The 273120-nt window shown below is 52.5% G+C and overlaps 3 protein-coding genes, 1 non-coding gene and 1 pseudogene across 4 annotated transcripts; 2 read left to right on the top strand and 3 right to left on the bottom strand.

Annotated features, from left to right (window-relative positions):
* The first annotated feature begins 23110 nt into the window (after nt 1-23110).
* Nucleotides 23111-140540, top strand: Dnah17 (dynein axonemal heavy chain 17). Its single transcript, XM_087909708.1, has 81 exons — nt 23111-23222; nt 24563-24934; nt 26471-26664; nt 27595-27787; nt 27973-28072; nt 28272-28357; nt 28793-28918; nt 29306-29458; nt 29815-29901; nt 32244-32411; nt 32743-32859; nt 34867-35132; nt 35747-35942; nt 37464-37610; nt 40926-41034; nt 41969-42072; nt 43422-43562; nt 45310-45453; nt 47545-47727; nt 49638-49892; nt 50687-50856; nt 51374-51596; nt 53440-53556; nt 53657-53743; nt 56055-56207; nt 57171-57419; nt 62481-62603; nt 63626-63973; nt 64060-64151; nt 64425-64551; nt 65233-65385; nt 67455-67580; nt 68157-68264; nt 69501-69632; nt 70084-70244; nt 70820-70976; nt 71837-71941; nt 75618-75775; nt 76127-76265; nt 76418-76645; nt 76878-77015; nt 77960-78092; nt 78683-78810; nt 79419-79567; nt 83874-84156; nt 84255-84428; nt 84595-84802; nt 85267-85432; nt 87853-87955; nt 88961-89108; nt 89486-89577; nt 90785-90946; nt 91667-91831; nt 92216-92407; nt 97720-97986; nt 104169-104330; nt 106041-106274; nt 107604-107768; nt 109410-109505; nt 109592-109809; nt 112944-113151; nt 113372-113487; nt 114790-114982; nt 115957-116192; nt 116923-117045; nt 118986-119190; nt 120627-120791; nt 121182-121322; nt 121543-121713; nt 123950-124072; nt 124711-124904; nt 126601-126749; nt 128221-128348; nt 128684-128911; nt 130653-130844; nt 136133-136312; nt 136965-137147; nt 138003-138185; nt 138421-138564; nt 138875-139100; nt 140158-140540. The coding sequence occupies exons 2-81, from the start codon at nt 24590-24592 to the stop codon at nt 140403-140405; spliced, it is 13389 nt and encodes a 4462-aa protein (XP_087765834.1). The 5' UTR covers nt 23111-23222; nt 24563-24589; the 3' UTR covers nt 140406-140540.
* Nucleotides 139746-177526, bottom strand: Pgs1 (phosphatidylglycerophosphate synthase 1). Its single transcript, XM_085696115.2, has 10 exons — nt 177371-177526; nt 165970-166159; nt 163310-163387; nt 161714-161813; nt 160866-161055; nt 160174-160352; nt 157667-158188; nt 146908-147056; nt 142841-142966; nt 139746-140250 (listed from the first exon to the last, which is right to left on the bottom strand). Exons 1-9 carry the CDS (start codon nt 177502-177504, stop codon nt 142847-142849), a joined length of 1662 nt encoding a protein of 553 aa, XP_085552241.1. The 5' UTR covers nt 177505-177526; the 3' UTR covers nt 139746-140250; nt 142841-142846.
* Nucleotides 177527-191095: 13569 nt separating this feature from the next.
* On the bottom strand, nt 191096-191203 carry LOC125411763 (U6 spliceosomal RNA). The gene has a single exon (XR_007235396.1). It is a non-coding gene; the product is annotated as a U6 spliceosomal RNA (small nuclear RNA).
* A 5072-nt stretch (nt 191204-196275) lies between these two features.
* Socs3 (suppressor of cytokine signaling 3) lies at nt 196276-199412 on the top strand. The gene is made up of 2 exons (XM_048451863.3): nt 196276-196607; nt 197170-199412. Exon 2 carries the CDS (start codon nt 197258-197260, stop codon nt 197933-197935), a length of 678 nt encoding a protein of 225 aa, XP_048307820.1. The 5' UTR covers nt 196276-196607; nt 197170-197257; the 3' UTR covers nt 197936-199412.
* Nucleotides 199413-212025: 12613 nt separating this feature from the next.
* Nucleotides 212026-213031, bottom strand: LOC148120738 (stathmin pseudogene; annotated as a pseudogene).
* Nucleotides 213032-273120: the final 60089 nt, after the last annotated feature.

The following is a 273120-nucleotide window of genomic DNA, read 5'->3' on the forward strand; positions in this document are numbered from 1 at the left end:
GAGCCCTACTGGTCAGGGCTGTAGGTTAGGGACTAATCCTTGATAACTCTACATTCATACTGGGGGCAGATTAGGCCATGGTGCCTCCAGGCTTTCACATCCAGGTGAGTGAGAACATGGGTCACAGTGGTGGAGGCAATGGTGTTGACAGAATGCTATCCCAGCACTGTCAGCGGACAGCCGTGAGTGTGAAGGGCAAGAGGGAAAAGGGTAACGTGGGTGCTAGGTGGATGCCCCGTAGGAGGGCATCTGACGGAAAGGATGTCAGGAAGGACTAAGGTGGTGACCCACAGGGGAATGCAGAGCATGGCCGTTTCCAATGTCTTGGGAGGGTACAGCCATTGGTCACATCATTCCCTAGTATGGTGTTCTAGGGCATTGTATCATACATGCAGGTAGAGGAGGGGCCTGGCCGAGAAGGCAAGTCTCCATGAGTGGGTTGATTCCACCAAGGGCCAGGGCAGCCCAGAGTGGGCAGGACCAGCATGACTAGCCAAATTCCTGCTACTTCTAATGACATAGCTGGACATGGCATGACTGTTGACATGCCAAGCCCTTGATGTAAATGTGAAAATCTACCCCCACCTTACCCCCACTGCCACACTGGGCAGGCTGCAACTGGGTCACGGACATTCATGCTCTCGTGGTCTCTGTCAGAAGGCAGGGGAACAGGCACACATACAGAGTCCTTCAGTCAGTGTCAACATGCTCCTCGGGCCACTGCTTGGGCTCCAGGAAAGACCCAGGGGTCAGGGCTTTGCAGGGGTGCCCAAGTCATTCATTTGTCTTTACCTGTTGGTGTGTGTGTGTGTGTGTGTGTGTGTGTGTGTGTGTGTGTGTGTCTCACTCATCAGCCCAGGAATCTGGGCTTCATTGTGTAGCCCAGGTTGGCCTCCAATACGCAATCATCTTCCTTTTCCAGCGCTTTAAGCACCAAAATTACTGCTTGAGTTCACATGTCCAGCTTGAACTGTTCATACCATAGTGACCTGGGGTGGGGGGGGATGTCAAATGGGGCGGTTAGGAGTTGAGACCCTTGCCTGTCCTGGTGATTTAAATGAATAGCCTGTGGGAAATGCAGAAACCACGCTATGAGCTATGCAAGGGCTAGCAGAGGCATCTCGGTCCCGGGGAGCAGAGGCGCTGCTGGAGATGTAGATACAGCAGAGAAGGCTGGTTGCCCAGTTGCCCAGCTGCCCAGCGGTCTGGCAAGGCCCAGTGGAGAGGCCCTGGGAATCTCCTGTCTCAGGAGAACTGCTCCCTAAGTAGACCTTCCTAAAACAGAGGAAGTCCGACGAGATCCCATCTCAGCTCTTCATAGAAGAAAGCCTAGTCCTGAGCGCCTTCATGTTGTCCACACAGCCCAACACATTGAAAACGATGATGCATGAACAGAGCTAGGAGCACACAACCGAAAGACAAGAGAAACAGCAAACAAAAGCAGATCCCATGGTAACCTAATGAGGAAATCTGTTATCACTCAGTGCCCAATAAAGTCAGTGAGGCAATCCAGTGGGGACAGCAAAGCCCTTTCAACAAGCAGTACGGGAACCAACTGCATGAGTAAGCTACACACTCCAAAATATTTCAAGATGGGTGTGACTTGATCCTCCAATATAAAGCCAAGAAGCCTCTAAATGAGAACATAAAAGTATGTAATAATGACCTTGGAGTCAGCAAAGGTTCTACAAGCTGGGCTTTAGAAAGGTGAGGACCACCTTCTGACAACAAGCGTGGTGCTCTCTAGCCCTCTTCATGGGTTCTGGAGCCTGGGGCCTGCTGTGAAGAGGACAGCCACAGCACCCCCGTGAGACACACACATTTAATCCTGCTACCGCCTAATGGGGGCATTCAGTTCAAGCAATACTGAGATATGTGCAGGAGAGCATGGTCCACAGACAAGACAGGCTCCCGCCGGCTTCCTGGAAGCCGGTACAAAACAAGAAATGGGGTCAGATAATGCTGCTGTCTGCCACTTCTGCGGGGAAAGCTAGAACTCACTGTGTGAGAGACTGAATAATATGAGAAACACTGAATGATGAACCTTGAGACCTGTTTTTACAAACCAGGAAGGGGACCCTAGATCTCCCCCACTAGTGCAGAGTAAACAGATTTCTCGAAATGACTTGTGTTACAAGAATTGTCTGAGAAAACCTAATGTGTCTTTATGAAACCCAAGGGATTTTAGAACTGGGCAAAACTCTTAAGACAGCTCAGTGCTCCCTGCTCCCCTGAGGAGTGAGGAGCCTGAGCCCTCCTAGGTGAAGGTCCCTGTGCCAGGTCACCTGGCAGCGTGGCCCAGGGTAAGGAACAGTGAACTCTGCTGGGAAAGTTTTCCCTGTAGTTCCGAGCTGAGCTGAGAGACGCCTGCTGAGTGAGGTCAGTGTTTGTTTTGCTGACTGAATTATGCAGACACAAGTGGGATCATTTGTGGTCGCATCCCTTACTTTAACAACAGATTATTCTAAACTAATGACTCATGTGGCTTCCCGCTTACAGTAGCGTTTGTTTTCCGTCCTTGCATCTCAAATTAGTGAGAAGTGTCCTTTGCTTTGAAAGCTCAGGAACCTTCTGGGATGCTGTGGCCCTTTTTAAACCTCTTAGTCTTTTTTTTAAGCCCCTTGTGTTAAGAGTCTTGCTGTGTAGCCCAAGATGGCCTTGAACTCAAGCATCCAAATGTTGGGACTATAAACATGTACTTACATGTCCTTCATTTTTTTATTTTCAGGATCTGTGTGTGTGTGTGTGTGTGTATGTAAGAGAGAGAGATTTCTTTAGAATGTTTAGTTATTTAATTTTTATTGATTACAGTTATTCTTTGACAGTTTCATACACGTATGTAATATTTTCCTTTAACTCTTAGCCCTCACTCTCTCCTCAGGTCTCTCCCACCCCTATTGCCCTTCCCCTCCCTGGTCCCTTTCCCACACTCTTGTCTCTGCACTTCATCACGCAGATTTGGAACTGTCCATTCTGTGCAGCCGAGGATGCTGGGTGAATCTCCTGACACTAAGCCATCCCTTGGTGCCCTCTGTTCATTGGTTATGGCCTTTTCCTGGGATTCACGTCTAGGTCATGTCATTATCTCTGCCCTGACTGCTGAGATTCAGTGGCAGCCTTCTTAGTTGAACTTTTGGAAGCAGGTCAGGAGAGCATTGGTGGGAAGCACCCCAGAGCTGACCGGACTCCCCAGCAGCAGCAGCGCCTTCGTTTCCCCATTTGGTGGAGGCCTGGAGAGTCCCCAACTGCTGTTCATGTCCAGTGGGGGCTCCTCCGTGCATAGATAGAGTGAGTCTCTGGTTAAATCTGAAGTGCACAAAGGTGGGGCTCGGGGGACAGCTTAGTGGATAATGTTCTCGAGATGCAATGTGAAGACCTGAGTTCAGTTCCCCAGAGCCCACAGAAAACCGGACATGGTAGTGCACATCTGTGATCCCAGCATTATCGTGGTGAGAAGGGATGGGGAGACGGGAGAAGCTATGGAAGCTTGTGAGTCAGCCAGCCTGGAGTACAGGGTGGCTAGTAACAACAACAACAAAATAATAATAATTCTCAAAGGAGAAGGAAGGTGAGGAGCGACCTCCTGGGCTGTCTTCTGATCTTCACACAAGTGCCATGGTGCATCTGCACCTACACTTGCACGCTGAACACACACCACACACATGGAGACTCTTTTTAAAGTTCATGGAAAGTGAAAGTTAGAATTAAGGAGAACTTCATGCATCCCCAGAGCCCTTCCCTTTCCCGCATTCCTGTGGGGATGGAGGGCTCCTAAGCACCCACTTCCCATCAGCCAGCATCTGGTAAAATCTCTGGTGACCAGTCCTCGAGGCTCTATGTGTGCCTGTCTGTCTGTCCGCTTTGGACAGCACTAAGTAGACCCCATGTGATCTGGAGAAGAGGGCCATGGCGTTCTCGCTAGACTGCACTCAGCTGCGTGTCTTAGGCCTGTGCAGAATCACTGTTTACCTTTGCCATGACTGAGCTCTGTGAGGGGCAAAGCACGCGTGCAGGGTGCTGCCAGCCGGTCCCGCCTGGTCTACTAACCAGATCTGGTAATCCCGTGTGCTGTGTGGAATTCATCCTAAAATGCAGTCGGATAAAATCAAATATCATGACTTAAACATATAGATGAGTGGATTTTTCTCTCACTCTCCAGGCCCGTACACGATAGTGTATGCTTACCATCTCAAACAATCCCCCGGTCCACACGCTGTGCTCAGCACACTCACATTGTTGGTGAACCCACCCCTGCTATCCATATCCCAGAGTCAACTCTGCCGTGAAACATTGGCTCCTCATCCCCCTCCAGCCTCTGGTGACCTTGATCTATTAGGTCCCTGTGAACTGACCACCCCAGGGACCTCACAAATGACAACAGATGGCGTCTGACCCGTGGCACTCGGCAGGCTTCGTCAAGGTTCATCTGCTTGTTTTCGGCATTGGTGGTGGTTTCTTGATGGATTTGATGTCAACCAAGAGTCATCAGAGATATACAGTAGAGAGGAAGGCTCACTGTCACAGACTGCCACCAAGCAGAAACCAGGCCACAGCCTGTATGGAAACCTGCAGTCTGTAGCATTTCCAAGTTCTGGACTCAAGATTAAGGCCTAGCAGCCCCCACCCCTACCTTTCCCAGGATCTGTGTGCATCCCAGCTCAGCTCTTCCCTGTCTGCCCAGGTGCTGCTCATGGCAGCCTCCAGAACTGTGGCCTCCCCTTTGCCACACATCTAAAAAGTGTGTTTCCTTCCCTGACGGTCTTTGCAGGGAGAATGTTTCCAGCTGTGTTCACCTCTCTCTGACCTCAGTAGCCCCTTAGGGATCCTTCTCTTGGGACCACATTCTGCCTGTGGGATTAGTCCACCACCCTGTTTCCCATGTAAATTGCAAGGACCGTGCAGGACCCTCCCCTCAGCACCTGAAGCTCTGAACATGCCCCTCCATATCCTTGCCCTGCCCCTCCATATCCTCAGGTTCAGCCAACCCCAGGTGGGTGTTACCACACATGCACAGAGCCTGTGTGCAAGCACTGATGTCACCGCAGACATTACAGTGTCCTGGGAGTGATTCACCAGGAGGACACACACAGGTCACATGCAGGTACCACATCTTCGTAAAGAAGGAACCTGAGCGGCTTCAGACTTTGGAGGACTTCCTGGAACCAGTGCCCTGTGGCTTCTGAGGGATGACTCTACTCACATGATTTCCCTCACCGTTTCGCCACTCAGAATGGACTTCCTCTGCCAGCAGTGGTGTTTCGGTTCCTGTCTTAGCCACAGAGCACAGAAAAGACTTAACTGTGCCTTGGCCCTGAGGTCTCAATACATGCATCTTATAATGTTCAGGTTCATTGTTTCTCTGGTTTGCTAATAAATTAGTTTTAATTGAGAAGGTTCAGGGTTCTTTTTCCCCCAGAGACCTCTGAGTATTGACGTGATCATACGGTTTCCCAATCTTAATTTACTCCGATGACCAATCCCATTAATGGCCAATGAACCATCCTTGCTGTCGGGAAGGAGCCCAGTGGACCACAGCATCAATTCTACTCATGGCCTTGGGGAGTCTGGGACCTTGAGTTTCCCCAGGGCCCCAGAGCCTGCCTTTCCTTCCTGTTCTTGTTGAGGCTTTGCCACGCCACGCACTAGATTTACCCCATGGCGTAGAACTGTGCCCTGCTCAGGTCTGTGTGCCAACCTAAAGACGTGGACATTACCTGTGCCCAGGAGGTTTATCAAAACCTGTAAGGGGACCTGAAGCTCTGGGGGTCCCAAGGCAGAGTAAGGCCTCTGCTGGGTGTCCCCTCTGGGGCTATACCAGGCCTCGCATGACTCCTGGGGTAGCTGTGGCCTCTGTTGCCTAAGCTCTGCCTGTGGATTCTCATGGCGTTCTCCTGCATGTGATCACATTTTCCCTTTGTCTAAAGATGCCAGTCGTGTTGGATCTGGGCCCATCAACTCCAGCATGATCTCATCTTAACCACCACAGTACTGACGTTACTCCAGATACGCCCGCCGGCTAGCCCTTCAGCCTGGGAGTGTGGGGAGGAGGGGACACAGTAGACCTCAGCAGTGGGGGACACCCTTCATCATGTCTCGTTTTCCTTAGGTTGGCTGGTTGGTTTATACTGCCTCCCTTGGGCTCAGTGTCCTGGCCGGTGTCCTGCGGTCTGGCAGTCCCTGGTGTCAGGGTGCACAGGGATCCAGGGAGAGCTTCTAATGGATGCAGGGCCAGGGGGAGGTGGAACTCTGCTTCTCCAGAGCACTGGAGGACCTTGGAGTACATGGTCAGGAAAACCAATTGGAGATATTGTAGAATAAGCAGTTATTGCATGGAAGGGTCTATACAGATCTGTATTTTTTTAATCTGCCTATTTGAATCATGTCTACATTCTCAATACTAATTACTCTTATCTTCATTTAACTTTTAGCCATTTGTTTTCTTGATGTTTGTTTTCTTGTGATTTTTTTTAAAGACATGATCATACACCCAGGCTGGTCTCAAAGTCAGGATTCCCCTGCCTCTACCACCTGAGTGCTGGGTTTACAGACATGTGCCACTGTACCTAGCTTGCTAATCTATTTTCTTTTAAGGTTTATTCATTTTTAATTGTGTATGTGTGTGTGAGTGTATGTCATGTGGGTGCAGTGCCTACAGAGGCCAGAAGAGGGCATCAGAGTTCCCAGAATTGGAGTGCCGGGCTGTTGCAAGCTGCCTGACCAGGATTCTGGAAAACAGACTCAGGTCCTCTGTAAGAGGCAGTATATACTCTTAACTTCTGAACCATCTCTTCAGCCTCCTTGATCTTTCAAACACCTGGATTCTGTGTGTGATTCTGTGTGCGTTTTCCTTGGGGTCAGGAGGGTGCTCCATGAGTGCTGCTTCCGTGACTGCAGCCCTGCCTTCTCTAGGGTGCGGTTGGTTTGGGTTCTGCTCTGGCACAGGCTTGGCTCCAGTGCCACATCTCTGTGACTTCAGGCGGCTGCGGCTCCACCTTCGCCCGTCAGCTGCATGCAAACGTGAAGATCTATTTTTATGCATCCTCAGCCCCATTGACAGTGCCTCTCTCCTGCCTAGCAACAAGAAAACCAAATTTAACTTAACCCGTAAACATGTCTGTCAGGCATTTCCCCCCACTGATAACCAACTGGTTTCACTTTGTTGTGCTCAGATAAACATCAGCCCCTGTTCAAGCAGTAGGCCCATAACTTCTGGCTGGCAGGGAGACCTGGCCTCTCCTCTGTCTGTCCCGTCCCGGACCTAAGTTGCCATTCCTGCAGCCTGGTAGGGATATGGCGAGAGGATGGAGTGGGGAGGTCTCTGGTGGCTGATAGACACTCCAGTGACATCAGGCTGTGGCACACTGAACAGTTCAGTGGATCATTCCTTGCTAGCCTCCCAGCATTGGGCTCTTACAGAGACATGGCTACTGCAGCCTCCTGTGGCCCAGAGGACAGTCCTGTGGCCGCCTTCTGTGACCTCTCTCCCCAGAGGAAGCTGATGAATTGTTGCTCACTCACCTGGGCCAGTAGAGGAACCCTCTGCGTCCTCACCTGTGCGCTGAGACACCAGCCACTCATGCCTGCCATGTCCCAGCATTGGCATGGAGAGGGGTGCTGCTTCCTGAGCCCAGGGTCCTTGAACACAGAGACTATCTGGCAGCTGTTAGAGCGGGGGACTTCCTGAAGGACAACAGAATGGCCACAGAGCGGCAGATCTTACTTGGTTTTTATTTACAAACCTGTTATAGTAGACACTCTCGGAGAGGAAGATATTTGGGGACAGAATATCCCCTCCCCTTTTCCTCCATAACTCCAAATAAATATTTCAATCTCATTTTACATGTCCATGTCTCTGTCTCCTGCCTGCCTGCCCACAGCCAGCTCTGCCGCTCGCCGCGGGGAACCTGCACTGCTCTGGCAGCCTCTGCCTGGCTCACAGCTGCTCTGCGAGCCCACTGCCCTGGGATCTTGGGCAGGCCACTTGGGGGGCACACCAGCAGCATTTTTTAAGGAATATTAACTGATGTCCTCCACCATTGTCCTTCACTGCTATCCTCCACTGCCGTCCTCCATTGCTCTCACCAGCAGAACTCTACTTTTCTTTTTTGATGTCTGCTTTCTCTTGTTTTCATTCCCCCTTTTTCCTGGAGAGAATTTGTGATGACCTGTCTGCCTAATGGTGGCTATCAATGTGAAGAATGGAAGCTAAAAGGGAGAGATGATACCGTGTTTGTTAAACAAACAAACAAACAAACAAACAAACAAATCCCTGCCCTTCCAAGGAGTGTGAGATCCTCTTCACACCCCGCTGTGTTCTTGCTTGTCCTCTGTCTCCGTGGAGGCAGATGGAGGATCGGGCTGGATGGGCCTTTCTTCCCACTCCATGAGTTTGGCTGAGGACCATTTGGAAGGTTGCCTGCTCCAGATAGGTACCAAGGTATCTGTGGCAGAGGTCGTCTCCAGCATGCCTGGCTAGACCTTAGACTCCTTAGAATCGCTTCTTGGTTTTGTTTGGTTGGTTTTGAGACAGATTTTTATGTAACCCAGGCTGGCCTTGAACTCACTGTGTAGCCAAGGGTGATCTCGAATTTGGCATCCTCCTGTCTCCACCTTCTGAGTGCTGGCCACCACTCCCAGTGTTACTTAGAACTGAAGACTGAATCCAGAACTAGGAAGCACTCTGCCTATGGAGCTATGCCCGTTCCCAACCCCACTCCACCCCCCCACCCAGGGGAGCTTCTGGAATCCCCAATTCGTAGCCCTTGTTACAAACCTATTATGTCATGGTGTTTGCAGTAGGACCCCAGATTCAGCGTTTCTTAAGGGAGCTGCAGGAGGTGCTGACGCCCAGCTCAAGGGCAGGCGTACCTGTCTGATGACCAGCTGGCCAGGTGTCCCCAGGGCAGGTGTACCTGTCTGATGACCAGCTGGCCAGGTGCCCCCATTAGCGAATGCCAGGCAAGCAGCAAGGGCCTTCCAGTCAGCAAATGGGAGACTGACAGGTGGAGGGGGCAGACAATAGCAGGAACCTAGTGATTGGGCTCTGCTAGTGCTGGGACCCCAACAATAGCCTGTGGATTCAGGTCAGGGAAAGGGCTTCAAACATCAGCCCAGCAGGCACCGTCAAGACCACAGCTCAATGCAAGTTACCTTCCGGCATCTCAGAGCAAGGAGAACCATATGGCTGGCAGGGTCTCAGCAGCTGTAGGCCCAGAATGGCCTTGGAGGCTGCGGTGACCTGCCTATGCTGTCTGCACAGGGTTTCCCACTCTTGCCCCTTGCTGTGGCATCCGGAGTCCTGTGCAGAGGAGGTAAGGCATGTCTGCTGCAAGCTTGTAAAGCTCACAGCTGCCATAAGGACCCATACAACATGAAGAAGTGTGCAGCTGGCTGGGACGGTATATCCCTTACTCAACCGAGATCCATTCCTGCCTAGCACTAGTCTGCCAAAGCCCTGAAGGTGGTGGTGAGGATTGACAGCATCCTGGGTCTCTCTGTACCACTGAGAACTCAGATACCCTGTCCAGAAGCCTTCAAAAGCCAAGTGGGTGCTGGTTTGAGTTTCTGTGTCCTCCAATATCCTCGTGAGGAAATTTAGACCTCAAGGTAGTGACATGAGAAGGAGGGGCTCTGGAGCGGTGGATAAGTCACAGAGTGTCCTCACAGGGAAGGCGGAGAGGTGAGGGGAGCACCTTGATGCCTTCAGCTCTTCCGTCTCTCCCGCACCATGAGGACAAGATGTCAGAGCACCTGGCTGAGGCTCTCTAGACTGCTCTTGTACAGCTCAGATCTCCCAGCAGCCTCGGCCCTGTACCCTCCAAAGTGCCACCAAAGAGAGGAATGGGCGAAGATCGGCCGGGGAGGATGTCTGACTTCTGTCCGTGGGGACTTGCTGTAGCTGGACACGATTAGAGTGTCTCCCGGGGCGTGGACCAGGTCACCGGTGTGCTAATGCTATGTTGGTGGGCCCTGGAAGAGACGAGGCCTTAGGCCTTTGAGGTGGCTCAGCAGGTAAAGATGTGTGCCCTAGGCAGGATGGCCTGAGTTTGATCCCTAGGACCCACATGGCAGAAGGAGGAAAACTCTCATACCCAGAACTCTACCTTATAGCGTCCAGACATAAGGGCCTCATGACAGCCACAAAGAGACTTGACAGGGTCGTCTCGTCTGTCTTACAGCTGTGCCGAAAGTCTAGGAAGAAGATCCTCAATTTGCCAGCTGTGCTACAGAAACAGCTCTTGCAGAGGGTCTAGACCACCCATTACGCAAATCCTAAGTTTGCATGTTGCCTTGACACGCAGGAAAAGGCCACATAGGCCTAAGAACATTAGGCAAGATAGACTGTGAATTGTGACATGTGATTGCTCCATGTTACGAAATCAAAGCCACCTCTGCCTTTTTGATGCAAGTGTGGGTACACAGCCTCCATGGGGAAGTCCCTTCTGTGCAGTGGTCTTACCGGGGCTGTTTCCTAGCCACACAGTGATATTGCAATCCCACCACCACCACCACCCACTGAGGCTCTCACTGTGTAGCCCTGGCTGTCCTGGAACTCACTCCATAGACTAGGCTGGCCTTGAGCTTCCCGAGTGCTGGGATTAAAGGTGTGAGCACCAGGTGTGTTCTGTTTCTCTCTGAGCCTGGAACAATCTAGTGTAGCCCAGGGTGGCCTTGAACTCACAGAGATCTGTCAGCCTCTGGAGTACTGGGATTAAAGGTGTATGCCACCACTGCCTGGCCTCTGCGGCTAACTAGTGACTTGCTCTTCACTGTACTCCTCAGGCAAGCTTTATTTGTTACACGGGAGTCTGAGGCCAGACCGAGTCCCAGCGCTCCCACATCACTTCCTCTGCCTCCTGTTGTCCATAGTAAATCACAGGGCCAGGCCATGCAGGAGCCATAGATGCCCACCTCCTGTTGGGAGGCACAGCAGAGCCCTGTGGTTGGGATGCCTGCATCTTAAGTCTGCTGCAGACTTCCTGTTTCTTGCTTCCTGCTGGAATGCTAGCTTTTTAGACGCGAGGAGGCTCCAAGTCCTAGGTGCGCAAACACTTCATGGTGCCCCTCCCCCTGCTTTGTCCTTCCTCAGGCCCCATTTATTTCCTGACAGCCATCAACACCCACAAGCTCTGTGTATGAGTCTATCCCAGTAATGCCCAAAGCACCATATCCTGGTGTTGGTCCTGAGGCTTCTTATGTGGTTGTCCTCCCTGCCTGCCTGCCTGTCTTCTCCTTCCTGCTGTGTGTAACCCACCCCGGTTCTGAAGGCTGCCTCCCCGTCTTTCCCGGCTCCTCCTCTGGCACTCAGCCCTCTGCTGTTTCCGCTGGCTTTCAGTTTGATGTTTGCTTCCTGTGCAAGCCTTTGCACCTTGCCTGGGAGCCTCAATCTGGTGAGCTCCACTGCTGGGCTGAAGAGCACAGGGCAAAGCTGGAGCAATGGTGACAGGGACCGGAGACGATGGTGTGTGACGTGTTGACGTGGGCGGCACTCAGGATATACTGAGCCACGCTCCCGTGGAAAAGCAGAGAAGGGATCTCAGCCTCCCAGAAGCTACGGCTTCATCAGGGTGTGTGCTCACGGAAGAGGAAGGGAGTCGCTGTGAGTCAGGCACTGCCACATGTCCAGTCACGTGTTGCTGGTCCAGAAAATCGTCCCCGCACACACTTTGAAAGAGTGCAGCGGTGGTGCAGACCAGAAGGAAAACCGGAGTCTCTGTGGCTTCGTGACATTTTATGTTTATTTTTGTGTGTACACATATATACGTGTGTGTCCGTGCCCACAGAGAGATCAGAGGACAACTTACGGTAGCCCATTCTCCCCCCACCATGGGGGCCCCAGACATCAAAGGCAGGTCGTCAGGCTTAGCCTCTGCCCACTGAGCCACCCCATTGGTCTCTTGTACTTCTGAGCCCAAGTCTCACGTAGTTCAGGCTGGCTTCAAACTCTCTGTGTAGCGAGGAGGACTTGGAACTTCAGATCCCCTTCCCTCTGCCTCCCAAGTGGTGGGATGCCAGTCACGTTCCTCAGTGGACGGGGTGCTGAGGAGCAGGCCAGCGAGCCCTGCAGATGACCTGAGAGTCCTAAGCAGAAGCCAGACCTGACCTCTGTCTTCATTAGAGTTTCTATGGCCGCAATAAAACACCATAACCCAAAGCAACTTGCTTAGCCTACCTTCTGAAGACTAGAGGGGGAAGCCGGCTGTGACAGGCAAGCACAGCTGCCTGCCTTATCAACTAGCAGCTTTCGATTTTAACAGGATGTTCTCATCAGTTAACAAAATCCACCCAGGACAATGAGCCTTTGGGAACAGGGGAACACATGGCTCATGCCCAGAGGGCTTGTGGAAGGCAGAGGGGTGGGAGAACTGGAGGCAGAGACAAAAGATTTCACGAAAGCCAGCTCTCTGCCACCCGGGAAGCTCAGCTAGGAGGAGGAGGTTCTGCGTTAACTGGGTGGAGGCGGAGAAGGAGGCCCCTGAGTCCTGTGAACCTAATGGTGTGGACAAGCCGGGGAGTCATTCATCTTACTGCAATTAGCGGGTCTCCAGCAACAGTGCTATGCTCGGCTTTATCTGATGGATGGTGCCGAGCTGCAGAACGAAGAATGCAGGAAAATCAGGAACACTAAGGGCGGCTCCCATGAGGCCCTTTGAGGTCACCGAACAATCCATGAGGTGGAGGCAGGGCTCATCACAGGCGGCCTGGCTACTCTGTATAGATGCTCAGTCTCTCCTACGAGGTGAGAACCTTCTCCATACCCTGGTCTTTGCAACTGTCAATCATTCCTCAGTCCCCTACGCTGGTGTGATGGCTATTCTTGGTTGTCAACTTGATAACGACATCTGGAATTAACTAACACCCAAGTGCCTAGGTAGATATATAAGGAACTTTTTTAATTAAATCACTTGAAGCGTGAAGACCCATTTCTTATTTTCAACTTTCTTTTCATGTATTCTTTGTGTCTTTCACATCATCCTCGTGATCCCAACCCCCCCCATAATAAAACAAATAAAATTTAAGAGAAAAAGAGGGGGAGAAGAAGGGGGAAAATCTCGTCATGGAAGCTGTAGTGAGATACAGTAAGTCATGCAGTGACTTTATCCACACTTCTTTACATGCAGGCATTCATCGCAAAGTATCATTGGTCTGGGTTGAGGCCTCCGGTCTCTACTCCACCATCAATGCTGGGCCCTCACTGGGACTCTTCCTGGACATCCTACTGCCCGGTGTCATGGAGATCCTGCAGTTCTGGGTCCACAGGACAGACACTCTGCCCCCCACCACGTTCCAGCAGATCACAGATGGGGTGGATGTTGGGATATGCCAACACATAACCCCGATTCTGGGCCTGGGTAGTTGCAGGGTTGGTCAGTCCATCAACTTTTCCCTGTCTTCACCACCAGGGGGAGCTCTCCAACATTGCCCTGGCTAGTTACCCCTTGCAGCAATGAGCAAGGAGCGGGGCTGGTTCTCCAGCTTTCATGTCCTCAGGGTTGGTTCTCTCACACCTACCCCTTCAGGGCGGGCTGTACTGTGTCGCCCAGGTGAGGTGTGAGGGCCACTCTCTGGAGTGCAGCTGCTGATGAGGGCAGGGACAGCTCTCCCACCTGCCTCGGGCATTGATGGGCATGGCCAGGGGCAGGTATCTCTCCCCCACTGGCAGATGAATGATGGGGACAGCTCTCCCATACTCACATCGGGGCTGGCTCACCCACACGTCTGCCTGTGCTGCTCAGGCAAGGTGCAGGGGAAGATCCACTTCTAATCCAGGTCTTTTTTTTCTCTTTACCTTTTTCAAATTTTATTTTATTTTAATCCAGATCTTTTGAGGTGGGAAGATCCACCTTTAGTCTGGGCCACACCTTCTGTCATCTTGGAGACGCCTCTTTCTAGCCCGACTTGGTCTAGACTAACTCACTGAAGAGGCGATCTCTTGCCACATAGTTTAGATCTTCGGAAAATCCCAGTGTGAGCGGAGACTGCTCTTTTGTTTCCTGATGCCTAGATCGAGTAATCACACAGAAACCATATTAATTACTACACTGTGTGGCCAGTGTCTCAGGTGTATTTTTAGCTAGCTCTTACATCTGAAATGAACTCATTTTATTAATCTGTTTATCACCACAAGACTGTGGCCTACTGGTGAGGTTCTGGCATCAAGGCATCTTTCTCCTTCAGCAGCTACATGGCATCTCCTTGGCTCTGCCTACTTTCTCTCTATAGCTCTGTTCCGATTTTCCACCTGACTTTACTCTGCTAAGCCATTGGCCCAAACAGCTTTGTTCATCAACGAATAAAAGAAGCACATGTATAGAAGGACATCCCGCATCCCAGATGAAGGGGCTTTGTCCTTTAAGAAAGACACATTTTTCCAAAGCTCCTCTGGTTGAGGAGCTGGTGCCATGGTGACCTGGAAGAAACCAGTCTCGTGAGGAGGCTGTCAATGAGGTAAGCCGTGCTAGTGTGAGCCATGAGACTGGCATGTGGCATGGCCCCCTTTCAGCAACCCCTGAATTAGTCACGTGGCCTGGGCTGAAGTCTGCAGGGCCCAGCAGAACCTTCTCTGGGAGGCCTTCAGGCCTCACCCCAGCTCTGTCCCCTTAGAGACACAGTGCTCACACAGGAACCCAGCTGCAGGGTGAGGTGACAGGCACTCTGAGCTCTGGTCTCTCAGAGTCACTGAGGGTGAGTTCAGCGGCAAGATGGATAGCTTTTGTCTCAGACTCAGTTAAACACGATTGCAAATTTGCTTTATTATCAGCTTTCCACCCAAAGGGCCAGAACTCAATTCTGCGGGGCCCTGACTGGACCAGAATGTCCCCACTTGCCTGCACTTGGACTCTGGGAAATAAGATAATAGAAAATTCAAGAGGCTAGTGTCTAACAACAGAAGTTTGAACTTGGGGGCCAGGACGGGTTGTTCCCAGGGAACTGGTCAGAGGGTGCCCCTCCTAGGGCATATTTTGCTCCCAGCAGGGTTCGCATCAGCACCTTCAGGTCTGTGGGAATGTAACATGAGGGCCGGCTTGTTGGGGTTTCTGTCCTGCCCAGTACCCCAAAGCCGGGCAAGCCCAAAGAAAATCACACACAGGACTCCATAAGGTTATAAACTGATTGGCCCTTAGCTCTGGCTACTTATTAGCTCTTATAACTTATGTTACCCCATTATCCTTATCTATGTTAGCCACATGGGCTCAGTACCTTTCTCAGTGTGACGGCTTACTTGTTGCCTCTTCGGTGGTCTGCGCAGGAATGGCTGAGGAACCTTTCTCCTCCCTAGCCTTATCCTATTCTCATTACTCCGCCTCTACTTCCTGTCTGGTTGACCCGCCTATACTTCCTGCCTGACCAATCAGCGTTTTATTAAAATACATGATTGACAGAATACAGATAATTCTCCTGCACCATTTCCCTCTTTTTTTAAAAAAAAAAAACAAAGGAAAATACCCATAGTCCATTTGTTAGGAATGTGGGTGTAGTATTTCAGGCTACTTCCTGCTGGTTGGGGGCGCTGATAATCTTATGGGGACCTAAAGAAAATTTAGAGTTATAATCAAGTCCTGACTGAAGTATCCTGTGAGTCTTGATCATCTCAGGCAGCAGTCTTGAACCTGTTCTGGATGAAGAACTCAGACATCTGGGCCATCTATTCCTGTCGGAGATTTTTCAGGTGGCCTCCCTTGGTCAAAGGTGATTTTTCTAAACTCTGAATAAATCCAGAGCCTCTCGTTTTCTATGGAAACAAAAGCAGAATCTCTTCTCCAAAGTAGCATACCTTTTGACTTCAATTTTGAAGCCAAGGTATTTTCAAAATACCTATCTTGGGTTAGTTCAGCAGTATTTATAAACAAAAGTCCTTTAGCAGCTATTGCTCCTTCCTCAGCATTCAAACAATTCAAAGAGAGCATAATAGCATACAGTATCAAGATTCTCTTTGTATTTTCCATCTTTGTGTGGCTTTACTTTAACCTCTATTTCTTTTATTTTTACTTTTACTTTTTGAGACAGGTTTTCTGTATATCTTTGTCCTGGAATAACACTGTAGACCAGGCTCTCCTTGAATTCACAGAGATCCTTCTGTCTCTGCCTCCCCAGTACTGGGCTCAAAGGTGTTTGCTACCACACCTTGAATTCACAGAGATCCACGTGTCTCTGCTTCCCCAGTGCTAGGATTAAAGGTGTGTGCTACCACACCTTGAACTCAGAGATCTGTCTGTCTCTGCCTCCCAGGCATTGGGATTAAAGGTGTGTGCTACCACACCTTGAAGTCACAGAGGTCAACTACCTCTGCCCCTTAAAGTCTCAGAGGTCAGTGTACCTCTGCCTCCCAGGCATTGGGATTAAAGGTGTGTACCACCATACCCTATTTCTCCCTTTCTTTATTTTTTATTTTTAATGACTTTAACATTTAGCCTGCATATATTTTTAACACACTGTAAACTCTTTAGAGGTTTTCTTCATCTTTGAACCTCTCTTTACTGTATCTCTCTCTCTTTTTTGACTACATGAGTCTTTAAGGAGAAGATTAAAGCCGTGGCTTTGACGGCTGGATCCAGCCCATTTCTTAACTTTCCAGCCTCACGGCTGAGATACCAGCCAGAGCTGTGTTCACTGCCACAACTCTATGGTGTTTCAAGGTCCTTGCTAGCAAGCAAGCTGTAGCATTCTGCTCACAGACCACACTCAGTCGGACTGCCTGCCTGAAAGAGTCAGAGATTGCCTTGGCAGGACAGCCCAGAAAGCCGACATTTTAAAACAGCACAGCTTTTTTCCTGCTATAGCTTAAAACCGAAAAGCATGCGTTCAGCTTTTCATCAACACCATTTAAGTGTTTCGTGGCAGGACCTCTTAATGAGCTGCAAGGTTTTGTAGCTAAAGCTGAGTCAGGAAGCCTCTCTTAGGTGAGAGCCTTGCTTACCTCTAGCAAGCAAAGTGGACCCGAGAAATTGCTGCTACCAACAAAACATGCTTTACTCTATTCTTTCCCAAGCTTTCTCAGGCTTTTTGTGGATTCTGTTATCCACACGTTGGCGCCATATGTAACATGAGGGCCGGCTTGTTGGGGTTTCTGTCCTGCCCAGTACCCCAAAGCCGGGCAAGCCCAAAGAAAATCACACACAGGACTCCATAAGGTTATAAACTGATTGGCCCTTAGCTCTGGCTACTTATTAGCTCTTATAACTTATGTTACCCCATTATCCTTATCTATGTTAGCCACATGGGCTCAGTACCTTTCTCAGTGTGACGGCTTACTTGTTACCTCTTCGGTGGTCTGCGCAGGAATGGCTGAGGAACCTTTCTCCTCCCTAGCCTTATCCTATTCTCATTACTCCGCCTCTACTTCCTGTCTGGTTGACCCGCCTATACTTCCTGCCTGGCCAATCAGCGTTTTATTAAAATACATGATTGACAGAATACAGATAATTCTCCCGCACCATGGGAAACCCTTCACACTGGGCCCATGGGGACAAAAGGGCTGCCAGCAAAGGCAAAAATGGTTGGAGTGTTGATTTGGTGCAAGACAGTGATTTCTATAGTCACAGGATCCTGAGAAATTCCTGTCACATTTTCCATAGGCCAGGACTTGCTCCCCAAACTCCCCATCCTATTGGTTCATGAGGCAAAGCCATATCTATTGGACATTCTGGGGCTTGACATTGTCCCTTGACTTAGTTAGGGCTTCAATTGCTGTGAAGAGACACCTTGGCCATGGCAACCCTTATAAAGGAAAACCTTTAATGGGGTGGCTTACAGTTTCAGAGGTTTAGTTCATTATCATCATGGTGGGACATGGCAGCGTGCAGATAGGTATGATGCTGGAGAAGGAGCTGAGAGTTCTACATCTTGATCCACAGACAACAGGAAGCGAAACTGAACAATTAGGCAGAACCTGAGCATAGGAGACCTCAAAGTCCGCCCCACAGTGGCACACTTCCTCCAACAAGGCCACACCTCCTAATAGTGCCACTCCCTATGGGGGCCATTTTCTTTCAAACCACCTGTTCTGATCTTGGGCCATCACGTAGCCGACTGAGTGCGCTTCATGTTAAAGAGGCCCATGAGATGATTGCTTCTTACCACCATGAAGTTTTGAGGACAGTGGGCCCCTTCTTGGCCCAGGTGTTGCCAACTGAGAGACTACGGTTCCAGAAACTCAACTGCCATCAAAAGTCAACCTGAGACAGTGGTTCTGAGTGCCTTGTCTGTAAGCAAAGCAGAAGTAAACTTCATTAAGAGGCAATCCCCAAAGTGGGAGGGTTTCCCAAGAGATGAATTAACATTGTCAGGGGATTTATTAGACTATGACAGAAACTGGACAGACATGGAGGAGCTTTGTTGAGATTGGATGTCTCCCGGGCCCAACCAGGCAGGGGACCATGTTTTGTTCACATAATGCCCACCCAGCTATGGTGGTCCATCCCTGAGTCCTGCTTTGAAAGTGCCAACCTTCACTTGGCCTCATAGGTATCTTGCTGGCTGACTACACTCTCTCGTCCTTCTGTCTACGGGATTGTGTGTAGCTGCGCTGGAACCTAACCCATCGCCACCACCAAGAAATAGCTGCAGGTTTTCTTGGTTGCCTCACACTAAAAAACAAAACCCAAACTTTTTTAGATTCCTTTATTTCATGTATATGGGTGCTTAGCATGCATCCATGCCTGCATGTACACCATGCACATAGCTGGTGCCCACACCAGTCAGAACAGGGTTTCAAATTCCCTGGAACTGGAATCACGGATAAGGTTTTGAGCCCTAATGTAGGAGCTGGGAACCGAACCCTGGGTCCTCTACAGATTTCTTGAAATAGGTGGAGGTTTGTTAGCAGCCATTGTTTAGTCTGCTATAATTAGTTGCATTACAGGTGGAAGTTTGTTAGCAGCTACAGTTTAATCTGTTGTAATTAGTTGCATTAGAAGCAGCAAGATGCGAAAAGGTAACAGAGCTGATTTATACTCCCAGAGTGGACGTGTCTTATGGAAGCCAGCCAGTCAGTGCCCTGCTTGTACTCCTGGGGTGGATGTGTCTCATGGAAGCCAGTCAGTGACCTGCTTACACTCCTGGGGTGGGCATATCTTATGGAAGCCCCCTGCTGCAGAAGCCCCCTGCTGCAGACACTGGTCTTGCCTCTCAGAGCTTCTGACTCCCCTCAGGACAGCTGCAAGCCCTCAGTCTGTTTTCATTCTAACACTTGGGAGCCCTTTTCCCTCTACCTCTGGTGAACCAGTTCCTGCTTCAACCCACGCAACAGTTTTGAAACTTTGCTTCTGTCTGTCTAACTGTATTAGTTCTGGAAGCTTCTCAGGTGCCTCTCAAAGATAGAAGATTTTTTTTAAGACAGGATTTCTCTGTGTAGCTGTCCTAGAACTCACTTTGTAAATCAAACTGGCCTCGAATTCACAGAGATCTGCCTGCCTCTGCCTCCCAAGTACTGAAATTAAAGGTATGTGCTACCACACCCAGCTAAGGATAGAGTTTTTGATCTGAGTTCTATCTCCAGCAAATCAATGAAAATTACAAAATATCTTCTATGCAATGAAAACAGATTGCAGGCATCATGGTACTTGGGCCAAACACTGCCTACTCCCTGTAAAGGAGAAAGTTCTTGCAATGGGGGTTGGAGAGTGTGTCTCAACGTGTGTATGCGCAGAGAGGCCAGAGGTCATCGTGAGATGTCTTCTTTGGTGCCTCTCCATCTTGTCTTTTGGGTTAGGGCTCTTGCTCAGCTTGGAGCTTGTTGATCTAGATGGACTGAGCCCCAGAACCCTCCTCTCCCTACCTCCACGACGTTGGGATGACACATATTTGGCACGGTGCCTGGCTCTTTACATGCCTGTGCAGCAAGCACTTAACCTGCTGAGCCGTCTCCTGGTCCCATGTGGCTTTGGGACCTGGACGCCTCGGGATAGCAGGATTTGGACGGAAGTTGGTCTGGCTGAAAGTTTTGTCCCTTAGCTGCTCCTCGAGTCTGAGACGTACCTGCAAGGAATGACTGTCTGGAGGTCTTGTGAATTTGGGGAGCACTGGGTTGGGTGAGGTTTGACAACTGCTTTGACAGCAGGAGTTCACAGAGTCTTATCCTTTCCAGAATATTCTGGGGGCCTGCTCTGGGCCAGGCTCAGTGCCAGATCCCGGGGCGACTATGCCTATCACCAGGGATTGCGAGGCCGGCGGCTCAGGCTGATTGCAGCACTGCTGGGTGAGAGCCCACGAAGCTGGAAATGCTTAACCATAGCGTGGGGCTGGGGCTGCAGAGGCCGGTGCACTGCGGCTGTGGTCCTGAGGATGCAGGTGAGTGGGGGTAGGGGCTTCATCCTAAAAACAGGAAGCTCGTGATGGTTTTTAAGGGATCTTGCCATGACAGATATTTTAATGATGCTGAGAGAATGGATGGCAAGAGCCGAGCAAGGTCTTTCCTGAGCCCAGAAAGGACAAGGAGGACCTGAATGATGAGGGCCATGGCAGAATTAGATACACAGGAGGCTGAGCATCGAGCCAGTTATGTGCAGAATGTTGAGGGAACAGATTTAGGTTCTGGACAAGTTGAGCGTAGAGTAAATGGAGCTTTCATAGTAGCCTTGAGCTCTAAGGATGGATCGATCTGGGAGTGTCGGATCCATGGGAATCCCCTTCACCTATCTGCTTAACCAACTCTCCAAGTACTCACATGGATGCCAGCTAGAAACTACATCTCCCAGCTTCCCGTGCGGCTCACGGTGGCCACGTGATAACCATGGCTCAAGAGAGTGTGAGCAGAGGGGCGTGATGAGTACCTTCTGGGCGAAGTTATCAAACTGTCACCTTCCCGCTCCCCAAGGACCGGTCTAGGGGATAGCGCGGAATCTGGAGAAGAGCTCTTTCTGAATTCACTGTCATGGTGTTCACTGCTAGTGTATAGAAATACAGAGGATTTTTAGACATCGGTCTTCAGTCCAGTTGGCCATGATGGCACAGATCTTCAACTCCAGCCACTTAGGATCGCTTAGCCTGCACGACATGCCATCTGAAGTACCTAAATGAAGATCTTATATCCTGATGGCTCACTGAACTTCTTCTTAGCCCTACTTAGTTGGCTTGGGATTTCCTGCAAACAGAACAATGTCACTATGAGACGAGGTGGGGGGGGTCTTCTTTCGGATTCGAATCTCTCCTGTTTCTCTTTCTTGCTTGATGTGTCCGGCAGCCCTAGTACAACAGAGCCGTGGTAACAGCCAGCATCCTGGGCTTGTTCCTGTTTTGGGGGGCTCTTCGGTGCCAGGAATGCCCTCCAGGAAAAGAATCTTGCTTTAATTCTGCCACTAACGCATCCCCCAGGAGAGGCCACAGGAGGCAGACATGATTGAGGAAACTCAAGCGTGCAGGAAGAAGACAAGAGAAAGAATGTGGAGGGAGTGGCTAACAATGATTGACATCAGTGCAAACTCCCAGCCATGGTATTAAGATAATACTGTTTGTGAACTACAGCTCAATAACTATGGTCTTGATAAAATTAAAATTTTGTTAAAATTTAAATTCTAATTTAGTAAGATTTAATGTATTGGAGTTGGTCTCAAATTTCATGCATTGGAGTTGGCCGCTAGTATAGCAATATTAAAGAAGGCCTGGACAGGGCTGGAGAGATGGCTCAGAGGTTAAGAGCATTGCCTGCTCTTCCAAAGGTCATGAGTTCAATTCCCAGCAACCACATGGTGGCTCACAACTATCTGTAGCGGGGTCTGGTGCCCTCTTCTGGTCTGTAGGCACACAGACAGACAGAATATTGTATACATAATAAATAAATATTTAAAAAAAGAAGGCCTAGACAGATACGGCTGAGACTCCAGCCTGCAGGACCGTGAGATGATAAATGTAACTCTCTACTTTTTAGTAATTGAAAACATTGCTGTTACTATTTTGTATATACATGACATGGGGATGTGGCTTATGTACCACAGCATGTGTGGCCAGAAGACAGCCTGGTAGAGCCACTTCCCCCATCTTTATGTGACTTAAGGCCTCAAAGTCGGTTGGTATGGTTTGTGCGGCAGGTGTTCTTATGCACGGAGTCATTTTACTGGTCCAAACCTCTGTTCTTTATCATTTAATCAACCTGTGGTATTCAGGCATAGTAGCAGAAAGCAGAGTAAGACCTCGGGGGCGTGTACGGGCAAGAGTCACGGATCAAAGTGTTTAACACAAGCAGAGGCAGCAGAGCTTCTGATTGGTGACAGAGCAGCAAGTGTGTAAGAACACGACAGCATCTCCAGCTTGGGAGGCTGTGAACACCTAAAAGTAATCAGCCCCTGGATGAGGAAGAATCCATTTCTTTAGGAATGTGGCCATGGTAGGTCGACCTCACTCCAGCAGACAACCCCAGCTCACGGTGGACAGGCAGCATAAATTGAACCCTATGGGTTGTTTAAAAAAAGGAAGGGCAACATTGGAGGGGGAGGAAGTGGCTCTCAGGAGAATTAGGGGGAAGAGGGAGGTGAATAGGATCAAAATACATTGCATGGAATTCTTTTTCTTTAGATATTTATTTATTTGTTTATTATGTATACAGTATTCTGTCTGCAGGCCAGAAGAGGACACCAGGCTTCATTACAGATGGTTGTGAGCCACCATGTGGTTGCTGGGAATTGAACTCAGGACCTTTGGAAGAGCAGGCAATGCTCTTAACTGCTGAGCCATCTCTCCAGCCATGGAATTCTTAAAATTTAATAAATTGTTGAGCTAGGCGTGGTGATGCACATCTTTAATCCCAGCACTTGGTAGGCAGAGGCAGACGGGTCTCTGTGAGTTTGAGGCCAGCCTGGTCTACAGAGCAAGTTCCAGTACAGTCAGAGCTGTTACACAGAGAAACTCTATTGAAAAACCAAAATAATAATAAAAATCATTATTAATAATAACTATATTAAATATAAAAGTAATAAAATTATTTTATCTGAAGGAATAAAGGTCTTAATAAAAGTAGATGTACATTCCATCTAGTAGGCATTTTACCGAGTAAAACTGGACCTGGGCTCAGAGCCCAGACTCCTGCTTCTGTGAACAGTGGGCTAGTCATCTGCTGCACTCCCACTGCCTACTTAGGTAGTCAGGAGAAGGTTCTAGAAGTCTCTGGTACCTTGACACTCCATAGTTCTGTGGCAGTTGGAGCCTCTCAAGGACCAGAAGCCATTTCCTTTCGTTGCTGGGAAAAGGTTCTCTGTCTCTTGACCGGAGCACACACTCGCGTGAATCTGGTGAGCAGTCCTAAACCAGGTTGGGGTGTTGGAGGAGCTGGGGGGCCTTGGCAAATAGGGTAGAAGCCCGGGTCCAGGCTGCCAGCGGACTTATCACTCACCAAGTACCATCCCTGTTATCTGCTTGGAGCTGGCCGTCATGGCCCCACTCCTCCCTCGCTCGGGCTTACTGGTACGCCCTCCCTGCAGCTGCCCCTGAGCCAGCCCAGCCTCAATAGTCCGAGGGGCTGTTGGGCCTGAGAGGTACTTCATGGGACAGTGTTGTAAACTGTCACCTCATGGCCAGCACCCCAGGAAATGACACTGCGGATTTGAGATGAGACCAGTTGTGAAACCCCAAATCCACAAAACCGGTAAACCAGGGGCGGTCCCGTCAACCTCAGTCGTAACATCAGCTTGACAAGAGAGGAGGGCTCCCTTAAACACTCAGGCTCCTAGGCTTTAAATGACACGGTGCTGGGAGGGGCCGGCTCAGCAGCAGCACCCAGCAAGCCCTTGCATGGCTCGCTGAGGTCACTGCATGGCTCCCCCTGTGGGGTGGAGAGGCAACTGTCATTCCCCTTGTTCACAGAAGGGCCCAAATCAAACAGGTTTGGCTCACACCACTCTCTCTCCCCGCTCTCCTCCTTCCTCTTTCTTGACCTTGCCTCCTGTCACCAAGAAGCCTTGGGCAAAAGCCCTGGGTCACTGAAACCACACAGCGCCACCTCACTCAGATGGGGGCAGGGCTGAGCACCAGCTCTGGTGTGGGATGTGGCTCTGAGGACCTGTGTGCTGTAACACCTCAGAAGCCTCCAACCCGGGCTTTGTCCAAGTCAAAGGCTGGGATCTGATGGCTTCCAATGTGGCCTGCAAATGCTGACATTGACAATGGCTGGTTCTAGAACAGACTGAAACACGGGGCCCTAGAGGAGTTGAGCAGCCCAAGTTTGTGTGTGTGTGTGTGCACGCGCATGTGTGCACGTGCACACACATATCCATACATGGAGGACAGAAGTCACTCTTGGATATCCTTCCTCAGTTTCTTTTTGAACTTTCCCTCATCCCTGTCCCTTTTTGCCTTGCCCACCTCACCTCCATGCTGATGTGGCCACTTCTCTCTCCGCCCCCAACCATGTCCCCCTCTGTCTTTTCCGTTTATTTAATCTTATGGTCATGATAACACAAGTGTACACCATTTACCTGCTGATCCCATAACAGGAACAGGGGCCCCTCCCTTGTCAACAGCCGAGCCAACAGATAAAAACAAAGGCCAATGAGTCCCTTCCACTGGCTTAGCTAACGGGGATTCTGTGGGGTTCTGGGAGCTCAGAAACCAGCTGACTCCTGCCCGTTTTCAGCAGGCTGTGTCATAAGGAAAGGGGACAATGACCATCATGTCGGATGTCAGAGTCGAGTACCTGGAGGCGGTGTCTTTCATCGTCCTCAAGTTCAAGGCAGACAAGTGGAGCAAACTGATCGGAGCCGAGGAGAACATGGCCCTGTTAATGGAATTCTTTGACAAAACTGATGTCTCTGTGCTGGTGTTGACTCTCAATCCTGCGGGCATGATCATCCCCTGCTTGGGCTTCCCAGAGTCCCTCAAGTCCAAGGGCATTTACTTTATCAAGACAAAGCCAGAGAACATCACCAAGGACAACTATAAGTCCCGCCTCCTCTACGGGGACATCAGCCCCACACCCGTGGACCAGCTGATCGCGGTAGTGGAAGAGGTGCGCGCTCCTAGACTGGCAGGGTGGGGCCGGAGCACCGAGGCTTTGGGAGGAATCGGCGTGAGGGGCCCAAGTCCCCATTGCTCTAGCAGTGTGTGAGCCCAGGCAGACAGACCTGTTCCAAGTGATGCAGCAGCAGCCCTAGCTAGCTCCAAGAGCATTCCTATTTCCCCTTTCCTCTATGCCACTGTCAAGCCCTTGTACCTGCCCTCAGCAGATTCAATGGGTGGAGGATAGCTTCCGGTGGGCCACACCAGTAGGTTGGGTTACTTAGCCCTTCCAGTCATAAGAGAACGAAAGGACCTGGGACCCTGTCTGTGCTTCATCAAAGAGAAACGTGAAGCCAGGAGGTTGGTGAGCAGGGCCTGGATGCAGAGAGTGGGAAGCCTCAGTGGGAAGGCCGCCATCGACTCAGCGGCCATCTGTAGCTCCAGATGCTCTTGAAGCTGGGAGCCCAAGGTCAGGGCCAGCTGGCCCTCTTCTACCACACCTCTGACCTTGACTTGTAGATGGCCATCTCTTCCTGTTCCCTCTGGGATGAATGTTTTTGTCCTTATCTCTTTATATGAGAACTCAAGTCCTACGAGGTTAGGGCTCAGTCTACCTGTCTAATTTACCTTATTGCCTCTTTAAAGGCCATATTAGGCTGGGCAGAGATGGCTCCGTGGGCACAGGGCTCACTGCACAAACATGAGGGCACACATTCCCATCTCCAGCACCACATAAAAGTTGGTCCTGGTGTTCTGCAATCAAAGCCCCGGGGAGGTAGAGACAGGAGGGTCCATTGGCATGCTGGCCAGCCAGTTCAGATGGCAAATGGTCCAGGTTCAGTGAGAGACCTTGCTTCAAAGAAGATGGACAGGCTGGAAAGATGGCTCGGAGGTTAAGAGCACCAACTGCTCTTCCAGGGGTCCTGAGTTCAACTCCCAGCAACCACATGGTGGCCCACAACCATCTGTAATGAGATCTGGTGCCCTCTTTGGTGTGTAGGCAAACATGCAGGTAGACTACTTTATATATAATAAATAAATCTTTAAAAAAAAAGATGGAAAACATACTGGCCTGTGTGACCTCTACATGGTCACATACCTCTGCATGGATTCGTGTATGGGTTCGTGTGTGTGTCACACACACACACACACACACACACACACACACACACACACACACACACGACTGTTTCCAGCTGCATCCACATAGCAAGATACAGGAGGTGGGAATATATATATATATATATATGTATATATATATATATATATATTCCTAGGGACGTAACTCAGCCTTTCTCAGCCCTCACCCTAAACTTCCTGCAAGGTATGTGTCATAAATGTGTTATGGGGGCAAAGTGTGGCGTGGGACCCCACCTCTCAGTGATGGTTCAGACGCTCAAAGACAGGTAGCTGGGCCATCACTGCCCCAAGAACTCCAGCTGCCCCATCTCCAGGAGAAAGCTTCCTCATGGCTCTGGGCACATAGGTCTCCCAAATCCTCTAGAAGAGCAGAGTCAGGCGGAGTCACTGTTGTGTCCCCTTTCAGGTGCTGTATTCTCTGCTAAACCAGAGAGAGAACATGGATGGCTGGCCCCAGGTGGTCTCAGAAGATATTGTCAAGCAAGTCCACAGGCTGAAGAACGAAATGTTTGTCATGGGAGGCAAGATCAAGGGGAAAACTCTGCTGCCCATCCCAGAGCACTTGGGCAGCCTGGACGGCACGCTGGAGTCCATGGAGAGGTAGGTGGCAGCCGGAGGGGGACCGTGAACTTCAGACGTAACTGCAGGTGGATTCCAAGCCTTGGCTTTCGTGGGATGCTCAAGTGTGGGTTGGCACCAAGTCTGCAGGAGAGGGAACCAGACCCTGGAGCCCAGGGGATGGGCTGGAGAGATGGCTCAGAGGTTAGGAGCACTGACTGCTCTTCCAGAGGACCCGAGTTCAATTCCCAGCAACCACTGGAGCCCCTGGGAATACCTATCGTCGACACCCAGGAGGGGGACCCACCTGCATCTAGTCTCCACCCCATTTACACACAAGGGTAGTCCCGACGAGGCTCAGAGGGTAACCACGTACACTGACTTTGAGACGCCATGCTGAAGGGCAGTGGAGGGAGTAGGAGGGATGTTGGACAGGAAGTCATAAGTCAAGGTGTAGAGATGGTGGCAGCCAGAGGTCAAGGAACTCTTGAGGCACCCTGGTATGTGTAACAATTAAAAAACAAAAGTTACCTGTGTGAACTTATCCACAAACAACTATTGGATGATGGCTCCTAAGTGCCATCCTGCCTGGTCCTTCAGGGACTGTGCATTAAGCCCTCAATATAGGCCATGTTGTAAGGTGTTTATCTGGGTGTCTCTGGCTCCTTGGGCATCTCTGAAAGCACCCATTCCTCTTTGCTCTGGGCATTGTTCCCTGGGGTGGGGGAAAAATTCTCAGCTTCCCTTAGGTCATTGGATTATGCCAAGGACATGAGACCAGACACCAGCTAGTGCTGGTGGCGGTGGCAATGGTGGTGGTGGTGGGTTGTGGCAGTGCCTGCATCTTGGGGCTTTTTTTGTCTACAGGCTGCTGGTGGGGGACAGGTGGGTTTACTCCCCAATAGCACGGGGTTCGAGGCAATCCATGTGTGTGTGGACGCAAGAGCATCATCCTGACCTTGCTCTTGACAGGATCCCCTCCTCCCTGGACAACTCGCTCCTGCATTCCATCGAAACCATCATCATTGATTGGTCCCATCAAATCCGGGATGTGCTGAGCAAGGACTCAGCTCAGGCTCTGCTGGATGGCCTGCACCCGCTGCCCCGTGTGGAATTTGAATTCTGGGACGCCCGACTCATGAACCTGCAGTGCATCCACGAGCAGGTAGGGCCTCCTTCCATCCAGAGCTTGACCTCTTACTGGGCCACTTGGGAGGCAGGTAGCTCAGTATTGCCCTTCCAGGGACCCCGAGATAGATTTCTGGTACATTTCTCAGCCTTGGCAGCCCCAACTCAGTCTGCTCTCGCTGGAGGGTTGGACTGAGAGGCTGTGGCTTCTTTTGTCCTCAGCTAAACAGACCCAAGGTGAACAAGATTGTTGAGATTCTAGAAAAAGCCAAAAGCTGCTATTGGCCAGCCTTACAAAATGTCTACATGAATGTCACCCAAGGTGAGCCAGACACCGTCCATGAAGCCCCTGGACCTATGGGAGGGGTGGGGGGCTGTGAAAACTGTCTGTCCTTGACCCCGGGAGTCTGTCATCCCCATGAGGGGCCCTTCAGCCCACCCGGGGAGCAGCTGAGACCTCTATTGCTGCCCATATTCACTGAGTCCCTTCAGCGCTGACTGCTGTGTCCCTTCGAACTCAGGGCTGAAGGAAGCCAATGACATCGTCCTCTATCTGAAGCCCCTGCGCATCCTGTTAGAGGAGATGGAACAGGCTGACTTCACAGTGGTGTGTTGACAAGGAAGAGCCAACTGGGTGGTGGGAGAGGCAGGCCCATGGCTTTGTAGAGTCCTTGGTGGCATCGTAGAATCCTCGGTGGCATTGTAGAGTTCTTGGTAGCATTGCAGAATCCTCGGTGGCATTGTAGAGCCCTCAGTGGCATTGTAGAGCCCTCAGTGGCTTTGTAGAGCCCTCGGTGGCTTTGTAGAGCCCTCGGTGGCATTGCAGAATCGTCAGTGGCATTGTAGAGCCCTCAGTGGCATTGTAGAGCCCTTGGTGGCTTTGTAGAGCCCTCGGTGGCTTTGTAGAGCCCTCAGCAGCCATCTGGTACAGAGTCCCCTTGGGAGTCCTCTTCTGGACCCCTAGGGCTGGCTGTGGGAAGAGGTTGGTGGGGGCACTGCAACACAAGGCAGCCCCTTCAGCAGTCTGGGCTGTCTCTCCCAGCTCCCCAGCTTCATCGTCAAAGTGCTGAGCACAATCTGCTTCATATGGGCCACTTCGGAGCACTACAACACACCCTCCAGGGTCATTGTCATCCTTCGGGAGTTCTGCAACCAAATCATCGAAATGGTGACAACCTTTCCCAGCCTGGTCTTCCCCCACCCTCTCTTCTTCTCAGGCTCCAAGCCGAGGCCAAGCCTGGGGTGGCTCTCAAGCATTTTCCCAGGGTGCCTTGCTAGCCAGTCACCAGCACCAGCTGAAGGGCTGTAACCCAGGCTACCAAAGCATATTAAAATCACGCTTGCAACCTAGTCATAGGATCAGGAAAACACTGCGTGTCTCCCATGCCTGGTGATCCCTGATCTGCTGTGGGCAAAAATCCCTCTTTGCTGCTACCTTGATACAAAACGAGCCCTGGGGGTGGGGACTGGTCCTCTTCCAGGACCCACTGTGCCAGGACCCCACCTGGGGACTCATCAGGGATGCCTTAGGATGCCTGTCTTTTCTTCTGTCTAGACCAGAACCTACCTGAGCCCGGACGAGGTGCTGAAGGGTTTGCAGGGCGAGATCGAGGAGGTTCTGAACGGCATCTCGCTGTCTGTAAGTGTCCTCAGGGAGCTCTTCCACGCCTACGACTTCTGCTGCGCAAACATGAAGCTTTTCTTTAAGGTACCTGCAGCCAGGTCTCAGCACACTGGGCCACGGCACCCTGGGCCACGGCATCTGGGCCACGCCAATGCCACCCGTGGGTGGGCAGGTGGGGATCTCAGCACCCTGGGCCACGCCAGTGCCACCCCTGATGAGTGGGCAGGTGGGGATCTCGGCACCCTGGGCCACGTCAGTGCCACCCCTGATGGGTAGGTAGGTGGGGATCTCGGCACCCTGGGCCACACCAGTGCCACCCCTGACGGGTGGGCAGGTGGGGATCTCGGCACCCTGGGCCACGTCAATGCCACTCCTGATGGGTAGGCAGGTGTGACTATGGACGTCTCTCTCTCACCTCCCTCATCTTCTGCCTTCTAAAGGACAAGCCGCCTGTGCCGTGGGAATTTCCCTCATCCCTTGCCTTCTCCCGCATGAATTCCTTCTTCCACCGTGTGCAGACCATTGAGGTAAAATCGGAATTCCATTCACTTTTGCCTCTATGTCCCTCAGAAGAGGCTACAGGGGCTGGGCTCAGTGGTAGAGCATCTGCCAGCATGTATGGGGGCTTCCTAACTCTGGGAAGAAATAGAAACAAAACAAAACAAAACAAAACAAAAAACCTCCAGGATCATCTCCGAGTTAGAAATTTCTAAGTGAGTGGCAAGCTCCCATATCTTTGAGAGACTGTTCTTGAGGCCCCCTCCATGCCCAAACCCAGCAGCCTCTTGGCCCTTAGCTCCAGTCTTATCCCCCAGCCAATACAGTGGCCATTGTCAGCAAGCCAGCAGCCAGATGCTGTGGCATTGAAAGCCAGGAGCCGACACCAAGCTATTGTAAGGCAAAAATGTATTCACGGCGAGGTCTATTTTCAGTCTCCTCTAGGAAGAGAATGCAAACGGCCCAGATTAAAGGCAGAGCAGTCTCTTTAAAAGTGGAATTTTGCAGTTATTTTTATGATCAGGGGAAAGGCACGCGTCAGGAGTTTATGGTCGGATGGTTAACAAACCACAAAATGTCTTATGGTCGGTCAGTTCTCAGAACAATGGAAACAGTTGACGACGTATAAGTCAGAAGATTGTTGGGGAAGAACCGGTCAAAACAGTTGCCCTCTAGCTAAGGACGTGATCAAAGTCCAACATTGCTTAAGTGAAAAGAAAATGGATTCAGCTGTCCCTGGCACCAAAGGCAGAGTTAATCCACAAAATTAGCACAAACGGAGACTTCAGACCCCTGTGTGTGTGGACCCGGAGTGAGACAGGCCAAGTGAAAATTCAAGAAGGGATCAAGATGGTCTCCCCTGGGGAGGAGCAATGAGAGGGCTCCAGCTGGGTGGGACAAGGAGCCCCTGCGTCATTTAACAGACCACATTTGCGGTGAACACACGTGTTCCTGTGCCTGCGTGGAGACCAGAAAACATGTATCATGCTCTGCCCTCCTCTCTCGAGGCAAGCTGACGGCCAGTGAGCCCTGGCAATTCTCCCGTGTCTACCCTGATAGTTCTGGGGTTTCCAGCATGTGAGGCAGATGCTTGCATGTGTATGAGTGTTGGCCTGCGTGTGTGTGTACCATGTTCATGGCACTGGATCCTTGGAACTGACACTAAGGAGAGCCGTGAGCTGATGTGTGGGTACTGGGAACCAAACCTAGGCAGGAAGTGTTCTTAACCCCTGAGCCATCTCTCCAGCCCCCACCCCCAGTGCATGCCCAGGTTTTGTATGTAGGGATTTGAGCTCAAGTCCTTATGTTTGCACAGTGAGCTTCTAGCGGCTGAGATGCCCCCAGCCCTGCAACCCCCCCTTTACACACCTTGCTTTCTGTCTTCAAGTCTTTTTACTTGAGGTGATTGGCTTTTAACATCATGTGCATAACCCTAAAGCCACTAAAAAAATAGACAAACTGAAAATGTGGCTCAGTTGACAGAGTGTTTGCCCAGCATGCACAGGGCCCCAAGTTTCATTGCCAGCACCCCTGAGGGCAGTGACTCACACTGTAGCCCCAGCATTTGGGAAGCAGGAGCAGGAAGATCAGGAGTTCAGGGTCATCGCCTATATAGTGAGTTTGAGACCAGCTTGAGCTACGTAAGACCCCGAGTCCAGAAGAGGGGATGGGGAAAGAGGAGGACGGGGGGTCGGAGAAGTAGCGTGTGCTACTCACAGTCCTCAGGAAACACTGGGGACCTTGTTGTGGGGACAAGACCACCACACAGAGAAGCATCTGCTGAGCGATTGGATGCGAAGAGCGTGACCCTGAAGCATCTTCTGGGAAGGGACTGTCACGGGCCGCCATAGTTGGGAAAAACTGGGCAGTGGGGGGGTCCTCATAGAGAACTGCCTGGACTGGACGCCAGTGTCCACCAGCCGTCTGATCCCCCTCAGTGTGGGATGCTCTCCAGGGGACAGAGAAACCTGAAGCTGAGCCAGAGCACGAGAGACCCCAGTACCTTTCTAGCACCTTCCAGAGCTGAGGAAGTGGAGGTCGGAGCATCTAGGGAGGTTCTTTGGCCAGCGTGGGGCCTGGACCAGATCCCAGGCTTCATCCTCCTGGCTCCCCATGCTCTTAACACAGAGGTGATTCCTGGAGGAGCTCCCCCCCACACACACACACTCTTTTGCTCCGTGTTCTGGAAACAGCTGAAGAGCGAATGCCCCTCGCATGCCTCGTGTGCACCCTGCAGTGCCGGCCCTGGGTGTGACGTCTGAAGGCGCTCTGCACTGGTTCAGATAAGGTTCCGGGACCCTTATTGTATTTTATTGGCTCTGGAGACGAATGCACGAAGCAGATGGGTTCTTGCTCTTTCTCTTCGTGCTAGGATCTTTACAAAACGGCCATTGAATTTCTAAAGCTGGAGAAGATTGAGCTGGGGGGCGTGCGGGGGAACATCCTGGGGAGCCTGGTGACCCAGATCTACGATGAGGTCTTTGAGCTGGTGAAGGTCTTTGCTGAGTGCAAATATGACCCTCTGGACCCCGGGGACCCGGTAAGTCGTGGGCAGGGACTGACCCTGGCCCACGGGATGGAGTGACACTGGGTGGAGTGAGTGGGTTGTCCCAGGACGTAAGGACTCTAATAAGTTGTCACCAAAAGTGCAGAAGCTACGGTCCCCATGCCAATGGACAGATACATGGGCAGGACCTGGGGTTAGGGAGGGGAGACGGCGGTGCTGGTGGTCTGACCCAGGCCTGCACTCCACCACTGAGCTGTGCAGTCAGCACCGTCTTGGCTGAACTAACCTTGGGGTCTGCCAGCCTGTCAGAGGTTTGCGACAGCTCCCCACTGCCTGCCTATTGCTTCCCTTCGCTTCCTTTTAGAGTTTTGATGAAGATTACGAGGGCTTTGAGACCAAAATCCAGGACCTGGACAGGAGGCTGGCTACCATCTTCTGCCAAGCCTTTGACGACTGCAGCTCCATCGAGTCCTCAGCAAAGGTAGGTGAGCACCGTGTGTCGCTGCAGGGCCGACCCCGGGGAAGGACCGCAGAGGCACACGCACTGGGCCAGGGAACTTGTGTTCCAGTGCAGATCAGTAGGAAAACACCCCCTCCATCGCTGAAGGTAGTCAGAGTGGCCTGGGCACCCCAGGGCAATGGCGACCTCTCTCATTGAGAGGTTTCTGGGTTTCTGGGCCTCAGCTGGAGACTGAGGAAGGTTCTTGAACAGAAGCTCCAAGACCTCTCCCTGTAGAGTCGAGTGCACCCCCACCCTGTGCTGTTTAACCTGTGTGTTTTATAAAGGCGAATGCAGAGATAGTAGGGGCCCTGGGGGTTGGGCGACAGGAGAGCTCTAGGATTGCTTGCGAAGTAGTAATGAATGCAAATTAATGCGGCGTCTCCACATCTGTGAGTAAAGAACACTTCAGTTAGAAAGGAGACCTCTTCTGTTGTTGCAGGGAGGGTGGGGTAACAACCTCCCACCCCACCCCACCTCCTGCCCAGCCTCATTTTCAATTCAGCCCCAGCAAGTAGGAGCCACAGTCAAGAAACAGGTGTGACTTGTGCCTAGAAACGACAGAGCACAGCATGGGTCTCTGGAAAGGTCTGGATGAAGTCCCCAGATGTCTGTCGTCCTAATTCCCCAGGTGTCTCTCAGTCCACACATTTCCCCCACACCCCAGCAGGAGCCCAAGTCAAGTTGATAACCAAGGTTAACAATCGCCTGCCCTTCCTGGAAAACAGACTCAGCAAAACCAGACAAGTTGAGTATATGATCCCTTGACCAAGACATGGGGTGACACTGTACACACCCCCGTCTCTCAGGTCTCAAAGAAGGGAACACGCTGGATGGAGTCTCCAAGCCCTGGGCATGAGCTGAGCCACCCACCCTCATGAGTGTTGCCCATGGGTCATTGGGTTTGTTTGTTTTTTTTCTGTCAGAGGCAGGTGGGCCATGGATGGGTGATTTATCACTCATTTCCCAGAGTGATAAAATTGGCCCATCCCAGGGCTTTCTTCCTCTTGAGAATGCAGGCTTGCTTCTATACTTGGCCATTTTCTAAATTCTCACGTTACAATGATGGCACGTTAGAAAAACGGTCCTGCATGGGGAGACCCTTGGGAGTTGCCTCCCGCCGTCCCTGTGCGTCTCCGACCTGATGCTACAGACGCTACAGGTCTTCCTGTCATCAGCACGGCACACGTGGCCTGGGAAGTTCTAGAGCACTGTTCATGTGACCTCCCACTAGCAGAAAGGGAAAGGACTTCACGTCCCGAAAACCAGAGACCAAAAAGCCGGCAAAGAGCAACAATGAGGCCCGTAGACCCGGTCCCCCAGCTGTCACAGGTCAGGTGCTGTGACAGGGAAGGGTACCTCTGGGTTACCACAGAGGAGGGTCTGCGGCCGTGCCCAGCTCCCGCTTCTTCTGCAGACCCATGCTGCTCCGTTCTACTTCCAGGGGGACTGAAAATTTCCCTTCCCTTCCTCAGGTCTTAAAAGGTCATTTTTAGTGACGGTCATATTTTCCAAACCAAAACCTGAGGTCAGTGTAAGGCCCACACAGGACTCGGAGGCCCTGCTAAGGCAAAGGTTACGGCAGTCCAAGGGGATGCTAGGTGTTTGCTATGAACTCCAGACATTAGGGGACCCCATGCTATCCCCGCTCTGTGAGCAGCCCCTTGTTTCTTGTGTGTGTGTGTGTGTGTGTGTGTGTGTGTGTGTCCCCAGGTCCAGATCTGGGCTTAGCAGCCTCTGCTAGTTTCCAAGCAGGTGCCTCTGCCTAAGGCAGCGTGGGCTCATACAGGCTCCATTTAACAGTTGCCACACAGAGAAAGACTCCGGTGGGGTTTCTATTTCAGTAAGACCCATGTCTCCTCAGTCCTGAAGTTAGGCCATCCCTGTTTCGTCAACAGCCCCAGTAACCCTGGGTTAGGGCCAGTACCATCAACAGAGCTGGAAGCCCGACCTCTGGCAACAGCAACACCCCCTTCCATGTCTCTGCAGCTCCTGTACATGTGTGGGGGCCTCCTGGAGCGGCCTCTGATTCTTGTTGAGGTGGTGCCCAGGTACTCGGTCATGCTGGAGATGTTCAACACTGAGCTGGACAACGCCAAGCTCATGTACGATGCCCAGATGGCGGCCTCCACCAAAGGCCAGATACCACCCATCCACAAAAACATGCCTTCTGTGGCCGGGCAGCTCAAGTGGAGCCTGGAGCTTCAGGAGAGGCTGGAGGTGTCCATGAAGCACCTGAAGCACATTGAGCACCCGTGAGTCCTGGGCTGGGCTGGGAAGGGTCCGGGTAGCCCGTGCATCCTGGCTGCAGGGATCTTCCACCTCACAGAAATAAACCAAGACCACCGACTGGAACCAAACAGACTCTTCACTGTGCTTGCTAGAGTGGAGACGTTATTAGACCCCTTTTCTTGAATTTGGCGTGGGTGCGGGACGGGGTGGGGTGGGAAGGAACGCTCTGCAGCAATCGCGGGGATGTGGCAGGTGTGCACAGATGGAGGCTGTTGCTGGTGAAGCAGGCACTGTGTGGGACCCATGGGTTCACGCTGGCTTTACTCTGGTCTAGTTGGTCTCAAGTAGGAAAGGAGGCTGTACATTCCCAACAGCTATGGCCAGCTGGGATTCCCGCAAGGCAGGCTACCATGTGTACTCCTAGGGCATTTGCTTTGGCTCATGGTCAGGCTAAGAACTCAGATCTCTATTTTCTCATGTACGGCTCAGCCACCATCTGACGGTACCTTCACTCTGTCGTCCTGGGAGGAAGGTAGCGGGCAGCCTGCTTCAGCGCCCTCAGATTGGCAGCCACCGATGGGGGAGTTAGAAAGACCTAGAGGGTGAAACCTCACTGCTCTGTCTGACTCCGACCCAGGGTCATGTCCAGCATGGAGGCCAAGCTGGTCTACGAGAAGTACGACGAGATGATGGAGCTCCTGAAGAGCTGCCGGGAAAAGATCTACCAGCAGTGGGTGGAAGGCGTGGACCAGGACTGCCACTTCAACCTGGGCCAGCCGCTCATCCAGCGCGACCCCTTCTCCAGCCTTATCCAAGTCAACTTCAGCAAGGCGGTGGGTCCCTGGTGGGCACGGAGGGTGGGGAGGGAGGGGAAAGCCTGGGCTCACCGTGCCACAGGCTGACTCCACCACCACGACCACCAGTGAACATCCGTGGAGGTGGCTGCACGTGTGCCACAGGTGACCACAGCTTTGCTGAGTGTTTTCAAGTGTTCAGGATGTGGGTTGGAAGATAGCTCAAACTGTCTTCAGGGTTGGAGTACAGCTCAATGGTAGGGTCTTTGCGTACGAATCAAGAGGCCCCAGGTGTCCACAATCCTTACCACTGAGAGAGACACAGACAGAGTGTTTTAAGATAGACTTTTTCTTTATTTTTACTGATTTGATTTGACCTCACAGGGCCTCACACATGCTAGGCACACGTTCTACCCCCGAGCTACATCTCTGAACCTCTTTTATTCCATTGTGAGACAGGGTCTCGCTGAGTTGCCCTATCTATCTGGCTTTGATTCATTCTGACATGAATCCTCCTGCCTCAGATTTCTGAGTAGCTGGGATCTGGGGTCTGTGGAGCCTCTTGGAAAGCTTGTCTGCCTGCTTTTCACATGACCCTAAGAGAAAAGGTGAATCTGAACATGACCCCAAGAGGTGGACCAGCTAGCCAGGGCGGTGCATCCAGGGCTGAACCCAGATGGTTCGGGTGTGTGACCCTGAGAGGTGGACCAGCTAGCCAGGGCAGTGCATCCAGGACTGAACCCATAAGGTTCGGGTGTGCATATGGGATGCAAGTTAAGCGAGGCTGAGTCCTTATATGCACTGCCATGCACGACCTGTCCTGTCTGGACATGGATGGTGACACCAAGAAGGCAGGGAGGGGGCCGGGATGAGCGTCTCTTAAAGCTTTTTCTTTTCCTAAGATCCGTTCTTCCCTTCGGGACACACTGGCTGGGCACTGCCGTGTGTGGGCTTGGTACACCCTGGTGAAGCCAGTCCACAGCCTCCTTTCTGCCCTCCTGGTAGGAAGTGGGCAGGGAGGGAGCAGAAAGAGGACAACCAGTTAGTATAAGCAAAGAGATGAAGACCCACACAGCAGCGGTGACCTCACGTGCCCTGGGGTAAAGGAACTAGAAAGGAGGTGGAAAGGGACCCACTATAGGGCTGGAGGAAGGGAGCAGGTGCAATTTTAGAACTGAGTCAAGCCTTGCAGGAGGTCACCTGCCATGTGAATCCCTTGATCAGAGCAGGTGTGAGGGAAGAGAGAGAGAGAGAGAGAGAGAGAGAGAGAGAGAGAGAGAGAGAGAGAGAGAGAACCCAGGGGGAGCCCTAAGGAAACCTCTCAGTAGCCTGGGGCAGGAGGAAGGATGGAAGAGAATGATGACATCATCCGCCTGCGACGATGATGTCAAGCTCGCCCTGGCTCGATCCCATTCAGTAGAGTGAAGACAGCCAGAGCCTGCCAGCAAGCACCACTTCCCACCCACCTTCAAGTTCCCTGGCTGTGAAGAGCCAGCAGCAGCGGGGCCCGTGGCTGGGGTCACCTGCTGACCGTTTCCCTGCTCTTGCCCGGCCCTTTAGTTGGTGGCAGTCCTGCGAGAAGTCAAGTATCTGAACTTCCAGCAGCAGAAAGACATCCCCACGAGTGCAGAGACGCTCTTCTCGGAGAACGAAACCTTCCGGAAGTTCGTGGGCAACCTGGAGCTCATCGTCGGCTGGTACAATGAGGTGAGCCGGTGTAGTCTTGCGTAGCATGCCACACTTGGGCGTCTGCCTATTCAAACGTGCCTCCCTCCCTTACTCATATGGAAGAAGCCACGGTGATGACTCAAAGCGTCGCCCCGGGAAGCGCCGTCTGTGTTAGACTCGGGCTGACATTGCACAATTCTCCTTAAGGCTTTGGAAGTTCCCGAGCTTTGGGGTAATACATACCAACGTCATCTCACATCACATCCATCCCTGCTGTGTAAGTCAGGGAAGGGCACCTCCCGAAACCCAGGTGGGAATGACGAGTCTCTCCCCTCGTCCCTCTCACAAATGAGAGTCCCAGGCCTTGGTTAGCCTTGAGGACAGCCTGCTCCGGTGGCAGAAACAGAAACTGTCGGTGGGCCGTGGGCAAGGAGCATAGCAGGCAGCCTGCTCCACTCTTAAATTCCACCCAGAGACAGAGAAAGGCAACATGAGAGTGTGGCCATGTACTGGAGGCGAAGTCCCCAGTCTGTGGGGCTACCGGATGGCTTGGCACAGTCGGGGGTGATAGGGTGGTGGAGACACAGGCGACAATACCAGGGCCCTCAGTTCCTGCCTCCTCTTTGGTCTTCTGAGCACCACGGGGTGACCTCTGCTTCGCATTCCCACCCTCATGACGTCCGCCTCACCACAGGCCCGCAACAATTACACCAACCTCAGAATGAAACTTTGGAAGCCAAGAACCTAAACCTCTAAGTTAACTTTCTCAGGCATGGTCTGGAGCAGGCAAGCACAGGTATTGTGGTTCCCCAGCTGTAGATTGTGGGCCAGGCCGGACACTGGCAGGCTCTCCACTTGTGCCGTGACCTAGTGTCACACTCCAAGCAGCCCCCCAACAACACAGACCCGTCATCTTCCAGTTCTCTGGGTCAGAGGTGTATAACCTGTCCATCGCAGAGGTCAATTGCCAGCCGAGGGACAAGGGTGCTGTCATTAGAATCCGTTCTCTGTTCCCCTCCAGCTTCCAAAGGCCACCACTGTCCTTGGCTAACGGCTCAGGTGTTGGTCAAGGCTCTCCAGGGAAATGGTGCCAAGGAGATATGGTGGTCCATGTGGTGATTAATCACAAGGAATTGGCTTGTACGGTTATGGATAACGGAAGGTTCATAGTGCATTGCCCATTAGCTGGTGCCTCAGGAAGGGGCCATGTAATTCAGACAGTCTGAAACCTGAGAACCAGGAAAGCTGGCGGTGTGAATACAAAACCAATGCCAGGAGAGACGACCAGTTGCCCCAGGGAGTGAGCCAGGAAAAGGAAACATACTCCTCCCATTTCAACTTCCGTTCCTCTGATAACATCAAAGCCTAGATGGAGCCCATCCACGTGGGGAAGGTACCCTCCTGGGTCTACCCTCATGTGCCCCTTGCTAAGTCCTGCCAGAGACAGCACTGAATAGCAGAGATGTGCCAGACGGCACCAGAAAGAGCGGCCAGAGTGCCCAGTGCCGCCCCTACTGCCCCGACAGCTGCCTTACAGGATGTCGCCCAAGTACCCCAACCACACCTGATGTTTCAGTGCCGGCCCGGCCCTCGATGCAGCTCAAGCGAAGGCTCGGAGTGTGAGCAGGTTCCCGGGAGGCTGCAGGGGCCCGGGGCACCTCTGTGTGTGACTTCCCTTTGGCGAGGCAAAGGTCAAAAGTGAAAGGGAGAGCCGGCTTAGAGATACCACACACTCTACCCCGCACAGAAAGGGCCGTGGCTAGACTGTACTTGAAGTGTACAGTTCCAAACACAGCAAAATGACAAGCTGGGGACCGTGACCCATGTCTATGAGCCAAGCACTTAGAAAGCTGCCTTGGAAGATTGCTTCAAGTTCAGGGCCGGCCTCGGTGAAAAAGTACCAGGTGTAACACACACCTATAGCGCTAGCACACAGGAGGAGGAGGCGGGAGGATTGCTGTGGGTTGGATGCTAACCTGGCTCAAACAATAATAATAATAATGGGCTGATGAAATGGTTCAGCGAGAAAAGTGACCGCTCTTGAGTTTGGTGACCTGAGTTTGGTCCCCAAGGCTCCACATGGTAGAAGGCGAGAACTGGCACCTGCAGGCTGTCCTTTCACTGAGACGCGTGGATGAGCACACGCGTGTTTGCTCACGGTGGATGGTGTCGTCCCTGGGCTGCTGGTCCTGGGTTCTATAGGAAAGCAGGCTGAGCAAGCCACAGTGCCCCTCCATGGCCTCCGCATCAGCTCCTGCCTTGACGTTCCTGCCCCGCTTGAGTTCTTGTCCTGACTTCCTGCAATGATGAACAGTGATGTGGACATGTGGACGTGTGAGCCAGACAAACCCTCTTCTCGTCAACTTGCTTTTTGTCACAGCATTTCATCACGGCAGTAGCCACCCTCCCTGAGAGAGGGGTTAGCACAACAGGTCTGTGGACGGTGCCCAGTGCAGAAGATTTTTCTACAGCAACCTTGTCTCCCAGACAGAAGACTTCTTGGACCCCGCAGCATCGTCATGGTCAGCCACCAGAGGCCAGCAGCTGAAGTCAGCATACAGGGCTCCCCGAAATCCACCCACAGGCTTTGGGCACAGACAAGCTGATGAGATGACATCATCTCGGGGCTCATACTCCAAGGAAAGGCTCCGCCCCTGGGAGGAGTCTCTGTTCTGTGTCTGAGCCTGACCGGTGGCTCCCTCTTCCTTGGATACTTCTGATTTTCTGGTTTTGTGAATTCACTTTTTCAAGGATCAACTACTTTTTGGGTGCACGAGGCAGAGTCGGGCAGAAGCAGTGGGCTCTACGTCGTGATTGACAGGTTCAGCCGCTTCTCCCAGACCCTGGCTCCCCCAAGACATCGCTGGACTTCAGACTTAGATCCCTGACCCAGAAGAGGTTTGCAGACAGAGCCTTCGTTACACATCAGTCTTCCTACCGCTTGACATAGATAGCAAGGAATGAAGCATTTTCTTAACCCTCGGAGGAAATCAGAACCACCTGAAGTACAATGTAGTTTCGTTTTTAAAACTTTATTTTCAGTCAGGTGTGTGTGTGTGAACGCCATACTTACGTGAGTATCTTTGGAGGCATCAGGCCCTCTGCAGCAGGAGTTCCAGCTGTGAGCCACCTGACGTGGGTGCTGGGAATTGAACTCGGGTCCCTCTAGAAGGGTAATGCGCACTCTTAACCACTGTACCATCTCTCCAGCCCCAGCATAAAATTTAGACATAATTTCAAGACAATACCAATTGTGGTGACATCTGTAAGTGGCCCTTTGTGCTGTTGAACTCTAGGCAGTCTAGAATCAAGATTTGGGACCAAACCCCTAACTTCGCGGCCTTCCTTCTGCAGATAAAGACGACAGTGATGGATGTGGAATTCCCACTGATCAAGTCAGAACTGGAAGCAATCGATGTCAAGCTGCTGAGCGCAGAGACGACGCTCTTCTGGAATGGCGAAAGTACCTAGCTCCCCTTTGCTCTGAGGGTTTACCCGGGCGGCCCCTGCCTCTGGCGCTCCGGGGAAGCCGCTTCTGCCTCCAGGCTCCAGAGTCGCTTGAATTGCTGTCGCCCACCTCCTTGCCCAGGCCGCCAAACCTGCCCCTGTCACTCACAGAACCGGCAAAGACCCTTAGGGAGCTGACAAGAGTCCAACCGTTTCCAGATGGGGGACCCAGACCTGGTCTTCCTCATGTGTACCACAGGCACTTAGCAAATCAGTAGGGAAGATATATTGTCCCTGTTGTTTGAGGCAGATGCTGAAGGAGAGGAAGGATGTGGTGTGGCAGGGTCTCCTTCCTCCATCCCACCAGTAAACAAGACAATGGCCCTAACTCCCCCTGCAACCCTGGGTGCCCTCTGAGGTCTGGACGAGCCACCTTCTGCTACTCTCTTCCTCCTGAGACCTTTGCTGTGCCTTTAGCCACCCTTTTCAGCCCCCACTGTGCTCCACTGTCTCAACTGGAGGGTGGCACCAAATGTCACCACACGTATGACATGCAGGCCCTCTTGAACGCTCCTTTAGAAAGTGGCTACATTCCTTCCCTCACCCTCCAGCTGCCGTAGAGTACAGCCCTCCTCCTACCCCAGGCCCTGGCAGCTTTATGCCCAGCCTTCTCCTCCCTCACTCATAGTGAGCGAGGGCTTCAGTCCCAGGAGCCTGGGGTGAGGCAGGATCCACACACTGGGCAGTGAAGACAACCTATGGCCACAGCGCCAGGCTGTGAGTGATTTCTGCCGTTTCACTCCAGGGAAGTCAACAAGGGCACCTTGCGCTTCGTGCCCTAGAGTGGGACACTGCAGAAGCGTCCACGTGGAGTACTGAGCCTGTCTAAGAAGGATGTGGCTCCTTCCGGGCCCTTCCTGGGGTCAGGTTGCTCGTGCTTTGTGTTGCAGATGTGTTTCAGTACATCCAGGAGATGCGGGAGGTCCTGCACAATCTGCAGAACCGGATGCAGAAAGCCAAACAGAACATAGAAGGGATCCGGCAGGCCATGCAGGTGAGCGAGCCACCAAGGGCAAGGTGCCAGGTGCCGGGGCTGTGTGGAGGCCTCCGTGCTACTGTGTGATGGGCGGCCGTGACGTCAGCGTGCTCCCAAAGCAGAACCGACTCAGCTCCATTCCGCTGCTCTCAGTAGACTGCAGGGCCCTGGCTGTGCCGGGCTGGGACACAGCCAGTCAAAGAAGAGGCACCCTGCTCGATGGGAAAGACAGAAGGCAGTTTTTCCTCCTCGAGCAATTTCCAGAAAGCTGAGGGACTCTTCTCTAGCCTCCCTCGTGGGTCTCAGTGGCCTTAAATTGAAAAACATTTGTGGCTATATGTTCAAAGGGAAGTTGAGAGTATGTGTGTGTGTTTGGTGTGTGCAAGTGTGTGTACATACATTGAATGTGTGTGTGTGTGTGTGCGTGCGCGTGCACGCGCGTGCACATGTGGCGAATGGAGGTTAATATCAGGTGTCTTCCTCAGTTGCTTTCCATCTTAACCTTTAGAGACAGGGCTCCTGAGCCTGGACTTCACCAGCTGACACCTGGCTAGCCAATGAGTTCCAGGATACAGCCGCCCTGCCTCCAGCCCCTCATTGGGCTTACAGACATGCACTGGCGCACCCAGACTTCACACGGGTGCGGGGGATCTGAGTTGAGGTCATCAGGCTTGCACGGCAAGCATTTATCCTCCCCAGGCCAAAAAAGTCTTTTTTTAAAAAAATCCTTCCTCCCGTCAATTCTCAGGTATAGAATTTTATTATGTGTCAAAGCCACCATACATTCATGTGCAGGGCAGGGGGAAAGGCAGTTATGAGCTAAGTATATTAATCCTAATATCAGTCTAGGGAAACTGAAGCGGGGGAATCCCAAGGTTGAGGCCCACCCATGTGTAGGCAGGAAAACCCTGTCTCAGAAAAGCAAACAAAGCACCACCACCAACAGTAAAAACAAAAAGATGGGAGACTGAGAGCCGGCTCAGCAGCTAAGAACATTGCTACTCCTGCAGAGGACCGGGGCTCTGTTCCCAGGACCCATACTTGGTGGCTCACAGCTACCTCCAATTCTAGTTCCAGGGGATTTGACATCCTCTTCTGTTCTGTGGGTGCTCCATGCATGCGGTGAATGTACTGACAAGCGGGCACACACACAAATAGAACCTAAAATTTCAAACAGAAGTGGAAAAGCAATGTCACCCCTCACCACTGTTTTCACTTGAATGGCACACTCGTGTCCCCAAGAGGAAGTTAGGCACAGGTGCACAGGGGGCACAGCGAAAGGCTGGCCAGAGACAAGGAGGCCCGTGTCCAAGAGAACATGGAAGAGGGGCCAAGCCAAGTGCGTCACTCTTGTGACTTCCCGCCAGGACTGGTCAGCCAACCCACTATTTGAGAGGAAGGACAACAAGAAGGAGGCCCTGCTGGACCTGGATGGAAGGGTGGCCAACCTGAACAAGCGCTACGCTGCTGTCAAGGATGCGGGCGTGAGAATTCAAGCCATGGTCGCGGTAAGGAGACCATGGGGGCGGGTGGAGAATCCAAGTCACAGTAAGTCAAGCCCCTGGGAGGGGGCGAGGTTCTTTGGAAACTGCTTGCTCTTTGTGGAGGTGAGAGAGAGGAGACCCAGCTGAACATTTTATTAAAATGACATACAACAAGTGTAGTAATGACCACAGAGTCTATTAGTTCTCGTCCAAGATGGCCTGACCCAAGAGCAGTTGGCTACGTTTGCTGAGCTTCAAAGCCTGAGGTTCACTGTTGTGTCCTGTCCCTGTTCTGGTGGCCAGAGCACCCCCAGCACCTGCCGTACAGTCCATCTGGACTGGTGACGTCATCACCCTAGGCCAATAGGGACAGGCTGCCGTGCATTCGTGTGTATCCTTCATGGTTCCCCATTGGTGAGTGTAGACAGTGGACACATAAGGTCTCCCACGTGTGGAAGCGGCACATCACAGCCAGTGTGTGTCAGGGCAGATGGGCTACACACCTGCTTTGCCATCTAGAAAGTGGGTGTCTTTGATAGAAGCCCAGCAGAAGGAGCAAGGCTGAGTGGAATGGAGGCAGGAGAGCCAACGAGAGCAACCTCACCGGATCCAGCTTCAGCGAGACAGCGCTACCTGCGTGCCAGGCTTTGTGACCACATCCGTTCCATCCACCACTGTGACAGCTACTAGGGCCATTTCTTTCTGCCCCACACTAAAGTTACCCGAGACTCTGGCTCCTTTCTCCTTGGCCTGAAAATACAGGCCGGGTTACATTCGTCTTTGCAACGGATCCTGTAGTGCTCAATGTCTTGTAGATCCACCCATTGTCCCTCTCCTGTCTATTCCATACTTCTCCATCCATCCATCCATCCATCAATCCGTCCATCCGTCCGTCCATCCGTCTGTCCATCCTTCCATCCATCCATCCATCCGTCCATTCATCCATCCATCCGTCTGTCCATCCTTCCATCCATCCTTCCTTCCATCCATCCATCCATCCATCCATCCATCTGTCTATCTATCCATCCTTCCATCCATTCATCCTTCCATCCTTTCCTTCACCCACCCCTCCATTCATCCTCAACCCATCTACTCATGTACCCATCCATTTATCTGCCCATCTACCCATCTATCCACCCACCCACCCACCCACCCACCCACCCACCCACCCACTCACCCACTCTTCTATTCATTCGCCTTCCACCCAGTTCTCCTCCCATCAGTATTTGTAGCCATACATCCACCCATCCATTTACCTACTTGTTGACCCACCCATCAACCCATCCATCCATCCATCCCTCCCCTGTGCTTACAAGGGAGGCCCTTTACCACGTGTGACCCAGATACTGCCAAGCATCAGAGGTACAATTGCAGAAAGGATAACTGGGACTCTTTGTCACAAAGATGGCCACCTAAGGAAGATACAGACCAAAGACAAGATCACTGAGAGCTGCCGCTTGTGCCATAAAAGTTGTAGAAACAGCAGATTGCTAAGGAGAATGTGGGTGGGGTCAGGGTTGCTCAAGGGTCAGTCTTTAGGAGGAGGTGATGTCTGAGCTGAATGCTGAAAGATTAGAAGAGGCATACCTTACAGGATGGGGAGGGGGTAAGATCCCTACATGAAGCCTTCTATGGGAAAGAACCCAACACAATAGAAGGACTTAAAACATCTGCTTTTGAGTGTCTCTGAACCAAATGGTCAAACACCAGGGTGATGCATCTTGTCATGGGCGTCGGTGAGATCGCAGCCAATGTGTGCTTCCATACGCAGGAAAATGCAGAACTGTTCAGAGCAGATACGACCAGCCAGTCCTGGAAGGACTACGTCAACTATATCGACAGCATGGTCTTAGACGAGTTTGACCGCTTCATCCGCAAATCTCTGAATTATTTGATGGACAACATGACTACGGACGTAAGTTATTGGTGTGTGTGTGTGTGTGAGAGAGAGAGAGAGAGAGAGAGAGAGAGAGAGACTTTTAAGTCTGTTTGTGGTGCCCAAATTGCCCTGGTTTTAAAACTAAAGGTCCTGCATGCCAGAGAACACCCCCAATCCCAGGCCCTCAGGACGACCGGTCACCTGAGATCTGCTATAACCCAAATGTACTCTGGTCCCTGATCAGGTCTGAGAAAATGCTCCCACCCTGCTGCCAGGTAATGCCAGGCAGCCCTGTTCCCTTCTCGTGGTTATGGCAGAAGGGGCTCTTCCCCGTGACGTCAGTAGCTTCACTTCTGTGTCACCGAGGTGTGCTAGTGTGTCCCACTGAGTTGTGTCCTCTGGGGCGATGGTGGCACCTTCCCTATCGTGCCCTGTGACAGGTGTGTCAGCCTGAGAACCTGAGGCATAACTTCATAGAGAAAGGATCTAGTTAATAGCTTCACCATTTCAAAGACTCCAGTCCGTAGCTTCTGGGCTGTGGTGCGCAGAGTCCCACGGCAGGGAGCCCGTGGATGGAGCCAAGTTGCTCACACCACAGCAGTCAGGAAATAAGGGGAAGCTCTCCTTCATAACAAAACCCGTTCCCCAAAGGATTTAAGCGACAATTCCATCAATGGATTAGTCCATCGAAGAGGTCAGAGTTCTCGTGGTCTCATCACTGCTACCTGGGGACACGGGAGCTCCTGGGGACATTCCGGTTTTACACTGTAATGCAACAGTTCCTAAAGGATCCTGAAGCTGCCAGGAGGAGAGGGCAAAGACCCACCCAGCCCACCAGGGGACAGGCTGGCAGCAGCGATAGGGGCCTCCACAAGCCACAGAGGGCAGCTGGGTCATGTGCGAACCTGGCGCACACCTCCACTGCCGGTCAGTGGTTTTCGTAGTGTGTTGTCTGCTGCTGTAGCTGAGGGCCGGAGGCTGGGTGGGTCAGAGACGATGGACGTGTACGCAGCTCACAGTCGAAGGTCAGCCAGGGGCCCTGCTGGAGCAGACCTAGTGTTGTATCATTTCATGGAGGAAGAAGGAAAGGCTGGAAGGTAGGGGCTGGCAGTCTCAAGTCCACTGTCGTCAGAATCCAGGCTCAGGGTCAGAGTTCTGCCCATCGCCCACACAGGCTTATTGAAAGACCCATGTCAACCATGGCCCTGACAAACTGTAGACCTAAAAGTCTGTTGGTGCCAGCAGGCACTACTCCCAGCCGGAAGGCTCACAAAGCAACCCCACATGGTTGCTAAGCATCAGTGGTAAACTGTCAAGGTTTACCTGTCAAGTGGTAAGCTGTCATTCACAGCGGCAGATCAAGGGGCATCGCCATCAGAACTACAAGATTCCTCCTTGACACTGCTAGAGAGTTCCCAATAGCCGTGGCCTCCTGGCAGGAGCCAGACTCTGCGTTAGTGTTCAGAAAAACCCGGCCATCCTTCATGCTGACTGATCGTTGATACCCTGAAGGGCCTCTCAGCGCTAGCAAACAGCTCTCCTCATCATAGAGAGCTTGCGGGAAGGGAGCAGAGTCTATCTGCCACAGATCTGATGAGACCTGAGTCTGAGGTGACCACAGAAAGGACAGCCTAGCCACTTGCGGGCCATGGCACACAACTCAAGAGCCCCTGATATCATGGGAAGAGCCCCAGAGTAAACCTCCTGGCAGATGGGGCCCATACCCTGTGACTTTGCAGCCTCACCAGAGGCGTCCAGGTATGGACTGGCTGCAGCCGTGTGGGGAGATGAGGACTTGCCTAGCCCTACATACTCTGTGTCCAAGGAATGATGGGCAGCCTCTGTCTCCATCCTATGAAATGATAATCCTGGCTTCCCATGAAATGACTGTCCCACGGCCAGGCAGCCGGTGACTGGCAGCACTGAGCTCAGTGATCTGCTTTCACGCACACTCTTCCCCCAGCCCGTCCTTGCTGCCTTGAGCCCAGGGCTGTGCACCGGGCTGACGTGGTCTGAGCCAGCAAGCGAGAGCCACTCATTAACCAGAGCCCGGAGTGGGCAGCAGGGCTCATTTAGCAGCAGCCGAGACCCTAAGCCTCCCTCCCCCCCTCCCGTGACTTGTTTCAGGAGAGCATCGCTCCCCTGTTTGAGATTCGCATGGAGCTGGATGAGGAAGGGCTGACCTTCAACCCGTCTCTGGAGATGGGCGGAGAGGATGGCTTCCTGATGCTGATTGAGGGCCTGATCAATGACCTCTACAATGTGGCCAGGCTCATCCCTCGCCTGGCCAAGGGCAGAATTAACTACAAGGTCAGCCTTGGTCTATTGCCACATTTCTGCGTCTCGCTGCTTGGGCGGGTACCAGCTGGTTATGGCCTAGCTCAGCAGAGTCTGATGTCGACAGACCAGAAAGTGATTGGTGGGGTTACGTCCTGTCGGGCTGCCAGGCCTGTGTCTGCAGCTGGGAAGCAGAGAGTGATGAATTTTGCTACTTAGCGGGCTTTCTAACTGATAAGCAGTCTGGGAATGGTGCTGCCTGCTTTCAGCTACCCTAGAAGTTTCCACAGCCATGCCCAGAGATAATTCTAAACCTGGTCAAGCCGACGATGGAGATTAACTTTCCCAGATGTCGTCGGCTACCGTCCCTACCCGCCTGATCTGAGTGTATTGATTGCTGAGTGTGGTCCGATTCTGGGCACAGGAGTCTGACGTGGGGGAGCAGGCAGACTGCTAGGACATTTGTGGGTACAGTGGAGCACAGATGGGAGAGAGTTCCGGTGTCACTCCCAGACTGGAGCCCTCTGATGGCTAGTCTGTCCCCCAGCTGAGTACTGACAAGGAGCCAGACCCAGGAAGATGTCCTGATCACCGTACACCCGTGAGGCTGGGGCATTGTTTTCGCTGGGATCTCATTTAAACCGACAGAAACAAGTCTGTGTGTGGGTGTGCACTGAACTTTTGAGTGCCTACTGGTGGCAGCCAGGACGAGGGCAAGGGAATATGAAGACAGGTGACTTGAAGGGGATGTCACACATCACCCTGGGGAGACATGAGCAAATGTCAGTCCGCCTCAGATAGAGCATCGACAGTAACCCCGAGAGCCCACCCCACTCAAGTCTAGCTTCGTGAGCCAGTGAGCTTATTGGGATTGCTGACAGAATTGTGGGTTGCTCAAGGCAGCTGTGTCCCCCAAAAGCCCACCCAAGTGCAGGCGACAACTCACAAAAGCTCCACCTCTGGGGCGACCTGCAGGAATGGCAGGCGGCCTGTCGGTGGGAGAGTGTCCTCTTCCAGCAGTTGCTGCTCAAATGACCTGGGGATCCATCTTTGTGGATCCTGTAAGCGTCAGGAGTTTCCGAGCCCTTGTGAGTTTCCTCTGCTTCCTGAGTCCTGGGGGAGCCTCCTCGGAGAAGGAATGTTTGATTCTGGAGAATAGCTACACAACACGGAGCCATTTCCTCCCCTAGGTTTCTGCCTCATTGGCACTGCCCAGTGGTGTGGATTCTCCAGTAGCTGAAAGGAGGTGTCCTGTGTGTGCAGAGGGGAGGGAGGGATGTGTGTGCACTCGTCTGCTTTTACTAGAAGATTTAAACTTACGCAAGGAAGAACTAGTGAAGGACAGCAGGGCGTCAAGAGAGAAATAAAAATGAGACTTAACAGAAATCATTGAACGTGTAGAAATGTACAAAAATAAAACACCACCCTCCGTGGCGTTCCTAACCAGAGGCAGGGCTCCATCTGGGAGTGAGTGTCCAGTGCAGGTCTCCGCAGAGCATAATGAGGAATTTACAGACCTCATAAACGGCCAGGTGCAGGCCCAAGCACCTTCCATCTCTCTTAGGTAACCCTGACTGAGATTTACCAAGAGGGTGATTTTCTGGGTTTGTTACTGTTTGCCAAATGTCCCCTCCCACCTGAAACCATCCACGTGAGCCCTGTCTGTGTCCCCGTTGCCCATCCGGGCACACATCACCCAGACAAGGTCTGTGCAAAAACAGAGTGGATGAGCTGACACCCCAAGTCACCTTGGGGTAGGACAGACCAAAGTCACCCTCACCAAAACGTCCACCAAGGGGGTACTGCACCCTGGCAGCCCCTCCCCATCTGGGTTACTTAAGAGCACCTTCATCCGTCGCGAGCTACTCTTCCGGGTTGGGAGCAAACCTGTGACTCATGAAGGCAAAGTGTCCCAGCCATTGTCCCCACCCCCACGCCTGCAGACGGATCTGGAGGACATTACAGACCTCATCGAGATGCGGGAGGAAGTGTCCAGCCTGGTCATTGGGGCCATGAAGGTGGCTGAGGAGTACCAGGACTCCTTTGAGAGGTACTCCTACCTCTGGGTGGATGACCTTCAAGAGTTTATGAAGAACTTCCTCATCTTTGGGCACGCGCCCACCCCTGAGGAGCTGGACACCCGGGTGGACGACACCATCCCCAAGACGCCGCCCAGCCTGGCTCAGTTCCAGCAGCAGGTGTGTGCCCTGGAACTGTGTGCACTGTCGTCCGCCATGCCCCCTCCTGCATCTTCCGGTGGACGGCCTCGGGGCCTGATTTAAAAACCTGGGTGGTGCGTGATAAAGATGTGGGTTTTACAGCCGCTCAGGGCTGATGAGGCTAGGAGGAGTGCCATGCTATACCACACCACGCCACATGGGGGAGCACTAGTGTTCCAAGAGGGTTTCTCTGTGCCAAGGCTCTGAGAAGAGCCTTCAGCAGGCTCTGCTAGGCTCATAGCGGAATGGCTTCAGTTAGCTTGGTGAGGGTCCTGTGCTGAGCTGGCTGCTGTTCTGTCCTACGGTGACTAGGACAGGGGACTGTTGATCCCGAGCGTAAGACTCTGTGAGAGCCCAGTAAGAGTCCCACACTCAGGCTGGCTCTAGGCAAGGGGTTTGCTGTCCAGGAATCTGCCTCCAGGGTCAGCAAGGGTGTAGGTGTGGGAGCATTTGGAATACAGACAATGAGCCAGTCCCTTGCAAGTGAGAGGGAGCCACCACACCGGGATGGGGTGGCCCAGAGTGAGCAAGCACTTCCGTGAGCTGAGGGGCTTCCTTTGGGAGTCACCCAGTCCTGTTCCCCTCCTCTGACCGTCCCCTTGTAGGGTGGAGCAGAAGGCACCCTGGGATGCTGGCACAAGGGCAAACAGGTCGCTGGGTAGTGTTAGCACCCTGGGCCTCCTGGCTGCCCTTCACAGTCAGACAGAAAGCAGCGCTGGCTCTCAGGGTAAGCGCGGCCAAGGCTGACGGAGCCCGCGGCCTGTGTTGGGCAGATCGACTCCTACGAGAAACTGTACGAGGAGGTGTCCAGGTGTGAGAACACCAAGGTTTTCCACGGCTGGCTGCAGTGTGACTGCCGCCCCTTCAAGCAGGCCTTGCTCAACACCATCAAGCGCTGGAGTCTGCTGTTCAAGCGATACCTGAGCAACCACGTCATCAGCAGGTGAGACCGCGACCCGCTGCCGAGACGTCCAAGTCTCCCTGGGACAGCCTGGCAGAGAAACCGGGAACTTCGCCAATGGGGCCTTCTGCCTCTGCTTGTGGTTAGGTGTGTGACCAGTCCGGGGCAGGTAGGAGGGGAAGCCGAGGGGGGAAGCCAAGGTACCCCTCGTGCTCACTGTGAGGAAGCCTTGGGTCTGGCGGGAAGGCTGCTGGGAGAGCCTACCAGTAATTGTAGCATCGGGTCAACCGCAGCAACATGAGCATGCGCTCCAGCTGAGCCCATCTGGGAGGCTCGCTGGCCGCTCTGAGCTGTGGCTTTAAGGTAGGGCTCAAGAATCGGTCTGGTCTAAGCTGCTAGCATCTTTGTGCATCTAGGCTGGAGGGGGGGCACATGGGGGAAGCGGCTGTCCCTCCTCAGGTGGTACCTTGCATGGCAGTCAAGTGTCCTTACTAAGCTGACATTGAGGTGGCGCCCCGGGAGGCGTCGAACCCTCTCAGAGCGTCCCCTTTGCCTGCAGCCTTGCTGAACTTGAAGGCTTCATGACCGTCACTCGATCAGGCCTCAAGAAGCCACTAAAGGAGGGGGACTATGACGGACTGGTGGAGGTGATGGGGCACCTGATGAAAGTCAAGGAGAGGCAGGTGGCCACCGACAGCATGTTTGAGCCCCTGAAGCAGACCATCGAACTGCTCAAGACCTACGGGGAGGAGATGCCAGAGGAGACCTACTTGAAGCTCCAGGTAGGTACAGGGGGGCTGTGCCAGGTCACTGCAGGCTCCGCGCCTGCTAGACTCTGCAGTCCCAGAGGCCAGGGACAGCCTATTGATGGTTCCGAGGGGTTAAAACAATCTCCATGTCCCGCATCTCTGCTGGCGTGTGGCGGTCACGCCAGGAGGGTGTGAAAGCTGATGAAGACCAGAGCAGAGAGAGTCCCTGAAGAGGAGCGAGTGAAGAGGGGGCAGAGAGAGCCCCTGAGGAGGAGCGAGTGAAGAGGGGCGCAGAAGCTCTCCAGGCCTTGCCATTCACTGCTCACATGCCATCTGTACATGGAGACTGTCTGTTCATTTCCGGGTCACCCAGACCCAAAATAATCACACAGAAACCGTATTAATTGCAATACTGTTTGGCCAATAGCTTAAGCGTATTTTTAGCTAGCTCTTACATCTCAAATTAACCCATTTCTATTATTTTATATTTTTTACCATGAGGCTTGTGGTTTACCAGTAGCAACATGCGCGGTGTCTTTCTCCTCCGGCGACTATACGGCTTCTCCCTGCCTCTGCCTTCTTTCCTCCTCTATCTGCTTGGAATTCCCGCCTTACTCAATTCTGCCCTGCTGTAGGCCAAAGCGCCTTTATTCATTGACCAATGGTATTCACAGCATACAGAGGGGAATCCCATGGCAGACATCCATTGTCAACATGGAAGAAGTCTCTGTTGCGGGGATATAGGCTGGGCAGGATGGGGGAAGTCCCTCTGTAGGAACCCTCTAAGGAGGCTCTGCCTTTCCCATCCCCTCCCAAGCTCATCAGCTAACAAACATCGCTCCCTCCCTCGGTCCTTCCCTCCCTCTTTCCCTCCCACTGCCCAGCTGCACCAACTCTAGCCACTGTTCACATCCACGGCTCAGGAACAAGAGACACAGAGCCACAGGCCCATGGCCCTGCAGTGCTGTCTGCCAGGGTGGCCCTGTGCTGTCGAGGGTCCCAGAGTTGGTTGGGTGTGAACCTTAAGCAACAGGCTTATGCCTGCCCCAGCCACCCCACTCAAGGTCCAACTGAAGCATGTGGCCAGTTCCTAGGGGCTCCCAGGCCATGCCAGGGAGCAGGTTGGGGTGTAAGGGTGCCACATACGGCGGGTTGAGTAGGAATGTCTCATGGTGCTCAGAGGGGTTCAATGGCCTAAATGTTATCACTTTCTAATTCCTGATGCTGGGTCCTTGGCCTGACCTGGGTCCTTAGCCGGACTTACACAGACTTCTGCCTAGATAAAAGGCTTTAAACTATATACCGGTGGACGGGCACACATGCACAAATGTTACACAGACGCTCCCATGCACACATGAGCATACACTTTCACAGGCATACACATGCATACACATACACAAATACATACTTAGGCAGACATGCATCCACACACGCAGACATGCATACACACACACACACACACACACACACACACACACACGTATGCACAGTGTACATCATAGATAGGTTCAAGCCGATGAAGGCCGGAAGAACTTCTGGTTGGCGGAGGACACAGAGCTAGGTTCACCATTCTGGGGCTGAGCGGGGACCACATGAGCACTCGCTCCTCTTTAGAGGTGTCTCCTGAGCCTGCAGCTATCTCACGACAGAGCGTCTATAAAGGGAGACATGGGGGGCTGGGGAGACAGCCTGGCTGCTTTCGCAGAGGACCTGGGTTCAGTTCCCGCACCCACACAGCAGCTCACATCTATCTGTAACTCCAGTTCCAGGGGATCCAACCCCTCCTCTGCCCTCTCCAGGGGCTACACGCGTGTGGCACACATACCTACATGCAGGCAAACATCAGACACACCTCCCCGGCCTTCGTCTCCCACAGGAGCTGCCAGAGCAGTGGACCAACACCAAGAAGCTGGCCATTCAGGTGAAGCAGAACGTGGCTCCCCTCCAGGCCAACGAGGTCAACATCCTGCGCCGCAAGTGCCAGCAGTTCGAGGTAGCCTGACAGGCCTGGGCTGGGGCTGTGGCAGTGGTGGCAGTGCACCGAGTGTCCTGAGCCCAGCGGGGCCTGTGCCCCCTCCCTTGCTCTCTTGCAGCTCAAGCAGCACGAATTCAGGGAGAAGTTCAGACGCGACGCCCCCTTCTCCTTCAGTGACCCCGACCCCTACAAGTCTCTGAATAAGGTACTTACACGCTGTGCTGAGGTCCGAGTGGCCGCTCTGGGGGCCTCGTGAAGTGCTGGTCTTCTCTCATGTCTTTACTCTCGCACCTAGGAGCGTAACGTAAATGGGACTGCCCTCAGGCCAAGCGTGGGTGGGGGGGACTCTGTGTGTGTATGCGTGTGTGTGTGTGCGCGCGTGCACACATGTATGTGTGTAAGTGTGGACATATCGATGACGTGTCCCCTTCTTAGCCACATAGCCTCCACTCTACCGCACGGCTTAGAAAGCTATTTCAGGGCCACTGCCCATGGTCCTGCAGACGTCCTGCAAGGCTGCCTCTGTTGCACTCATGCCCAGCTACCTTCCTATGAAGCAGTCTCCAGTCACCTGAACTTAACTCCTGTCCCTTCCTCTCTCGGCCAACCAGCCGCCAGGTGTTGCCTGTGCCCCCACTCTGTTCTCACTGCCCAGATGTTAGAGTCAGCATCCAACGCTTAGGTCCACAGCCACGGCCCGGCCATCTCGCTCCGGCCAAGGAAGATCCTCCCAGGGCAGGGGTTCTCAGAGTCTGGGCCAGCTCTGAGTCTCTTAGGCCTCTTGCACCCACTCCAGGGTCCAGACTTGGGGGACCTCAGCTCGCTCGGTGAACCCCACAAGGTCCTTCCAGTCGCCTCACATTTCCTCTGCCCTGAGCTCCCGTTCTTAGGGTCAAGGTTCCCCTTTTTCTTCATGGCTACTTCACATGTGGTTCACTCCCTGAGCCACAATCTCAACGCCACTACCCCCGCCTTACAGCAATTCTGTGCTGCTCTTGTCAGTTTTAATAAATGAGACTATGGAATGGAAGTGATGGGTGCTGGGGGATCGATCCCCACAAGGACTGAGGCACTAGGGGTGCGGTAGTACACACCAGTCGGCTCAGCTCCTGAGAGGTATAGGCAGGAGGGGCGGGAGGTCAAGGACAGCTTCGGAGAAGGTTTAGGTCTTCCTGGGCTCCAGGAGAGCCTATCTCCAAAACAAGTTAAGGAATAAAAGGCAGCATGGATATGCCACAGCCTGCACAGCCCAGGGGTGACCTGACTGGGGCCCCATGGAGTGCTATGTTATTTGCACTCTGAGAAATAAATCTTGCCTGAAGACCAGAGGCAAAGCTAAAGCCAGTAATGTTCAGGCAATGGTGACACACACCTTTAATCCCAGGATTAAACGTTCAAGGCCACCCTGGGCTACCCAAGATTGATGCAGAAACAGATCCAGGTGGTGGCGGCTCCCACATTTAATCCCAGTCCTAGGGAGTCACACACCTTTAATCCCAACACTAGAGGGAATATAAAATAGGAAGCGAGAGAGAGGCTTAGTCTGTTTAGTTTGCAGTCACCCAGCCTTGGCCGAGGTAAGACTTCTCTAGTGGCTTGGCTGCTTTGCTTTTCTGGTTTTCAGGATGAACCCCAATTACAAATAGATTCCCAGACACACAGACAGAAAAGCTGGGTTCTATGTATATATGATTACCCAGCAGCCCAGAAACTCAATACATTGATTATATACATCTGAATCCGGGAGGCGGGTTTGTTGTACACCGTCAAAAGAAGAGATTAGTTTAGCATTATCTCAGCGGAATGTCTAAGTCAGCAGTCTCAGGCCGTGACCATCCGGGAGAAGGGAGAAGGAGGCTATGGTTGATCGTTTCTGCACACGCTGTCAACATCCCACACAAGGATTTTGTGGGGGTTCACACTGCAAGATGTGACCTTGTGGGGTTCACATATGCCCAGCAAGCTGAGGTCCCCAGGGTCTGGACCCTGGAGCGAGTACAAGAGACCTATTGAGTTCAGGACTGAACCCCTGAGAACCCCATACGTTCCTGCCCTGGCTAGGGTAAGATGGTCAGGCCATGGCTGTGGACCCGGGCACCGGATGCTGACTCTAACATTTGGGCAGTGGGAACAGAGAGGGAGGCAATATCTTTACCATCTCCCTGAGCCTGACTTGGGAAAGACCTTGTTGTGTCCTGGGTCTGAGGCACTGGGGTCCTTGCCAATGGCTTTGCCCATGCCAACGACACACATTCCCTCAGGACTTTATCTACTTCCACACAGCCCAGAGGCTGTAGAGACAAAGCTGTCTCTGACTACATCCCAGAAGGCAGCTGCCATCTTAGCTGGCTGGGGCATTAGTCTCCACCAAGGGATGGGAAGGCGCAGCTGGAAGACAGAGAAGATTTGTTGGGGCATGGTGGAGAAAAGAGATCGAGTAGGCAGGAATGGGGGCAGGGCGGGGCACTCAGGTTTGGGGGGGCAGCCCACTGATGTCCCCTCCCCTCCCATCCCAGCAACAAAAAAGCATCTCGGCCATGGAGGGCGTGATGGAGGCGCTGTGCAAGTCGGCCAGCCTGTTTGAGGTCACGGTGCCGGATTACAAGCAGCTGAAGGCTTGCCACCGGGAGGTCCGCCTGCTGAAGGAGCTGTGGGACATGATCTTCATGGTGAGGCAGGCCAGGCCCCGTGGGGCGGGGTGGGGGTGAAGGGGGCTGGGGACTCTGCAGGAGGCCGTCAGGGCACCGAGAGGGGACCTGGCCCCAGCTGGGGCCGCTTCCCAGAGGCCTTTGTAGTCGGGCTTTATCTGGACAATGTCACCTCCACCTGCTGCCTCCCTCCCTCCCGCCGGACTCTCTTCTCTCAGACTCCATTCCTTTCAGTATGACCCCTCCTACTTGCATGGCCTGTTTGCTTGCTTGGTTGGTTGGTTTTGGCGGCCTGTTGAGTGTAGTTCGAGTTGCTAGCCCAAGTATAGGTGTAAGTAAGTGTATTTACTCCAGCAAGAGCAACTTACCAGTGGCCACCCCACTGAGGAATATAGCTCCGCCTCCCCCAGCCACCTCAGAGAGGGGTGAGGCCTCGTGAGCCCCTCATTGTTGAAAAGACCAAGTCTCACATGGTTCTCCCGGCTGTGAACGCTCCCACGCTGGGCACTGTTGATGCAAGAAATGGGTCTGTGGTCTCAAGAAAATGACCACACAACCCACAGTATTTCACTGAGGCTAAAGGGCAGGAGCCATGTCAGATCCAGCAGGCAGCAGGGTCGGATCCTGCTGTGCTCTTATCTCTAATACAAGGAGTCCTGAGTGGCCAGAGCTCGGCCTCAGGTTGCTACTAGACTGACTGACTTGTTTATACAATTGCGAGCACCTGGACCGCTAACGCACGTCTTGGTTTCAAGATGCGCTGATCCTGGAGGACTTTGAATTTCCACTGAGCAGCTTTTTCACAGTTTCGTTTTTAACGGAGTTTGTCTTAGCACTTTCTTTTTTTGAAAGCGAAGACAGTACAACCTGACTCACGTCCCCCAAACTCTCCAACAGCAGATGGCACAGGGTGCTGCCGCCGAGGGAGGATGGAGCAGGGCGCCCAGGGAGGGTGGGGGGTGACACGGGATGCTGTCCCTGTAGGTCAACACTAGCATCGACGACTGGAAGACCACCAAATGGAAGGACATCAACGTGGAGCAGATGGACATTGACTGTAAGAAGTTTGCCAAGGACGTGAGGTCTCTGGACAAGGAGATGAAAACTTGGGATGCCTTCGTGGGGCTGGACAACACCGTGAAAAACATGATCACATCCCTGCGTGCCGTGAGCGAGCTGCAGAACCCCGCCATCCGAGACCGCCACTGGCAACAGCTCATGCAGGCCACCCAGGTACCGCGGCTTGATGCGGAATGGACGGAGGGGCGGCTGCTGGCAGGTGGGCTAGCCTGGGGTTGCCTGAGCAGTGGGGGTGGGGTGTCAGTGCATGAGGTTGGCAAAGCTAGACCTGGGCCGCTTCTGTGCCGTGGTTCGGAGCTGGGGAGGGCAGTTTGCCTTCCGCTCTGCTGGTTTTAAATCCTTTGACAGCTGTGCAATGTAGTTTGATCGTCTTCATCCCCCCCATTACTATCCCTCACCCCCTCCTACACCCACCAAACCCTTGCTTCTTCCCAAGCCCCCCCCTTATTTTTATGTCTTTTTGTTTGCTTGTCTTATTTATTGTAGCTCGCTGAGTTTGGTTTAGGGGTGCTTCCCTGAGCATGGAGGTGGGGTTATTTAGCTAGAGCAGAGGTAACTTAGCAGTGGCCGTGGCACTGAAGAAAACGACCCCTTCCACCATTCTGCCAGCAGCCATTTCTTGCTGTGGGGCCTTGTGAATGTTTACGGGCTTGACCAGCTGTGAATCATTATACTAACTATGCCCACTGCACACAGAAGCTTCTCTGGCTCTGGCTGAGAGCAGCACTCGTCTCCGGGTATAATCGTAAATATTTAGAAGGCAGTGTGACACTGTGTCCCTTCAACAAAACTCAGTAGCTTGTTCCCCATGTGGCCTATGACCTCCCAAGCCATGCACTTCTGACCAGGTCTACAATAACAGGCATAAGTTTCCCCACTATGGAGTAGGCCTCAAATCCTATCAAAACGTGGTTGGCTACCCTATGACAACCTTGCCACTAGTGAGCACATCTTTCAGCAGGTTATTGTTGGCTGCCATGACCTTGAAACTCAATCATCTTCCAAGGCCCCATGTGTTCAGTTCACACCAGGCCCTGCAAATTACATTGCCAGTTCTGATTGTCACATACTTCCAACATATAATGGCACAGGATATATATTGCCATTCCAAAACATAGGGAAGGGAGCATAGGGAGGAAATACTGGACCAAAGCAAGACTGAAAGCTGTAAACAGAGACGCTCATTTGTTTCCTGGCTGCCCAGATCTGAATAATCACACAGAAACTATATTAATTACAACACTATGTGGCCAATAGCTTGGGCATATTCCTAGCTAGCTCTTACATCTTAAATTGACCCATTTCTATTATTTTATATTTTACCACAAGGCTCGTGGTTTATTACCTCTTGCCTCCTGGGTGACTATGTGATATCTGCCTCCTTCGGCAGCTACATGGTGTCTCTCTGGCTCCACCTTCTTTCTCCCAGCATTCAGTTTAGTTTTCCTGCCTAGTTCTATTCTGTCCTGCCATAGGTCAAAATAGCTTCTTTATTCACCAGTGGTAATAAACACAATCATAGCAAACAGAAGGAAATCCCACATCAGAAAATTAGCTGAGAAAATGCTAAACTCTGCATTAATAGGTTTTCTTCTCCCCCCTCAATAATAAGTTTCTCTGCCAACACAGTAAACCAGATCAAGCCAAACTGAAAAGGTATAGCAGCAGGCTTATTGAACAAAGCAACTCCCAGGTGAGTTTCCTGTCCCAGAGATTGAGGCCAGAGAAGTCACATGCATTCAACTGCTTTTCTAATCCACAGTCCCATGGTCCATATTCCTTCAAACAAATGCACATTCAGGCCTATCACAGCAATACCCCACTCCTGGTACCAACTTCTGTCTTGGTTAGGGTTTCTATTGCTGGGAAGAGACATCACGGCCATGGCAATTCTTATAAAGGAAAATACTTGATTGGGTAGCTTACAGTTCAGTTCATCACGGTGGGACATGAAAAGGGAACTGAGACACTTGGGCACGGCTTGAACATGTATGAAACCTCAAAGTCCACCTCCACAGTGACACACTTCCTCCAACAAGGCCATAACTACCTCAGCAAAGCCACACCTCCTAACAATACCACTCCTCTTGGGGGCCATTTTCTTTCAAACCAACACAGAGTACAACAGGAGTTTGTGAGCATACACACTGCACACAGACACCAGAACTTTGGAAGGGGTGTAGCACCCAGGCTCACACACTATCTCAGCAGGCACTTTTGTGTATGTATGTGTGTGTGTTTTTTTTAACTTTATTGATTTTTATTGCGCTCTACATTTTTCTCTGCTCCCTTCCTTGCCTCTCCTCTCCCCTTCAATCCTCTCCCAAGGTCCCCGTGTCCCAATTTACTCAGGAGATCTTGTCTTTTTCTACTCCCCATGTAGATTAGATCTATATATGTCTCTCTTATGTTGTCTAGGTTCTCTGGGATTGTGATTTGTGGGCTGGTTTTCTTTGCTTTAAAAACCACGTATGAGTGAGTACATGTGATAATTATCTTTATGGGTCTGTGTTACCTCACTCAAAATGGTGTTTTCTAGCTCTATCCATTTGCCTGCAAAATTCAAGATGTCATTATTTTTTTCTGCTGTGTAGTACTCCATTGTGTAAATGAACCACATTTTCCTTATCCATTCTTTGGTTGAAGGGCATTTAGGTTGTTTCCAGGTTCTAGCTATGACAAACAATGCTGCTATGAACATAGTTGAGCACATGTCCTTGTGGCACGATTGAGCATCCTTTAGATATATACCCAAAAGTGGTATTACTGGGTCTTGAGAAAAGTTATTTCCTAATTTTCTGAGAAATCTCCACACTGACATCCAAAGGGGTTGTACCAGCTTGTATTCCCACCAGCAATGCAGAAGTGTTCCCTTTTCCCCACAACCTCTCCAGCATAAGTTGTCATCAGTGTTTTTGATCTTGGCCATTCTTACAGGTGTAAGATGGAATCTCAGAGTTGTTTTAATTTGCATTTTTCTGATGACTCGGGATGTTGAGCATTTCCTTAAGTGTCTTTCAACCATTTTAGATTCCTTTGTCGAGAGTTCTCTGTTTAGGTCTGTACTCCCTTTTTTTATTGGATTATTTGTTCTTTTGATGACCAGTTTCTTGAGTTCTTTGTATATTCTGGAGATCAGCCCTCTGCCTGATGTGGGGTTAGTGAAGATTTTTTTTCCCATTCTGTAGGCTGTCATTTTGTCTTGTTGACCGTGTCCTTTCAGCAGGCATGTTTTAGAGAGGTTGTAAGACCACAAAGTGGGGTCTGGGGAATGTGGGGGCACACAGCTTTGGGGGACAGAATAACCTACAAAAGGTGCCTGCTATAGATTCCTCCAGGGCCCTTGCTCAGAGAATGAGGCCTAGAGTCACTTTGGGTGGCTCCCAGGGACCCAGGGTACCTTGATAAACTGATGTCCTGCTTTGAGCAAACAACCAAGGGCAGAGAGCGTTTCATGTGTCTCCTCGGTGGCCTTCAGCCCAGTGTTTAGGGGTGAGTTGTCCCCAGCCATTATCACTGCACTCCAATGACAAGTGTGTGGCTCTGGTGATTGACAGCTCCTGAAAGAGGAGACCATTTCCCAGAGGAGAGCACACAGGAAGGCACTAGATACCGGACCTGCCCGGGCCTTAGTAGCTAACTAGCCATCAGAAAGGGACAAGGACAGACGGGTGCAGGCTGGGGTGGAATGGACTCAGGTGGATGAGGGGAGCAAGGGGGCAGGGTTGGAAAAGGAGAGACATGGACAGAAAGCACAGTGTGGGGCCAAATACCTACCCTCCTGCCACGAAGGGTAGTCTTCCAGGGCACCCCTCCTAGAAGGATCATATCCAAGTCCAAGAGCCTCCGCCGAGGGTGTCCCTGGGCTCTAACACCCAAAGTTTCCCAGACTCAAACGCCCCATCCAAGTATGCCGGGAGAAATCCCAGGGACTCTGACAAGCCACTAGGGTGTTCTGCTGAGTCAGGAAGGCAGCCTGTGTCAGCAATCCCAACCCTGGAGAGGCTAAGGCAAAAGGTTAAGAGTTCAGGGCCAGCCTGGGTTGTGTAGTGAGACACAATCTCAAGAAGAATAAATGTCAATCTGAGGAAAATACCCCACTGAAAGATGAGAGGAACACCTAAGGGTGTGGTGGGACGTGGTGGGTGCTTCCCTAAACAAGATCAACAGGTGTCAGAGACATCCGAGGGTGAGCCAGCCATTGCTTGGCTCGGAGTCTACGCTCGGAAGCTTGTCTTTGTGACCGTGAGACTGCAAACTTAGGGGTAGATGTATTAGCATCTGCCGCTGCGGCAAAGACCCCGTGGTCACCGTGAAAGGAGAAAGGGTTTACTCTGCATCACAGTCAGTTCCTGCAGTTCGGGGACTGTGGTGACATCACCCATGGCAGGCGTACAGGAAAGCAGGGCTGCTCATCCCCTGTGTCCAGGAAGCAGCAGGAGAGGAAGGAACCGGTTCATCAGTGTCCCTTCGAGGGCTCACCTGCAATGGCCTCGCTTCTCCCTGCTAGATCCCACCGTTTCTTCTAACACCTCAGGCTGGAAACTAAGCCTTTGACGCGTGGGCTTTGGGGTGTCCCTGAGGATCCAAACCATAGCAGTGGGGTGATGGCAGCATATTGTGCTCGTGGAGAACCAGTAACTTGCCGGTTACCCGGAAGCTCCGTGCGGAATGGACTTTTTCCCGGGCTGCTCTGGCAGGGTGGGTGCTTCAGCAACAAAGCCCTCCCAGGTCTGAAAATGTCAGGAAGGAGGCTCCAGAACCAGGGTGCTGCTCTAGCTTCCAGGGCTCTGTGAGTTTGCTGGTCTGGGGGCACATTTCTCCATCGTCTGCCTCCGTTTCTGTGGCCTCCTCCAGCTGTGACTCGGCGCCTCACTTCTTCCTTTTGTCACCAGACTTAGGGTGCCCCTGGAGATCCGGGACAACCTCATCCTGAGGTCCTCACCGTCCGTGGGTGATGCCCTGAGATCCTAAGTGAGCGTGTGTTCGGATATGCCTGTGTACTTTTGGCCCCCACTCTAGAGGGTTCTGCTGTTACGTGGCTTTAGAAAAGAAAAAAGGAGTGAGGCTTGGAGAAGGAACTGGTCTGAGTCATGGGGCCCCTGAGTCACAGATCACAGCGCGGCCCAGTGGCCAAGGCTCCTCTGAGAGGCCCACTTCCTGCCGCTGCAGGACGCCTGGCCTCACATGAAGCATGCCTGTTTTCTCCCCTAGGTGAAGTTTGAAATGTCAGAGGAGACCACTCTGGCAGACCTGCTGCAGCTGAACCTCCACAAGTACGAAGACGAGGTCCGCAACATTGTGGACAAGGCCGTGAAGGAGTCGGGGATGGAGAAGGTGGGCACCAAAGCTGTCACGTGTTCTTCTTTGCAGAGGATCCTGGGACTCTCTGATAGGCACAGTGACTGTGAAGGGCTGACCTCAGACCTCAGACCTCAGCCTCTGGCTCTGGGAGGTCTAAATGCCTTCCCTCGAGAGCTCAAGACAGAAAAGTCATCCAGTACCTGCAGGGCTCAGTATCTTCAAATAGCCCCGTTCCTGGCGTTCCTGGCTGTTCTCTCCGAGCACACAACAGTACACTAGAGGAGACTCCGGGGACATCACTTACCTGGGGATGAATCCCTGATCTGTGAAACAGATGGGGGGGGGGTGCAGACGTGGCTCAATAGTAAAGAACACTTACACACTTACTGCTCTATCAGAGAACTGGGGTGCAGATCCCATCCCCCACATCAAGAGGCTCACAGCTGCCTGTGACTCCAGCTCCAAGGGATCTGGTGCTCTCTTCTGGCCACCATGGACATCCAGCATGCACACATACGTGTACACACATGGGTGCACACTCACATATCCATAAGTAGCTGACACATGGTGACACATGTCTTTAGTTCCAGCACCCAGGAGACAGGCAGATGGATCTGTGACTTGGAGGCTGGCTAGGGCTACATAGTAAGGCCCTGTCTCAAAAACTCAAAACAGGGTGGAGGTTAGTGTGAACTTAACAGCTGCCATTTGGGAAAAAAAATCAACCCAGAAAGTCAGTGTGCCCCCTTGTTTTATTCCAAGCCACAGGTGCTTGGATCCCTCCCTGAGCTCGCCACCCTCGATGCTCCATGCTTGTGAATTGGCCGTTTTTGACAAAATGACAGATGAGCATCTTAAGGAAGCGTTTATTCTGGCTTACATGGGGGGCAGTGCGCAGTCCCTTCTGGAGGAAGGCATGGCCGCAGGAAGCTTCCTAAAGCTTGCACGACCTTCCCAAACTGCAGCACCATGTAGGGATCAAGTGCGCAAGACACATTGAGCCTGTGGTTTACGTTTTGCATTCAAAACGCTCCCTGTTTCTGTCGCCCTGAAAGATCCTGAAAGCCTTGGACAGTACCTGGACCACCATGGAATTCGAGCACGAGCCGCACCCGCGAACAGGCACCATGATGCTCAAGTCCGATGAGGTGCTGGTGGAGACCCTGGAGGACAACCAGGTGCAGCTGCAGAACCTGATGATGTCCAAGTACCTGTCCCACTTCCTGAAGGAGGTGACCAGCTGGCAGCAGAAGCTGTCCACGGCAGACTCTGTCATCTCCATCTGGTTTGAGGTCCAAAGAACCTGGAGCCACCTGGAGAGCATCTTCATTGGCTCTGAAGACATCAGAGCCCAGCTCCCGGAGGATTCCAAGCGCTTTGATGGCATCGACCAGGAGTTCAAGGCAAGCTCAGCCGCTGGGTGTTCCCAGAAATGGCCGCTGTGAATGAGGTGGGCCCTGACACTTCTGTCCTCCCCTTCTCCCTCCAGGCCTTGATGGCAGATGCCGTGAAGACACCGAACGTGGTGGAAGCCACTAACAAACCGGGTCTCTATGATAAACTGGAGGCGCTGAAGAAGAGGTGGGTCCCCACACGCCCAGCTGAGGTGTTGCTGCAGCACAGTCATGTGCCACCGGCTGTGCAAAGGCACAGGTCATAGACTAAGAACATTCCATCATGAAGGTGGATTAGGAGCTGGGAGGGGGTCAGAGCTGGTGGGAAATAGAGCCTCTGAGTTCATCTGGGTCTATGGAGAAAAGACTGATCTGAATCGTCTGGGTCTGTGCCTTCAGTTATCTGAGGGCCTGGCAGAAAAGGGCCAACGGGCCCCTTCTTCTTTCTCCTCCCTCTTAGCTTGGCCGTGTGCGAAAAGGCCTTGGCTGAATACCTGGAGACAAAGAGACTGGCCTTCCCAAGATTCTATTTTGTCTCCTCGGCTGACCTGCTGGACATTCTTTCCAACGGAAATGACCCTGTGGAGGTAGACAGGGCCCCAGCTGTGGAAACCCCTGCATCTAGGAGCTGGAGGACAAACCCACCATGCACTCTGCACACAGTGCGGCTTTGGGCAAGGCAGCTGACCCATCTCTGCTTGTTTTCCTTCTATGGAATGGATGAGGGGAGGGGCTTCATGGGCACCTGGAAGACATACTGGGCTGTTCTCCTTGTGGTCCTCATAAGCTTTGCCCTAAGGCATACCCTGAAATCTAGGAAGACCCTTTCCAGGGCTCCTTGAAGACAGGTCATGTTTCTTTTTCTTTTTTTTAAATATTTATTTATTTATTTATTATTTATTATGTATACAATATTCTGTCTGCAGGCCAGAAGAAGGCACCAGACCTCATTACAGATGGTTGTGAGCCACCATGTGGCTGCTGGGAATTGAACTCAGGACCTTTGGAAGAGCAGGCAATACTCTTAACCTCTGAGCTACCTCTCCAGCTCCTGTCATGTTTCTTTTCAATAATAAAACTATAGGCTAGGCATGGAAAAGGGTGCATGCCAGGAACCTCAGCAGAGGCTCTGGTAACTGTGTCCTGCCCAAGGCCATTTCTGGCCGATGTCTGTGGTCACCTGAGCCACACTCAGTTAGTATTAGTCAAAGATGGGGCAGATATTCCCAAAAATAGAGCCATCGGCAACTCCAGGGTCCTTCCCCCAGGTGAGCCGCCACCTGTCCAAGCTCTTCGACAGTCTGTGTAAGCTCAAGTTCCGTCTGGACGCTGACGGGAAACCGCTCAAGTTTGGGCTGGGGATGTACAGCAAGGAGGACGAGTTCGTAGACTTTGATAAGGAGTGTGACCTCTCGGGCCAGGTGAGCCTGCCCGTCAAGCGGTGAGGCTGGGGGGGGAGGGGGAGGGACAGGCTGTGCAATGTGCATTCCTCTCTTCTATCACTCAAGGAAATGCTTAGGGGGGCTCTTTTCTATCTGATTTTATAAACATGTTTGTTTGTGTGGAGTGCCTGTGTCATGGTTTGCAAGTGGAGGTCAGAGGCCAACTTCCAGGAATCAGTTCTCTCTCTCCTTCCACCACGTTGGCTCCAGAGACTGATCTCAAGTTGTGAGGCCTGGCAGCAAGCACCTTTGTCTGCTGAGCCATCTCCCTGGCCCCGACTCAGAGACTTCACCAAATGGCCTTCCTGCAGGGTGTGACTGCATCTAAGGGGCAAAGGAAGCGGGAAGGGATAAGCTTGCCCATCTCATTGAATTGTTATGGTTTGTGCAGAATGGGGCTCTGCTCTCTGAACTGCCAGTCCCCAGCCCCTGTCACGGGAAGTGGTCGTGGTGCTTCAGTGGGTTCAGGGCAATCTTGAGGTCCTGGTTCTTCCCAGCAAGCCTTTCGCCCACACTTGGACTGCCTGGTTCTGCTGACAGCAAGCTTCCTCCTGGCCGTTCCCCGACCTCGGTGTCCAGTCACTGAAATGCTTTGGCCATTAGCCCTAGGGTAAATGTGATGAGGGGTGAGCCAGAAACTCACACAAGAATGGGGGAGCTCTAGAGGTCAGCTCACGTCTATGTCTCTCCTGCTTCCCAGGAACAGGGACTGGGCAAGACAGTTTCACATTGCCGGGTGACTCCGGACAGCAGCAAGGTCTCCTCATGGGGACAAGGTCCCCTCGTGGTAATGATAACTAGAAAAGACAGTCCACCCTCTCCTAGAGGACTCTATTCCTCCGTCCAGGTGCAGTCATGGAGGGCTGTGCTGCTGGGAATGAGTCCAGGGCCCCAGGAGGGAGCAAGGTAGTCGGGCTCCCACTAAGATAGACTTTTCTCTGGATGCCTGCCTGCTCCCTTCTCTGATTTAGGGATAATTGTATACTCTACAAGTCTTTGCAAAGGTATTGTTGGCTTACTAATGTGGCTTTTAAGTGGACTGGCATTGAGGGGGCTTTTTTTTTACATGTTATCTTACTATCATTGTGTGTGTGGTTTGTGTGTGTGCGAGCAAGTGTGTCACAGGACTCACACAGAGGCTGGAAGGCAGCCTCGTGTCCTTGGTCCCCTCCTTCCACCTTTATGTGGATTCCGAGGACTGACCCTGTCCCCGGGCTCATGCAGCAAATGCCTCTACCTACTGGGCCATCTCGCTGGCCCCAGATAGGCCATTATGCGCTTGATGAAAACCTTAGCATTTCTGCCCCTGGCGAGCATGTTATTGGTGGCCACGGCCTGGACTAAACTTTCAAGTTCTTGGCATCTTGTTCAAAGAGTTGAAAAAGCTCACACAGGCAGTAAAGTGGCCGGGGTGCAGGGAGGGGTGTTGTTAAGAAGCAAAGCGGTAAGGGCAGTGGGCGCTAAGCTGGTTCGCTCAGAGCCCTGGCTGCGTCCGTCACTTCCTTTTGTGGATCCAGTTAGTGGAGGAGTTGTTAGAGGTCAGGGACGGGGCTCTTCTTTAATTGACAGGCTTAGGTTCTGTAGGTTGTTGCTTACTACACAAATCCTTCTTTGTGTCCCTAATTCATGAGCGTGTGCATGCCCAGTCATGCAAACCCATGAGATAGTTAACGGGATTTCCCCTAAAAGTTGACTGAGAGGATCCATTCTGGCGCACTGCCCATGCTCCCAAAGCTGGACCACACTGGACCCATGCACCGCTTCTAGATCCAGGATGCGTTTGGTTGACCACAGGAAGGGAGTTTCTAGGTAGCCACAGATCAGAGGATTGGTGGTTCTGTCTAGAAAGGGGTGCGACTGAAGCTCACCACAGTGGAGGTCCTAGATGGCCAGCTGATTGGTTGGGAAAGGAATGTGTGAAGGCCAGGACAGGCAGGGTCTCTGGCTGCTAAGCTATCCCTACGCTTGCCTGCCTCAGGTCTGCAAATCTCTGGGATGAGACGTGGTGGGGGGAGGGGCTGCCAGGTCAATGTGAGGTCTTTCCCCAGGTGGAAGTGTGGCTGAATCGGGTGCTGGACCGAATGTGTGCCACGCTGCGCCATGAAATTCCAGAAGCCGTAGTGACGTATGAGGAGAAGCCGAGGGAACAATGGATCTTTGACTACCCAGCCCAGGTCTGACATGGTTGAGACCCCCTGTAGTGCAACTCCGCAGGGGAACCTTCTTGTGGCTCCAAGGTCCCAGCTTACCTTCTGTCTGTTGAGAATGGGTTTATGTTTGGCATGTGGTCTTTTAAAGAGAATTTTTTTCCTTTACTTTTACATGTATGGATGTTTTGCCTGTGTATATGTAAGTGCACCACTTGTATGCAGTGCCTGTGGAGGCCAGAAGAGGGTATCAGATCTCCCGGAACTGGAGATGGCTGTGAACGTCTATGTAGGTCCTGGGAATCAAACCCAGGTCCTCTGGAAGAGCAGTCGGTGCTCTTAACCACTGAGCTGTCTGGTCAGTCTCACGATGTCATCTTTTTCTTTTTTATTGGGGGTGGGTTAGGATTAAGGGGTTTCAAGACAGAGTTCTCCATGCATCTCTGGAACTCACTCTGTAGACCAGGCTAGCCTCCAACTCAGAGACCCATTTATCTCTGCTTCCTGAGTGCGGGGACTCAAGGCGTGTGCCACCGCTGCCCGACTAGGTCCTCATATCATCACCCACAAAGAACGGCTTCTCACGCCCTGCGCTGTTTCCAGGTGGCACTAACATGCACCCAGATCTGGTGGACGACTGAGGTGGGCCTGGCATTCGCAAGGCTGGAGGAAGGGTACGAAAACGCCATCAAAGACTACAACAAAAAGCAGGTGCGGGGACCCTGGGATCCTGAAACCGCCAGGCAGTAACCAGAAGCTCCTTGGATTGGCTAGGGTTTCTACCACTGTGATAAGACACCAGGACCAAAAACAACTTGGGGAGGAATGGGTTCAATTCGGCTTACAGCTTGTAGTCCATCAGCCAAGGAAGTCAGGGCAGGAACGGAAACAGAGGCCGGGAGGGCTGCTGCTTCCTGCCTTGTTCCCCAAGGCTTGCCCAGCCTGCTCTGTTACACTGCCCAGGACCACCTTCCCAGGGGCGGCAGCACCTACCGCAGGCTGGGCCCTCTGACATCAATCGCTAATTAAGAAAATGAACCATGGGCTTGCCCACAGGCTAATCTGCTGTGGGCATTTTCTCAGTGGAGGTGCTCTCTTGCAAATGACTCCAACTTGTATCAAATTGACATAAAACTAGGCAACTCAGGTCCCTTCTCGATCTGTGTGGGTCAGAAACAATCACGTAACCATTCAGTATCAGCCTTGGGAATACGGAACTCAGCAAGCATCTCCCCCAGGAATCAGAAACCAACACTGGGTTCTCTTAAACATTTGTGTGTGTGTGTGTGTGTGTGTGTGTGTGTGTGTGTGTGTGTGTGTGTGTGAGACAGAGAGAGAGAGAGAGAGAGAGAGAGAGAGAGAGAGAGAGAGAGGATCTGAAGCTTACCCATTAGGCCAGTGAGCCCTAGGGATCACCCAGTCTCTGCCTCCCTGGTGTCGGGATTACAAGCACGGGCCACCAGGCTGCCCCGGCTCGCCATCTCCCCGGGGCCACAGTCAACATTTTCTCCTGTTGCTTCAGAACCTCCCTTGTATGTAGTTTGATATTTATGCCGGCTTTACAGGAACAGGAAGCTGTTATTTTTTGTTTTTAATTTTATGTGCATTAGCATCTGATTCCCTAGAACTGGACTTACAGACATAAGCTGCCATATGGGTGCTGGGAATTGAACCCGGCTCCTTTGGCTGAACAGCCAGTTCTCTTAACTGCTGTTTCTACTGAATGCACATGCTCCTCCTTCTCAGGGGCCCCATAGTATCTCCACCTTGGAGGAGAGGAACTTCTCCATTTTTTCATTGTGGTAAACAAGGGCTGGTGAACTTATACACACACACGGGGGTGGGGGAATTCTCTGGGACACCCCACAGCCCGGGCATCCAGCCCAGCAGTCCCCCGAGGGTGCTGGCTGCCAGTCAGGGTCCCAGCACGGCCATCCCTTTCCGCAGATCAGCCAGCTGAATGCGCTCATCACGCTGCTCATCGGGAATCTCAGTGCGGGCGACAGGATGAAGATCATGACTATCTGCACAATTGACGTGCACGCCCGGGACGTGGTGGCCAAAATGATCACCGCCAAGGCAGGAGCACGCCTGTCCCCGGGGGCGGGGGGGGGCGGGGGGGCTGGGGAAGCCTGGGAACTGGGATTGGGGCTGGCCATATACTGGAGGAATCCAGCCTCTGCTATCTCCTCCTCCCAGGGAGGTGACAGAGGAGGAAGTTGATGTCCTTCACACACACACACACACACACACACACACACACACACACACAAACACACCTCCACAGCACTGGGATTACAAGCACACACGTCATACTGGCTGACTCCACGTTACACGGTCCTGGGGATTGAGCTCAGGTGTTGTAGACTCTCAGCAAGTTCTTTACCAACATGGCCAACTCCCCAGTGGCAGAAGTGTTTCTCTTTGTAGCAGGCCGCAGCCCGGGGTGTGGGAACAGTTAGCTATAGGATCCAGAGGGGAGCTCCGGGGACTGGCCTGGAGCCAAGACACCCTTGGCGTCCTCCTGCAGGTGGAGAGCTCGCAGGCCTTCACCTGGCAGTCCCAGCTGCGGCACCGCTGGGACGAGGAGAAGAGGCACTGCTTCGCCAACATCTGCGATGCCCAGATCCAGTACTCCTACGAGTACCTGGGCAACACCCCGCGGCTGGTCATCACCCCACTCACAGACAGGCGAGGACCCGGCACCCTTCCCTCCTCACCACACACCCCCTGGACCCCTTCCCCACAGTTCTTCCCACCCTCAGGTCTGAGGCTAGAAGAACCCACATCTGGGTGAGGAGATCCTGGGCTTATAATCCAGCCCAGACTCCGGGGGTGGAGGGCAGCTTTAGACTGTGAGTCCTTGGTCTGACACTGACCGTGTCCTCTTGGGAGTTACTTCAGCTCTCTGAGGTCTTCAAAGCAGGGAACGTGGTACGTCAATCCCCCGGAGTGTGTGAGCATTGAGTAAATTATAGGACAATAACTGCACTCAGCCCAGAAACCGTGTCTGAAGAGTCCAGAGGGCCCACTACCCAAACCCACAGGAGGACCATGCCTGTGCCACACCTGTCCCTCAGTCACATCACAGTGTTCCTGCTCTCTGCCTTTTGTCCTTCGGGGACTGAGCAAATACAATAGCCCTACAGTTAAAAAAAAAAAAACAAAAAACAAAAAACTGGCCCTGGTGTGGAGCAGGTCCTGGGGTCACAGTGCAGAGTGGGCCCTGGTGCACAGTGCCACAGGTGACTGGAGGTCCTTGGCAGGTGCTACATCACCCTCACGCAGTCTCTCCATCTGATCATGGGCGGAGCCCCTGCTGGCCCGGCTGGCACAGGCAAGACTGAGACAACCAAGGACCTGGGCAGAGCCTTGGGCACCATGGTGTACGTCTTCAACTGCTCCGAGCAGATGGACTACAAGGTATGTGGACTCAAGAATGTGTGGTCCCCACAAACAGAACCCTAGGGACAGTGACGAGGCATTCAGAATGTCCTGCCAGTGCCCCCTTTTGGAGGTTCATGTATCCTAGAGGGACCCCTCTCATGGCCACCATTGTCCCAATGACTAGAGACCACAGAGAAGGAGCGAGTACCCGCTTCATGTTCAACATGGGTTTAGGGTGAATGTAGTGTCCTGATGGACTCTCTGAAGGGAACGAGAGATGGGGGAGTCAGTCCTATCAAGCACAGAAACTTCAGGGTCATGTCTACTCAGAACTGAATGGGAGGGGAGAGGCCCCAGCGGTAACAGGAGGGATGTGGGGGCCCTCAGTCTTCAGGAGACTTCCTCCCCTTGGATGAATCCCACAGCCTACGGGTCCCATCCTGAGGCTGAGGACAATGCCCATGACCCCTACTGACTGACGGTCATACCATCATGCCCCCCCTCATGGGCCCTAGAAAAGTGAGGACAGATGACCTGACAAGGGATTTCGGTTTGGACTCCTTGGCTGTGTGGATTACCCTGCAGGAGAAAGAATGGCACACTCATAGTGAAGGGTCCTCCAAGAGCTGGCAGCCCCAGCCCAACTTGGGGGATCCTTCTTTCATGCATAAAATGAGAAGGTGAAGGGGGGGATCACTGAGGAATTTCGAGCTGTGCCTCTGCCTGAGCCTTTTGCTTAGAGAGACACTGGGACTGCACCCGTGGATGGATCAGGTGTGAAAGGATGCTGTTCCTAGGCATATGCCAGATGCCACAGGGGTGCGCTAAGACGCGAACCTGCTTCCTGTGGGCCTCTGGAAGCCTCTCCCTCCCCTGACATGTCTTTCCCTTTGTAGTCCTGTGGAAACATCTACAAGGGCCTCGCCCAGACGGGAGCCTGGGGCTGCTTTGACGAGTTTAACCGGATCTCCGTGGAGGTCTTGTCTGTGATCGCTGTGCAGGTAGGGCCCTTCTGCTCGGTCTGTGGTGTGGCGAGCATTCCACGCCACAGGGTCTGCATCACCACCCACCTGGTATGAACCTTGGCTCCATACCTTCCACAAGCTGAGTAAGGTCCTAGGGGTTAAAACACAAGACGCACACACAGTTACAGAGTTCGAGTCATTCTCAAGAGGAGGAGAATGCCCGTTTATTCAAACTTAATTCAGGGTTAAATACTTTGGCCCCAGAAGTGGAGAACCTCCTCCCAGCCAGGTGTGAGCTTCCAGGCAGAGGGTACCAAGCTGGGAACCCTGACAGACAGATAGGAGGAGATTCAGGGGCCTTTGAGAACCCTCCTTAGCAGGTGAAATTACCATATCAAAGATGGAAACAAGGTTCTGAACTAATCCCCTCCGGCTGACAGAATCCAGCAGAGGCAGCTAGGCTGGTTAGTGTGAACAGTTCTGGCATCCTGTGCTTGGCCTCGAGGAACAGGGAAGACAGGGCCTTATACTGTGGGTCAATGGAGGGGCCTGGAGCTTTGCCCAGCTTCATGGCATCTGAGACACCAGAGACCCTTCTGCCTGTCCACCCCAACAGCTGGGCACTGGGAGGTGGGATAACACAAAGATGCCTTGGACCAGCTCCTTCCCTGGTTCCTAGGGGTCCTCAGTAGTTTACACACAGAGGAAATAGAGTCAGAGATGGCAGCCCCTGTGCCCAGGGAAACAGAAAGGAGTAATGGATACTGGTTGGGGATGCTAACATAGAAAATTACCTTGGGTGTGGTAGCGCATGCCTATAATTCCTGCCACCTTGAGATGCAAAGCCAGGAGGATCTCCACAAGTTCAAGGCCAGCAGACTGGTCAATACAACAAACTCCAGATTAGCCAGGACTATAGATTGAATCTGTATTTTGAAAAGAGAAAGAGAAAGAGAGAGAGAGAGAGAATATTTTATAACCCTTAGTTGCCTTTGTGATTGTACAGTCGGGCAGCAGCCTAAACCCAAGTGGTCCAGAATGTACCATCCCACCGCATAAGCAGTCTGTGTCTCCAGTCTGAGGAAAGGGAGTGACGGCGGCATAGGGCAGCTGGGTTGGTCACAGTTGGCTCTGTCTTACCCGAACGTGGTTTGAACAACAGTTGGCTGCCTGCAATGGACATGCCTGGAACTCAGACTTGTGCTTCAAGAATTAAGTTACAGTGTCTTTATGCATCGGTTGGTTACAGTGTATTCAGTAGATATCCAAGGCTAGAGAAGCCCTTACCTAAGCACAGTTCTGTGAGGAGGTGACCCAGGCCAGACCACTGAGCCTGACAGCCCAGAGACAGAGGACAGCGAAGTGCTTTAGCAGAGGAGGAATCAATCGGTGGAGCTGGGCTTTGAAGAACCTGGTGGTGGTGGTGGGGGGGTGACTAAGGTGACTAACAGGCCAGGGGTGGGTGGGGAAAGTGTGGCCACAGGTCTAGCGAATTCCCTAACAGGGCACAGGACAGTGGTGGGTAATCCACGGCAAGGCAAAAAGGAGCAGGGTCCTCAAACGTGGTGGGAATGGCTATCCCAGCACCCCCAGCTTTTAAACGCACCTGCACGGCCCTGCCATGCGTGTTGAATGGTCATCATCACCTTTCAGACAGGAGCCCCTTGGTGCCCAATAGGCTGGAGAAACAGTGGGTGCTGTGGTCAGCTGAGGCTGGCCTCCAGTCCCAGGTCAATTTGCAATCCCATCTCTGGAGCCCCAGGCCAGAGGACCCACTTTGGAGGTCCTGAGAAGCCAGGCCTAGCTACTTGTCCCAAACCCAGACAGAAAAAGGAATAGTGAAAACAGGAAAGGAAGACTGGGGACAGCGTTCTTGTCCAGGGCGGGGGGGGGGGGGGGGGGAGTTGGGAGCGTGCAGGTAGGGGAAGCGTTAGCAAGAGCTCCAAGGTTACACAGCAAGGGGTGCTGGGGATGGGGGTTCCAGTCTTGTAACAAGACGTTGTCTGTCAAACCTGTTGTTCCTGACACAGAAGTTGACCACCAAAAAGAATTAACCTAAGAAAAGTGAGTCGAATGAAGGCCCGGGCACCCAGGGTTCACCCTGCTGTCCATTACCCACCAACCACCTGTCTGCCCAATGACAAGCCAGAGCTTTGTAACAGCGGCAGCAGCTAATCCTGTTGGGATTCCAGCAGGAAGAGCCAGTGGGGTGGGCAGGGGACAGGTCAGCAGAAAGAGGACCCACAGCCTGAGGGAACCTTACCTCCAGAGCTCTTGGCAGCTCCCCATTCCCCAGTCTGAGAAAGGCCATATGAGTTTGCCAAAGTGGTAGCCACTCCTCCACCCTTCTCATTTGGGCTTAACTACCAGCCCTGACCCAGTATGGACCCAAAGCTCTGCCCCACTTCCAAGTCAGGGAACAAACCCTAGAATGTTCCAGGGAGCATGTCTTGTTTGTGGGCACGAAAGACCTGGGAACAAAATGCTGGGAAGATTCTGGCAGCAGGAGATGCTCCCAGTTCTTGCCCTCTAGTCCTGCCCGCTCCGTCATTACCCACACAGCACTGCCTAGCAAGACCAGGGCAGCAAGCCGTGGGCTGGGCAAAGCTGATGGCCGAGAGATTTCTATCACAAGCCAGGAGCTCCCTCAAGTGGTGATTTTGTGGATTGCATCTGCCTCCTGTAGGTTTCTCTAAAATCCCGAACACAGACCAGATGCTTCCTTGATAAGCAGGCGGTGGCCTCAGAGGCTCTTGGCTAAAGGGACTCTGCTGGGTTCTGATCAGAAAATTGACAGAATTCAGCCACGGTCATGGCCAGAGGGCACTCTTGAGACAAAAGCCTCCCTGCCCCCGAAGTTTTCTCTATAATACCCGTGAGTGGCAGGATCATAGGACAGGGCAGCACCGGCAGGAACCATGGGCAGTGTGAGGGCATTGCTGGTCACAACTGCCAGGTCCTGTAACTGGAGTGGGGGTGCGGGGGGGGCGATAGTCCCACCTGTAAAGGGTTCTAAAACTGGGGTGGGGCCAAGTGGTAGGCGATAGTCCCATCAGTAAAGGGTCTTGTAACTGGAGGGGGGTGTACAGGGGGGTCAATAGTCCCACCAGTAAAGTGCTTGCCACACAAACCTATATAGACCTGAGCTTGATTCCCAGAACTCGTGATATAAAAGACCAGATGTGGGGCCTGGAGAGATGGCTTGGAGGCGAAGTGCACCTATTCTTCCAGAGGACCCGAGTTCGGTTCCCTACACCCATGCCAGCTTTGGGGGATCCAACATCCTCTTCTGACCTCTTTGGGCAGCCAAACACATGTGTACATACAGATGCAAACATACACATAAATATTTTAAGGGGGAGGGCAGATGTTGCCAGGTGTGGTGGACCATACCTTTAATTCCACAACTCAGAAGGCAGAGGGAAGCTGATCTCTTGAGTTTGAGGCCAGCCCAGGCTGTTACATAGTGAGACCTTGTTTCAAAACACAAACAGAATCAGAAGCAGTGCCGTGCAGGGGGAGGTGGGAGGAGCCCTGGGACGCTCTGGCAGCCAGTCCAGTCTACTGGTGAGCTCCACATTCAACGAGAGACCCTGTCTCAAAAACACCCATTGCTGTCTTTCACATACGTGCATACCAACACACATGCACACTCACATTTTCACACACAAATGGTTCCATGCTGTTGTGTGTCTGCGTACCAACTGTCTAGGTAAAGTGTGTCCAAGATGCAATTCGGGCCAAGAAAAAGAAGTTTAACTTCCTGGGCGAGATAATACGCCTCATCCCCACCGTGGGCATCTTCATCACCATGAATCCTGGCTACGCCGGACGCACAGAGCTGCCTGAGAACCTGAAGGCCCTGTTCAGGTAAAAGGGTGGGGGAGGCTAGCAGTGTGAGGGCTGAAGAGTGAGTGGAGGAGCCCCAGGCTAGCTCCCAAGAAGAGTAGGGCTGGCAAGAAGGCAGGCAGGTCCATCAGAAGCCCTGGGACTCCCCAAGTGAGGGCAGTTCCCCACCTGAGACACTTCTGTCCATGAGTATTCTGGTTAGAGCAGGCGTGAGGTCCGGAGCTTCCTGACCCGGATGTGTGAGGCTGGAACCTAGCTCCATGTGTCCAGGCTGACTGGCAGGGACACATACTCCAGGGAAAGAGGGACAGGTGGCAGCCGAGGAGCCAGGAGAGCCGAAGTGGGGAGAGACAGCTGCTTGCTCACCCCCAGGCCCTGTGCGATGGTGGTGCCCGACTTTGAGTTGATCTGTGAGATCATGCTGGTGGCCGAGGGCTTCCTGGAAGCCCGCCTGCTAGCCCGGAAGTTCATCACCCTCTATACCCTGTGCAAAGAGCTGCTCTCCAAACAGGTGCGTTCTTCCAGTTCCTGGGGAATCCTGGTCAAGTCTCAGGGGACCCACACTTCTGTTTCTGCCTTCCCTAGCTCTGAGAGCCACTCAGCCTGGAGCTGCCCGCTGGCTACCATAGAGGTGCGTTCATATCCCTGTCCCTACCCCCACAGGATCACTATGACTGGGGCCTGCGAGCCATCAAGTCCGTGCTGGTGGTGGCCGGCTCCTTGAAGAGGGGGGACCCAACCCGGGCAGAGGACCAGGTGCTCATGAGGGCACTGAGGGACTTCAACATCCCCAAGATCGTGACCGATGACTTGCCCGTGTTCATGGGGCTGATCGGGGACCTCTTCCCCGCCCTGGACGTGCCCCGGAAGCGAGACCTGAATTTTGAGAAGGTAATCCTCGCCTTCCCCCCCCACCTCCATCCACCCTGAGAAGCCTGGTCTTGGCTACCAGGATCCTGGGGCCATGAACTGCTTCCTGCTCCCCAGCCAATCCTGGGTTTCAGAACTCTGAGGGTCACAGAAGGATCTGGGGTTGGGGCTCTGGGTGGCCTTAATGTCAACGCTTGGAGGCTCACCCACACCAAAGGCCGTCTTCCTGCTCCGTCTCTGCCTTATCCCCCAGATCATCAAGCAGAGCATTGTGGAGCTCAAGCTGCAGGCGGAGGACAGCTTCGTGCTGAAGGTTGTACAGCTGGAGGAGCTGCTTCAAGTTCGACACTCGGTGTTTGTCATTGGGAACGCAGGCAGTGGCAAATCCCAGGCACGTCACCAGCATCTGCCTGTTGTCCCCGCCCCCCCCCCCCACTCCGCCCTGTCACCTGCCACCCATACATTCCCACCTGCCTCCCCGAGGCTCCCCCACTCACATACTCCTGTCTCCTGGCATTGCTTGAGGCCATGGCGAACCCTGGAGGGTGGCACCGAGTGACACCAGTGGCAGTAACTCTGGCATATTCGGAGCCAGTCACGTGTCTGACCATATACCTCCAGGGTGGGATGCTTAGCCTCTTACCAAGACCCATTTCTGAAGACAGAGGGACCAGGGGACAGCTCAGTTGGTACAGTGCTTGCCTCACAAGCACAGAGACCCGGCCCCCAGAACCACATAAGAAGCCAAGCATGGAGGGCTGGGCACTAGAGGGGTGGAGACGGGAGAATCCCTGGGGCTTGCTGGCCACCAGCCCTAGCTGGCCTAACTGCTAAACTCAGGCACAGGGAGAGCCTGTCTCAGAAGGATGTTGATGGTGTTCCTAAAGGTGACACTCAAAGTTATCCTCTGGTGCACATGACAGACACATGTGAACATGCGCACGCGCGCGCACACACACACACACACACACACACACACACACAAAATAACCTTGAGTGTCCTTGAAGCCCATTTCTCTGAGTGAAAGTCATGAGCCATTTTCTTCAGCTTCTTGGTTTTTCTCAATGGATTACTTTTGTAGTGAGCACGGAGCTTGCGTGCTTTTCCAGGCCCCAGAATAGTCTCAGGCTCTCTCTCCAGGGTCAGCAGGACGAAGTCAGCTCCCATCACCCAGTCTGCGCCGCTGTCCAGGGGACACAGACTCAGCAGCGCCTGCTTCTCAGTTCACTAACATACCTGGGGCTGCAGAGAGGATGGCCCCGCACAGACTGTGTGCCAGGCTCTGGGGCAGATGCTGTGGGCATTGAGTAAGAGAACAATTCCTACCCTGCCAGGTCCTCAAATCCCTCAACAAGACCTATCAGAACCTGAAGAGGAAGCCGGTGGCGGTGGACTTGGACCCAAAGGCTGTCACCTGTGACGAGCTGTTTGGCATCATCAATCCAGCGACCAGGGAGTGGAAAGATGGTAGGCAGGGCGGGCTGTGAGGAATCACCTCTGGGACAGTTGCTGTGCTCAGGGCAGCGAGGCTTTCTGAGCCACCCCCCCCCGCCCCCCGCCCCCGGCCTGGTACCTCAGCAGGCTCCCTGGAGGAGTCACAGCCACTGCAGGAGAGATAGCGGAGCCGGTGCTGGGGCGCCTGGGGCACAGTGCTCCTGCACTACCGGGCAGGCAGGCAGGAAGCAGGCGTGAAACTGACTCAGGAGTCCAAGTAGAGCCCCTTCCCTCAGGGAGACCCACAGGTGAAGCTGCGCTGAGTGTGGCAGCCTCCGGCTCCTCTGGAAGAGAAGGGTGGCCGTCTCCCCACAAAGGCCTCAAAAGAGGGGTCGACGGTGGAGAGGGATGGGAGGGTCGGAAGAAGGCAAGGGCAGAGGTGTGGGCAGAACTATGAGGAGCAAGAAAATCCCTGTTGTCCCTTTAAATGGGGACCAGCCACCTCTGAGAAAGTGAGAGCAAGGTCAAAGTCAGATCCACCTGGGCATGAGGGAGTGAGCGGCTGGCATGCCATTTAGCTCCTCGGGTGTGGCCATGCATGTCACCAGCCTGCCTCCCTACAGGCCTGTTCTCAACCATCATGCGGGACCTGGCCAACATCACGCACGATGGTCCCAAGTGGATTGTCCTCGATGGGGACATAGATCCCATGTGGATCGAGTCCCTCAACACAGTCATGGATGACAACAAGGTGGGTGACCCTGGACTCCTAGCTGAACCCCCTCATCCCCACCGTGAGAAGGGACGGTGTGGGAATTTACATGCAGTGCTAGGGGTAGAGGACGGAGCAGGGTGGCTGGGAGGGAGCCTGTCAGGAAGTCCACACAGAAAGTCATGAACTGCAGACAGCACCTGCCACAAGGTGTTCTCCAATCAGGACACTGATCCATGCACTCCTGAGCCCGCCCATGTTTCTGCCTCAGTGATAGCCAGAATACAGCTCGGGGCTCATCCTCCAACTCACAGATGCACATCATAGCAACACACTTGGGAGGTAGAGATGGCTCCAAAATAGTCTAGACGCAGCTGGAGAAAACAACTCCTCTCAATACCTGGAGGACGAGGCAGGAGGATCGTGAGTTTAAGACCTGCCTGGACTGCATAGCGAGACCCTGTCTCAAAGACAGGGATGGATTCCATTAGAGGGGAGAGTTATGGTTTTTGAAGGGATGTCTGTGTTGGCTAGGAGCCAGGCAGGCATGCGGGGGCTGGAGGTAAGGAGAGCTGAGAGGCATGGATTCAGTGTGGTCTGTGTGCCTGCCTCAATGGCTCCTCACTTAGAGACTGCCGCCTCCCCAGGTCCTCACCTTGGCCAGCAATGAGCGAATCCCCTTGAATCGCACCATGAGACTGGTGTTTGAGATCAGTCACCTGAGGACAGCCACCCCAGCCACTGTCTCCAGGGCTGGCATACTCTACATCAACCCTGCTGATCTTGGGTGGAACCCGTGAGTAGGACTTGGACTCTCTTTATTCCAAACTGTGGCAGAGAAAGTGGTCAGGGGGCTGTGGTGTTGTGGCGTATGCTTTCACATACCCATCCATGCACATAAGTACCACGGGGGGCCACTCCACCTCATGTTCAGTGGGCTGTATCAGAAGGGTACACGCTTGTATGTGTTCACCTCACTGTCGCTGCAGTGAAGGGGTGAGAATATTACAGAAACGCGGTGACACCACCGTATGGCACCTGGTGAACCCCTCTGGTATAAAAGCTGGGCGCTCAGGGTGCTGGGATAAGGAGGGGCTGGAGATACTGCTGACCCTGAAGAATGAACTCAAAGCTGTCACCAGATCGGGCACTCAGGAAGGACAGGATCTGGGTTCAGATTCCCAGAGGAGATCGGGCACCTATGGGGAGGCCCTGGGTGAATGAAGGCTGAGGGCCAAGAAGAAAGAACCATTTGTGACGTGAAGAACGGTTCCAGCCTTGCCTGTGGACAACATGTGGACAATAAGGATGGGGGTGGGGGAAGGCATGAGATGAGGGTGGGGGAAGGTGTGGGGATGAGGGTGGGGGAAGACGTGGGGATGAGGGTGGGGGAAGACGTGGGGATGAGGGTAGGGAAGGCGTGGGGGTGAGGGTGGGGAAGGCGTGGGGATGAGAGTGGGGAAGGCGTGGGGATGAGGATGGGGGAAGACGTGGGGATGAGGGTGGGCGAAGATGTGGGGATGAGGGTGGGGGAAGGCGTGGGGATGAAGGTGGGGAAGGCGTGGGGATGAGAGTGGGGAAGGCGTGGGGATGAGGGTGGGGGAAGACGTGGGGATGAGGGTAGGGAAGGCGTGGGGGTGAGGGTGGGTAAGGCGTGGGGATGAGGGTGGGGAAGGCGTGGGGATGAGGGTGGGGGGAGGCATGGGGATGAGGGTGGGGAAAGACATGAACTTGAGAACGCCTTGAAGTCTTAAGGAACAGGAGATTTGATGCTGATATTTTCCTATTTGAACATGTGGCCAATGATTGGCAGAATAGTTAAACTTCAGGAGACACAGAAGGAGCAGTTTGGAGCCAATGTCTTTAGTCGGCTGGAGTAGAAATCCACCCATGTTCTAGGAACTATAAGCTCAGGATGGATACCTGAGCTGGAAATGGGCATTCACCATCAGTTCATCTGCCCATCTGTCCATTTATTCATCCACCCTTCCACCCACCCACCCACCCAGCAATCAATCTGCCCACCCACTTACCTACCCATCTGCCCATCCATTTATCTGTCCATCTACCCAATCATCAACCCATCTATCCATCCACCTATCCCCAGTCCATCTGTCCACCTGCTCCTTTCTTCACACCTTTTGTGCCAGTGGAACCCTGAACATTCCATGCTGGGAAAGTTGATTTTCCAGGAGAGACATGGGTCATGATTGCAGATGTCAGTTCTCACCCAACTTGCATTGTCTTGGAAGAGAAACAGATACCCAAAAGTAATCTCAGAAGAGACACAAGGGGCAGTGGTGAGCTGCAGACGCTCTGAGGAGAAACTGCAAGGAGCAGGATATTGACAGGGTCACACCCGAGAGACAGCAGGCTCAAGGAAGGAAGTTGGCCAGGACCTGGCAGCCAGGTGCTCATCAAGAGGGAGCCGTGGAACACTGGGGCAGCCGCCAGCACAGAGGTGGCCCTGGAAGTAGCTGTCTGTGAGAGTTCTGAGTTTAAACTTAAGTGCTGGGGGGCGGGGGCTGCGAGAGAAGGGAGATTTGTCAAGGTGAGGCCCAGTCTTGGGCACAGGGAGCTGGCCTGAGGTGTCCAGGCACACACATCTGCGGTAGAGAGAAGGAAATGGAGTTCTACTTCAGTGCCTTGTCCCTCTTCAGTGGGAGGTGTGATGTCCGCGGGGAGGCAGACTGCAGAGCCAGGCCAAACTTCCAGAGGGCGCTGAGGAGGATGGCCCCCTGGCGGGCACAGGACAGGGACATGGCCAGACACCAGGGGCCTGGAAGCTGCTGAGACAGGAACCTCAGAGTCATCTGCCCAGAAGTACTGGCCAAGTTCCCGGCACAGTCGTAAGGAAGAGCTGCACACCTGGTAGCCCCTGAGAGCAGCCCATCCTCTGAGAGCTGAGACCGGAAGCCCAAGGTCAACGATGGCGGCACACTGGATCCTTGGAGGCTATGGCACAGGATTGAGCCCAACTTTTACCAGTTCCTGGTGGCTCGTGACCACCCACGACTGTCTCTACCTGGCCCTCTGCCAGCACCAGATTCAGGGTCCACTGAGGCTCAGGACAACCACATCTTAAGATCCAGACCTTGATTGTGCCCACGAAGTCTCCCTCCCTCTGTGAGGCCACTCACTTAGTTTCTGGGTGGGAATGGAAGGGCCGCTGTTCCGTCCCTTGCAGCAGCTTGAGTTTTTGGGGAGAACAGAAGACAGGAAAGGGGGAGCTGAAGTGGAACCCAGGTAGAAGAAGAAGTGCAAGGAGGAAGAAGTCAAGTCCTGGTCACATCAAGAAATCCAGACATCAGGACACAGATGGCTCTAGGATGCAGGCGATGGGGTCAGGGGACACAGCAGTGGGAAGCAGGCAGGAGAGCCAGAGGTGAACTTGTGAGGACAGAGGCAGGAATTGGACACACTGGGGCGTCTGGAGCAATCGGCAGAGGAAGAGTTCTGCTGAAGGAACCACGAGAGGCAGGTACAGGGTCCCCACGTGGAGCAGCAGCCCTCAAGTAGGACTCCCACGGGAGCCGGCCAGCAGCCGGCCAGCCCACGGGGACATAGGCCGATGACATGCCCCAGTCACCTCTGGGAGTGAAGCCAGAAGTGCCTGACTGTGTCAGCAAGGCTGACCTGCGTCTTCAGGTATGTCTGCATGAGTGTGTGCGCAGATGGAACCCAGCATGCAGGGGACCGTGACCCATGACATCACCAAGGGAGTGTGACATGGGAGTCCTTAACTCAGGCAGAGATGCAGCAACCTGAGTCCAGACCTGCGTGCCAGCCCACCGGACTGAGGACCACCCTACGTGTGTAGTTCACACCCACACTGTGTGTGGGACATAGATGTGAAGGCTTCTCTACCACACCAGTGTGCAGGTGTTGGGGTCCAGGCTCAGCTTCCTGTCCCCACAGCAGAGCAGGAGGCAGCAGGACCTCCAGAAGGCTCGTGGAGAGGCCCGTGGGTCCTGGCTGTGGACTGTGGCCTCGCGTTTCATAACACGAGCTTCCTGCTTATGCCTCGGGCATCCTGGAAATGACGCACGCCCTCCGCTCGCTGACCCTCGGGGGAGCCCGGCACGATTTATGCTTTTAGCAGATAGTCCTCTGGCACTTGCCACGGACCAGGCTCCCCTCTGTGGGCTTTAAACAGAGCAGCCTGCGCCGTCCTCTGGAGAGGGGGTGACGTAAACACGATGGGGTTATAGATGAGAAATCTGGAACCCAAAACTGTTGAGTGGACTTGCCTCCCGCTGCATCTGGCTATGGTCCACCAGGCGAGCCCAGGCAGCCAGCTGCAGCTTCCCTGCCCCTCACAACCATGCTGGCGTGTGACACTGTGCTGTACAGTGTGGAGTAGGTCGCAGGGGTCATCTAGTATATGGACTTGGACTCTTCCGATAAATGTGCCATATAATGTCTACACATATGTGTATGTATGCACACGTCTGGATTCCAGCCACTAACTGGGTCCTCCAGTCACAGCTGGATACAGAGGTCTGAATGATGTCATCCTTAGCAGCCTGCCCGCCCCCATTCAACCCCCAGATGACCTCATGAGATCTTCTCCTAGTCCCCAGCCCTTAGTATTAACTTCAGCCGGGGGAAGACGCTTCCTAGGTGGCAATCAGAATGACTGTCTGGAGACTGGGGCTGTAGTTCAATGGGTAGAGCGCTTACCTAGTGTGCGTGCATGGTTTACCTAACACCACGTAATCCAGGCACGGTTATTGTCGGCCAGTAAGCCCAGCATTTGAAAAGTGGAAATAGAAGGCTCATATGCTCTCATCCTTGGATCCCTGGTTTGATGACAGCTTGGGATTCAAGGTACATGGTCGAAAGAAGTGGGGAGGGGGTAGGCAAGTGGGTGAGCTGGTCCAACCCAGTTGCCTTGGATTTACATCACTCCCAAAGCTACCGATCCAGAGGAGAAACCCAGACGCCCCACCAGCCCGGCATCCCCATCAGGCCCCCAGAGGGTCTGCAGGGCACTGCCACACGGGAGGCTAAGTCATATCCCCGCGTCCCTGGCCACCCCCCACCCCCAGCGATGCAGAGGGCCTCTAGACTGTCTGACAGCGGCTGTCACTCCCCATCAGGGTGGTGAGCAGCTGGATCGAGAGGCGCAAGGTGCAGTCCGAGAAGGCCAACCTGACCATCCTCTTCGACAAGTACCTGCCCACATGCCTGGACAAGCTGCGGGTGGGTTTCAAGCGGATCACCCCCGTGCCCGAAATCACGGTCATCCAAACCATCCTCTACCTGCTGGAGTGCCTGCTCACGGAGAAGAATGCCCCGCCCGACTCCCCCAAGGAGCTGTATGAACTCTACTTTGTGTTCGCCTGCTTTTGGGCTTTCGGGGGCGCCATGTTCCAGGACCAGGTGACAGGAGCCCTGGGGAGCCTCTATCCAGACCCAGGCCACCCTGCAGCTCCCTTAGCTGAGCCCTTGGGCTCCTCCTTTTCTTCCTGTCCTTCCAGCTCATTGACTATCGAGTGGAGTTCAGCAAGTGGTGGATCAACGAATTTAAAACTATCAAGCTGCCCTCGCAGGGGACCATCTTCGACTACTACATTGACCCCGAGACAAAGAAATTCCTGCCTTGGACAGATAAAGTGCCTGCCTTTGAGCTGGACCCTGACATCCCACTGCAGGTAATCCTTCTCCAAAGCCATGGCCTGGATCCTCCCATGCAAGTTGCAGCAGGACCTCTTAATGACGCTGGGGACTTAGACACCCAATGGAACCTGTACACCAGCTGGAACTGGATCTGTCATCCCTGCTGTCCGTTAGCCATGCCCTTCTCCCTCCCACCCCCAGGCCTCCCTAGTCCATACCACAGAAACCATCCGCATCCGGTACTTCATGGACCTACTCATGGGGAAGGCGTGGCCGGTGATGCTGGTGGGCAATGCTGGCACAGGCAAGTCGGTGCTGATGGGGGACAAGCTGGAGAGCCTCAGCACCGATGACTACCTGGTGCAGGCCGTGCCCTTCAACTTCTACACCACCTCAGCCATGCTGCAGGGTGAGAGAGCCCGGCCCCATCCTCACACCTGCCCACCTGCCCACCACCTCCCACTGTAGGCCTGGGGCCTTCTGAAGGCTATAGTCTTGTCCCCATGGAGGCTCCTGCGTGGTGTCCTGGGCAGATGCTGCAGCGGTGGCCAGTAAGGTCCTTGAGGGTCCCAGAGATGGCTGATCCTCAGCTGAAATAATCTCACGTCAATTAGGGGTGGCCCTAAGGTTGAGCCAGATCAAGGATCCTGCCACCTCCTCCTCTAATGGTGTCTTAAAACAGAGGCTGAGTTGAGTGGCAGATGGTGGATCATGGTGGATCCCCGCTGCCTATGACATGCCACTGAGGGTCTCTCTCTGGGCCAGGCGCATCCTGCAATCCTGACCCCTCACCTCCAGCCAGTAGGGCCCTGCATTGTCTAATAACACCAGTTCAGGATGTGTGGGTAGTCGACGACCTTCTGTCCTTCCCAGGGGTGCTGGAGAAGCCTCTGGAAAAGAAGTCAGGGAGGAACTATGGCCCCCCGGGCACCAAGAAACTAATCTACTTCATCGATGACATGAACATGCCTGAGGTGGACAAGTACGGCACTGTGGCCCCACACACCCTGATCCGCCAGCACATGGACCACGGGCACTGGTGAGGGGCAGCGAGTGGGCTGAGGACCTTGGTGGCATCGCTGCCGCTCTGTGGGTAGTGAGGCTAGAGCTGGGCAGCCACATGTGGAAGAGGAGAAGGTTGGGGCTAGCAGTGAGACCATGAGATCATGGGGGTCACGGGGCAGGGTCAGCGCAGTGGAAAGATCATTCGGGTCCATGTCAGCAACTGTGGCCAAGACCCCCCAAAAGGGAGAACAGACGGGTTCCCACTCAAGGAAGTGGTAGGCCAAGGGAGCATTCTGAGGAAAAGCCCGAGCCCGCCACAGAGGAGCCCTTGGTGCGTCACAGATGCCCGTTGGAGAGCTGGGAGGCAGATGCCGTTGGGACTGCTGAGGGACTTCTCGGCAGAGCAGCCTTGGCTGAGAGAAGGCCATGCACAAGGGGCTGGTGACAGGAGGGAACGCGGCTTAAGGATGGACTTAAGACGGAAGGGAGGGGGTGTACATGGCACCTTCCACCTGACACATGGGGTACTTACCTCTTCAAACCAGGAAGCAGCCTGGGCCAGAGCTGGGAGTAGTTGAGATAAAAAAAAAAAAAAAAAAAAAAAAAAAAAAAAAGCAGATAAAACCCAGAAGCCAGTCAGTAGGCTCCCAGAGCCCCCCTCAGGACTGCCCAGAAACGGGGGCGTCATGCTCAAAGGGGAACCAGGCTGCCTGTTCGAGGTTACAGTCCTAACACTCACCCCACAGTCCACCTTTCTCCATGGGCAGCACTGACCCATGGGGCCCAGGAAAGAAGATCTCAAAGTCCCTGAGCTGTGGGCACAGTCACCTACTGAGAGGGTGATGGCATAGCCCAGGGGTGTCTGCACGGTGGCCCTCACGGCAAGCGCTGTTGAGTTGGTGAAGGAGAAGGCAGCAGTGAGGTGGTAGGGTGCTCCCCTCCCTCCGGGGGCTCCCCTGTGAGGCTTCTGGAGACTCAGTGGCAGCCTAAGCCCCACATGGACCCCTGTAGATCTCTCCACCAAACACTCAGAAGACCCCTGTGCTCTCTCCGCCAGAGAGGCTCTCTTGCTGGTTAATCTCCAGATGCAGCTCAGCCCAGGTTTTCTCTGAAGAAGCTTAAGGAAGGGTAGGAGTGGCTCGATTTGTGTTTTCAAAACACCCCAGCAGGAGAGCTTGCCACCAAGGCCAACAACCGGAATCGGCCCATATACACACACAGTGTGGCAGAACCTCCCTACAGAGGAAGTCCAGGTGGCCCGCAATGGCGGGGACAAAGGGACCCTATTGCAGTCATGTCAGGAAAAGGCACGTTTGGTGCCTGATCCACGGATTACGCAGGGACCCCGGTTCTGAGGGAGGTGGGGCAGAGAAGGGCTTCTCAGACAAAACTTTGGAAAGCCAAGCTGGGGGCAGAAAAGCTGCTCCCATGACTGACATCAAACTTGTGGGAATCTTGTTCACCAAAAGCAAAGCGTAGGCCAACATAATAGTTAGCAGTTGGGGGAACCCTGACAGTGTGCCCAGTTCATGGAGGGGCAGAGGAGCCGTCTGGAGAGTACGAGCAATTCCGGGTTCTAGCAAGGGGTAGCAATCACAGCTGGGGGCAGTGGGAGGCACACAAAGAGGTTCAGCTTCACATCAGGATAGTGACATCAGAGTGCTCAGCTCCCCTAATAGTGAGAGGCTGGGGACATGGCTTGGAGGGTAGGGTGCTGGCCTAGCAAGCAGGGGACTCTGGGTTCAGTTTTCAGCAGTGGATAAACCAACCGTGCCCTAGCAGTGTCTGCTGGTAATCCCAGCACCTGGGAGATAGGAGCAGGAGGATCACAAGTTCAGGGTCACCCGTGGCTACTCAGGGAGTTAGAGACCAGCTGAGGATGCCCGAGACCAAGTTGAGTGATCCATACTGAGCATGTGTGTGGTGGCACGTGCCTTTGATCCCAGCCTTCAGGAAGCTGAGACAGGAGGATTACCACCAGTCCAAAGACAGTCTAGGCTACCTAATAAGACCCTTTCTCAAAACATGTGCGCCAGTGCATACACGCACGCGCGCGCACACACACATACACCACACACACACACACACACACATACACACACACACACACAAAGGTACTCGTGGGGCAGGGAGCAGTTTTGGCTTGCCACCCGATAGGTGCCCTTATGGTTACGCTTGCCAGGTGGGCTCCTGCATTCTGGCGGTGATGCCAAGTGAAGGCAGGAGTGGCAAGGTGCCCAGTGGTCGTCCAGTCCGACAGGGCAAACCTCCTCCCCCTGAGAGCTGGACAGGAGCTCAGGACCATTCCCAAGCTCCCCTCAAGGCACGGCATGCAGTCAGCTCTCTCGCCTGACGCTGCCCCCTAGTGGTCTTCCTTAGGCACACACAGGGTGATGCTGGGGAGGGGGGCTTCTCTGGGCCTGCAGTGCAATGTTCCTACTCCTGCCCCCACAGGTACGACAGGCAGAAACTGACGCTGAAGGACGTCCACAACTGTCAGTATGTGGCTTGCATGAACCCTACTTCTGGCTCCTTCACCATTGACCCCAGACTCCAGGTAGGCAGAGGTCTAGCACCTTCTGCCAAGTGCTGAAGGCAGCTCTAGCCCCAGTTTGGGGCGTTAGCGCTCACTTGGGTTGCCATGCTCCATAAATCTCACTAGCCTTGCAGTATCAGGAAACTGAGGGGAGCAGAAAGGACCCCGGAAGGCTGCCAGATGTGCCAGGTGTGGTGGTGCACACCTGTAATCCCAGCCCTTGGGACATGGAAGAATTAATGAGTTCAAGGCCAGATGGGCTCCATTGCCAGCCGCGTCTTGGAACGCCAAAGGCTGGGGTTGCAGCTCTGAGGAACACTTGACTAACAAAGCACAGGGCGCAGGATCCCCGGTGTGGTTTCGCAGATGCCCAGCTGCACCTGAATTTCCGATAATTTACAAATACCATTTTTCTTTTTAAAGATTTGTCTATTGTGCATACAGTGTTCCACTTGCATGTGTGCTTGCAGTAGGCCAGAAGAGGGCGCCAGATCTCATTATGGATGGTTGTGAGCCACCCCGTGGTTGCTGGGAATTGAACTCAGGATCTTTGGAGGAGCATCCAGTGCTCTTAACCTCTGAGCTGTCTCTCCAGTCCACAGATACCTTTTTATATCCGACGCTGGAGACAGACTTAAACCCCAAAGTTATTGTGGAGTGTCAGGGGCCCAGTTTTAGCAGGGCATCATCTAGCAGGAGTACAGCTGCAGCTGTGCCCAGGCCGACTTTTCAAATAACCAGAGTCATAGGGACCCAGGATATCCCCCGAGACCAGAGCCACCGGGACCTGGGAGACACCCCTAGACCTGGTGTGCTCCGTGCTGTGCCTCTGGGAATGTTTCTCGGGACGATGTGCATGGCTGCTTCACATAGAGTGGGTGTCTCATGTGATTCTCCATGCGTCTTTACTATGCCCCCCCCCAAACATTAGACAGTGGCAACAGGGTCCGCTCTCCCCAGAGGGTTAGCCATGGCCTCCAGCTCTTAACTCGGCTCCCTGACAGAGGCCCGTGCTTGTCTGTGCAGCGCCACTTCTGCGTGTTCGCCGTGAGCTTCCCCGGGCAGGACGCCCTCATCACCATCTACAACACGATTCTGGCACAGCATCTGTCCTATCGCTCAACACCCATGGTGATCCAGAGACTGAGCAACCATCTGGTGACTGCGGCCCTGGGTAAGCCGAGACCGCCTCCTCCCCAGCCAGCCGGTGAGACCTACCGCTTTATGGGCTGGCAGGTCTTCCCATTCCCCCCCCACACACACTCCCCGGTAAATATTTTATCTATCCTTTGGAATCGATCTTTTTTAAACGGTGCTATGTTGCAGCTCAGAGAGACGTGAAATCCGATTGTCGGGGGTGGGGGGAGTGAGGGAGAGGAGGGGCAGTTTACAACAGCCGCGAGCGAGCACCCGCCCTCCTCAGAGAGCATCGCAGATTTCTTGGTTAAATCGTCACCATTGCAGTCCATTTGCTTTAGGAACTTTAAGCCCTGCGCTTCCTGAGGGCCATTAAGAGTCGGTAAGAATCGATGTGCCTCTCTCCTGCAACAGCCTTGCACCAGAAAATTGCGACGACGTTCCTTCCCACGGCCATTAAGTTTCACTACATCTTCAACCTCAGGGACCTCTCCAACATTTTCCAGGTACTGCCCTGTAGCTGTGTGTCACGTTGCCCCTGGCCACGTCCCTGGTCCGTGGGGCTCTCTTCCTCTGTGGTGCTCAGAAGGGCAAGGGAGATGAGCGGGGGCCGATGACAACGGTGACATTAAGGATGGTGGGTGATGGTGGCCGCGGCGATGGTGGCAATGATGATGTCGGTCACGTGATGGCAGGGATATGATGGTGGTGGTGGTGGTGGTGGTGACGGGCTGAAGATTACAAAGGATGTAATGATGAAGGTGATGTCATAGTCCCTCGTTTAGTGACTGCTCAGCCTGAACCAGGCATTAGATTTACCATTTATACACCCGCTGTCCCCTCAGCTCATGCCCTCCATCTGACAGATGGGAAATCTAAAGCTCAAGGCTAAATTGTGCTGGTTCCTTCCCGCTCCAACCATCGGCTCAAAAGTCACAGCCTCGCAGAGGCCTCTGCACACCCGTGTCCCTCCCACTGTCCTGTCTGCTGCACTCACGGCACAGTGTAGCATGCCCTTGTTCTCTTCTCTCCCCAGTGGAACGCAAGCCCCAGAAACACAGGGACTGTCTTGCTACCATGATGGTCCCACAGCCCAGGGTGGGGGTTTGGCAAGCAGAAGCCTTTTAGCTAACACCTGCCAAACTTGTCGAGGCTTGCCAGTACCCTCCCCTCCCCAGGCTGGACCCACACTGCCTGAACCTGAGCTGTGGCCTCTGAAAGCCTGGCCCTTGTCAATGTCCGCACCACCACCACCTTGAATGCACCCAATCACAATTCGCCTCCCTGTCCTTTCTCCCTACCATGCGCCTCATTAGAAAATGGACCCCTAACCCTGCCTTGGGAGGAAGACTCCCTAGGCCTCCCAGGACACAGACACACCCTTCAGCCTCTGAACTGTGTGTGTATGACCCCCACAGTGAGTGGATTTCCTGGTCCCAAGCAGAAGCCATGAAGTAGCTAAGTGGATCGCTCCCTAGGGATGTAGCCAGTTCCCCCACATTCCTTCCAAAGGCGGTGCTTGACTTGCCCTCGCAGCAGAGGTAGAGCTGCTGGCTGTCCAGAGTGGGGGCAGAGCTGGCCGTGCACCGTGCGTCTGGGGCAGGGCATCTCCATCCAGAGGGGAGCAGAGCTGACCATGCACCGTGTGTCTGGGACAGGGCATCCCCATCCAGACTGGGGCAGAGATGACCATGCACTGTGTATCTGGGGCAGGGCATCTTATTCTCCACAGCAGAGATTCTGAAAACCCCACTGGACCTTGTCCGCCTTTGGCTGCATGAGGCTGAGCGGGTGTATGGGGACAAGATGGTTGACGAGAAAGACCAGGAGACCTTGCGCAGAGTCACCATCGCATCCACCAAGAAATACTTTGATGTAAGTCGAGCCGCCGGATTCCCTTGATGTGCCCACATCCAGTTCAGTGTCCAGGGCTAAGGATGCCCACAGCATTCTCTAGGAAGAACCTTTGTTGGAGACAGGGAGACCCATGTAAGGACCCCAACATGTGGCAGTGGGTCCAGTAAGAATAAACCAGAGCTGGAGAGATGGCTCAGCAGTTCTCCCAGAGGACCTGGGTTCAATTTCTAGCACCCACATGACAGCTCACAAACTCTAATAAGGAGGGAGGGAGGAGGGAGGCAAGGAGGCAGGCAGGGAGGGAGGGAGGGGTGAAGGGAGAGACAGGGGAGAGGGAGAGGAAGAGAGGGAGAGGGAGGGAGGAAGGGAGGGAGGGAGGGAGGGAGGGAGGGAGGGAGGGAGGGAGAAAAGGAGGGAGGGAGAGGATGAATTAGCCATTCGGGAGAGTGGCTTCCTGCCCTCCACCTGTATGGGGCACAGCTGCCTCAGTCCTTGGCATCCCCTGGCCCGTCCCATATGTTTTTGTACCATCCATTCTTCTCCACGGACCACCCCACGGGGACGGCGCGTCCAGTGGTCTGTAAGGGCTGACAGAGTCATGGTTTGAATCACTGGAGACATGGCCTGGCCTCCTACAGGCCTCATGGGCCCCCCTAGGTAGGTGTGGTGACCGTTGCTGTCAGGCAGCTGTATATCCTTGATGGAACAGAAGCAAAGCATCTTGTCTCTTGGCCCCAGGATCTCGGGGAGGAACACTTATTCGCCAGACCCAACATCTTCTGCCACTTTACCCAAGGGATCGGTGACCCCAAATACTGCCCTGTCACGGACGTGGCTCAGCTGAACAAACTCCTCATGGACGTCCTGGACAGCTACAACGAAGTCAATGCAGTCATGAACCTGGTGGGTACACTGGTGATGGCCGGGGCGACAAGGGCCGGGGACATAGATTCCCCTCCTGGGTCGCTGTGCCGTGGTATTCCTTATACACACAGAGACCTTTCGAGGTCCCTGGTGGTGGACCAGTTTTGGTGGGTGCCCAAAACTGCTGTGTTGTCAGTCCTAAATGTAATTTACAAACAAAGCCACCTTTGAAACCACAGTGCAACAGGGGCATGAGCCATTAGCACCTACCAGGGATTAGTGAGAGCCTGTGCTCTCCTCAGTGTTGGCCCCTGCAGGTGACTTCCTCTGAGCCACAAGGTGGTCATGTGACCTTGGTGAGAGCCTGTACCCTGCCCTCCACAGGGGTAACACAGGGGTGACCCCTCTGACCTCCCTCTCCAGGTGCTGTTTGAGGATGCAGTGGCGCACATCTGTAAGATCAACCGTATCCTGGAGTCCCCTCGGGGAAACGCCCTGTTAGTGGGCGTGGGCGGCAGCGGGAAGCAAAGTCTGTCACGCCTGGCTGCCTACATCAGCGCCCTGGATGTCTTCCAGATCACCCTCAAGAAAGGCTATGGGGTCCCAGACCTCAAGGTGAGGGCTCCAAGGGAGGCAGGGCAAGGGCCCACTAGGCCCCTTCCCAAAGAGAGGCCAACCAAGAGAAACACCAGATGTCTCTGTGACTTGATCCTGTCAGAAAAGGCCAGGACACAGGTGACTGGTGCACAAGGCCCTGTGACAAGATGGAAAAGTGTGACTCAGTTTACCCGTGTTTCACTTTGGTGTGGGAGGGCAGAGTGGAGATGACACACAGAAGTGCAGACCAAGAGTACACTCTTGGTCATGGGTGTACTCAGCTGTCCCCAGTTCTACAGGGCCGCCACCAGGCTTCTCGCTGCATGCCAGACCCCGAAGGCCGACAGCTCAGCCTGAATTGACCGAGTCCACATTAGTGAAGCAGGCCTGCCGTGCCCCAGGCATGCCGCTGGGCCTTCCATTGATTTCTCCTTCCCGAAAGTTGGTCCCCAGGGAGCGTGTGTGTGCCAGTCAAACACTATTAAGCCAGAACAAGTTATCGGAGTGCCGGGGAAGGAACCTGAGATTGATCAGCGCACACGACACAGTCGGATCTGTGTTTGTGCTGGAGCCGCCTCGGCGCGGGGGCCTGGGAGATGCCAGACCTGCCCAGGGAATCCCTGGGGGGTCCTTGCCACGGCAAATGCCAAATGCCGCAGCCCCTGGCCTGGTTGCACAGGTCTGGAGCTCGAAGAGCCTGGTGCCTGGTATCTGGGGTGCAGGTGAAGATCTGAAGGCTCTGGTAGGGAGTGCAGGCTGGGAACCACCTCCTCCGGGCCAGCCTCCAACCGCTGGCCCTATTTCCTGGACTGTCTGGTCGATTCCATCGGCAGGACCAGCCAGCTCTAAGCTTCGAGTCCTAGTATACAGGGACAGAGCCTCCGGCACGAGGCTTTTCTGCACCACCGTGGCAGCACGCAAGCGTTTGTCCTCAGTGACATCACCACACTAACTTAAGTGCTGCTTGGACCACCCCACCCCACCCCACACCCCCAGAAGCCACCTGTTTTTGAAGGTTTTGTCCCATCCACCAGCCAACTCATGTTCTGTCCCTGTGCGGACTTTATTACCGAGTCTTCGCTTTAGAGCCGACGGTGGGTGTCCAGTATTGTGGTCACCAGCCACTGCAGCACTGTAATTATGGTCTGGAAATCAGTCACCCCGCACCCATGATAAGCTAGCTTCCTCCCTCTCTAGATCCAGCTTGAAGAGTGAAGGAAAAGCTGGGTAAAGGACCCCACATCGTAAGAGGGGAGTGGTCTCCCAAGCTCTTGAGCTGTCTTAGCATCACAGTGCTGGTGTGAGCAGGCGTGAGTGGGAATGAGTGGGTGTGAACTGGTGTGAACTGGTGTGAGCAGGGCGGGCGTAGAGGGTGTTGAGCGGGCGTGAGCTGGCACACATGCATTCATGATGCTTTACAACAGTCCTTTAGAGTGAGTCCTGGAAGTGGCAGGCACCTGCCGGAGGCTAAAGATGGAGGAGATTTCGGAGTGTGCTTGGAAGCACTTCACATAGAAGCCACTGGTCTTTGTCCCAAGAGGATGTACCAGCCAGGGAGGGACAAGCCTGCCACATCTTAGAACAGAGGGGAGTCACAGTAGACAGGTGCAGAGTGTGGCCCGTGGGGAAGGTGCAGCAGGCACACAGGAGATGGCCGGTGAACATAGCCCCCCTGGGGTTTGTAAGGGCCCCAGGGAATGAGAGGGAGGTGGACTCAGAGTCCAGTGTCGTGATGGTGGCCCAGGACAAGACACTGGACAAAGAGCAGAGATGGGGGGCGGGGTCAGCTTCCAGTCAGTGTCCTTGGCTTCAAGGCCAAAGCTGCAGGGGTTCTGGGCAGGCCTCATTGAAAACAGTTCCGTGGAGTTTGGAATACGGCAGTTCTCCAGGGCCCCTGGGAGACAGGGTGTCCAAAAGGATGTAGATGAGAGGGTTCCTCACACAAGGGAACCGCCTAGCGGCGTCTCCAGGTTTCCGTGGCCCAACAGCTTTTCCAGAAGCTACCATCTTGACCTTAGCACTCAGTCCACTCGCCCAGATTCATAGCCCTCACTTGAACTCCCCTCGACAGTTCCACCAGGGACTGTGAAGGCAGCCCTGCCAGCAACTCCTTCGTGTATCATCAGCAACCCCTGTGCTGTGTCCTTCCTGCTTCCTGGGGTGACCGGTGGATTCACTGACCACAGTGCTGGAGGCACAGAGAGATAAGAGCTGCGTCTCCGCTCTGACCTCCCTGGCTGTCACAGCAGGCCCCTCCCTACCTGGAGGCTATTCCCGAGGTCACTGCTGTGGAGAAACCCCCGCAGCCTTGGCTTTTCCAAATTCAGAGGGCTTTTTTGCCCTTCACTTTCAAAAAAAAAAGTTTGCCTAAAATATGGAGTTTGAGACTTGCTTTTGACCACCAATCAACCCCAGAAGGGGAGCCTTGGCGATGTTTCCTTAAACTGGGAGACTTCGGCTCCCATGCAATGGGTGAGCTAAGCCACTAGGTGGGGGAAGGGGAGGGCTTTCGTGAACATCTGTGAGACCATTCAGAGAATTACAGAGCCTCTAGAGAATTGGTAGGCTATTTACTAAGGAAATTCGGCCAGCCGTGGTGGCTCCTACCTCTAACCCTGATACTTAGAAGGCAAGAGACAGAAGGCCTGGGAGTTCCAAGCTATAGGGAGACCCAATTGCAAAAAAAATCACAGATGAACAAACAAAAAAAACCCTGGCTGTAGCTCAGTGGCCATCTACCAGATGCATACAACACCGCAAGGCCCCTTGTCCCATCCCCAGCACCATAAGGAAGAGAGGAGGGTGGGCTGGTGAGCATTACCAACTTCACACAGCCAAGCAATTTTGGAAGAGAGAGCCTCAGATGAGAAAAGGCTCTATCAGGTTGCCTGTGATGTGTGTTTTTGATTGACCATTGATTCAGGAAGGCCCAGCTCACCGGGGGCAATACGACACTCCCCACCACCCCCCACCCCGCAGTGGTGATTCTCTTTGCTGAAAGAAAGCAGGCTGAGCCGGGCAGCGGTGGTGGCGCACACCTTTAATCCCAGTGCTTAGGAGGCAGAGGCAGGCTGATCTCTGCGTTTGAGACCAGTCTGGTCTACATAGTTACTTTTAGGTCAGCCAGGGCTACGTAGTAAGACCCTGTTGAAAAAAAGAAAAGCAAGTGTGGCTGTCTGAAAGAAAATAGCCCACAGAAAGAGTGGTACGACCAGGAGGCGTGACTTTGTTGAGGAAGTGCGTCACTGTAGGGGCGGGCTTTGAGTTCTGTAGTCAAGCTACTCCCAGTGTCAACGTTCACTTCCTGTTGCCTGCAAGATGGAGGATACTCACCTACTTCTCCAGCACCATGCCTGCCTGCCTGCCTTCCTGCCTGCCTGCCTGCTACCATGTTGCACCGTGATGATAATGTAAGCCAGCCCAATTAAATGTTTTTCCTTTGCAAAAATTTCCATGGTCGGTTGTGTCTCTTCACAGCAACAGCAACCCTGACTAAGGCAGCAGGCAGGCAGGCAGGCAGGTGGAGCAAGCCACAAGGGGCAAGCCGGTAAACAGCATTCCTCCGTGACTGTGGCTACAGCTCCTGGTCCTAGCTTCCTTTGGTGACGCAGTATAAGCTGAGAGCTGCAAGCGACAACAAACCCTTTCTTACCAAAACTGCTTTTTTTTTTGAAAGATCTTTCCCACGTAGACCAGGCTAGCCTTGAACTCTTGGAGATTTACCTGCCTCCGGCTCCTTCGTACTGGAATTAACAGTACCATTAAGTGCCATGTTGCTTTTGGTCATGATGTCTTATCCCAGTCATAGAAATCTTAACTAGGACAGAAATTAGTTTCAGGCTGTAGGCATTGCTGTGACAGGTCTGTGTGGTGGGGAGGGTTGTGGTGGATTTGAACTTGGGGCTGGAGACGCCGTTGAGTGTTGAGAGCTCCGTGAGCAGCTCTGTGGGATCTTGGAAGATGAACATTGCTGAGAGCAGTGCAGACAGGGGAGGCCTGGCTTGGGACATTTCAGAGGGAAGTTTGAGAGTTCCCTTAAAGACTTTACCAGGGCCCTTAGTGTGATAGTTTGAACTAAGGACCTGTCAGCCTGTGGTGAAGAATCAACTATGATTAACAAGAGCCCAGGACTACTGAGGCGAAACCTTTGCTGGGGTGGTCGACGCTGCTCAGCCGAGGCTGATGAATCAGCCCTGATTAAGAAGAGCCCGGCATCACTGAGGTGAAGTCTTTGCAGTGATTCCTTAGGCTCAGCACACAGGTGCATCTCATGCTAGCAGGCAGACTTGGTAGTGTTAAGAGCCAGCCAGGTGGCGCTGGTTTTGAAGGCATGGGGAGGACATGGAGAGCATCTGAAGCTTGGCACTGTGTGGCAGGACTGGAGTCCCCGAAGAGAGCCCTGGAGAGACTGGTTACTTCTCTCAACCCTCCTGGGGCTATGGAAGGCGATGGCCGTAGTCAGGTCACTCTGGGGACTGGCCACTCTTCCCAGCATTAGATCTGGATGTGAATTAGTTTTGTTTGGGGCCTCTTTCAGAGTATCCACATAAGAATCTTCCCCCAACCCCACCTTCCCACTCTGTGTGTACGCGTATGATGAAATGCCAGGTCTCCGTTCTGCATATGAACCTTGCTGGCCAACCGACCATCTCCAGGAACCTCCCAGTCTTACCAAGTTGGCCAAATGTGGTACCCACGTGCCGTCCCAGCCAGCCAGATACAGCACACACCTCCAGTCCTAGCATCGACACACCAAGCTCAGGGCCAGCCTGGGCTGCATGAGACCCTATGCCAAAACCAATACGGCAGGTGAGATAGCCCAGTGCTCCTAGGTTCAGTCCCGGGGCCCCATACGGTAGGAGAGAAGTGATTCCCACAGGTGACCCTCTGCCCTCCACACACGTGTTGGGGCATGTACGCACAGGCACACATCTAAAAATGTGACAAATAATAACAGAAGCCTTACGGTTGAAACTCCCCCGCCTCTCCTCCATCAGCCCGGGCACCCGCCATTCTCCCTTCTCTAAGAATGTGACAATTCTAGGGACCTTGTGCAAGTGTGCAGAGTCTGGGCGACTGTTGTCTAGGGTCTGATTGTTTGAAGCATAGGTTCGTGCCTGAGGCTGCAAGCCTTCCTAGTGGAGGATTAGTAACCTTCCACCTAGCATGCGCCCACCCAGCCATCACCAGGAAGCAGGGCTGAAGGCTGCTGAGAGCTTGGCTCTTGAGGTCTCAGGCTCCGGTGGACGCCTGGAAAGTTGGCCCCGCCTGTGCCTTTGCTGAGCGAGCATGTGCGAGGCCGTTCACTCCTCTGTCTTTGTTCGATCCAGCTTGACCTGGCGACCCAGTACATCAAGGCCGCCGTGAAGAACGTGCCCTCTGTGTTCCTGATGACGGACTCCCAAGTGGCGGAGGAACAGTTCCTGGTGCTGATCAATGACCTGCTGGCCTCCGGGGAGATCCCGGGGCTGTTTGGGGATGACGACCTGGAAAACATCATCTCCTCCATGCGGCCTCAGGTGAAGTCCCTCGGCATGACCGACACTCGAGAGACCTGCTGGAAATTCTTCATCGAGAAAGTGCGCAGGCAGCTGAAGGTAGGATTCCACCTGGACGGTTGCCTAGGGGCTCAGCTCTTCCCTGGAAACCTGGGTCTTTCTCAGTAGACTTGAGAACCTTTCTTCCCAGGACGTGAAAGTCAGCTGGGAAAGAGTGGTGGCAAAGGGGAGCAGCTGTGGAGCTCTAGGGCCGAGTTCATTTCTTCTGGCAGCCGGAGGTTCCTGGGGGCTAGAGGGAACCTTGTATAAACACAGACGTCACAGATGTCAAGTGTAAATAGACTGAATGCCTTGAGGGGCTGGAGAGCCGACTCAGCAATTAGAACCCTGGCTGTTCTTCCAGAAGATCTGAGTTCAATTCCCAGAATCCACATGATGGCTCACAACTGTCTGCAACTCCAGCTCCAGGGCATCCAGATCTTCCTTCCTTCTGGCCTCTGCAGGCACTTGTTCTCTCTCTCTCTCTCTCTCTCTCTCTCTCTCTCTCTCTCTCTCCCTCTCCCCCTCTCTTTCTCTCTCTCTTCCTCTCCCCCTCTCTCTCATAAATAATAATTTTTAAAAAATTAAAGGACACACCTTGAGGGGTGGGAAGATGACTCAGGTGGGTGAAATCGCTTGTCACATGAACCTAGTGACCTGAGTTCAATTCTTAGAACCAACAGGAAGGTGGAAGTAGAGGATCAGATGCACGAAGCTGTCCCCTGATACGCAGCACATCACATACAAACTTATGTGTAGTCAGCATTTTCTCTGCCCCGTCAGCCAGCTCCCAGATGAGCACTCGGAGGTTTATCATAAGTACGAGTGCTCAGCCTGAGCTGAGGCCTGCCCCACCAGCTCTTTTAGCTCAATTGAACCTGTTTCTATTCGTTTACATTTTGCCTCAGCACTTTTTATCTTTCTTTCATTCTGTGTGTCCTGCTTTCCTGCTTCCACTGTATCTGGCCGGGCCGGCCAACCCCTGGCATGTCCTTGGTGTCTCTTGTTCTCTTCTGCAGAGCCTAAATTCCTCCTCCTACTTTTCTCCTTGCCTGGAAGTCACCTATACTTCCTCCCTTGCTATTGACCATTCAGCTTTCTATTAAACTAATCGGGTACCTTAGACAGGCAAGGTAAAACAGCAACACATCTTTACATAGTTAAACAAATATTCGGCAACATTTCCCCTTAAATAAAAAGGTGTTAGCTTTTTTGAAAGATTTATTTATTTTGTGTATATGAGTTTTCTGTCTGCCTGTACACCTTTATGTTGGAAGAAAGCCTAGATCTATAGATGGTTGTGAGCCACCCTGTGATTGCTAGGAATCAAACTCAGGTCCTCTGGAAGAGCAGCCAGTGCTCTTAACCTCTGAGCCAACTCTCCATCCCCAAAAGGTTTTAGTTTCAACATAGTAAGTCTACATATAATAAGAACAATTATCAAGTAAGAATCATATTTACAATATCAAGTCCATCTTCATTAGGCAAATTTAGAAAAAATGCTCTTTATCTATCCTGTCCTGGTGAGTCCAAAGTGGTTTACCTAATTTATTTTTTATTCTAATCTGTATTAATAACAACCCAAAATTTAGACCTCAAAACATTTTCTTAAACAATTTAGGCTTTGGGGCTGGAGAGATGGCTCAGTGGTTAAGAGCATTGCCTGCTCTTCCAAAGGTCCTGAGTTCAATTCCCAGCAACCACATGGTGGCTCACAACCATCTGTAATGAGATCTGGTGCCCTCTTCTGGCCTGCAGACATACACACAGACAGAATATTGTATACATAATAAATAAATAAATATTTAAAAAACATTTTTAAAAAAAGATGTATAAAAAAAACCCCCAAAAACAATTTAGGCTTTTATGTTTCCCAACCTTATGAACTTTACATCTCTTTTTTAAATTTTTTTATTGATATTTACTGAGCTCTATATTTTCTCTGCTCCCCTCCCTGCCTCTCCCCTCCCCCTGAACCTTACATCTCTTATGTAGGTTTCTTTCTTTCTCTCTCTCTCTCTTTCTTTCTTTCTTTCTTTCTTTCTTTCTTTCTTTCTTTCTTTCTTTCCTTAGTTTCTCTGTGTAGCCCTGACTGTGCTGAAACTCACTTTGTAGACCAGGCTGGCCTTAAACTCACAGAGATCCACCTGTCTCTGCCTCTGAGTGCTGGGATTAAAAGTATACATCACCACACTGGGTTTGTAAGTTTCTTTTGTGAATTTGGTAACAAGGAAGACTATAACTATATCATCTTCAACTCTATCAGAGACCCAAGAAGGATATAATATTACCTGAGTAGACAGGAAGTGCAGAGCAAGCAACTTCTAAAACTATAGAAATGAGAAAGACATCTGGCTGCCTGGATAGTCCACCCAAGTTTCCTCTGTAACATTGGAGCATCTACAGGCCTATAATATCTGATGGACATTTCTGTAAAGCAGAGATTTTGAGGGACTGTCCCACCTTTCCTAGGCAAAGTTTGGCGGTCTTATTCCTGTATGACCTGCTTGTCCAGTTTGTACAGTATACTGTCAGCAGTCAAAGCAAGGGCAGTTTCTTGCCTAAATGATTAGATTTGCCACAATAAAAGCAAACTCCACATAGAGATTCTTCAATGCCCATCATCCTTTTATGAAATACATTGGTGGTGCCAGGAACAGACATGTCTCACTGTCATGAAAAATCTTAGGTTATTAAACATCTTAAATGCCATATTCTGTAGGTCTCTGAAGTGTTTGAAGATCACCTATCGATTTAAACTATATGTTTAATCTTGAAAACATAACTAACCTGACTACAAATTTGATTGTTATAGAGTATAATCACTAACCTGCATTTCTTACTTATTCTAAACAGTTTTTAATAATATCTTTCAAGGACTAGAATTTTATATTACATTTTTAAATGAGTTACATAGGTACAATACCTTAAGCAAGTGTAGAAACATATATACAGTATAATAAAAATACCCTTATTTTTATCTGTGTCAATATACAAAAATTTATACCACTGTAAAATATCTGAGATGAATAGTTGTCTTTTATCCTATATTTCTATATTCCCACTGAATGATGGCAAACATCCATAACCCACTAAATGACCCAAAACACCCATCCCACATCTTGAGAATATGGATATTGTGTTCTCTAGACTGCTTCCTGTTGTCTGGGGATGACAGCATCCCAGGGGATCCTGAGAAAATTGAGATATAATGATCAGGTCCTAAGAAAATTAGCTATAGTATTGTTGTCCAGTCTCTGTGTAATTGGAAAGTGCAGGGCTTATCTGAAGTCCTGGCTAGACTAACAAGGCTGGACCATCGCAGCTAGCAGCCTTGAAGTTGTTTTGAATGCAGAGCTCGGATGAAACTGCCAGGGAGGCATGCTGAAAGACTGGGCCACCTGGGCCACCCATTTTCATTGGTGTCTGGTCCTTTTTTCTGAAAACACAAACTTTCAAAGGTAATATACATAATATCTCCATTAACACAAATATGGACTATGTATTGTACACTCACCAGCCAAAGATGATTTTTTTGTTTTGTTTTGTTTTATGTTTGATCAGGTAAAAGGCATCTGTCGACCTTATCTATTTATTGGGACTGTATAGACAAATGTCTATCCAGGCCATATGAAAGGACGGTGTGTAACAAGAAGTCATGATGACTCTGTAGTCAACAAGATGTGTTGTGTCCCATCCATTCCCAGAACTGCTTCCATGTCAAAGGGTCTGCATATACATCCCCTATCTTGTAGTTTCCCTAAGTTTATTTCTTATGTCTGTAGCTAAGATTTTCAGGGGGTCTACCCCAATCAGATCTGGTCTCTATTAATTTTGAAAGAATCCACAGTTTTTCTCTTCCTTTCCTGTGGGAACAAAAGCATAACCTCTCCCACAACACAATACATTTTCTGAATTTCAGTTTAAAGTCAGGACATCCTAAAAGTATCTAGACTGGTTAAATTCACCAATTCCTTTTATAATCGTATGTCTCTCAGCATCTGCCATTTGCTCATCTGCATTCATAAATTCATAAATTCAAAGTCATCAAAACAACATACAAGGTCCAGACTCCCTGTGCATTTCCCATCCTTACATGGCTTATTCTTTTTAGATTACTTTTTCTTTAAAGCACTTTGTTGTTGTTGTTTTTTCAAGACAGAGTTCCTCTGTAGCTTTGGAGCCTGTCCTGGAACTCACTCTGTAGACCATGAACTCACAGAGATCCACCTGCCTCTGCCTCTTGAGTGCTGGGATTGAAGGTGCACACCACCACCACCCAGTGATTTTAATTATTTTTAAACTATTTATTTTTTCCTATGAATGTCTATACCTGTTTTCTTTTGTTTCTTAGGTACCTATGCAGACTGTAGTCTGTTGAAAGGTTTTCTCGGACTGCACTGTTTTACTGTGCACCTGTCGTGTTCTTGAGCACATGAACCAAACCTTAAATTGCTAAGCAGCAGCTGGGCCCTGCACCACCCAACTCTGGTGCTTGTCTCTGCCCCCTTTGTGAGTCTGTGAGAGCCAAGGCGTAAGCCTGTGGGCTTGGCCAAGAGCTGTGTTTCACGTAGAGCTGCATTTTCACTGCCCCAGCTTTAGGAAGTTGGTGTCCACACTGTAGCAGGAGTTTTTGCTCAGTTTGAGGTTTCTGTTTAGTGTGCTGGTTGCTCAAGGGCCTTGCTGCACAGCAGCACTACTTTTTGCTTTTCGAGACAGGGTTTCTCTGTAACTTTGAAGTCACTTTCTAGACCAGAGATCCATCTGTCTCTGCCTCCTCAGTACTGGGATTAAAGGTGCACACCACTACCACCCAGCAGCAGCACTTCTTAAAGAAGCCATATTCATTTTTCTTTTTTTTCTCTCTTTCTTTCTTTCTTTCTTTCTTTCTTTCTTTCTTTCTTTCTTTCTTGCTCTCTCAGGACTTATTTGGAAATTGGGCCCCATTTGGAAATTGGGCCCCATGTTGGGTGCCATTCATAGTTGGAATTTTCTTTAGGCCACCAACTAGCTCCCAAAAAAGACACAGAGACTTATTACTTATGAATGCTCAACCTCGGCTTAGGGATGTCCCACCAGCTCTTTTCACTTAATTTAACCTTTTCTATTAGTTTACATTTTGCCTCAGAGCTTTTTACCTTTCATTCTGTATGTCCTGCTTTCTTGCTTCTTCCTTGTCTTGCTTTTGGTATCTCCCTGGTGTCTTTTTTTTTCTTCCCCAACCTTAAATTTCTCCTCCTACTTACTCTCCCTGCATGGAAGTCCTGCCTATATCCTTCCTTGCTATTGGCTATACAGGTTTTTATTAGACCTATCAGGTTCCTTAGGCAGGCAAGGCAAAACAGCAACACATCTTTACATTTGTTTAATTAAACAAATGCAACATATCTTTACATGGTTAAACTTAATATTCTGCAACATAAGCAAATGCAATATATTTTTGCATAGCTAAACAAATGTTCTGTAACACATACTCACAACAATAAATAAGCCAACCCCACTGCCATGCTGAGTATCTGGATCATGTGCTCCCTACTGATGTAGTAAGACTGTGTCCCCTGTGTCCTTCTCTGGCTCACACAGTCCAGTTAGCAGATGTTGCTGGTGGGACTTGAACTCCTGACGGCTGCAGCCTGCCCTCACTACCTGTTAAGGCCCAGGCAACATCTCTAGAGAGAGCAGGAAGTCAAGATATTCTACCGATCTACCTAGCCCCTTCCATCCCATCGCTGTGCCCCTGAAAGACAAGGTCAGAGTGAGCAGAGGGGAGCCTGAGACTCCATGAGAAGCAAAGTCCCCATCCATCAGGAGAGCCTGGGACATTTCTCTTCAGCTCGCCTCTATTTTCCAGGGAAGCCCAGGAAGCCAGGGCTGCAATTGGAAATCATCCTTCAGGGCCTGCAGGACACGTTGCATGCCTAGTTGGATTCAGAAGAAACCACCACCTCCCAGCTGTCTGTCCTTGTCTGCCTAGAGCAGGGCCTATTCCCCACCCCTTCCTCATTCAGCTAGGTGTGGGGCTGCCTTGAACTTCACAGCACCACACAGAGCTGTGAAACTGAATGCTGGTTCACTGAGGTACCCAGCCACGCTCACGGGGCTCTGCAGAAGTGACCCCCCCCACCCGTGGCCCCTGAGACCTGGAGAGCACTGTGCTTCCAGAGGGGCCACCTGCCAAAATGACATGTCTAACCTCAGCAGCGACAACCCCCCCACAGACGTTTGCTTTGTCCCACATCCAGGTGATTCTGTGTTTCTCCCCCGTGGGCTCCGTCCTGCGTGTGCGAGCCCGGAAGTTCCCTGCCGTGGTCAACTGCACAGCCATCAACTGGTTCCACGAGTGGCCAGAAGATGCCCTGGTGTCTGTGAGTGCTCGCTTCCTGCAGGAGACAGAGGGCATCCAGGTGAGGCAGCGTGCACCCAGATGCTGGCTTCAGTCCCTCACACGGGTGTCCCTTCAAAGCGGGAATGATCCCAGGTGCAGCCAGAGCTGCAGCATAAGGGAGCACCTTTCAAATCAACCAAGACTAATACAGAGGTCTTTGGCCCATTTGTGAGGCAGGCTCCAAGAGTTTGTCCTCAGGAAGGATGACAAATGCCAGGGAATCACCAAGATCCAGTGTAGGAATTGCCCGGCAATGCTTGCTGATATAACTAGCATAGGAAAGCATGTTCTCTTGTGAGATGGAGACAGGAGGGTCAGGAGTTTCAAGGGCCAGCCTCAGCTAGGCAGCAAGTCTGAGCCCAGCCTGAGCTACATGTCTCACATAACAAAAACAAAATGAAACCCCAAAATCTCAGCTCTGCTCTTTCCCAGTATACAAGCTTGTGAATGCATGAGAACATGTGTACATGTGTGTCAAAATGATAGGCTCTGCTGGGTCTGAGAGGCTAGATCACTCGTTACAAAGTTACTAATGATAGGCTCTGCTGGTCCCAGACACTAGATCATTTGCTACAAAGTTACTAACCATAGGCTCTGCTGGTCCCAGACGCTAGATCACTTGCTACAAAGTTACTAATAATAGGCTCTGCTGTTAGATAAAATCACCTGACACTCTGCCAAGCTCAAGGGGCATTGCTCTCCTGGAGCATCTCTTTTTAGCCCTTTTTCTCTCCTTTTCCTTAAAATAATTAATTAGCTTTGTGCATGTGCATACGTGTGTGTGTGCATGCATGTGAGTGTTTATGTATGTATGTATGTATGTGAGTATGCATGTGTGCATGTCAGTGTTTGAGCACACCTGTTTGGGGAGTGGCATACACATGCCACAGAGCAGGTATGGAGGTCAGAGGAAACTTGAGGGTGAGCCCCAGAGAACTGAATTCAATCTTTCAGGCTTGGTAGCAGTTAGCTTTACTCACTGCTATTTACAACCTTCTGTGTGTGTGTGTGTGTGTGTGTGTGTGTGTGTGTGTGTGTGTACACACATGTGTAAGCCAGAGGACTACCTTGGGTACCATCCTCAGGAACATGATCTACTTCCTTTGAGAAAAGGTCTCTCACTGCCTTTGAGCTTGCTGAGCATCTAGAGCAGCGGTTCTCAACCTGTGGGTCGCAATTCCTTTGGGGTTGAACGACTCCTTCCCAGGAGTTGCCTAAGACCTTTGGAGATATCAGATATTTATGACAGTAGCAAAACTACAGATATGAAGTAGCAACAAAAGTAATTTTCTGGTTGGGGTCACCACCACGAGGAACTGTATTAAAGGGTCACAGAATTAGGAAAGTTGAGAACGACTGCTCTAGAGTCTGGCTGGCCAGCAAGCCCCAGGGATGTTCCTGTTTCCGTCACTCCAGGCCTGGGATGACAAACATGTGCCACCACACTGGGTTTTAAAGTGGGTTCTGGGGCTCGATCAAACTCAACTCCATGTTTGCGATCACTTCACTGACGAGCATCTCCTCAGCCCCTCTCTTGTATCTCTCGACGCCTGAGACAGGTCAGGCCTTGGTACATCTCATCCAGGGTCTGAATGTATATGCTGGAGCCTGCAGTGGCCCCTCTTCTCCTAGGCCCTGCAGGGTGAGGTTGGGGCTCTGGGAGAAGTGGGTGTGTTGTCTGGGCCCCCGGATGACCAGCCCCGCCCATCTCATCCATCCTGGCTCGCAGCCTGAGGTGAAGACCTCCATCAGTCTCTTCATGGCCTATGTGCACACCACCGTCAACGAGATGTCCAAGGTGTACCTGGCGACGGAGAGGCGCTACAACTATACCACGCCCAAGACTTTCCTGGAGCAGATCAAACTCTACCAGAACCTGCTGGCCAAGAAGAGGATGGAGCTGGTTGCCAAAATTGAGCGGCTGGAGAATGGGCTCATGAAGCTGCAGAGCACGGCTTCTCAGGTAGGAGTCGAGTGTCTGGGCTGCATGCTGTAGAACCTTCTCACTGTCACGGGGCTCCCAAGGCGGGGACAGCCACACATGGGATATAGTCATACGTGGGGCTGAACATTCCAGTCCGTGGGATGAGCCTGACTCCAGTCTTTGAGAACCGGAGAACAGGGGTGTAATCTAATTCGCAACAGCAGGTGTGAAATGCTTCGACAGCATCAGCACTGAAGTGGGCACCCCGCACGTGTGATGGATGTGTCTTAGGGTTTTTGTTGTTGTAAAGAGATATCGTGACCGTGGAAACTCTTTTCTCAAAGAAAACAATTGAAGTGGTAGCTTCCAGTTTTCAAGGTTTAGTCGGTTCTCATCATGACGGAGCATGGCGGTGTGAAGGCAGATGTGGAGCCAGCTGCAGCTTGGCCAGAAGGCAGCGGGGAGTTGACTGACTGTGAAGCTTGAGAAGAGACCTCAAAACCCACCCCCAGAGCAACAGGCTTCCCCAACAAGGCCACACCTCCTAATAGTACCACTCCTTTTGGGGAGCATTTTCTTTCAAACCACCACATGGAGGCATTGTGCTTGTATCCAGGGAAGCCTGCATCTCAGTTCAAGGCAGCCTATGAAAACGCAGCTGTTTCTGCGTGCCGCTCATACCGGAGGCCTGCTCACCGGCTTCCTACAAACCTTTCTTTCATGCTGAGTAGATTTTCGAGGTTCCTGCCTGGAGTTCAGTTACTGCACCTCCGCAGCCTCTGGCCCACGATTCCCAGGAGGCCCAGCCTCCTCTTCCCTATGATGCTGGGCCGAGATGGGCTTCTTCACCAGCTCTCTGGAGGTTTTGGTCCCCAGTCTCCGTTTCTTTCCCACCCTTCCATAAACTTGCTGGTCTGCAAGCCCCCTACCCCACTCCTACCCCAAAGACCTTCAACAATTTCTCAACTGGAAATTTTTATTAAGGGGACACTTTGTAATCCTTTCTGGCCTGGAACTCACTGCGTAGACCAGACTAACCTTAAACTTTTGGCAATCCCCCTGCTTCTGCCTCACAAGTGCTTGGCTCACGCACTTGTTCACCTCCCAGTACCCAGTTCAGTTGATATTTATTTAATCTGGTCACCTTAACTCCTAGCACACTAGGAATGTGTCTTAGATATGTAGCTTCATGTATACACTTGGTGCTCAGTATAAACTTTTCTTTGACATATTCAAAAGACCCAGAGTCGCTGGGAGTCGGGAGCCACCAAGGCTGCTCTCCTGAATCCGAGGCGGCCACCAACCGTGGCCAGCAGCGTGTACTGTCCTCAGCAGGCTCCTGCCCTCTCCTGCCTCCTCCCTCCCCAGGTGGATGACCTAAAGGCCAAGCTGGCCGTTCAGGAGGCCGAGCTGAAACAGAAGAACGAGAACGCAGACAAGCTGATCCAGGTGGTGGGCGTGGAGACTGAGAAGGTCAGCAAAGAGAAGGCCATCGCGGACGAGGAGGAAATCAAAGTCGAGGTCATCAACAAGGTGGGTCTCGGGGGCCTCCCTGCTGGGTCGGATGGGAGCCACCCACAGACAGGACTCGGGCTGAGACACTTGTACAAGGACAAAGGGTCTCAGGGGCCTCCCTGGGACGGACGCCACCCACAGACGGGACTCCGGCTGAGACAGTTGTACAAGGACAAACGTCCCAACCCAGGGAGCCCAGGAAAGGGGGCCCCACCCTCGTGCAGGCCGGGTTCTAAGAGGGCTCTCTTTTAAGAAAGCCCACAGCCAGCCAAGCTCCTTACAGAAAGCCCCTTCGTTGAGCGTCACCAGAGGCTGCTGCTGCCCAGTCCAGCCTGGCTCTGCCCAACGGCACCACCTCACCTCCTTTGTTGTACTGTTGTTTTATGCGTGGTTCTGGTTTTGGTGGGCCTGGAGACTGAGCCCATGCTAACCAAGCAGAGCTGAACCATGGGATCACATCCTCAACCCTCTTCTGATTCTGTATTCTGAGGCAGGCTCTCACTAAGTTGCCCATGCCGGCCTTGAACATACAGCAGGCCTGCCTCAGCATCTCAAGTAGCTCAGAGTGTAGACCCGTGTCACTCGGCCTGGCTCACCTCTGCCATCTTAATGGAATGCTGTGTCCCGTGAGTGTGTGAGGGTCAAGGTGATGCCACCCGATTACCAGTCCCTGTACTGTGGCCTCTGCTCTGGGCTCCCTTGTGCAGCCAATGATCACATAGAAACAATTGCTTAGGGGCAAGTCCTCAAGCCCATATCTGGACAGTGGATAAATTAAGTCCCCACAGTTACCTCCCACTCTCTCTGGAATGGCAGCCAGCACCCATTCAGCAAGGAGACTTTAACACCCTGGGCTTCTCCCCTAGACCAGCCAGGTAGGGCCTGAGTAGTCCCCACCCAGTGCTGGGCAGGGAGGAGACCCAGGCTGGGCTGGCCAGGAACTGGGTCCCTGATCCCCTTTTAACCTGCAGAGCCACAAGTCTGTGAGGGAGATGGGGAAACTGAAGCTCAGGTGGGCCATAGCTTTCCTTGGCTCTCGAACTAGCATTTGACATAGTACCCAATGTTTGGACATAGGATCCAAGGCCAAAGACCTTGTTGACCCTGTTTCTTGGTGACAACATGTAATTAATGTCCCAGAACTTTCCACTGCCTAGCTCTCTATCCACAAACGCTCCACATGGGTTGATTTAGAAAAAAAAAAAAAAAAAAAACTAGGGGTTACCCCCACACACCACTGATCTTTGCCTCGTTGCCCTTTTCCTTAGTTATACCCCATGGATGTCCCTGAAGGATCCTCAGGGAGGAAAGACTGTCCTTTGTCCTTCCCCTGGGGCCCAGCAACATGCACAGGGCCCAGCGACCGCTCCCCACTCCTGCCACCCAGCTGCTGCTCCTATGCAAAGATACCAAGTCACTCTGACCCCTGAACTTTGCAAAAAGTCTAAGGGTCCTTTCCAACTGAGAAAGCAAAGATGTGCCCACACGAGAGGGTGAACGCTCACAGGCACTGACACTCATAAGTGAGGGAACACTGGCACGTGAATGAGAGGGACAGGTGACATGTTCTGGTCGGGTGGATGGATGAGTGGATGCATGGATATATAGATGGATCTTTGAACAGCCTACACTGAACTTTCCTCTTTGTCTGCCTTCTAGAATGTCACTGAGAAACAGAAGGCCTGTGAAACAGATCTGGCCAAGGCAGAGCCAGCCCTATTGGCTGCACAAGAGGCCCTGGATACTTTGAACAAGGTGACACAGGGAGTGGAGAGGAAATGAAAGGAGCAGGGGTGGCCAAGTGGGGTCCGTGGTGACCTTCGGTGTGCTTGTCTCCGCAGAACAACCTGACCGAGCTGAAGTCCTTCGGCTCCCCACCGGATGCTGTGGTCAATGTCACGGCTGCTGTCATGATCCTGACGGCACCTGGGGGCAAGATCCCCAAGGACAAGAGCTGGAAGGCCGCGAAGATCATGATGGGCAAGGTGGACACCTTCCTAGACTCTCTGAAGAAGTTTGACAAGGAGCACATCCCTGAGGCTTGTCTGAAGGCCTTCAAGTGAGCCTGGGGCAGGGCCAGGCTGCACCTGCGCCCTGGAGCTGGGGTGGGGGGGAAAGGTCAAAGCAAAGGGACCCTTGCCCCAGGGAGCCCTGCCACCTCTGTCTCCCCCGTGGGGATGGAACTGGGGCAGACAGGAAGACCCACAACTGTACATTTAAATCACAGCTTCTCCGTGTACAGCTGACAGGCGGACAGGGGACAACCTGGGGCCACAGAACTAGGGAGAGGCCAGCCCTGCCCAGAGGTCTATCCCTGCCAGAGTAGCTGGCCACACACACACACACACACACACACACACACACACATACACAACACACACACATACACACACACACACAACACATGACTATAACACACATGATTATAACACACATGCATGCCTGCACACATGTTCCTGTTATACACACAGGCCTGTGGGCTCACCACTTCTTGAGTCTTCGCCGGGCTTCTGGTGCGTGCCATCCCACCGTGAGTGCCTTTCTGGGGGATAACATTGGAACTTCGGAAGGTGTCTTGGGGACCCCACGGACATTGTCAAGGCACTCCCATATGTCCTTGTCTTGTCTGCTCCAATGACCCATCTTCAGGGGCTGCTTGTCCCCGACTGGAAAGGAAGGCCACACTGTGGCCCCAGTCTCTCCAGCCTCTGTCTGTGAAGGAGACAGTTGACATACCGAAACTGTTTGGTCAATATGGAATAACTTAGGGCACAAGGAAGGTGTGGTGTCAGGGCTGGTGAAACAGCTCAGCATCGCCCAGATCCCCCCCCCCCACACACACACAAATGGATATGCTCTCAGAAGGAGAATGAATTCCCAGTTAACTCAGGCCTGCCCAGAACACAGTCCAGAGCCACCTGTTCTCAGGCGGCACGTGTTCACCAAGCCTGGCAGCCTGCATTAGATCTCCAGGACTCACATGGGATGAAAGAAGGAAATGACCTTCCTTGTCCTCTGTCCTCCACACCATGCACACACGCATGCAGACATGCACAAACACACAAATAGAATGTACTACCATTTTAAGCCAGGCGTGGTGGTGCACACCTTTAATCCCAGAGGCAGGCAGATCCGAGTCTGAGCCCAGCCTGATCTGCAGAGAGAGTTCAGGACAACAAGGGCTACATAGAGAAACCCTGTCACAAAACACACACAGAGCAATGACGTTTTAAAATAATTATTTTTAAGTGTGGCAGAACTGCCATAGGCGTGCCACTTCAGTGTCTGGTTAGAATGGACTGCGGGTGGGTGGGTGGGCAGGTGGACGGATATAGGGCTCTGGGGTGGAGCCCAGGGCTTGGTGCGAGCGAGGTAAGCACTCAGTCCCCAGGCTGTTTTATTGACTTTCTTTCCAGTTCCTCTTCTGATACTTTCCCCAGTAGACACAGCACTAAAAACATGCTCTCAGCTACGTTCGTGTTGCTAGGACCAAATATCTGGCAGATGCAACTTAAGGAAGGAAGGGTCTGTCCTGGCTCACAGTTCTGCGGGAATCGTCCTTCCTGGCAGGGAAGGCACAGCGCAGGAGCAGCTCAGTCCCTCATGGGAGGGGCTCGAGGCTGGTCACACAGAGAGGAAATAACTCAAGTTGACACCCAGAGTAGATGGCCTCCAGGCCTGGCCACAGAGACCCACAACCCAGAGAGGCCACAGTCCTTACGTCTCCGGTCTCCCAAGACAATGTCACCAGCTGAGGACCACATTTCAAATACTTGACCATAGGGAGGCCAGAGGTCAACGTTGTCTGTCTTTCTCAGGTGCTTGCCACATTACTTCTGAGACAACTGAACCTCACTTAACCTAGAGCTCATGGATTCTGAGAGAATAGCTGACCAGTGAACTCCAGAGATCCCCCTGCCTCTGTGCCCTGCTCCCTCAGTGCTGGCACTACAGACACGCATGGCCATGCCTACCGTGCCCAGCACTTACATAGCTGTCCTGGAGCTTGCTGCGTAGACCAGGCTGGTCTAGAACTCACAGAAATTCTCCTGTCCCTGCCTCCCTAGTGCTGGGGCTAAAAGGCATAGCCTGTTGGTGGGATAGGCCACAGGCTCCTCCGAGAGTGCCCTGTGGGCGCGTCCTGTCCTGGACTTCCTCTCAGTGCTATGACGGACAGGTGCCTAAGCTCAGTCTTCTGACCTACAAAAGGCATCTTTGGCAAGTTAGAACGAGATCAGCTGCACGAGGCACCAGGGACAAAGGAGGAAGAAAAGTGCCCCAAATTCTGTTTGACAAGCCAATTTTTAAAATTTGCCTTTATATAAACTGGGGAGAGGGGAGGGAGAAAAGAGAGCATGCGGGCGTATGGGCGTCACTGCGCACACGTGGAGGTCAGAGGTTAACTCTGAGAGTCAATTCCCTCCTATCAGCTTGTGAGGCAGGCAGGTCTGTCTCTTGTTTCCCCTGCTCTGCATACTCCAGGCCGTCCAGCCCACAAGCCTTGAAAATTCCCGTCTCTGCCACCCATGCCATTGGTGGTAGGGCTGGAGCTGCAGGCGCCTGCAACCACATCTGGGATTGTGCCACATCTGGTCTCTACAGATCAAATTCGGTTGTCTGGCAAGTGATTTTACCTGCTGAGACATTGTCCCAGTGAGAGAGGCCAAACTTTTACGCCACTTTTTCTTTTTTTGTACCTGTTAAAGTACTCGGTAAAGGGAGGGCACTAGAGCGGCCGCTCCACGGGGAAGGCGCTCACTGCACAGATGTGCAGACCTGGGTTTGACCGCATAACCTAAATAGAAAGCCATGCGTGGTGGTGTGCACTTGTAATTCCCCCGTACTGGGGAGGCATAGACGGGAGGATTCCTGGACTCACTGATTAGCCGGCCTGGCTGCCGGAGGAGCTCCGGGGCCATTAGAGGCTCTGTCTCAGAAACAAGGAGAATAGCGACTGAGGTGCCACCCCTGAGGTTGACCTCTGACCTGTAGGCACACACAGGTACACAAAATGCCCATATTGCAAGAGCACCTACATACACCACAGGATTAAAAAGAAAGAAGAAATATTGATGCTTCCTGGTGCTTCTGTGCTAACCATGGCTAGGGTAGCCTGAGACACAACCAGCCACGGGGAGCGGAGACTAGAGCTGGCGTCCTGTCACCTGCTCAACACCCGTGATTCCCTTCCAGGCCCTACCAAGGCAACCCCACCTTCGACCCCGAGTTCATCCGCTCCAAGTCCACGGCCGCTGCCGGCCTGTGCTCCTGGTGCATCAACATTGTGCGCTTCTATGAGGTCTACTGCGACGTGGCTCCCAAGAGGCAGGCCCTGGAGGAGGCCAATGCCGAGCTGGCCGAGGCACAGGATAAGCTGTCCCGGATCAAAAACAAGATTGCGGTAAGTGCCCTCGAGCCCGTGGCCCTGTGAGACACCACGCCACCCACTCCCTGCCAGTCAGTTTTCTGTTTAGAACGCACTGGCACCGCCTGCAGGCGTGAATGATTAAGTGACGCGAGAAGAAACAGACAGTGGTGCCACAGAGCAGATCAGGGATGCTTGGGCCGCCAGGCCCTGAGCTTGGAGGAGCTGGGAACATCTCCCAACTTGATTTTTTCAGGAACTCAATGCCAACCTGAGCAACCTGACCTCAGCATTTGAGAAAGCAACAGCTGAGAAAATAAAGTGTCAGCAGGAGGCTGATGCCACCAACAGGGTGATCTCCTTGGCTAACAGGTAGCCTTCGCTCGCGGTCACACCTCCTACCTCCCAGATCCCTCCACACACACACACACACACACACACACACACACACAAATGTCTCAGAAGAAGACAGAATTCCCAGTTAACTCAGGCCTGCCCAGAGCGCAGTCCAGAGCCACCTGCTCTCAGGCAGCACGTGTCCTTGGTGTCCCTGGGGACTGACGTCCCAACCTCCCGGGAACACCGCCTCAGCTGAACTGATCTTTAGGCTGTACTATGCCAGGAGAGGCCCAGAAAGCTACGGTGGACAGCTGCACACATGGCTCACATTCACACTTGGACCAGAGGAGAACTTCACTAAAGCTCTCCCCTCACCTGTGAAGACTGTGCCACTCCTCCGGGCTGTGCCCACGCTGACAACACACACTCACTCAGGACATCCCCTGCTCCCTACAACTGACACCTCCCCCTCACCCCGCCCCCATACCCTGGGACTAGGAGTGAAATGGCCTGCTCTGTTCAGGACCACCAGGCGCAGGCACTGTGTTTCTCCCGCAGACAGTAGCTCTGGCTGCTTGACTGCGAGCCACCCTTACAGCAGAGTCCACTCTCTGGCTACCTGCTTTCTTATTTTCTCCCAACCTGGGGGCTGGTAGCCATTGATCAGTCAGTGGTCAACATGATTCAGGAGCTGGCGTGGAAGGGGATGGGGAGTCCCAGGTCACCTTAGTTGATGGCTCAGGTGCACCCCCACCATCTGTTCGAGAGGGGAAGCAAGGCCACTGGGCATTGCACCTACACACAGCATTAACTTGGGACAGCACTTGGAGACCCACAGGGCACCAGTCAGGACTAGGTACCAGTCCCCCAGCTGGTAACCTAGGCAGCACCACACACACCACTCCTACAAGGCCAGCGGCCGTCTGGATGATGCATGGTCCTGTAGTCACCACGTTCTGAACCAGACTCCGGTGCCTGCTGACCAAGTGTGCCAGCAGGGCACAGTGTCATGGGCACGGTGAAGGGATGCAGTCACAAATGGCCTGGGCAGGGCATGCGGGCACATTCCACGTCCCCAAGTGGTACCAAAAATGTGCTGTTTTTGTTTTCTGTGAATTCCCTCCAGAGCGTCCTACTGCGGAGGAACCCAACAAGCACCCGTAACATAGTACCATCTCTGTATTTCCCAGGTCACCTTGCTGTCTATGCAAGTCCACACGACAGTTTGTCTGCTGACTGGCAGGCCACTTAGATAGGCACCCCAGCTGCCTCTCAGCCCGGCCCCATGCTCTCCAGCTCACACAGGCTCTCCCCCTGTTCCCTGGACTCTTGCAGGCTTGTGGGAGGCCTGGCTTCGGAAAATGTGCGCTGGGCTGAGTCAGTCGAGAACTTCAGGTGTCAGGGGGTCACCCTGTGTGGAGATGTCCTGCTCATCTCTGCCTTTGTCTCCTACGTGGGCTACTTCACCAAGAAATACCGGAATGAGCTGATGGAAAAATTCTGGATTCCTTACATAAATAAACTAAAGGTAAGAAGTACAGTGGTGGTTATGACTCAAGGAGACTGGGGGCTCCCCCGGGGCAGCCACAGCTGTACTGTGTCCTCACTGGGGCTCATCCAGCCTCGTTTGCTGGGACTGACATCACTTCTGGCATGCCACAAGGCTGCTTCTACAAGCAGTGTGAGGGCTGCCTCCTCCACGGGCTTGCTCTTCAGAGCATGTGGCCAGTACCAACTTCAGAACATGGGCAGAAAGTGAGCAGGGGAGAGATGGCTCAGTAAAGTGTTTGGAGAGAGACATGGAGACCTGAGTCTAGATCCCTGACACCCATATTTTAAGATAAAACCAAGCACGGCAGTAAGCACCTGTAACCCCATGTGCTGGCATGGGGTGTGGGGGTGAAAATGTTCCTGGCCATCCAGGCTCACCAAATAGGTGAGCTCCAGGTTCGGTAAAAGCCCCTATCTCAAAACATAAGCCACAGTGTGCCTGGGGAGGTAACTCCATGGTTGAGAGCACTTGCTACTCTCGCAGAGGACCTGGTTTGGTTCTCAGCACCCACATGGCGGCTCACAACCACCTACAACTCCAGTTCCAGGGGATCTCATGCCCTCTTCTGTCCTCTGAGGACACGTGCCTACGCGTGGTGCATATCAATAAACAGGCAAAGCACTATACACATACACATAATATACACTATACACATAAAATAACGGTGAATTAAAAAACAAGGCAAAGGGTTGGCAATGTGCCTTAGTGGGTAAGGCAACCTGCCGCCAATCTAATAATCTGGATTTGATCCCGGCACTCACAAGATGGAAGAAGAGAGCCAACGCCTGCAAGTTGTCCTCTGACTTCTGTCCGCAAGTGCACAACTGTGCCCAAATTACACACACACACACACATACACACACACACACACACACAGAGAGAGAGAGAGAGAGAGAGAGAGAGAGAGAGAGAGAGAGAACACAAAAAACAAAGGCTCCCTCCCTCGGCAGGTCCCAATCCCCATCACGGAGGGCCTGGATCCCTTGACCCTGCTAACGGACGATGCAGACGTGGCCTCCTGGAACAACCAGGGTTTGCCCAGTGACCGCATGTCCACTGAGAACGCCACCATCTTATGCAACACGGAGCGCTGGCCGCTAATTGTGGACGCCCAGCTTCAAGGCATCAAGTGGATCAAAAACAAATACGGCAGCGAGCTGAAGGCCATTCGCCTGGGGCAGAAGAGGTGCGGTTGGGGCCGGTCAGGGCTAGACAGCAGGTGGCACTGCCCGGGTCTGTGCACACACACGCACCTCAGGCCTTGTGAGTGGCCTGCGAGAGGCTTTGTGATGGTCTCACACTCGGGACTACAGGGAGATGGCCAGGTCCTGTGCGTGCACACAGGCCTTGGGCCTTTTGTGTTTACTGAATAGCTGGGGACCAGGAAGCAGTCCCGGGCTTGCTTTCACACGCAGCCTGAGCCGTGAGCATCTGCTGGCTGACTGAGTAGTCTGCTAACACGAATACGAACACGCAAACACAAATGCCGGTCAGAACAGCGGAGAGTCAAACCAGAATCTTCTCCCGCCTCCACTTCACAGGGAGGGGAACTAGACCTGGCTCTTGGTGTTATCTGCTGGGGAGGCTCCAGGTTTACATTCTGCTCCCACAAGGGAAACAGAAACCATGAGCAGCAGGGTGCCGGTGGCTAGAACAGGCTCCAGCAGAGCAGGGAAGATGTTGGGCTCTGCATCCTGAAAATCCCTCCCGCTCCCACCACCAGGCTCCCACCCGAAGGTCCCAACCCCCAATCTGCAAGGCCACACAGATGACTGAGGAAGGAGGAATTGGGCTTGACCCCTGGCAACCTGACCCCCCTGGACACCTCCGTCCCTCAGGGCCAGGGCCACCTCTTGAGGCAGACACTGCTTCCTATGATCTGCAAGCCATGTCTTGTCTTTGTATTCTCTGCCCAGCTATCTGGACATCATTGAACAGGCCATCTCAGAGGGTGACATCTTACTCATTGAGAACATCGGCGAGACCGTAGACCCTGTGCTAGACCCGTTGCTGGGCAGGAACACAATTAAAAAGGGGAGGTAAGGCATGACCCCCACGACCCAGCCCAAAGTGAACCTCTCCTGGGGTGGCCCCGGCCGGGAGCACGGTGAAGGGCCTCTCTTTACTAAAGGCTTCAAAGGCTGATAGGACCCAATGCTTGAGGGAGCCGGAAAGGCCAGCTGGTGCGTGGGGTCCTTCGCATTGCCTCTATCTCTTTTCATATATGTTTGAAAATCGTGAGACTTACGGTCCTTTCAAAAACTTCTTCCACAGTTATACCCCTGCCCCCATTGCCATCTCTTACCCCACTCCCTCTTAATAGTTTTCTCTTCCTAACATGTTCCCGTTCTGCTTTCACATCCTCTGTGTGTGTGTGTATGTGTGTGTGTGTGTGTGTACACCTATTATGTGTACGGATGTTATGCCTGCACGAATGTCTGTGTACTACATGTGTGCCTAGTGGCTGAGGAGGTCATAGGAGGTGGCAGGTCCCCTGGGCAGTTGCAAGCCACCAGGTGGTTGCTGGGAATCAAATCCGGGTCCTCTGGAAGAACAGCCAGGGCTCTTAACCGCTAAGCCATCTCTCCATCCCCGTTTTAATGGCCCCGAGTTTAATGATGGTTGCGTGCATCAGCATGACCATGGGGCTATTAACTGGAGCACAGGCAGCTGAGCAGTGACCGTGCCGCTGAAGGAAGTGACCTTCCTCCCTTAGAAGCCGTTGGCTGCAACGGCCTCGTGAGTTCTCCTCTCCTTTTCAAAACTTTTTAATTTTCAAAATATTTTACTTTCATTTATTTACTTTGTGTGTGCATGCCCAGGATATGTAGGTCAAAGGCCATCTTATGGTAGTTAGCTCCTATCATGTAGGTCCCAGGGACCGAACTCAGGGTGCCAAGGTTGGCAGCAAGCCCTTTGACCTACTGAGCCATCTGGGTGCCCCCCTCCCTTTTTTGTTTAGCTTGGTGGTTTGGGTTTTTTGGTTGTTTTTTTCTTCTCCCTTTTTTTTTTTTTTTTTTTGGTTTTTCGAGACAGGGTTTCTCTGTGGCTTTGGAGCCTGTCCTGGAACTCACTCTGTAGAGCAGGCTGGCCTCGAACTCACAGAGATCTGCCTGCCTCTGCCTCCCGAGTGCCGGGATTAAAGGTGTGCCCCCCCCCCCATTTTTAATTCTAAGAAACGCGATTGTAGTGAAGTAAGCATTTCAAGGGCGCTTTACACATTTACTGTGTTATACAACCATCACCCGTGCTCCCACGAGGAACCCCCCCACCCCCATCCACTCAAGCATCTTTTTGTCTCCGTGGCTTTGCCACTCTGGATGTGCATCGAGCAGTACGCGTCGTCCCGTGCCTGGTTCTCTCCAGTGAGCATCCCCTGGTCAAGGGTCATCCATGTTGTAGCCGCAGTCAGTATCACAGCTCCTTTCTGCTGACCAGACCTGCAGCATCTCGCTGTGTTTACAGCACACAGGGAGCAAACCAACTTTTAGCGCAGACAGGAACCTCTGGTGCGCAGGAGCCCAGGGCAGGAGTGATGGGAACATTCTCGTGTCTCGGGAACACTCTTGTGTCTCGGGCTCTGACAAGGACCCGACATGGATGCAGATACCCAGGGACTGCAGGGGGCTCGCATCAAGAAAGTGAGCTCAACTAGGAAAGAAGGGGGGCAGAGCCTGGGAGGGGGTGACCCACAGTGGAACAGCGGCTCCAGGGGTGCGTGGCAGAGGGTCCCTGGCACGCGCTGGTGTTCCGCACGGACCGTGGGAGAGCTGGCTCTTCTTCCATTCGGGCGCTTAGCTAAGCATGAGCTGCAGCCCACGTTATGAACAAACTCCCCTGTGCAGACAAAGTGCCCACTAGAGGAAAGGCTAGACATGGCCTCCGGTGGCCACTGGCCTCCCCAGAGTGTGGAGGGGGAGGTGGGTGGGTCACCCGGCGGCCAGGGTGCTTCACTCTGCTTCTGCTCCTCACCCGCCAGGTTCATTAAGATCGGTGACAAGGAGGTGGAATACCACCCCAGTTTCCGCCTGATCCTTCACACCAAGTACTTCAACCCCCACTACAAACCCGAGATGCAGGCTCAGTGCACGCTCATCAACTTCCTGGTCACCAGGGACGGGCTCGAGGACCAGCTCCTGGCCGCCGTGGTGGCCAAAGAGCGCCCGGATCTCGAGCAGCTCAAGGTGACTGCCTCTGACAGACATCGGCATGCAGGGTCACTCGCGTGGTCACTTGGGGCAGGGGCATGTCTCTAAGCTCCCTCAGCACTGCCAGTGCTTCCTCCTTCCCCCCACTCTCGTCATTCAGCCCCTAACTCAGTTCCAAACCAGCAGCCAGTATGCGTACACCAGGGCCCTGCGCCCCAAAGATTAAAAAGGGTCCCCAGAAGCCAGGTTGCACCTGGCTGTGCAGAACATTTGTCTAGCATGTGTGAAACTCTTGGTTCAGCCCTCAGCATCAAAGAGAAAGGAAACATAGGGTTCTGGGGCTGGAGATAGGGCTCACTCAGTAAAATGTTTTCAGCAAAGGCATGAGGACCTGAGTTTCACACACACACACACACACACACACACACACACACACACACGTAACATGAGGGGCCGGCTTGCTGGGGTTTCTGTCCCGCCCGGTACCCCACAGCCGGCATGCCCCCAAGAAAATCAATTACACAGAGATCTCTATAAGTTATAAAGTTGATTGGCCCATTAGGTCAGGCTACTTATTAGCTCTTATAAGTTATGTTACCCCATTATCCTTATCTACATTAGCCACACGGCTCCGTACCTTTCTCAGCTGGGCAAGTTACATGCTGCCTCTTCGGTGGTCTGCGCAGGAGTGGCAGAGGAACCTTCCTGCTTCCCAGAATTCTCCTGTTCTCATTGCATCACCTCTACTTCTTGTCTGGTTTTCCCGCCTATACTGCCTGCCTGGCCAATCAGCGTTTTATTAAAATATGATTGACAGAATACAGATAATTCTCCTGCACCACACACACACACACACACACACACACACACACACATGCCAACACAGAAAAGGCTGCCATGTACTTGTAATCCCAGGGCTGGGGAAGTAGAGATGGAAGAGTCTCAGGGATTCGTTGGTCAGACAACCTAGCCTAAAGGGTGAGCCCCAGAGAATCCATCTTAAATAACAAGGTAAACTGAGCCAGATGGTGGTGGCACACGCCTTTAAATCCCAGCACTCGGGAGGCAGAAGCAGGCAGATCTCTGTGAGTTGGAGGCCAGCCTGGTCTACAGAGCAAGTTCCAAGACAAGTTTCAAAGCTATAGAGAAACCCTGTCTCGAAAAACCAAAACCAAACCAAAACACCCAAGGTAAACTGAGTCTGAGGCTCTGGCTTTCCCACACACATGTACACACAAAGAAGGCTAAGCAGAACCAACTGTGTACCAGCCACCTGCCCAACTCTGCCTCAGCCACACTCAGTTCTCCATCTCCACGGCAAGAGGTCTGACAGTGGTCTGAAGTGGAGCGGGCACTTCCACGGGTGGCTGGGTGTCATCTGCCCTCTGCCTCCTCTCCAGAAGCCCTGGCAGCAGAGGTGAGACCAGGCTCCAGCTAATGTCGCTCTGCCCTGGGCCCTGCCACCCCTGTAGGCAAGCCTCACCAAATCTCAGAACGAGTTCAAGATCGTGCTGAAAGAGCTAGAAGATTCTCTCCTGGCCCGGCTGTCGGCTGCGTCGGGGAACTTTCTGGGAGACACTGCCTTGGTGGAAAACCTGGAGACCACCAAGCACACGGCCAATGAGATTGAGGAGAAGGTAGGCCCCACCTCTCAGGCCACCCAGCACCCGGAAGGCTTGCAGCCTGGTGTCTGTGAGAGTTTGCTGTGACCTAGAACTACCTGAGAAGAAAGTCAGTGTGAGGAATTGCCTAGACCAGGTGGGCCTGTTGGGGGACAATCACTTGGGGGACATGTCAGTGGGGGACAGTCTTGACTTTTAATGGATGTGAGAAGACCCAGCCCACTGTGGGCGTCACCATTCCCTAGCCAGGGAGTTCCAAAAAGTCTAAGAGAAGAAAGCTCACCGAGTGTCTGTGGGCCCTCGAGGGGGCTTCAGAAGAATGAAGGGCCGGGACAGGGCGGGGCCCTCCTGTGGGCAGCTTATCTTCCAGGTCGGTCCCTCTGAGCCCCTTTCTTCTGTTCTGAGGTCCAAGAGGCAAAAATCACAGAAGCAAAGATCAATGAGGCGCGAGAGAACTACCGGCCAGCGGCAGCACGGGCCTCCCTGCTGTACTTCATCCTGAACGACCTCAACAAAATCAACCCCATCTACCAGTTCTCACTCAAGGTCAGTCACACTGGCCCAGCCCCCCACCCCCACCCGGCAGTGTGCCCCTACAGGTAGCCCAGGTCCTGAAACATGTGGGATGGCAGGAACCAGAGGGTGCTGGGGAAGCCCACCTGTGGTCCTCCTCCCCACCTTCCCCCAGTGCCCCAGTCAGAATTAACCAGAAGCTGCCAGCAGCTGTAGCCTCAGAACCCCCACGTTGACGCTGGCCACTCCCCAGGCCTTCAACGTGGTGTTCGAGAAAGCCATCCAGGACACCATGCCTGCTGACGAGGTGAAGCAACGCGTGATCAATCTGACAGACGAGATCACCTACTCTGTGTACATGTACACAGCACGTGGGCTCTTTGAGCGGGACAAGCTCATCTTCCTGGCTCAAGTCACCTTCCAGGTATCACGTTGCCTTTGTACTCAAACTGCAGCCGGTGCTCCTACAGCTGGAAATCCCCAGGCTTGTGCCGGGAGTACAGATTCTCAGGACCCCTATCCAGGATCCATGCCCGCGCACCAGCTCACACGGCTGCACAGCCTAGGAGGACCTTGCATTTCCGATCATCCTGCCTCTATTTCCCTAGTGCTGGTATTACAGTTGTGCCACCGCCACACCTAGACTCAAACCCAGGGCTTCCTGCATGCCAGGCAAACGCTTTACGGACTGAGTCGCATCCCCAGCCTCGAAACCAGCTTCTAACCAGCTTTGCAGGCACTAGTAAAGCCTGAGGTGTTTGGTGGGGGCCATTCCGGGACCTAGATTTGGGGGACACCAGGGAAGCATGGCAGACATTCCAATGGGATACAAGTGAGGGGAAGTTAGACTTGTACAAAGAAATATCACAATAGTATATCAGTGCTGAGTAAATGGTTCCTAACCCAGCAAGGATGCTGAATACATCCTCAGCAATGAATGGAAGAGCTTGTCAAGGTGGCTCCGTGAGTGAGGGCACTTGCTGCAAAGCCCCAGGACCCACATGGTAGAAGCAGGGAGCCAGCTCCCAGCAGTTGTCCTCTGGCCTCCACACATCCATGCATCGCTACACACACATGCATCGCTACACACACATGCATCTCTACACACACATGCATCTCTATACACACATGCATCTCTATACACACATGCATCTCTATACACACATGCATCGCTACACACACATGCATCTCTATGCACACATGCATCACTACACACATCTCTATACACACATGCATCGCTACACACACATGCATCGCTACACACACATGCATCTCTACACACATGCATCGCCACACACACATGCATCGCTACACACACATGCATCTCTATACACACATGAAGAAAGAAATACAGGGGCTGGGGAAATGACTCAGTCCAGCCTCATTTTCAAGCCCTAGCTCCTGGTGAGAGATCCTTGACTCAAAAAATTAGATGGGCAGCACCTGAGAAATGAGCCCAGGGTTGACATCTGGCCTCCACTTGCATACAATGCATATACGCACACAGGAGCACATGTGTCCACACACACGCAAGCAACCACACGTACACACTAAGACTCAAAGACTCGTTCCGAGGAAGGGCGTTTGCATAGGTGTGCCGGAAGTCCTGCTGAGGTACTGGAAGGTTTGTGTTCTGTTAAGTGGGCTAAACAGCCCATCTCAGTAGGGCCTGTGGCGTGAGCTCAGACACTGGGCACTCAGGAGGCTGAGGCAGGAGAAGTGCATGAGCCAGGGAGTCAACATTAGCTGTAAAACATAGCTAGGTCCCCATCGGGAAGGAAGGAGGGACAGATAGATGGACAATGGCCTTGGTCCCTTTGGAAAACACTACGTGATAGAACTTTGTCTCTTGGTTCTGGGGACTCGGAGGACCATGGTCCAGGTGTGGCATTTGGTGCCAGCCTTCCTGCTGGCACGAGAGAACAGAACAGGGTGGACTGAGTCCCTTTATAACAAACCATCTCCCCAGGAGATGGCACAGTCTTTGCACTGCCTCCACATCTTGGTTGTCTGTCACCTGACCCTGCATCCCAGAAACTGCTGACCTGGGGGTCATGATCCCACTGTAGGCCAGGTGTGATGCTGCGTCCCTTTAATTCCATCGTTTAGAAGGCGGAAGCAGGGAGAGCTCTGTGGGTTCATACAGTCTGCTCTATACAGGTTCCAGGTCAGCAAGGGCTGCACAGTGGGACCTCACACACACACGCACGCGCGCGCGCGCACACACACACACACACACACACACAGATCCCGATAATGCAGGCTACTTATGGAGATGCCTGAACTGCAGCACAGCCACCAGCAGCACATGTGTCTGTAGCCTGGGACCTCCTCAGTAGATACGGACTTTTCTTTTAGGTTGGCGGGAATGTTGTAGAAGTAGGTTGTGGCTGCATGCCCTTGTGGGTGGACCAGTGCCTCTTGCCTAATGGGCTTCAGTGTGAGTAAAATGTGTTTTACATGTTCCACCCAGTCAAAAGAAAGAAAAAACAACACCAACAACTTGGGGTTGGAGTTTTAGCTCAGTGGTAGAGTGCTTGCCTAACAAGCCCTGGGTTTGGTCCTCAGCTCAAAAAGACCCCCACAAAACCAGAGAAGCGCCTGAGCCCCGCAGCCCCCTTGGCCCACAGCCTGAGCCCCGCAGCCCCCTTGGCCCGCAGGTCCTGTCCATGAAGAAGGAGCTGAATGCGCTGGAGCTGGACTTCCTTCTGCGGTTCCCCTTCAAGGCGGGCGTCACGTCCCCTGTGGATTTCCTGCAGCACCAGAGCTGGGGCGGGATCAAGGTGGGTCCTCGCACTCGGTACTGAACCCCTCCCAACCAGTCTGGAGGATGCCTGCGCCCCATCACGGTGACAGGGCTGCAGGTGGGAGCCAGGATGGCTGCGGCTTGGAGACAGCCCCGCACTTGTGTTGAATGTGACATCATTGGTCTCCACTGACCTGCTTAGGTCCAGAGAAGAGCTGCGTCCATCTGTAGGGACCTGCAGCAAGTCCCAGGCCATCCTGTGCCCGGCATCCCTATGCCCTGCTCTGTTCTAGGTCTGGTCACTCCTCAGGTTCCCAGATTCATTGCCAAGAGCCCTCAGGTCCCAGGTGTCAAGTTTCAATCAGAACTGTGATCCCTGGTAGGCAGTGGCCTGAGGCGGGACAGCCTTGACATTACCCTCATTGGAGGGAAGGGCTACTGTGAGCCCCCAGGCCACTCGCCCCCATGGAAGCTTGTCCTGCCCTTAACAGGAAGAATAGTTGAGACCCTAATGGTAGGCCACTCTGTCACCCTGGCCAGGGCACCGCATCTGCCTGAGACCTCTCCCCACCAGGGCACACTAAGGACCACCTGGGGAAGGTGCCTTCTCCCCCCCCCCCCCGCCCCACCCCACTCAGACTGTGTGTGGTCCCTGAAGCAACACTTCTGACTCAGGCCCTGTCAGAGATGGACGAGTTCAAGAACCTGGACAATGACATTGAGGGCTCCGCCAAGCGGTGGAAGAAGCTGGTGGAGTCAGAAGCCCCGGAGAAGGAGATCTTCCCCAAGGAGTGGAAGAACAAGACTGCCCTGCAGAAGCTGTGCATGGTGCGCTGCATGAGGCCGGACCGCATGACCTACGCTGTCAAGTGAGCGCTGCTCAGCCCCCAGTCTACAGGGAACCGAGCTGAGGGAGGCACGGCTGGGAGAGGTGCTCTGACCCAGAGACCTAAGCTCCTTTATGTTTTGGATGTGGTCTCAAGCATCCCCGGCTGACCCTCAACTCAAACTTATGTATCCAACGACTTTGAACTTCTGAGCCTCCTGCCTCTGCTTCCAAAGTGCTGGGATTACAGCCGTATGTGATGCTAAGGATTGAACCCCAGGCCCTGTTCATGCTTGGCAAGCACTTTAGGGACTGAACCACCTTCTCAGCCCTGGTTCAGATTCCAGGTTCATGTTGATTCTCGGTGTCTCGGAGTGTGATTGGCAGGACTGCTAGCCCTACTGGCCTGTGTAGAGGGATAGACCCTGTGACAGGGACAGAAAAGCAGAGTTTCCCACACCGGGCTCTAAGGTTGAAAGAGAGGGAAAAGAAAGGCCATCAGCACTGGGGAACTCCCTGTGTCTAAACTGTCAACTGGGTGCCAATCATAAATGAAAAGTTCTAATTTGAGACCTGAGCCCTCTCAGGGGTGTGTGGGGGGTGGAGCCAAAGGAAGGGAGGGACAGAGCACAGAGGACCTGGGGCCCAGGCTTAGAGTAGGACGGGCTGGCTTCTGCCTTTCCATCTTTCCATGCAGCCTAGACACAGCCAGGTCTCCTCAAACCCACTCACACCCCCCCAGAGCTCCCCTCTGACAAAGCAGGACCCTGATGCAGGTTCACTCCATATTTGAGGACCTCTCCTGTTTTGCTTTTCTCGGTTGGAAGAGGACAGGGCCAGGATTGGTGGGGAGAGAGGGGACAGAGCGAAAGACTAAATGTCGATACAGCCGAGCTGGAGGGGTGGGGGGGGGATGTTGGACAAGCAACGGCACCTGAGCGTCTCAGAGGCGCAGTAAGACCCTTAAAGCCTCCCAGACCCCCAGGGCCCGCCCATCGTCTCCTGCCTGTGTCTGGGAGCCAGTCCACAGCACAGGAACATAACCATGGTCCTGCTTTCAAAGCCCGTGCTGGGCAGTCAGCATCTCACCAGCTCAGGAGACTGACTATGACGGAGGGAAACAGGCAGACACTGGGATCCGAAGGTCACTCCAAGCACCCGGTGGCATGAGAGGACCACCCAAGGGACCCAGGAGTCCTAGGGCTGGGCTAGAAAGAGGGAATCTGGAGGCTCTAAAGCTGCCTTCTGCACAGGGCTTGCTCCTCCCTCAACATCCCACATGGACCTGGCAGGCCCCTGGCATCCCGGGTGGCATCCTTCATGCCATTCCCTGGGCCTCTGGCATTGAAGGAGAACACTGTTGAGGAAGATGGAAATCCAGCTCAATTGGTTAGAGGCTTGCCTAGCATGCACAAAGTCCTGGGGTCACCACCCAGCACTACACGACCGGTGCATGCTAACACCCAGAAACCTGCAGCCCCAGGACTGGCAATGTGGAGGCAGGAGGAGGATCATAGTCACACAGCAAATACCAAGTCAGCCTGGGCTGCTGGACTATTCCAGACCCTGTCCAAAAAAAGAAAATCTCAAGCTGCCACTTCCTTCCCCTTGATGTCTTGAGAGGAAGTCCACCGAATGGCCCACCCACCTGGACCAAAGCCACCCACACCCACACACCCCTAGCCCTGGCCCCGAGCAGGCCCTAGCTGCCTGTGGTCCCATGGAGTGTATTCCCTCAGGAACTTCGTGGAAGAAAAGATGGGCAGTAAGTTTGTGGAAGGCCGGAGCGTGGAGTTCTCCAAGTCCTACAAGGAGAGCAGCCCCTCCACGCCAATCTTCTTCATTCTGTCCCCCGGGGTCGACCCCCTCAAAGACGTGGAGGCCCTGGGTAAGTACAGCCGCAGAAGTGAGCCCTGTGGAAACACAGTACAGAACCACAGGGAGAGAGACCCCAAACCTCCATAGGCACCACTAACTCAAAGCCAGAAACTCGCGGGGGCGCTGCTGGGGTAGAGAAAGAGCACACTTACCAGTGGAATGAGCAGTGGGCCACAGAGAGGCCACTCTGCACCCAAAGTCACCACAACATCTTCCATTCTGAGACTGGTCTGTCCCTAAAGGCTCAGAAAGGAGGTCCACCAGCAAGCCTCTGCCCAGAACTCTGGCTAGTTCTCTGTCAGCTTGGCACAAGCTAAAGTTATCTGGGATGAGGGAACCTCAGTTGAGAAAATGCCTCCACCGGATTGGCCTGTGGGCAAGCCTGTGGGGCATTTTCTTGGTTGGTGATTGATGTGGGAGAATCCAGCCCGCCGTGGGCGGGGCCACCCTAAGCTGGTGGTCCTGGGCACTGTAAGGAAGTGAGCTGGGCCGGCCAGTGAGCTGTGTTGAGCTCCTGCCCTGACCGCCCTTCATGACCTACTGTGACTGGAAAGTGTAAGCCAAACAAACCCTCTTCTCCCCAAGATGCCTTTGTTCATGCAATGGCTAACAGAAACCCAGCTAAGACACCTTCCTGCTTGTCCTCTCTCCCAACAACCAAAACTATCGGCAGCCCGGCCTGGGTTACTTTTAAAATCACAGCTGGGCCAAAACCAAAAAACAAAAGCCCAATAACGGTAACCTAAGAAGGATTTATTTGGTACAGTTTGGGGGTTCCGTCTCTCGAGGTGGGGAAGGCACCGTGGCAGGAACCTGGTCACATTGCATCTGCACTTAGGGGTTCTGCCCAGTTCTCCTTGGACCCCAGCCCATAGGACGGTACACTCAAGTTCAGGGTGTGCCGTCCTCCATTTTTGAAAACCCCTCATAGAATTATGTAGAAGGGAGTTTCTATGGCAAATCGAATACCCAGTCATGCTGACAACCAAAATTACCCATCTCACACACACACACACACACACACACGTGCTATGGGCTGTTTGTTACTCTGCCATGAACCAAATCCATACCACTTCATGGATTAAAAACTTGAAAGCATGGGGCTCACGTAAGCCAGTGGTGAAGCCCCTGGGGAAGGTCTCAGAGTGTGTGACCTCATCTACATGAAATGTCCATGACAGGCTGTTCCACAGGGTTGTCGGGCAAGGGGAGTGGAGAGGGAGTCACGCTGTTCAAGGTCATGAGACCTTCTGGCGTGATGATGGTGGTACCAGTGGGGCAGCTGCACAGCATGACCCATTTCCCGAATGTCCCCGGGCCACACCTTTCCAGATGGCTGAAGCACGGTCATGTTACGGGATGTGTGTTTCCCCCGGCAATAAACAAGACGGGAGGCATATGCTGTGCCTGGCTGTGGACCGCAGAGCCTGAACCACTGTTCTGAATCACCCCTGTGCTTTTCCTGTTTTTCCCCTCTTTAGGGAAAAAACTGGGATTTACCATAGACAATGGGAAACTCCATAACGTGTCCCTGGGTCAAGGACAAGAGGTGGTGGCCGAGAACGCGTTGGACGTGGCTGCCGAGAAAGGACATTGGGTCATTCTGCAGGTGAGGACTCTGCCACCAGAGCCAAGTCACTGGGCATGGAACAGATACTCCCCGTGCTTGGGGTACCACCCCCACTCTTCCTCAGCATGGAGCTCCTCCACATCCCTCTCTAGCTCCAGGAGGAGTAATGGGGACCATGTTATCTAGGCTGTGAGCCCAGGGGGACAAAGGTCATCCCATGGCTTGTTACAGGGAGCATCCCTCATCAGAGCCAATGGAGTCAGGATAGGGCAGCCACCTTACTGGGTGTTTCTTGGGGTGCTGTTAGGAGGCCAGATGGTGTTGGGGGCTCAGTGGGGGTCCATCCAGGCCTGAGTCAGGGCTCCTTGCTGCAGAACATCCACCTGGTGGCAAGATGGCTGAGCACCCTGGACAAGAAGGTAGAACGCTACAGCTCGGGCAGCCACGAGGACTACCGCGTGTTCATCAGCGCAGAGCCCGCCCCCACCCCGGAGTCACACATCATCCCCCAGGGCATCCTGGAAAACGCCATCAAAATCACCAACGAGCCCCCCACGGGCATGTATGCCAACCTGCACAAGGCGCTGGACCTTTTCACTCAGGTAGCGAGAGTAATACTGGGTGACTCGCCATGGCCAGGCTAAGGAATCAGAGGCCCAGCAGGCCAAGACTTACCTCTAAGTTCCAGAGGTTTCTCTGTACTGGCCTCCTATCCACAGCGCGCGCGCACACACACACACACACACACACACACACACACACACACCCCTCTGATCAGCCTCAGGACCCTGTCAGTTGGCAGGGGTGCCCGTCATTACTGTGGCTGCTGAGGCCCCATCCCATCCTAGGTCCCAGTACACCCCTGACCCCACCCTCAGGAGGTATGAAGCTTATTTGGGGCCACCAAGCCTCGCTGCAGGGGGCAGCAGGTGACTGACAGGTGGTGGTGGCATTGTTCCCTCTGGAAGTCTGATACTGCCCTAAACAAGGGATATGATCAGGCCCTTCTCCACTGGCAGGTACCATGGCTTCCTGTACCCCCCAGAGAGGAGGGCAGATGCAGGGGCTTGCCTGGCACCCTAGGGCTTCTGGGAGGGTTTCTACCTCCCCACCCACACACCCTCTGCACACAGGGCTCCTCCTCTGACCCAGCCTCTCAGTCCTCAATGACTCTGTAGCCCTCCCACGCATCAGCCCAGGGCCGCTGATCCTACAAGCCCCTAGCACCTCGCTGCCCCAACGGTTTCTGCTGTAACTGCTTCTCCAGGCTGCAGCCTAAACCTCTGAGGCTTTGGGACTCTGCACCCTCCTCACACACACCTACCCAGAGAGGACATTAGGAACACGGAGTTTCCGTGTCTCCCTTCATACACGAACTATGAGTCCTCCATAACCCATGCCTACACTGCCATCCAAGTGTGACCGTCACAGAGAGCCAAAGGTAGGGAACACACGGCAGGCGCAAGACAACTGATGGGCAGCCCGTGACTTGGCTGGCAGATGCCAGTCTGGTGATGGGTGTGGGTGTAGTCCTTGGACACAGGAAGCTCACGGAGCAATGGTGGAGGCTACCTCAGTGCACAGGGTCGTGGCGCACGCTGCAGGCCACACACGGCCAAAACACGCTTGCGGAAGTCTGTGGGTGACGGATGCATAGGACACCCTGGCAGGGCTGGGAATCCTTCGCCTCCAGCCTGCCTGCAGCCTCTCAGGCGTTGGCACAATAGGTGCGCTCTAGCGCACGGCCAACTTTTTTTTAATAAGTAGGGGTACCCCAAAGTCGTGATGAAAAACTCGAGTGGAGGGCCAGTGAGGTTACTCAGCAAGTAAGTTTGTCACCAAACACAACAGCTTGAGTTCCATCCCCCAAGTCGACACGTAAGCGTGCAGGATGCAGAGAGAACCGACTCAACCTACACACCCATATGTATGTGCATACACACACACCACGGCGCACACATTCACAGTAAATTAATGTTGAAGTTTAAATGCATATTAAGGGTGGGTGTGCACGCCTGTAACCTTAGCACCCACAAGACCGAGATAGGATTGTAAGGTCTGGCCAAGTCTGATATGTAGCAAGACCCAAAGGTAAAGAAAAAAAAAGCCTATCATATAGAAAACACAAACCAGGAACAGAGTGGTGTGGATTTCCTGGGGAATAACCCTGCATTACCTTCCCTGGGTCTTCAGATGGACGACCCTGCGGCTGCTGTGAGGGAAGGGCCTGATGGGGCCAGTCAACGGCTTTAGCCGCCCGACCCGCTGTCAGAAGCAGAGCTGAGCATCTCTGTGCAGAGCCATCCCTATAGGCTCCCTCTTGTTGCTCCCTCCCTCACACAGGACACCCTAGAGATGTGCACCAAGGAGATCGAGTTCAAGTGCATCCTCTTTGCCTTGTGTTACTTCCACGCCGTCGTGGCCGAGAGGCGCAAGTTTGGTGCCCAGGGCTGGAACCGGTCATACCCCTTCAACAATGGAGATCTCACCATCTCCATCAACGTACTCTACAACTACCTGGAGGCCAACCCCAAGGTGAGCACGCTGCGCCCAGCATCCCCCCACCCCCGAATCCTCCTCCCCTGCCGGCCGTCGGGACCAGTTACCTCCAGTTCTTGGCGTCACGGTCAAAGCACCGGGAAAGCGCACACAGGTGGGCACCTGGCAAAGCATTCATTGAGAACCTAAGATGTCGTGGTACTGATCAAACACACTGCTGGTGAGCAGCGAGCCACAGGCCCCATGGGTTAGAGTGCCCAGAGCTCCACCTTCTTGTCCCAGGCCCTCCTTGGTGCCATCTGAGAAGGGAGGAGCTGGTGCTAACGGCATTTTGGTGGACAACTTGGGTCATGGCTGCGATGCATCTTATCATACCTTATACGTGCCCAGTCACACAGAGTTGTAAGGTGGGCTAGAGACGCTAGAGGGTTAGAGACCCGACTCAGTGGTTAAAAGCACTTGCTGTTCTTTTGAAGGATCTGAGTTCAGTTCCCAGGACCATGACAGGGTGACTCACAGTTACCTAAAACTCCCACACCGGGCGACCTGGCCTCTGCAGGCACCTGCCTGCATGTGCGCTCACCCATATGAACACATGTGCATTTTTAAATATTTATTTGTTAGTTTGTTTATTTATTGGCTTTTCAAGACAGGGCTTCTCTGTGTAGCCCTGGCTGTCCTGGAACTCACTCTGCAGACCAGGCTGACCTCAAACTCACAGAGATCCGCCTGCCTCCCCCTCCCCAGTGCTGTGATTAAAGGCATGCGCCACCACCACCAGGCACACATTTTTTTCTTTTTTAAGATGGTAACTAAAGCTTTTCCCTAGAAGTTCACTCAGAGGACAGACACAGTTTGCCTTATCACGCATGCACCCAAAACTAGGCCAGGTCTGATTGGCCCCATGCCGCCCTTACTCTCATGTGCCCTGGGATGTTTGAATGGAAACTGACGACAAAAGGAACCCTAAGAAAGGAGGAACCTACCCCATTGCTCGGAGTGCCTGGATGTGGGTGAGGGCCCCAGGCTGCCAGGTGCACTGTGAAGCAAAGGGCATGTGCACAGCCCTTGGTTGCTAAGATTTCCCTGTTTGCTTCCCCCTCCCTTCCCCTCTCCGTCCCTCCTTCCCTCCCTTCCCCCCTCTTATCCTTCCTTAGCTCTTTACCATATGTTTAAAAGATGCCAAGTGGGTTCCATGAATGAAAGGCAATCTAAAGATACAAGGCCCATCTGTGACTCTACCGAGGTCTCTCAGCATTGTTAACCCCCGCCAGCCTCCACCCCCACAGCTGTCGGCTTCCTCAAACCAGATCCAGGTTTGGGGAGGGAGGGCCCCAAAGATCCCTGAGAAAGACCAGATGCTTCTCTGTGTTCTCAGCAAACACACAAGGAGCTGCAGGTGGCGGGTGGATGCTGGTCTCAGGTGGGCGTGAAGGTGCACGCCCATAATCCCAGCTCAGCAAACACGCAAGGGGCTGCAGATGGCGGGTGAATGCTGATCTCAGGTAGACGTGGAGGTGCACGCCCATAAATCCAGCACTCAGAAAGGTTGAGGCTGGAGCATCTCTGGCTTGAGGCTAGCATGGGTGATTTAGCTAGGGATGCGGCTGAGTGGTCCAAGGCCCTGAATTTCAACCTGCGGAAGCTCCGGCAGGCAGAGTGTGTGCAGGGGTCTGACTGCACACAGGAGGGGCTGTGCTGGTAAAACGTGGGGCCACGCGTGACCTGGAGCTTGAGCACAGGTTTGGGACCAGACTGTGGAGTGTGGATGCCAGCTCCACTGTTCACTAAAGTCCTATTTATTCCCTCCCTAAGTGTCAGTCCCTCAGTTGGGTCTGGCAGCCACACCTGCTAAGTCTCTCTAAGGCTTGGCCACTCAGAGGCTAGACCCAGCAGCAGTCCCCACCTCCCATGGTTACCAGTACCTGCCACCCTGGAAGTGGGCTCAGACCCAGCATTCTCTCAAGAAAAGGCCAGAAGGGTATGCGCACTGAGACCTCAGGCTTCTCTACTGTGCTCCTGGCACCCCAATAGCAACAGAGACCGTGGGTCCCAAGGGAACAAGACCAAGCTGTTCCTCACAGGCTGATGGCCAAGGGCACCAAGCCGTGCACCATACCGAGCAGCGAGCGTGATCTGCAGGAAACGTGGCCAGATCCCAGCCCTGCTCTCGTGTCACACGGTGCCAAGCCAGCGGGGAGTGGGCTTGAATTTCTGCGTACAGACCAGGACCTCTCAGGCAAGCCATTCAGCCCCCTCTGAGTCTGCTTCTTCACTGACAGCATGGGGATGGCAGCCTGTATCAGAGCTTCAGGGGTCAGCTGAGGACAAAAGGAAGGCATCCTGGATCAGATGCCGGTCTCAGGAGTCCCCTCCTACTCACCATCTCCTTAAAGAAAAGCCCAACAAACAGCATGGTGGTGCAAGCCTGTAATCCCAGCACCTAGGAGGTCCAAGGAGGAAGGCCTGGAGCGCACGGGGTGCAAGGTCACCACACTTAGCTACATAGCAAGTCCAAGGTCTGCCCCGAGAGAGGAGAGGCAATGGTCAAAGGCAAGTGGAACACTAAGCCCAGGGTCAGGAGAGAAGGATGCTCCCTGTGGGCAGCCTAAGAACATCTGGCCAGAGGCTCCAAGGCCCCTGCACTCCCCCTCCATGCAGAGGTCCTGCCTGGTACTAAGCAATCTCCAGCAGCGATGGCATCGCCGGTCACCATCTCATACAGCTGTCCTTGCTAGTGTCCCTCTGAGGACCCCTCCAGTTATTCCACAGGCAGGTGGGAGAACTTGCCCCACCCTCCCCTGCAAAGACACCGCCGCGAAGCTTCTGTGATGGAGACGGGGTGCTATGATGCTGCCTGGACCACAGTCACAGCAACCAACCAACCTTGGCCTGGCTGGAGCAGGGAGGCAAACTGGGGAGACACCACCGCCTGCAGGGACACAGTCCCTACCTGTAGGTGATGAGACTGTCCTCGGCTGCCATTTCACCCAGGACACTCCTAAGCAGATGCGAACAGAAGATGCCAGCAGAGGACCCTGGGGAGATGACCGGGAGGGGTGGTCTTGTCAGGATTGTGTGAGGACCTTCAATCAGCCACACAAGCACGTGCGCTCCAATCTGCTGAGAACACCATGTCCTACAGTGACCGGAGTGTCTTGGCAAGCATGGTGTTCTGCCCCCCAGCCTGCACTGGCTGACCGTCCTCCATCAGAGTCCAAGCTTCGGGAGGCCCCGATAGAAGCCCTGGACTTTCCCTCGATACATGGGCCATGTGTGATGTGAAGCAACCTCTGGTAGTAGTGTCTCAAGCGGCCGCCATCTCATCCCTCACACCGGCCTTAAGGACAGTCCCAGGGCTTCTGCAGCAGGTGGGGGAAGTCACCTGTCTGCGGATCAGCCCCCGGGCCCAACTGCTCCTGAAATGGCTGCTTAGAAAAATGAGAAGACCCAGAAAGATAAACTCTGACGCGGGGCTGGAAAGAGGGTCTGGTGGCCAAGAACACTGGCTGCTCTCGCCAAGGTCCCGAGTTTCGATCCCAGCACCCACACGGATGTGCAAACAATCTAAAACGCCAGTAGCAGAGGATCTGAAACCCTCTTCTGGCCTCCGTGGGCACCAGGCACATATGCACTGCACACACATTCAGCTAAGACAACACCCACCCATACATCTTTATTTTTAAAAATGCATTTTTTTAATTAAACAGAAAACTTTGAAGTTAGAAAATAGCAATTCAGGACCAGAGAGGTGGCTCAGGGGGTAAAGCTCGGAATGTCCAAGCGTGATGACCTGGGTTCAAGTCCCCAGCACACAGTCAGACACGGTGGTCTGCGCCTGTAATCTCGGCACTCCTACAGAGAGACGGGATGACCCCAGGAAGTCAAGAATCAGTTAGCCTGGGGTGCACAGCAGTAAAGAGATCCTGCCTCAAACAACGTGACCCTCTGGCCTCCACATGCATGTCACTGCATGTGCTGCCCCCCCACAAGCATGCGCGTGCGCACACACACACACGTTTACACACACATGCACGTGCATGCGTGCACACATACACACACACTATGCACACAACTCTCTCACAAGATTTTTTTTTAAAGATGGATCCTGAACTATTTATTTACTTACTTATTTTTAAACACAAGATTCTTTGATGAGAATTCGGAGCACACTTGTGTTTTGAATGAAAGTTCACAAGACTAAGTCAGACAAATGGTTAATCAACCAATTTCACCAGAATTCCACCAAAAGCTCTCAGGCAGGGCACTGTGGTGGTTACAGAAGTGCCAGCCACCGTCCCTGGGGAAAGGGCGTCTGTGTACAAGCTGCAGTCAGACACGAGTGGCAGAGTCCTACAGCAGCTCCAAGAGCCGGGGTGCAGAGGTGCCATCCACATGCTCAGCCAACCAGGAGTGCCTCAGGAACACAGCTCGCCTGTCACAGGTCAAAGAGCCACCGGCTTTGCGTCAAGTGGCTACCAGGAAATGAAAATGTGCAGACACAGCTCCCTGCCCTCCCTCAGACTGCTGTGGGCAGCAGGAACAGTCTACATGCCCAATGAAGCTCCAGGCTTTGTGGATAAAGGGTCACGTGACCCAGGCTCTGAAAGATCATATGTGCCTTGGCCAGTGATTCTAGGGCGAGGGTCGTGGGGCCGGGCAGAAGGCAGGCCGAAGGGAAACATGACAGGGTGGAAAGCCCACCTGACCCAGTGGGAGAGCCGGTGCCAGGCTGAGTGCACACATCTTCGCTAGAAGCCCACGAAGCCAAGGTTCTGGCTAGACTTGCTGAGCACCCAGCTCCACAAGAGACAGCCACTGGTCAAAGGTTACTGAATAAGCAGAGGCCACAGCGGTTCCGATGGGTCAGGAGACCAACTGGTCCACGTTAGACATGCAACTGACTGGACTTTTAGCCAACGGAAGATGCGGGAGCCGGCACCAACTCTCACAAGCAGAATCAAGCTGTTGCATAGAATGCAGGCTAATGTTGAGGCAGACAGAGCCCAGGGAACCAGGAAGGAGCAGGTGGTCCATGACCCCTGGGGCACCAGCAGAGGAGCCAAGATGTCCCTACGGAGGAGGAGGAAAAGAGGCTGAAGCCAGCCTAAAACCATAGCCAAAGCAGAGTCTCAGAGGGGCTAGCCTGAGACTCAGGTACTGAGGTACAGGAATGAAAAAAGGTGTCCCTTGGCAACTGGGTGGTCACAGGTGACCCTGAAGGAAAGCAACCTGGGAGCAGACCCTGCTGACCCCTAGCTTCACTGAAGTGAGTGACAGAGGGTGGGGTGGGGCGCTCCTCACATTCCTGCCCCCTTCCTAAGGTGCCCTGGGATGACCTCCGCTACCTTTTCGGTGAGATCATGTACGGAGGACACATCACGGATGACTGGGACCGCCGGCTGTGCAGGACCTACCTGGCAGAGTACATCCGTGTGGAGATGCTGGAAGGGGAGGTGCTACTGGCACCTGGGTTTCAGATCCCCCCCAACCTGGACTACAAGGTGGGGAGGGGCTCCCTGCCTGGGGGCCCAATATGTGACCCGGTCAGTAAAGACCAATCCATCCTGACTACTCCCTGGGGGTCCCACCCCCCAAAAGCCCAATCGGGTGCTAGGGGTGTAGATATCTGACAGAGTGCTTGCTTAGCATGCACAGAGCCCTGGGTTCCATCTCCCAGCACCGAATAAACCTGTCATGGTGGCCGGAAACTGTGATTCCAGCACTGGGAGGGCTGATCTAGGAGCTCAAGGTAGCAAGTTTGAGGCCAACCTGGGCTACAGAAGACCCCTTCTCAAAAACAAGAATAGCCTATCAGTAACCGAGCAAGAATCCAAGTACCCAAAATGAGGAGCAGCAGGTCCCAGAGGAAGGGGTCACCTCTAGGGATGGGGGTAGGTGACTAGCGGGACTACTCTAGGATAGACCATGTGGGAGGTGCTGTTAGATGCCTAGAAGCATCTAGACAGCCTGGTCTACAAAGAGAGAGGGGGGGGGGAGGGGAGGGAGAGGGGAGGAGAGGGGAGGGAGAAGGAAGAGGAGAGGGGAGAGAAGAGGGGAGAGGAGAGGAGGAGAGGAGGAGAGGAGAGGAGGAGAGGAAGAGAGGAGAGGAGAAGAGGAGAGGACCTCAACAGCATATAAACCACCCCTTTCCAGGGCTACCATGAGTACATCGATGAGAACCTGCCCCCCGAGAGTCCTTACCTGTACGGCCTGCACCCCAACGCAGAGATTGGCTTCCTGACTGTGACCTCCGAGAAGCTGTTCCGCACAGTCCTGGAAATGCAACCCAAAGAGACAGACTCGGGAGCAGGCACAGGGGTGTCACGTGAGGAAAAGGTAGGACCTGTCCATGCTCCCAGCAACAGGGACAGAGCCCGGGCAGCTTGTCGAGTTGGGCGCACTGTCCCCCAGCCTTGGGTGGTTTACAGCTGGTCACAGACATCACTGGCCTAGAACTGTGGGGTACAGCAAAGTGGCTCCCCTAGGACAAGGAGCTCAGAGGACAGCCCGGACATAGGCAGTCAGAAGTCTGTGAGACAGAGCACTGTGTGAGCACCTTTGCCTGGCTTGCCTGGCACCCCGAGGCTCTAGCACCTTCCCCACTTTCTCTTCCATCATGGGAAAGGTCTGTCACACTTCAGCTCTAAGCTTGGGGCTAAACTGCTTGCTGCTATTGAGGGTCCAGAATTTTTACTGACCTAGCAATAGAAGCCAGGAATCTACTGTTAAGCCAGGTGTAGTGTGTACACATAGACTTCCAGGGCTGTGCAGCAGGAGGATCTCAAGTTCAGGGCCATGGTGTCCCAGGGCAGACAGAGATGACAGACACTTTAAAGTCTGATGGATGGTGGTGGGTGGGTGACCGTCACGTACCACTGTATGTGTATGTGTGTGTGTGGGGGGGGAGGCAGTGACTGCCACATACCAGTGTGTGGAGGGTAATAGTACAGTGTTCCACAGAGGGCTAAATCAGTCCTGTGCCCACTAGGGCACCTGACAGGAGGTAAGAAGCTAGAGCATTTGTGCCGAGTCACTAGGCTACCAGACCTGATGCACTCACAGCCCTAGCCAAATGTGGCTGCTCCCACCCTACCTGCCTCTTCTCTGGGAGACTCCTGAGCAGGCCCCGCCCCCCGCCCTCTCCATTGGTGAATGCCACAGTAACAGAGTCTGCCTGGCACTGGCTTCCAGGTGAAGGCTGTGCTGGATGACATCCTTGAGAAGATTCCGGAGACCTTCAACATGGCCGAGATCATGGCAAAAGCGGCTGAAAAGACCCCCTATGTGGTCGTCGCCTTCCAAGAATGTGAGAGAATGAACATCCTCACCAACGAGATGAGACGCTCGCTGAAGGAGCTAAACCTAGGGCTCAAGGTCAAAACCGTGGGTCAACCAGGGCACGGGCAGGGGCTTGTGAAACTGGCTGGGCCTTGTCTGGCCCCTCCCCCTCCCCTAGTCTGGAATCCTGTGCCCTCCAATACAGGCCAATACGGAAGGGGGGCTATTGCCTGGCTGTGACCTCTGGAGGTGCCAGAGAGCCATGCCATGCTGGCAACCCAGGACATACAGTGAGGGCTCTCCCCAATCCTGACCTGACCACGTCCTTTAGGGTGAGCTGACCATCACAACAGACATGGAAGACCTGTCCACGGCTCTGTTCTATGACACTGTACCTGATACATGGGTGGCCCGGGCCTACCCCTCCATGATGGGCTTGGCGGCTTGGTACGCCGACCTGCTGCAGCGTATCAGGGTAAGTCACAGGACCCCGGAGCCTCCAGGAACCTTTGTGCCATGGCTGCAGAGTCCCCAGCAGCCACCACGGCTGACGCAGGCGGGAAGGCCTGACTCGGTCCCTCAGACATCTGACTTCCCAAGGAGGGACATGACAGAAGTGAGCACAGAAAGCTCAGCGCCCATCGGGAGGCCCCTCTCTCTATGGAGCAAAGGCAAGAGCAAAAGCTGCTTCTGGGCCATTTCCTCACGGGAGGCTGCAGGCTCTCTGGTGAAGCCAGCCTCAGCCGAGACTAGTCTGTACCCTCGGCAACCGTGCTTCCTTGCAGGAGCTCGAAGCCTGGACGACAGACTTCGCCCTGCCCACCACTGTGTGGCTGGCTGGCTTCTTCAACCCGCAGTCATTCCTCACGGCCATCATGCAGTCCATGGCAAGGAAAAATGAGTGGCCCCTGGACAAGATGTGTCTGTCTGTAGAGGTGACGAAGAAGAACCGAGAGGACATGACAGCTCCTCCCCGAGAGGGCTCCTACGTGTATGGGCTCTTCATGGAAGGTAAGCAGCAAGAAAGCTTCCAGAGCCACTCCACACGGTGGGGGATGAGACAGGCTGAGCAAGCTGGGGTAGGGGTGGCTGGGCTTGGAGGGGACTGATGGGCTGAGGCCTGGACCACAAACCCATTCCAAGCTGAGTATGGTGTGCACGCTCCAGTTCCAGCACCTGGGAGGCTGAGGCTGGAGGATTGCTGGGACTCCATGGGCAGTAGGAAGATCCCACTTCAAACGACGAACCTTGTCCCAGCGAGCTTGGGCTCTACTCAAGCATTTGTGTGCAATCATTTATATTTAAACAGTTTAGATGTGATGAGGAACATGGCCTTCACACTGAAGCAGGGGCTTTGTTGAGTTGGGAGCTCCAGGGCATGTGAGCTGACCCTCAGCCAGTATACTGAGGCTCCCCGAAGCAAAGGCTTCAAGGAGGAAGGCCGGCCAGGCTGCCCAATGAAGCCAGGACAGCAGACAGGTAGAGGTGCCCATCGGAATTCATTTCCCAGCCAGCCAGGCAAGAAGGCTGTGTCCTCAGACCCACTCCAGCCCATGGCTCCTGTGCAGTGTCGGTGCCTGGCCAGCAGAGGCTCACACCCCCATTCTCCACACCCAACACACGAACACCACAGGAAAGGACAAGAGACGACAGCAGTCTGGTTAAGGGCAGATAGTGTTTATATAGGCGTATATATATATATATATATAACTTATTCCCTATGTACACAGAGGATAGACATTCATTACACAGGAAGGGACAGTGCTGGAATCGTCAGCTGCAGCCAGTTTCTGTCGCTGACACTCAGAAGGCTGAGATGAGCCTCAGAGCCATTACGGCATGCAGGGTCACCTCCAAGTCCTCAGTGCGTACCCATGTTTGGCACTTCCGGCACCTGGCCTGAGCTCTTCAGGGCTCCCACTTCATTGGCCTGTCTCTGAAAAGATCAGAGAGGTCGGAGGCCAGGCCTCTATCTCTGCTGATGCCTCCCTTATTCATGGTCAGCACTCCAAACAGTGGCTCAGCCTCCCATACAATACCCAGGCCATCAGCTACATTGTGCCCACAGGAGCTCGCTGGGACACCCAGACCGGAGTCATTGCTGAAGCACGGCTGAAGGACCTCACGCCAGTCATGCCTGTCATCTTCATCAAGGCCATTCCTGTGGACCGAATGGAGACCAAGAACATCTATGAATGCCCCGTGTACAAGACGCGTATCCGAGGCCCAACCTACGTCTGGACCTTTAACCTGAAGACCAAAGAAAAGGCCGCCAAGTGGATCCTCGCGGCGGTGGCGCTGCTCCTGCAGGTGTAGCTGCCGCAGTCAGAAAACTGCCCTGCTACTGTGCAGCTGGAACTTTACACAACTAAAGCAATTGCTTTTTGACTTCTTACAAATCCAGCGCCCGTGGATGGGGCACAGATTAAAACAACTGCGGTCACTGTGCCAGTCTGATTGCACTCAGTGCCTGATGTCACCCAGGGCCCTGCCCAGTAGTGAAGCTGATTCCCAGCAGCTGGGAGGAAACATCCTGGGAACTAAACCCCGAATCCTGACTTAGGGAGGAGTGAGCTTTATCTTCCGGCAGAGCAGGTGGAGTTAGGGCCCAGGTGCGCCTTCCACACAGCAGCACCCACACTGAGCTTGCAAAGAGAACACCTGAAGTAACGATCTCAACAACGGCATCTTCCCCAAACTCTGTCCCCGCACTACAACAAGCAAACACAGGTGCCGCCATGCAAGCTGCGCAGTCATCCTTCCCCAGTGGAGCACCACATGGAGCACAGCGAGCAGGAACCACACCACATGGAGCACAGCGAGCAGGAACCACTGTTACCAGGTCGTGCTCTGGGGTAACAGGTTTCTCCCAAGGAATAGTGTTCCAGGGTAGCAAACCCCGCACCCCAGAAACACTGCGTTTTGTCTATTCTGTCTCCCACACACTCGGTCCACACTTCTGGCAGGTGAGGGTGCACACGTACCTGAGAACGCTCCAGCTAACTGGGCTACTCCATGTTTTTTTCCACCTAACACACACACTCCTTGGTAACCAATGGCTAGCGGGCCCATATTCACACACAGTAAACCCCTGCCCCAGGTGATGGTGACGCTGGCTGAGGCCCCTCTGACTGGGCAGTGCTGATGCCAGGTGTGCAGCCAAGTGACCAGACTACAAGCAAGTAGAACAAAGAGAGACAGACAGGGTGCCAGGAAACAGCCACTGTAACCCCAGAAAAGGGCTCCCTAGAGAGCAGGCACCACGTGGGTTTCTAAACTTCAAAGCCGCAAGGGAACGCCACCCAGTTTGTCTGACCTCCTGTGAACATGGCCCTGATACCTGAGCCCGCAATGGGGACAGAGGAGTTTCAGGCCAGGCCTAGCTACTGAACATCTGCCTCTGCTGGCCAGGAGAGGTCACTGCAGCCCCAGAAGATTGCACAGCCAGCACGGCTCCAGGCAACTTTGTTCCAATCCCTCGTAATAAGACAAATAAATAAGTTTTTCCAATTTTGCCTTTGGAGTCTGAAATAAAACAGTAATTCTCCAAACTTACCAAGTTACCTTCAGGGATCTGGAACAAAGTCAGAATTCTGGTGTCAGAATCAGGGAGCCTAGATGTGCAGAGCAGCAGAGGTAGAACAGACCCAGGGTTCCCAGAAGAGCAGGCAGAGGAGCGGGCTCAGCCCAGGGCAGAAAGTGCAGGATCTAAGAGCTCCCTAAGTCAGCCTCTCCAAGTAGCTGCTGTGGCTTGTGTCAGTTGGCCTTGGGTCACAGTCCTGAAGGCAGCTCTGTCTTCCTGTGGAAGGCTAGGTGTTCCTGACTCTGGAGCCCCACCTACTACAGCCAGTAATGGTGACAGTCGCTCAGCTACAGCCATCACTGCTGCAGAGGGCTCCTCTGCACACCAGGCTGAACTGGCAGCAGCAAATGAAATTCCCAGCCACATCCCAGAGACCCTGGGGAGGAATGGGTAGGCGAGCAGGCTTCTAGAAACGCCCAAGACACGTGCACTTGGGATGACCTGCTGTGAGGACGTCCACGACCAGGTACGGGGGGCACACGCCTTTAACACCAGCACTTGAGACCGCCAGGGCTGCTGAGACTTTGTCTCAGATGAAGTAAAAATGAAGGTGTGACAAAGGGGCAGGAGCAGAAGCAAAGACCCAGAGACCCCATGGCTCACGGTGGTCAGCTCTGCAGAGGTCTGCACAGCGGAGTAGCTCAAAAGGCCACCATGTTCTCCACCAGACAGACCAACAACACCCTCCAACATTCGCTCAGGCTCCTGTGCAGGCAGAGTATATACCAAGCCAAAGAGAACTCACAGCTGCCTCTCTGATACCCCAGTAACCTGCTACGCATCAGGGAGACAGAGTCTACCATGTGTCACCGTGCCCCCACCCCACCCCCACAGTGCACTCCAGAACAGCTCCTCCACCCTTGAGCACTGTCTGCCACACAGCCACACTCAGCAGAGACCAGGGAAGGAAAGGACCCCGCTCTGCCCCTCGCCCCAGGCCTCTCTGGACCCCTGGGCAAGAACAGCAGAAAGCAGAGGTTGCTGGTTCTAGCCCTGGGCAGCAGCAGCACTGAGGGGAGGGGAGGGAAGAGCAAAGTTCAGCACCTGCTTTAAGACCACTGTCCACGACCACAAACACTGTTCTGTGGCAAAGGAAGGAACAAGGCCACAAGGTCCCCTAAAGGTCCAGCCTTGAGGAACAATGGGTCTCTGAGTTCCCAGCACCTGCCTGTGGTCAGAAGAAGTTCTTGATCAGTGGGGTCACCAGCTTCACCCACAGCTTCACCTGCCGACCTGGCTGCTCAAAGGTCGCAGACGACACCACGCCTGATCTCAGGTAGAGCTGCTCCTGCTCCTAAGGAAGAGAGAGGACAGTCAGCACTAGGTGTGGGTCAGCCTGTGACTGCTCGAGCACCACCTGGCACAGCAGCGATGCCACCCACACGTCTTCCTGAGGACTTTGGCCAAGGGGCTCCCTCTCTCAACACTGAATTGGCTGAAGTTACAGTGGTGGGAAATCACTTTAGACGCTCACCCCTCACAAAATGGATCAGTGTGAGATAAAGTAATAAACAGGGTTCTGAGGAGGGTTCCAGTTAGGGCAGGATTAGCCCAGCCTGTGCACGGACCCTGAGCCCCATCCCCAGCACAGAAAAAGTATCTCTTACACAAAGCACAGCTTTCCTTTCACCACACTGCAGTTACACTGTGCCGCCAGTGCCGGCCACCAGCTGATGGAAAGTGATGCTCACCAAGAAAGCACCTCTGCACTCAACCACACTCTGAGGGCTACAGACCTCTGCGGTGGCCGCATTCACAGTGGGGAAAGGCTGGAAACCACCTAAACATCCAACACTCGCTTATGAATTAACCCAGATGACAAAGTGATGTCAGACTGATGTCACAGAGGAAAGTGACAGCGAGACAGACAAGAGACAGACATATATAAATATAGCTGGTCCCTTGGAATCCATGACCACTACAGACACCAGAACCTGCAGATGCTCAAATCCCCCCATCAAATGGTAAATGGTGGCATGGATATCCTCAGGGAGATCTACTTTTACCTTTTTTTTAAAAAAACAAAAAACAAAACAAAACAAAACAGTGCTGGCAACTGGGTCTAGAGCCTACTAGGTGAGCGAGCGCTCTAGCGCTGAGCTATGGCCCCCAGTCAGCCCCACCTGTTTTTACACTCTAAGACAGGATCTCACTAAGTTACCGGGGCTGACCTTGAATTTGCAGTCCTGGGTCAGCTTCAGAGATGCTGGGATAACAGGCATAAGCCGCCCGGCCTGCCTCTCACATGAACTTTGATGTGTGTCCGCACATAGATGAGCGCATGCACACAGTACCCACAGATGCTGGAGAGGGCATCTGATACCCTGGAGCTGAAGTCACAGGCTGTTGTGAGCCTCCTGGTGCTGATGCTGGAACCCAAACTTGGGTCCTCTACAAGAGCAATGCACACCCTGCTCTCCAGGCCTGTCTCTCAGACTTTTCAGCTCAGGGTTCCTTACCTAATATAGCCGTAAATACATGTAATGTATCGATGCCATGTATGAGGTTACATTTCGGTCTCCAGGGACTACAAGACAAAGCCTGCGCACATTCAGGTAGGAGAGCAATTCTCCTTAAGTATTTCCCATCCACGGCAGTTGGCTCCTTGGACTTGGAAGGCCAAGAGTCAGGCCTCCCCATAGGCTCCCAGAACAAAGACAGAATGATCCAAATGAATCCGACAGAGACAGTTTCTTCTGTTGCAAACCATGTTTAAACTTTCACTTTTAAAACCGAGTTCTAAAACCCATATGTGGACGGGTGGGCGGCTGCCGGTAAAGGTGCTGCCACCAAGCCTGACAGCCTGTAGAGTAGGCGAGAAGGGGCTCCTTCCAGCTGTCCTCTGACCTCCACACTCATGTGGCATGTACACATGTGCACACATACACAGGAAAGGTGCCAATGAAGAAGACTAAGACAGACGCGCTTGCCTTCAATGGTTTTAGGTTGTGGGTGCCCTACCACACTGTCCTCTTCCACCCGCATGTCCATGAGCAGCTGGGGTCACATCCGCACCCACACTTAAGGTCACAGCATGGTAACCATCAGCACAGGAGCCTGACAGAGCCTCACAGGGCAGCAGCGCCCACAGGAAGGAACAGACTCCTCAGCAGTTCCTCCAGCCAACAATGAGAAGGGGCCTCACCCAAGCCCCTGCAGAAAGGCTTTGCCCACAGAGGTGGGGACCCAGTGCCTGCCTTCACCTCTCCTGAACCTTCCCACACTTGTGACCTTCCTCACGAAGGCAGCAGTCTGAGGCCATTGTCCACACCAAACTTTCAAACTGTCCCCACAGCTGGCTTTCCCATCATGATAGTCCCCAAGTCAAGAACACTGGTCTCTGGGGGAGGGGGCTGGCGTGCAGAAGTCTCCACAGACCCAGCTCCAGTTCAGCTCTTCAGTAAACACCCAGCCAAGATCTCAATTAAATTACCAGAAGTGCTTCGGTGTCCTCACAGACGCCACAACAGGGACAGAGAAGGAAGTCAGCTGGTAGAGGTCACAGCGCTGTGCAAGGAGCCTCTTAGGTCACAGAGAAAAGCTGTGTTCTCTGAACACAACCAGGAAGCTTTCGGTTTTTATTGTTTGCTCTACCAGGGAGGGACTCAGGCTCTGATAAAAATATCTTCCATTTTCAAGACAGGGCCCTTCTTCCCTGGGTCCCAGGAGAACTGCAGCAGGCCTTCTGAGTGCAGGGACCACAGACTGCAGCACTACAGGCTAGGGGCTGGGCATGCGCAGCTTATACCACATGGCGCAATCAGACACTGAAGGGTCAGGAGGCCAGCTGCAGGCCTTAAAGTATACTGAAGCAAATGGACCCATCTAGAAAAACATTTCTGCACTTCACAGACCCTGAATCAATGCGCATGGGCAGCTACCTTCCCACCATCAAAAGCCCCTGGGAGATAGGTTTGGGAAGAAAATATCCCAAGTATGTCATTTGAGAAGTCAGCTCAGACCACAACCAGCCAGGCCTTTCTCAAGATCCAGGATGTGGGTTTAGCTCCCATCTCAGGAAGTGGGGTCTTGTCAGCACTAGGATCCAGGGCACAGGCCTAGGCACTAGCTTGTCGAAATCACCCAGAACTTGTCCTTGCCTGGGACAGAACCATACACAGCTCTCTGCACCAGTGAGAACAGCCCGGGAGAGCCTGCAATCCAGAGCCACAGGCTCCTTTCCTCCACAGCCCGGCTCCCAGGCCGGCAGTTGCTGTTATGGGAAGTCCTCAGCCTCAGAGTGTCCTCAGTCATCTGCCTTTGTTCAGAAGGAAATCTGCTAGCACACCCAGTCACCCCACTGAACACAGGGCATAGCTGTTGTCACTTCCTCTTGCCCAGTCACAAAGCCCTTACTGGCACCTGGCCCTCAGTGACAATTCCCAGACACAGTAGCAAGTCCGAAGAACAAAGCAATTCTACTTCCTCACCCATCAGGCAAGGGTTCTGAGCACGCTGTAGCAGTGACTCCTCAGCACTGGAGTCTAAGGGCTCAACACATAAAGCTGTGGCCCCACAAGACTGAGACCCCCGTTCAGTCTTGAAACCCACAGTAGGAGAATTCACACCAATGAACTGACCTCTAACCCTCACACAGGTGTCACGGCAAATGCACATCTCACTCACATCTCACACACATATAACACACACAGCTAAAAAATAATCAAAATAAAAGCCAATGGGTGGTGTTCCTGAGGTCTGGCTGGGAGCAAGGGTCCTGCATTCCAAGACCCCAATGGAAATCTCGTCCAACCCACACAGCGGCTCCTGCTTCCAAGACCACAGTCCAGGGCTCTGAAGGCAGAGCCTGGTGCAGGAGAACTCACAGGGGGAGCATGCATGAATTCTCAGCTTTCTGTTGTTCATTCTACAGGGGGTGGGGGACAAGGCCATGGTCAACCCTGAGATTCACCCTCACTTTTAGAAAAGACTGGACCCCATTCTGCAATACCCATGTCCCAGTGAGGAAATGGTGGTCTATTCTAACATGGAGAGAGGGGAGGGCCCAGGGGTGGGGTACAAGCCTATCCTGACAGTGCCACAGGCCAGGGCATGCCTGGCTCTCCAAGGTTCCTCTTAGACTTGAGGAACCCAGTTTCTCCCCTGCTACACTCTGTCTGTCTGTCTGCTGAATCTCGCTCCCTGTCTGAAATGACTAAGGCAAAAGCCGCCTGTGAGCACACCAATGGCATGGCTGCACCCCATGTGCCCAAGAACCCCACCACTCCAACAAACCTCATGGAGCTGCTGCTGCAGGGCTCGACTCTCCGTCACGATGGCAATCTGGGCTTCTAGGTCCCGGTGAACTGACCTGTACCCAAAATTAGGAGAGCCAATCAGCGTGAGGCAGGGCAGGCTGCTCCCTGCCAGGTACAGCCAGAGGCCTGCGGGAAAAGGAAACGTGCAGACAGGAAGTGAGCTCAGTATCTGCCAGGTCTTCGCCACACACTGTCTCAACCTAGGAGGAAAGGAGCCAACAGGGGCGAGCATGAGGGAGCTGGCTGAACCAGGCTCACCCTCCTGCCTAGGACCATTAAGGTGCTCCAGACTGCTGCGTGCAAGGCCACTCTGCTCTCTGCCACAGCTGCTGGGCTCAAGTCCCTAGCCGGGAGCTGGCTCCTTTGAGGGAACTTTGGGTCTTTTATGATATCCCTGTCCCTAACTGCTCCCCAGGCCTTTCTCCGCAGAGGCCTCTAGCCCTACCTCTACCTCAGGACACCCCGAGTCTGTCCACGTCTCTAGTTACCATCTGTGCCGCACGGAGAAGCATGGCTGGAAGAGGACACAGGGCACTGTGCCACAAAGGCTGCTGTGTCACACTACACATGGGGACATGTCTGAAATGAAGATCATGGGTTCTAGAAGAATCTTAAGTACCACTAGGTATGCCCATGGCAGGTCCCATTCTGCATCCTTTTCCATGCTCCCAAGATCCAACGCTTCACAGCCCAGCTGCAGAACTTGTCCTGAGTCCTCCCTCAAGGCCTAGCCTGGCCTCTACCCTTCCCCTTTCTAGCCCAGGAAAGCCCATCTTGGAAAACCCTGTCAGCTCCAGGAAGACCAAGCACTCGCAGGCTCCTACCACAGACCCCCATCAACAGGACCTCTCAGAGGTCCACAGACACGCACAAACATCACAGACACCTGGCCTGCATGGAACACACACACGACTATACCAAAAGACAGCTTCCTAATGTCCACACAGAACCATTTCCAAGAACCCCTTGGGCAAGCGCGACAAAGTGCTGCTTACTCCTGTGACTGGTGTCCTGTCCTAGAAGGCCTCATCCAAGTCTCCTGCCCGCTCTATCAGTAGCCCTCTACTTACACGGGAAAGTCAGAAGCCGGGGAGGCAGATGTCCCTCCCCACCTCCATGCTGGCACCTCTGCTGCAAGACGGCTCACCCTACCCAGGGATCCAGGCCACGCCTGCTCTTCCACACCTCTGGTTTTCATGTACTTAAGCCGCCCTCTGTCCCCACCTGAGCTTCCCCAGAACATGGAGCTGGGGAAGAGAAGCCTCGGGAGAGGAACCCCAGCAATCTCAGGAGACTGAGCATCCTTCTCACCTGCTACTGTGGGCCATCGCCACTATTCCCACCTAGGTCTGCTTGGGACAACTTGCCAACCATCCTCCTGATCCTGCTCAGAGAGAGGGGGCACCTGCCTTAGGGTCCAGGCTGATTATATAGAGGACCAAACCCTGAGACACTACGACCTTGTGGGGAAGTGTAACCTCTGCTCCCTCCACTCCTCCTCAAAAACCTAGGCTGACCCTCAGGGCCTACTGTCCCCACACCCCAGCTCCTAGGCTGACCCTCAGGGCCTACTGTCCCCGCACCCCAGCTCCTAGGCGGAACCTCAGGGCCTACTGTCCCCGCACCCCAGCTCCTAGGCGGAACCTCAGGGCCTACTGTCCCCAAGCTCCTAGCCCTACCTTAACTTGCTGCCAGGCCCCAGCTCCTTACCCCAGAGCCTGACCTTTGTCCCTAATGTCTCCACCATTCCAGGAACCAGCAAGAAAGACTATAGTCTGGGAAGGAAAAGATGTTTGGGGCGTGGACTAGGGCAGGGCTATTCCTAGACAAGAGACATTATGTAGCACCAAGGACAGCTAGGGACAGGAGACGTCACTATAAGGCTTGGCACCTGTCACAAAACGTGTAACTAGCATAATACAGTGACCTGGACTCAGAGCCCAGAGACCCTTGTGGCTTGTGGATGAGAATGCCCTACCTAGAACCCCTACAGTCTTGTTCCTTATCAGAATGAAAATGAAGTGGGGGGTGGGGGTGCGCTCAGTTGGAGGAGTACTGGCCTAGTGTGCAGCAGGAGTTCTGGGCTTGACCTCGGCATACAATGGAGTCCAGCATCGGGAGGTAAAGGCAGAGCATCAGTCAACCTGGCTATAAGATCACTTTTTTTTGTAAGATTATTTAAATTATTATTGTATATGTCTGAGACATACAATCTGGCAGCGAGGAGTGCTGCACATGCCGGAGCCCACGCTTGGAGGTCAGAGAACAACTTTATGGAGTTTGTTCTCTCTTTTCACCTTTATGTGGTTCTGGGGATAGAACTCAAGTTATCAACAGCCAGTAGTGGCGCGTGCCTTTAATCCCAGCACACAGAAGGCAGAGGCAGGGGGGTCTCAGTGAGTTCAAGGCCAGTCTAGTCTACAGAGCAAGTTCCGGGACAGGCTCCAAAGTTACAGAGGAACCCTGTCTTGGGAAGGAAAAACAGGAACTCAAGTCATCGAGCTTGCCCAGCAAGCATCTCTACCTCTGAGTCACTGCGTCAGAGCCTGAGATACAAAGATTCTCTCAAAAACAAGGTGATAAGCAAAGGCCATGGTGGCACATACCTGGAACCCCAGCACTCAGGAAGATAATTTCATGTCTGAAACCATTTTGAGCTACAAATTCAAATTCCAGACTAGCTGGGGCTAGGCCTATAATAATCCCAGTACTTGGAAAATGGGGACAATAGGAACAGATGTTTGAGGCTAGATTCCCTCTGCTACATGGAGAGTTCAAGGCCAGCCCGGGCTACACATGACAATGCTTCTCTCTCTGTCCTATCCCTCCCTTTCTCCCTCTCTAGCACACAGACTAGCCCCCTCTGTTGAGCCCAAGAGAGACATATGGAGCACTGCTGAGAGATGCTGCCCATGTTATGGGTGGGCAGCGGTCACTGGTGCTGAGTCCCAGGGAAGCCTGTGGCAGAACATCTGTACACTCCGTGAGGATGTATTGCTGTGGCTGTGTAATAAAATAGCTAGGCAGGAGAGAGAGGTGGGATTTCCAGATGAGAGAAAGAAGAGATAAATCAAGATGCACAGGAGACACCAATGGAACAAATCAGACATAGAGACAAAGGAAAGGTAACCAAGCCATGTGACAGAACAGATTAACAGAAAGACGTTAATTAAATTATAAGAGCTAGTTGGAGAAGAAGCCTAAGCTAGAGCCAAGCTTTCATAACTGTCACAAGTGTCCACGTCATTATCTGTGAACGTCATGCACGCTAGGCGTCTCCCTTTGGACTCCAAGTCAAGAGCTTTAATCATTAGCTGGTGCCCTGGAGACTCGGAGACTCATCTTCCTCCCTTGCTTGGACCCCAGCTGTGTCTACCAGCTCTCTCCAGATGTGCCTCCATCACAAATGCAGGGGAGGCTCTGTGGGCAGGACGAGGAAGCACATTTCCAGCACAGGGCTATAAAATGGTCATCGAACCCCAATTCTTCACCTCAGACCCTGACCTTTGTGCCCAACATCTTCACAATTCTAGGAACCAGCAGCTTGGAGAAGAAAGAAATGCTCTGGGGAGTGGACTGAGAGTAGGATGGTTTGCAGTCAAAGGAAACATAGTAGCTCTGAATACCAGCAAGAGCAGGAAAGCTGGGCGGTGGTGGCGCACGCCTTTAAACCCAGCACTCAAGAGGCAGAGGCAGGCGGATTTCTGTGAGTTTGAGGCCAGCCTGGTCTACAAGAGCTAGTTCCTGGACAGGCTCCAAAGCTACAGAGAAACCCTGTCTCACTGTCACAGCTGAACACTAGGGGGTGGCCTGGACTCAGAGATCCAGTACCCCTGCTACCTCCTGACTCTGTTCTCTTCCGAAAGAAGTCACCTTCCTGGGAGTGGTGGCTCACACCTGCAATCCTAGAACAAGAGGTCAGGGAAGGATTCTTATGAATTCAAGGCTGTTCTGGACTACAGAATGAGACTCAGTGTCAAAAACATGATGAGGCCGCATATCTGCACTTACACAGCAAAGGCTGCAGCGCTGTCACAGTCCTGGCCACCCTCTACCCTGGCACAGACTGCACGCCAACTGCATTCAGCCATGCAAGCGGGGGCCTGGTGACTTTACTGTCCCGCCTGCCCTGGACAGGCATGACGTGCTCGACACTCAGGCCTCTGCACAGAGAGCCTCCCTGACCAAGACCCTACCACCTGGATCCCCTCTCCTCTGCTTAGAGCTTTTGCCTGCTCTAGTCTGCACGGGTCCCCGTTAGCTGTGTGCTTGCTGTGATAGAGAATCCTGTGCACAGGCAACAGGGTCGCCAGATTAGTATCAAAGTGTGACAGCCTCCCAGCTAAGTAGTAAACGTTCAAAAAAAATTAAAAAGGCAGGAGTTTGGTCTGAAGAGATGGCTCAGCAGTTAAAAGCACTGACTGTTCTTTCAGAGGACCTGGGTTTGGATCCAAGTACCTACATATTGGCTCACAAATGTAATTCCAGTTCTGAGGGGTACAACGCACTCTTCCGAGCTCTGGGGGCACAGGGCACACATACATACATTCAGGCAAATAAATAAAGAAACCTAAGGAAACTCAGGAGCTCTGCACATGTAGGCCCAAGTCTTCTCGAGAACTTCTCCAGAAAAATGAACTTCTTCCCATCCCCACCCTCCAGTTCTTCAGAGTCTCAGACCCCCATAGAAACCAGGAAACAGAAGGCATCACAGCCTGGCTCTTTCACAGGGGAGCACCACTCAATTCTGGTGTCAGAGGGATTGAGAAACTCCTGAGGCCTATTGCCTGTGATGGCCACGTGCACCACACAGCCCCTACCACCCTGAAGTTTATCTGCTGATTCTAGGTGGCAGCCATACCACACGGAGCCCAGGTGAACTGGGTGAGGCTGCCAGGCTGCCTCATCAACTCACCTTTGGGCAAGGTGCCAACCAGCCTGTCGGGAAGACAATAAAGCTAATGGCGTCCAGTCAGTCATTAACAGATTCCATCTGCGCAGCCAAAGTCTCTTAATCCTAAGATCCCTGACCACACAAAGGGTTTTGTTAATCTAGAACACTTCATCCAAAAGCAGTTAGTATGCTCAGTCCTTCCTGATCCCCACAGATGTGCCCCGCTGAGCCTATGGCCCTGGCAAACAGATGGGCAAGAGGAGCTTGGTGCACAGTGTACAAGGGTGTGGTCCCTGACTGACAGGGCTCAGCTCTCAGGACAGAGCAGGGACAAGGCTGACACGTGTCTTGCTCAGGGCAAGATGTCAAAATGATGGCCTGAACAACATGGCAGGCTTCACCGTGGGGCAGAGCTGAGACATGGATCATCACACTCGGGCTCCACACGCCCGTGCTGCTAACGCTACCCCTAGGCGCCAGGGTAAGCATGCTGGAGCTCACCCCAGACTTCACCTAACTAACACCTGGGCCTCCCACTCCCCACGCTCTACCAGGACCAGGTGAGACCCAGTGACCCCACAGCATCTGCTCAGACAAATCTGTTGAGCATCTGAGATGCAGTGAAACTCTACCCCAGACCCTAGAACCCTTCCCACTACACACGTACAGGCCAAGCCACAGAGACCACCAGAGGCACAGTCAGTGGCTTAGCTGTGCCCCGCTGCCTTCTCCCCAGGACTCTCTCCAGTCAAGGACAGAGCTGCCCTTCATGGCCAGAGGTACAGTAACAAACCTGCACACAGACAACTTAGGACAGCCCACCTAGGATGGCTGGAAAGCAAGATACAGAGTAGAAACCACGCTCCAGCTGGGGTGGGGAGGCGCTGCAGTGCCGAGGACAGCACTGCAGATCGGGATGCAGGCAGCTGCTCCAGTATGAGCTCTACCCAAGCCTCTCACCTATACACTTGTGAACATGTGTCTCACTCCTGGTGGCAGCAGCAAGTCACAGCACTCTTACAAGGGCTTAGAGGTAAGAGGAGCCCCACAGCAGTCTGCGGCTAAGCCAGGGCCATTGTGAGCTGGGACGCTCATGTGCAGGTGACAAGGCAGAGACTTTACACATCAGGGGATCCCAGGTGTCCCCGACTTACACTGCACCAGTCGTCCACTCTGTGAGCAGAGCCTCCTCCCAGGGAGCCCTCACTGGCTGTGCACTGCTGGTCGCTTACACACACTTGCTGGTGAACTGCTCTGCTGTCTCCAGACGATGTCAGCTCCTGCCCAAGTTATCTGAACTGAGCTCCTAGGAAACACTTCCAAAAATTCCTGCTAAGAAAGAACTTAGCAGGGGCTGGAGAGGTGGCTCAGAGGTTAAGAGCATTGCCTGCTCTTCCAAAGGTCCTGAGTTCAATTCCCAGCAACCACATGGTGGCTCACAACCATCTGTAATGGGATCTGGTGCCCTCTTCTGGCCTGCAGGCATACACAGACAGAATATTGTATACAAAGTAAATAAATAAATATGAAAAAAAAAAAGAAAGAACTTAGCAGATAAGCCACACTGAGAAAGAAGTCTCCAAGGCACACAACAACGCACTGAGCGTCTCTGTGGGTCTTTGAAATGGCGTTAAGACATCAGCAAAGCCTGAGAGGGATGTGAGTTTCATCTGGGGCTCTAGAGTCAACTGCTGTGACTTCCCAGCAGGCATCTGAGCAGCAGTGAGTAATCCAGTCCTGTGGTTCTGTCCACCCCAGGCGGGCCTCGATCCCTACCCTTTGCCCGTGCTAGGGTCACAAAGCTGCACTCAGTTCTCCAAAAAACACTACAGAGCAACCCTAGTCTTCTGAATCGCTGCAAGGAGACCCACAGTGCGACTGCTATGATCATTTGCCAAGAAGACTTCCCAAGGAAAGGGACTAAACCATCTTCACTAAGCCACCTCACAGGGTCACCAGCGAGTTCAACAGGGTCCTCCTAGCATCCTGTGCCTGTCCCTGGGGAAAGCTATGCTGCAAAGTGAGACCTCTTGAGGTACAAGGATCCAGACGGATCTAGAACACACGCAGTGTCCTGGATTCTCAGGCTGTCTCTCCTCTGAGGCTTTTCAGAGCAGAAACAGTTGAGGCCAGCCCAAGCCTGTCCTGTAGGAGCTTGGGCAAGAGAACAAGAGAAGTAACTACATGGTAACCAGCAGTTTTCCAGGGGCCCACAGCAGACACAAACAAACAGGCCCACATCCTGTACCCAAGGCAGGCCCTGCTAGTAACAGTTCACTGCGCCAACCAGCAAAACCCACAAGCACCCTGTGGACTGCCTGACCAATTACCCCATACTGATACAGGTCACCGGAACTGTCTGCAGGTGTGCCAGAAAAGGGCTGTGACCCACCTTAGACAGTAGTCACTAAGCAGGAAAGGGTGCTGGCCTTTCACCTTGGCAGAGTAACCTCTGACCTCTGGTTCCTGGCCAGGAACCTACTCAGAAGAAACTGCTTCAAGCTGGTTGTGATCCCAGAATACCGGAGGTCTAAAATTCAAGGTCATCCTCAGTGACACAGCAAGTAGCTCAGGCTACGTGAGACCCTATCTCAGAACCAAGCTTCCAAGCACCATCTACCCCCACTTAGCTCCACCTTCTCGTCCTCCTTCCTGTTTCTTACACACACACACACACACACACACACACACACACACACACACACACACAGAATTCTAGGATCCAGATATGAGGCTCTCCCTGTTCCCCCACTGATCCAGCACTCACAGATAGCAGGGCCCCACCCACACCAGGGCAGGCAAGAGGGAGGGAGGGAGCAGGGGGCAAGAGCACACAATCCGGGAAAAGGTGAGGAAAGACACACAGGAAAAGCCAGTTGGGTGTAACTGGGGAGTCACCACACACATGAAAGTTTATCAGTGAGGTTTCAGGGGAACAAGGCAGTAAAGCAGGACTCAGACTACAGTCACTGCAGCTGCAAGGCTGGCCTAGGGCCTGAGGTCGCAGTGTACTTGGAGGAGCACGCTGCCTGGCCTGCCTCTGGCTGTGCAGGGACCAGTGAATTACTGAGCCTCTCCAAAGCTCTGGCTTCACCCAGATGCTCAGCTCTTCCCTGTGTCCCCCTGTGTGATGGCTCTGCTGTCATTCCCAGAAGGAACTGGGCCAACCTGAAGACTTTCCATACACACCCTCTGGCCAGCTCCACCTGACGGCAAGCTTCACTTAGCCCACATGCTAAGATGAGACCAACAATGGGGCAGTCACTTCCCACACAAGCAAGGCTGCCTGCCTGGGCAGGAATGTGGGTTTCTGTGCACAGGCAGGGCCAGCTGGACAGGCAGGCAACTTGGCCATTCCCAGCTGAAGCTTTCCTATGGTGAGGAGCCAGTCTCTGAGGCAGAACGTCCTGTTTGGGAGGAGGAGGAACTCAAAGGCAGAGTATGTGATGCATGCACAAGGCACAGAACTCATCCCAGGACCACGAACCACAAACAGAAGGAAACAAAGGATGGTAAGATGGGTCAGGGGATAAAGGTGCTTGCCAACAAGTCTGAGACCTAATTTTGATGGATGCAATTCACTTGGTAGAAGGAGAAACCTCATTCCCACATGTAACACGAGGGGCTGGCTTGTTGGGGTTTCTGTCCCGCCCGGTACCCCACAACCGGCAAACCCCAAAGAAAATCACACACAAGACTCCATAAGGTTATAAACTGATTGGCCCATTAGGTCAGGCTTCTTGTTAACTCTTATAACATATATTACCCCATTATCCTTATCTATGTTAGCCACATGGGCTCAGTACCTTTCTCAGTGTGACAGCTTACATGTTGTCTCTTCGGTGGTCTGCGCAGGAAGGGCGGAGGGACCTTCCTCCTCCGTAACCTTTTTCTATTCTCACTGCCGGCAACTCCCACCCACAGCTGTCTTCTAACCTTTATATGCAGGACACACACACACACGGTAGAAGGAGACACCTCATTCCCACACCTCAGTCCCACAGCTGTCTCCTAACTTTTATAAGCAGGCCACACACAGAGAGAGAGAGAGAGAGAGAGAGAGAGAGAGAGAGAGAGAGAGAGAGAGAGATACATTCACACACACACACACTCTCACACACACACAATTGTGAGGTTTTTTGTTGTTTCTTTTTTGGCTTTTTGTTTTTCTACACAGGGTTTCTCTCTATAGCCCTGGATGTCTGGAACTCACTCTGTAGACCAGACTGGCCTCGAACTCAGAAATCCACCTGACTCTGCCTCCCAAGTACTGGGATTAAAGGTGTGCGCAACCACAAGGATCAAATAAATATTTTTTAAAAATAACTAAAATAACAATAAACTCTAGAAAAGCATTTCTTAAAATATATTCCCACTAGCCAGGAATGGCAGTGCATATCTTTAATTCCAGTACTCAGAAGATAAGAGGCAGGCGGATCTGATTTCCAGTATCTCCTGCTCTACATAGAGAGCTGCAGACCAGACAGCTACATAGTGACCCTATCTCAAATAACAACAAAAACAAAAAGTATCCCCATTGAAAATGCTGTATTCGGCAAGGCAGTGGTGGCACACGTCTTTAATCCCAGCACTAGGGAAACAGAGACAGGCGATCTTTGTGAATTTGAGACCAACCTGGTCTACAGAGCTAGTTCCAGGACAGTAAGGGCTACAGAGAAAGCTTGTCTTGAAAAACCAAGAAAAAAAGAAAGAAAGAAAGGAAGGAAAGAAAGAAATGAAAAGGCCGGATTCAGAGATCAGAGAGTGAAAAAAGTTCCATCTGAGGAGTCAAAGATGGCCTCAAATGTCAAGAGCCCAGATACGTGCTGAGGCCAGGCACGGCAGCCCTCTGGACTGCCTAGAGAAGCCACAAGAACCCAGCACTCCCAGATAACCTCTGCAGTTCTAGGTCAGGCGCTGGGGTTAAGGTGAATTCCTCGGGCAGTGTCACCCTGAAGCAGGCACCCTCAGCAATGGGCCTTGGGCAAACTGTTGCCAGGGTCAAGGTTCCCAACAGGTTTCATGTAGCCTGCAGAGAGTTCTCAGTACCTGAGAGCCTGGGCTGCTCTCCTTGGAGCAAGTGAAGGCTCAATGCAGCAATAACCATCTCTACCACAGGGCTGCATGCGGAAGGTCCAGGGCACTGGCTGGGTGTACAGCACAGCTCAGTAATGGACGCCAGCCTCCCATGGACAAGGATCTGGGCCTCACCCTCGGAACCACAAAGAAAAGAACCAAAGTTCACGTGACTTTCACTAAGTAAGGACTACACACTGAGCATGCTGCTTCCATCTTCTCAGTTACAGGGAGAAGCAGAGACGAGAAAACAGGAAAAGGATCTATCAAAGTGAGGGGAAGACAGGAAAACGAGTTATTCACGACAAGTCAGCAATCTGCTGGAAGTCCCCTGCACAGCAGTTAGTCCCCTGCCCCAGAGACAGAAGCCAGCCTTCCGTGTTTCCTTGTGCTCCTTCAGCAGACAGTACATCACATGTCCCTCAATAGCTACCAAAGGACTGAGGATTCAATTTAAGTCAGTGGTAGAAGTGAAAGCTTTGGGGCTGGTCCCCAGACTCAAGAAGAAAAAAAAGAGAATATTCACCAAGTGGTTTCCATTTTTAAAGCTGTGTTCACATACAGAAGTATTCTGCAGAACTACATCCCCTGAATACGATAGCATCAGCCCTCCCGGACCTGGGACAGGCAGGCAGGACCTGCAAGGGCTGCTGGGAAGATAACCCAGTGCAGGGCTCTCTCTCACATGTGCTCACAGACACCCCAGCTCTGTGTGACCAGGAGCATGGAACACCCCCAATGGGGGTTCTGGCCAGCCCTCACGTACCTTTGGCATGAAAGGTCCATCCCCTGCGCCAGTACTCCTGCAGCTGGACCCGGTCCTGCTGCCCCAGGCTGCACACTTCGCTGTAGAACTGTCGCTCGATATGCACATAGGCAGCTGGGATGGCGCCTGCCACGCCCTTAGCTCCAAAGAAGCCATTCACCTCTGGTGAGGCTAGGAGGATCTGATACTCGGCTCGAGTGCCCAGCACCAGGTCCATGTAGGCCTGGGTCAGGTTGAAGTAGCCAGTGGTAAGGAAGACCTTAGCTCCCCGCTCGGCTTCCGTCAACAGGGTCTCAGTGACTATCTCATCGATTTGAATCTCAAAGGGCTTCATCTGGATCAGTGGGTAAATCCAGGTGTCCGGTGCTGGTCTCCGGTCACCAGCAGCCGCAGCCTCTTCCTGACTCAGCAGAGAGTCACTGTGGAAGGTCTGTGCATGCAGCATCTGTTGTCGGGTCCTGGCTGAGTGGATCACATCCATGACCCGTTTGTTAGCGGCTCTGCAGTACGCAGCCCGGTCACCTACAGAAGACATAAGAAAGAGGAAGAGAACATGGAGAGCCAGAAGTTGTGGTACACAGGAGGTGGAGGCAGGAGGATCAGGAGTTGCAATCATCCTCAGCTACACAGTGAGTCCAAGGCCAGTCTGAGCTACATGAGACCATTTAAAAACCCATCCAGACTCTGCTGGCTCAAGGCACACATCATGTGACTGCTAAGGGCAAACACACAGGTTTTACTGGCAGAACAGACCAAGCTCAAGGAGCAAAAAAGGCAGCAGTCGACAGGACTGCCCACAGGACCCATGCAAGGAGACATGGTAGGACACGACACAGGTAATTCCAGCCACAAAAACTCAAAAATACAAGGAGAGGAATGTGGGGTGGCAAACACCAGGACTTTGGTACCTTGGGGATAACAGTTGGGGGTCAGGTAGCTCTGGGAAGCCACTGCAACGGGCCCTGAACTGCACCTCTTTGGTGGCTGTCTGGGAGGCATGCTATGTACTTCAGTAAGAAAGATCATTTAAATAAAAGACATGCCAGGAACAGGCGGGGTGGCACCTGATAACAATGTTGGCACATGGGAAGAAAAGGTCAAGCCAACCTGAAGTACATGAGACCCTGTCCAAAGGAAATAAAAGTGAAAGATGTGTTCATAAAAAGATCATATGTTCACATGAAGAACAAAGAACACACATGCGGCCCAGAACACATGTGGCAGGAAAGCACGGTAACCATGAACAGAAGCCCTGAGGGCAGGCTCGGGCTCCGCAGGGACACTGTCCCCACAGGGACTGGACACAAATGGCACACAACTCTGCAGACAAACTGGAAGGCTGCAAACTGCCTGTCCTGAAGTCTGCAGAGCAAAGCAATGCTGCGTATCAGGAAGATGACCAGTCCACGAACAGAGTCCAGAGAGGAGGTCAGCATGGAAGACCCAGAGGCAGCAAGGCTGGTCAGAGAGAAGAGCGGCACACAGTGGGGCTATGCTGGGCCACCCACACTCACACGGTCTGCACTGAGAACAGGGACAGACACGTGGGTGCCTCTCATGGGCTAGACTAGGAACAGAGAAGAAACCAACTGGGCAGAAACCCACCCTGTCACTGAGCAATATGTCCCTGTCCCTGCCCTAAACATGACACATCTCAGCTGTCCCTAAACACAGTCATTCCCGACTAGTTGTGCCTAGCCTGGTGCAGTACACCAGGGCATAATCATTTCTTCAAGGCCCAGAGAGTACACATTTTAGGCTTGGGGACCAAAAGACAAATGTAAGGATACACAGAGGGAAAGAAATTTTCCCGAAAACGTCTAACTGATGCACTTCAATGCACAGTGGTAACAACTAAATGTTCACTGGGGCAGACAGGGCCATCAAGAGACCACAGCCTCACTGGGCAGCCACAGCTCCCTGGCACCAGGCAGGGCTGTCATCAGGAAGACCACGGGACATGAGAGCTTTTCTCCTCACAAGGGCCAGGTTTCTCCCTTCCCCGAGCTGTCCCTAAGCTGTGGAGTCTGTCGCACACTCAGCAGCAACCCTTCAAGGCCAGGAGAAGCCACAGCCGCAGCAATCACAGGAATGCGAATGCCCAGAAATGCTTCGCAAGGGCTGCAGCACAGTCGAGCTCTCCCAGTTCACTCTTACAGGCAAGCGGCTACAGAGCTCATGGGGCTGCTAGGATAGGAGATTTAGGGAAGAGGCTGAAGTGGGAGGGTGGTCACTAGGCAGGCTACTTCCTGTAAAAATCAAGGCAGTCTCCTGGCTCACTTGATTAAGGTACAAGGACCCTGAGCCCAAACTCCCACCTTCCCAGGCTGGCTCTCACTTACAGGGCAGGTAAGCATGTAAGAGCCGGTAAATTTCATTTCTCTGGCTTTAGAAAAAAATGCTGAAAGCCCTGACACCGTTTTCTGCACCTGGAGCAAGCATCACAGAGGTGTTCTTCTGGCCTGTGGTCTCCAGGAGTCAGCAGAGCGTCATGAAGGCTGCCCTACCTTTGTAAGGGTGCACCATGCCATCCACAACGTCCACGGTGTCATCCCCCTGTAGCTGCAGGGACACATCCCCCACCGCATCCACCAGCTCTGTGAAGAAGTCTGCGATCTCAGCACAGTCTTGTAGGAACACATAGCGGTCCTGGCGGTTGGTGAAGTAGGAGTCACTCAAGTTTGCACTACAGAAACGAAGAATCAGATGAGGGCGCAGCCAAGAGGATGTGTGGCCTAGTGACCCAGGCCTCGGGGTAAGTAGGTGAGGAATGACAAACCCATGGTGTGATGAAACCAGAGCAGCCTCTGTGCTGGACACCAGCCAGGCTGACACTGAGTAACAGAACAGAGATGGCACCCCACAACCCAGGTGGAGAACAGCCCACACAGCTGTCTGTCAGAGACGTCACAGCCCAGAGCTGGGCTTCCACCGTGCTCAGTGTGTGCTTCCTGGGCTCTGCCTGTCCTCTGATCCATCCTCCTCACATAAAGTGAGGTGCACAGTGACAGAGTCACCACAACAAACAGTGAACTGGCGCAGAGGCTCAGCACACCATCTACCTTCCACACAGGAGGGCCCCTAAAGAGGTGAGCGCCATCTACAACCAGCACAGCACCTCTCTCAGGAGTTGGGGGCAGACTGGCCTTGTGCCTTCAACTGGACTCCCAGCTAGAGAACACACGGAGCGCTCGCTCACCCACTCAAGATGACGTTGTTGTCAAAGAGGTACACCTTGATGTGCTGGAGTCCGATGGTCTCGTTGAAGCGCTCAGGGATAAGCAGTCGGAGGAGTCCTCGGAGGTTTGGCGTGTGGAAGAGGGAGACACGCACACGCCCTGGAAACCTCTGCAGCAGTGGGAGCAGCATGCTGCGTGAGTTCTTCCTCCCTGTGTGTGAGCAGCAGAGGAGACAGCTGTAGCTTCTCCACCAGGAAAGACAGATGTCCTGACTGCCAGACAGACCAACTCCCTAGGAGCCTCACTTTACCTGGGGCACGGTGTAAGGAGTCACATCAAAAAATGCTGCTTCTGGCCATGACACACCATGCTGCAGGGCAGGACTGGTACTCAGCCACACTAGACCCCTCCTCCTAAATCAGCGAGTGCCTCCTGGGAAGCCACTCCCACTCAGTGTCCTGACCTCTCACCCCAGCTCCAGAAGAAAAATACCAGTCTGAGCCAGATGCAGCCATCAACTAGACTTAGTCCATACCTGACAGCAGTCACTTAGAAACTTGGCCTGAATCTCAGAGAAGGAAGCAGACTACCTTCCAAGAAGCAGATGCCCTGGGAACTAGGCCTCAACCACCAGAGACCTCCACACAAAGCCTTAAAATAAAGCAAGGCCAAAGGAAGCAGGGCAGAAACAGACCCTGAGTAGCCGCAGACTAGGGAAAACTCTGCCCTGTCCTGACTGTTTCAGTCTAGGCTGCATACAGCCATCCGCTATAGAAGGAACCGTGACTGGGACCAGCAGGCAGCCCTGTGCAGGTCTGGTAGAGGGCGGCTCCTCAGACCAATGAGAGAGGAAGTACAGAACACCTACCTCTGGAGCCACGGGTGAAGTCCAGGAGGATGGAGACCTTGAGGTCGGAAGGAAACTTCGATTGTAGTGACTTCTCCAGAGAACTCTCCAGACAATCCACCTAGGAGAAGAATTGAAGGAACACATGTGAGACCAAAGAGCTGTTTCTGCACCTGAGAAATGAATCAGGTAACCACCTATGGAAACATGGAAATGACTACGTGAGCTATCAGCCACTGCCAAGCTCCCTCTCCAGCCTGGGCCTCAAGAAGAAGGTTGAGTACAGGGCAGAGGTCCACGGTGCTTGACAACCTGGGTCTCAGGTCTCATCTCTACATCCCCTCCAGACACAACACCAGTGCTGTACCCTATGCGGAGTAGTACTAGGTGTGAATCCACTGGATGATGAATAAATCCAAGATGGAACCTGCCCACTGGCCCTCTCGTCCCCTTCCCATGAGAACAAATGAGCTTCCCAAGCTTGCAGTTCTACAGGATGACTGGGAGGTGGAGGGAGGCCTCCGTGCTCCAGTCAAAGATGAAAGTATTCAGGCTAGCCTACCCCCGCCCCCCGGGCTCCACACACCAATGCCGCGCCATGTCCCAGCTCCAACCCACCCGTCTCTAACTACAATAAATCAAGGAAGACCATACACCACCAGCCACACGCCTTCCATCCCTCTGAGAGAAAAGTGCCCAGAGAGAAGACAGATAAGCCACATTCACAGATCCAGCTCAACCCAAATGCTGCCTGCTGTGGGTAACTCTACAGCCAGCATTTCTGAACTCATTAGGTGGCTTAGGCTCCTCCTAGCCCCATCTTCCTTACTGAAAATGACAGCTACAGCACACCAGAAAGTCCAGGGGACAAGGCTGGCCACGTCCTGACACCCCTTGTACACCCAGCAGCCAGCCAGTTGGCCCTAACTGTATTTGGCTCATCAGCCTAGAACACAGCCAGAAAATGTTTTCTGAAAAGTGCTGCTGAGTAAATATTTTAGCTCTTGTGAGCCAGGATGGTCTCTGCCAGGACCACTCAGCCGTGCGGCTGTCACAGGAGAGGGCAAGTGTGCCCGTGCCCCTACAACAGCACTGACACGGGAGAGGACGAGTGTGCCCGTGTCCCTACAACCGCACTGTCACAGGACGAGTGTGCCCATGTCTCTACAACCGCACTGACTGACACAGGAGAGGACGAATATGCCCGTGCGCCTACAACCGCACTGTTACAGGATAAGTGTGCCCATGTCACTACAACCACACTGACATGGCACAGGACGAGTGTGCCCATGCCCCTACAACCGCACTGACAGGTGAATGTCATGGATCTTACATGACTCACAGTCTTTGGTTTTCCTCCAACATCTTGGAAATCAGTAGCAGTTCTTCAGGCCACACAAAAGCAGGCCATGGACCTGATGCAGCCTCTGGGTTATGTCAGAGAGAGCAGCCCAAACAGCCCTGTAAGGATTGGGGAACTGCTGGCCAGTACGATCAGGTTTCCTACACCATCACCATGCACTAGGGACACCTACATGTGGAGGCCAGAAAGGCAGCTGGAGTCAACTGTGACACTGTGGAGCTGGCTGTACCTGCTGCCCTGCCCCTAAGTCTTACCAGTTCCTGCTCCAAAGGTCCTGTCCCCAAGTAGAGGGATGCCATCACGACTCGCCTCTTGGCTGTTTTTATCTGCCCCTGGAAAAGAAGTAACAATTCTACATTACATTCATTGTTTTCGTAGTCCACTTGGAGGCAAATCACATCTAAGCTGAATGGCTGGCTCTACATCCTCACCATTAATTCTCCAATTAGCCTAGCACAGTGACTTCCCAAAGGAGGACGCACAACCTTAATTCAAATATTCAGTCTGCAAAGTAAGGCACAGTCTAATGGGATAACAAAACACAACACAATCACTAATGGGTGAAGGAGATCAGGGGCACACATGTATGCGTGTATTATATATTTATATATGCATATTTGTGTAAGTGCTGGTCACATGAAAGTGTGCAGACACACATATGGGGACACAGAACTACTTTGGGTTATTTCACCATGTTTTGTTTTATTTTGAGATAGGGTGTCACTAGCCTGGAACTCACCAGGCAGTCTGGCTGGCCAGCAAGCCCTAGGAGTCCAGCCACCTCGCTCAGCCTTTCCTGTAGTGCTGGGGATGGGACTCACATCTTCATGACTGTGAGGCGGGCACTTTACCAGGAAGAGGGAGATCTGTGCACCCTGATGAGAGCTCACCCCCACAATGTGCTGCTAAAACAGAAAACATATAACCTCGCTGATAAACCCCACAGGCACACAGCTACACTCATGTACATGTATATACATTCAGGTCCAAAAGGAGCATGGAGACTTTTCAATACCTCTGGGAAGAAGGAGTGGCAGGAAGGGGACAGAAAGCTGCACTTGCCAACATCTGAAGTCTGGCTGTCTGTAATCAAGCATGGGTATACACATGCACATGCACGGGCACATGAAAAGACAACACATCCCAAGCTGTCTCAACAGCCAGTGTCCTCTCTAGGCCCTGCTCCAGCCCAGGAGAATAAAGGACCCCATCTTCAAAGCCCTAGACAACCACCCCCAGGAATGTCAGCAAGCACACAAAGCACAGCAGTGCACACCACCACATCTGTTATCTCAGTCCTTGTGAGATAAGACAGGAAGATGGGAGTTTATATCGAGTTAGGGGATGTAAACTCTCCCAAAACTGCAAAGATCAACTCCAAAGGACACAGGAAAGCATAATTAGAAGGAGGGCCCACAAAGCAGAGCACAAGCCTATAACTGAAGAAGGGGAATCACCTCAGCTAGTACTGTCCACTCAGGAAGCTGGTCATATTGACTAGACAGATGCATGAACACACCCCTGGGAAATGCTTAGGTACAAGGAAAAAACAAACAACATCCTCAGGCTGCTACTTCCTTTGTTTTGTTATCTATTAAAATCAGGGTTGTAGAGAAAAAAACAACAGGCAGAGGCAGTTCAGCCCCAACCACCAAAGTATACGCGGCTGCTCACTACAGGATGCCAGGATCCCAGACAGCCCCTGTAGAAGGAAGGCACAGAAACAGCCGAAGACCAGAGGGCCAACATCTGTCACACATGTCACATGGTGAAAGACAAGAGACCCTGCTGGTCCTCCAGTCTGCCCTCCTGTCCAGGGACAAGGTGAGGAGGCCTCGCCTCTTCTCAGCCCAGATGCAGGCCCCTTGCTGCTTCGTGAACTCTTCAGCTTCACGAATGTGGGCAGGTGCAGAGCATGACCTGACCTCCTGACACCTGGGAGTTCTTCAGGTCAGGAGGACATTGCAGAACCATCCTCACAGACAGTGAGGAAGAGAATGGAGAAGCAGGGTGCAACAAGAGCAAGAGGCCCCACGGGCACTGGCCCACACATGGGCATGAACCCAGCTCAGCCCTGCCCATGGGCGCACATACAAAGAATGAGTCCACCAGAAATGCAGCTAAGTGTGGACCAGCTCAGACAGAGGGTGAAAACAGGGAGACAGCAAGCTTTCTGTCGATGAGTGCTCACTTTCTCCAGAGATGAACCTGAACCTGGGTCTCTGCTATCTCCCACCACTCTGCTGGTCTCCAGATCTCCATTCCAGAGCCATTGCTAATATGAACAGAGTTCACCTAGTTAAGGATTAATTAGTACTGAATTACTTAGTCCAATGAGCAGTCCAACTATGAACTGGACGTGTAATGGGAACCTGAGCACTGTGAAAAGCCAGCCCTCGGTGCAAAGGGACATCACTTCCAAGGAAAAGAAAGTACACACCAGACAGACGCCAGTGATCCAGGATGCCAGGACCCCAGGCCAGGGAGGGCAAGGCTCCTGATCTGAATGAAAGGCCCTGTGACCAAGTGGCCACCGCACGTACTCATCAGATCCCACCTCAGACTCCCCCAGGCAACACAGCTACCAAGATGATGCTGCCACCCAGAGAAGGGATTTTCATGCACAGTCCCCCTCATCTTTAGCAGAGAAGGACTGGGAGCTACCAGTCCTCACTGCCTCCACACTCAAAGAGTCTAGCCATGATCTTGCTCCTCCCTGCTCTGGGACACTGGCTCCCCAAGGTTTCTGTTTGGAGCTCAACTCAACCTGAGATGAAGGTGAAATCTGACAGAAGAGGCACAGGCTAAGCAAAGCTGCACCAGAAGTGCCTACAACAGAGTGGGTGTCAGGGCCTACCAAACCTTGACACCCTGCCCCCATCCAACTCCTGTCTCAGTTCCTCAAACGACTTACCTTTAAGAGCTCGAAGAACTCTGCAGGGGAAGAAAGCACCCTGACGTGAGAGCTGGGGACTCCGAATTCCGGGACCAGGTTTCTGATCCACTGGAACCTGTGCACACTCTCGGGACATAGGCAGCAAGGTGGGGAGGTGATCTGAGGAACAGTTGGGGACAGCAAGGGAGCCAGTAACAGCCATGGTGACCTGGTTAAAGAAACATGCACGTGAGTTACTGTGTCAAATACCTCTGTGGACTGATTGATTTTTTGGGAGAGAGATTTTGGCCATTTCACATTTTTCCCATATAATTTAAGTCCTCCTCCCTCCTAGCACCTCGAGGCAGTTGGTGTTGCACAACTAAAATGGCAATGTCTATATACAAACCCAACCAAAATCACTCCCAATAACTCAGGGGCCGAATAAAAGCAGCCACAAAAAAAGCTCACAAAGTTCCTGCCTGGCTAAATCTGCCCCTTTGACATCAATATGCCCCAGAAAACCCTGGCTACTGGTGGTTACTTGTCAGGGATGGCCCAGAGGCCCCCAAACAACAAAGGCTATTGATGCTGTTCTTGAATGCCCCCAGAACTAGATAGCAAGACTGCTGAAGACACAACACACCTTGGCTGTAGGACACTGAGGAATGCACCTGGATGACCTGAGAAGTTCCTCCCTACTGGGTGGCTCTAACCGTGCTGAGTGGTGCTATGCACACCAGCAGGGAGAAAAGTCATCCATGGTGGCACCCAGCAGTGACCCTCCCCCTGCAGGCAAAATGCCCCATGGTGCAACAGAGGCATGAAGGATGTAGGGTGACCAGCCACCTTCTGTCCTGTAAGGCCCATGCACAGGAAGGAATTCATTCGTGGTTCTATAAATCTCATCAAAGGTCCATGGCCTGGAAAGTCAAGCCCTAGGGGAAACCTATTACTGGGTTGTTTTTTGTTGTTGCTTTTCTTTCTTCTTCTTTTTTTTGCTAAACAGACATGTTGTTAAACTGCCTTCTAAATATCTATGGCTATGCCTATGGGCTGCTCTCAACCTTGGTCAGAGGAGCCTTTCTGTAGTGGCCAGCAGTTAATGGAGCTCACCAAGCCTCAGAGCACCCAGGAGACCAGAAGGGATGTAGGAGCTGAAGGATGGTGAAAAGGAGTGCCGTGAGATGCTGGCTTCTGGGTGTGATGTGGCTGCTGCACCCATGAACTTGGGGCAGCTACAGTGCCAGCACAAGAGCATGCCAACAACATCAGTTGGCATTCCAGCAGCCAGCACTGACTGCACTTGCTGGGAAGGAGGGCAGGAGCAGCAGCTCAGCAGTTAGGGGCTCCGGCTGCTCTGGCGGAGAGCACAAGCTCGGTCTCCAACACTGGACGGCTCACAGCAGCAACTCCAGTCTAGTGGACCCAACGCCCTCCCTGTCCACGGCAGCACAGCACATGCAACTTGCACACCCAGGCTCAGCGGCGGAAACAAAGTCATTTTTTTTTTATTTTTTTAAAAGGAAAGGATATGAAGATTCTGCTGGGGAATAGACAGGATCAGGACACATTGTATAAAGGTACAAAATTGCCAAAAAAGTAAACAAAAGACACATGTTTTTAAATTCCCTCCTAGGATACTGGGAACAAGGTTGGCCAGGAATAATAACAATGATGAGCCAGGAGACTCACGACTCATGGGCTCCGCTGTCAGAGAAACTAGAACACAAATCTCTTTACAACTGATGTAGGGAGTAAGGCTGTGCAGTGCCGTGGGGAAGAGACTGATCTTTGGAGGGGCTGCCTTGACAAGAAGGCCCCTCAGCTGTCAGACACATCTTCCAGGGTCCCACCAACATGGGGCTGACTGCACAAAGCATGAAGCTACACCCCAGGAAGCCTCAGTGTGTCCAGGCTGAGCCATGCCCCTGCGCCCCGTACAAAACCCCACACAAACCACTCTAAATCCCAGACTGCAGAGAGCAGCAGGAAGCCGTCCAGTGTGTGACTGGGAAGGGCTCTGGGCAGCACTTCCTCAGCACCCTGGGGCTCAATGAAGATTCCAGGAAGATGATTTCACTGTTGGTCCACTCCAGCAATGACTCTGCCCAGGGCTCCAGCACTGCAAGACACCAGATGGCCCCCAGCTGCACTTCCCAGAAAGCCCACCGGTTTACCATGACCAACTCACTGCCAAGAAAACTTCAGTCAACAGGGGAAGGTAGTGGCTCCCTGGGTCCGGGAAGACTGCACCAGGCCCTGGCCACCCGTGCAGAGATGAGAATGCAGCAGTCTCCCTGCTCTCGGCAGGGAAGGGGAGGGGAGGGCATCCTTCCTTTTGCTGCTGGTTTGCAAACAAAAGTCCCAAGTATGATTGCTGCCTCTATGTCCCCCACACTGTGCAGGCTTAGAGGAAGAGGGAGAACCAGGAAACCTCCCAGCTAACCCGGGAGGCCCCCAGGAGGTGCAGTCAATGTTCCCGAATTTTCATGGCCTCCGTCTCATGGCACATTCCCACCATGAAGAGCAGATGAGAGAGGACCAGGTCCGCCTGCTTTACTCCATGTCACACCCTCAGTCCCCACGGCCACCAAGTGGGCAGAGATGCCGACCAGCTCACAAAGAGAAAGGTGAGGATACTCATACACCAGACAGTCCAGAGCAGGGCCAGAGTTTCTGGAAGCTTAACTAAAGCCATCATATGACTACCTGACACATGCTAGGGAAACACACAGGAGCCGGCAGCCTGTCTCCCATCATGTGAAGGCCTTACCAACCCACACACCTGAACTGAAGTGATCAAAGAGGAAACGCTAAGGTGATTAGATAGATGTCAGACACACAGGGTCAAAGGGGAGGGGAGGTGATGCTGGGAGCTGCGGGAAGCAGGGCAACACAGAGGGGAGGGGCTCTGGGCAAGGTGAAACCTGAGCAACAGAAGCATCCAGAAACCAGTGCAGGGGCTGTGTGCACCCATACTCATTCCCTACAAAGTATCAGGGCAGGCCTAAACAGCCAGCATGTCAGCAGTGACCGCAGGGGTGGGAACCTTGAGCAGGCCTCTCCCCTGCCAGTAGCTCTCCCTGGGAATGTTCCACCAGGGCCTCAGTCCAGAAGTTGTTGCAGGCTTCTCCATACTGACTTCCTGTTTAATCTGTGTACTGACTTCCTGTTCAATCTGTGTACTGACAGGTTTATTTTTGTGAGCAAGAAGGAGCTGCAAGGCCAGCAGGGTTTGCCAATTCACTGTAGAGACAGTCCAGACTTCATGTTGCTTCCACACAGTCAAGGGGGTGTGCACCAGTAAAGGACCCCACGATGACAGCACACACAGAGACCCATCTGGACTGGAGGCACTTGAGCCCTGCAGAAAGGGCTGAAGCCTGGTCTGCTCTAGGGCCAACACTGTGGAGGCTGCTCCTGGCTTCCCATAATGCAACTCCTGAGGACTGTCCCAGAAAAAAGCTCATCACCACAACAGCACCAGACCCACTGTACAGTAATCCAGTCTCCAGGGGCCACCCCCCTGCACAAGTGATTCCCCTAAGCCAGGCCGTTTACTAAGAAACCATATGGCCTGGGTCAGTGGTGACGGCCCTCACTGCCAAGCCTGGCAACCTGAAACGCAGATGTCAGAAGGAGAGAACTAGAGAAAAAGAGAGAGAAGAAAGAAAACTTAATATAGCAAGTGAGTGACACTCACAGACAGTCCAAGGATTTTTTTTTCAAAAAGAAAAAGAAGCAAAGTCAGGTGGTGGTGGTGCACACCTTTAATCCCAGCACTCCAGAGGGCAGAAGCAGGCAGATGTCTGTGAGTTCAAGGCCAGCCTGGTCTCAAAGTACAAGAGCTAGTTTCCAGGACAGGCTCCAAGTCTCGGGAAATGAAACAGAGAGAGAGAGAGAGAGAGAGAGAGAGAGAGAGCCATCGAAAGCTAAGTCTGAGAGCTTCAAGGCAGAGGCTGCGGTTACTCACCTTGTCACACTCCCATTTAAGGAACCGAGCCACTGCACAAGCACAATGTCCACATCACAGCTAGTTTCCCTATGTCATCTCTGTCTAGATAGCATCTAGCACCCAGTTCTAGTAACACAGAGAAGGAAGTGGTACAAACAGACATCAGGCTCTGTGGGCCTTTCCTCTCTGAAGGCCCCTCCTTCCTCCTGGAATGTCCAGGGAGTAGACAGAACAGGGCCTGCAGGCCAATGATCCTCTACCTGACACCCAAAGCCTAGGAGGACATGTGAACCTCAGCACGAGGGGCAAACAGTGCAAAGCTATCTTCAGCCTGCAGTCCTGAGGACCCAGGACAGCATCCTCTCACAATTAGCTGCTCAGGCCACACCCACAAGATACCTGACTGTGGGTGAAAGTTCAGCCAGACTTAAGGCCTCCTGTAGACACTGCAGATAAATTCCCTGAACTCGGAAATGACTGGAAACGCTACCAACAGGGTCCTGTGACGTGGGCACAGGGAATGTGACAGCACAGCAACGGGCTTCTTCCCACCACCCCAAAACTGAAGAGATTCAACCAGCCCAGAGCAAGGCATGGACACGCTTCTTCCAGCCCCCGATGGATGGCAAAATTAGCCTGATATACCAGAGTCCTAGGCAGGGCAGTGGCCCCCTCAACACTCCTCCATGAAGGGCACGGGACAGCAGTGCCCACTGAGCTCACAACTGTCAAGCTGCCACCCAGCAGAAAGCCACAAGCCCTTGGGTGGAACAGCAGGAATGCCCATCACTCCAAGTTTTGGGGAGCTGCCTGCATCTATGGAAAGACACTGGTTTGCCTCACCTGTGGGTGGGCTGCAGTGAGACTCAGCCTAGCTCCCCCATTCTCAGTAGAGAGTGAGAAAGACAAACCCCACCCCAGAAGCACACTGCTGCCTATCCACGTCACCCTCTGTAGCCCTCCCAGCAACCCTGGAACCATAGTTCCCAATCTACCTATTACCAGTGGGACACTGGGACTAAAATTCCTTCCCAGGGGAGGTGAAAAGTCCCCACCACACCAAGGGCGAAAGCACCAGCGTTGACCTCGAGTGGCTTCATGGCACAGCATGGGAGAGGGGGTATTACTGGGCTGTATGTGCTCCCACCAAAAGGCCATACTGGAAACTCTTTACCTAGCAGGACAATGACTTACCCACAGGCACAGGATGGAGCCCCCTCCCTAACCCTCCCCAGCCTACAGACCCCAGCCCTCTCTGCGACCACATGCAGGGAGCAGCCCTGCATGCAGCATCTGCTATGGACACTCTTTTACTCAGCTGAAGTCTCTGCCCCCTCCCTGACCCTCTATGAGGGGGGTGAGCAGTCAGCAGGCCCAGCTGGGATCATCTTCTCAAGCTGGCACAGCTGAATGCCCCAAGACAGCGGCTGTTGACTCAGAGGATAGACTGGTACAACAAGCAATGGCAGAGCTGTGAGCAGAGACAGGCCCGAGCCAGTCCTGGGTCCTTTCTCCTCCTTCCAGCAACTATTTACTCAGGAGAGGGTCTCTTGGCCCTCCCAGGCCCCTGAGGGGTGTGCACAGACAAGTCCAGTCAGGATGGCAGCTGTTCGGCTCAAGGTAGACCTGTAGACAGACACAAGCTGTAGGTCACCGTGCAGGGCTCTGGACAGTGCTGTGAAGCGGGAAGGCTGGCTGCCTCCTGAACCTACTGGAGAGCCCACACTGGCTAGGAAGGCTTTGTCCTGCACAAGACCTCAGGGCTCCCTCTGGGAAAGAGGGTTCCTGGCACAAACGATGGGATCCCAGTCAAATGTGTCCAAATGGCCCCAAAATAAGCCTTAAGAAGAAACTGTGGTATTTGGTCACATTTTCAGAAACTACTTTTTAAGAAAAGGCCGCCCTCTGACCGCCCACTTCCCCGTCACACACAGGTCAATGTGAAAAGGGAGCTGGTGAGAAGAGCAATAGTCATCACTTCCTGAGAAGTCTGTACTTCCTGCAACCCCTTCCTGACTTCTGCAGTCTAAGCCCAGCAAGGGAAGTGATGCTGCAGGTTACTCAAGACCGGGGCCACTGGACTCCCCCAGTAAGTACCACTCCAGAGGCCTGGCTGCCAGCATTCAGATACACTGACCACAAGCCAAAAGAAAATCAATGACATTGGGGGGCTGGAGAGCTAAAACGTCTTTAAAGCCCACGGCTAGCAAGGCATACCAGGAACAAAGTGCATGACATGAACCGACCATGTCTGCCCTTCCTGGGCCCTGCCAGGCTGCCTCCTTCACCATTCATCTGTATTTACAAGGGGATTAGCTATCAGAGCATTTTAATCCCGGGCTGTTCTCCATCTGCCTAGCAGCACACACCCAGCTGGACCCCTCACCCCAGTTAAGGTGCACTCAGGGGCACTGTCAATAGCAAGTCACCAAGCTACAACTGCAAGTGAGTCACACAAGGTCACATCTGAGCTCTGAGGAAACAACTCTTTAATTCGGATGCTCTCCTTCCCATCCACCCTAACTGCACAAATAACAAACCACGAGGGGACTGAGGACACAGGTCGGTGGGAAAGTGCTCGCTTAGCACATACAAGAGGCCTGTGACTCAAACCCCAGTGCAACCATAAAAATCTTGACAACTCGTTAGAGTCAAGCACAGTGGCCTGAAGCAGAGGCAAGTGGATGAGTTGGTCAAGGTCATCCTCAACTACACAGAGTTTGGGGTTAGCCTGGGCTACATAAGACTCTTGTCTCAAAAACTAAACTAAACCAGAGGCAGAGCTCTAGTGGGTTGGAAAGGCTGACTCCCACCATCAGAAATGGCCAAAGGAAAGCACCTGCGGGTGCGCGAGGGCTCCTCCGAGCAGAAATGTCTCAGAATGCACCACGAGCCTTCCACCACAAAGGAAGAAACTCCAACTGAAAGAACCTCTGTGGCCACCCGTTTTCCTCTCACAAGCCAGAAAATAAGGACAGTGTCCCTGTCTCTCTGTGCCCCCACAAAGGAAACAGGCTTAAGTTTAAAAAATAAAGAGCTGTGTATTTAGCTCAACTAACATAGTTTTAGAGGAATATTTCCTTATATGGCAAACAATCTCAAGCTTAGGAAAGAAGGCCCTCTCAACACATTTCCCAGTAGGTCTCCTTTGCTCCAACTAAGGAGCCCGCCTTGTGCATCGCTGGTCCAAACCCCTCCATCTGAGGCGTAGCCTCTCCTAAGCACTAGGCACCTCTACCTGGGCACCTCAGTGTAGCTCAGGAGTCACAAACCTGCAGCTTACTCCCAAAAGCCGGTGTGGTCAAGTGCTTGGTCACATGACCGCCTCAATATTGCTTCCCCCAATACCCACAGCAGGCCTGACTCTAATCTGGCCCTCTAGTTTTATTTGCCCACTGCCCCTGGCTTCACAGGAGCACCCCTACCTCCCAAAGTTCAGGGCTGTACCATTCACAAACCACACAAGGACCTAAAATCTACCTTCCTAGGTCTCTGGCCCGGCCCAGGACACTGACTTGCTTATAGCTCCTCTCCTACTTAGCAACCCTCCATCAGTTGTTAGACATGGTTCAAGGGCAGGCAGTTGTGGCACAGGCCTTTAATCACAGTGCTTGGGAGGCAGAGACAGGTGGATCTCTGAGAGTTCAAGGCTAACCTGATCTCCAGAGCTAGTTTCAGGACTGCTAGGGCTATTTCACAGAGAAACCCTGTCTCAGAAAAAAAAAAAAATCAAAAAAAAAAAAGGAGGAGGAGAAGAAGGAAGAGGAGGAGGAGGAGGAGGAGGAGGAGGAGGAGGAGGAGGAGGAGAAGAAGAAGAAGAAGAAGAAGAAGAAGAAGAAGAAGAAGAAGAAGAAGAAGAAGAAGAAGAAGAAGAAGAAGAAATGGTTCAAGTGCTGCTGCCACTCCTGGTCACATCATTTGCTCCTTAAATGCCTACACTGCAAACAGCTCTGTGCTGTGCCACAGGGAGGCCTCCACCTCCAGGGCGCCGCCATGACCTTCCACCTTGCTTTCCTGGAACGTCTGCTCACAGGTCGGGCACTGTAAAGGCAGGGCTGTCTTTATCTCTCTCACTATCCTAGCGATGACCCATCTACACGAGGAATAAATCAACTGTCTAGTTCTCCAATGACGATGAGTCAGGCACTTGCTTCAGAGAAAGCAACAGTATCTCAGGATCACTAATAAGAAATGGTTTTCTCGTGTTCTTAAGTCTCTATGGGCACCGCTAAGCCTGAGAGGAAACCACGCAGTGAAGAACCGTTCCTCCTGCTGGCCACAAGGATTCACCAAGCCCCCAATGGCTGAGTCAGATGGGCAAGCTAGAATCTAAAATAACTTAAGCTCATGACTACACAGAGCTATTATCAATGAATCAGTGATCAGAGAATTACAAGAAACCACACCATTCGGGGAATGAGGAATTGGGAGGCGCAGTGGAACAAAGGAGAAGAATCGAAAGCTAGCAGCTGAGAGTGAGTGGCCACAACTGACATGAATAATGCCAAACACTAAGGCCCCAGAGAACCAAAAAAAGTTGCAAGCCAAAGTAGGCAGAGGCGGGGACAAAACCATGCAGGGTCGCTCATTGGTGGACACAGTCATCCCCGTCCCCACCCTAAATGTTATCACTGTAAAGAGAGCTTCTGAATGCATGGCAGAGAAACTCAAGTTCTAGTTCTGACTCAGAGAAATCCACCAGTCAATCCCCCACACCCCACCCCCTCTGACTTAACTGTAGGCTTAATCTTTTGGCTAAGAAATACTGAGCCATGTGTACTACAGAAATGTTGGGAAGTGGAGCTTAGTGTGGTGGCACCTGCCTGTAATCTCAGAACTCAGGTGTTCAAGATCATGTTCACCCATCCCTAGATCAAGGCCAGCCTAGGAAAATGAGACCACACTGTCCCGAACAAACATGAGTCTTGTAAAATCAATTTAGACTACCCTCACTGCCACACTGCACCTGCAATCCCCCATCCTTAAGTTTAAGGTTACCCTTAACTACATAGCAAGCCTGAGTTAAGCTGGGCTACATTCAACCGACTCAAAACAAACAAGCATATTAAATAATTATATATATATTATATATGTTATCATATATATATTAAGTATATGTGTGTATATATATATATGTATATATGTACATATGACAGCCTGATCTACATAGGAAGTTCTAGGAGAGCCAGGGCTACATAGTGAGATCTTGTCTCAGAAATTTATTGATGGGCTGGATAGACAGCTTAATGGTTCAGACGTAAGATGGAATCCTATAACTTTAGACCCAAGGGATCCAATGTCCTTTTCTGGCCTCCAAAGGCACTTGCACTCAGACACACACCCTGAGATACACATAAACAAAAATAAAACCTTGGTCTAAGTGTGGTGGTGCACACCTTCAAGCCCAGCACTCACTCAGGAGGCAGAGACAGGTGGATCTCTATGAGTTTGAGGCTAGCCTGGTCTACACAGAGTTCCAAGTCAGTCAAATATCTAGTGAGAGCATGTCTCAAACTAGCAAAAACTTTTTCTTTTTTTAAATATTTTAAAGGGGCCAATGAGCTACCTCAGCAAGTAAAAGTGTCTGTCACCATACCTGACAACTTGGATTCAATTCCTGGGACAAACACATACACACACAGTAAAGTTTTTTTCACTAAAAAAATAAAATAAAAAAGTGCCCCAGGTGGGCATGGTGGTACAAGACTGCAATTGCTGTGCTCAGAGCTCGAGGCTAACCTGGGTCACGCAGCATGGCCACTGGGGGTCTATCTGCCTACCATGCATGGAGCCCTGGAAATTACCCCTAGCACATGAGACTGGGCACAGTGACTGGAACCCCAGCACTCAGGCTGTAGACAAAGGGGTCAGAAGTACAAAGTCATCTTCATCTACAAAGCGAGCATGTTGGAAGCTAACCTGGGCTACATGTGGCTTTAGGGGTACTGCTCAGTGGTAGATTTGATACCTAGTGGTAGATTTGATCTCCTGGATTTGATACCTAGCAGAAGTAGGGATATTTGTGTAGCATGCCCCAGCACCCTTCAGTGATCAACACCAAAGCTCAACAATAATTAATGTTTCAAAACAAAAAGGAAATTAACAAAGCTTCCTAAACCCCTCATCTTTCAGTCGAACTTCTGAAACCTTAAACTACGTCTTGCAGTGGTCTGATAGCATGATGTCAGCATCACCTGACTTTACCACCAATAGAATGGCCAGGTCTTTCGCTGAGTCTCAGTTACAGAACACAGAGTGGCCACCTCCTCTACATCTGGGACACAGGAGACATTCTGATCAGTATACATCCAAGACTCCCTTTCTGCCTGGAATCTTGTCACCTGAAAGTTCCTCCGAAGCAAACTTGGGCTTTGGCTGGCAAGCTCCCTCTGTTAGTCTGAGAATCAAGGCTCCACATCTAGAACCAACACAAGACACTGCATCCTTAGCTGACTAGAAAGACCGCAAGATCTTACCCACGGAACTCGGATATCAAAAGCTAAGACAGCGGACCATTATAGCTCACACCTGTGACCCCAGTGTTTGAGAGGATGAGGCAGGAGAATCAGAAGTGCTAGGCTAGCCTGAGTAACTTAGTCAGTTTAAGGCCAGCCCCAGCTACATGCGATCATGTCTCTAAGAACTGGGGGGACCATGGAACTTGCTGCAAAGCCCAGGGATCTGAGTTCAATCACCTGAACTCACATGGTAAAAGAACCAACTTCCACAGGTCTTACCCCTCCCACCACCTGAGCACTCCCACACACATTCATACACAAAAAAATTAATTATTTTAAAGAGAGAGAGAGGTGGGGATGTGGCTCATTGTTAGATCACTTGCCTAGCGTGTATGAGGGTCTTTCTGGGTTTGAGCCCCAGCACCAGAAGAAAAAGAAAACACTTATAAAATTAAAACGCTGAATATTTCAACTAATAAAGTAGGTTCAAAGCTTTCGTTGGGGCCAGTGTCTCTAAATATTTGCACACAGGAGACTCACACACACACACTTTTTTCCCCTAAATATTAACAATAGCATCAGGCCTCTTTAGGTAAGCCCGTTCTTGGCAAATGTTTACTTTAAAGGACCACTGCCCGAACAAACTGCTTCAAAACCTACTTCCCCGTTTACACAACCCACTTCAGTACTTTTCCAGAAACAGCCCTTTGAAAACACGCAGAAAGAGTTCCGAGAGTTTCCTCTTCACCGGCCTGAGTGCCGACTGAGTCAGGATTGAGAAATGTCTCGGGCAGGATGTGTGGAAGGCAGCCCGCACCAGGTTCCCGCAGGGCTGATTCACTCCCGCCAAGTCACCCCGCAGGGCCAGAGAACGCCAGCCTTCGCCCCGGGGACCCCGCTGCAGCCCCGAGAGCACCCCGGGTGGCTCCTGCACGGTGCACGCCCACGGGGGGCCGCCAGCACGCGGGGAGACGGCGAGGCCCTCGCCCGCCCGCCGGGCCCACCTAGCCCCGAGCGCTCTCACCTCCGGCGCCGGCGCTCCCGGCTCCGGCCCAGGCGGTCGGAGAGCCGGCCCAGTAGCGCAGCCAGCCCAGGCCGGCCAGGGAGCAGGCCCAGCAGCCGTCTCCAGAACACCGGGCCCGCAGCCGGCGCCGCCATGGAGACCCGCCGCTTCCGCTTCCGGCGCGCCAGAACTTTATTGACAGCGGCGAGCGAGCTCACACGGAGCCAGTACGCAGGCGCGGAGGCGGCGGCGACGGGCAGGGGTGGCAGGGCTGTAGAGGGTGTCTTCTGGGGCGCGGTGTCGCACTGGGGAGGAAGCTCGAGGGCAGGCGGCGTGGACCACGGTCCTGAGCTCACTTGCACTGCTCCAGAAGGGAGGATGCTGGTGACAGTGAAGTGCTCCGAATCCTGTCGGAGTGATAGCTGCAGCCCTGCGCTCTGCCCTCATCTATCTGCCTTGCTGCCGAGGAAGGTTGCTCAGCGCCCTGACACCTGATTGATTTGACAGCTCCCGCCTTGCGCCCTGCATTCACCTGCATTGCTCCAGGAAAGAGGATGCTGGTGACAGCTCAGCACCCCGAATCCTGACAGATAACTGCTGTCCTGAGCCCTGCGCCCTGCATCACCTGCCTTGACGGCTCAGCACCCCAAAACCATCAGATTGCCACCCACTGCCTTGTGTCCGCGTTCACCGGCATCTCTCCAGGATGGTGTGGGCTCAGCACTCTGAAGCTTGGCCCTCCTCCGCCACCTGTCAGACTTACATGTCACCGAGTCCTTCTCTGGCTCACACGGGCTGGGATTTAGTAACTAGAAACTTTGTAAAACATAAACATAATTCTGTTTACCCCAGAGATGCTGTGGCGTTAAAGCTGTGACACTTTCACTGACATTCTTAATTTCACTCCCACTGAAGTATTCCCACGAGACTATTTATCTCAACCTTTTCACAGTATTGGAAGTGTGGGGGAAAATCTCAGTGAAGGAGTTGGTTAAATATTCTCTGCTGCATCAGAACATTGGAGGACCACATCTCCTTGAAAAACGATATCCTGACAGAAGTGACACCCTGTTCAAAATCGCCAGGGGCTGGTAAGAGGGCTCAGTAAATAAAGGTTCTTGCGCCAAGACTGAGAACCTGAGTTTAAGCCTCAGAACACACCTGGTCGAAGGAGGGAGAGAGAGAGAGACCTGACGCACAGTGTGTTCTCAGACCTCCGCATGCACTCTGTAGTATGTGTGTGCCCGCTGCTCCCACAAAATAAATGAACATGCAGAAATTTAAATAAAAAGAAAATTAGAGGGCTGGAGAGATGGCTCAGAGGTTAAGAGCATTGCCTGCTCTTCCAAAGGTACTGAGTTCAATTCCCAGCAACCACAGGGTGGCTCACAACCATCTGTAATGGGGTCTGGTGCCCTCTTCTGGCCTGCAGGCATATACACAGACAGAATATTGTATACATAATAAATAAATAAATAAATATTTTTTTTAAAAAAAAGAAAATTAGAAAGGAGAGGCCAGCAAAACGGCTCAGTGGAAAAAGGTGCTTGCCATGTGAAATAGTCCTCTGACCTCCACATGGGCACCATGGCTCTCCCAATTGTGCTCCCTCCAGATCGTACATATGAATACAATAAATAATAAAAATATGTAGAGGGCCACAGCCACATTCTCCATCACAAGATGGCGCTGACATCCGGCTTCACCGCCAGGTGAACGCACATGTGTTGGTAATTTTCCACTACTGTCCCCGCCTACTCCCGAGGCATTCACCTGTGATTATGGACAATTGACCAATCCAAGAGTGACACATCCCGAAGCAGGGTCTGTTTCCTATATAAGGGATGGGTTCCATCATATCTCGGTCCCCGGCCATGTTGGCTGATGCTCGCTCTCCCAAGGGGTATTAAAGCCATTCCTGCAGAAGGATCCTAGTGTTCCGCGTGGTTCTTGCTGGCGAGGATAGCGTGGGACAAAAATAAATAAAATTTGTACTGATTTTTAAAACAACAAAAAATATTATCAAGGAGTGGTACAAAGACAATCTTATACAGACATGGTAGCCCACATTGTAATCCCAGTCCCTCATGAGCCCTCAGGAGGCAAAAGCAGAAGTATCTAAGGAAAAGAAAGAAAGGAAGGAAGGAAGGAAAGAAAGGGAAAGGAAAGGAAAGGAAAGGAAAGGAAAGGAAAGGAAAGGAAAGAAATGGGACCAGCAGTGGTGGGGCACACCTTTAATCCCAGCACTTGGGAGGCAGAGACAGGCGAATCTCTGTGAGTTTGAGGCCAGCCTGGTCCACAGAGTGAGTTCCAGGACAGACAGGGCTGTTACACAAAGAAACCCCATCTCAGAAAACAAAGCCAAACGAAAAAGAAGGAAATGGGTCAGGTTCCAGAACTTGGGAAATAGAGACAAGAAGATCAGGAGTTAAAGGTCATTCATTGCAACATAGAAAGTTCAAGACCAGCTAGGAATACATGAGCCTCTGCCTAAATATATAGTTTTTTAAAAAAATCAAGTACAAGCAGGTGGTGGCGCACACCTTTAATTCCAGCACTTGGGAGGCAGGGGCAGATCTCTGTGAGTTCGAGGACAACCTGGTCTATAGAGCGAGTTCCAGGACAGGCTCCAAAGCTACACAGATAAACCCTATCTCAAAAAAAAAAAAAAATTAAGTACAGGGTATATTTACATCATGTGCCAGGCATGGTGGAGAGCTTTTTAATCCCAGTACTCAGGGGCCGAGGCAGGAGGATCTCTGTGAGTTCAAGGCCAGCCTGGTCTATAGAGTGAGTTCCAGGACAGTCAGAGCTATGTAATCTCAATAAATAAAGAAATGCAAAAACAAAAACCCAAAAGTAGCTCATCTTGTGAAAGGCATGGAGAATACAACACTACCCACTGGGGTGTTCTCACAGATCATCTGGTGATGTTTAGGAACTTCCAAATCACTTACAGGCAGTGAGTATTTCAGACTGTCTTTAATTTTTTTAAAGTACATATAGTTTTACAACTACTAGGTAAAATTTGATTTAGTTCTTCTGAGTTAGAAACAGTGAATCATCAGATTTCATAACTTCCAGTAACCAGCAGGAGATTATGGTGCCTTAAGCCTGTTCCGGGAGGTGCAGAGTAAACAGCATTGATCAGCTGTCCCTTCACCCTCACCGGTGATCACCACAGAGATCGCAAAACATCCTGACCATCATAGAAAGAAAACAAGCTGCCTTGCCCGTGTGGCTCGTTGCTGCGTGAGGCAGTCCCGGAGACATGGGGCTGGCTCCCTGGGAATGTCTCCTCTAAAATAAATTGCAGTTACATGCAGTGATATGGACTCCATGGGCCAGCGAAACTAATAAGTATTTCCATTTCTAGTAAACACAGACAGCCCAGCCCCTTGTAAAGCCACGCATATAGAGCCTCGATCTTCGTGGCCAGTCTAAAACAAAGCCATAAGCAGAGTGAGGCAGGCAGCCATGACTCTTCCGGAGCATGTATATCTTAGAGATTCCAGAATTTTATAGACTGGCTTTCAGAGATGGGGCAGGTTTTTTAATTCATTTTTTTTATTGTTTAGATTCATGTATTTTATGTGTGGAGTGCTTTGCCTGCATATCTGTATTGTAGCATGCTCGTGCCTTGTGTCTGTGTAGGTCAGACAGGGTGCCAGATCCCCTGGAGCTGGAATGACAGGTGGTTATGAGCCATGGGATGGTACCAGGAACTAAACTCTGGTCGTTTGCAAGTGCAGCCAGTGCTTTTAACTGCTAAGCCATATCTCCAGCCCATTCATTCATTCATTCTTCATTTACTTTTGGTTTTTCCAGATATGGTTTCTCTGTGTAGCCCTGGCTGTCCTGGAACTCACTCTGTAGACCAGGCTGGCCTCAAACTCAGAAATCCACCTGCCTCTGCCTCTGCCTCTGCCTCCTGAGTGTTGGGATTTAAAGGCATGCACCTCCACACCCAGTGTCCCCTTTGTTTTTAAAATCAATCTTTTAGTATTTATATTTATATTGTTAATAGCAAATTCATTTTTATTCTTCGACAGTTTCATGCACACAAACAGTGAATGTTTCTCCTTCCCCACTGCCACCCTGAATCATCCCATCTTTCTCCCACTGAAACCATGCTTCCCATCTTCGCGTCCTTGGGGTCTGCGACCCACTGAGTTTAAAAATGATTACCTGCATGCGCATGGGTCAGTAACTTGTCAGTGGCTACACCACTGAAGATAGTGACACCTCATACCTCAGTACTCCTGCAGTAACTTATCAATTTTATTTCTGAAGCCCAGGGCTGATGGCGCATACCCTTAATCCCAGAATTCAGGAGGCAGAGGCAGGCAGATCTCTGAGTTCAAGGCCAGCCTGGTCTACAGAGTGAGTTCCAGGACAGCCAGGGCTACACAGAGAAACCCAATCTTGAAAACCCTTCCCGCAAAAATTATTTTTTATTTGTTTCCTTTTATGTGTATGTTTTGCTTACATATATATAGATATATAGGTATGAGTACCACTTGCATGTCTGGTGTTCATAGATGTCAGAAAAGAGTGTCAGATCCCCTAGAATTGGAGTTAAGGATGGTATGCACCACCCTGTGGGTGCTGGGAACCAGAATTGGGTCCTTTGTAAGAACAGCAAGTGTCCCTAACCTCTGAGCCATCTCTCCAGCTCCTGGAGCACATTTACATTTGCATGGTGACAGAAGTACATTTTTCCTGCCCAGAGACTTGTTTGAGTTGGTTAGTGAGAACACCTTGGGGAGATGAGGCACTTTCAGAGGACGCCCAGGCCGAGATGAGCACCTAGCAGGGTCTCTGAATCCCAACGTTGCTCAGAGGGCTCTGGATCTGGGGCAGAGCCTGCTACTGTGCATGGAGTTGTTGATACGCTCCTTGAGGGCCCCAGACAAGAAGGTATCTGTCCTCACAGAGCCCCTCACTCCATAGAGACCCATCCCCTGAGTCCTGTCCTGCCTCCCGTCTCCACACACCGTCTTCTCGTTAGCTCCCCTTGCTCTTTCCCAAACAGGAGGTGCCAGGGTGAGAAAGACGGTCAATAGACTTGATGACAGATAGCCTGTCTTCCCAAACGGAAGAGGAAAGCCATTCATTGGAAGCAGAGTTGACGTCAGGGAGCAGCGGCTGATGCCCCAGAGCAGGCTGCTCTCCCAGGCAGGAAGCGCCAGGAAATCCTGAGCCAAGGGCCCAAGCCGACTCTGATTCACTCCCTGCACCAACATCCACATCCACGACTATGCCAGAGGAAGGCCATGACTCGCCAGCCTGAGAGAGATCATCCCTGACAAGAACTACAAGCAAAAAGTCGAGAAGAGAGGGACTGGGGTGGTCGCTTGGTGCTTGCCCACCAGCACAAGGCCTTGGGATCGACACCCAGCACCACATAAACCAGGAGCACACTTGAAATAGCAACACTTGAGAGGCCAAGGCAAGTGGATCTCTGTAAGTTTAGGGCCACCCTGGTCTACATATCAAGTTCCAGGCCAGCCTGGAAACTCAGTGAGACCCTGTCTACAAATAAATGGATGAATGAATAAGTAAATAAATAGATAAATAAATAAAATTATTAAAAATATTCTAATTTTCACATTAGAAAGTAGATTGCTTGCTGGGTGGTGGTAGCATATGTCTTTAATCCCAGAATTCAGAAGGCAGAGGCAGGTGGATGGATCTCTGTAAGTCTGATTTACAGCCTGGTCTACAGAGGGAGTTCTTGGGACAGCCAGGGCTGTTACACAGAGAAACCCTATCTCAGGGGGAAAAAATAAAAGAAAAAAAGAAAAAGAAAAGAAAAAAAGAAAAGAGCTTGCCAAGATGGGCATGGTGACACTTGCCTTTAATCCCAGCACTTGGTAGGCAGAAGCAGGCAGATCTCTGAGTTCAAGGCTACCCTAGTCTACAGAGTGAGTTCCAAGACAGCCAAGGCTAAACAGAGAAACCCTGCTTTGAAAAACAAATACAAAATATTGATTGTCATAGCAGGAATGGCTACCCACACCTATCAACTCAGTGCATGCAAACTTTACCTGGCAAGAAGATTGCTACAGTTTGAGATCAGCCTAGGCTACAGAATAAACCTTGAGGGAGAGGGGAGAGAGAGAGAAAGAGAAAGAGAGAGAGAGAGAGAGAGAGAGAGAGAGAGAGAGAGAGAGCGCACAGAGGGAGAGAGGAAGGGAAGGAAGGCTGGTTAATTGCCAGAAAAGAAGCTGGTACTTCTGTGAAGGCTTCTACCAGGTTTATTGACTGATTAGAAGTGACTATGGGAAATCGGAATGCTGCATATCCAGTAACATCACCTTGGGCTATCTCTAGCCCACCCATCAATAGCCACCCATCACCCATCTCTGTGTTTGACCTAACATCCTTGTGGCTATAACATGAAACCTTTGGGGACACATTCATTTAACAAGCCCTAATTTCCATCAATCCAAACCCAAATCTCATCTGAGGGCACCTGATACCTACAGCAGAGATTTTCCCGCCTACTTGGGGTTTCCACCAAGGGGCTTGGAAAGTGCTTTGATTTATGGTTTTCTCTGCTCTGTAGCTGTAAAAATCTCCAGAAAAAAAAGGTGGGGGAGTCCAGAAACGGGCTGCAGGGCTAGAGAGATGGCTCAACAGTAAAGAGCAGCTCTTCCAGAAGACCTAGGTTCAATCCCCAGCACTCACGACCATCTATAATTTCCGTCCCAGGGGATCTAACATCTCCCTCCGGCCCCTACTGGCATCAGACATAACATAGTGCAGGCAAAACACTTATACACATAAACAAGATGAAACTGAAAAAGGAAACGAGGTCCTAACAAGGAGCTTGTCAATCATGCCTGAAGCCTTGGGTTCCCTCTCCAGCATGGGCTCCCAGCACTGAGAGAATAGGAGGATTAGAAATCTCAACGTATCCTTGACTACACAGGGAATTTAAGGGCATCCTGGCTTTCATAAGAACATGTCTGAAAACTCAATTGTTTTCTTCATTTATTTTAATCATCATTGCTGTGTGCTTGCATGCGGATATGGTACAACTGTCACCGCTTGCGTGTGGAGATCAGCAGACAGCTTCCTCTCTCCTTCTCCTCTCTCCTCTCTCCTTCCACCTGTATGTCGGTTCTGGGACTTGAATTCAGGCTACCATGCTTGAGCAGCAAGCGCCTGACCATGTCACCTCCCACCTAAAACAAAAATTTTCATTGGAACAAGGCTGAATCCTGCTCTGTGACCACAGTCATTCATATCTGGCTCCAGAATAACTGTCTCTTAGGGCTATTGAGATAGTTCATTGGGTAAAGGCACTTGCCCGCTCAATTACCAAGCTAGGCAACCTTGGTTTGGTCCCTAGGATCCATTGGGTCAAAGAAGAGTACAAACTCAGCCAGGCTGGTGGTAATTAAAAGCTGGGCCTTTAATCCCAGCACTCGGGAGGCAGAGGCAGGCAGGCGGATTTCTGTCAGTTTGAGGCCAGCCTGGTCTACAAGAGCTAGTTCCAGGACAGGCTCCAAAGCTACAAAAATACCCTGTCTTGGAAAAACAAAGTACAAACTCCATTGTTCTCTATCTCTGTCTCTGTCTCTCTCTGTCTCTCTGTCTGTCTGTCTGTCTGTCTGTCTCTCTCTCTCTCTCTCTCTCTCTCTCTCACACACACACACACACAAGGCGGGGACGGGGTACTCTCCCACACCTTCAGCCGTATACCTCTCAAGGGCCCTTCTGACCCACAACTACAGAATGGAGAAATTACAGAGGCCTTGTAGAATTCTGAGACTAGGATCTATATCCTCTGGAGCTGAGGAGGTACCTGGAGAAGCCCAAGGCCATAAAGAAGAATTCCTTCCCAGCATGGAAGTTGAAACCAGCCACACACACACACACACACACACACACACACACACACACACACACCCTGGCCTGAGAAGGGAGCCACTGGTCAAGGCTGTCCACTTATCGTTTCAGCTTTTCAATGTCGAAAACTCTTGTCATCAGCAAAACAAAACATCTATTGCTCAATGGCTGCCTCACCACAGAGCAGCTCTGGGCTTTCTGGCATCTAATCAACAAGAAGTCAGAACCCAAATTTCTGGAAATGCCTCCGGGGCAGAGCATCCTGGTTGCTTCTCTGTCAGTGTGAGGATAAACGCAGCTCTTGGTTTCAGGGGAATCTTGGCCTCTTGTGGTGTGGCATGCAGCCAGCACCACAGAGCCTTGTGACCCAGCAGCCCAGCGCGTGGGGAAACACAGCCATCTGTGGCCAGTTGTCCCAGGGCAGCCCACTCAGTAGCCACAGAGGTATCTGAGGGGGTCTCCTCAGAATCATGCCCTGCCGCCTCCTTCCCCAACTTTGCCTCCCTGGTCCAAGCAAAGAAACAGAAGAGAGAGACCGGCAGGAGAGTCCTCCTGTCAGCGCTAGCCTGGCTTGAGAGAGAGGCAGAGCAGGCCAGGTCGGGGCAGGGGGAGTAAGAGCCTTTTAGCCTGGAACACAGGAGCAGGCTGAGTGATTGTCTGGCTCCCTGACACTCCTGAGGAAGGTTAGGTTTGGAGAGTCCAATGTCCCAATAAAGGGCCAACGGGTCATGCTGGATGCAGGCCTAACAACGGACCAGGCTGGATGCAAGCCCACCAACAAACGCCAAATAAAGCCCCAGGATATAGGTGTAAGGTTCCAGATTTTTGTTATTGATTTGTTTCCTAAAGATTTACTTATTTTTATTTTATGTCTATATGTAGTCCAGGCTGGCTCACATTCACTATGTAGTCAAAGATGACTTTGAACTCCTGGTACTATAGACGTGTGTCACCCTGCCAAGCTTGCTCTCTCTGCCTCTGCCTCTGCCTCTGCCTCTGTTTCTCTCTCTCTCTCTCTCTCTCTCTCTCTCTCTCTCTCTCTCTCTCTCTCTGTGTGTGTGTGTGTGTGTGTGTGCGTGTGTGTGCGTGTGTGTGTCTGCTTCTCTCCTTTCCTGGGTTCAGATTATCAGGCTGCAGGCTCCTTGGCCTTCTGCGTCTTCTCTCTGGCTCATTTCCAGGTTTTAAAGGCTGTCTCAAAAACTACTTTTTAATCCTGTGTGAGCAAACCAACCCATTTATACACTGTGGTTCAGCCTGGCTATCCCTTTCTGTGTTTCTGTCAACAAAATCCCAGGTATTGTGAGAGGATAGAAAACACAGGACAGAACAGGACAAACAGCCAATAGTTTGTGCCTTTCAACTGTGGTTCCAAATGGCTGCTTTCTCTCTGCATTCCCAGTTAACTAGGTCCAGGGGGCCCTCCCATGGGTAGAATGAACTTGAAACTTCATTCTCATGGTGTTGGGCAGCTGCTTAGTGACTGGGAGGGTGTGTGAGCAGATGTGAGCCCCGGAGACACTGGACAACAGAGCTCTGGATACCCTGAGCTGGTGAGGAGCCAATCCTCGAGTCTTTCCTTTACCTACTGGTACAGAAAGTCAGCCAGAACAGAGGAGCCAGACTCCAGAGAAAGCCCAGAATTTGGTCAGCAATCTGGGTCCCAGTGTGGCTCAAGTGGGGACACTTCTCTCGATTCAGCTTCCCATCAGTCTATCTCTGTCACTTCCTCAGGGAAGCCCCTTTGGATGGTTTCCCATAATGGTAACAACTCTGACTTTTTCCACAATGTATTGCATCTAGAGACTTCTTCATGCTAGGCAAGTTCACACACACACACACACACACACACACACACACACACACACAGAACCTTTTTTACTTATCATTTTAAAACAGGATCTCAAACTGGCCTTGAAATCTGTAGGTCAAGCAAGCCTTAAACTTACAATCCTCCTGCCTCAGCCTCCCCAGTAGTGGTGATGACAGACCTGGGTCACCAGATCAGGCTTATGATGTCTGCATGGCACTTAGCAAAATTAATCTATTCAGATATCAACTATGGGGGAATCTTGTCCTGCCAGGAAGAAACTAAACTCAGATGGATAAATTACAGGGGCCAGCTCAGTCCCTGATCCACCCACCCACTTAAGGAATAAAGGAATGAGTTTGTAAAATAAGTGTGAAATGAGAAGCAAGAAGTAACTGCAGACCAGGCATTGAAGTGCACGCTTTTAATCCTAGTGCTAGGGGAGCAGAGACAGGTCTACAGAGTGAGTTCCAGGACAGGCTCCAAAGCTACAGAGAAACCCTGTCTCGAAAAACTAGAATTAATTAATTAATTAATTAAAATAAAATAGAAGAAAAGAAAAGAAAGAAAAAGAAACTCCAAATAATGTGCAGTGGATGGGAAGGTAGCTCAGTGGGTAGAGTCCTTGCCTACTATCCACAAAATCCTGAGTTCAGTTCCCAGCACTGCATAACTGAGGTGAACCAGATGTGAGTGCCCGTAACCCCAGCACTAAGGAGGGAGAAGGGAAGGCCAGAAGTCCAAGGTCATCCTTGGTTATGGACAAGCTAGCTTGGGATTGAAATAATGGTGGTGGTGGTGGTGAGAGTGGCTACAAACCTGACAACCTGAATTCTGGCTCCACATGATAGAAGACGAAAGCAGATCCAAATGGGTTGTCCTCTGTTCTGCACGCGTGCCCTGTGGTTCACGTGGACGCATACACAGACAGATAATACAAGTTAAAGAATTAGCCGGACGGTGGTGACACACCTTAAATTCCAGCACTCAAGAGGCAGAGACACACACAGATCTCTGAGTTTCAGGCCAACCTGGCAAAAAATTTTAAAAACGCAAATATACTCCAAGGCTAGAAAGAGGGCTCAGGGGTTAAGAGTTCACACTGCTCTTCCATGGGATGTGAGTTCACTTCCCAGCATCCACATCAGCTGCCTTATAACACAACCGCCTATAACTTCAGTTCCAGGGAATCCAAGGTTCTCTTCTTGCTTCCTGGAGGTACTTGCCCTCTCAGGCAAATTCCCACGGACGCTTATGCAAAAATATATTTATATTTTATATTCAAGTAGATATAAATATAATTAAAATATATTTTAAAACCTCTATACAAGACCCATAGGAGATGGGGGTGGGAAAGCTACCTCAAGGTCAGTTTTGAGACTCTCTGAGATGGAGAACCCCACCCTCTGCCTGACCCACTTGACCACTCTGGCGCCTGAGACCTTGGGAGGCAGAAGGCCTACCTACCTTTTTACTTTGAACTTGCCTAGGGTTCAGTACACACCAAGTGCACACCAGTGCCTTCTCAGAAGGCAGTTGGCTCTGAAGGATACCTGAGATTCACCTACAGAAGGTGGGGTAGATGGTGCAGGTTTGCCCCAGTGAGGAGCACCTGTCCCTAGAGCACAGGTTCCCAGCTTGTAGTGCACGGTCCCCCTCCAGACCTGGCCTCTCTGGAGGTGCTTTCAGTCTGCTTTACCTCATCATACACACACACACACACACACACACACACACACACACTGGGCTGGGCTCTCCTCCCTGGGTACAGCCACTTCTGCTCTTGGCATGTGGCCAGGCCTCATTTGCATCGCAACCCAGATGGCTCACCGCAGCTTGGATTCCCAGAACTGCCCAGCTGCCCTGCTGTCTGTTCCCCTGCCCAGTGCCAGCCTGGTCTTTGTGGGTGCTTCTGAGCAAATGACACTTCCCACCCCATCCCTGGACAGAGCAGGGTGTGTTGGTTTGGAGGGTGGGATGGCGGGGTAAATGCCTGGAAGCTGACTCCCCTCATCCTCTGCCCCGACTCCCACCGTACGAACTCCTTTGTGATGGGCAGGAAAACACTCCCCTTCTCAGCACCCCATTCCTTTCTGTCTGCACCCTCCTCCAGCACCCACCCCACACGTATCCATTACCCACCCCGAAGCTCTCTGTGGGCGGAGGAATGGCCGCCAGGGCAGGGGTCCTGGCACTCCCGCCAACCCAGTCCCTGGAGGACACCAGGAATCTGAGAAGTGAGGATCCAGTGAGTGTGTGGTGGGTGGGAGAAGTGTTTTCTTTTTCTTTCCCTCCTCGGAGTTTTCTGGGAAACGCCAGAGGCAGGCTGGGCCTGGAATGGCAAGCTTGAAAGAACTCTTTAGCTGCCGCCCCTTAGACATCCGACCCGCAAACCTTTTCTTTAGCTTAAGGCCCCTCCTGCCTGCAACAAAGGCCTGCCAACTGGAATGCTGCTTCCCAGCCACGGGCCATTGTCCTAGACTCCCTCCACCCCTTCAGATTGTTAGCAACCGGAAAGGAAGAAACCGGGGTCAACTTGATACGTGACCCCTGAGTCCTTCTCCTTGCAGAAGAGAGGTTATCTGTGACAGGCTTCCCCCTGCTCCTCAAGCAGTCCTGGAGGGCAGAGAGTGAACCTGGGCTGCAGCTGAGAGGTGTGCCCATGGCAGGTCTGGGCTCTGGGGAGCCTCACTTTTTCTTCAGGGGGCAGAGGAGAAGCAGGTTCCCTGCATCTCTTTCCAGGATGACCCAGAGAAAGGGGAGTAGAAGAAAAGCAGGCTCCTGCCACATACTAGACTAAGGCATCTTAGTGTCAAGTTGGGAGCGTAGGCCCCAGTCCCTTGCATCTACCCCAGCCCCCAGGCCTGGGTCTGGACTCCAAATCCTAGCTGGCCAAGTCCTGACCCCTCCCTGGGTATTTAAGTGACCCCCAAAAGAAGAACATGTGGTCTCCCTTTCTCCCTCCTGGGAGTCACGTTTCTACAGCTTCCCGGTCTCCCCACCCCCCCCCCCCCCCCCCCCGTCGGGGCCTCCCGAGAGCACAGATCTCCCATTAAACCTGGATATTTCTTAATTTGGCTTGTTTTGGTTTGGCTTGATTGAGATTTTTTTTGCGTCGGCAGGGAGCTAATATTAAGAAATATTTCTAACACTTGGTTCCTGGTTTGTCGTCCCAGGTCTAGGTGATTAGCTTGCAAGGATGAACAAATGTAAATAACTTCCAAGTCCAAGGGATGAGCAAGGCTTCCCAACCCTGTGGCTGCATCTCCAGTCACCAAGGATGGCTATCTTAGCATCTGTGCCCAGGGTAAGCATGACACCTGGGGCCACTAAGGCGCAGAAGTGCTTCCTCCCTGCCTAGGCGCCTCCCCATCTGGACTCAGAGGATGATCTCAGCAGAGGTCGTTTGCCACGGGCTGGCAGCTGAAACCTCAGGGCTCTTCCTCTCCAGGGCAAACACGTATCTTTATTATCTTTATGACCCTGCACCTTTGCCTGGAAATGGGATTCTGAATGCATCCAAGTTCTGCAACAGGAAAGATTAGAAGAAGGTGGCGGCCTCCTGATCCCTCGGGTGGGTGGGGGGAGCTAGGTGGAGCTGAGGGGTCAGACTAGATAACTGGTTCATTTCCCCCTTCAGCTACACAGCCAGATAAGCGAGGGTGCAGGCAGGGATTAAGTTTTGTCCTTGGTCTACTGCCGGCAGTTCAAGTCCTTGTCTCAGAGTGGGTCCCTGGAAACGTGCCCTGCATTAACCAAGTGTCTCCTCCCACTTTTCCAGGCTGTTTATCTTCAGATTAGAAGTCTAATAATCGCCAGTAAACCAGCCATGGGGCTTCCCAGAACCCACACCATCCAACCCAAAAACCAACAGTTCCGAAAGAATGCTAGTTGTGGCGTCTAAGGCTCATAGAAAACAGAAATCCACACAAGCTGGTTCTTAGACTCATTGAGGACTTTATATGCGCCGGGCTCAGTGATTAAGAGTCATTACTGCTCACAACCCAAGATCCAAGGGGCCAGATGCCTCTGACCCACAGGTAGGCACACATATATACACATAAGTTTTTCCTTCCTTAAAAAATATGGAATGCTTCACAAATTTTTGAGTGCCATCCTTGCACAGGAGGCTAATCTTATCCATATCATTCCAGTGTTTTTAGTGTATGTCCTGCCGAAGCGAGTACATATACACATAATTTAAAACAATAGTAAACATTTCATGCTGGATATTGTTGTCACAGACCTTTAATTCCAGCATTCGGGAGGGAGAGCAGGAAGATCTGTGAGTTCAAGGCCAGCCTGATCTACAGAGTGAATTCCAGGACAGCCAGGATTACACAGAGAAACCCTCTCAAAAAACAAACAAAAACAAACAAACAAGCAAAAAGCAACAACAAAATTCAAAATACACACAAAAGAGAAAAATAAATGCGCCATTTTCCCATCAGATTCTGAACAAGCCATCAGAGCGTTTTTGATGAGTGAAGTAGTTTCAATGCCTAATTATAAAGAGAAAGTACAAGTCAGCCAACCTGGGAAAGGTAGCTCCCACCCCAGGTAGGCTGAGTCAGCTGTCGAGCCGCAGGAGGCCCTACGGAGCACACAGTGGAGGACTCTGAAGGACCACAGTGACTGGGCAGGGCTAACCAGGCCCGGGATTCCACTGAGGAGGTTCCTGTACTTATTTGGTTCTTTCTTGGTTTGTTTGTTTGTTTCCAGTCCTGGTGATTTGCTACTCTTAAAGACTTACTTTTGACTGGCCTCAGACTTTGAAGCAGAATCTCCCAGTGAGGACAGCCTATGTCTGGCTGTCTCTTAGCAATCTGTTCCTTGTGTTTTTCTTTGGCTTCCTTCATTCTCTTGGTCAAAAGTTTTGCAGGGCCTGCAGCCTCCTGCTTGTTCTTCTTGGCGCATTGTTTCTTCGGAGCATTATGTTGGTGTTTTAGCAGCAGGACACGTGGAGCAACAAGACACTGAACCTTGGATGATTTGGTCCTGTTTAAGGACTCTCTAGCAATATATTGTCAGACATCACCCTCTTTAGAGAGAGAATCGAGTGAGTCCACAATGCATCCTGAATGCACCCGCACCCACGCTTCTTCTCTCAAGTTCTACTTGGTCTTGGCCCAGAACGTCCCGACTCAACAGCAGGCCCTTCTATCCTGGGTCAAGACATCTACCTCAGAGGAAAACCTTGCTTGATGTTCCCACCGCTGATTCGGACCACACAACTCTCCCCTCTTCATCCACAGCATCAGCAGCTACCGCATCTGTGGCCATGTCCTTCTCATGGGAGGTACAAAGCTTTTGTTCCTTATCCCCCCAGTGATACCACGTTCTGACAGTTGGTAGCTGGGGAGGAGATGTTTGGCTTCATCTTGACACAGGGTTGTAAATTTTTATTTGTTCCTGTTTTTCATTTTGCATGTCTTTGTTTTATGAGTGTGGGTATTTTGCCTGAGTGCATTTATAAGTATCTCATGCACACCTGGTAGTCGTCCAGGCCAAAAGAGTCTATCAGATATCAGATCTCCATTGGAGTTTGAGTTAGCTAGTTGTGATGAGGTTGCTGGGAATTGAACCTGGATCCTCCACAAGAGTAATCAGTGCTCTTAACCACTGAGCCATCCTTCCAGCCCCTTAGGATGTGTTTTTGTTGTTGTTGTTTTGTTTGAGACAGGGTCTCGCATAGCCTAGGCTGGCCTCAAACTCACCGAGTAGTTTAGGATGACCTTGAATTTCTGGTCCTTCTGCCTTTTGGTTGCAGGGATTACACAGCCACCAGTCGGAGTTCCATCCACCGCTCCTTAGACCCTGGAGGCTGCCCTTGTAGAGATCAGCCAGGCCTTAGACCCTATTTAATAAGTACCCTAAGCTTCTAAAGCCCAAGCAGGTAGCATTCCGAAGGTAGGGTGGGTGATACGATTAGCTCCTAAATTATGATCTGAGGCCCTGTCTAGGATTTTCACTAGGCTGCTAAACTCGGAGCCCCTTCCCGTCTAAGCTCAGAGCCGATTATCCTCAGAGCCTATAAATGTAAGGCATTTCCTTTGTTCGGGGTTCTTGCTGCTGGATCTTATTTCAGCTTCTCCCAGTGCAAGCTGCCAATGTTATTAAAAGGCCTGGCTGCCTAAAATCCATCTCAAGGCATCTCTACTGCATCTGGAAAGAGACCTCAATATTTAAAACAATTGAACCAGGCTGTGGTGGCACACGCCATTAATCCCAGCACTCCGAGAGGCTAGGGCAAGAGCTTCTCTGAGTTTTAAGCTAGCCTTGTCTACAAAATGAGTCCCAGGACAGCTAGGACCACACAGAGACATCTTGCTTGGGGAGTGGGAGGCGGGAGGCGGGGGATGGAACCAAGGGCTTCCTGCATGCTGGGTAAGCCTTAAATAGTGGCCTCAACCATTCGTCCCAGGGACTGAGACTTAATAGTAAGCACTTTATCAGCTGAGCCACGTCTGAAGCCTCAAAGGTTGTGTTCTAAGCACCTTAGACCTCACAGGAACTCAGGGGGAGGGGGGAGGAAAGGGATGCAGAGCCAGCGATGACACACGGCTATTGTGTCACACAGCTACTGTGCAATGGAGTCAAGGAACAGCCTAGGCTCCTAGGCCATAGGTGGCATTCATCTTACCCACCCACCTGCCGCTCTGGCCGTCTCTAGCCACAGGATCCACGCTCGGAGAGCAGAGACATGCCTGCTGGTCCCATCTTCCCACCTCCCCTCTTGCTTTCTACTCTGAGTAGAGTTCCCCGCTGGTCTCCTGAGCAGCATCGCCTGTCAGGACTCGTTCAGAAAAGTGAGTCCCTACAAATGGGACAGGACTCCAAAGCTCCAGCACCATCTCCCACCCTTCCCCCTCTCTCAGATTCATTTATCTATTTGATCTAGTCAGGGTCTGTGTTGCTTTGGCTGGCCTAGAACTCTATGTCCGACAGGCTGCCCCTTGAACTCATAGAGATCCGCTTGCTTCTGCTTCCAGAGTCTGGGATTGAAGGCTTGTACTCTCACTACCATGCAAGGCCCAAGATTTGTTTGATTTTAGTTATGTATATGTGGGGGAGGTGGCATGTGACTTGAGTGCAGGCTCCTGTGAAGGTCAAGCCATGGTGATCCATCCTACACACGTGCTGGGAATTAATCCGGTTTTCTGGAAGTGTAGCATGTGCTCTTAGGCCGTTTCTCTGGCCTCCTTAATTCCCTCTCACTCCACCTCAGGAACCACCAGTGTCTCATTGGTTCAGACACAAAATGAGGGTTTGTGGAACAGTTGAATGAACCTGTCATGTGTCAGGCGTTGTCATTTACAAAGCATTTTCCCATCCATTAACTCCATGGCTATTTCCTAAGAATCCTCCCTGTCCTCTACCGCCCTCAGCACAGAAGGCAGCTGCTGGGCAACACTCCCTGGAGGAGGTGAAGCAGGGTTTGTTCACAGGGAAAGGGAGAATCAATTTCAGAAGTGGCAAGTGTCTTGAAGACAAGGACCGGGTCTCACAAGATACCTCCACATGTGAGCAAGGTCTGGTCCGTCAGCACACGTCTGTGAGATATTTTAAATGAGGCCCCCTAAGCCTCTTGAATACTGGGATTTCTGGGGTGGGTGCATCACTATACCCATTCCTATTTAACAGAAGACAAGTCTGAGCCCCGAGAGGCTGTGCATCTGCCTGAGTCGATATCAGTCCCCCATCATCAGGGAGCATACTGGACACAGCGGGCCGAGATAATGAGGCGCCTACCAGTTCCACAGGAAGGGAAGCCGGCAGTCCTCTCCTCAAGTCCAAGATCCTGTGTGTGTAGCGTGTAGCCAGCACGCTCTCCCCCCCCCCCCCTTAGGGTAAGACTAGTCTTACACGAAGCCTGTGGCATCTAAGAGGGCGGGGCAGAACCACTGAGAGCAGCCTCTCTGCTCACTTAGCTTAGTTCTCAGGCAGCTCCAGCGCCCCGCTGCCTGTTGCAAAACTTGCCGCGAGGCCTTTATAGGTATTCACGTGACCAGGAGCAAGTCAACCTTTCCCCTCAATCACCTGCTCTTATTAATACTCCTCTTCCCCCCCACCCTGAAAAGTTCAGATACCCTAACTCTTAGGAGCAAGGGAAGTTCTATCCTAACACCTTAGTAGCCACTTGGCAGTGGGCTGAATCCGTAACAACTGGTCTGTGTTACAGTGGGCTAAATCCGTAACAACTTTCTGCCTATTCGACATTTGTTCCAGGTTTGAACCTGGCCTGGAAGGTGAACCGCCTCTCTTTCAGATTGCCCACTTCTCTTCTTGAATAAGGAGTCCCACAACCTCTCTTTTCTCTGGGGCCTGGGAAACAGCAAAACTCTGCTCGCCTACTAGACTCTAGTGCGCCCTCTAGCGGACTCGGGCGCGAGCGACCTGGGGGTCATGGTTTCCTCCCTCGCGGCGCCGAAAGCACCTGGGCCGATCCAGCTCACCAGGCAGGTTGGGAGACCCAGATGAGTGATAGGGTGGTAGGTAGTTAACGGCTTTCTCCACCTACTGGGTATCAGCACCCACGTCTGTCACCAAAGAACCAGGCAGAGAGCCGGTGAGCCGAGGCCCCGTAGCTGCTTCAAAGCCGGTGTCTCCTCCACTGCTGGATCTCCCAGCTTCATCTTTTCGACCTGTCCACAGGTCACTGTCGCGCATCCCTCCCCACCCCCCTTCACTTCCTAGGTCTCCAGTGAGTTGGCTGAGGAATGGCCCAATATCCCTTTTGGCTGACACGGGCTGCTTGGAACTGTAAATGAGGACCTCGGGGTAGCCTGGGTGGGAGCGAGGGGAGCGTCCCCACCCAGGGTCCAAGAAAAAGGGAAGGGGTGCCGGGGAGCCTTTCTGGGCCGGCCTCCTAGAACTGCCGGCGCGTTCCCATCGCGGAGCCCCCGCCTCTGCCAGAAACCAGCCTTCTTAGAAGGGAGGGGGTGGGGAGGAAAGTGTGAATGAGAAGTTGGGGGCGGAGCGCGCGGGGGAGGGGCCGCTGCCAGGAACGCTGGCCAGGGCTGGCGCCGCGCCCGCCGGTCGGGCAGCCTCGCGCCGCGCTTTGTCTCCCTCTCCGTGAGTCTCGGCGGGTCCTGGAGGCCCCAGCTTCAGGCCCGCCCTCGGCCGCCCGCGGCCCCTCCCTCCTTCTCCGCGCACAGCCTTTCAGTGCAGAGTAGTGACTAAACATTACAAGAAGACCGGCCGCGCAGTTCCAGGAATCGGGGGGCGGGGCATGCTGGCCGCGTAAATACCCGCGCGCGCGGCCTCGCCGGCGGCTCTAACTCAGACTCTTCGGCTCTCCAGCTCTCCCGTTTTCATCATCGCTGCCTCTCCGGGCTCCCGGACGCCCCCTGCCCGGCCCAGCTCTCTGTCGTGGCCCCTCGTCCGGGTCCTTTGCCTGATCCATCCCTGGGCGCGCCTGTTCGGCCCCGGGAGCAGCGAAGCCAGAGGGGACGCACGCACTGGGAGCCCCTTTGTGGACTTCACGACCGCCAACATCTGGGCGCAGCGCGGGCCACTGCTGGCCGCCGCCTCGCCTTGGGGACCGTAGGATTCTCAGCCCCAAGGCCCGAGACTTCGCTTCGGGACTAGGTAGGAAGGAGGGGCGCGGTGTGGCAAAGGGTGGGGGCCTCGATCCAGCTCGGGAGCTTTTCCCGGTTTCTCCTCCCCTTCCCGGGTCATTCCCGGTAGGGAGGGGACGAGGTAGGGGGCAGAGCGGATGAGAGCCGAAGATCCCGGGTTCCCGTAAAACTCGGACTGGGGCCCATGGGCTTCTCCAGTTCCCTCTCCCACATATCTCGGGTTTGTCACCCCCCTTTTCGTCCTCGCCTCTGAGGACACCGGACTGAGCGGCGCCCTGAGCGTCCCTGGGGCTCTAGTCTCGCTCCCCAACCTGGCGGTGCTCCTGGAGACCTAACTTCCACTCGCGACTTTCTCTCGGGTGTTCTCCTAGGGCGGCTGGGGAAGGGACTGTCTGGGGTTGGCAGACAGGGACCGAGGCCCCGAGGCCCAGAGAGCCCCGCGAGGTGGGCTGGGTCCCAGACACGGCCTTCTGCGGGGCAACCAGGTGCCCCCGGCGCACGGCGGAGGCTGGAGGGCCGGACACACTGGAGGGTTCCGGGCACTCACGTTTTGGGCGCTTTTCTCTCCGCAGCCCCCCGGGATGCGGTAGCGGCCGCTGTGCGGAGGCCGCCAAACAGCTGCAGCCACCGCCGCGCAGATCCACGCTGGCTCCGTGCGCCATGGTCACCCACAGCAAGTTTCCCGCCGCCGGGATGAGCCGCCCCCTGGACACTAGCCTGCGCCTCAAGACCTTCAGCTCCAAGAGCGAGTACCAGCTGGTGGTGAATGCCGTGCGCAAGCTGCAGGAGAGCGGATTCTACTGGAGCGCCGTAACCGGCGGCGAGGCGAACCTGCTGCTCAGCGCCGAGCCCGCGGGCACCTTTCTTATCCGCGACAGCTCGGACCAGCGCCACTTCTTCACGCTGAGCGTCAAGACCCAATCAGGGACCAAGAACCTTCGCATCCAGTGCGAGGGGGGCAGCTTTTCGCTGCAGAGTGACCCTCGGAGCACGCAGCCAGTGCCCCGTTTCGACTGTGTACTCAAGCTGGTGCACCACTACATGCCGCCCCCGGCCACCTCCTCCTTCTCTTTGCCACCCACGGAACCTTCCTCCGAGGTGCTGGAGCAGCCACCTGCCCAGGCGCTCCCCGGGAGTACTCCCAAGAGAGCTTACTACATCTATTCTGGGGGCGAGAAGATTCCGCTGGTACTGAGCCGACCTCTCTCCTCCAATGTGGCCACCCTCCAGCATCTCTGCAGGAAGACCGTCAATGGCCATCTGGACTCCTATGAGAAAGTGACCCAGCTGCCTGGACCCATTCGGGAGTTCCTGGACCAGTATGATGCTCCGCTTTAAAGAGCAAAGGGGTTAGAGGGGGGCCAGAGTCGGCCACCTCTCCTCCGCCGCACATGGCACAAGCACAAGAATCCAGCCCCAATGGTCGGTAGCTCTCAGTGAGCCAGGGGCAGGTAGGCTTCTTCCTCCCGCACTCACACTCCGCTCTGCAGAGCGGGGTAGGCAGGACCCGGAATGTGTCTGAGGGGAGGGGGAGTTGCCACCTGCTTTCCTTCCCTGGCTCCAGCTTCTCTCTCAAGAGGAGCCAGCTGGCCTGGTGGGACAGTAGCATTGACAAGTGGACTCTCCTCTTCCTCCCTTCCTCCACATCCCCTCTGCTTCCCAAGGGAGCGGAGGGAGGGTGGGAGGACACCTCGAGTGTTGGACTAATGAGAACTGCAGGGGAATCTTCGAACTTTCCCACGGAACTTGTTTGTGCTTTGATTTGGTTTAATCCTGAGTGGGCGCCAGGCCTGGGGGAAAGAAGGAAGAGAAGAAAGAGGGTGTGTGAAGGGCGGCAGGCTGGCCAAAGAAATAACCACTAGCACTGCCCAGCCTAGGTGAGGAGGAGTTGGTGGTTCCTGGCTCCGGGGAGAGAGGCAAGGGGTGACCTACAGAGAGCCATTCTGGTGCCAGGCTTCTCTCCCTTGGGGCAGCTAATGAAACCTCCCAGAGCCCTCCCCGTTGTAAGAGTCAATGGCATGTGATGGATGGGTCAGTTGGCCACCTTTTCCCACATCAGAGGGAGGCAGGTGAACAGATGAGCTACCTTGAGGCCCAGGTTTCCTTAGACAAGATGGGGGACTCGTTGTTTCTCCTATGTCCGCCTAGGAGACTTGCCTTAAATGCCCTCTGTCCCATGGATAGGGATTGGCACGTGAGGAGCCAAACACAGCCAACCACAGCCAGCAGGCAGAAGAGATGAGGGATTCACCCCATGGCTGCAGGCCGGGGGGAGTGGGTGCAGGGAGGAGACCCTGGCACGCAGGAGACTCCCAAGTGATCGCTGGGAAGAAATTGGCCAGTCCTAGGCACCTCTTGGTCAACGGGATCAGCAGGTCCCAGGGCCTCCCTCCTCACCTGCAGTAAGGGGGAGGCAGGAGGTGATGGAGAAACCTTCACCTGCCACCCAGCAGTGGCCACTCACAGGAATGCAGCAGCCATGGAATTACCTGGAACTGGTCTTGTTTTGGGGAGAAGCAACCAAGTTTTCTGAGTCAGGTATGGGGCTGGGTGGGCAGCTGTGTGTTGGGGTGGCTTTTTGCTCTCTGTTGTTTTGAATAATGTTTACAATTTGCCTCAATCACTTTTATAAAGATCCACCTCCAGCCCGCCCCTCTCCCCATTCAGGCCTTTGAGGCTGTTTGAAGATGCTTGAAAAACTCAACCAAATCCCAGTTCAACTCAGACTTTGCACATATATTTATATTTATACTCAGAAAAGAAACATTTCAGTAATTTATAATAAAGAGCACTATTTTTTAATGAAAAAAAAAGACTTCAGCCTTCTTTCCCTGATTCCTCTTGCGCTCACAATGGGAGGAGGGGAGGGGACTGGCTGTGCCTCTTGGGTCCCTGCCCACAGCTCGGAGGTAGGAGGTAGAGTCACATCCCCGGCAGCCCTCCTCTGTCACCGGCAAAGCCTTGGCAGCCACCTAGGCTGCTACCGATGGTTAATTCCTGCCAGTCTGATTCAGCTCTGACCAGAATATGCAAAGCAAGTTTGCGAAGGAAGTGCAGGCTTCAAAGGGCTTGCAGGGAGCAGGCTGTACTGTGGTCAGAAGCTGTTAGAGGCTCCAGGCTATTAGCGCTCGCAGGCTGGGCTGCTTGGCAGGGAGGTGTTCCGAGAAAGCCTAGATGTGGGGTCCTGATGGTGACTCGTGACCTCAGCACAGCGTCACAGATGATGTCACAGCATGTGGGGGGGAAGGGTGATCCCCATACAAGAAGGCAGGTGGAGCCCTGGGGCAGGTGTTAATGGCTCCTTCCTGGCCATGCTCCTCCATACACACATCTTTTTATTCTTTTTTTTTTTTTTTTTTTTTTTTTTTTTTTTTTAAATATTTATTTATTATGTATACAACATTCTGCCTGTGTGTATGCTTTCAGGCCAGAAGAGGGCACCAGACCTCATTACAGATGGTTGTGAGCCACCATGTGGTTGCCGGGAATTGAACTCAGGACCTTTGGAAGAGCAGGCAATGCTCTTAACCTCTGAGCCATCTCTCCAGCCCACATCTTTTTATTCTTAAAGGTCCTCCCGGGCCCTGGACCGCCAGCCAGGCTCCTGGAAAACACCCATCTATTCACCTTTAGTCTACCTCTGGGCACTGAAAAGGCTGACTGTCAGGTACCCCATGAGACACAGTTGTGCTTCGACGTGAGCAGGACTCAGCACAACTTGAATTCGTCATTTCTGGTGCCTAGAGAGGTGGAGCGTAAATATTTATCCATTGGGCTTGGGGCAGACGCGGGTTCAGGGAAATTAAGCAACCTGCCGAGGACACAGCACCCAGGAATGTGGAAACAACAAAGGATTGGGGCTGAGGGGCGTCTGATCTCCCACATTGTCTCCTAAAAAGCCGAGTGGTATCTCTCTCTAATACACATCTAATACACACACACACACACACACACACACACACACACACACACACGGTTAGCTTAAATTTCTGCTAGGAAAACAAACAACACTTGTGTGATAGTTTTCCTTCTGCTACCCAGACCCAAGGAGCTCTGAGAGGAGTGTGATCCCGGCTTGAGGGCTCCTCGGTCTCCCCTCTGTCTGATAAGCACCCTCAAGTCGAGCTGCCAGAGCTTCCTTTGGTCCCACAGCACCTGATAAACAGCTGCTCCAAGAATCAAGTGTTTAAAAGGCCACTGGAAGAATAAACAAGGCCCTTTCTGTCCGTTTCCTGGGCCTTGGGGGGAAATGATCTAAAGAGATACGGAGCGGACCAGGCTTGAGACCAGTGCGGACAGCTTGTCAGACCCACACTAGAGGGACTGCCCACTAAAGCAGAACCACATCTCTCCCAGAGTCCCCAGTGTCTCAGGACAAGGGTTCTGAAGCCTGCTCATTGGCATCCATCTGCCACTTGCTGCCGAGGGCCACTTTTGTGGATATTACAACCTCCATGGAATCAGGGAACCTGGCCATGCAGTTGGCCCCAGTCCTTGACCCAGAAGGTAGCCAGCTGTTTAGCCACGTGTCGGCGTTCGTAGGACACGGGTCCTATCTCTTGCGTTCCTCTTGGAGGCTCAGTTTGGTTTGGGGAGACTCAGAACAAAGAAGGGGTTTGTTTTCCCTGCCTGCAACTTAGCGCCCCTCTAGACTTCAGGGTCTCCAGCTCAGATCGCAGCCTGGGAACTGATACACACCAGAAAAACGCGGTTCAGAGCAGCAGAACAAGTTAGGGGCTTCCTGGCCAGGGCCTCTTTCCTCCCTTTTCCTCCAGTCCCTGTCACATAGCCCTTCCGTGGCTCAGCCCTTTCGGGGTAAAACTCTCCTTTTCCAAAAGACCTAGTGGGGGACTTGGGTCCTGGTTGCCAGAAGAGGGGTGCTCCTGGCACCCAATTACTCCACAAAGGGCTTGTAGAGAGTTGGGCAGTTCCACACGGTTTGAGCCCCAGAAAGCGGGGAGACAGCTCTCTACCTCTGTACTCTTTTACCCTGCTTGAAGCTCTGCAAGAATCCACCCGAGAGGCCCCATTCTCCCTTCTGGTGTTGCTTTGGGCTGGCCTCCTGAAGACTTGAGCCAGGAATGGGAAATCCAAGGCCTGCTCGTGGGGAAGGAGGAGGCCACAGACAGGGAGCTGGCGACGGAAAATAAGCCCTCACGAAGTGTCCTAGCGTACAGAATGAGTAAAGATGTCAGTCAGGAAGGGGGTACCGCAAGGGGTGCTGAGAAGCAAGGCAGCCCGAGCAGAGACACAGCCCCCAGGAACCCTGGCTGGGTGATGGTGAGGAACACGCATGGGGTCGTGAGGTGTGCCCACCAAGGCCCAGGTTGGGAAGAGCCCCCTCAGAGCCCCTTTATGCGCCCCGCCCGTTCTCCTGTTTCAGGCTCAGCGCTTCGAGCCGCCCTCTGCCAGGAAGAGTCACTTCCCGGCCACCGCGGGAGCCCAGGAGCAGCTATGCGAAGAATGTCCGAGCTGAGCGCGGGGAGGGCGGTCCCTTCAGGCCCCGCCCCGACACGCCCACTCCACTTCCACACGTCACGCCTCCGACACGCCCCCTCCCGCGCAGCGCCGTCGCCATGGCAACAGGATTACAGGCGCGGAGCGCTGTTTATTCTCAGCCCGGTGCCAGGAAACTCGGCCGGGGAGGCGGCCGGGCGCACCTCGCTGGGTGTGTGTCGGGTGGTGGGGGGAGCTCGTCATTGGTCACAAGGGTCATTGACCCCCGGGAGGCGACACTGAAAGCTCTGACTTCTCTCCCGGCCAACGATGGTTCATGTTTTCTGGCCCCGCCGGATTCGAGAACACCTTCCTAGCTAATGGAGCAAAGCCTGCCCTCCCTTTCCATCCAGGGAGCCCCGCTGCTCCCTTCGCTTATTCGTCCACTCAGCAAATATCTGCCCAACACATCCTGTGTTTCAGGGAATGTTCTAGGTCCGGGGGAGTTAGAGTTCGGCAAGACGAGGCCTGCTGGGGTTTGGCTCCCCATTGCTTCCCAGGAGTTAAGTTTGAGAGGGAGAAAGCCATAAACTAGTAAGCATGTAAATTAAATAAATAAGGACTGCCATTTGTGCGATCAGATCAAATGTTCACCACATATCCAGAACTTTGCCACAGGAAGCCACTGGCTTAGTTAATAGCCCCCAAAGCTTGACAAAGGCACTAACTCCAGTCAGAACACATCCATGTGTTCTGGTAGAGAAACTCAGACCCTAAATTCAGGGACCATCCTTCCAGGATCGTGGAAGGGGGTAGACAGAATCAATGAGACTGTCCTTTTTCAATCTGCCTAGACTCTCCCAGTGCTTCCCAGACCTAAAGGCAAAGAGAACCGAGGCTGGTCCCCAGGGGGTGTAGAAAAAAAAAACTGCTTGATTCCTGGAATCCAACGGCAACTCGCAACTCTTGTGAATCAGAAGGGAGACCTGGAGCCTGAGAATTCCAGGTTCTCCTGGGTGACCCACCTGCTGCTCACTTTGGAGAAGGCAAGTCTGTGTTTCCGCTCTTCCTGGAGAGGGAACTTCCTCCTAGCACCTTGACTAAGCCCAGGCTGGAAAGTGAAGTGGGGAGGGAAGGCCTGGGGCTCACCACAGCTGTGGCAAGCCCGGACAGGCACAGCCCTTTCCAGTCCGCAGGCTCCAGACCCAGAGGCCCTGAGCCCAAGGACAGCAGAGGCTGTGGAGGAGGCTGCTCGCCCTCAGCACTGAGCCCTCCCAGCTGTGCTGTGCTGGGAACAGGCCAGGCATTTGTGAAATCCTCGGGTGAGCCTGACCCACTCTCATGAGGACGGCCTGTGGAAGCTGTGCTGGGAGGGGGGATGGGGGCTGTTCCCAGAAGCAGGGAGAACTCTGGACTTCCCACTCCTGCACTCTCTGGATTGCAGCACAGACTTAAGCAATTGCTGCAGCCTGGAAGGCAGCTTGGAGAGAGAGAGAGAGAGAGAGAGAGAGAGAGAGAAGCTGAGACCCTAGGCTTTTCCAAAAGGAAGCCAGGATTCTGGCATGGACAATAACTGCTGTTGTTTGCTCCAGTGCAGGCAAGCCAGCTTTAGGAACACTCGGTTCTTATTCTATACACTTACTTATTGTGTGTGTGCTGTGTGTGTCTACATGCACACTTGTGCCACAGGGAGCCTGCGGGGGTCAGAGGACAGTTTGTAGAAGTCAGGTCTCTCCTCCTACCATGTGGGTCCTGGATAGCATTCAGGTTGTCAGACTTGGCTGAACCACCCACCACATGGGCTGGGGGGTGGAACCCAGGTCATCAGGCCTGGTGGCAGGTACCTTTACCTGCTGAGCCGTCTCCATGACCTTCCACCTTCTTTATGAGACAGATTTCTTCGTTGCATCTGAAACTGACCAGTTAGGTAAGACTGGCTCCCCTGTGAACTCTAGGATTCCGCAGGTCTTCACTTCCCCGTGCTGGACTTACAGGCACACTCTACTGTAATGCCTGGTATTTACATGGTGCTGGGGGTCTAAGTTCATTAACGTCCCCACGCTTACAGCAAGCACCTGCCCATTGGGCCATCTCCCCAGCTCCCAAATACCCAGATTTAAAAGGAAAACTCCACAAAGCAGGTTTGTTATAGCTAGCACAGGGTGACTTCTCACATGTAGCAAAGGATGCCCCTGAGTGCTGGGATCATGGACATAAACCACCATATCCAGTTTTATGCATGTTGGAGGTTAAACCCAGGACTTCACACAAGGTAGACAAGGAATCTACCAGCCGAGCTACAACCCTAGTCTGAAAAACATTATTTAGCATTTATAATGCACACAGAATAAACATCAAAGGTGTCAACGTGAAAGCCACAAGGACCCTGTCTTCCAGGAAGCTGCTGTGCCACACACCTGCCAGGAGTGTTGTGTTGTTCACACAGCACAGTCTTTGGGCAGGAGATGCTAAGAGGCGGTGAGAGGAGGGGCTGCAGTGGTCCTGAGCTTTAGGGTGCAAGTACAGCCTCATACACACACACACACACAGGTGCGCATACACAACAGTAATTAAATGTAGACTCCCCTCCCTATGTGGGAGCTCAGGGACAACCGGATATTTTCCTGACTTCAGGCTCACAGTGCGAAAGGGGAACCAGACTGAAAGCTGAGAAGGTACCCGAAAAAGGAATGGGTATAAAAATAAAACAGTTTACAAGGTACAGCCCGGGGTGTCCAGAAGGAAGTGAATGACAGCGGCTTCCCAGAAAGGGACACCGAGCTGAGGCAGTCAGCAGGTGCTCTTTCCACGTGTCCTTCTGGGGGAGAACAGGCATCAGACCCAGAACAGGGGAAATGGCAGGAAAGGGGAAACCCGGGGAGCTTGGAGAAGTTCGGTATGTCCCAATAGGGCACGTCTCCATCAGACCTCATCTTCTAAAAATACTGCCTTTGTCATGGCACACCCGCGGCCCAGCCCGTGGAATCCACGGGGCTGGTTCCCCTTGGCATCTCTGCCAAGCCAAGTCTCCAAACCCTCCAGGCTCTAAGTACAGAAGAGGGCTCGCTTTCACCTCTGCCGCTCCCCTACTCCATCCTGCACTGTGAGACACAAGTCTTCCCAGCTAGGTGACCTTCTCACTGGGAACTGGGCACTTACACATTCTTGGGCTGCATCTTGTCTTTGACAGCCACAGCCCTGAGACTTCCCTCCCTCCTAAGCCTCTCATGGGTACAATAGCAGCATCCATGTCTTACCAGATCACATGTATTCTAAGTGCTCAGAGCACAGCACAGTGGGTTTTTTTTATTTTTTTAAAATTATTTGTTTATTATGTATACAATATTCTGTCTGTGTGTATGTCTGCAGGCCAGAAGAAGGCACCAGACCTCATTATAGATGGTTGTGAGCCACCATGTGGTTGCTGGGAATTGAACTCAGGACCTTTGGAAGAGCATGGTAATGCTCTTAACCACTGAGCCATCTTTCCAGCTCCCAGCATAGTGGTTTAAAATGAAAAAAAAAAAAGTCAGGGGCTGAAGAAATGGCTCAGCAGTTAAGAGCACTGACTGCTCTTCCAGAGGACCCGGTTCAATTCCCAGCACCCACATGGCAGCTCACAACTGTCTGAAAATGCAGTTCCAGGGGATCTGACACCTTCACACCAATGCACATAAAAGATAAATAAATCATAAAAATTAAAAAAGAAAGTCAGATTTCGAAGGGGTCAAATTTACTGGGCTATAAGTTCTAGCACTTGGAAGGCTGAGGCAGGAGGATTGCACGTTCCACACCAGCCGGTGCTACATAGCAAGGCTCTGTCTCAAAAGAACAAACAGAATAAATGGCTAGGATAAAGGTCGGGGGCCTGCGAAGGATTTGCAAGGCCGTGGGTTCTACTTTCAGTATTGGTGGCAGGGGGAGACAGACAGATACTAATAGGTTATCTCATTCCAAGATAAGTACAGAATAACACATTTTTCCTGATGAGCGGTGGTGAGGTTTGGTCCTGTCTCCAATCACAGACAAGCCCATGATTTGGCTTAGAATCCAGATCCTTCCACGGTAACTTGCACCTGTCTGGAGAACCTCCATCCACACTACCAGGGGCTCCACTCGGCACTCCAGGTGATGGCCAAGTACAGTCGGCTGGCCATCAGCTTTAAGGACAAACCCTGCCCTCTTGGACCTTGGATGAGTGCAGAACTGTCATCTGGTCTCACTGGGGGGAACTTTAGCTGTTCCCAACAGGCAAGGACTCTATGGACACCCCCAACCCCAGCAAGGGCTCAGGTCCCCCACTATCTGGAACTTGGCTCAAAGCCCCAGGGTACCACAAACCCCTCCAAGTTATCCTTTCTGAAGACTAAGGTGGTGCTTGGGAAATGACCTCTAAATTCTTTTCTGTTCTAGAATCTTACGAAAAGGAGTAAGAAGAAAAGATGCTTCCCAGTCCTGCAGAGGGGCAGGCTGGCTTCCAAGTATGGTCCCCAGTTATTTGTCGTCCTTTCAGAGTCTCTTGGCACCTGCTGAAAGTAGGCAAGGGGGTCTGGCAGGGCGGCTGCCCAGTCAGCACCACCTAGGGATGGGAATGACTGTGAGCGGCCCTGAACTGCAGCTCTGGAAGTCACAGTCTGGGTTTCCCCAGTGGATCCTCAGGTCACTGCAGGACCAGCAAGGACCCTGAACAGGCTTGGACCAGAGCCCTGCAGTGGAAGGGTATGAGACCTCCCTTGGCTCTCTTCCAAGCCTTTCCAGCCTAAGAGAAAGAGCTAGGTCGGATGGGGGCGGCAGGGGGGGATGCTGTTGCAGGAAGAGACCCTGTATGGATATATAGGACAGGGCCTGAGCTGTCAGTCTTGAGGGAGAAAAAAAAAAGAAAAAGAAAAAAAAAAGAAAAAGAAAAAAGCAAGGCCCTTGGGTCACCAGGCCAGACTCTGTGGCTGGTAGGAGAGATGTCTGGACAGCAGCCAACTCAGAGAGCCAGATGCCAGGCAGAGGTTGCAGGCCCCTGGCAGAAAGATGGGGAAGTGGCCAGGGATGACAGAAGTTCCCGGAGGCCAGGCAAGACATAGGGGTTTACACGTTGCTGCACGCACACTGTTGCTCAGCACATTCTGAGAGCCTGTGTAAAGATGACGGACAGACAGTGCGCTATACATGGTCTCTCTACGTGAGTGGTTGTGAATCACCCCGGTCTAGGTTCCCTCTGTGGGCAGGACAGTCAGCCCAAGACACCAGAGAGTTCAAGGTGAGGGTTCTGGCAGGGCTCCAAGCTTTCCACCAGAAGGAGAAAGCCAGCTCAGACCAGGATCACAAAGGGATCTCAAGAGCTCTGGCGGGAGATGGCTCAGTGGGTAATGTGCTTACTATGTAAGCATGAGCCCCGTGTTCAGACAGATAGACCACCGACACACACGTGAACAACAACAGCCCGATAGCACTGAAGAGGCAGAGACAGGATCCCTGAGGCTCACTGGCTAGCTAGTGTGATCAAATCAGTGAGCTCCAGAATCAGTAAGAGACTTTTTCCCCAAAAAAGCAGAGGGTGGGGGGAGGGGGCAGGTCGGGGACTGTGTGTAGCGGCCTGTGCTTTTAATACCAGAAGTTGGGAGGCAGAGACAGGCAGATCTCTGTGAGTTCCAGGACAGCCAAGGCAACATAGTGAGACACTGTCTCAAAATAAACAAACAAAAATAAATAAAAAGTGGAAGCCAGGCGTGGTGGTGCACTCAGGAGGCAGAGGCCAGACTGATCTACATAGTGAGTTACCAAGGCAACCAGACAGGGCAACACTGTCTCAAACCGTGGTGGTGGTAGCAATGATGGAGATAGTGACCAGATGAAGAGATCAGTTGAAGAGGACACTGGTGTTGGTCTCTGCCCTCCGTGCATGTACATCTACGCATGAACACGCACACATGCACATACACACACACACACACACACACACACACACACGCACACACACACATCACAGCCCCTCAGTTTAGGCAGCAAGCACTGAGGACCTGAGCCAGGCTTCACAGTCTTGGGTACGCTGTTTGCTGTCTCTGGAAGATCCTATTAGACCCAGATGAGAACTGTGGGAGATCAATGGCCCTGGTTTCCTCTTGGACCCTGGAGGGAGAAGATAGGTCACCACGCCACAACCCTCTTTGGTCCTAACCCTGTGCAGCCAGCCTGCTTTGTTTATTTTCCAAATGTTTTTGCAGCTGGGCCGCCAGTGTCGCTGGCGCTAGTCTCAGCACTTGAAGCAGGCTAACTCATTAAACTCTCCAGTCATCCTATGAGATAGATTAGCCCTGGTTGGCCTGGAGCTCTCTGTATAGACCAGGCTGTCCTCCAACTCACAGAGATCTGCCTGCCTCTGCACTCAGAGTTCTGGGAATAAAGGCACAGGTCACCAAGCCCAGTATTTATTTATTTATTTATTTATTTTTAGTAGCACAGCCTGGCCAGGAACTCAGTAGGGAGCCAAGGCTGGCCTTGAACTAATGATCCTTCTTGTCTTGACCTGCCAAATTCTGGGATTAAAGTGTGAACAGACATATCTCCCTTGTTTGTTTGGTTTTGTTTTTGAGACACAATCTGTGTTTTTACCTACTCCCTGGCTGGCCTGGGATTCTCTGCATAAATCATGATGGTCTCACTTATAGCAATCCTCCTGCCTCAGCCTCTTGAGTACTAGGATTACTGGTATTAGCCACTATGGCCAGTTTATGCCTATGTTTTCAGTGCAGGAAACCGTGGAATGGGGAGACAGACAGCATAACCAGCCTAAGGTCACTCAGGAAAGCTCAGGTGGAGCTTGGACCCCAAGCTAAGTGGTCTGGCTTTAGCATCTACTGCACAGCTTGAATACTCACCATGTGGCTGGGCCTAGCTCCACCTCGGGCCTGGCCATGGGCACAGGAGACCTGAACTGGCAGGGGCTACTTCATAGGAGCAGAAAGAGGCAAGTGGGCTCTGGGTGTGTCCCACAGCACCGTGAAAGGCTCGGCTCATGACCTTGGGCAGTTCCTTGGGTTGTCAGCAAAACCTGCCTCTCAGGCTGTGGTGTGGACGAGACAATGGTGTGAGTTCAGAGTCATTATCGCCTTTCCCAGAGACCCAGCCAGATCCAGACACCCTTGCATCCCTGTCCACAGGGCTTTATGCCCTCAGCCTCTTGGAGGAAAGAGAGCACTTCTTCAGAGGAAGTTTTTGGTCTGCGGGGAGAGGGGAAGCTGCAGAAACCCCCTTGTTCCCTGCTTGTCCTCCAGGTCGCTGCTTAGTAGCCTGATGCATTCCCTTCTGTCTTCCTTACTGGACCCGCTGGACCTGTAGTCGTGGGATCAGTGTCCTGGGGCTGCCATCATAGAGTGCCACCAACTGGGCAGCTTAAGACAACAGAAACGCCTCTCTCTCGTTCTCAAGGACAGAAGTCTTAAGACCCAGTGTGATGCTGTGCCAGGCTCTCTGTCTGCCCTGCCCAGTTTCTGGTGGCTGTTGGGAGTCCTTGCATTAGCCTGGCTCACAGAGACCAAGCACTCCGGTCTCGTGGCTTTTTCTTCCGTGTGTCCTGTGTTCAATCCCCCTGTCTTTATGTGTCTGTATGCGTGTGTGTATAAGGGTGCAGGAAGAGAGCTCCGTCACGTGTCTGTCTCTATCACTGCCAACCTTACTTGATCATTTGTGTATGGGGGGGAGGGCGGACATTTGTCATGGTGCTCTGGTAGGGATCAGGGGACTTTTGGAATCAGTTTTCTCCTTCCATTGCATGAGTCCTGGGGATCAAACTCAGGTCATGGGACTCAGTGGCAAGCGCCTTTCTCTGTGGAGCCATCTCATCAGCCCCTGGTAACAATCTTATTTTTTTGAGACAGGGTCTCTCACCGATCCTGGAGCTTACCAATGGGCTAGAATGACCGGCCAAGGAACCCCTAAGATTTTCCTGCCATTTCAGTGGTGCCTAGCCATGCCTCACCCTTAACATGGGTGTTGGGGATTTGAACTCACTTCCTCATACTTGGGCAGCAAGCACAGTACCACCGAGCCATTTCTCCAGCCCTGCTTCCTCCCACTAGCCATTGGCTTAAGTCAACCCAGTGCAACCCCATCTTCACACATCCGTAAAGACCCTACAGGCTGCCCACGAATGCGTATGCGGACGTGGGGTCAACCCAGAAGAGCAGACCTGTAGGATCTCCAGCTGAGATTTCCCGTTCGGGCTGGAGAGATGGCTCAACAGTTCAGAACACCTGCTGCTCTTGCTTAGATGCAGGTTCCGGTCCCGGTACTCACACTGTTCACTGTTGTGAGTCCAGTTGCAGGGAATTACAAACTTTATTCTGGCCTTCAAGGCGCCTACACACACATTCTCATTCTCTCTCTCTCTCTATCTCTCTCTCTCTCTCTCTCTCCCCAAAGAATCAAACAAACAAAGAGACTTTCTTTAAAAACCATGCTCAGTGATACAGACCCACAGTCCCGTAACCAAGAAGGCTGATGCGAGAGAATCGCTTGAGCCAGGAGCTCAGGCCCAACCTGAGCAGTACAGTGAGAATCCATCTCCATAAGAGGGTAACACGGGAGAGGGAGGGTGGGAGAGAGAGGCAGAGAGAGGCTTTGTAGGACACACCTGTGATCCCAGCACTCACTCGGGAGGAGAGTGTGAGTGAAGGCCAGCCTCAGCTACTGTCTCTAAACCTGTTTCCTGCCTGTAGCATGGAGGGTGATGTAATTTTTACATCTTTTAGGAAGATTTGGAAGTTATGCCCCCTCCTTGTTCTTATCCCCACTAAAGATGCCTTCAGTACCCAAACCAGGCTGAAATGATGTCGGGGGTGGGGCAGGCAGGCGGCCTGGCTGGCAGCAGGGAAGGGGCTGCCATGCGGCGGGAAGGAGCATACATCTGCAGCCTGGCACGGCTGGCACTGCTCAGACATTGCCTCACTCGCCACAGGGGTGCTTCCTGTGTTGCTCTGGTGAGGAGCTGCGGGCTTGGCAGCCTCAGATGACCCTTCGCAGGAACATCAGCCTCCAGAAAGCTTCTGCTGAGCTCCCTCAGGCCAGAGGGAGGGAGGAGAAACCCAGGAGCTGTGCACAGGAAGCAAAGCCAAACCTGATGTGAAAATGTCACTGAGAAAAAAGTTTAGGTGGCCATCAGTAGCTAGGGACTGCTTGATCTGAGATAGGCAGTGTTGGTTGGGGAGCTTGCCCCTGAGGGCTCCTGTTGAATCCAGATGGCCACGTTGGGGAGAGCTGGAAAGAGGAGGCTTGGGGGTTCAAGAGCGTTTTGGGGGAAAGGAGACACTTGTTGCTCCTCTAGAGGCTCAGTTACTAGCACCCACTTGGTGGCTCACAACTGTTGGGGACACAAAGGTCTAACTCCATTTCCAGGAAATCCAATGCCCTCTTCTGACCTCCCTAGGAACTAGGCACACAAGCAGGCTCATACACATAAAATAAAATAAATAAATCTAAATTTGTTGTGTTCATTTTTGAGACAGTGTCTCTCTACATACCCCTGGCTGTCCTTGAATTCAGACCAGACAGGCCTGTCTACTTTCCAAGTGATTAAAGATACTCTGATAAATTATTTTTTAAAGCAGTTTTTGTGGAGCTAGAGAGATGGCTCAGCTGTTAAAAATACTGGCTGCTCTTCCTAGAGGACCCGGGTTCAATTTCCAGCACCCACATAGCAGCTCACAACTGTCTGTAACTCTAGTTCCAGAGGATCCGGTACCATCACACAGACATACATGCAGGAAAACCACCAATGCACATAAAAATAAATAAATCTTTAAAAAAATAAGTACCAGGTGGTGGTAGTATACATCTTTAATCCCAGATCTCTGTGCGTTTGAGGCCAGCATGGTCTACAGAGCTAGCTCCAGAACAGCCAAGGTCACACGGTAAAACCCTGTCTCCAAAAATATAAACAAACTAATAACAACAATAAATAAATACAGCATTTTTGGGTCAGTATTGAGAGACAGTCAATAAAGTGCTTGCTTTTCTTTCTTTCTTTTTTTTTTTTTCAACAGCACTGTGCAGTTTATTAACCATTCAAGTACAGTAGCATCTGATGAGACTGGGACAGAGTTGGGATCGCAGGTGTGAACAGATATCAGCATCTAACAGGTCGGAAGAAGCCACTACACTCCTCACAAACGTCTTCCACAGAGGCAACACAGTCCTAGCCATTAACCCAGCACACCGGGTGTGCTCAAGTGGAAAAGATGCAACGAGAAAAATAGCTCCGTTAGAAAGACCAACACTTTAAAAAAGAGTAAAACACTCTCAGTTTCTCCCCTTGAGCCCCTAAAACATCTCACGTCTGGATCTACCTATACGGTCCTACATCAGCTTCTAGAATATTTGTCAGGAGGGAAAGTAAAATGACACTGGCCAGTACAGTCTTTGGATATTTAGGAAGGGGTCGGGGAGAAAGTCAGTTCTCAAAACGAATTAGTCAGCCTCGGTCTCATCCGCAGGGTCTTTGGATTCTTTGTTCCTCCGCACCTCTTCAACGTGCTTGTCCTTCTCTCGCAAACGCTCCAGCTTGGCAGCCATCTGCGCCTCCCGATTCTCTTTGTTAGCTTCCATCTTGTGGGTCAGCTTCTCCTCTGCCATCTTGCTGAAGTTGTTGTTCTCCTTGATGGCTTTCTGCAGCACCTCCTTCTCGGCGAGTTGCTTCAGGACTTCTGCCTCATGAGACTTGTGCCGTTCTTCTGCAGCTTCTAATTTCTTCTGAATTTCCTCCAGGGAAAGATCCTTCTTCTTTGGGGGGGGGGGAGGGGAAAATCGGGGACGGACTCTTTTGACCGAGGGCTGAGAATCAGCTCAAAAGCCTGGCCTGAAGCACGCTTCTCCAGGTCTTTCACCTGAATAGCAGACGATGCCATGTCGAACAGAAGACAAGAGACTGGCCGTGCACCCTCTACAATCCACTGGTAAGGAGAGCCCTGCATGCTCCGAGCTGCCTGGCCACACTCTCAAAGTGCTTGCTTTTCAAGTGTGGAAACCTGAGTTCTAATACCAGGATCCTCTTAGAAAAGACCATCTGTGGCTCTTTCCAGGTGTTCAAGATGTTGACTTGAGGATATGAGTGGGTGGATCCCAAGGCCTCCTCAGGGCCCGTGTGGTGGATGTGAGCGGGTGGGTCCCAAGGCCTCCTCAGGGCCCGTGTGGTGGATGTACAGTGTTGGGGTGAGACCTTGTCTCAGATAAAGTGTAGGTGAAGCTAGAGAGATGGCCTAGCAGTTACGAACTGTGGCTGCTCTTCCAGAGAACCCAGGTTTGCATCCCAGCATCCACAGCCCAGTTCACCGCCATCTGCAACTCCAGTTCTAGAGATCCAGTGGCCATTTCCGGCCTTCATGGGCACCAGCCATGCAAGCATACAAAGACAAACATTCAGGAAAAGCATTTATACCCATATAATAAATAAATAAAATTTAACAGTAACTGAGTAACGAATCCAAGGTTGTCCTCTGGCACCCACAAGCGTATTCACATGTGCACACATCCACACACAACTGCACACATGCATCTACACACATATCTACACACGTATCTACACACACATCTACACACACAATCTACACACACGCATCTACACACACATGTCTACACACACACATCTACATACTGCATCTACACACACAATCTACACACATCTACATACTGCATCTACACACACAATCTACACACACGCGTCTACACACATGCATCTACACACATGCGTCTACACACATACATCTACACATATCTACACCCATGCATCTACACACATATCTACACACACATCTACACACACGCATCTACACACACAACTGCACACACACATCTACACACACATTTACATACATGCATCCACACACACATCTACACACGCACACATCTACACACGCACACATCTGCACACGCACACATCTACACACACACATCTACACACGCACACATCTACACACACATCTACACACGCACACATCTGCACACGCACATCTGCAGAAGCACCTTATACCTCTGCATGCTTGAGCTTGGCAGGAGGCAGAATGATGGCCTCTTTGTGACCTTGGTAGCTGACAGAAGTTCCCAGAGCCTTCTCCACTCAGGTCTGCAGACCTCTGTCTGCCCAGCCTGTCCCCCTTCACCTGTAGCTCAGGATGCTGGACAAGCCCCTGCCTGGAGAGACCCTCAGAGTCTTACAGAGCTGTGGGGGGGATGGCAAGGAGGTGAGGGTTAAGCTGCCCCTGAAGCACAGGAAAGCGACCGCCCTGCCCCCACCATACCCACAGCCACTCTGCTCTTCCAGGGACAGGAAGTCAGCTGAGTACCAAGCAAGCAGGTGCTGTGACTGAAGGGGGAGGTGACAGGCACCTGGCGGTCAGCTGGGCCACCCACTGCTGTTCCTGGCTTCACTGGTTCCCACACTCAGAAGGCCAGATAGAGCGGGTAAGGAGCCTCGGTTTCTACCCCAGTTTGCCTTCTCCACCTCTGAGATCCGTTCCCTGTGTGGATCCTGGGGAAGTAATTCCTATGTCCAGGTACAATGGGGACAGTTGGGTGAGACAATGTCAGGGTCACCACGAGCAATTCCAAAGCCCTGGGCTCTCTGGGCAGTTTTCTTCCTCCCTCACAGACCTGCTCAGCTTAGCAGTGCCTCCCCCACCCCGGTAGATTTCCACAGCAAGGCACAGAAGCACCTCCCTCTCCACTCTGCAGGACACACGCTGGACCTTGGCGATGGGAATACGGGGCCTCCCTTCTCCAGGGGCCTCTCCCCCGGCCTAGCCAACCTCAGCGCAGCCAGGCTTGCAGCCAGGGAATTACAGTAAAGTCAGGCTCGCCCTGCTGTAAACCGGGGACTGCTGCTGTCCCACGCCTTAGCTGTCAGAGAGGAGGCTGATGTTCAGAGACCCTTCCCAGATCAAAGCAGTTCATCCCACACTGCAGGACACCATGGTCTTTGAAGTCACTTCCAGGGGGCTGCGTCATCCGGGCAGCCCGGGACCAGGAAGTTGCAGCTCATGTCAAAAGGGCAGATGACCTGCCCTTCACAGACTTGGACCTCAGCCCGGGATCCCTACAGGTTCTGATAGCAAGTGTTCAAGGTAAACCTCAAGGGAGGCTCTATCAGGGGTGTCTGTCTGTGCCCACATTGCCAGGCTTTTCCCCACCCCCAGCCCTGCACACACACACACACACACACACACACACACACACACACACACTACAAGGGTGAGGCCAGTTCATTCCTGGGCAAGACGGAGGAGAAGCAGGTAGGGCCCAGGGACAGAGGAACACATTCACGGAGTGCAGAACGTAGGATAAAACCAGGTGATTTTCGTCAAAGTTCCTGCAAGGCGATCTGACCAATCCCTGGCTGACTGTCTAGGAAGCTAAGAGGTCAAGCACCACAGCAGCTGGGGAGGGCAGGTGAGGGTTCGTGAGTGCAGAGTGAGGTGGCCATCTCTGGGATTCCCACTATGCCCCTGTTCACTTGGCCTTGGGCTGAGGTGGTGGCTGTACACCAAGGGGCTTCTAATCGTCAGCACCTGCAAGAGGGGGAAGAGAAAACATCGTCCTTTGTTTTTTTCTCCTGTGTGTATGTCTGTACGACATGTATGCACTTGGTACCCTTGGGATTCAGAAGACAGCATAAGATGTCCCGGAACTGGAGTCACAGATGGTTGTGAACCCCCGTGTGGGTGCTGCCAACTGATGATGGGTCCTCTGGGAGAACCACCAACGCTCCTAACCTCTGAGTCAGCTCTCCCCTCCCACTGATAAAATGTTTTGGCTTAGTTTGGGTTTTTGAGACAGGGTTTCTCTGTAGCTTTGGAGCCTGTCCTGGAACTCACTCTGTAGATCAGGCTGGCTTTGAACTCACAGAGATCTGCCTGTCTTTGCCTCCCGAGTGCTGGGATTGAAGGCACGTGCTGCCACCACCACCTGGAAATAAAAAATTTTTTGAGGTCTTTTTACATAGACCAAGCTGGTCTTGAACTCAGAGATCTTCTTGCCTCTGCTTCAAGAAAGGTGGGATAAAAGGCGGGCACCACTGCTTCTGGTTTGTTTTCTGTTGGTTTGGTTTTGACTTTTCGAGACAGGGTTTCTCTGTGTAGCCCTGGCTGTCCTAGAACTCTCTCTGTAGACCAGGCTGGCCTCAAACTCAGAGATCTGCCTGCCTTTCAGTGCTGGGATTAAAGGTGTGTGCCACCACTGCCTGACATGTTTTGTTTTGTTTGAATTTTAAAACCATTATGTATGTATGTATGTATGTATGTGTACATGTGTGATGTATGTGTGTGTGTGTGTATGTATGTATGTATTTGTCTGTTAGTGGTGTAAGGGGGCGCAGGTACTCTCTTGTGCATCTGGAAGTCAAAGGGTGACATTGTGGTCCCAGTTCTCTCCTCCCACCTGTGAGTCCCAGGGACTGAACTCATACTGGTAGATTTGTATACCAAGCAAATCTACCCACTAAGCTAGCTTGCTGGCCTTGTTCATTATGTAATGCTAGCTGTCCTGGAATTCACTGTGTAGGCCAGGCTAGTCTTGAGTTCATATAGAGATCCATCTGCTTTTGGAGAGCTGGGATTAAAGATATGTACCACCATACTTATCCCTTTGTTTGCTTTTGGAGATAGGTCTGCTGTGGTCCAGGCTGGCCTCGAACTCACTACTAGGCGATGACCTTGAATTCCTGACCCAGGTGTTTCCACCTCCCAAGCGCGGGATTACAGTCTTACAATCCTGGCCATTGCTGGGGATACGGAATTCCACAGGACTCGGGATCCCACAGTGCTTGCCACAGCTGGTGCTGGTCCCCCAGTTTAAAGTCCGTGGTCATGGCAACTGCTAAGCTGTTGCTCCCTCGTCTCGCCACGTTGAGAGCAGAAGGGAACGCGTTCACACCCGACCGGGCAGCCAGCTGCGAATTCCTCAAGCCTTCCATCAGCCAGGCCGGCCCCGACGGGCTTCCTCGCAAGCTGTGAGGTCAGCGCCCGCCCTACCCGCCTCCGGGCTGGCCCCACGCCGGGGATCCCGGCCCGGGTCTCTACAGTCCGCCCCTCCTCCGTGGTCCCCGCGCCTGGGTCCCCGCCTTCGCCACCTCCTGCGTGCAGCGCCAGCCCGCGCTCCTCCAACCTAGCCCTCCCCATCTCCGAGCCTGGGTCTTTGCCTCTGCCTCTGCCTGCCTCTCCTTCTTGGTCCTTGCACTCAGGTCCCTGTCCGGTGCCAGGGGCCCAACTGTTTGGTGCCACTGCGAGCCGGGACGGCCCCTCCCGCCCTCGCCGCCCGACCAGCCGGGCCCTATTTCGGGAGCTGGCGCTGCGGGCCAGGCAGCCCTGCCCGGAAGGAAAGCTATTCTGGGCTGGGCCTCCCGAGTAGCTGCGACCCCAGGGCTTCCCGGCAGGGTGCGTGCTGGGGACAGAGGGCACGCTAGGGCAGGGCTCCCCTCCCTCCTCACAACCCCACCTTCCTCCCAGGCCGCGCCCAACTCCCTCCCCTCTTTTTTTTTTTTGGCTAGACCTAGGACCTTTCCTAAGTTAGAACCTTCTCTGGTAGTGAGCATCAAGTGTCCAGAGCCTTCAGTCACCCGGTTCCCTTCTTCAGGGTCCACTACACGTGGGCCTCTCTGCCCCCACCTCTATCTGTGGTCTAATCTTTGTCCTATTTGGGCCAATTGCTAGCTCTTCCTGACTGTACCTTCTGTCCCCTCCATGTATCAACGCTAGTGCCCCGAGTCCACTTCTAGACATGGCCCCTATATAAGCGATCCTGGTCCCCTGGGGTCCTGGTCCCCTGACACAGGGATCCCTGACTAGACTCCCTGGGACTGCTAATTTCCATCAAGGGTTGAGAAGAGACTAAACACCTACCACATCACTGGAAAACACTTCGCTACCCAAAACTCTAAGCCAAACGCATTCCGGAACACAAGCAAGGCCGGTTATCCACAAACAGCCTGCCAGGTATTTTCTGGAGTCTTTGTCATTCTTTCCGTTTGTTTTAGAACTCACTCTTTTATTCTATTAAGAAGACAGGGTCTCATGTAACCCAGGCTGACCTTGAATTCTCTAGGAAGCTGAGAAATGACCGTGAACATCTGTTCATCCCTCCACCACCTCCCCAGTACTGTTATTACAAGCATATGCAATCAGTCAATCACACCTGGCTCACAACAGCACTGGAAACAGAGCCCAGGGTTTTGTGCACGCTAGGCAAGCTCTACGCTTTCAGCCTAGCCCCAGCCCTCTGGCCAGCGTTTTCCATCATCAGGCAAGGTATTTTGCTCGGCACTCTTGCATCTTCGCCCCCATCAGCTGCCTCTTGTTAGGACGCTGGCTCCGAGACTTCAGTTCCAGGCTGAATTGCGACATTTGTAGCCAGTCCTAGCGTGAGCCTCCCCTCGGTGCCTAGGATGGAACACAGGACTTCAGGCGTGATAGGCAAGTGCTCTCTGTCTCTGGAGCTGACTGGGAGAATCCTCAAGGCAGTTCTGTGAGCGCACCACCTAGTCTTCAGATGAAACTAAGCGGGGATGGTGTGGTTACCACAAATGCTGAGTGCTGGCTGATCCTCAGAGAGCCTCCAAGGCCTCTCTCTGGCCCTGGCAATCTTCATCCTTCTCTTCTTCAGTAAAAAATATTCTATCTTCATTTTATGTCTATGAGTGATTGCCTGCGTGTATGGATGGGCCCTTGTGTGTATGCAGAGCCTCCTGCACAGAAGTGGGGGTCAGGGTCTCTGGAACTGGACTTACAGACAGTAGTGAGCAGCTGTGTGGGTGCTGGGAACCAAGCCTGGGTCCTATGCCAGAGCTCCCAGTGCCCTTAACCACCGCACCGTCTCTCCAGTCTTTCGTTTTCCTTTTCCAGGGGTACAGCAATGCGTGTAACTCAGAAAATGCACATGTGCTAAACTAACATCGTTATCCTGAATGGGAACAAAAGGGAAATTCTACACGAGCTAAAAATGAAACCCTCATTGCGGTGGTTCAGTGTTTAGAGCGCTTGCCCGGCTTGCAGGGAACCCCGGGTTTGAGCCTCGGAACTGCAGACTCTCGCTGTGATAGTCTGTGGTAAGGCTGGTAACCCATCACTGTGCAGGAGGAGGAGGCAGGAGGTCAGAGTTCAGGGTTATCCTCAGTGACATAGTGAATTTGAGGCCAGCCTGCGCTACACAAAACCCGATCTCAGAATAAAATATTTAATGAGTATATGAGTTTAAAAAAAAAAAAGTCTGGCTAAAGGCCTGGGACGGAAATCTCCTGGGAGGAGAGGAGGGGGGGTTATGAGACAGAGAGAGAAAGAAGCATGTTTCGAGGGCCCAGGAAGAGTGGAAACCACTTTCTCCCCAGGGCCCTTCCTCTGCGTCTGGGTGAGCCTAACCAGGTGATGGGGAACCCACACGGCTGGCCCAGCACCCTCCTTCTGGGGAACTAACAGCCACCTAATGTTTTGACTCAGTCATCAGTAGGGAATTAGCATCCTTACTGAGAAGTCAGAGCCCTCATTCCCCGTGAAAGGGGATTCATCAATGGGCGATTCATTACAAGTGGAAGTTACCAGGGATGGGCAGGGTCCTGCGGGGGGTTGGGGGGGTAGCTTCGCAGGACCATCGGGCAACACTGAAATGTACCAGCACATCCCAGCTGTCTTAAAAGCTTGCCCAGACTCACTGGGTAGCTAACAGTCCAGGGATACAGCCTAAGATGCTGGTTGGTCACTGTCTCTGTGGCTGGAGCTTAGTTCTCATCACTCACCCACTGAGCCACCATCTGCAAATGAGGGCTCTGGTGAAACCTTAGGTTCAACGAGGGGGACCATCTTCTTATACCTGCTCTCCAGACCCCAGATCTGTAACTCATTTTGAGACGGCAAGGAACCCTACCAGGCTGGTTTCATTCCAAGATGGGCATTTTCTTTCTTTCTTTCTTTCTTTCTTTCTTTCTTTCTTTCTTTCTTTCTTTCTTTCTTTCTTTCTTTCTTTCTTTGTTGTTGTCTTTCCAGACACGGTTTTTCGGAGTAGCTCTGGCCACTCTGGAACTCGCTCTGTAGATCAGGCTGGCCTCAAATTCAGAGATCCACCCGCCTCTGCCTCCCAAGCGCCAGGATTAAAGGCATGCACCACCATGCCCGGCTAAGATGGGCATTTTCAAAGATGCCTAGCACGGAATAGAGTCAGGTCAAAGGAATGACAGGCCCACGGGGGAGGGGCTGGGAAATCTCACCCGGTCTCACTTCTGTTTTTCGGGTCATAAACACTGGCTGCCCACATCTCTATGGTCTCATAACTTCCTCCGAAGAGCCATTTGCATGTGTCTTGCTGAAATTCCGGATCAGAGCTTCCTCCCCCACTCCTCCTGAGGCCCCCAGAGGACCTCGGAACATCACTGGGGAACCTAAGGGTGGAGATGGCAGTATATGACAGTGTTGACCGCCAGAACCTTCCCCGGAGTGATTCACTCTTATTCAACAGGCAGACCATTTTCCTAGAATGTTGCGACAGGGGCATTAGGGTTTTCCCAGAGATTTCCACTCTTGATTACCCAACCCCGAGCCCCTCACATGGAACTCGAGGTGACTCCCACCGCTACTGTTAAGTCTGGGCACTTGCCCTATGAACTCGATTCCAGTCCATTTGTTTCCCCCTAAGCAGAACCGCTCAGCGTCCTGGAAGTGGGCCTACTGTGTGCCCTGCTCCACACACCCTCCATTCCTGTCCTGTGAGTTTCCTTTCTTAATATGAGGTTAATCATGGATGACTAGAAATTCCTAAGCCCTTATGAAGAAACAGGAAGACAACAGCTTTACATGTCTAAAGGAAAAAGAAAGCTATCCAAAGATACTACCTCCAATCTGCATGTTTGTTTGGATTGTGTTTTGTTCCTTTTTAAATTTTCTTCTTTTTGAGCAGAGTCTCCTCGTGTAGCCCAGAAGCACTGGAACTCAATATGTCGGCTAGACTGACCTGGACTTGGCATGTTCCTGTCCCAGTCCCCGGATGCTGGGTTACAGGTATGAGCCTCCGGCCCAACCATCCGTTCACTCTTTTTGCTTTGAAGCCAGAGTTTCTCTACGTAGCCCTGATTGACCCGGAGCTCTCTATGTAGACCCAACTGATCTTGACTTCACAGAGATCTGTCTACCAAGTCCTGGGTTCATTGGTGTGAGCCACAGTACTTCGCTTTTTCTCTCTTCCTCCCCTTCCTGCCTCTCTCCTTCCTTCTTTTCTTTCTCCCTTCCTTCTTTCCTTTCTTCCTTCCTTATTGTCTTCCTTCCCACCTTCCTTCCTTCCTTTCTCTTTGTTTATAGTCAGGGTCTATAGCCCAGGCTGACCTCAAACTTGCTGTGTAGCTGAGGCTGACTTTGAACACTGCCTCTACTCTCTGGGGTGCTGGGATTACAGTTGTCACCCCCTCCCCCAGTTCATCCAAATCTGAAGCTGGGACTCAGAGCTGTGCAATAGGATAAACTCTCTACCGGGAACTGTGATCCCAGCCCCTCCTTCACTGTAGATCCGTTTTCTCCAGCTCCAAATCGGAAAGCCCTTAGGCCAAAGGTTCAAAGGTCTTCCAGAGTGACAAAGCCTTTCTGTCTTCCTGGTCTCCAGTCTTCCCGGAGGTGCTAATAGACCCTGCTGTATCCATCCTGAGTCCGCAGAGAAGAAGGCTAATCATCACACCCTTCCTGGTTGATACCTAACTGGCCCCTGCTTTCTTCTAGAGGAAGCTGGCATTCTGTGATGTGGCCGGGTTAGCACAGGGTACATCTTCCTTGCAATGACATGTCATGCATCTGAAGTTAAGGCAGGAAATCCATTGAGGGATCCCCTTCCATTCGGGGTGAGTCCCTATGCGTGACAATTCAGGAGAGACTGGGAGCTGAAAAACTTTTGGGGAAATTTCCCCCCCCAAAAGTCCAGGGAACTCTATGGGGTAGAGTGGGGTGGGAATAAAGCTAAAGCTATAGGTTCTGAGAGAAAAAGTGGGGGAAGAGAAAACTGGGGGGAAATGACACAGTTCAATCAGAAAATGTCTTTGAGAAGAACGAGTATGTATGTAGTATTGGGGGAAAAACATTGATAGCTAGGAATGAGAGAGCAAGAGAAGAGGGAAGGGGAGGAAAAGAGGAAGGGAGGGGGTGGGGGGAAGAAAGGGGAAGGAGGAAGGAACAAATAAAGGAAGGAAGAAGAGAGAGGGAAGAAAGGAAGGGACGAAGGAAGGGAAGGGGGAGTGGGGAAGACAGGGAGAAAAGGAGAGAATTAAAACTGGACTAAATGTGAATGAAGAGTGGGGGGCGGCACAGGATGGAGAGAGGTGCAGGGTGGAGGGCTGCGCAGGGTGGGGGTCAGCGCAGGGTGGGGGTCAGCGCAGGGTGGGGGTCAGCGCAGGGTGGGGGTCAGCGCAGGGTGGAGGCTGCACAGGATGGGGTCAACACAGGCTGGAGGGTAGTGCAGGGTGGGGGTCAGCGCAGGGTGGGGGATTCAGGAGAGGGGAGGGTACTGAAGAATGGAGAGTGGTTTGGAGGGTAATGTGACCAGAATGCATTTAAGATTCGGATCCACATGTGCCTCCTGGTTTTTTGTTTGGTTGGTTTTTGGGTTTTTTTTTGGGGGGGTGGCAATGTGTAATCCCCAATGAGGCAAAACTTTCTTTACTTCTTCAAACATTCTTTCTATAGTATCTACATTTGAATCAGATAGCAAAGTGTCATCCATGTAAAGGTAAACTAGAGATTCAGGAAATTGCTTCCGGATCATTTCCAATGGCTGACTCACAAAATATTGGCACACGGTGAGACTATTTAGCATTCCCTGTGGGAAAACCTTACACTGGTATCTTTTAGTAGGCTGAGAATTATTATAAGCGGGCACTGTGAAGGCAAAGTCTTCTCTGCACATGTGAATCGTGTGGATCCAAATCTTAATTGCATTCTGATTATATTACCCTCTAAAGGGTGATGCAGGGTGGTGGGTTCAGAGAGAGGAGGATGTTGAGGAGTGGGGGTGTGCTGCAGGGTAGAGGAGTAGAGGGAGGTGCAGGGTGGAGGAGTGGATGGCAGTGTTGGGTGGAGGATGTCATTAAGCTTCTACTCTCAGGAAAGCTTCTAGAAGACAAAGGTAACATAGAGGGTTACATCAGGGCTGGAATAAAGAGTCCAAGGCAGGTCCAGTCTGGGGTGAGAAGACCAAGTTGCTACCTCACACTCATGGGTCTGTCACAGTAGAGGCTGCGGCATATTTCTACAAGGGACGTGACTTCACTGGCCCTCAAGGGTACACCCACCTACCTTAGGATCTGTCTGCATCTTGGACACACTCAGAGGAAGAAGGGCAGGGGAGACCAAGAGGACAAGACTCAGCTGGGAGGAGACTGTGGCAGTGTGTCAGAGGCACTGTACCCACACCTGAGACAGGAGGGAGATAGTACCCCTCACACTTGGGAGAGGTATTTTGTGACTCACCCCTGAAAGTAGAGCAGGAAGGGGAGATGAACAGATCTCTACATGTATGCATACATTCACATGTACATGAAGAGTCCAGGCATAAGAAAATAAAAATGTAGAAATAAAGAAATATAAAGTTATAAGTCTAGGGGAATAAGAACAGACTATCAGCAGCTTTCTCAGCAGATCAAGGATCAGTCATTCACAGTGAGCTATTTTCTCAGATGCTTGGGAAGCGTAGGTCATTTTACAACTGGCTGTTTTATTTACAAGGCCAGAGTGTCTCTCTACAAATTAAGAGCAGTGTCCTGACCATCCTTAATAAACAGTAGATGTGAACTGAGTTTAACCTTTAGGAGACAGAGATATGTGACCTCTGGGTCAGACACCGTCTCTGTTATGGGAAACTGGCACCACCAGAGGAGAGGCATGACCTCAGTTTACACCCGGAGGTACCAGGAGACAGTGGATAAATAAAAAAAGGTTTAATTAATGAGCTCTGATAATGGAGGTTGTAAAGTATGGCAGTCAATATCTGAAAATTTACCTAAAAATAATGTGAAAGGCTTTTCTTCTAAGTTCTCAGCCCAAGAACCAGTTAATCCTAATTTATTAACCTTCTAGTGTTACAAGCAGCCCCTTTTCTGACGAATTGCTAAAGATATCTGTTTTCTCGCAATTAGTGACTTTCGTTGTAGTCTCCCCTAAAACATATTTCATGATGGCTGCCTAATTATCCATTGACACTAGCACTCACTCCCTCTTTAGGGTCTCCGCTGACCAACCCAAGGGTCAGGGCAAGGTTGTAAAATTCTTTTGTTCAGGGATAATGCCTGGTGCCCCTGCTATAAAAAGTGGGTTCAAACACCAGCCGTTTGCCACAGCCTAACAAACACCATCTCTGGCTGTGGTCTCAGCTAGCTGATAAGCTTCTGTGCCCCACGGTGTTTTATTTTTATTTTTTATTTTTAAGTTTGCTTCTGGTTTTCCTAGGATCTGGTTTCTGGAATAAAGTTTGCTTCTGGTTTATTAGACTTGGTGGTGTTCTCATCTTTGCGCGACCCCCCTGGACCCAACAGTACACATGCATGCGTGCACGCCCCCCTACACACACATACACTTACACACACACACACAATGTAATGTTAAAAACTTAACTGAAGCAAGGCATGGTGGTGCATGCTTTTAAATCCCAACAATGGTGAATCAGAGGCAGGTAGATCTCTGTGAGTTCAAGGCCAGCCTGGTCTACAGAGTGAGTTCCAGGACAGCCAGGGCTACAGGATTGAATGTAGAGTTCAGTCATGAGACAGCCTCTGTGGTTCAGAGGGAGGTTAGGTGATGGCAAATACTTCCCTGCTCAGATGCCATGGCCACAGGACCGCCACGTGTCCACGGCCTCATCAGGATAGAGCCGTAGGGCAGTCTCCAGTCTTCAGTGGCCTGTGGTGGGCATTGGAAAAGGGAACAGAAGTGGGGAAGGTCTGAGATTCACATATGTGAAGGGAGGAGCCATCATCCCATGGAAGGGGAGGACGATGTCAGGGCAGAGACATGCCTTTGTTTGTTTGTTTGTTTGTTTGTTTGTTTGAGATGGGTTCTATGTATCTCAGGCTGACCTCAGACTCACAAAAATCTGCCTGGCTCTGCCTCCTGAGTGCTGGGATTCAAGGCTACCTGGCATAAGATTTTATTTTTTAAATTATGTACCTGCATACATCTGTGTTCAAGTATGTTTGTGCACATGAATGAAGTGCCTGAAGAGGCCAGAAGAGGACACCAGATCGCTTAACGCCACGGTTTCAGGTGTTAGTGTGTCCCGCGCTACCGTCTCGCCAGCAAGAACCACGCGGTACACATAGGATACTTCTGCAGTAAAGCTTTAATGCCCCTTGGGAGAGCGGGCATCAGCCAACATGGCGGAGACCCAGATAAGATGGAACCCATCCCTTATATAGGAAACAGACCCTGCTTTGGACGTGTCACTCTTGGATAGGTCCATTGTTCATAATCCCAGGTGATGCCTCGGGAGTAGGCGGGGACTCAGTGGGAAATTACCGAGCACATGTGCGTTCACCTGGTGGTGAAGCCGGATGTCAGCGCCATCTTGATAATGGAGAATGTGGCTGCAGCCTTCTACATTAGTGGACTTGTGTGGCTTCTGGGATCCAAGCTCTGGTCCTTAGTCTCTGTGCAAGGGCTCTTAGATGCTGAGCCATCTCTCCAATCCCGGGTCAACCTTCCTGATGCTAACGGAGCTGCAGGTAGATGCTTCCAAGCTCAGGCCCTGGCGCCAGTTTGACCAACCAAGGTCTTGTACATGTTTCACCACCACCTGCGGAAGGAAACAAGCGTCCCAAACATGAGCTGGTGGGGTGGGAGGCATTCCAGACTTAAACTATAACACTGGAAACAGCTTCCTGGGGGCAGATTCCAGCTGAGGAGGCCTGAGAGGAATGGTGCGGCCTCCTGAAAGCACTCTGACAACTAGAGAAACCGAGAACTATTTCACTCAGCTTCCAGAGAGCTCTCGTGGGTGGGTATCTACAGTCTCTTCCCACAAACTGGGCCATAGCAGTCAGTACAGGGGCATCCATGAGGGAGCTTGTGCCGTGGAATGCACCAAGGGGGGCGCTGGGCTCACTCCCTGCTTCTTAGATGTCCTGGGTTGTTTTGTTTTTGAGGTAGTCTCACGACGTGGCCTTAGTTGGTCTAGAATGCTCTAGATAGACCAGGGTGGTCTTGAACTCACAGAGATCCACCTGCCTCAGCCTCACAAGCCCTGGGATTAAAAGTCTCCACATTTGAAACACCTTTGAAACATCAGGCATGCCCTGAGCAGGAAGTGGCCTAGGGCACAGCAGGGAAGTAGCCCAGGGCACAGCTTCCATCCCGTGGTTTGTATGGACGTGGAGAGGCAGCCCTGTCAGGGGAGGCTCATTCTCTGGCCTGAACAGTAGCCTGAGGGCAACTCTGAGAAAGAGCAAGGCCAAGGAGAGGAGAAGAGGGTCACCGAAGTGGCATCACAGAACCTGGAAGTGGGATCTGGCACCTGGATCTGCTGGGCACCGCTGGCACAGAGTCCTGGGCAAGAGGGAGGACAGGGACTGAGCAGGATGTGTGGCATCACCACTGAGGGCAAGGATCACCCCAGGGACTTTGTCCACGGCAAGCCACACCTGTACAGCTCTGATGTGTTAGGACCAAGAGTCTCCGGAGCATCCAGGAAGGAGGGTGCCACCTTCCTGTCTGACCCTCTGGACTCACTCTTCACAATGAGTACACAAGGCTGAAGGAGAAAGCCCAGCACACCATGGGCGCAGTGCAGAGCCCAGCCAGAGAGGTTCCCATTTGGAGCTATGTGGCCCCAGGCATGCTTCTCTACCTCTGGAGCCTCAGTTTCTCTGTTATGCTATCAAATAAGGGGTATTCAGGTGGTGGGGCTTAGTGGGTCAGCCCTTCATATGTGAAAGCATGTTTTTAAATAAACTTTTTTATTTTTTAAATTTATTTATGTGTATGGGTGTTCTGCCTGCAGCTATGCCTGTATAGCATGCGTACGGCTGGTGCCTGCAGAGGCCAGAAGAGTGTCAGGCCCTTGGGACTGGAGTTGCAGATGATTGTGAGCCCCATGTCAGTGCTGGGAATCGAACCCCAGACCTCTGGAAGAGCAACCAGTGCTCTTAACCACTGAGCCATCTCTCCAGCCCCCATGCCTGATTATCTTAAGCTTTTGCTGATTTTGATGCCAACTTCTGCTATATAGCCCAGGTTGGCTTCTAACTTATGGCTATCCTTCTGCCTCAACCTCTTAAATACTTGTATCACAGGCAGACATGGGGTGTCTTACTGAACCTGGAATTTACAGATCAGCCTGGACTTGCTGACTAGCCGGTCCCAGGGATCCTCCTGTCTCTGCGTCCTTAGTGCTGGGATAACAAGCACGTGGTACTGTGCTTAGCTTTATGTGGGTGCTGGGGATCCAAACAACTCGTGCCTGCACAATGTACAACAAGCACTTTACCCACAGTCATCTCCCCCACTCTCTTGGTGTGTGTGTGTGTGTGTGTGTGTGTGTGTGTGTGTGTGTGTGTGTGTGTAACAAGGTGTCCCATATCACATATCCTAGGTTGGCCTTAAACTTGATATGTAACCAAGTGCAACCCAGTCTTATCTTCCACCTCTCAAGTGCTGGAATTACAGGCATGTGTCACCCTGCCCAGAGCATGTTTTAACTTTAAGAGAATTCCCAGCCCTGGGAAGAAAAGCGGCAGGGTTGGGGTGCACTGAAAGAAGGGTACACTCCGGTCCCTGCAGCGCCCAAGCCTCGCTGGCTCACTAACAATTCTGAAGGCGTCGCTGTGAAACTGATGAGTCAGGAGACAGTTCCCACACCCGAAGCTGGAGAGGTCCCTGAGCTGAAGCTTAAACCAGGCTGGAGGGCCAGGCCCCAGGGGACAGCCCAAGAGCAGTCTGTGTGGCTGCTGAGTGCTAACACAGCCCATCAAAGACACACAGCAGGGGGCAATCAGCGAGGTCAGGGACCAGCCCAGGACTTGCTGGCTGTGCAGACAGCTGAGCATTCTTTAAGAGTGTCCCACACCACACACATACCCGCAAGTAGCCAGAGGATGCCACAGGCTGTAGGCACAGCTTACTGAGAGAGGGCAGATCCCACCGACCCTCAAGAATGAGAGAAGCCCCAGGTTGGTGCCCCAGGGCCCTTACTCTCCAGCTCCTACTGGGGGCAAAGTCTGCTTTCTTGGGGTCCTCCTATGGTCTCTGCCCATAGACATCCCAGCTTCCAAGGGGAGGGTGCTGAGCCACCCGATGAGTCACTGTGCCCACTTCCTGCCACATGGAACCTGTGGCTGAGTCACCAGCCCCCCAAAGGGAAAGACTGGCCGCAGAGCCAGAAAGCTGGAGTCTGAGGGTGGCAGGAGCAGATAATTGGCCCCATGTGCCCTGCTCCCTCCTAGGGCCACCATATTCACCTCCCCTCCCCGTCCCCCTCCCAGGACCTGGAGCCCCTTCAGGGCTGGTCTTGGCTGTTGTCTCTGCCCCAGAACAAGGACAGAAAAAGCCAGGCCTGGGAGCATGGGCCTACCCTCCTAGCACTTGGGAGGTGGACCCGGGAGGATCAGGAGTTCAAGGTCATCTTCAGCTCATTCCACGCTGGGGATGGCTGCAAACATCTGGCCCTCCTGACCCTACCTCCCCTGTAGTGAAACCGCAGGTGAAGTGTTGGAGGTGGTGCCAGGGCTTTGAGTATGGCAGACAAGTACTGAACTCAGCGACAGCCCCAGCTGGTTTTGCTTCCATGAGACCTGGTTGTATGTCTCCCAGACAGGCGTGGGAGGTGGGAGCAGTCTCAAGGGATACTGTCTCTACTCCAAGGTCTCTCACCAGGCAAGCCCCCAAGCTCCGTGAAGACTGTACAGTAGGGCCCGTGGAGTGTTACCATTTTTGCAGGAGCTTGGAGCCATAAGCCAGGAGTTGGTGGGACTGGATCCTACCCCAGGGCCACCCTGGGGGGATGGGGAGGTCATCCCACACTGTATCAGGGCTCTTCTTGGGACACGGGGAAATTTTCTTTGACCTGTACAGGGACTAGGAATGCAGAAAGGGTGCTAAATTGGGCTTGGGGACAGGTATCATAAGACCCCAGGGAGTGACACTTTTGTCACTGGTCTAAGGCTGGCTCCCACAGAGGCCAAGCCTGGCTGCCATCTTCTCATGGATTGGAACATAGGGATGAGTCACAAAGCCCCAGTTTCTGACTCCACTCCTCGCCTCGCCTGCCTTCACAGCAGGCATTCCTGTCCCTAGTCCAAGGCAAAGGCACCAGCTTCTTAGTTTGCCCCAGTCTCTTCCCTGAAGACACTAAGAGAAGTTTTCAGTTGGGAAGGTGGTATCCCTTCCCAAGCTTGTGAGCCTGCAAATTGAAGACCTGGGACCAGGAAGGGTCCTATTGGTCAGGAAAGAAGTGGGTTTGCCTCTTGAGGTAGGACCATGGCCCTCCAGCCAAGTTCCTGTGTCACCCTGGGCAAGCACCACCATGAAGTTGAGCATTCTTCCATGTGGGCTGTTCATGAGAGCACCCAAGATTACACGTCCCTGCAGGCCATCCCGTGAGAGCCCAACAAGCGGGCAAGGGAAGCGGTGTTTGAACCCTTTCCTTTGCTGAGGGGAAACGGGAGATCTGGGAAGTTAAGCAACCTGTGTAAGGCAACCCAGCTAGAAAGCCGAGCTGTGAGCTGCTGGGTGGCAGGGAGCCTGACAGAGGATCAGCGAGCCCTGGCCTCCTGCCTAGGGCTCCTTCAACTAGGATTGCAGTCACCCAGAGCAGGGGGTGGGGGCAGCCTCCAGCCCGAGGAGAGTAGAGCGCTGAGGAAACCCACCCTCCAGATAAACAAAGTATTTCCTTCCAGAGCCGGAGCCCTGGGGGAGGGGGTGCCACAAGCGCACAAGTGTTTATAGAGACAGATGTTTGGGATGGAAAAAGAGAGACAGCCTCCTCCGTCGCCATGGAGACGGAGGAAGTTTGCAGCTCAGGCAGCGGCAACTGGGAGGGAAAAAGGAGAAGGGAAAAAGGGAGGGGATGGGCTGACCCAGTGAAAACCCTTTGACATTTGCTGATGCTGGTGCCTAACAAAGGGGTGTCACCAAGGCAACCGGCCTGCCAGCACAGGGCTGCCAATCCCAGCTGGAACTGGGGCCAGAGCCAGGGAGATGGCCAGGAGATAAATGATACTTGTACGTGGTTGAATAATACTCTCACAGATAGGCAGAGTTACTTGAAACCCATTTCCTTCCTCTCTCTTCCTTTTTTTTGGGGGGGGGCATTGTGGGATTTCGTTTGTTTGTTTGTTTGTTTTGTTTAGTTTTGTTTGAGCTAGGGCCTCACTTTGTAGCTTTGACTGTCATGAAACTCACTGTGTAAATCAGGCTGGTGGCACACTCACAAAGATTCACCTGCTTCTGCCTCCCAGGAGCTCAGATTAATTTATATTATTATTATTTTGGTTTTTCAAGAGATGGCTTCTCCAAGTATCCCAGGATATTCTGGAACTCCTGGTCTAACTCTGTAGACCAGGCTGGCCCTGAACACAGAGATCCGCCTGCCTCTGCCTCCGGAGTGCCAGCCTTCCCTCTTCCTCTCTCCCGCATCCCATCTCTTGCTCTCCCATCTTTCCATGTATGCATCTGTCCATCTTCCTTATTTCTTCCCTTCTTTCCTTTTTTAAAAATTACTTATTTATTTATTTATTATGTATACAATATTCTGTCTGTGTGTATGCCTGCAGGCCAGAAGAGGCCACCATACAGAGTGTAGAGACCTCACTACAGATGGTTGTGAGCCACCATATGGTTGCTGGGAACTGAACTCAGGACCTTTGGAAGAGCAGGCAATGCTCTTAATTGCTGAGCCATCTCTCCAGCCCCCCTTCTTTCTTTTTTCCTCTCTTTCCTTGGTTTTCTCCTCCCTTTCTTCTCCCTCCTTCCGTTCTCCCTTCATTTTTCTCAAGGGGTCAATGTGGTCCCTGGTCCTGGTCTAAAAATCTTGTCATCCCCTCCCCCCCCCCCCCCCCCCCCCGTCTTTCTGGTGACAGCAAATAGGTGTCCCTGGGCACAGCTGACAGCTCACTGGTTCTGCCTACTGAGAGGCCCAGCTCTTTCATTGTGAGACTCTGGGCTGTTGGGCTGTAACCGGATGGAAAACAAGGTACAGGGAGGTTCTGGGGTCCAGAGGAGGTGCTCTTCTGGGCCCTTGGGTCTCCTCTGCCTGCCTTTGGACATGCTCACCCTACAGGGACTCAGGCTCCCATCACTGGGCTGTGCTTTCTCACCCACAAAGAAGAGGCCATTACAGCTGCTGTTGGTCACCTGTCATCTTCTGGCCTCTGAAAGTGCAGTATCCACTTAGGGTTTCTGCCCTTGTAGCTACCCCTCCCCCTACCAACCACCCTGCAGCGTCCCCCCACCCCGCTTCTTCCCCACGTTGTCACCAGAGTCCAGATTCCTCTCCCCCACTTCAGTCCTGACCCTGGTCTCTTGGCTCTTGTCTTCCTCCAGGGATGGGGACCGGGCGAACTCTGGCTGAGGTGTGAATTCCTGAAGCCAGGATGTCCTTCAGGAGAGAGCTAAAGAGAGTGCTGAGCATCCGGGACCTTGCTGGGCCTCAGACACTGCCAGCTCCGCCCCTCTCCCCACCCCGCCCTGAGAGAGACCACAACACAGAAAGGCAGATCCCTGCGGTACCACCGGGCTATCTAGCTAGGCCCACTCAGGTCTAACTCTCAGGTTGGAAGAGGAATCAATCAAAGTCGATGTCTACGTCTGACATAAGGAGAGAGGGAAGCTTGCGGAGAGGGCTGAACTGGAGGCTGTAGCTCAGTGCTCAGCAGAGGCCTGGCCAGCACTGTGAAGTCTATAGCGGGAGGACATGTCGTTGGAGACCACTGGTTCTGGCTCAGGCTGTGTTAAGCAGTTGACTTATGATACAGAAGGATGGATGAGGGGCATGCAGAATCAGCTCGGGACTCACTGAGTCTCAGCCTGGTGACCCTGTGTCACTGTGAAGATGGGGACTCCCAACCTAGAACCCTAAAGCCCAGAAATGAAGCACAGAGAATGTTAGTGTGTAGATCTGGGGTTTCAGGGTGAACACAGACTGACAGAAGTCTGTCAGCTCCAGAGCAAGTCCAGGAATGAGGATTTGGGCAGAACAGGCTCCTTTGGTCCTGGCCGCATCCCCTGGGTCTTAGCACTCCAGATGTGGTCCTGGTTGTTCAGCCACCAAGGAATTAGCTCCCAGGACTGATGCTTGTCACTGTCTCTCCCAGCTGAGCAATTTCGGGCAGCTTCAGGATCTCTATGGGCTTCTCTTGGGACATCCATAAGGTGGGGACCACAGCTGTGGCTTGCTTGAGTGTGGAGGAGATAAGGGGATAATGTGTGAGAAGCAAGTCTAACTGAGAGTTCCTCTGCACCCCCATGTGCCTGGCTCTGTGTTATGCTGCCTTCTGGGAAAGAGGCCAGGGCACCAGGCCAGACCTCCATGCTCAGTGTACCTGCAGGGGAGGAGACATCAGCCAACAGGCAGACAACAGTCACCTGGATCGGTGTTCCACGTGCTGTAGCCTCAGGTCAAACGTATTTGTTGCTGGAGTTTTGTTTTGTTTTTGAGACAGGATCTCACTGTGGCCTCAAACTCAAGGCAATCCTTAGGACAGGGCGCTCACACGGTTTCCCCGCCCCACCCCCAGGCAAGTACTGTCACTATAGATAGACACATGCTTCCACACACTGGGCTGGAGTTTTACTTTTTGTGACAGGGTCTAATAGTAGCTCAGACAACTTTGAACTCACTGTGTAGCTGAGGATGACTTTCAATCTTCCTGCCTCTGTCTCCCAAGTGCTGGAATTGTAGGTGGGCGTTGTCATGCCTGGTTCACGCAGCATTAGGTACTGAAAATGGGGCTCCGTTGGTGCTAGGTAAGCACCTACCTCCTGAGCTCTGTTCCCAGTCCAGCTTTTGCATTTTTAGGTGTTTAAAAAGCAAATCGGAAGAAGGCTGTTTCACAATGTGCGACCACTATTGCGTGAAACTCAAGCTTCGGAGTCCAGAGTTTACTGGCATGGTTGTTCACGATCTGAGTCGTCTCTCACTCCAGGACTAGAAGCTAAAATATTTACCACATGACCCTTTTCAGGAAAAGCCTGCTGGCCCCTGGCCTAGAGGAAGCATAGTCAAAGGTCCTGGGCCAAGAGCAAAAAAATCATTTCCTTGCTGAAAGCCCACTGCCACAGGACACAGGACGGAGCAGAGGCGGGAAGGTGAGACCGAAGGAGTTGGGGGAGGGTGGCCTTTTAATGGTATAGGATCCCAAAAGCAAGAATGCCCTTGTCATTTCCACCAAGGAAATAGAGGCTGAGGGTTGCCAGCAGCCTGGTCTCCCTGAACGAGTATCCCTGGGCCAGAGGGAAAGAGAGGAAGCCAGGAGAGAGCCAAGAAGGCCCCCAGTGCTCATCCCAGGAAGCGAGGGCTCCTGTGAGACTCCAAGCTTGGACACAAGGCTATTTCCCGCCTGTCCAAGGAAACTCCTCTCTTCTGTGGAACTTGTCCTTCCCGTCTCTGCAGGAGCCGAGATGGGGTTGTGGAGTGGGGAGAACCGGAAGCAACCTTGGGGTTGCTGTCCTAATTCCGAAGCTCCTGCTCCAGCTGCCTCAGATCTAGGCCCTTAGAAGCTAGGACAATGGATATAGTGACCAGCCCAAGAGATGAAGGGGGGGGCTCCCAGGGAACTCCAGCAGACCCACATCTGATTGCAGGCTGCTGAGGTCATAGCTGGTTGCCACATAAGCCTGAGGAGAGGGGGAGGGGTCCTCTGGGATTCTCAGGGCATCTGCAGGAAGCTGGACCAAGAGGGCAGCTGTCCAGCCTGCTGCACACCTGTCCTTCAACAGAATACACACCCAGCACACTTCTGTGAGACCGGGAAGCTCCTCCATTAGGAAGAAGATTGGATGATGTCTTCTGTACACTGAAGAGAGAAAACTCCTGCAGATGGCCGCTTACACAGGGGCAGAGGGCTCTGGGCTGGTACCTGGGGATTCTCAGTCTGAAAACAGAGGCAGGGTAGGGTGCTGAGAAGAGCAGGGGGCAGAGGCGTGATGTCCATCTCAGGCCCACCCTGCAGCCTGGAGTGTGAGTTCTATGTGTTGGGTCCTGTTGGGAGGATGGGCAGGGATGGAGGAGCCCCTGGGGAAGCTGGCTGGCTTGGTGAGGTATGGATCAGCAAATCAGGCCCAGGGAGTGCTCTGGGCCAGTGCAGTCAAGACACTCACACCCACCACATCCCCAGTCATTCAAGGGGACTTGCAGGAAGCCCAGTGACAGCAGCTTCCACTGCAAGGTTCTGTCCTCTCTCTTGACTACAGCCATGAGGGTAGCGACTTGCCACAGCAGTGCTGGGAAACCCCACCCCTGCTTTCACACACCCACCGGACTACACCAAACCTCTGAGCCACACCTCCTAGTACCCTTGGCTCTCAGCTCCAGAACTCCAGCCCCTAGCTCTTGCCTCACCCTTCAGAGAGTCTCCCAGCCCAGGTCCCCACCCTGGCCCTTTGCCTCAGTCCCTCCCTCTCTCTGAACTTCCCAGAGCCTCTCCCCTCCCTGACTGCAAGTCACCTGACTGGGAGGCCTAAGCCCAGCCTCACCCAGATTCCACACCCCAACTTTCCCAGCTGTGAAGACACCAGAGGACTGTCCCTCTGCGCTGTGGAGTTCCCACTGTCCCAGCCCGTTTCTCCCAGCTGCACAGCTCAGGCACAGGCATGTTACAGATGTGCCAGCTGCACAGCACACATGCTGTAGGCATGCAAGCCCATGCACACACACACACACACACACACTGCAACATGCACCTAGATATGCATACACCCCTCCACAGGCATACATGCATTTGCACACCCTCATGAATGCACCCACCCATATAGGACATATGCACTCAGGTACACACACGTGCACATACATGCAAACATATGCACATGCACACACATATGCTCTTGCACCATCCACTCCATTTCACATCCCATGTCACTTCCACCATGATTCTGCAATATCTCCAGCCTCCCCAGGGACCTTCAGTTGTGACTTGGGGTCAGTCACCATGGCTCCTTCTCTCTCCATGGCAGCGCCCACACCCACACTCATGGCTGCTATTCTTTCCTATTCCCAAGAACTGTGACTGATGCTTCAGCCCATTTTTTTTTTTTGAGCCAAGATATATATACCAATTGCCTATTACAGTTACGGATATTGGTCGGCGGCGGGGGGGGGGGGGGTCCCCATCTGCAGGCTCAGTTTCGCTAGGAAAGGGACTTTCCTCAGAAGGAATCAAGACGCCGCCGCCGAACATATCAGTTCTTAACGATTTGGGGAGGGAAGCTGTGCTCTCTTTACTGTAACTCCAACGGCTAAATTATTCATTGAGATATGCACACAGAGATTGAACAGCGACAGGAGAGGCAGGAGACCCCAGCCCAGTGACCAGGCCTGGGGCTGTCTGCCCTGCCTCCTGGGGGTGGTCTTGGAAACGAAGGTCCCCAGCGGTCCCGGGGGGCAATGGAATAGCATTGCTCCCATCTGGGGCTGACCAGGACTGAAGGAAGACTCTAGAACCCTGTAGGAGAGGTGTCCTAGGTCTACAATGGCTATCATTGGGAGGATTGTAGGAGCCAAGAGGTCTGGGTCTGGATCCTTCCTGCAGCCAGGACCCTTTGCTGTTGACCCTTGGTGGTTGAGGTACGAAGATGCATGACCAAAGTCTTCTCCAAAGAGGGACTCGCTTCCTCCCACAGGGAATTCTAATGGAGAGGCAGGGAAAGAGAAAATACCAGAGCCCTGCCTTTGAGTCCAAACTGGCCCCCAGCCCCAGTTCCCTTAAGGCTCCTCTAGGCAGCAAGAGACACAGAGTGCAGAGAGGGGAGACCAGCATGCAGGCCAGGGAACACCCAGGAAGGAGGCTTGCACTAAGTCCTCAGAGGTCCCTTCTCTGGTTGGGGCCCAGCTCTCTCCACGTTCAGGTAACAACAACGGTCACTGTCTGCAGTCTGGCAGCATGCTGAAGACTTCCCAACACAGGGTGGTCCTCAGAGGGCCAAGCCTTGGCTGCTTCCTCTTGTGGGCAGTGCCTGGACCTGCGGGAGCAATGCAAGGCTAAAGGAAGAGAGGAATGCATGGGGGCTCACGGTTGGAGGGAAGGGAGAGGGAGTGGCCTGGGCACTGAGCCCACGGGATCAGAGAGGGATGTGGAGGGAGAGAAGAAGAGAAGGGAGAAAGAAAGGAGAGAAAGGGAGATGGGGGCTGCAGAGGGAGAGGTTGGGGAGAAGGGAGGAGGGAGGGGAGGGAAGACAGGAGGAGGAGCAGGAGGAGGGAGAGGAGGGGGAGGAGGGTTAGTATTTGGAAAGTGGAGCCCTAGGGGGAGCACGTGCTGACTCACTTGCCTGCCTTCAATTTTCCCTGCTTCCTGGGGACTCTCATTTTATTTTCGGGAAAGCTGCCCTGCTGTGACTAATTTGTTCTTAAACAAACCAAACCCAGGCAGCAGAGAGGCTAGGCGGGTCCTGAGTCACTCACTGCCCAGGGGCCGCCACACCTCAGGGTGGCCCCCTGGCTCTGGGCCTGAGCCTGGGCCTGGGCTGGGCCTCCCTCATCCCCAGAGGCCCCTTATCCTTGGCCTGCAGGTGACCCCATTGCTCCACAGATGTTTTCGTGCCCACTCCTGAATGCGACACACTTGGCTTTCTGGGCTTTCGGGATGCTGAACGAGCTTCTTGTCTGTCCAAAGCCTGGAAAAGTATCCAGCACAGAGCTGGCTGTCAGCTAAAATTTGTTGAATGGCTGACTGAGTGCTCTTTTTGTCTCTTTATACTTCTCTTTGAATAAGGCCTCCCACTCCACTTCCTCCCCAGAAGCCCCTCTGTTGCACGGAGGGCTTTACTGACAACTGCCCTTGCAGGGAACCCTGTCCTCTACCACAATAAGTGGGTCTTTCTCGGCGTCCAAGGGACCACTAGAGGAAAGCAGTACTCGGGCTCCACTTGTACCCAGGCAGGTTCAGCCTGACGCTCCCAGACACTCTATCCTGCAAGTGAAGAATGCTGGTTCTTTCCATTCCACAGAAGAAAGTGCAGCCCAGAGTCTGGCACTGTGGCTCTGGGGGCAGAGTGCTTGCCTAGCCCGCAGGAAGCCCTGTGTTGGAGCCCCAGCACTGACAAAACCGGGCTCAGTGGTACAAGCCTGTAAGCCCAGCACTAGGCAGGTGGAGCCAGGAAGGTCAAGAGTTCAGGAACATCCTCCCTACTTCAAAGTGAGTTTGAGGCCAGCCTGGAATACTTGAGACCCTGCCAAGGAGAGAAGGAGAGAGGAATGAAGAGGGGAGAGAGGGAGGGAGCAGACTGGAGGGGGTAGGAGGGTACAGAGGCCCAAAGAGGCCAACTCACTAGCCAGTAAGTAACAGGTGTAAGATGTGAACCCAGACCCGAGAGTCTCCACCGATGCCTCTCTGCCCTCTGCTACTCTGTGCCAAGGACTGTGGGGCCAGGACCCCTAAGACAGAACACAGACAGGCCGGGTATTTTCTCCAGCGCAGGCCCAATAAAGATGCAGCACCGACCCCAAGTCTCCAAGGTGGGACGTGTGCACAGCTCATACGGAAAGAAACATAACCCATTTTCTATTTTTTATACACCCTCTTTAAGTTTCAACTTTTATGGACACATAAAATATAAGCCCAGTAATAAAGCGCCTATGGCTTATAAATAAATAAGAATGCGTCTCTGAAACGTTTTCCTGAAAGGGAGGAATTGCTCCCTCTTCTCTGGATCGCTGCACCTCGGCGCCTCCCAGTCAGTAGATGCTCAATAAACGTCTCTGGGAACCCCTTGCTGTCCTTTGGTTGGGGGGGGGGGAGCTCTCTCAGGCTGGAGGAGACCCATCGTGGCGCCTCCTCCTCCACTTGATTCCTCACAGGGCTCAGAGCCTTTCCCACCCACCCACACACCCGGTGGCAGCCAGCTTGCCTACCCGGAAGGGAGGCAGCTGGCTGTGCAGCTACCCGCAGAAAGACCCAGGCTTCCCCAGCCGGCCGCGTGCTCCCTTGCCGGGTCCTCCGGGGGTGGCACGCGCCCAACGCAGCCCTTCACGGTGGCACAGCCAGCCGGCGCCCGGGTGCCCAGCCCTGGCTCTGCCCTCCGCCAAGGGCGGCCCCGGCTGCAGCCGCCCGGCCTCTGCGCGCTCGGGAGCGCGTTTCCAGTAAGCGCGAGCCACCCAGCGCAGCTGTTCCCGACAGTTCGGCCCGGTGCGGGCGTGCACAGATGCCCGGGCCGCCGCCGCGTCTACGCCAGCGATCAATGCATGCATCCCTGGCTCCCGCCCCGGCCCAGGCTGTGGGGTTCCGTATGATCTGTGGGACCACTGATCTGCAGGGCGCCATCACGTCGTGGTACCCCTACTCCTGATCCCATGGGACAGCAGCTCTCCCTTGCATATAGAGAGAGCCTCCCTCACTTGCAGAAACTGACGATCTGACAGTCCCTTACTAGAATATTCTACCCGGAGGTGGACTTCCCCACTCGTAAGATGCTTTCTTAGGTCGGTAAATATTTACTCAGAAGTGGCTCTTTGGTACCTTCCTGGAACCCGACCACTTGGGAAGCTGAAGCAGAAGGGTTCTGGATGCTTCAAGGCCGGCCTGCGCTACATAGAGACCTTGTTTCAAACAAAAGACAGAACAAAACAAAACAACGAAAGGCGCCCAGGGAATTGCTCAGTCAGAAGTGGGGCTTGTGTTCTGAGTCCTGTACCACCAGGTCCCAATCCCAGTCCAAAGGTCAAGGATTCCAGGGGTGGCTGCACCTGTCAGGTGCATTCAGCGGCTCAGGGGTCCACCTGCTGCCTCTGGGTCTCAGTGTTTGAGGAAAGGGAGATGGAAAGGAACAGGAAAAATCTCTGTTCCTACAGAGATCAGACTAGACAAGAGCCTGGCCTCCAGGAGTCTCAGAGACAGCATCTCCACCACGTCCAGGAGATCAAGGCAGACCAGGCCAGGTGGGAGAGGCCTATGCCAAGGGTATTTCTACTCCTTCGTGATGGTCAGAAAAGGGGTTAAATGTGAGGCCTTCTCTTCCTCATTCTGCCTTTCTAGAGGACCCCAGGCACTGGACTGGGAGGCCTTTGGACGGCTAGGTGGACCCGCCACAGTTCTAAGCATCCAGGAGCCTGAGAAAGACCCCACTAAGCAGGACTCTGGCACTAGAAATGAATATTCATTGGAATTAGCTTTGGGAATTGCCAGCTCGCGGGATCTTAGAACACAGAGGAGACCAGGGATGCGGCTCAGCGGTAGAGTGCTTACTGCGTAGGACATGGTCCCGCGCTCCAGTTCCAGGCAGACCTTGCATAGTGGCACACACCTGTGATCTCAGCACTTGGGCAGTAGAAACAGGAGGATCGGGAATTCTAACCCACCCCAGGCACATAGCGCGCTCAAGGCGGCTTAGACCACATGAGAACCATTTTAAACCCCACCCTCCACAAAAGAGGAGAAACAGAGAGACCTTGTACCCACTTAATTTGTCTTCTTCCCTCTCCATGGCAGGGGACGCCCCACAACACCATGGCACAGACTCACGGCTTCTCCATTGTCCTCGATGCTAAACTGTGTTCAGATTTCTGAAGACATGGTAATACATCCTGTATGTCTAGAACGATGAGACTGAGGCAGGAGGATTTCCATTAGCTCAAGGCCGGCCTGGATTATAGCATGAGATTCTATCTGTCTTAGTTTCAGCTCTAGGGCTACGCTAAAATGCCCTGACAAAAAACAGCTTAGGGGAGAGAGGGTTTGTTTTAGCTGACAGATCCAGGGTACAGTCCCTCCCTTTGGGGACATTAAAGCAGAGGAGACAGCCGGTCACACCACGTCTAGAGTCATACATGTGGATACTCATTTGCTTGCATGCTTGTTCTCAAGATCCGTTCCTCCACCCATTGCCTAGGGAATGAGGCTGCCCACAGTGGGCTGGGTCTTTCCGTATCAGTTAACTTAACTGAGGCAATCCCCCACCCTGCAGATATGCCCACAGACCAACCCAATGTAGACCATTTGCTGTAGAGGGCCGCAACCACACTCTCCACCATAGATGGCGCTGCACCGCCAGGTGAGCTAGAAAGCTCACATGTGTTGGTATTTTCCACTACTCCCAAGGTTTCACCTGGGACTGGGAGCAGTTGACCAATCCAAGAATGACACGTCCAGAGCGGGGTCTGTTTCCTTTATAAGGGATGGGTTCCATCTTATCTGGGTCTCCGCCATGTAAGCTTATGCTCTCCCTCTCAAGAGACATAAAGCTTTACTGCAGAAGAATCCTATGTGTACCGCGTGGTTCTTGCTGGCGAGACGGTAGCGCGGGACAATTTGCCATCCAGACTGTCTTCCCGGGTGATTGTAGGCTGTGTCACACCATCTCCAGGTAGAATAAGACAACAGTAATGCCTTCGTCAGGGTGACTATTGTCATGACGAAACACCATGACCAGCGCAGCTTGGGGAGGGAAGGGTTTATTCCGCTTAACTTCCACATCACTGTTCATCACTGAGTGATGTCAGGACAGAACTCAAACCGGGCAGGAACCTGGAAGCAGGAGCTGATGCAGAGGCCATGGAGGAGTGCTGCTTATGAGCTTGCTCCATGGCTTGATCAGCCTGTTTTCTTTTCTTTATTTTTTTTTTGTTGTTGACTTGTTTTTTGTTTTTCTTTTTCGAGTCAGGGTTTCTCTGTAGCTTTGGAGCCTGTCCTGGAACTCGCTCTGTACACCAGGCTGGCCTTGAACTCACAGGGATCTGCCTGCCTCTGCCTTCCTAGTGCTGGGTTTAAATGCCTGCACCACTACTGCCAGGCCCAGCCTGCTTTCTTGTAGAACCCAGACCCACCAGCCCAGCGATGGTACCATCCACCATGGGCTGTACCCTCCCCCATCAATCACTAATTAAGAAAATGCATTACAGCAAGATTTTTTGGAAGCATCTTTTTCATTGAGGTCCCCTCCCTTCAGATGATTCTAGCTTGGGTGTCAAGTTGACATAAGACCTGTCGGCACAAGAGACAAAATAAAAGACAGGTGGATCATATTGAAGAAGATGTGTGTACGATTCCCTTCTACTGCCCACAGCCCCTCTACCCTTGGCCTGTGCCTCACTTGCTTGTGGCTTTTCCACTCCTGGGGTTGTTCAGTCTGCATCGTGTCCCCTGCCAGTGTCCAGTAGAGGCCAGGCTTACATGGGAGATGTCTGACCTCTAACTCCTGCCCCCAAGGAAAGGTTGAGGTATCTCAAGCAGTCTCCAAGCTGGGAACAGCAGGGACGAAGACCAGCAACCTGCATGCTTCCCAGAATGCCCTTCTGAAAGGTGGCAGTGCTTGAAGGTGCACGTGTGACCGCAATGAGAAACCCTGTGGTGCCAGGACCGTGCGGTCAGATGAACGCAGACCACTGTGTTATATAATATACTACTTAAACACATTCCGCGTGAGTCTAAATCCAAGGGAAAATACTGTCTTTACTCCTGAGGTTCCCTGGGGCCCTTTCTCTCTTTTGTTTGCATTTCTATGAATAGTAGACTGGGGACTCCCTTGTTGTGTGCAGCAGGCCCGTGCTGTTTAGCTTCAGGAGGATACTGTTGACTGTCTCGCTGTGGGCCCTTGGGTGTGTTGAAGGTGAGTGACCTTGTCAGTTTGGCGGAATCAGAGGTGCCCACCACCATGTCTGGTTTAGCATCAGGGTTTATGGGGGAAGTGAGCGTGTGTGAGTGGTGTGTGTGTGTGTGTGTGTGTGTGTGTGTGCACATACTTGTGTGCACTTTGGGCCTGGTTGCATCAAGTTGGGGGAAAAGCAGATGGCTCACTGTCTCTGCTGGTGAGCAACAACTTTTGATTGTTAGGATCTTTGGTGCCTTGTCTGTGTGGCTATGACAAAATATCCAAGGCTTGGAAGTTTAATTTTTCTTACATTTATTTATCTAGTGTGGGGGCATGCATATGCCATACACTCATGTGGAGATCAGAGGATCACTTGGAGGAATCACTTCTCCCCTTCTACCATGTAGGTTGAGGGTCATCAGACTTGGTGGTAAGCGTTGTTACCTGCTGAGCCATCTCACTGGCTTGATGCATCAACGTTTATAAACTACAAATTATTATCTCACCAAGCTGGAGGTCCAAGATAAGGAAACTGACCAAGAGAGGCACCCTCATGACCAAGTCTCCTAAGTGTCCCTCTACTGGTACTACCATACTGGACCCATTTTCTTAGCACCCCAGTTTCTGCTCAGCACCCCTGTTTCTGTTCTTCCACCTCTTTCTGCTCAGCAATGGACACATGACCATAACTAGCCAGTCAGAACAGACACCCCTTGTTGGTCCTGGTCTGGGTCAGAACCCAAGACCTAGCCCTAGCCTGGAGCCATTCCTAGAGCTGCCTGAAGCTATTTTGTCACCACTAGGGAAAGTTTACCCAAGGGAAGAGGCATGGCAGGGACTAGGGAACAGGGGAAGGGGGAGAATTGGGTTCCTAGCACATCCTTGGCAAACCAAGATCCAGCTGTGCCTGAGGCTCAGGGCTAGCCCTGCGTTTTTGTCGTGTGAACTGCTAGAACAATCCCTGTAAACTGCTTAATCCAGTTTTAATTGGCTTCTCCAGAGCTGCAAGAGAAAGCTCTAAGCCAGCCTTAGGCACCTCACCCAGTCTGGGCTTCAGAAGGTACAGTCAATAGCAATAGCACCTGCACAGGATGGCTGCAATACTCAGAGTCTGGCACAGGGGAGCTTGGTTGGGGGAGCGTAGTTGTTGCAGTGGAGTATCTGGGGGAGTTGGATTAGACCCATTACCCATTATGGATCCACTGTTTCGTTCTATGTTATCAGTGGACATTCCAAGTCCCCAGGCTCCCAGCCACAGCTGGAGACGCTTTGGGCCATGCAGGGAGAACCGCCATCCCTCCCCGTGCAAGCTCTAAGGCATTCACGTACTCTGTGAACATGGGCAGAGCACGGAGTCCGCTGCTTAGTCGCAGAACATGCCATGGTGGTGGTGGTGCCAGCCACCTCCCTGAATATGCCGTGCCACACGGGATTCCAGTTCAGCCAATCAGAGACAGATGTGACTGGCAATGTTGGCCGTTGATGGCGGTAGCCTCTGTGGTAAGAAATTCACACCTTGAGAAAACACAAGGTCTCAAGGAAATGGGTGGAAATGGGCCCTCAACAGACTGAGTGTGGAAGCAGACTCCTATCTAACCAGGGGTGTCAGAGGGAACTGAGGCCCAGAGGGCCTCACCAGGTCAAGGTTCAGCTTCCCTGTGGCATCCTGATTACAATACACCTCATTGGTGTCTTCAAGTGGGGATCACTGCTTACTACCTGAGGTTTCTGTGGGTCTTCAGGTGGAGTTCTGCCGTCAACTGATGTCCACTGGGCTGACTTCATCAGAAGACCTGACTAGGACCCCAGGACCTGCTTCTGAGGTGGCTCCATCCATGGTACTGACTGGGGGCCTCAGTGACTCTTCACGCGTCTTGGACTTCCTCTTGGGGTGAGGACTGTGAGTAGGCTATGTAGCCGAGGTTAGACCTGAATTTCAGACCCTGCTGCTTCTGCCTATGTAGTGCAGATTAAAAGTGTACTCTGCCTCCCTGGGTTTATGCTTTGCTGGGGACTGAGCCCAGGGCTTCACATAGGCTAAGCAAACACTACTTCTCAGCCATGTGAGCTATTATTTTAGCACAGTAACAAAATGAAATTAAAGCAAAACAGCCAGACATCAACCCTTGGTGCCCATGGCACCCCTGCCAGAGCACAGGAAGGCAAGTTGTTGGGGCCACACCCTTTTCTCCTTCTTGTTCCCATGGCCTCTAACCTGGGCAGGGTGATTTTGAATGGGCACAGTGAACATGCTGAGGCATGAGACTCTAACACTCAAGAACCCTGAAGATGGTCTGTAACGGGCCCTTGGGCTCTAGGGCAGGGAGCCAGATACCAACTGCCCCTGTCACAAGAGAACATCTCAGCCCTGGGGCAGCCATAGAGAAGGCAGGGTGCACCCACACCTCTAATGCTCTTGTACGCAGGCCACCCACGCAGACCCTGGCCTCAGTGCAGACACCTACCCATGTTCACACACATTCTTGTGCACACGTGCGCACACACACACATCCCTGCACTAATGGCCCAGTACAGGGTGGTCCCCTGACTCCTAAGAGCCCTGATCTTTTCCTAGCATGCCTTTTTAGCCCTGCTTACCCAGCAACAGCTCAAGTGACCCAAACATGGGCACCCAGGCTCTGGGCGGGCCAGGCTGGGACCTGTCCCAAAGACTGCATGGAAACAGGAGGCCAAAGAATGCAGTGGGCAGCTTGGCAGAGATACAGACAGAGCTGTCTGGCTTCCAGTAAGTTGCCCGCCCTGCCTGACCTCGCCCACCGGCTGGAGCCTTGGCCAATAGATACTGGTCCCAGGCTCCAGCCCCCAAAAGTGCCTGGCTGAACTGCACGCACACAGGCACAGCTGCTGCAGGCCCTCAGGACGCCGCCCTTGTCCCCAGTGAGTAGGACAGGGATCCAGTTCCCCGGGACATGCCGGGAAGGGGTATCTTGGGTTCCCTTCCTGGAAGCCCATTGGCTCCTGTCCCGAGGGGCCCAGCCCCCCTTCCCCCAAGACTGATTCCCCTGGAAGCCTGTGGAGCCTTGGAAACCCTGCTGGACCCACTTGACCTGGACTCTATGGCCAACCTGGACACAGGAGCTTGTCAGCCCTTTTCTCCTTTCCCTGACCACCAAGGTGGAGGTGGGGCTCTTTATAAAAATGCCCATGAGCCCAAGGATGCCCTGCCCATACCCCACTCTAACCGAAAGATGGGTCCCTGCTTGCCAGAGGAGACAAAGGCCAACAGAGGGAACAAAAGAAGCTAGGGAACAGGTCAGCCCAGCCTTGAGAAGGAAGGGCTTGGAGGCCCTGGGGCAGGAGAAGCAGAATCCATCTGTGGGGCTATTGTGGGAAGGGAGGACAGGAAGAGACAGTCAGCTGCAGGAAGAGGGGGAATGGGCACCTGGAGCTGGGGCACCCTCCGGACTCAGTAGGAAGTGAGCAACCCCAGAAGCAACCGAAGCAAAGACAGGCTGAACCAGGCAGGGGGCGATGATGCCGTTCACTCAGGTTCTGCTTCATTTCCTGGTGCGGAGAGGATGTTTGATGTGTCTTCCTTCGTTAAACACGCCGGTGAAGTTGGGCTGCTGGCAGCACACACCTTTAAACCCCAGCACTCAGGAGGAAGAGCAGGGAAGCAGAGTTCCAGAACAGTCAGGATGGAGATCCTGTCACAAACAAAGTCCGTGGTTCACCTGCCAAGCATCCTAAAGGTCGGGGTGAGAAGAGATGAAGAAAACCAGGCCTTCCACCCCCAGAGCAGATAGGAGCTGGGGATGGGAAGTCATAGTGCTGTTCTACACATGGTCATAGAGCAATATGACATGTATTTATACTGGATCACGTGAAACCATTTATTAACAGAAAATAATACTCAAAGTCCCGTTCACATGGAGAACAGAGACCCCAGTTCCTGCTGGCCCTGTCCGAGGAGACGGGGGGGGGGGGGGGGCATCACATGATCCTCATCCCTGAGCGAGCAAGAGCTCTGAGGACTCACTGAGCTCCTGATATGGTTTCCTCCTGTGGCTCCAAGTTGTATGTGCAGGACAGCGTTGGATATGCAGCACAGCAACACCCAGTTCCTTGCATCTCTGGCCATATCCTGAGCAGCCAACATGGCATCCAGTGGGGAGGATCCTCCTTGGAAGTTTTCACCTCCATCCCACCAGCCACTTGGCAGCCGCCACTCAGCAGACAGTTTCCTTGTCGGTAAAGACTGGTGACAAGTGCAAAAGTATCACTGAACGCCACTAAGATGTGCCAGAAACCAAATACTTTCTCTCCTTTTCCCACTGATTTATCTTCTATTCCTCTGTCTTGCAGGGTCATTTCTGCTCGTTTCTGGGTTCTGCTGCTGGAAAGTCGCGTTTAATTTTTTTTTATTGTTCTGAAACATGGTACCCTCTAGCTGGCCTGGAACTCACAGAGAGACACTTGCCTCTACCTCTCTAGGACCAGGATGAAAGGGCCTGCACCATCACGGCCTGGCTTCAGTATTTGCCCTTCTGGGAAGAGACCCTAGTAAGAAAGGATCCTCTAGACAAAGGGAAGCCATTCTGCAGGAGCAAAAAGATTAAGTAGGGGGCTGGAGATGTAGCTCAGTTGGTAGCACTTCTCCACATCCCTGGCACCAAATGAACATGCATGCCCGTGAAGTCTACGTGTGGAGGCAGAGTCAGGAGAGTCTTGTGTTCACAGTTATCCTTAGCTGCATAGTAAGTTCGAGGCCAATTTGGGCTGTGTGAGATTTCTATCTGACTCAAAGCCATAATAAAGGCCAGTAAGATATATATGTGTATATATATATGTGTATATATATATTATTTATTATGTATACACTTTTCTGCTGCATGTATGCTTGTACACCAGAAAAGTGTACCAGATCTCATTACAGTGGTTGCGAGCCACCATGTGGTTGCTGGGAATTGAACTCAGGACCTGTGGAAGAGCAGCCGGTGCTCCCAATCTCTTAGCCATCTCTCCATCACCAATAAGGTATATGTTATATACAAGTAAGAAGTCATTTTTCAACACAAACACCTTAGGAAATACAGGGTGTGGGCTTCACCCCAGGCCTCACAGAGGTTCCTGCAAAACTGAGCTGGGAACCTCTGTAAGGAAAAGAGGGTCTAAACAAGCAGAGCCCAGGCAGAGAAGACCCAGGGAGTCACTGTCCCAGGGAAGTGGGTGCTGGATAGGTAATGCAAGAGACTGCCAGCAAATAAATGGGTGTCCTGAAGTGGGGACCAGCCTGGGAGGTGGGTGTAGCTGGAGCAATAGCGGTAGGGAAGGGCCAGCATGGTGCTGCGCAGACCAGGGCTGGGAGAGTGTGTGGGTGGGTGTCACTCCCAACCAGATGCCAGGGAACAAATTGGAAGCTGACTAGCTGCCTAAGAGATTGGCGTGTTAAAAGATTCTCTTGGCAGAGTTAGTACCTGTAATCCCAGCACTCTAGAGCCTGAGGCAGGAGGATGGGAGTGTACTACCGACTCAGGCTCCACAGTGAGTCCCCAGCCAGTCTGGGTAAAGTCTAAGAGGCTCTTACTGTGGAGAAAAGCAAACCAGGGGAGAAGGAATGGCTGTGACCAATGGGAGGGGAGGGGACATGAGCTGCTGACTTCAGACCTTCTCCAGAGGGTGGACCTCAGCAAGGGGAAAGAGTCAAGGATGAAAGAAAAACCTAGTGTCTACACAGATGCCAGGACAAGTTGTTACCCGTGTAAGGAGCAGTACAGGAGAAGGGGAGAGGGGAGGAGGGATGTGATGGTTGACACCAGCCAGAATGCTGTGACTGTGACAGTCAGACCTACTTCAGAAATCAAGGCTTGGGGGAAGGAGACACAGCTCAGAGGTTAAGAGCACAGGCTGCTCTTCCAGAGGACCTGGGTTCAATTCCCAACACCCACATGGTGGCTCAGGACTGTCTGTAACTCCAAGATCTGACGCCCTCACACAGACGTACATACAGATAAAACAGCAATGAACATAAAAAGTAAATAAATCATTTAAAAAAAAATCAAGGTTCTACCCTGTGTGCGGTGAGGATGAAGTTTGAGGGAATTGTGGGGAAAGGAGAGTTCAGGCAGGGCTTTGTGTAGCCCAGGCTAGCCTAGAACTCACTGCAATGCAGAAAATGGCCCTGAATGTCTCCTGCCTTCACCTCCCTAGTGCTGGGATTACTGGCATGGATGTTTTTCTTAGCTCATTTTACGTGAGGCGGTGCTGGGGATGAACGCAGGACTTCCTACATGCTAGACAAGCACTCCGCCAACCCGTTCCCTACCCCTGTTTTATGTTTTTAAGACTCTTATTATGCAGTCTAGACTGACCTCAAACTATTTCACTGCCTCAGCCTCCTAAATGCTGGAATGAGGAGCCTGCACCACCATGTCCAACATATAAACCTGATTTTAAAAAAACTATTTCTTTTGGGGCTGGAGAGACGGCTCAGCAATTGAGAGCACCGACTGCTCTTCCTGGATACCCAGGCTCTATTCCCAGCACCCACATGGCAGGTTACAACTGTGTCCTGGATCTGACACCTTCACAGGCACACATGAAGGCAAAACACCAATGCACATAAAATTAAAATAAATGTTTTAAAAAATACTTAGTGACTTTTAAGAATGTTTTTAAATTTTTTTGTTTTTTAATTTTTTGTTTTTTAATTTTTTTTTTAATTTTTGAAATTGTAATTCTAGCACGTCTTCCTCCCAAGGCCTCCCACAAACTTCTCAAAGCTGCTATTTTTAAAGGTCTCGTGTATGTTTGAGTGTGTGTGCATGTTCCTGCTGAGTGTCTATACACGCACACGAGCACGGACGTGCAGGTGTGTGTGCTCATGTGAAGGTCAGAAATGAACACAGTGTCTTCCTCTATTGCTCTCCATTTTAATTTTTGAGGCGGGGTCTCACTCTGCTCAGAGTGCATTGATTGGATGAACTGTGTGTGTGTGAATGTAATTGGCCCCCATAAGCTCATAGGGAATGACGCTATTGGGAGGTATGGCTTTGTTGGAGTAGGTGTGGAGGAAGCGTGTCACTGTGGAGGCAGGCTTTGAGGTCTCATATATGCTCAAACCACACTCAACTCAATATCTCTCAGTTCACTTCCTGTTGCCTGCCAGTCAAGATGTAGGACTCTCAGCTCCAGCACCGTGTCTGCCTGCACTCTGCCATGTCCTGCCATGATGATAGTGGACTAGACCTCTGAACTGTGAGTCAGCCCCAAGTAAGTGTTTTCCTTTATAAGAGTTTCCATGGTCGGGCGTTGGTGGCACACACCTTTAATCTCAGAACTCAGCAAAGCAGAGGCAGACAGGTCTCTGTGAGTTTGAGGTCAGCTTGGACTATAGAGTGAGTTCTAGGACAGTCAGAGATACACAGTGAAACCTTGTATCAAACAAACAAACAAACAAAAAACCAAACCAAAACAAACAAAACAAAAAAGAGTTGCCGTGGTGGTCATGGTATCTCTTCACAGCAACAGAAGCCCTAAGACAGACTGACTGGCCTTCCAGCCCCAAGCCGACCTGTCTCCATTTCCCCAGCACTGGGGTCACAGATGTGCCACTATGCCTGGCTTTATGTTGGTGCTGGAGATCAGGGTTCAGGTCCTTACTCCCATTATGAAGTGTTTTGATTGACAGAGTCTATCTACAAAACCCTTCAGAAGCCCAGATAACCATCTGGTCCCCTTGCCCAACAATGCCCCTGTGTGGCCTGCATCTGGGTCAAGCCAACTACCCCCAGCACCCAGGGAACCCCCCAGGGACACCCCCAAAACTGTTAGCCACTCCACGTAGGTCTTGCTGCTTCAGCGCTTTCTGCTGTGGTAGAATTACTCAGGACACACACACACGTGGATCCCCCCACACACACACTCAGCATTTCCACTTTACTCTGGAAAGCTCCAGGCAGGGCATGGGGCCACTGTTTGCCGGAAAGCACAGCCCTGTCCCTTCCTTCCCTCAGACACTTGGACGGGCTCCACTTGTCTGCTCACTGACAAAGCAGCAGGGAACATTAGCGCCCCGCTGTTTGGTACACACCTGCCGTTTGGTACCTACAGACTCTCGGCGGTCAGCACCTGGGGATGTAGTCCCTGTGGGACAGGCTGTGACTGCTCTGCTTGGGGACATGCTGTCCATCACACTCAGCCTTGCACAGCGGTTCCAGTCTCTCCATACTGCCACCATGCTGGGCCGTTTCCATTGCCAGGTCCTGCGGTATGACTCTCTGAGCACCTTGTCTGGGCTTGCGTGTGTGTGTGTGTGTGTGTGTGTGTGTGTGTGTGTGTGTGTGTGGCGGGGGCGATGTATGAGCCCCTGGGTGTGCAAGTGTCCTGTTGTCACTGTCCGTCATCCTGTCTCTTTCCAAAGCCGTAGTTCTCACATTTTGGATAGCCTGGCGGCCAACAAACTCAGGATTCTTCTGCCTCTGCACCCTCAGTTCATGGCACCCTCACCAGCGGGGACTCCTAACTGCTGAGCCATCTCTCCAGCCCAACCATTTTGTTCATCTGTCCATCCATTTAGAGCCGTTGGCCGTCACCTTTCACAAAGTGCCAGGTCTCCCGCACTCCCTTTCTTCTGTGTGTTAGGTCTGCTGCGGGTCAGAGGTCAACTCCAGATGCGGCTCCTCAGCCGCCGTCCCCCTCGGTTATGCGTTTGGACAGGAGGGACATACACACACCATGGTGAGCGTGAGGAGGTCAGACGATGCTCTCTGGAGTCAGTGATCTCTCACCATGTGGGTCTCCGGGATCAAACTGTGGCCACCAGGCTTTCGAGACAAGTGCCTTTACCCGCTGAGCCATCTCGTTGACCCCACCTTGTTTTCGGAGATGGGTCTCTCCCTAGCCTAGAGCTCACGAAATGGGCTGGACTGGATGGCTGGGGAGCCTGGGGGGCCCCCCTTTCACCACCTTACCAGGATTGAGATCACAAGTATATGCCACCATGTCTGTTAAAAATGCTTTGGTCAAGATTTTATTTTTAATTATGCATGGCAGAGCAGGGGAGGGGGGGAAGTATGTCCACATGAGTACAAGTGCCCAGAGGGGCCAAAAGAGGGACCTGGGTCCTCTGGAACTTGAGTGACAGATGGTTGTGAGCCACCTGATGTGTGCACTTAGAACCAAACTTGGTTCTTTTGCAAGAGCAACACACAGTCTGTTTTTGGGGTAGGGGAGGGTAAGGAAAGGATTTGAGACAGGGTTTCTCTGTGTAGCCCTGGCTGTCCTAGAACTCACTCCACAGACCAAGTTGGCCTTGAAACTCAAATCTGCCTCTGCCTAGGACTAAAAGTGGGCGGCACCACTGCCTGCTCACGCAGGGTCCACTCAAACCCCGAAGAAACCTCTCCAATCTGGTAGAGCCATGTGTGTTTCTTTGTTGCTGTTTTGGTTTTTGTTTGTTTTTCTGAGACAGGGTTTCTCTGTAGCTTTGAGCTCTGCCTGCCTCTGCCTCCCGAGTGCTGGGATTAAAGGCATGCGCCACCACCGCCCAGCTGTGTTGTTTCTTATTGTTGGTTCTGGGGATTGAACTCAGATCCTCTGCTTGCAAGGCAAGTGCTTTACTCACCGAGCCGTTGCCAGCCCCATTCCACCCTGACCCCTTCTCTTTGGGATCTAATCTTGTCCCTGTTTAGGAGGCCTTACCATGTTCCAGCTCTGGTCATCCTGCCCTGGTCTCCTCCACTCAAGGGCCTGTGTCCTTTTCTCTCTTAGCATCCAGCAGTCAAGGCCACAGGATGGCTCGAGGGTCTTTGGCACCACTTGTAAATGTCCTCCTGGCTTCTCCAAGGACATTCCGTCTGAGAGCATCAGACACTTGCCAGGCAAGCAGGTGGAACAGGCCCAAGTCCCAGCTCCCTGGGACTATGCTTCTTCTTGTGGAAATCTCCAAAAGTCCTCAAGGCTCAGCCAAGCCAGAGTGCCAATGTGTACTGTGTCAGGAGGGACAGTTAGGGTCCTGGGGCTCAGTCCTGGCACATCACCAGCATTGACAGTGTCCCCGAATTCTATGAGAGGCAGGGAAGTGGTATCCTCAGCACCCAGCTTAGATGCTGGCAGATGCTTCACTTCCCAGAGCTAGAGGGGGTGGTGGAGCAGCAACCATCCTTGAAAGTCCCCAGAAACAAAGCCAGAGGCAGACACCTTACTCATAACCCAGTTAAGCACTGTTGACTAGCCAGCTTCCTGGAAACCCCAGTGGCCGTGGCACGGTCAAGGAAGTTGCAGGGTCCCTGGACCCTGCCTGTGGAATGAGCAACACTGCTGAGCCACGGTGCCAGCGTGAGCCACGGTGCCAGCGTGAGCCGCGGTGCCAGCGTGAGCCGCGGTGCCAGCGTGAGCCGCTGCAGCGCCTCCAGCACCGAGAGGCTCGACCTGCCTGCTGACAGTTTTCCTCATATCATGGCCCGAGACCACAGTGTCCTAGGTACTGGTGTCCACTCCTACCTCGTAGGCTCTCTCACCATTCACTCCCTGAAGAGATTCCACACCTGCAGAAACCCTCCCTGTCTGATTTATCTGCGGAGGAGCATAGATCCAATTCCGTATCTCCATCACGCAATCCCTACCCCCACCCCGCCACCATGAACCCACAGCCCCGTAGTCTCCCGCCAGCATGCTTTCTGAACCTGTGTCAGTGCCTCCGTTTATTCACTTCTGCTCACACTCACCGCCTCCAGTCTCCATTCACACCTGTTCACACTCAGCCTCCATCATCCCTGTTGCCTTGGCAGACTCAGAGAGTCTGTCTCCTTGCCCTGTGACAATAATATCTTCGGTACCCTACTGCCAGCTCTCCCCAAACTCAGCCCATCCTGTCTCCCCCAAAGTTGACTGCTCTCCCTCTAGTTGGCCTGCTCATCCCACTTATGTAAAGAATTATAGCTCCCAGGACCACCTTCCCAGGGGTGGCACTGCCCCCAGTGGGCTGGGTCCTCCACATTTGTCATGAATCAAAAAAAAAAAAAATGGCTCTACAGTTAGGCAGTGGTGGTGCACACTTTTTAATCCCAGCACTCAGGAAGCAGGGGCAGGCAGATCTCTGAGTTCGAGGCCAGCCTGGTCTGCAGAGTGAGTTCCAGGACAGGCCCCAAAGCTACAGAGAAACCCTGTCTCGAAACACCAAAAATAAAATAAAAAGGAAAAAAAAAAGAAAATGCTTCTACTGACGTGCCCACAGGCCACTCTGATGGAGGCAGTTCCTTAGCTGAGGACCTTAGTTTGTGCCAAGTTGATAAGAATTAGCTCACTCAGACTCTGCTCCAAGGTCACTGTGTCAGAGAGGCTTGTATGGGCCACAGGAAGTGAACTCTCACACCTGCTTATTCCCATGCTGCTGTGACTTCTCCCTCTCTCTGTCTCTTTCCCTCCCTCCCTCTCTCCCCTCTTCATCATACACACACACATAAGACCACAGACAAGAGCTGCTTCAGCCACCATGCCTTCCCCGCCAGGATGGACTGGACCTTCTTAAACTGTGAGCCAACAGGCCCCTTCTCCCATAAGATGCTTCTAGCAGGACATTGGTCAGAGTGGCAGGGAGTAACTATTAGTATATCGGTACCTCACTACAGGAGAGTACCCCGGAAGGCAGCAGAACAGGCATAGTGCCCTGTGCTTGGGGGTTGGGGGTTAGGGAAGAAGGTTTCACTTTCCACATTACCCATATATGTAAGGTTTCTGTTGAACTATAGGGCTGGAGAGATGGCTCTGTGGTTAAGAGAACCTGGGTTCAATTCTTATCACCCAGAGTGCCTTACAATGGCAGATATTGTGCCCTCTTCTGACCTGTGGAGGTACTGCATGCATGTGGTACACATGCATTCATACAGGCAAAATGCCCACACACATAACATTTAAAAAATGAATAAGCCAGGCTGGAGAGATGGCTCAGAGGTTAACAGCACTGGCTGATTTCCAGAGGTCCTGAATTCAATTCCCAGCAACCACATGGTGGCTCACAAATCATCTATAATGAGACCCGGTGCCCTCCTCTGGTGTACAGGCATATGTACAGACAGAACACTGTACACATAATAAATACATCTTAAGGAAAAAAAAGAGGCCAGGTGGTGGTGGCCCACAACTTTAATCCCAACACTCAGGAGACAGAGGTAGGCAGATTTCTGAATTTGAGGCCTGTTGTGGGATATTTGTACCCTTAAGATACATTGCTGTGGTTGGTTTAGCCGATAGCTAAACAGGAAGTATAGGGAGAGCTTCCAGGCAGGAAGAGGACTCCAGGAAAGAGACAGCAGGGTCACCAACCAGACATAGAGGGAGCTGGAGGTACACAATAAAGGAAAGGCAAGAAGACGTGTGGTAGAATGTAGGTTAAAAGATAGGGTTAATTAAGTTATAAGAGCTAGTTAGGGACAAGCCTGAGCTAAGGCCCAGCTCTCATAATTAATAAGAAGTCTCTGTGCCTTTATTTGGGAGCTGGATGGCAGGACAGAGAAAGACTCGCTACAGCTTCGTTTACAGAGTGAGTTCTAGGACAGTCAGGGCTACACAGAGAAACCCTGTCTCGAAAAGAAGGAGGAAGAGGAGGAGAAGGAAGAAGAAGGAAGAAGAAGGAAGAAGAAGAAGAAGAAGAAGAAGAAGAAGAAGAAGAAGAAGAAGAAGAAGAAGAAGAAGAAGAAGAAGAAGAAGAAACATAAAACAGTAAATTTCTGATTGCTAACTAGGTAAATCCGTTAAAGACTGAAGGATGCTTGGGGTGGCACTGGCCAGAGTCCCTTTGTGCTCAGGCTTGGCATACTGGACATTTGTGCTGTATCCCCAATTTCCTTGCAGCTTTACTCAGAGGTGGGACTCAGTGCTGAACCCCAATTTCCTTGCCGCTTTGCTCAGACATGGGACTCAGTTCTGGCTCCCAGCACTCAAGTCAGGCAGCTCACAACCACCTGTAACTCCAGTCTTAGGGCACCAACACCCTCTGCTGACCTCTGGGAGTACCAGTCACACAAGGTACACATACATACATGGAGGCAAACAAGTTAAAATAATAAATACTTTTTAAAAGAGCAGAAATGGGGGGGAAGAGCAGAAATATGTCACAAGCTATTCTAGAGGCTTCTAGCCCTAGCTTCTAAGACCCAAGCACAGGCAGGCTGGCCCTAGATGGAACGAGGGGTTCCTAACAGTTGGTACCTTCTGTGAGTCCTCACAGCACACGAGGAGAAGCAGGCTCTCAGGGCTAACCACTTCCTGCGGCTTCCAAGGCTCAACTCCTAGCATCAGATAATGTGGGGATTCTGGCCCATGAATGGAGCATGGCTGTGGTGAGAGGGTGTAGATGAATGAGCTGTGGGGTGGCGAGAGCAGAGACCACAGCAGGCACAAAGCACACACAAGCGTGTGCACGCACGCGCACACACACGCACACTCATGCACACACAATCACACCACACAGTCACATACTCAGACACCACACACACACTACACACACATACACTCACATGCATGCACACACCCCTGAGGGCAGGACTTTGCTGTACTATGAGTTCCTCGCCCCCGTCTCTCTGTCCCTGGAGATCCCAGTATTTTCCTGCTGGCTGAAAGAATGAATAAGTGGATGATTTGGGGTTGTGTGACTGAGATTTTTACACTCACCCTAAGAGTGGGGTCTTGCGGGTGGGTCCCACTCCACTGGGGTGAAGTGGTGGAGGGTACTGTCAAGACGGAACTTCTTTCTTGGTACTCTAATAAGACCCTCTAAATGGCCAGTGGTGGTCACGCCTTTAATCCCAGCACTCAGGAGGCAGAGGCAGGTGAATCTCTGAGTTTGAGGCCAGCCTGGTCTACAGAATATTTGGGGCAGCCACAGCTACACAGAGAAACCAGTCTTGAAAAACAAACAAACAAACAAACAAAACCAAAACAAAACAAAAGACACCAACAAGAAAAAAATCCTCTAAATGGCTCAGTCAGTTAAGTTCTTACTAGAACATGAGGTCCTGAGTTCAGATCCCATGTAAAGGGCACAGAATCATTTATAATTCCTGACACTATGAAGGCAGAGACGAACTGGTCCCTGGAGCTAAGTTTCCTGCAGCCCAGCTCAGTCATGAGCCCTATGTTCAGGGAGGGAAGTACGAAGCCGGGCAGGTATGCTAGCGCATAGCTTTAGTGCCAGGACTCAGTTCAGAGTCAGGCTGCTCGGAGAGGGGACGGTAACCTCATCTACATAACGATTTCCAGGCCATCCAGGGCTGCATAAGGAGACCCTGTCTCAAATAAGGCAGGACCAGTGAGACCTAGTGGGAAAGACACTTATCGCCAAGCCTGGCAAGCAGAGTTTGATTACTGGAACCTACGTGGCAAAGAGAAATGATCCCTACAACATGTCCTCTGATCTTCACCACAGTCCCAGACACACACACACACACCCCACATACACACACACATAATCACACACTCACATATACCACACATACCACACACATAAACACACACACATAATCACACACAATCAGACCACACAATCACACACTCAGACATCACACACACAATCACACCTCACATACATAGTCATACCACACAATCAGACACACACCACACACACAATCACACACACCACACACACAATAACACCACACAACCACACTCAAGATACCACACACATACTCACACTCACACCACACACACAATCACACACACCACATACACAATCACACCACACAATCACACACTCAAGATACCACACATACATACTACACACACTCACACACACATAATCACACCACACAATCACACACTCAGACACCACACACACATACACTCACACATAATCACACACATAATCACACCACACAATCACACACATAATCACACCACACAATCACACACTCAGGCACCACACACACCACACATACCACACACACCACAACATACCATATACACAATCACACATACCACACACACAATCACAACACACAATCACACACTCAAGATACCACACATACATACCACCCACACACACATAATCACACACTTTGACACCACACATACCACACACGCATAATCACACGCTCACACACTCATCCCACACACACATAATCACATATACAATCACACCACATAATCACACACTCAAGACACCACATACACACCCCCCCACACACACACACACGAAAGTAACTCCAAAAGAGAGGGGGAGAGGGAGAGAAAGGGGAGTGGAAGGGAAGGGAGGGAGAGGGAAAGATAGAAACAAAGAAACAAGAAAGGAAGAAAAAAAGAGAGAAAGAAAGAAAGAAAGAGAGAGAAACAAAGAAACACAAAGAAACAAAGAGACAGGGAGGGCTGATGTTGGGCCTGGATAGATGACTCAGTGGTTAGGAGGGCATTCTACTCTTGCAGAGAAGGAGGGTTCAGTTCCCAGCACCCACATCAGGCAGCTTTCAGCTGCAAGTAATTCCAGCTACAAGAGATCAGATGCCCTCTTCTGGCCTCTGTGGGTGCACACATAAAGAAAAATCTTTTTTTTGCTTTGTTTTATATGTTTCAAGACAGTGTTTCTGTCTTGAGCAGTCCTGGAACTCACCCAGTAAGTCAGGCTGGCCTTGAACTCGGAGATCTGCCTGCCCCTTGAGTGCCGGGATTAAAGGTAGGTGGTACCCCACCCAGCTTTTGTTGTTGAACAAATTTTTAAAAAAGAGTAGAGGTGTGTGGTCACAGGAAAAGGGTTCCTTCTGAGGGTATCAGGTCAAACTCACGTTGAGAGGAAGAGGCCTCAACAGGATGTGGGTGAGGCCCAGGTGAGAGAGATGTCACTCATAACCACCGTGGAGGAGCAGGTGAGGGCGAGGGAAGGCCGTGAGAGCCGAGCTGAGTTGGCAGCTGCGGCAATCACGACTCTGAAGGTTCATCTGGGCAAAAGGCAGTCCTGGGCATGAGTTCTCCGGAGTGAACTAGGTAAGGGGACACAGCCCGGCCAGGAGCCAGCCTTCCGTCCATTCTATCCAGTAACCTCCAGCCACCTGTAAAAATGGTGGGTCGCTGGCATAGGTGTCCCTGTCTGTGGAAAGCTTCAGTGGGCCCAAGCAGACACTGAGGAGGTACAGCTATGTTCTGGCTTCAGCTTCTCTGCTGGCTGGGACCCTGCCTGTTCCCAGAACACTGCCTGCCCCAGAGGCCGTTCACCCTGGCCAGGCATACCAGACCAACGGGAGCCCGGGGCCCAGAACGAAAGATGCCAGCTCCGCTTCGCTGACTAGAGGACAGATGCTTCGGGTCACCTGAGCTCTCCCTTTGATGGCAGCACCTGCACTGCCAGGGATGGGATGGGATGGGGGTTAGAGGTCACCTCTGCTCAGAAGCCTGAGGCTTTCCGTTCATGCTCAAGCCAAGGCCCTTGATGGGAGGCCTCAAGCCCCCCATTGCAGGGAGCGCTAGTCAGAGGTCCTGCTTGCTCAGCAGATACCGGGCTGACAGGTCTGGGAGTGCAGTAAGGGAGCAGCCAGTTCAGAGGGCAAATGAGCAGCTAAATGAAAGGCGGTCACACGTGCCGCCTTCCAAGGGGCAGCTCAGGGACTTAGGTTGGGTACTAGGGGCATGCCAGAGCACTTGGTCTCCAAGTCTGTTCCATCCTCCCTGCAGCCAGCCAGTTGCCACAGGGATGCTACAGGGCTGGAGGCAAGGACAGAAGCACACAGGACTGCCGCATCCGCAGGGCTGAGGGGACCGTGAAAACACTGGGTCCCTAGTCCAAAAAAAGAATTTCAAGATGTTGACAGAACATTAAATGAGATATGAGGGGGTGTCTGACTCAGGGACTCATGAATTCTGGGATCACCAGTACCAGATACTCATCCTGCAGTAAGGGAAAGGCCACCCAGAAAGAATAAGCACCTCAGTCAGGGGTCAACACACGACACATACAAAGGCCTTATGGCTGCCAGGCACTCACCCGAAGGGCAGGCTCATTAGCTCTGGCTGTGTCTGAGGAGCCTCCCCACCCTAAAAGGCAGGGCTCCTTGACACTTCACCCAAGGCGTGACTCCGGCTACCCAGGTTTGAAGTCTGGATCTGGCAAGTCACTCTCTGGACCCCCATTTTTCCTGTCTGTGAAATGGATGTGTTATTATTCCCGGTTTACTACCGAGTTATTTCTCATGGCACACATGTAATACCTAGAATAGCCCCAATCATGCAAAAGGCCTGGGTAATGGCCCCCTAGTAATGCTCCCTCCTCCACCCACCCACCCCCATGGGCCTGTGCGACTCATTTGCTCTCCTGGGTTCACTTCCTGTATTAATTAACCTCCGAGTATTGAAAGTCGAGCCACCCACCAGCGGGTGTATAGGACTGGGGCCACTGCCGCACCCACCCCTTCCCAGGTTCCCAGGTGGGAACATACACACCTCAGCTTTGGCTTTCGCTGAGGGTCACGGAGCTGCAATGGGCTCCCCCTAGTGGCCCGGTGTGACGATGCGCCTCTGGGTCGGGTCTCACCCTGGTGAGGAAGCGGGAAGCCGCTGGAAGCCGGCCCCTTCTCCCGCTCCCCGCTCCCCTCGGGTGCTGCAGGGTCGGTCCCAAAGGTCTCAGCTCCTGCCCAGTTTGTGGCAGCGCCTGCACGCGTGCCTTGTCCCTGCAATCCTTCGAGCAGCGGACCTGCAGCAGCAAAAGCAGAGGCTCAACCCAAGGAGAAAAACCGCAAGTCCCGAAAGGGAGCTGTCGTCGGAGGGAGTCCCAGGCCCAGTAACACAGACCGCCCAGGCTTCGAGGCTCTGCGGGTGATGAAATCCTACAGCCTTGAAGTCGAGGCAGAGAGAGAAGAGGGCGGCGTAGAGAAGGCACAGAGGCAGGCGCTTTGGGTCAGTTGCAGGGATGAGTTGCCGCTCCACAGAATGCTCTAGCTTTTTAAGTCTTTTGGGGTTTTGAGACAGTATCTCGCTGGCTGTGTAGCCTTGCGTGGTCTGGAGCTCACCGCATAGCTCAGACAAGCCCCGAACTCGCAGCAGTTAGTTCTCAAGTACTAATAAATGTGCACTTATACTCTGCTTTCCAAAGACACCTGATTGTGGAGACAAGGACTCACTCCCTAGAGCAGGGATCCTGGGAGCTCTATGTAGCCCAGGCTAGCCTCAAACTCATAGTAAAGCAGGTGCCTCAACTTCTTGGGTGCTGGGATTGCAGGCATTTACCACCACATCTGGCCCCAGGCACATTTCCCTTTTCCTTTGTTTGTGCTCTCTCTAGTAAACTGAGGATAACCTTGAACTTCTGACCCTCTGGCTTCCACCTCCTGAACAGGTTTTCATGGTGCTGTGGGTGGAACCCAGGGCTTCATGAATTCTAGGCAAACACTCTACCAACTGAACTCCCCAGAACTGAACTCCCCAGCCCCAAACCACCACTACCACCACCTACCTCTACCTCCCAAGTGCTGGGATTAAATTCATGTGCCCACACCCTGGTTCCCCAAGTCTTCTTTTCGTTTGTTTGTTTTTCGAGATAGGGTTTCTCTGTAGCTTTGGAACCTGTCCTGGAACTCACTCTGTAGACCAGGCTGGCCTCGAACTCACAGAGCTCCACCAGTCTCTGCCTCTCGAGTGCTGGGATTAAAGACTTGCGCCACCACTGCCCAGCATCTGCTTGTTTTCTTACACAACCCTGGATCACCTGCCCCCATCAATCACTCAGCAACAAAACGCCCCTCATAGCTGCCCACAGGTCAGCTATGTCGGATGGAGGTAATTCCTCAGCTGAAGCTCCTAGCACAGCTTTTTCAAAAACCAAAACAAAGTTTTCTTTCTGTGTTAACCACGGTGTTTATGTCTCATCGGTGCTTGGCATTGTTCATCCCCCCCATCAGAAACTCAGCCCCTGTTAAACACGCCCAGCTCTCCCTGCCCCAGCCTGGAAGCCCTTTCTGTCTCTCTCTCTCTCTGAACTCAGCCAGCAGGAACTGTCAGACATGTAAGCATGCATCCTTGCATCCAGCTCTCATCGCTGGGCGGTGACCTCAGACTTTTCCATGTTGTAGCGCGTGTTTGAATTTCTTCTCTTGCCTGAGTAATGTTGCATTGCATGGCTGAACAACTGTGTAGCAGACAGACACTTGAACTGCGGCCATCCAGGCTTGAATGCCTGGATGGTGGACGTGGAGGAATGTGTGAAAACGTGTAAAACCCCTGCATGTAATTCTTTTTGCAGTTCTGGGGATGGAAGCAGCAGATGATCGTTGTCCATGATCCTCAAAAGGCCATACTGGAAACTCTACCTAGCAGGACAATGACTTACCCACAGGCACAGGATGGAGCCCCCTCCCCACCCCTCCCCAGCCTACAGACCCCAGCCCTCTCCGCGACCACATGCAGGGAGCACCCTGCATGCAGCATCTGCTATGGACACTCTTTACTCAGCTGAAGTCTCTGCCCCCTCCCTGACCCTCTATGAGGGGGGTGAGCAGTCAGCAGGCCCAGCTGGGATCATCTTCTCAAGCTGGCACAGCTGAATGCCCCAAGACGGCGGCTGTTGACTCAGAGGATAGACTGGTACAACAAGCAATGGCAGAGCTGTGAGCAGAGACAGGCCCGAGCCAGGCCTGGGTCCTTTCTCCTCCTAGTATTACCACCTCCTGTTCTCCAGAGTCCCTGTAGCCCTGCATCTGAGTAGCATCCATCCTGAGACTGCCGGCATCTGAGTAGCATCCATCCTGAGATTGCCTACATCCCTGTAGCAACCATCCTGAGACTGCCTGCATCTGGGTAACATCCATCCTGAGACTGCCTGCATCTGGGTAACATCCATCCTGAGACTGCCTGCATCTGAGTAGCATCCATCCTGAGACTGCCTACATCCCTGGTAGCATCCATCCTGAGACTGCCTGCATCCTTGGAAGCATCCATCCTGAGACTGCCTGCATCTGAGTAGCATCCATCCTGAGACTGCCTGCATCTGGGTAACATCCATCCTGAGACTGCCTGCATCTGAGTAGCATCCATCCTGAGACTGCCTGCATCTGGGTAGCATCCATCCTGATACTGCCTAATGCTTTCTTTCCCAGGAGCCCCTTGGCCTGCTTTGGGTTGGGACACTTTTCATTTCAGGATGGGAGGCAGCACAAATGACCCCCAAAGAAGAGGCGGCATGGAATTGTGTCACATTTCCCATCATCAACTCTACACACTAGCAGGAAGCAGCAACTGGACCCCCCAAACAGGGGTAAGGCCACGGGGCCTGCCCATTTCCTTTCCATTGTTAGTGGTTTTGTTGCGATCCAGTTCACAGTCCCTGCGTACGATCTGAGGGCTTTTCATACGTCTACAGAATTGGGCAACCATCACTGCAATCCAGAGAACATCCTTGCCGGCCCAGAAAGAAAAACCCCTTTCGCTACTACTCCCCATGCCCATGTCCCAGCCCTGACAACCTCCAGTCTGTGCGCGCTCTCTCTCTGTCTCTCTCTCTCTCTCTCTCCCTCTGGAAATTTCCAGGAGTGCTCTCTTCAGCCTTGAATCCGTCACGTGTTGTATGGTGTTGTATGAGCATGTTTTCCACAAGCTGAGCTGCCTTGGGTCCCCGCCCTGCCCACCTCTCTGTCTCCATCTTCTCATTTTCAGGAGGCCCCTCTGAGGTTGCATCTCGGACCAGCTCTTCCAGTCCAGCAACTTGTAAGCCAGGGACAGGATTGGGAGTGTCTTCGCTTTCCTGGACCTCAGACTGCTGGGGTCCCATCCCAGTGTACCACAGGAAACAAAGGGAACACACACAGTCCATGTGTGTCTCTGAAAACTGACCACACTCTTGCTTCTCAGATCCTCCATCTTACCCACCCGGTGGTGGTGGTGATGGTGATGGTGATGGTGGTGATGGTGGTGATGGTGGTAGTGGTGGTGGTGATGGTGGTGATGGTGGTGACGATGGTGATGATGGTGGCAGTGGTGAAGATGGTGATGGTGGTGGTGGTGGTGGTGGTGTTGGTGTTGGTGGTGATGGTGGTGACGATGGTGGTGGTGAGGGTTGAAATAATTGCAGTTGTGATGATGGTGATGGTACTACAGTGGATTGAGCTGATCCTTCAAAAGCTTTGCTACCCTGAACAGTAAAGGTGATTTTATTTGGCAAAAGCCTCTTCCCACATGTTGTCAGGTTAAGAATCTGCTGTTTTTAGTTCTTTGGGTTTTTTTTTTTTTAAGACAGGGTTTCCTTGTGTAGTCCTGGCTGTCCTGGAACTCACTCTATAGACCAGGCTGGCCTTGAACCCAGAGATTCTCCTGCCTCTGCCTCCTGAGGGCTGGGATTAAAGATGTGAGTCACCACACCCACCGAGATTAAGAACTTTAAAATCAGGGCTTGAAGGATTAGATGTGAGCCCTAAACATGAGGGTAAGCTTCCTTTTTAAAGGGCTTGCTAGACCGACATAGTGGCGCACTCCTTTAATCCCGGCACTTGGGAGGCAGAGGCAGGCAGATCTGAGTTCAAGGCCAGCCTGGTCTACAGAGTGAGTTCCAGGGAAGCCAGGGCTACACAGAGAAACCCTGTCTTGAAAAAGGAAAAAAGAAAGGAAGGAAGGAAGGAAGGAAGGAAGGAAGGAAGGAAGAAAGAAAGAAAGAAAGAAAGAAAGAAAGAAAGAAAGAAAGAAAGAAAGAAAAGTGCTTGCTTTTCCAGAGTTCGGTTATCAGCACCCCTGTGTCAGGCAGCTCACAGGTGGCTCCCACCAGCTCCAGGGCTCCTCCCTGTGGCCTGTACAGGCATTCACACTCCTGTGCACAGACTTACACACTGACACGCACAAACACACGCACATACACATAAACAATAAATGCCTTTTTCTTTTTTCTTGTTTTTATTGAGCTATACATTTTTCTCCACTCCCCTCCCTTCAATAAATCTTTTTATAGTAAAATCTGTCGGTTTTGCAAAGCCTTGTTTTTCTATTTTTTTTTTTATTGAGCTATACATTTTAATAAATGCTTTTCTTCTAAAGAGAGGCAGAAGAGATGACAGGCCCAGAACTGCACGGCGAGGCCACAGAAGCGAAACCTATAGTGATGTGACCACAGCTGAGGCACACCAGGGCCCATCAGCTGCTGAAGGAGCAGGAGGGGTCTTTTCTGGAGCCTTTGGAGGGAGTGGTATTCACAAGACCTGGGCTCCGGGACTCTGGTCTCCAGGATTGCCGTACAACCCATTCCTGTTGGTCATGTTACCCAGTGCTTTGTTCTGGTATCCTCAGAAACTTGACACAGGACCCCCCCCCCCAAGAATCCCAAGAGCCCTAAGATCTCCCCTGCTAAGCCCCGTCTTTCCAGTGCTTGGGAGCAACTCTCCAAGATGGGTCCTCCTGTCCCCAGCTGCTGGACTCTGTAGAGTTAAGCAGCCCGCTCCTGCTGTGGCCTGTGGCATTGCCTCACCCCCTTTGAAGTCAGCCCAGGAACCCCCGTTGTCCAGCTCCCCTGCCACTGTCCCGACAGGATGGAAAGAGAGGGGCCACTTTTTCCGAGAAAATGCCTGATGTGCTTACAGGCACTGGGTTATTGCGTTTATTATTTACGGTCAGTTTTAGGGACATGAAATTGCAGCTGCATTGTTGGAAGTAAATTTTATTTCCGTGGCTTTAAAACACTCAAAAACAAAACTAATAATCCCATTAGCAGCTGAATGTTGTCATAATTCAGTAGAATGTAAATTTCCCCATAATAACAACTGTGAAATACCAGAACCTGTTGCAGCAAGATTGTTGGAAATTGGCTGCTGGGCCCAAGACACAGATGAGCGTTTCCTTTGTGGCTGCAAACAGGCCCGGCTGGCGAGCGTGAATGGCCCTGTGGATGATGATAACAACACAGGTGATGGGGAGCCAACCACTGTCCAATGAAGATCAAATAGATGGGTGATTCCCTTCTCAAGTTACTTGGTTATTGATGCCTTTTCTTTGTTTTAGGGTGTGTTTGTATGTGTATGTACACGTGTGTGCACACACAAACATATATGTACCTATGTGTCAAGGACAAAGCACAACCTGGAGTGTCCTTGCTCAGATAAAAATCACAATTTTTTTCTTTAAACAAGGTCTCTACTCTGGCCTGGAACTTGCCAAGTAAGACCACCCATGTGGCCAAGGAGCCGCAGCCATCCTCCTGCCTCCACCTCCCCAGCGCTGAGATCACAAGCGTGCACCACCACGCCTGCCTCTTTTCTTGTGGGTCCTGACTCAAACTCAGGTCTTCACACTGGAAAGACAGCAATGATCATCTCTCCAGCCCTGCTTTGTTTGTTTTCAGACAGGATATTATGTATCTGGGGCTAGCTTCAAATAGACAACAAAACGAAGGCTGGCCCCCATCTCATGACTTTGGCTCCGCCTCCCAAGCTCTAGGACTAAAGTCTGAGCTCCTGTGTCTGCTGGTGTTGAGATAAGGTCTTATCCTGTAGGCCAGGCTATCCTGGACTCATTAGTTAGACCAGGCTGGCCTATAACTCCTTCTGCCAATCCTCCTGCCTCAACGTCCTAGTGCTGGGATTGTAGGAACAAGTCACACACCATGCCTGGCTCTTCTGTCTTTAGTCACACTGGGGATGAAGCACAGGGCCTTTTGCATGTGAGGCAAGCACCCTACCCCTGAGATGGACCGCCAGCCCCTGTCGGCCCAAGACAGAGTGATAAAGAGGACCTCTTATCATGCTTAAGAATCAGGCTGGAAACTGGGGTTGTGTGCCACAGCGGGTCCAAGGTGCTCAATGACAAGGACACTTCAGACAGCAAATCAGGCTTTGCGATGACAACAGTGTGTGTCTGAAATTCAAATTTAACCAGGAAGTTGTTGGTTTCATTCTGTGTCTTCTTGGCTTTGGTGACTTTAGGCAGGCCTGAGGGAGAAGATGAATCTCTGGCCACCAAAGGGAATGCTTACAGTGGAGCCCTGCTGGGGCACTGGGACATTTGCAGACTTAGGTGATAATGCAAGACCTGGCTCAGTTTGCCTTCCCATAACAAATATCTGAGACAGTCAACTTGCTGACCAGGAAGGTGCCTCAGTCAGGGTTTCTGTTGTGGAATGATCTTTTTGTACACTGTGAAGATGTGTCTCTGCCAAGGCACCTTCTGATTGGTTTATAAAAAGCTGAATGACCAATAACTAGGCAGGAGAGAATAGGTGGGACTTCCAGGCAGAGATAGGAATTCTGGGAAGAAGAGAGTCAGGATTCACCAGCAAGATGCAGAAGGAGTAGGTACTGATATGAGATAATAAGCCACGTGGCAGAATATAGATTAATATAGGCGTGTTAATTTATCAGAACTAGTTGGGAACAAGCCTAAACTAAGGACAAGCATTCATAATTAATAAGAAGTCTCCACGTTATTATTTGGGAGATGGTGGACCAAAGGAAATCTGACTACAGGTTTCTTTTGTTGTGAAAAACACCATGACCTGAAGGGTTTATCTTACTCTTCCGGGTAACACTCCATCACTGAGGGAACTCAGGGTAGGAACTCAAGCAGGACAGGAACCTGGAGGCAGGAGCTGAAGCAGAAGCCGTGGAGGGTGCTGCTTACTAGCTCGCTCCCCATGACTTGCTCAGCCTGCTTTTGTGTATAGCCCGGGACCAGCAGCCTAAGGGTGCCACCACCCACAGGGAGCTGGGTCCTCCCACAACTGTCATCAATCAAGAAAATGAACCACAGGCTTGCCTGCAAGCCAATCTGGTGTAGGCGGTTTCTCTGTGGAAGTTCCCTCTTCCCAAACAACTCTAGCTTACGTCAGACTGGCATAAACTCGCTGTAGAGAAGATTTTAGTTCCTGGACTTAGAAGCTTTGGTTCGCGGTTCATGCCCTGTTGCTTTGGGGTTTTTGGAGAGGCTGAACATCATAGCAGGGAGCGTGTAGCTGAGTAAAACTGCTCACATTACCCGGTTACCTCCAAATTTGGGAGGTGATAGGAAGGTTGCAAGTTCTAGGTCAGCCAGGGCTACATGGTGGGGCTCCATCTCAAGAACAAAATTCAAACCTGAACAGATGAAAAAGCCCACAAAACCCAAACAGTATGCCAGAGAGATGTTCAGCGTTAACAGTGCTTGCTGCACAGTCACGAAGAGTGGAGTTCAGCTCACACGTATCCAGGAGGGCATCCTGCACACATCTGAACCCCAGCTCTGAGGGAGACAGCAACGGGGGCATTGCTAGGCTGCAGGCTTCCAGTTTGGGGGGAAAGCCTGCCTCAAGTGAGCAGGTGGAGAGAGATGGAGGACACCCAAGCCCTTTTCTAGCCTCTGTATGTGCACTTAGCATGCTTGAGTGTGTGAATACAAGCAAATCAGTCTTTATTATTGTTGTTGATTTGAGACGGGGCCTCACTATGTAGCTGTGACTGGTCTGGAACTCATACAGATCACCTGCTTCTTCCTCCCAAATCTGAGATTAAAGGAATGTACCACCACATCCAGCTAAAGAAACCTCAAAATAAGATCTGGGTTAGAGGTGCATCTCAGTCGGTTGAGTACTTGTCTGTGTTGAAGAGGGGGATATAAGAGCATCATATGCTTGAAGCCAGCCTGGACCACACCATTCCTGGAACTGGGACTGTAGCTCATGTAGCATCCCTGAGGCCCTGTTTTCAACCCCAGGGACCATGAGGTTGGGTTGGGGTGGGGGTGCTTGACACTAAGCTCTTAGCTCAAGTCCAAGCACTATATTAAACAGCAGGGACACAGCTATAGCCCCAGTACTAGGCAGGGAGTCAGGAGGATCAGTTGTTCAGGGTCGTCCTCAGCTATGTAGCCAGTTATAGGCCAGCCTGGACTATGTGAATCTCTGTCTCAGAAAAAAACCAGTTCAGGTGGTGGTGGTGCACACCTTTAATCCCAGCACTCGGGAGGCAGAGGTAGCAACTCTCTGTGGGTTTGAAAAAACCAAAAAAAAAAAAAAAAAAAAGAAGAAGAAGAAGAAGAAGCAGCAACCAGCCAACTGCTCATATTATGGCCAGAATACTAATGAGAGAAAAGAAAGAAAAAGAGACCAGGGTCACCCCCAATGCCTAGAAGACCCCCTACTAGGTCTACCTCCTAAAGGTTCTCCCTTCCAATAACATCAAGCAGGGGGTGGAGGGCGAGCCTTTGGGCACTATTCCAGATCCAAACCACAACTTGGAGGCTTTGTGAGGGAGGGGCAGGGACCCTAGGGTGCCAGCAAAGCCTCTGAGCTGCAACCTCAGCCACCCTTTATTTTGCTTTTTACTGCTCAGGATCTGACTAAGTTGCCTAGGTCAATGTCTCAGTCAGGGTTTCTATTGCTGTGAAGAGACACCATGACCATGGCAACTGTTATAAAGGAAAACGTTTAATTGGGGTGGCTTACATCCTCAGAGGTTGAGTCCACTGTCATCATGGCAGGACATGGTGGCATGCAGGCAGACACGGTGCTGGGGAAGGAGCTGAGAGTCCTATATCTCGATCCATAGGAAACAGGAAATGAGCTGAAACACTGGCACAGCTTGAGCATAGGAGACCTCAAAGCCCGCCCCCATAGTAACACACTTCCTCCAACAAAGCCACATCACCTAATAGTGCAACTCCCTTTGGCAGTCCTCTCCAGCTTCCCACTCCGAACAGGTAGAACAGCAGGTGTGCACCACCAGGCCAGGCGCCCTCTCACTTTCCTCATCATTCCTGTAGCCACCTTTGCCTGTAGAAGTTCAAACACCACAGGCAGATGTTCTCCTCTGCTTTGTCACATTGCTACAGTGACCACTGAGATTGCATGTGTATTTATATTTTATTTAGCGTGTGTGTTGGGTGTTGGGTATTCTTGTGGAAGTGAGAAAACAACCTTTTATTATTATTATTATTATTATTATTATTATTATTATTATTATGGTTTTTTGAGACAGGATTTCTCTGTGTAGCCCTAGCTGTTCTGTGTTCTGGAACCAACTCTGTACACCAGGCTGGCCTCAAACTCACAGAGATCCACCTGCCTCTGCCTCCCAAGTGCTGGGATTAAACGTGTGTGCCACCATCACTGACTGCAAACAACTTGGTCCCCTGTGTCCATCTTGTTGAGGTGGGGTTCTTTCTACCCCTCTGCATACTCCAGGCTAGCCAGTCCTGAGGTTCCCACCTCTGCCCCATAGGCTGCTGTAGGAGAAGTGGGGTTACAGATGTGGGGCATCTGTAATCTTCGTGTTTTTGTGGGCTCTGTAGATGGATTTTAGGTTGTCAGCCTTCACAGCAGCAATTTACCTGCTAAGCTGACTCTCTGGCCCTACAATACCTGCCACATAAACGCATGAGTGAATGAGCCACTAGGTAGGAGGGTGAGAAGTAAGGAGGGGGGAAGACGGAGGAGTGAATGCAGGGATAAGTAAGAGCCACCTTGTCTGTCTGCAGCTTCGAGTGTCTCCTAGTCTACTCTGAAGTAGGAACTTCCTAGTCACTGTGGTGTGTCCCCTTCACTGGCTGCTCCTCCCCATAGGGATTTATCCCCTGAGAGCTCAGAGACCCAGGCTGGACTCTGCCTGCGGCAGATGTCCTGAATCCCTGCATTGCTGCCTCCACAGATGATGGTGGTGATGATGGTGCTGACAGTGATGAAGATGGTACTGAGGTGGTGATGGTGATGGTAACGGTGACGCGGGGGAGGCACGGTGGTGGTGATGGGGATGAAGACGGTGTCTGAGGGTGATGGAGATGGTGGTGGTGGTGGTGGTGATGAAGGTGGTGATGATGGCTCTGTGATACCTTCAATGAGTGAGTGGCCTTCTCCAGAAGTGTGCCCTGTGCCAGGCTGGGGTGGGGCCTCATCTGCATATACTTTGCATACTATTTTTCATGACCTCCTCTGGCTATGCCCTTAGTGGGAGACTGTAGACTACTCTGCTTGCAGGTCTCACGGGTGGCCTCTCTGCCCCTTTCATTGCTGCAGGAAGTTGGGGCCCCAGCAGAGGCATGGCTATTTTTTTTTTTTTTTTTTTTTTTGCAATGTGAGGCAGGGACAGAGTGGACTAGGGTCTTGGCCTGCCAGAACACTGAGGGGCAAGGCCTATGCCCTTAGCAAGAGTCGGAGAGTCACTAGGCAGCCCCTGGAGAGAAGTCAGACTAAGTCAGTGAAGGTGGGGTATAAAGAAGATTGGTCTGGCACCCCTGTACGGTTGATCCTCCAAACAGACATTTTCTTGGGGGGGATATCTTAGGAACTGAGTAAGGCCAGGTCACAGATGGACTCTGGGCTTTGCTAGTGTATTTCTCTGCTCCCTTTTCTGGAAGAGGAGGGCCTTCTGAAGGCCCTGGAAACTTGCCCAGCAGTCACCTGTGGGCCACAAAGACTCTCTGTACCAAAGTGGCCGGGATTTGAGAGAAGTCCTAACAACCTCCCAGGGTGAGCTCTCTACCTCCTGGAGGAGAATGAGGAAGGAACTGGGACTGGAAAAAAAGGAATGTACCCTAAGATGAGCGCTCTACTCCATCAGCCGACTAAACCCAGGGCTGGACAGGCTGGAGGTAGACAAGTGTATGTGTAACACAACCAGACAAGACAGTCAGCAGGCTAGACCCAGGATCGGGCAGGCGTGTCCAGCAGGTGTTTGCGAGAGGTTGAGGGAGCCTGGAGTGCCCCCAGTTCCTCAGCAGAAGGCACCAGACCTGGCCTGAGCTGCTAACAGCCTGAGCTGCTTTCCAACTGTTGCTTACAGATGCTGTATCTTCCTGACTGTCAGTGGGTGGGGGTGGGGGTGGAGAAGGGGAGCAGGTGGGAGGCAGCACAGGGCCTGGGCTTGTGCAGGCAGAAGTTGGCACCTTGGGTGATGCCTCCCCCACCCCACCCCCACTCTACCATTACTGGAAGTGAGGAAACCTCCTGGGGTCTCACAGAGCTGGCTGCTGGTAAGTCTCCTCCCTAGTGGCTTTGAGCAGCTCCCACCGGCCTGCTGTGCTGGCAGCCCCCATGCCCTGCCCCCCCCCTCGCTGCAGGTGGCTTCCTGAGGGCAATGAGAGTGGGGGATGGACAAGTGGTACATCTCCTCTGCCTTTCTGCCATGGACTTCCCTAGTGCCAGCGCTTCCTGGGAAAGGGGGGCCATTCCTCCATGAGGCCCACACACCACACACCACACAGGTGACTGGAGAGGGGGGCAACTTCTCTCTTACTCTCTTCCCAGAAGGGAGGAAATTTGATTTCAGGTGCTGCAGCAGCCCTTCTGGGGCAAGAAGCCACCACTCCCAGGTGACCTATTATTTCCTGGTTATCCAGATTCTGAAGGCCTCCCTTCAGGGCGAACCTTCCCAGTCTAGGGCAGGAGGAAGGGTCGAGTAGTGACCTGGAAATAGCCAGCTGACCCTAGCAAGTACCTGGAGATCACTCAGCCCTCTGCATCCTGGCCCTGTAGTGGGCTCACAGCAGGCTTCCAGCATCCCCAGAGCTGAGGACCGGACACCTCTTGAAGCCTGAGACTGAGGTACTGTCAAAGATCAGCTTTGCCGGAACTAGTATAGTCCAGGGTAGGGGCATGAAGATGAGAATTATTAGGCAAAAGGAACAGAAGTGTAAGAGAAAGAAGAGACAGAAACACAGAACGGCACCGGGAGGGACACTCAGCGAATACTGAATCTGCCTTGGTATATTTCACTCCGAAAGGGGAGTGGGGGCAACAGACTTCATTAACGTTATAAGGAATAGACTTGAATTCTCGGACCTTCGGTCCAGGTGGAGCGGATCCGACCTACACCCAAAAGACTAATTAACCACACCCTAGGTCAGAATCGCTCCCTTGTAGGCACACCTGTCGTCAACAACTTTGGGAGAGCAAACATAAGGTCGAACTCTCTGGCATCCAGTCAAGGTGGGACAGGCGTGCGACCGTGGGTTCCCACAAGGTTCAAGGCTGTATAAGCCATTAGAGGATGTTATGTCAGGCAGGACAGGAGAGCAGCATGGTCACCCGGGGAGTCAGCTCCTGCTCTCTGACCACGACCCCCAGGAACCCTGAGGTGAGGTGAGACCCTGGGGGTCAGCACCCAGGAAAGTTGTGTGTTTGAGTCCACGGCTGTGACTGAGTTCTTAGCTGTAGACAGGACAATGAGAGGGTCAGGAGGAGATGGGTGACAAGTCTAGTTAGGACAGTCACATCTCTATAAATAACAATTGAAGAAGACAGAAAGGAAGAGAGAAGCGGAGATGGGAAGGGATAGAGGGGGAGGAGAGAAAGAGAGAGAAGAAAAGGAGGGGAGCAACAGAGATAAGGAGGGACAGAGCGTGGGTGGGAGGCCCCTGTGCGCCATCTAGGTTAGTCCTCATGTGCTCCCTCAAATGATGAGAAAAGCACAGCTCTTCCCAAGAACAAAAGAGAGAAAGAGAAGGGGGCAGGGCCACACATTCCCCTCAAAGACACACTACCAATGACCTAAGTCCTCCAAGGTCACCCCAGCTCTGGATGGCTCTGTTCATTCCCAAGTGCCCTACAGAGTCCCAGCTTTAACTCAGGAGATGTTGAAGATTCAAGAAAGGTCTTTTGCGGGGGGGGGGGGGGGTCGCCGTTCAACCCTATAACTCTGGTGTTGTGGTGACAGCGGCTGGGGGTGGTGGGCTGGACAGATGGCTGAGTAGGTAAAGGCACTATGGCCAAGCCTGACCAGCCAAATTACATCTCTAGGACCCACATGGTGGCTAGAGAGAGCTGAGTCGTACAAACTGTCCTCTGTCTCTCACACACACACAGCGTGGCACACATGTGCCCCCACAGATATACACAAACATTTAATAAATAAATAAATAAATAAATAAATGTAACTAAAATCAAGCAGACAAAAAAGCACAAGAACTGGGCTGTGACTCAGCTGGCAAGTGCTTGCCTAGGATGCGTGAAGCCCTGGGTTTGATCCTCAGCGCTACATAAATCAGGCGTGGTGGCACATACCTATAATCCCAGCACTTGAGTGGTGGAGGCAGGAGGATCAGGAATTTAAGGTCATTCTTGGCAACATAGTTAGAGGCCAACCTGAGACCAAAGCAAAAACAATGAAAACCTCCAAAGTCACAGAAGACAAGTGTTGGCAAGGATGTGGCCAGCCCGGGGACCTTGTGTGCCTGCTATTGTTGGGGCAATGGAAGGTGTGTCTGTTCTGGAAACAGTTTGGCCGTTCTTCAGAAAATTTAATGCAGGCTCAGTCGATGACCTGGCAATCCCACATCAGCTGTGTCCGGAGCTGGATGCTAAGCACCAACCCATGATGAATGCACACAGACAATATGGTAACCCTGATGTGAGATTCCCCTCTGCATGCTGTGGATATGTTTTATTGGTTAATAAAAAAGCTTCTTTGGCCTACGACAGGGCAGAATATATCTAGGCAGGAAAACTAAACTGAATGCAGGGAGAAAGATGGCGGGGTCAAGCAGACGCCATGCAGTCTGAGG

This window comes from Myodes glareolus, chromosome 9 (genome assembly GCF_982192425.1).
Source record: "Myodes glareolus chromosome 9, mMyoGla1.1, whole genome shotgun sequence".
Lineage (NCBI taxonomy): Eukaryota > Metazoa > Chordata > Mammalia > Rodentia > Cricetidae > Myodes > Myodes glareolus.

Excerpts from the sequence above, each read along its gene's own strand:
- Dnah17 (XM_087909708.1), top strand. The coding sequence starts at position 24,590 with ATGACCATCATGTCGGATGTCAGAGTCGAGTACCTGGAGGCGGTGTCT. Across the intron at positions 69,633-70,083 it reads CCAAAATGATCACCGCCAAG|GTGGAGAGCTCGCAGGCCTT; the intron begins GCAGGAGCACGC and ends GTCCTCCTGCAG. Across the intron at positions 130,845-136,132 it reads ACCTGGAGGCCAACCCCAAG|GTGCCCTGGGATGACCTCCG; the intron begins GTGAGCACGCTG and ends CCCCTTCCTAAG.
- Pgs1 (XM_085696115.2), bottom strand. The coding sequence starts at position 177,504 with ATGGCGGCGCCGGCTGCGGGCCCGGTGTTCTGGAGACGGCTGCTGGGC. Across the intron at positions 161,056-161,713 it reads CTTCACCCGTGGCTCCAGAG|GGAGGAAGAACTCACGCAGC; the intron begins GTAGGTGTTCTG and ends GCTCACACACAG. Across the intron at positions 142,967-146,907 it reads TGCAGCAGCAGCTCCATGAG|GAGCAGGAGCAGCTCTACCT; the intron begins GTTTGTTGGAGT and ends TCTCTTCCTTAG.
- Socs3 (XM_048451863.3), top strand. The coding sequence starts at position 197,258 with ATGGTCACCCACAGCAAGTTTCCCGCCGCCGGGATGAGCCGCCCCCTG.